The sequence below is a fragment of the Rana temporaria genome, chromosome 4 (assembly GCF_905171775.1).
Source record: "Rana temporaria chromosome 4, aRanTem1.1, whole genome shotgun sequence".
In the NCBI taxonomy this organism is placed as follows: Eukaryota; Metazoa; Chordata; class Amphibia; order Anura; family Ranidae; genus Rana; species Rana temporaria.
In genome coordinates this window covers 116,993,839-117,276,845 of record NC_053492.1, presented here as the reverse complement: position 1 = coordinate 117,276,845, position 283,007 = coordinate 116,993,839, and the positions used below count along the sequence as shown (strand labels likewise).

Below are 283,007 nucleotides of genomic sequence, written 5' to 3'. Positions count from 1 at the left end.
ATAGATAGATAGATAGATAGATAGATAGATAGATAGATAGATACATAGATAGAAAGATAGATAGATAGATATACACATAGATAGATAGATAGATAGATAGATAGATAGATAGATAGATAGATAGATAGATAGATAGATAGATAGATAGATAGATACAGAGATAGATAGATAGATAGATAGATAGATAGATAGATAGATAGATAGACAGATAGACAGATAGATAGATAGATAGATAGATAGATAGATAGATACATAGATAGATAGACAGACACATAGATAGATAGATAGATAGATAGATAGATAGATAGATAGATAGATAGACAGACACATAGAGAGATAGATAGATAGATAGATAGATAGATAGACAGACACATAGAGAGATAGATAGATAGATAGATAGATAGATAGATAGATAGATAGATAGATAGATAGATAGATAGATAGATAGACAGACACGTAGATAGATAGATAGATAGATAGATAGATAGATAGATAGATAGATATACACATAGATAGATAGATAGATACATAGATAGATAGATAGATAGATAGATACATACAGAGATAGATAGATAGATAGATAGATAGATAGATAGATAGATAGATAGATAGACACATAGATAGATAGATAGATAGATAGATAGATAGATAGATAGATAGATAGATAGATAGATAGATAGATAGATAGATAGATAGATAGACAGACACATAGAGAGATAGATAGATAGATAGATAGATAGATAGATAGATAGATAGATAGATAGATAGATAGATAGATAGATAGACAGACACGTAGATAGATAGATAGATAGATAGATAGATAGATAGATAGATAGATAGATAGATATACACATAGATAGATAGATAGATAGATAGATAGATAGATAGATAGATAGATAGATAGATAGATAGATAGATATACACATAGATAGATACATAGACACATAGATAGATAGATAGATAGATAGATAGATAGATAGATAGATAGATAGATAGATAGATAGATAGATAGATAGATAGATAGATATACACATAGATAGATACATAGACACATAGATAGATAGATAGATAGATAGATAGATAGATAGATAGATAGATAGATAGATAGATAGATAGATAGAGAGGGGGGACCAGATAGACACACAGAGAGAGAGAGAGGGGGGCATATAGACACACAGAGATAAGTGATAAGTTAAGCACAGCTGTAGGACGCTGTATTCAGAGCCCTCACACACAGACACAGACAGGAGATGTGTAAGGCTCTGATTGCTGGGTGAAGCATGGCACACGGCACCCTCCCCCTCCCTCCTGTCCTCTCTCAGTCCGATCACAGTACAGGCTGAGCATACAGCACAAGCTGCTGCCTGGACATGGATGGGTGGACAGGACAGACAATGAGACAAACAAAGTATTTTAATAAGTTTCCTACCTTAGAGTCCTCCGGGAGCCAAAACGAAATTAACACTGCCCTGGAAAGCACCACCCATTTCCTTTAGCAGAGAGGAAGCAGCAGGACCCAATTAGAGTGGAGACTGTTCAGACACTGTAGCGTGATTGGCTCGTGGCGCACAGCACATAGCCACATAGCTTCAAAAAAACCTGCAAATGAAGCGTCGTGCCTGCTTGTACTGGCATGACGTTTCAATGACGCTATAGCAGCCCACTGTGACCGGCGCCCACCCTGAGCATATAGTGCTGTTAAAGGACCTTTTTTTTTTTTCTTAAAGGGTCAAAAAAAAAAATTTTTTTTTTTTTTTTTTTTTTACTGGCTTTGGGGGAGGGGGGGGGGGCGGCGCCCAGGCGCCCCCTATGGACGGGCCGCCACTGCGCTATTCAGCTTTAGAAAACTCTGAGAAAAGTTGGCCCCCAGCTAGCCCAACTGAGGTCTCGATGAACCACAGGCACATGGCAGAATTGCCTAGGGAGCAAACATCCCCCTAGGGTCTGATCTCCTCTTCAGGGAAAAATACACCTCTGCTCTCAGTCTCAGAGTGTTTATATACACTCCCAGCCATCGCCTGGCCACCTCTCCCCAGGGATTGGCTAGGGATGCATAAATATTCAGCTGCTGATTAGACGTTCCCTGCCCACTATCTTCCAGAACATTTCTGGACATACAGAGGGAAGCAGAAAAATGACACAAATGTACTGTACATTTCAAATGCAAAAATTTTTAAAATATTCTGCCACTGTGCCCATCAAATGCTGCCAGTGTGCCGTCAAATGCTGTCACTGTGCCCATCAAATGCTGCCACTGTGCCATTAAATGCCGCCACTGTGCCATCAAATGCTGCCACTATGCCATCAAATGCTGCCACTGTGCCATCTAATGCTGCCACTGTGCCCTCAAATGCCGCCACTGTGCCAAATATTCATTCACTTTTCTAACCCACCTTGGTAGATTCTGATGCTTTGTGCTCCAAGTTCACCCTTCCTGAAAACTATTAGAGCCTATGGCTCTAATCAGGTGCTTCATAAATACACCCCCATCTCTGTAATTCAGGCGCCCGGCGTCCGAAAAGGGACCAGACGCCTGAATAGGGGGTGGCGGCAGCGGCCATGGATAGATTCATGTGGAATAATGAATTTATTTATAAAGGGGGTTGCTGGAGAGAGGGTGCCCCTTAACCACTTTAATACCAGGCACTTTCCCCTCCTGCCCAGGACAATTTTCAGCCGCCGATCACTACCTGCCAGCGCAAATCGAGAAAAGCTGTTTACTTCCTGGTTCACGCGATGATCAACTGTGATTGGTCACAGCTGATCATGTGGTAAGGAGCCTCCATCAGAGGCTCCTTACTACAATCGGAGATGCAGTGTGTCAGACTGACACACAGCACGAGCACCCCGGTTGAGACCATGTCATCCACAGGGTGACCTGCTTGTGTACTTGCTGGTCAGCGAGAGCTTCTCTACTGCTTTAGCTACTGGTCTCCGAGCCTCAGCCCCGACTGTGGCACAAATGGCCATTAGGACAGCACGTGCTGTTGTATAAGCAATGCCATGGTTTTGGCAACATAAATGTTGGCTTGCATATTGGTGCTAAGGGGGCATTCTTGTGATATATGGAATCTGCTCTGAAGATTGCATCTAGCATCTAGTAACACAAAGTCCCCAAAAGGTTGCAGGATTGGTTGTTCTGACTGATGTCTAAGAAGAAAAATAATTACCTCCTGATCATAGCAAACAAAACTGGGAGGTAATTAGGACCTACTCTAACTTACAGGGACATGTAGAGTGCATGTCTCTGTACGCAGTGTAGTAGAGTGGCATATACCCTCTCCCTGTCCCTAGTTGCTATGGTTGCTTCACAGCTGACAGCCTCCTAGCAACCAGTGATGCTGCAGAGGATAGAGCCTGATGGGCAAGCTGAGACACTAGTTTCCATAAGGTTTGCCGTTGCCTTGTAATTTAAAGCAAGCAGTGGGCAGATTTTATAGCCAAGCAGGCTGTCTATTGGTTAATGATCCGCCCATTGCCTACTGCAATCACAAGAGGCGCAGACTTCATGGGGAACTACTGTCTCAGTGAGTCCCCATCAGGTTCTACCCTTGGTACAAAACTCTCTGCTGCTGTGCTGTCTGACAGGTGTAGCAGCGGGGAGGAAGTACATTTGCTATGAGGGGTGAATAGGTGCCTCCACACTCGATTCTTACACCAGATTGATAGTCCTTTCTACAACAGGTACATGAATTTGTCCCCCACATCTGTTGCGCGGAGGCAGGTTGGAATGCTAAACAGTATTTTAGACACTGTTTATGAATGCTCCTGGGTATCTTTTAGAAACGAATACACTGAATGGGTAACTTCATCAACTTTCTTTGTTGAAAGGGTTAAACCTGGTACTGGTCAAAAATGCAACTGATTTTACTCAAATAGATTTTTTCTTTGTTGTGTCAAATCTTTGTTTCTGAAAAAAAGAATGTTTGATATGATGGTTTATAATTAAACCACCCATATATATAATGATCTGGATGTACAATCTTTGTAAATTCTCCTTTACGCCGCATGCACATGGGTGTTTGCAGACATAAAATATGTCTAGCATAAAATTCCAAGCATTTTCCCACGCCTGGGGAGCTGCAGCCGACCATAGAAGTGAATGGCCATTCGTCTTTGTTCTTTAATGCATCTGCAGGCATGTTGAGTCAGGCTTTGGTCCATTTTAGGGTTGCTCCTAATTTTGTGGAGGGCTCCAGGGAGTCCCTTTATAAGGTGGGCGGAGCTGGGGCTCAGGGTTTGCTGCTCAGGGGATCCGAGGACATGGAAGGCCTGCGGGAGGTTCTCTTTCTCTCCCCAATTTGAGAAAGGGGCTGCTGAGGGGTCCACTGAACAGTTTATGGGAAGAAGGTGATTCTCAACTGAGATTGAGCAGATTTCCACAAGGGACATTAAGCCAGGAGCTGGTGTGCGCAGCTTATTTCATTAGGGTGTGCACCCAAAGCTCAAACACACATGTATACTGTATATATATATATATATATATATATATATATATATATATATATATACAGACACACATATATTCATACACACACATACCCATACACTCTTATAAATACATTCTAAAACGTATTAAAACATGGATGGTGTCAGTAGGACAGTGGACGGTGTCAGTAGGGCAGATATTGGTGTCAGTAGGACAGTGGACGGTGTCAGTAGGGCAGAGATTGGTGTCAGTAGGACAGTGGATGGTGTCAGGTTTTTATTATTATTATTATTTTATGTTTATATTATCCACTTCCCGACCGCCTCATGTAGATATACGTCGGCAGAATGGCACGGACAGGCACATCAACGTACCTGTTTGTGCCTGCCTAGACGTGGGTCCGATCGGCACCCCCCCGCTACATGCGGCGGTCGGATCCCCTCGGGGAGCGATCTGGGACGACGGCGCGGCTATTTGTTTATAGCCGCTCTGTCGCGATCGCTCCCCGGAGCTGAAGAACGGGGAGAGCCGTATGTAAACACGGCTTCCCCGTGCTTCACTATGGCGCTGCATCGATCGAGTGATCCCTTATATAGGGAGACTCGATCGATGACGTCATTCCTACATCCACACCCCCCTACAGTTGTAAACACACACTAGGTGAACACTAAATCCTACAGCGGCCCCCTGTGGTTAACTCCCAAACTGCAACTGTCATTTTCACAATAAAGAATGCAATTTAAATGCATTTTTTGCTGTGAAAATGACAATGGTCCCAAAAATGTGTCAAAATTGTCCGAAGTGTCCGCCATAATGTCGCAGTCACGGAAAAAATCGCTGATCGCCGCCATTAGTAGTAAAAAAAAAAAATTAATAAAAATGCAATAAAACTATCCCCTATTTTGTAAACGCTATAAATTTTGCGCAAACCAACCGATAAACGCTTATTGCGATTTTTTTTTACTAAAAATAGGTAGAAGAATACGTATCACCCTAAACGGAGGAAAAAAAAATGTATATATGTTTTTGGGGGATATTTATTATAGCAAAAAGTAAAAAATATTGCATTTTTTTCAAAATTGTCGCTCTATTTTTGTTTATAGCGCAAAAAATAAAAACCGCAGAGGTGATCAAATACCACCAAAAGAAAGCTCTATTTGTGGGGAAAAAAGGACACCAATTTTGTTTGGGGGCACGTCGCACGACTGCGAAATTGTCTGTTAAAGCGACGCAGTGCCTTATTGTAAAAACCCCTTGGGTCATGTAGCAGCATATTGATCCGGTCCTTAAGTGGTTAAATTTTACAATGTTTTTATTATTTTTTACATTTTATTTTTATTTAATTTTTAAAAAAATGTAAGGAGCACCGTTAAGGGGCTTTGGTGAAATATCAAGGGTCTAAACAGATCCCTGATGTCTCACTTTTGAGACAAGGAAATTGACTGAGGACAAAGATTCCCCAGTTTCTTTCTCTGCACTGGACATTGAATGAATGGGAAGTGCTTTGTGCTGAGCAACTTCCTGTTCATTCATGAACTGAAGCCTAGTAAACTATGTCAGTGAGTGATCGGTACAGATCAGAAAACGAAGTGGGCCGCTAAATGACATATTTACCGTCCCCTTCCCCCGCTCTCCATTCTGAAATATGAGGCGCATATTTTATAATTTAGAGCTGGGGAAGGTGGCACCAGGGGTATATGCACCGCATTGGGTGATTAGAGTGTGCCCGGGCACACTTGGCACACCCAGTGCACATGCCAATGGCACCTAGTTTGAAATAATACTTAGGGATTGGATTTGGAGTTAGGGATTTAGGTAAAAGCTTTTACTAGATGATTAGTGTCACTTAGGGCCAGATTCAGAAAAGAGATACGACGGCGTATCTCCTGATACGCCGTCGTATCTCTGAATTCCGACGGTCGTATCTATGCGCCTGATTCATAGAATCAGGTTACGCATAGATCTCCCTAAGATCCGACAGGTGTAAGTGACTTACACCGTCGGATCTTAGGCTTCAATTCTAGGCCGGCCGCTAGGTGGCGATTCCATTGCGGTCAGCGTAGAATATGCAAATGAGTCGTTACGCCGATTCACGAACGTACGCTTGCCCGTCGCAGTAAATTTACGCCGTTTCCGTAAGAGATACGCAGCGTAAAGATAAAGCTGCCCCCTAGGTGGCGTAGCCAATGTTAAGTATGGCCGTCGTTCCCGCGTCGAAATTTGAAAATTTAACGTTGTTTGCGTAAGTCGTCTGTGAATGGCGCTGGACGCCATTTACGTTAACGTCGAAACCAATGACGTCCTTGCGACGTCATTTAGCGCAATGCACGTCGAGAAATTTTAGGGACGGCGCATGCGCAGTACGTTCGGCGCGGGAACGCGCCTAATTTAAATGATCCATGCCCCCTACCCGGATCATTTGAATTAGGCGGGCTTGCGCCGGAGGGATTTACGCTACGCCGCCGCAACTTTACAGGCAAGTGCTTTGTGAATCAAGCACTTGCCCGTAAAACTTGCGGCGGCGTAACGTAAATGCGATACGTTACGCCGCCGCAAATCTACCTGAATCTGGCCCCTAGATTCTTAGGGCTGAGGGCTTTGCAATGAAAACTAACAATGCCAAGCTGTCTGTTCCAGGAACTTACCACAATGATGACTCCAGTTTGTAGGAAATCGATAGGTAATACTTTTTCATCCCCAAACACTGCTGCTTCTGTTGTGAGCAGGAGCAGAAACACTTCTACAGGCATTGTGATGTACTCATGCATTAACAATGTGTAAATCCTGGTAATCCCACTGGTAGCACAGTGTAAATGTGAGGTGTGGGCTCACTTATTAACGCCGTTCTTTCTCCACAGGTGAAATTCCTCACACCACCTCTCTCCCTGCAGGCACATTATATTGCTGCTATTCCTAACCTCTCTCACAATTGCTGTCTCACCAGATGTGTGCAGTCCCAGTGCAGTTTCAGCTGGTTACGTTCAGTTACATACAGTGTATATATACAGCTGTGCTCATAAGTTTACATACCCTGGCAGAATTTATGATTTCTTGGCCATTTTTTTGAGAATATGAATAATAACACTTGAACACCCCCTTGGGATCTGAAGATCATATCATTTCACCCTTAGTGGCCAGAGTGGAATACCCTTACTGGGATGAGCTAATGTTGAATATAACCCACATAGTATACCCGAGGTTATGCCTGTGTTGTTGTTTCGACTTTTATCTCCCCCCCCTTGTGTCGCCCATAGAATGTTCCCGTTAAGGGGTGGGCGGGATTGGGGGGGGCTCCTATTGCCCCCCCATGCTCTGAAATTATATAACCTGAACATCCCATTGCCGTTTAGATATAATGTCTATGAATGTCATTCACGCTATATTCCCGAAATAAATACCTACTGTCGTGTAGCTAGAATAAAAAAAAAAAAAAAAAAAAAGAATAATAACACAAAAAAACTTTCACTGCTAGGCCCTGTGCTCCATTTTGTACACTCAGGCGGCATGTCAGGGGTCAGACCATTTTTGCAATTTTTCCTTTGCTTTTTTAGTTTTCACTTATAGCTTTCAGAATTTGTAAAAGACCCCCCAAACCATATATTTTCTGAAAGCACATGATCAGTAGAATAAATGTTTATCAAACCAATATATTTGCAAAAAATACAATACAACTGTAGCGCCTGTGTACTTTTCAGTACAGGTGCTATGTTAAATTTAGTAGGATGAGAGAGTTATTTGCTTTCATCGGGGTTGATCTGTTTAAATTTTGTCTGTCGCCAGCCCTGAACTGTCCTGTGGGTCATTCTGTGCTCCAGAGATGTAGTTCCATCTCTGGATGGCAGGTGGTGCCAGAGGGGTCCAGGCGGAGCCGCTCTTCCCCAGCAGCCAATTAGAGGAGCGTTTCCCTCACGGGGCATGCTGGGGAGGGGTATTTCTGTGACGGAGGCCATTGCTCGGGGTTCTTTGCGGGTTCCTGGTTCCACCTTTAGGGTGCGCGCACATCACGGGCCCCGGCGATATGGCCTACCAGGCCGGGCGCACGTGCTATGCAGAGTTCCTGACTCTGCGCCCTCAGGGCTCAGAGCAACTGAAGCTACAATGGGGCCCCAGTGACTTACTGGGTCCTCACACTTTGAGAGAAAGATCCCAAGCTGGCTGTGCTGTTTGGTGGGGAGTCGGTCTGAGGTGAGCCCGGAGGCAGGTGATCCAATAGGGCTTGGACAAAACCATCGGGGATCTGGGTGACCGAATACTGGCAGGAAGTATGATAGCGCAGATTTATTTTGTTTTTTTGTATTCTCCAAAAAAATATTCACAAAAACAGAAAAAGAATATAGCGAACACTGATCCCCCGGATTGCTCTCTGGAGAGCCAGGCCAAAAGTTTGCCTGATCTCTCTCCTTGCTCAAATATATGTTGGGATTGTGCAAGCAATTTCTTTTGAGTGAGAGAAGTATGGAGGGATACAATCTCTCTGGTTAGGGATTGTAATCAAGTGTATTGTTGGTGGGTCACGGGAACCGATATACAGCGTCTCCCGTATGGCAGCCGTGGATTCCTCCTTATTTAAGGTGGATCTCCTCTCCTTCCTAACATTGGCAATGATGAAAAATAGACAATTAGTGGTCGAAAGTCCTAAAATGGATACGGCACCTCATCCCTTAAATTGATTAAGAAGAAGGGTAGAGGGAGATGGGATAATCACGGTGCTACAAAGAGAAACTTATAAGTACAATTAAGTATAAAAAGTTTACTAAATACAAAAAAATATAAAAAGTCTGTTTAAGCACATGTACAGTAAATTATGAACATGGGAGCAAAACGTCATAGTACAGACAAATGGTCAGGTCTTCCTGACTAGTTTCGCCAAACCTTTGGCTTCATCAGGGGATTATCACGTGACCAGCTTAGTGAATAGCTCTAGAAAAACAAAACAGAGGATTTTTTGCAATTTTTTCAAAAAATAAATACATATACAAATTCATTACATGCATACAGTATGGCTAGGATAGATGGCAGAGCAATGAAGGCCAAGATTTCAAATAAGGTCCAGAAGTACTCACCCCCCACAGTGCAATTGTACACCAACAGCCCCAATGGGATAGAAAAAGGATGGTAAAAAAACCTACCCACTGTTCCCACAGGGATCATTCAGGAAACACATACCCCTGGAAAGGTAATATCGTATCCATAGAGGCCAAAAAGTGGCTGTAGAGGTCGATAAAAAAGGGACAATATTAGAAAAAAGCCCCCAACATAGAGGGAATAAGACCAAAAAATTATAATTATTCATATAAATAACGACTCAAGAAACATACCTAAAAAGACTGAAGATTAAAAGAAAAGGCAGGGGCGCTGTATTGGTTTAGGTATGGCTTGCCTAAATAAATAAAAACAGGAATAGCTCGGTCATTAAATTATTTTTGGTTAATAATTCAAATTAAATAGATAAAGAATAAAGAGGTAAAAAAGAAAAGAAGAAATACATTTAAGCATAGGGGCCCTGGAAGGCCCATATGACCACAGTAACCGTGTATCAGAATTAACCGTGGATATTAGAATTAATGACAGTGTAAACTTACAGTGTAAATAGCGCTGAAATAGTTGACTAGAAAAGCCCAAACAGAGAGTCAAACATTGGAGCTTGTCAGTGTTGACAAGTATTATGTCCAAGTCTACAGGGAGAAAAGAAGGATAGAAAGGTTGTAGATTAAGTAAAACTCCAAGAGGGAGAAACCTGATTGTGCCAAAGACGTAAGTAGAGTGATTGCATTAACTTACCAAAAAGCCAAATCTAAAGCCTTGTACACACGATAGGTTAACCAGAGGACAACGGTCTAGAGGACCGTTGTCATAGGTTAACCGATGAAGCTGACTGATGGTCTGTCATGGGTACACACCATAGGTTAAATAACCGATCGTGTCAGAACGCGGTGACGTAAAACACAACGACGTGCTGAAAAAAACGAAGTTCAATGCTTCCAAGCATGCGTCGACTTGATTCTGAGCATGCATGGATTTTTAACCGATGGTCGTGCCTACTAACGATCGGTTTTGACCTATCGGTTAGGAATCCATAGGTTAATTTTAAAGCAAGTTGGCTTTTTTTAACCTATGGTTGAATAACCTATGGGGCCCACACATGATTGGTTTTGACCGATGAAAACGGTCCGTCAGACCGTTGTCCTCTGGTTAACCTATCGTGTGTACGAGGCCTAATACAGCAGCAGCGCCCCAGTTGGACAGCGATGCTGCTCTTATGGTCAATCTTTTTATAGCCCCCCACCCGGCCGGCATCTTGCGTCGCCCCGCCCCGAGCGGACCAATGACGTCAGCCACGCATGCGCACAAGGCGTCACAGGTGCAGGACGTACAGCGACCACACAGAACACAGCAGGAATGGGCAGTCACCCTGCAAAGAGGGTGGAGAAATGTAAAAAGGACGCAGGGATTGCCAGTGCTAATCACGGCCGACATATAGCGGGCCAAGTGTGTGAACACAGCTTAACCCTTGGGTGTCCATACAGCCACAGACTCAAGGGCCCGGCACCAAACCAACGGTAGGGGTCCTTAACTAGATCCATGCGAGGAAACAGGACCAAAGGGGGAAAGGGGAAGCAGAGGGGGATATAGACAAAACAGGACCTCTTGGAGTTTTACTTAATCTACAACCTTTCTATCCTTCTTTTCTCCCTGTAGACTTGGACATAATACTTGTCAACACTGACAAGCTCTAATGTTTGACTCTCTGTTTGAGCTTTTCTAGTCAACTATTTCAGCGCTATTTACACTGTAAGTTTACATTGTCATTAATTCTAATATCCATATATTACTGTGGTCATATGGGCCTTCTGTGGCCCCTATGCCTAAATGTATTTCTTCTTTTCTTTTTTACCTCTTTATTCTTTAGCTACTGTATTTAATTTGAATTAATAACCAAAAATAATTGAATGACTGAGCTATTCCTGTTTTTATTTATTTAGGCAAGCCATACCTAAACCAATACAGCGCCCCTGCCTTTTCTTTTAATCTTCAGTCTTTTTAGGTATGTTTCTTGAGTCGTTATTTATATGAATAATTATAATTTTTTGGTCTTATTCCCTCTATGTTGGGGGCTTTTTTCTAATATGGTCCCTTTTTTATCGCCCTCTACAGCCACTTTGTGGGCTCTCTGGATACGACTTTACCTTTCAGGGGGTCTGTGTTTCCTGATTGATCTCTGTGGGAACAGTGGGTAGGTTTTTTACCATCCTTTTTTTTATCCCATTGGGTCTGTTGGTGTACAATTGCACCATGTGGGACGTTATGTGGGGGGTGAGCACTTCTGGACCTTATTTGAAATCTTGGCCTTCATTGCTCTGCTATCTATCCTAGACATACTGTATGCATGTAATCAATTTGTATATGTATTTATTTTTTGAAAAAATTGCTAAAAATCCTCTGTTTTGTTTTTCTAGAGCTGTTCACTGAGCTGGTCACGTCATAATCCCCTGATGAAGCCAAAGGTTTGGCGAAACTAGTCGGGAAGACCTGACCATTTGTCTGTACTATGACGTTTTGCTCCCATGTTCATAATGTACTGTACATGTGCTTAAACAGACTTTTTATCTTTTTTTGTATTTAATAAACGTTTTATACTTAATTGTACTTATAATTTTGGTTTCTCTTTGTGGCATCGTGATAATCCCATCTCCCTCTACCCTTCTTCATTGGCAATGATGGATGTGATCATTCTTTGAATAAAAAAAGTTTGGACGAAAATGATGATCCTTAATGTGCTAGTAAATATCTACATATCGTATAGGTTCCAGTATCCAGCTGGCTGTTGCTACAGCACCCCGTACTCTAAGAGCTTATTACAGGAATGTGTGTGATGGGAATATGGACTGTGGAATCCCACAAAGGGCTGCTGTGAGATTGAACTAGAATAGCTCATTCTAAATCATAGAACACAGCCTTTCCATGAAGCTCAGAGGTGGTCCTATAGCCTACATCAAGGCATTCATAAAAAGAACAGTACAAGTAGAAGTTAGAAGATTGAGAAAAAGGTGAAAAGAAGCAGAGAAAAAAAGAAAGAAAAAGGGGAGGATGAGAAATTAAAGAAGAAATATAGCCGATCACCATGTACCAGACTGCAGACCCCCCTATCCCACCCCTCACAGGGACTGGAGGTAGTAGCTGCTGTCTTTTAATAACGGGACACTCACCTGTCCAGGGATCCAGCGCTGTCCTCCCCTGGGCTAATTCTCCACTAGCCTTGGGTTCCCAGCGCCGGCAACTGTGGGCAGCTGACTGTGCAGCTTCACAGCAGGCTGCCCACTACGCATGCCTGAGCCGTGCTGCTCTTTGGAATGGTCCCACAGTTTTTTGGGACCTGTGACAAGAGGAGAACTTCCATTTGGATTACCTAGGCGATTTGAGCACAAGGGGGAGCAGGTACCTGTCAAAACGAAATACCCACTTCCCCCCTGAAAAAAAAAGACCTGCCAAATATGGCAGAGGAGGGGGGGATTCAAAGTGGAAATTCCACTTTGGGGTGAAGCTCTGCTTTAAGATTATCCACTAGGCTTGTATATATATGTATAAAAATCTGCATGTTCTTTAACGTATTTCCCTTGTTCTAATGAGTTAAATATCTCCCTGAAATGGAAATGCATAATGTGCTCACATTTTAACTCATGTATCAAGAAGCATTTTGACACTTCATTGAATGAATTTATTATTGTCTTTTGTCTTGATTTCCTTTATACAATCTTTCTGATGGTTTCGTCATTTACGGACTTTAAAAAATGAAGAACGCACGGTCAGAAAATCTGAAGATAAATGTCGTCCGGTGTACGATCTGTCGATTTTCTGATCGTTAGTATGCTGCTTTTGACAGCCGACTACGAATTTTCGGCAGACAAAAATTTGATGTGCAGGCTTAGAAAAATGTTTTCTGATGTGACCACAACGTCCGATTTTCGGACCATTAGTACAGTTTTCTGACCAAAAAAAAATCTGAAGAGCAAGACCAGGCATGCTCAGAAATGAAAAGAACACATACAAAACAATTCAACACATTACGTCACTTTTGACGTTGAATTTTTCTTCAAATTTTCTGATGGTTAGTACTCTCTTCACTTTTGATTTCAGACTAGTATGAAACAAAAAACTGACAGAAATTCATCCAATAATCTGACCGTGTGTACAAGGCTTTTATTCTGTGTGTCTGTAAAGTCTATTTAATAAAATGTTTGTTCTGTGCGTCTGTAAAGTCTATTTAATAAAATGTTTGTTCTGTGTGTCTGTTACGTCTATTTAATGAAATGTTTGTTCTGTGTGTCTGTTACGTCTATTTAATGAAATGTTTGTTCTGTGTGTCTGTAAAGTCTATTTAATAAAATGTGTGCAAAAAGTATTTTTTCATGCACGCCGAAGATATAATTAGTTACTGATAGGCTTCCAAATAGTGGGGTGGTCTTTGTATGCTACTCCGCATATTACAGTATGATGTCAATTTTCTGAAGCATTACTTTTGTGTAATTTTGCTCATGTTTAATTTCTAAAATTTTAATAATAAAACACTACAGTAAAATTATAGAACCAAACTATCCCTGTGGGCACTTCAGGACAATGGGCAGAATCTGCAACAAATTGTGCCCCCTCCTGGTGATTTCACAGACAAATCTGACAGCTACATCACTGCTCATTCTTGACTATAGGGGTCCCTTTATGATTGCATCTACAATATTGTGCTGGGTCCTATATAGGCTTTTGTTTCCACTCAATATGGCTAATTGTTAAATAATGAGACATGGTTGTGCAGAGGGGTGTGTGATTAGTGTTGCGAGCTGGGTACAATTGTTGTGTGGGAGGAAAGATATGCGTGACAAACAACTCCTGATCTTGCTGTATTGTGTTTTTGAGGCTCACCCAGTAATGCAGCCCTTTTAACGAGAGCGAAAGTGCATAGTACAATAAAGTAATTCACAGCATAGTACTCTTCTTCTCACTGGCTATGTTGACAGGCTTGCAGAGCGGTGCATTCAAGGCTGTGAATCCTGAATTTTTAATAGTTTTGCATAAATACAACCCAAAACATGATCTGTGTTTCACACGCTAGATAATGCGGATTTAATAAACAAAGGAGTTAAACACATTATATTTATTCATTTATCATTTAGGAAACACCCTAAGCACTCTGTGTGGTGCCGATTCCCCCAACTGCGTGGGCTCCCCCCCCTGTGTTGCGCACCCCCCCACTGCAGAGTTGATGGCTTTCCTCCCCCCAGCTGCTGCGGGGATGTTTCAGGATGGAGAGTGGGGGAAGAGGCTAATCAGTTGCTAAATGTTGTACCTTCATTAAATGTAACCATATTGCTACACTTAGAGGCTCCTCTCTTCTCTTTTATACTCAGTTGTGACATGACGCTACTCTTATATCAAGACATTGCTTGTTTATCAAGGCAAAATGTATTAAAAAATGTTGCTCGTCTTGCAAAACGCTCTTAAACCAAGTTACTCTCAAACCAAGTGTAGCGCTACCTCCTCAGGAGCCGCTGGTTAGATTTGGGATCAGCGTATTTAAGTTATCTCCGTGATGTGTCTAGGGGTAATGATGGTGATGAGAGCAGTAACGGAATGTCCAGACTGTTGGTTGACGTTTCCAATGCTTTATTTCTGGTCCAACATGACCAACAGTCAACTTGAGGTAGACAGTGTAGATTGGTGAAAAGAGAATAAACTTTGCAGATTCAGGCTATAGATACAAGAAGCAGTCCTGCCTCCAATAACTTGTCATGTCGCCACTCCAGCCGGAGTGGGTAAAGTGCCCCTGGACAGACCCCTCTCACAGGCCTGGCAGCCAGAGCGTCACTTAGAACTTTTTGGGGAGGAACGGGTCTCTGCCACAGACCCGGCTCTATTGGATTTTCTGGATTGGTAAGGGACCCCTGCAACAGGCCCAATGTATCAAGAGCGTGAATAGTAGAGCGAATCCTCCCCGTTAATGATCAGCCTGAATCTCCCTCAGGTAGACTTCTTGTCCTTGAGTCACCGACTGACAGTTTGCAGCATACAACCTGTCAGTGTCCGGCCACCCAGATCCCCAATGGTTCGTCTAAGCCCTGTTGGATCACCTGCCTCCGGGTTCACCTCAGACCGACTCCCCATCGAACAGCACAACTCGCTTGGGATCTTCTTGGTGTGGATGGGGAACCCAGTCAATCACTGGGGCCCCTTTGCAACATCAGTTGCCCCGGGCCATGAGGGCCCAGAGTCGGGAACTCAGTGTAGCACGTGCGCCCTGGCCTGGTAGGCCATATTGCCGGGGCCCGTGATGTGCGCACACCATAAAGGTGGGTGCCGCACCTGGAACCATGAACCCGCAAAGAACCCTGAGCAATGGCCTCCACCACAGAAATACCCCTCCCCAGCATGCTCCGCGAGGGAAAACTCCTCTAATTGGCTGCTGAAGAGAAGCGGCTCCGCCTGGACCCCTCTGGTGCCACCTGCCACCCAGAGATGAAACTGCATCTCTGAAGCACAGAATGACCCACAGGACAGTCCAGGGCTGGCGACAGCCAAATTTAAATGAATCAACATGGATGAGAGCAAGTAAGTCTCTCATCCCACTAAATTTAACGATAGCATCTGTACTGATAAGTACACAGGCGCTACACAAGGTTTTACTGTATTTATATTCCTTATGCTGCTAGCATATCATATTTTTTTTCTTGTCAATTGTGTTTATTGAATTTCAATAGTTAACATCAAAAGTGCAGTTGATATATTACATACAAAGATACAAGTTATGGTAGCGGAAGTAAAGATCATATACAAGTATATAGTATCAAACTGAAGTTCCAATAATATTTTAGGATATTGTGACTTAAAGGGGTTGTAAAGGTAAAAAAAAAAAAATCCCTAAATAGCTTCCTTTACCTTAGTGCAGTCCTCCTTCACTTACCTCATCCTTCCATTTTGCTTTTAAATGCCCTTATTTCTTCTGAGAAATCCTCACTTCCTGTTCTTCTGTCTGTAACTACACACAGTAATGCAACACGTTCTCCCTGATGGGAAGAAAGCCTCTTGAGGGGGGGGGGGGGGCGAGCAGGAGGGTCAATACGCCCACTAACACACAGCTTCTTTCTCTATCTGCAAAGTAGAGAGTGTCCTGACACTCCTGCTCACCCCCTCCCCCCTCAAGAGGCCTTCTCCACACTAGGGAGAAAGCCTTGCATTACTGTGTGTAGTTACAGACAGAAGAACAGGGAGTGAGGATTTCTCAGAAGAAATAAGGACATTTAAAAGCAAAATCGAAGGATGAGGTAAGTGAAGGAGGACTGCACTAAGGTAAAGGAAGCTATTTAGGGAATTTGTTTTTTACCTTTACAACCCCTTTAACTAATGAAGATGGAAATCTAGTGTAGCGCCTGTGTACTTATCAGTACAGGTGCTATGTTAAATCTAGTGGGATGAGAGACTTACTTGCTCTCATCTGTGTTTGATTTAGTTAAAGTTGGCTGTCGCCAGCCCCGAGCTGTCCTGTGGGTCACTCTGTTCTCCAGAGATGCTGTCTCATCTCTGGACGGTGGGTGGCGCCAGAGGGGTTCGGGCGGAGCCGCTTTTCCCCAGCAGCCAATTGGAGGAGTTTTCCCTCGCGGAGCATGCCGGGGAGGAGTATTTCTGTGGCAAAGGCCTTTGCTAGGGGTTCTTCATGGGTTCCTGGTTCCGGGTGCGGCACCCACCTTTAGGGTGTGCGCACATCACGGGCCCCGGCGATATGGCCTACCAGGCCGGGGCGCACGTGCTACGCGGAGTTCCCAACTCTGGGCTCTCATGGCCCGGAGCAACTGATGCTGCAAGGGGGCCCCAGTGACTTACTGGGTCCCCCAACTCTATTGAGAAGATCCCAAGCGAGTTGTGCTGTTTGATGGGGAGTTGGTCTGAGGTGAGCCCGGAGGCAGGCAATCCAACAGGGCTGGAACAAACCATCGGGGATCTGGGTGACCGGACACTGACAGGTTGTATGCGGCAAACTGTCGGTCGGTAACCCTAAAAGTATATACTGGGAGGATTCGCTCTACTATCTGAACTTTCAAGCACTAGGCCTGTGGCAGAGGTCTCATCTTTAAACCTTGTACTAGGCCTGTGGCAGAGGTCTCATCTTTAAACCTTAAATCCTATTAGAGCCAAGTCTGTGGCAGAGACTTGTTCCTTTCCCAGAAGCTTAAGTGGAGCTCTGGCTGCCAGGCCTGTGAGAGAGGTCTGTCCAGGGGCACTTTACCCATTCCGGCTGGAGTGGCGACGTGAAAAAAGTATAACTATTGAAGGCAGGACTGCTTTCTTTATCCAAGGCCTGAATCTATGAAGTTTGTTCTTCTTTCACCAACCTATACTGTCTACCTCAAGTTGACTGTTGGTCGTGTTGACCAGGAATAATAAAAGCATTGAAAACGTTAGTCAACTATATGGACATTCCGTCATTGCTCTTACTGCCATCATCATCCCTGTTCTCATTTCGAGCGGAGGATCCGAGACTTTGGGACTGTCCTGCCCTCGCTGCGAGGAGTTGTCTGTGCGGATCCTGCCGTTTGCTCGGTGCCCGAGATACCGGGTCTACCTATTCGCCGTTAAGCCACCTGCTAGAGCTCCCCGGGAGTACCGGGTAAATTGGATCTCTGGGACTGTTACCGCGGAGGAGGAAGCCACATGGCCGGAACCCTCCCCGTCGGTGGAGATCGTGGAGCCGGAGGCTGCGAATTCCGAGGTCATCACCGTTTCGTCTTCCTTGACCCTGATGTCGGCTACCTCGCCATCCCACTCACCGGAGGTAAGCCCGATAGACGAGACGGAACAAGATGACGATCTGACCAGTGTGACGAGTGCACAGACCGAAGCCGTACCGGAGACCACCACAACTACAGCGGTCTCCGTGTGGCATGCTACCCTTGGAGAGGGGCCTGCACAGGCCTCCCGCGGCTGCGGTCGAGGCCTACCTGCCCGTCGTTCATTACCGGACTGGCCAAGGGGCCCAGCCAAGGCCTGCGGTTACCCACCTGCGGAGGAATTAGACTCCTCAGACTTTGACTCGTTCTCAGATGACAATGTAATTGACGACCATCTGTTTGAACCTATGTTCCCGGAGTCGCAGGGGTTTGGAGGATCTTGGGCCCCCTACGTTACAAGACGGAAGAAGCGCTCTGGCCGGAGCGCACCGCGTGGGTCCGATGCATCGAACCGGGATGTCCCGCAGCTAACCTGCGGAGGCAGTGAGTCAGTTCCTGTCCCTGTTCTTGCCCTCACCGCTCCCATGCCCCCTGCCGTGCCTGCTCTCAGAAGGGCACCGGATGCTATTGTGCTGCCGGGACGCGGAGATCCACGTACGCTGCCCAACTTGGCCAGGTTACAGCGCCTGGTGATACAGAAAGTTGCCACCAAATACGGGTATGAATACACATACGTGCCATCCTCTCTCCTTTACCAAGTTGACCAAGAACGAGAGGGCTGGGCTCATGAGGCTATATGGGCCCATTTGAATATACCCCGGATCATCAAGGGCGCGGACTTGAACCTGGCCCATTTAAATCCCCGATTGGAGCACTGTCTCTGGGAATGGAGCTGGGGCCGTCATATTTACCACGACCGAGTGGTGTTAAAATGCCCTGGAAGAGAGGATCAGGTTTTCTCAGTGACATCCACAACTGCCAGATGTGACCTTGTTTCTTTACCAGACCCTCGGTTCTACAAGTAGGTCTCATGCCCGTGTTATCTGACCTACCACTTTTCAAGAAGCTTTGGACTAGGGTTCTCGCCCCCCACTCAAGTTTGTGTTTTTTTTTTCTCCTGCCTTTCCGGATCCACATTATTTTATATGTGAAGAACTTCGGGGGGTGGGTTCAGCCAGTTAGAGTGGGGCCTTGCCAACTTGTTCACAGCATCAAAAGAAGACTCAGCGAAGGGAATGCTTCATTTTTTATTTTTTCCCTCTTGCTGCTATATCTTCGGAATTGATATTGGACTGCCGTGTGATACCAGCGCACTGACCGCTAGGGGCAGTGTTCTGCAACATCTTATTGCAGGACTTAAATGTACATATTGAGTTTTATTTCTTGCAGCTCAGAGTAGAAAGTAATGCTCAGCACTCCCTGGGAGGAAGGGAAATATCACTCTCTGACGATTTGTAAATAGGAAACTTATTAATATATTAGAGTTTATAAATTTTGTATTGTATGTTTTTTTTTATATTTTCTATGCAGGTTATTAGACCCACCTACTATAAACACTGTCGGAGACTGAGGCAGAATAGATAGATAGGGTTGTGTATGTTATTGTAGTGTTGTGTAATACCATAGTTGTTACTGTAATATTCAAGGAAGCTAACATTTATACTTCAAAGTTATGTAAATGTTATCTCCTCTTTTCCTACTTTCCTTTACTGTTTTAGCAGATCCAGGCTGGCATTCAGGCTTGAATGCCTTGGGACACTGTGGACAGTGTCATTTCAAGTGGGGGGAGTGTGTAGCGCCGGTGTACTTATCAGTACAGGTGCTATGTTAAATCTAGTGGGATGAGAGACTTACTTGCTCTCATCTGTGTTTGATTTAGTTAAATTTGGCTGTCGCCAGCCCCAAGCTGTCCTGTGGGTCACTCTGTTCTCTTGAGATGCTGTCTCATCTCTGGACGGTGGGTGGCGCCAGAGGGGTTCGGGCAGAGACGCTTTTCCCCAGCAGCCAATTGGAGGAGTTTTCCCTCGCGGAGCAAGCTGGGGAGGAGTATTTCTGTGGCGGAGGCTTTTGCTAGGGGTTCTTCGCGGGTTCCTGGTTCCGGGTGCGGCACCCACCTTTAGGGTGTGCGCACATCACGGGCCCCAGCGATATGGCATACCAGGCCCGGGGCGCACGTGCTACGTGGAGTTCCCGATTCTGGGCTCTCATGGCCCGGAGCAACTGATGCTGCAAGGGGGCCCCAGTGACTTACTGGGTCCCCCAACTCTATTGAGAAGATCCCAAGTGAGTTGTGCTGTTCAATGGGCAGTTGGTCTGAGGTGAGCCCGGAGGCAGGCAATCCAACAGGGCTGGAACGAACCATCGGGATCTGGGTGACCGGACAATGACAGGTTGTTTGCGGCAAACTGTCGGTCGGTAACCCTAAAAGTATATACTGGGAGGATTCGCTCTACTATCTGAACTTTCAAGCACTAGGCCTGTGGCAGAGGTCTCATCTTTAAACCTTGTACTAGGCCTGTGGCAGAGGTCTCATCTTTAAACCTTAAATCCTATTAGAGCCAAGTCTGTGGCAGAGACTTGTTCCCTTCCCAGAAGCTTAAGTGTCGCTCTGGCTGCCAGGCCTGTGAGAGAGGTCTGTCCAGGGGCACTTTACCCACTCTGGCTGGAGTGGCGACATGAAAAAGTATAACTATTGAAGGCAGGACTGCTTTCTTTATTCAAGGCCTGAATCTGTGAAGTTTGTTCTTCTTTCACCAACCTATACTGTCTACCTCAAGTTGACTGTTGGTCGTGTTGACCAGGAATAATAAAAGCATTGAAAACGTCAGTCAACTGTCTGGACATTCCGTCATTGCTCTCACTGCCATCATCACCCCTAGACACGTCACAGAGGTAACTTAAATACACCGATCCCAAATCTAATCAGTGGCTCCTCCGGGAGTAGCGCTATGTGAGGTTCTGAAAGAGTACCCCTTTATGTTTTAACTAGAATAAATTAGAAATAATTTATTTGTATGCCTACGTAGAGAAGATAGCAGAAGAATGTGTAGATGGCATTTAACTTAGTTTGATAACATTGTAGCCTGCAGTTAGCACCATAAACATAACAAGAATGTGTTTGTTTTCAGGAAATACCAGATTACCTGAAGCTAGTGTATCATTACTGAAGACAATAGAATTACCTGCAGGCAAAATAGTATATGTGTTGTTTGAAACCTAACATGCTATTGTATTGTGTAAACATTGTGTCCTGCTGTAATTGGTTGCACCGCAGGGGGGTTTCCTAATGATGAATGCATAAATATGCTGTGTGACAAATAAACCAGTGGTAGTTGAAATCCACCATAATACAGAGTGGCTTTTAATTATCCGATGCGCATCAAAGGTTCTTCCACACACCCAAGAGTCCAACCCGGGTTCAGAGGAACAGTACCAACCTTAGACGCTACACTAGCATCACGCAAAAGAATTATATTTTATGTTGAAAATGAAAGATTAAAACTCAGAGTACATATTTATAATATAATCTCAGGTGCTGGAGAGAGATACAAAACAAAAAAGAAATCAAAGGCCGTTTACTGTTGGTCGTGTTAACCAGGAATAATAAAAGCATTGAAAACGTCAGTCAACTGTCTGAACATTCCGTCATTGCTCTCACTGCCATCATCACCCCTAGACACGTCACAGAGGTAACTTAAATACACCGATCCTAAATCTAATCAGTGGCTCCTCCGGGGGTAGCGCTACACTAGCATCACGCAAAAGAATTATATTTTATGTTGAAAATGAAAGATTAAAACTCAGAGTACATATTTATAATATAATCTCAGGTGCTGGAGAGAGATACAAAACAAAAAAGAAATCAAAGGCTTGCGTTAAATTATGGAACAATTATATCATATATTTTTTTATTAATTTTTTTTACATTTCTTCTGTTACTTCCTGTTTTTTAAAAGGTTAGAGGTTTCAAATGTCGACATACTATGTTTTACAGATTGGTGGCATTAGCTGTCCCCGAATCATTTGTATGTTGTAATTAGGGTTGATGGCCTTGCACCACGACCACGCTTCTGCCTGCTCTCTGCCAGTTCTCCCTGTCTGATAACGACCCCGACCTGGAACCTGACCTCACACCTGCTACTGATTCTGTATCGATCTGCCCATCAGCTGCTGACCCAGCCAGCTGGACTTCAAAACCAGACCTGAGCTCCTGCATGTCTTCTGCTTACTTGCGTGCAGTTCCACTTGTACGCACTTGCCTGCTGATCCTGTACTGGTATTATCACATCCGCTAATCCAGTGACCGATTCCCTATCAGTTATCCTCCACGAACCTGTGGCTCCCATTCATCTGTACCAGCATTCTGCAGTCCAGAAAAGGTCTTGTGCCACTCCTTGTCCTTGAGCTACCTGTCCACCCTATCAGGGACCCTGAAGAACAACTTACCAAAAGATATTGATAAGATAGAACAAGTCCAGGGATGGGCAACAAAAATTATCAACGGTCGGAGGAATAAACCATATTAGAAAAGACTGCAGGAAATTACAGCCTGGAGGGGAAAAAAAAGGAAAGGATGAACATGACTGAAACCTTGAAATACATAAGGGGTGTGAATGTGGTTCAGGAGGGCTGTATCTTCAATATAAAGCTAAGATCAAGAACACTGGGACATGATCTCAAACCAGCAGTTGGAAAGAAAAGTCTTATTTTACTAAAAGTGTAGTTGCTGCTTTGAACAGATTTCCAGCACATATAGAGAGTGGTTCTAGAGGTAGAAGTTTTTTTTTTTACCTTAAAGCGGTAGAAAACCCCACTTGGTCATTTTTACCTACAAGTAAGGCCCCGTACACACGACCGAACATGTCTGCTGAAACTGGTCCGCGGACCAGTTTCAGCAGACATGTTCGGTCATGTGTAGGCCCGAGCGGACAGAATTCCAGCATACATTTGCCCCGCCGGGCCTTTTTCCAGCGGGCAAATATTTCTGGACTTGTTTTAAAACAGCCTGCTGAAATCCTGTCCGCTCGGACATGTTCGGTCGTCTGTACAGACCTACCGTACATGTCCGAGCGCCCGCCATCCCTCGCATGTGTCGAATGACTTTGACGCATGCGTGGAAGCATTGAACTGGCAGGGCTGCCCACGTTGCTGCGTCATTGTCGCGGCGACGGCGTAGACACGCCCCGCGTATTGTTTACGCGCGGATTTCTGTATGATGGTGAGTACAGCCACCATACAGAAATCCCCGGGCAGACATGTACGGTGAAAACGGTCCGGCGGACCGCTTTCATCGTACATGTTTGGTCGTCTGTACACGGCCTAAGCCTTAATATAGACTTACTTGTAGGTAAAATTAATATCTCCTAAACATGCACCATTTAGAAGATATTCACCCTGCATGCAGCCACTTACGTCACCAGTGCATGCGCTCTGAAGGCCTGGAATACCTAGAGCTTTGTGCTGGAACTGAGGGCTCCCAGGTGTATGTACGGGAGTGATGTCATCATGGCTCTGGCCAATCACAGAGCACGAACCCCTAAGAAGGTCCAGGGGATGCTGGCCCTCTCAGTGGTGGCAATACAGCACTGGAGGGCTTTGTTCCGAGGTGAGTATTTCACAATGTGCTAGTATGCAATGTATACTAGCACATTATGTCTTTGCCTTTCAGATGTTTATTTTTTTTTTTTACACAATAGCCATGGTTTACAATTGCTTTAATGCATTCTATGTATTATGGTAAAAAAAAACCTTTGCATGCAGCCCCCCCTTTTTTCAGCCCCCCTATTACTAACCTGAGCCAGATCTCGATCCAGCAATGTGCACAAGAGCAGAGGCTCTTTCCCTTCTTATTGGCTCAGACAAACAGTTGGAGCCAATGCGCTGTTGTCAATCACAGCCAGGGAGGAGGGGGTGGGGCTGAGCCATGCTCTGTGTGTCTATGGACACACAGAGCTGTGCCCCCATAGCAAGCCGCTTGCTATGGAGGCACTAGGTGGGGGGAGGAGCCAAGAGCACTGACGGGGGACCTGAGAAGAGGAGAATTGTGGCTGCTCTGTGTAAAACCATTTCACAGAGCAGGTAAGTATATATATTTTTTTATTATTTGATCCTTTATAATCACTTTAAACATTCTTGGAAAAATATGGATCACCTGGTCTTTTTCAACCATCACTATTCCATGTTTCTATGCTTCTTTTATTTTGCTGATTGCCAGGGTTTTCCATCTTCAGATTTGCAGGTAGTCTTCAGAGGAACTGTGAGCAGTAAGCATGGTAGAAGCAGTTTCAAAGGACCTACCTGTAGATCAACAATGGGAAAGGGGAAGCAGATATGTATTTAAAAATATATATACCATTGTCTAAAGCTATTTAGTATACAAATGATACCGATCTACTCTACTATATCATTATCACATATCTAAAAGAGGGAAGCAGATTTTGCAGAAAATACCCAAATCTTCTTAGTAAAGTAAAACCATCACATTGCCACAGCAAATAATTACAAGTAAAATGGATCATGCCACTAATTGCCTAACACACGCTTCTACAATCCCCGTAATCCTCTGACTTCAGAATTAGCAACAAGCTACTTGTGATATGTGGTGAAAGTACAAAGAACATTGGCAGAATGTTCTGTATCTTGTGCCATGAAATTCATTATGATGCTGCTACATGAAACAATTACTCGATCATAGCACTGTGGTAGTTGTGCAATAGTTTTATTGCATTAACACAAGTAATAGGTAGAAGGCATATATAGATCTTATAAAATATTGTATAGATTGTCTGTTTTATTTTAATTCGTGTGACTACAGAGTAGCAAACAGGACTGTCTCAGCCCCAGGCTGTACATTTTTATAGGATATAGAGAAATACAGTTACGCAATGTTCTGATGAGGAAACGTTTTTTCATATACAATTACAATATCAATTTATCACCTCCTCTGACATTATAGGATATAGTTTGAAGTAAAGGCCTCTACAAATTAGGACCCGGATTTAGAAAGGACTTACGACGGCGTATCTGGAGATACGCCGTCGTAAGTCCAAATGAGCGCCGTCGTATCTATGCACTGATTCATATAGGCAGTTACGCCTGAAGTTGGTCAAGATACGACTGACGTAAGTCTCTTATGCCGTCGTATCTTGGGTGCATATTTACGCTGGCCGCTAGGGGCGCTTCCGTAGATTTACGCGTAGAATATGCAAATGACCTAGATACGCCGATTCAGAAACGTACTTGCGCCCGTCGGATTTAGCTACGCCGTTTACATAAGGCGTCGGTCCGGCGTAACTTTACCCCTCATAAAGCAGGGGTAAGTCATGTTAAGGTATGGACGTCGAAAACGTCGGAACAGCGTTGTATTTTACGTAAGTCGTACGTGAATGGGGCTGGGCGTATGTTACGTTCACGTCGACAAAGCATTGAGCCGACGTATCTTAGGGAGTATTTGCGACGTGACTCTGAGCATGCATGCGCATGCGCCGCTCGATCGGCCATGCATTTACATGGGGTCACGCTTCATTACAATACAACACGCCCACTGCCTTGCTACTTTGAATTACGCGGGCTTACGCCGGCCCATTTACGATACGCCAACGTAACTTTGGGGGCAAGTGCTTTCTGAATACAGTACTTGCCTCTCAATGTTACGTCGGCGTAGCGCATAGGAGATGCGTTACGCCCGCTCAAAGATACGACAATGTATCTGAATCGCGGCCAAAGTCTGTATCAGTGCTATAAACCAGTTGTTCTGGGTGTACAGTTGGCCCAGAGACATAAAGGAAGGATATGTTTGGCTTTACCAACTATTCTAAAATGTAATATGTTTTACATTTCTTACATTTGTTATAGACATGAGACATGTGGATACCATCTTTTTTATGAAGGCTATACTATGCTGGTTTAACAGGTGGCTCTTTTGTTTGTTAAAGCGGTGGTTCACCCTCCATAACAACATTTTAGCATAAAATTAGGCATAGTAGCGCGAGCTACAGTATGCCTGTATTTATTTTTTTAGCCCGGTACTCACTGTGCAATCGTATATTGAAGATTCCGACTCCCCGCGGGGAATGGGCGTTCCTATCCAGAGGGAAGGTGATTGACGGCCGGCTCTGGCACGTCACGCTCCCCGAAGACAGCCGGAGTAGGTCTCGGCTCTTCACGGCGCTATACGGCGCCTGCGCACAAACTATGCGCAGGCGCCGTGAAGAGCCAAGTCCTATTTCGGCTATTTCCAGAGAAGCGTGACGTGCCAGAGCTGGCCGTCAATCACCTTCCCTCTGGATAGGAACGCCCATTCCCCGCGGGGAGTCGGAATATTCAATATACGATTGCACAGTGAGTACCGGGCTAAAAAAATAAATACAGGCATACTGTAGCTCGCGCTACTATGCCTAATTTTATGCTAGAGGGAAAAAAAATTATTATTTTTTTTTTTATAGGGTGAACCCCCGCTTTAATGTTCTCAATGAACATTATATTTTAGACCTATAACAACATTTTACAGGATTTAAAGTGACTGTAAAGCTTTTATTTGTTAAATAACAAACAGTTTTAAACTTACCTACTCTGTGCAATGGAATTGCACAGATCTGCCCCAAACTTCCTCTTGTTAGGTCCCCTGTCGGAGCTCCTGGCTCCTCCCCTCAGGTAAGTGCCCCCATAGAAAGCTGCTTTCTATAGGGGTACTCATGCATGCTCGCTCCCAAGCCTAGCTGTCTGCATCTATAGACACAAACACCGGGACTAGGCCCTGCCCCCTTGTCACTGCCTTTGATTGACAGCAGCAAGGTGAAGAGCTATACTGATGCCTAAACATTTTTTACCATAAAATAGAAGCTCCGCCAAAAACGAACTAGCTCTAAATCTACCGGCAGCCACATTCTAAAATGAACCTATCTAAACCTGTAAAGTAACAATCGCTATACATACCTGTTCTGCAGCAAATATGCTCCAGTCCCACACTGAGCTGTCAGCTGCTTCTCTTTGTAGCCATGTGCAGGAGAGGCAGCCGACAACAGAAGCACCATAGTAAGTCCATGGCTGAGGTCACTTCCCAGCCATTGTCGGCTGTTTCCTGCACACAGTTTACGCTACTGGAGACCGGACCAGATCAGCTTCAAAAAAGGTATGGTTAGCAATTTTTGCATTACAGGGTTAGCTAGATTCGTTTTAGAATGTGGCTGCGAGTAGATTCAGCCCCTGTTTATATCGAGCCTATTTGGCATACGATTTGACAGGTCGAATCACATGTCAAATTGCCGCCAATTGCCAGCAACAGCACCATCCAAATCCCAAAAGTAGTTCCTGCACTACTTTTGGTGACTTTGGGGAGCGATTTTAATAGGCATCTGTGCAGGAACCCGCACAGATGTCTCTGAAATCGCTCACGCATTCAGATGAACTTGCACGATTTCAAACCTGCCTTCAGTGTGAACCTAGGCTCAGAACTTCTACTTTAATAGAAGAAATACTTAGGGTAAAAAATATTTAGGCTTCAGTACCATTTTTAACGACATGTGGTTAGGTTATAGGTGCATTGTACATGAAAATGTTATAGAGGAGGTCCAGCCCCCCCCCCACGAAAAATTATAAGTTTGCAGCTACAAATTCTGCAGCTGGTGACTTTTAATATATGGTCATGATGTCGCACCGCAGCGGATCTTCGGATCAGCTGTCTCCATTTCTGGTAAGGGAACCCTTCAAAAGGCGGCAGAGGAAGGAGGAGGAGGCTGAACTTCCGGGAGACCGGGCCGTGGCCTGGTCTCTCGGAAGTGTACATGTTCCTCCGCCCCCTGAAAGGTGACAAATGTGGTACCAGAGGAGGGGAGGGGACAGATAAGCAGATGTTTCGCTTTTGAGTGGAACTTCGCTTTAATATGATCAATAATTTTTGGTTCTTTCAAAGGGTATTTTAAGTCAAAACATTTTTTTATGGTTGTTGATAGAATGGGTAAGGATAAGAATCCTTTTCTAGTTCTATTGCTATCTGGGGCTACGTTAGAAAGATTTTTCTTCATTGCCTGTCCTGCAGACGATGGTTTCACCGGATAGAAAATGACAAAAATCAGTGACACAGACAGGGGTCTTCTCCTGCTCTACAAAAGAAAAGCTTATGTGTTGCTGATGGAAAGTTCATCTCACTTTCTGTTTTGCCAGCAGGACAGGAAGTGAAGGGAAATCTTTCTAAGGAGCCCTATAAGTTAATAAAAACTATGGCCCAGATTCTCAAAGGAGATACGACGGCGTATCTCCAGATACGCCGTCGTATCTCTGAGTCTGGGTGGTCGTATTTATGCGCCTGATTCTTAGAATCAGTTACGCATAGATTTCTATTAGATCCGACCGGCGTAAGTCTGTTACGCCGTCGGATCTTAACTGCATATTTACGCTGGCCGCTAGGGGCGTGTACACTGATTTACGCCTAGAAATATGTAAATAAGCTAGATACGCAAATTCACGAACGTACGCCCGGCCGACGCAGTACAGATACGCCGTTTATGTTAGGCTTTTCCCGGCGTAAAGTTACCCTTGCTATATGAGGCGTACATGTGGCGTACCAATGTTAAGTATGGACGTCGTTCCCGCGTCGAATTTTGAATATTTTACGTCGTTTGCGTAAGTCGTCCGTGAATGGGGCTGGATGTCATTCACGTTCACGTCGAAACCAATACGTCCTTGCGGCGTACTTTGGAGCAATGCACACTGGGATATTCCACGGACGGCGCACGTCAATCACGTCGGGTCACAAGTTATTTACATAAAACACGCCCCCCTGTTCCAAATTTGAATTAGGCGGGCTTACGCCGGCCTATTTACGCTACGCCGCCGCAACTTACAGAGCAAGTGCTTTGAGAATACAGCACTTGCCCGTCTAAGTTGCGGAGGCATAACGTAAATAGGATACGTTACGCCCCCACAAAAATACGCCAAACTACGAGAATCTGGCCCTATTTTCTAACCCTTCCCGAATTTATCCCAAACTTAAAAAAAAAAACGCCTTTGACTGGACCTAATTTTTAAAAAGTAACTCAACTTTTGTTGAGTCAAAAAAAATCCCTGGGTGATCAATATACATTGTGGAGATTTTAACAAACTATAGCAGCTTTCAATCTTTTCATGAGAAAAACAACAGGGTCTGCATCCATTCAGAAGTATTCAATCGTTGGGGAGCAGCTTGGCAAAACTGAAATTACTATTTAATGCAGGGGGGGGCCTAAAATTTGACTTGTATCTTAGTGCAGACTTTAGGGAATCAGTGAGCCAATCACACAAGTAGGAAATTGCACCAAAAGTGTACAGAAAACCTCCAGGTTGACATACTGCACTTAAGTTTAGAGAATATTACAGCTGTTGCAGTCGGAAAAGGAAAAGTAATTTTTAATAACATAGCTTTTAGCAATTGTATATGCTATATATATTTTTTATTTATTTTTTCCACAAAATTGGAGTTACCCTTTAAGGCTGCCTATCAGTTATGCTGTCTTCTTGTTCCTTCAGCCCTGTTCTGTGGAAGCCATGGTTTCCATGCACTTCAATGATAAAGGCCAACAAGCCCCAAATACTTGTATGCAGGTTTTTATAATAATAATTACAACAACAACAATAGTGATAATCTGTATATGTGCTGTAAACCAGTGGCTGATGAATGCACAATTGGCTCAGAGGCTTAAAGCGGAGTTCCACCCTAAAAATTTACTTTCTATTAACAGCTTGCCTTTTTACTCACTTCTTTTTACTCACTTCTATCTGGCTGTTACTAGGCAGATTTCGTAATCTGCCTATTTCCTGGTCCTAGGTGGTTCAACTTCCTGTCCTGAGACCCCATTGCCTCCTGGGAAATGATGACACTCATTTCCCAGGAGTCTCTGGGCATTACTGTGCCTAAAAATCGGCCAGCATGCACCTCTCCCTGAAAACCAGGAAGAAAAAGGAACTGGGCTTCACATGCCCACACATATGATGGATACGGCCACAACATGAGCTGGAGGATATAAGGCGAGTGTTTGCAATGATTTCTGGAACGATTGTGGAGCTATTAATATATTTTAGGGAGTATTTAATGTGATTCATTTTAGCTTGCAAAAAAATAAAAAATATGCCAGGAACCCCACTTTAAAGTCTCAAGGCTTTTTACCTTCATGCATTCTATGCATGAGATAAAAAACATTCTCTGTGCAGCAGCTCCCCTAGTACTTACCTCATGATCCTGCGATGTGCACGAGAGCCTCAGCTCTCTGGGGACTCTCTGTCCTCATTGGCTTAGATAGCAGCGGAAGACATTGGCTACTACTGCTGTCAATCACAATCTATTAAGCCAATGACGAGAGAGAGAGAGGGGGTGGCCCAAGGCATGCAGAGCAGCGGCTCAGGAGGGAGCCTGCTTGGAGACCCCATAGCAAGCCGCTTGCTCTGGGGGCACTCGGCAGGAGGGAGAGGCTAGGAGTGCCAGCGGGGGACTGGGGAAGAGGAGGATCGGGGCTATTCTGTGCAAAACCACTGCACAGAGCATGTAAGTATACCATGTTTGTTATTTTTTTTTTTTAATTGCTTTTAATATCACTTTAAACTATATCTTAAAATAAGGAATAAGCCCTTTTTTCTTCTTCTTTTTTTGTTTTACTTTTTGATTGAAATTATATATAAAGATACTTTTTGTTTTTAGAAGACTATGCTGCCTTTGCCTGAGAAATGATAAAGAATGATATCCCCACCTATTAGAAAACCAGTTCTTGCATGCCGATTCACATCAGAGATTAAGTAGGATATGATTATGCAATAGGTATACAATTTACTTTGTGTTCCAAACTAGTGACACACCACAAGCCTCTCCCTGCCCTTAGGACCCTTACATCAAGAGCATAAAGCATCAAATGTGCAATCATTATATCAGGCCTTCCTTTAGTGCCAAACACCTAGCCTGCAGCTTTTCATAGCACTGATACCTTCATGGTGGGGTTCTTGTAGGCAGCAGTTTCATCAACAGTGAGATGAAGAATACACACCCATGTGTATGAATCACTTTTAAAATCATTATAAAACCTTTATAATGTACCTTTTGTTAAACAGGTTCCATAGTCCTTCCCACTACACGTCTTTTTGTATCTTTATGTTGGTAAAAAAAACAAATTGACTCAGCAACTGATGTAATAACAATGTAAACGTCAAATGCTATGGTGCTGAGCTATGAGTTCATCTGCAAACACCAATAAATTAAGACAGAATTCTATCGCAGATACTCTCAGGTAACCACAGCTTTTTCATATGAATGCTAAGCTGTGTTCCTTATTCAAAATGATCAGAACTCAAAAAGTTCTATAACTATAAAAAATGTGCCTAAGCAGTACACTGAAAAAAAAAATTACCATTCTTGTATTCCACCTGTAAAACAGCAGTGCCTAGGCACTCCTGTGCTCTGATCCTCATAGCAATATATCTGTACTGTGAGACCATCTAAGATTTTATAACACTGTGGGGGTTATTTACAAAAGGCAAATCCACTTTGCACTACAAGTGCAAACTACGGCCCGGATTCACGTAGATCAGCGCATCTTTATGCCGGCGTAGCGCCCAGACATGCGCCCGTCGAGTGCAAAAGTACACCACAGCTTTGGTTGTTTTGGTGTTAGTACTTTTGCTTTCAGATTTCAGAGCCATGTCTGCACTAGTGACTGGGCCTGAGGATAAGAGGAAGAAAAACTTTACACCAGAGGAGAAGGCTATTATTATTGATGCCATGTCAAGGCACGACAAGTACCTCCATGGTTCTGAGAGTGGCACGACCAGCAAGGTCTGTAAGGATGAGATCCTACGCAGATCAATGCCCTTGGCCATGAGGCTCGGTCCTCAAAGGACATTGCAAAAAAAATTAACGATCTGCGGCGTGTGGTCAAATAGAAGGTGGCCACGATCAGGAGGCACGCCAGGGGTACAGGAGGTGGACCAGCCATGAAGATCAGCCTGACTCCTGATGAGCAGGTCATAGCCAGGTGCCTGGAGAGGGAGCAGGTGGAGGGCCTGGAGGGCTTTGATTCAGTTGATCAGCCCCTGAGGACAGGTAAGTGTGTTTTATCTCTTATCCGGTGTGTAGCATGTGTGGGGGTGGAAGGGAACATGTGACAAGTGTGTGGGTCCACCAACATGTGAATGCTTTGTGTCATCCACAGATGTGCTTTAGGGAGCTGGTTCCGTCGTCGGCTGCTGGGCGATTCACGCCATCCCATGAGGACAGTGTCCACACCTCTCCTCTAGAGGAAGTAGAGGAGGAGCAGGGTACTCTGGAGGAAGGAATATACCTTGTGGAGGAGACCCCCATCCCAGGACTCTCCCAAACCTCCACCTCTATACGGGATAGCCCCTCAAGGGCCTCCTCCATCAAGGGAAGCCCCCCAAGGGCCTCCTCCATCAGGGGAAGCCCCTCCTCCTCCTCCATCAGGGAAGTCCCCTCAAGGGCCTCCCCATACACACGGCCCCAAGCCTCTCCTGCCCCCAGGAAGGCTACGAGGAAGACGAGGGGTGATCCTGAGGCCTCAGAAGAGAATCTGGCGAGGGACCAGGACCGGCAGACCCGCCATATGGGTTCTGTAGCGGGTGAAATGTGCCGTGTGGCAGACAGCCTCGCCTCCTCGGCCCAGACCCAGGCTGCCTGCACACTGGCTGTCCAGCAGGCCCTCAGACTACCGCCATCACTGACAGCCTGCAGGATGTCAGTGCAAACTGCACAGCGATTGTGACCTGCCTGGGGGAGCTGCAGGCCACAACTTCAGGCCTTGTGGCAGAGGTCAGGAGCCTGGCAGTGGCCATACAGGCCAATACAGCTGCCATTGAGGTCGGAGGGGAGGCAGACTAATGCAGTCCTCATCCGCATAGCCCTGGCATTGGAGGGCAGGCAGCCAGCCAGGGAGAGAGCGGGGGATGATCCTCCTCCCGATGATCCACCCCCCCCCAACCAAGGCTCCCCCCAAGTGACTGAGGACCAGGAGCCTTGGCACTAGGCGTAGCCCACGTCAGGGCAAATGAGCGCCAGTTATATTATTTTCCTTTTAAACTCAGGTTATGAGTTATATTATTTTCCTTTTATACTCAGGTTATGAGTTATATTATTTTCCTTTTATACTCAGGTTATGAGTTATATTATTTTCCTTTTATACTCAGGTTATGAGTTATATTATTTTGGTGGTGTATGCACACGGTCAGTAGTGCAGGCTACAGTGTGACTGGTGTGTGAATGTGGGGGTGACATTCCTGCCGGCAAAGGGGTGTCACCCTGGGTCGTCGGGGAGAAGTTATCCCCACGACCGTGTGAATGTGGTATGAATGGACAGCGACACCATTGGGGCCTTGGCGCTGCGTTGCTGCTTCCAAGTCCTTCATGGTGGACTTGGGCTAATCCAGTGTTTCTCAATTCCAGTCCTCAGGCCCCCCCAACAGGTCAGGTTTTCAGGATTTCCCTCAGATGAAAAGGCTGTGGTGATTACTAAGGCAGTGAAACTGATCAAATCACCTGTGCAAAATAATGGAAATCCTGAAAACATGACCTGTTGGGGGGGCCTGAGGACTGGAATTGAGAAACACTGGGCTAATCCAATGTGAAGTGGATGTGGTGTGTGTGAGCTAGGGACCACAGTGGTGTGCATGCGTGCATTCTCCTTGTGCCATGATGAATGTGTGTGTTTAACGTGCAAATATGCTTACCATGAGGCATCTCCTGACTGCTCTTCCCTCAGCAGACAGGGTAGCCTCGGTTAGGGGGGGACTGTCTGGTTCGGGGGTCAGGTCATCACGTATGTCAATCTCCAGGCCCTTTCTCATGGCGTAGTTGTGCAGCACGCAACATGCACCGATGGTCTGGCACACGGATCTTATCCAGGCATCGGAAACGGGACTTCAGGATGCCAAATGTGCGTTCCACCACTGCACGGGTACGTATGTGTGCAGCATTGTAGTTTCTCTCAACTCTGGTTTCGGGATTCCGGAATGGAGTCATGAGATGGGGCCCAAGTGCATATGCAGAGTCACCTGGAAGGGAAAAGACAGGAGGATGTTAGTCGTGCATGTGCCCCTCGTGATGTCTGCATCATGGGGTCGAACACTCATGCCTGACACCCATGTCACTCACCAACCAGCCAGCCGTTCCCGTACACGTTCTGTTCGAATTCTGTTGGGATGGTGCTTTGACGGTATATGTAGCTGTCGTGGCTGGCCCCGGGGTGTTTGGCACGGACGTGCCATATGAGGCATTGGGCATCGGCTATCACCTGTACGTTGATGGAATGCCAATGCTTACGATTACTGTATGTGTGCTCTGTGGCACGGGGGGGCCGTAGTGCCACATGTGTGCAATCAATGGCCCCCACGGTGCGTGGGAATCTGTAGAAATCCGCCGTTGCCTTCTGCCGCAGATGCTCATGGGTGGGTTTGATGAAGTGGTGGGACATGCGTGTGAGGATTGCGGGGACAACCTGGTGCACACATCTGCTCATGCTGGATTGTGACATCCCAGCCATGACTCCACTTGTACGCTGAAAAGATCCACTTGCAAGGAAATGCAGTGTTGCCAGTACCTTAACCAGTGGCTGCACTGCATGTGAGCAGTGTGTCTGGCTGGTGATGTCATCATGCAGGGCTGTGGCTATTTCCAGGATGGCATCAGAGCTGAATCTGAAGATGCGATACACCTATGAATCCCCCATGCCAAAGACGTTCATGCGCGTACGGTATATCCTCTCCCGTGCCCTCCTACGTGCCCGTAGACGCAGTAGTGCTATGACCACGGCTGTCCCTGGCATGTTGGCATACAGATGTGTTGTCCTGCAAGTGTGATTGCTCAGCTCGTCCGTTACGGTGCTGCTGTAGCTGCTCTCCAGCTGACCTGTGCAAGTCTGGTGCAAAGTTACCCCTGCTTTATGAGGGGTAACTTTAGGCCGGACGTACAGCCTACGCGCACCCCACGTAGCCTGCGCCGGACAAACGTACGTTTCTGAATCGGCGTATCTCCCTCATTTGCATATTTGAATAGGAAATCAATGGGAGCGCCAGATGCGTCCAGCGTAAAAATATGCACCCACGATACGCCGGCGTAGGAAAGTTACGTCGTCGGAAGAAGCCTATTTTCAGGCGTATCTAGTTTTGTGGGTACGGCGCACAGATACGACGGCGCAAATTTACACTTACGCGGTGTATTTCGAGATACGTTGGCGTAAGTGCTTTCTGAATCCGGGCCTACAAGTGCAAAGTGCACTTGAAAGTGCACTTGGAAGTGCAGTCGCTGTAGATCTGAGGGGGACATGCAAGGAAAATAAAAAAACAGCATTTTAGCTTGCACATGATTGGATGATAAAATCAGCAGAGCTTCCCTTCATTTCAGATCTACCCCTCAGATTTACAGCGACTGCACTTTCAAGTGCACTTTCAGTCCAATTTCAAGTGCACTTTGCACTTGCAGTGCAAAGTGGATTTGCCTTTCGTAAATAACCCCTGTGTCTGTGACTGTTAGGCAATATTTAGACCTGTGTCTAAACTACCATACCGCTGAAAAGTGATTTACATTTGGATCGCTATTCACAGGGATAGACCTACCCCCCACAGGGCTTGCAGATGACTGGGTCCCTCGCTCCTGCACAGCCAGTATTTTCCACACTTTCTCCAGACACAGGGAACAGTCTTTGCGCTTGTTTTTTAAGTTTTATTAGGGATAATAACTTGGAGGGGGAATAAGAATTATAGGAAGCCCAACTTGATAGCAACACAACCAGGGACAACTTCCTCCCTATGTACATCTCCAGATTTGTCTCCTCTACTTTTCTATGTACAACACCAGATTGATCTCACTCCCAACTGCTGACAGTCTCTGATTGAAAAATGCAAAAGCCCCTTAAAGTGTTACTAAACCCAGTAAAATTAAAATAGTTCATCTGCCTGAGGGGGGTGGGACTGACTAGGGGAGGAGACCAATCGGTGTTACTATATACTAGGAACACACGATCTGTCTACTCTCCCCTGACCGGACGTGGATCTGTGTGTTTACATTGAGGGAAACGGTAGTCTACACTAAAAGAGGGAACTTTAAGGAATTTGAAAAAATGTGGAAGCCGTGGTTGGAAAAGATGAGATACCCACTGTAAAAGGAAGGAAAGGGAAAAAGTTTAGTAGTGACCAGAAGTAACCTCACAGACAAGGAAACAAGAGAGGTAAACAGGGCGGGAGGATTAAGGGGGAATTAATAGGAATAGGAAGGGTGGGAGAGTGTAAAGGCAAGAGGTATGTAAGGCATTGTATAATGTAAGAATATTGGAAATATGATGTTGTGAAAATTTTATACGGGTGTTTTTATAACTGAGGTGAATAATTAATAAAGAATATGTAAAACAAGAAAAAAAACAGGTCCACGCTCTTGCTCTGTCACGAATGATCATAGGTCATCGGTGGGTTATGCCCCCTATACCGCTGGGAAGCCGAGGACGTCATATGACACCCGCCCAGGATGGGAGATCCCATCTGCGGACGTCATATGACAATGGGCAGGATGGGAAGTAGTTAATTACACAGGTTCTGTGGCTGATTATGGTGGTAATTAAACTCACTTGGTGCCTTATCTGCATTAAATTAGCCTCAGAACCTGTGTAATTCATATGTGTTCAGGTTTAAAGGGATAAGGTGGCAACCTTCCTAACGACTAGTCCTTTGTCCTCCTATTTAGAGCACAGTTTCCACCGTTTAGGACAGTTCAGAGAAAGAAAAAGCCAGGATATCTATCAGGTTTTTATGGCTGTTTATCCCCATACTGGGGAAATTCCCCTCACCTTCTGTCACTTTGACTAGGATAAGCAATAAGGGTAACAGGTGTCACTTGGACAGGAAGAAACAAGCAAACAGGATTTTGGCTGGAGCTGGGCTTTACAAATGTATGAAATACACATTTGTGGTTGCATACCTGGTATACGTGAACCATTAAAGCTGATCTCATTGGAAAACAAAGATCCTCCCTTGCAGTATGGATCTCTACGGTCCGGCGGTGGCAGGTCCTCTGACATCATCATGTACAATGCAAGGCCCATAGCCCATTGTGTAGACTCTTTATAAGCAGCCCTTTGATTATCGCCTAAGGCCTCGCACTCACAGGGCCCTCGGGGCCTGCCTAATTTGCCTCTAATTAATACTAATGTCGGCGTCATCAGATCTCTCTATTACCCCTCTCTTTCTGACCTTCCCCTCTCTCCCCCCTCTTGCATTGGCTGAATATGTCTGATGGGTGAGGAGGGTGCCCTGGAAGTGGTGCTGATCACCTGTGTGCTAGATCTCTGCATTTTCTGCAGCCATTTTTCTTGCTTGAATTATTTTTCCGTTATGGGTGTGAGTGGGGCCTCATGTTCAAGTTTTGCCTAAGGCCTCACAAAGCCTAGAGCCGCCTCTGGCCAAGCACCATCAGGGGACCATTTGTCATCCTCTGTTGCTATTGGTGTTCACAATGATCCCCTGCACAGCCATGATTTGCAGACACAGAGGAGTGGATGCATTCAGAAAAGAAGCTTTGAACTTTGCTGCTTTACACTTTTATTTGCATCTGCGTAATATGACATGCTGATTGCTGATCATACTTCAATTATAGTCAAAGAAGGAAATGTAGAACAATAACATATTTTCATTCAAGAATAGGGTCATGATAGCTTCTCTTTTTCCTGTGATACTTTCCTTGTTCCTTTTAAGTTTATGCATGAAAGTCATTCTTTACAGATTAAACAACATTCTTAAAATAGCTCTTCTATTTTCATTATAGCCTTCATCCTTTGACACTTAAACACCAATAAACTTGGGGCAATGGAAAAAATGCACAGAAGAAAGAAGGAAAGGAACATGAAAAATTATCTCTGGTGATCTGTAGTTAAATATTTAGATAACAGGTTTATTACTACTAAACGGATATGAAGAGAGTATTTGGAGTATGCCCTGGGCAGGATGGTAGTCACGGTACTGCAATACAAGGCATAAAAATACAATGCAAACACTTCAATGGTCACGAGAGGAAAGGAAAAGTTTGGTTTAATTAATCAGGAAACCTAATAGGATGCTACAGGGAACATAAAATCAGCACAATGCCCACACACAATTCAATCCAATAGTTTAATTAAATAATCTAAATATTTTGATGGTATGGCTGAAAATAAGAATATTTGAAGCATGTACGAGCAATCGTTAAATCACGTTTAAATGATTCATTAAAGTAAAAAAGTAATTAGTCAGATTGGTTTGATCATTTTCAGTGTTAATTTTAGCATATATTGTATAGGAAGTGCCCCTGGAAGACGTCATCTGTGCCGAAACGGCATAGGGAGGAGCGGCGTGCTGATGTCACCGCAAACCATGGTAGTCCCGGAAGCAACGGGCAGCGATAGAGAGCCGGCCGGCTCCAGTACTATTTGAGACGCTAATATACCCACGGCAAAATTGTAAGTGCAATATTGTTGTTTTTAATTAATAAATGGTTTTAAAGAATTACACTATGGAAGTCTTTCTGTCCTTTTATGAGGAATGATTGGATACCATTTACACTGAGGACATCCTAAAGTGAAGTTTCTGGGTACATCTTGCTATCCAAGCACAGAGACCCGGGGGTGGGGAATAAGCCACAGGCTTATGTGATCTCCCTAACAACAGATCTTAGTAAGCTGGTAAGCGGCAGTATTTTTTTTGTGGAAGATCTTTCCTATTATACCCTCTCACGGCCTCTTGGGTGTCGTGGTTTCATGTCATTACGGAACATAGGGTTGAGGAATCACTGTTTGAACTGTCATTTTGAACTTTATATCTTATGGACTATTTTCTCAGCAATCTATTGGAGTTAATTGGACACTTATACCATGTACACACGATCGGTTCGTCTGATGAAAACGGTCCGATGATTCCTCCAGATAAATGTTGAAGGGGCCCCTGAGGAGGTTCACACTGCAGTGTCAGTCTTTGTGTTTGAGGCCTGAAGACAAGATCAGCGGTGATGAGGAGATCCTCCAGCCTGGAAAGTAGCTTTTCACACACATAAACTGTGGTATGGCACTAAACTCAAAGTCAGCCTATCTACTCTGCACTTTAGTCCCTCCCTCCTAGTTTCTAATCGGGCATGCATCTATCAGAAGTTGCCGACGGATGCCTAACCTGACTCTAGCCCAGTGTTTCTCAACTCCAGTCCTCAAGGCGCCCCAACAGGTCATGTTTTCAGGATTTCCCTCAGATGAAATGGCTGTGATAATTACTAAGGCAGTGAAACTGATCAAAACCTGTGCAAAATAATGGAAAGCCTGAAAACATGACCTGTTGGGGCGCCTTGAGGACTGGAGTTGAGAAACACTGCTCTAGCCTATGCTGGTTATTGAGCCCTGAGCTAAAACTAGCTGTAGAATCCTAAATCAGAAGAGACAGGGTTGACTAAAATAACAGGAGCTGCATATAAACTCTACTGCAATAAACGGGTTCATCTACTAATATACTGGAAGGTGCCCACTACATTAGGGTGACCAGACATCCCTGGTTTCCAGGGACAGTCCCTAGATTGAGGACCCTGTCCCCAGAGCCAATCTGTCCCCGGATTGCAGTGGCATGGGAAGGGCATTTGGTACTCTCGCCCCAGGTGCAACATTTAGGAGGGGGGGCAAATCCATTACTGTGCCCCCCCAAGTGAGCTGTGTTGCCCCCCCATCCAGTGACTCCTGTGGTCCAGCCTGTCCCCCATGATCCCTCTGGTGCAGGTGGCCCATGTGTGTGTGAGAACAGAGGAGGGGAGGGGCAGTGCAGAGAGTACGGCGGCTATTGGAGAAGCTCTTGGCAGGGGATACTGAGGAGCGGCTGGGTGTCGGGAACAGTACATGGGGCGGGAGCCCTACTCCAATGGATTATCATGAAGGCCAGCAAAATCAACCGATCTACACTGTTCATATGGGGGGGGGGGGGTGAGTAGTGCAGGAATCAGGTAGGTCAGTGTAGTGGTCAGTATAGGAATCAGGTAGGTCAGTGTAGTGGTCAGTATAGGAATCATGTAGATCAGTGTAGGAATCAGGTAGGTTAGTGAAGTGGCCAGTGTAGGAATCAGGTAGGTCAGTGTAGGGATAAGGTAGGTCAGCATAGTGGTCAGGTAGGTCAGTGTTAGGCCCCGTACACACGAGAGGATCGATCCGCTGAAATTGATCCGCTGACCGGTTTCAGCGGATAGATCCCCTGGTGTGTACAATCCAGCGGATCTGTTTCCGCAGATTTTTGTCCCCGGGGATGGATTTCCAGCGGATAAAGATTTCCTAACATGCTAAGAAATCTATCTATCTATACAACCAGGAGATCAAAATCCGCCAGAGGATTTATCCGCGGAAACGGTCCTCCGGACCGTTTCCGCGGATAAATCCTCTCGTGTGTACTAGGCATAAGAATCAGGTAGGTCAGTGTAGGAATCAGATAGGTTAGCGCAGTGGTCAGGTATGTCAGTGTAGGAATCAAATTGGTCAGTACTACTGTACTAGTGGAAGGGAGTGCTAAAAGCTTGGTGGGGGGGGGGCGCAAATTTCTTGCCTTGTCCCGGGCGCTGACAACCCACACTACACCACTAATTGCATATATAATTTGAGATAAATATGCGTATAAAATAGTTTACAAAAAAAAATATGTCCCCGGATTTAATTTTAAAAATCTGGTCACCTTATGCTAACAAGGGTTTCTTTACCAAGTACTAAGACAGTGTTTTCTGGATTTTTGGTTCATATACTGTTTCAATCATTTAAAATACACCTATGATAAAAATGATAGACCCTTCATTTATTTGTAAGTGGGCAAACTTACAAAATCTGCAGGGGATCAAATAATTATTTTCCCCACTGTAAAGAAAGGCTTGCAACAGAAATGATGTACTGGCGGATTTCAAGCAAACTGATCTTCCAACAGGATGCAAATTGGTTCTTGAGAGAGAGCCATGTACAAAAAATGTTATCAATGTAACCATCTGCACAAAGTAGGAGGCAAAGTCTCTGTGGCATTTTTGTACAATCTACGACATATCTAGTAAATATGTAAAATCTACTACATCTCTAGTGCATAACAGTGGAACAGCAAATGAAAATTCATCTGAATTTTTTATGGCAATCCTTTTATTTTTTGACTGCCATTACTTTTTACCCCATTGTCTACTTCTTATTTGTCAGATCATGCACACATTTATTTTAATTGTTAACAAGTAATCTTGTTCATTTCTCCCAAGGAACAAACATCCACGAGGCCAAGCGAATTCTGGACAAGAGCGGCTTGCCAATCCCCTCTGCCGAAAACCTGGACGATGCCGCCAAGAAAACCGTTGCAAGCATAAGTGTAGCACCTTGCTCCCAATGACTGGGGCGCTATTCTAAATTTAGAGGGTGTCTGAGTCAGTAGTGGGCTCGGATTTTGTTGAATTCTATTGAAATTAGCCTCTGTTCTGGCTATGGTTGTGCTTGACAGTATTTTATTCTGTTACCTGTAGGTGGCGTTACCACCTCAGGCCCATGTTGGAACACAAGCGAACCATGGTGTGTTGAATGACCCTTCTAGGCAGTATCCCAGTGGGAGTGGTGCCCCGCTGTGCATGATGGGAAGGGATACTTAAGGGCAGATGCGGTTTTTCGAGGGCCTTCGCCTCTTGGCCCTCCTGGGGCGAGGCACGTGTGTGTGATCTTGACCTCGGGACCACGTTGCCTGAGGTCACATTTCCATGGAGTAGTCCCAGTTATGCTGGCTGGGGCCTATGATGCAAAAGGTGATCCAAAGCTGTCCTTTCAAGTGGGGGAAAAGCTGCTTAACGAAGGAAACCGGGGGAGGACCTGCCCTGGAGGAGACCAAGCAAAGCAAGCTAATGTCTCGGGATAGGCCTGGTGACTTCGTTATAAAGGGATCCACTACTCTATTTGTCTTGTAGTTCGCCGGGTCGGCTTAAAGGCTCTTTTACTGAAAGACTGGAAGTTCGGGACTTAATCCTGTGGCAGAGGATCCCTGACTATCTATCTTTTGGTCTCAGACGGCCTGTGGCAGAGGCTGTTCTCCTACTGTTCAGGCATCATTCCGGCTGCTAGGCCATGTGAGAGGGGTCTATCCGTGTGGGCAATACCCACTCAGGAGTGAGTGGTGAATACTGGAACTTTAGACATTTTTCTGTGTGCTCTGTACCGCATACCTGATGCGGCTGGATGCCAATCCAAGCATATGCATGCATAAACCCCCGATAAGCCCCCTGCCCGCAGACCCCCAAAACCACCAGGCAAGGGTTGTGGGGATGAGGCCCTTGTCCCCATCAACATGGGGACATCCTCCCCATGTTGAGGACATGTGGCCTGGTATGGTTCAGGAGGGGGGGGCTCTCTCTCGTCTCCCCCTCTTTTCCTGCGGCCTGCCAGGTTGTGTGCTCAGATAAGGGTCTGGTATGGATTTTTTGGGGAACCCCACGCCATTTTTTTTAAATGGTGCAGGGTTCCCCTTAATATCCATACCAGAGCCTGATATGGAATTTGGGAAACCCACGCCTTTCAATTCATTAATAGCCGCGAGTAGTTTTAAATGACTTGTTTTCCTTTAGAAATTACATTTTGTGCAAGGACTATTCTAAACACAGGAAACATGCGCTACTTTACAGGCATACTATAGACACCCACCAGGTACAAAATTTAAAGGAATAGTTCACTTTTATTGTTTCACTTTAAGCATTATTAAAATCACTGCTCCCGAAAAAACGGCCGTTTTTAAAACTTATTTTTGCATTGATACATGTCCCCTGGGGCAGGACCCAGGTCCCCTGGGGCAGGACCCAGGTCCCCAAACACTTTTTATGACAATAACTTGCATATTAACCTTTAAAATTAGCACTTTTGATTTTTCATGTTTGCGTCTCATAGACTTTAACGGTGTTCGCGTGTTCAAACTAATTTTTTGCCTGTTCGCATGTTCTGGTGCGAACCGAACCGGATGGGGGTGGGGGGTGTGTTCGGCTCATCTCTACCACATGTCTACCACATGCACATGTAGACTCCATCTTTCCTGTCACAATAACTCTGAGCTCAGTGCTCATGAGGAGACAGCAAATGACACATGCACAGGAATCATCCTAGCAATGTGTAATTAACAAGTCAAGAAGGGATCGCCATCTCTGAGAATTATTCAGACAGGCTCTGGGAGTTAGATAAAAATGGCCTCCCCCTACAGCAGGGGTATTACTTAACTTTGATCACAGTGCACAAATGGTTTCATCTATGGGTGCACTGCCCCTCATCTACATAGTCAGAATTTGGGAAAGGTGAACTAACCCTTAAATTATAACTAAAGGTAAAACTTTATTTTTAGTTTTGGATGGAGTGGAGAGGGATTAGAACACCTGTTAGTTTCTTATTGCTGTCTGTGCCCCCGTTAGGAATATTCACCCTCTCTATGTGACTTGGTGACCACTATCACTGAGAGTGAAAGAAAATCTCCACTTTTGAGCTCCTCGCCAGAACAGGAATAAGGGAGAAATCTTCCAATAGGGACACTAGTTCTGGTGACAACCAGAGACTTCCTCAGTTTGGAGGGATTTCCTTTCACCTGTTTTGGCTATGGGACTGGACGTGAATGAAAATCTCTACACTGGCACACAGAGGGCAAAATATCCTGGCAGGGGTTACAACCCTCACTTAAGTTTAGACCAGGCCCGGACTGGGACAAAAAATAGGCCCGGGCATTTTAGACTGAGCAGCCAAGTTTTCCAGGGGCCCGGGGGGTGGGGATTTTGGCAGGGGGTGGCTGGTAACGGTCCTCCACACTGAAATGTGCAGGGACGCTGTGATATAAAAGGGACTGCACTGTAAAGGGGCACTGCAATGATTACAGTGCAGTCCCCTTTATATCACAGCATCCTATTGTGGCCATAGAATGCTAGTACTGTGTCTCCTATTGTGCCCACACTGCCTAGTGACACTGACCTGCTCTCTCTGGTGGTCCTGGACAGCGTGGCGCTCTCTGTCTGGTGGTGCGGGTACAGCGTGGCTCTCGCTGGTGGTGCCGGTACAGCGTGGCTCTCTCTGGTGGTGCCGGTACAGCATGGCTCTCTGATGGTGCCGGTACAGCGTGGCTCCCATGGCTCTCTATGGTGGTGCGGGTACAGCGTGGCTCTCTGGTGGTGCGGGTACAGCGTGGCTCTCTGGTGGTGCGGGTACAGCGTGGCTCTCTGGTTGGTGCGGGTACAGCGTGGCTCTCTGGTTGGTGCGGGTACAGCATGGCTCTCTGGTTGGTGCGGGTACAGCGTGGCTCTCTGGTGGTGTGGGTACAGCGTGACCCCCCAGCACAGTCCTCTTCTTACATGTCTCCTGTAGTACCTGTCTAGCACTGTTCGGCTTGTTTCCGGGTTTACTCGAGCCGCATTGCTTAACCACTAGAGAGCCGCGCTATAGACGAAAGACGTCCACAGCGCGGCTCTCAATTGCCGGGTGGACGCCCTTTTATGTGCATTCCCCGCGCACGCAGCGGGGGGCGCTCAGCGGGGAAACACTGTGCCTGGCGCATCGCTGAGATACCGATGCGCGTGCCTGGCGGCCGTGATGTCCTCCAGGTACCCGCGATCGGCGGTGACAGCAGGAAGAGAGGAGACCGATGCTGTGTCCCTTGTGTAGCGCTACCCCTGAAGGAGCCGCTGGTTGATTTGGGATCGGCTTTCTAAGTTACCTTCTTTGACTTGGTCTAGGGGTGACTTCTGTGAGTGTGAGTGAAAAGAAAGTGTCCAGACACAAAATTCAGTTTCAAAGCTTTATTCCAAGGCCTGAACTGGCCAACATCAACAGGGCACACGACAGAAAAGGCTGATGAGGGTAGAGGAACTTTAGTATCAGGCCTTTGGATGTTAGTAGAGAGCAAGCCTGCTCTCAGCAATAGCGTAGATCAATTTCGTCACCACCCAGTCAGGGTGGGTAAAGTGTCCCCGGACAGGCAGTTAACTCAGGCCTGGCAGCCGGAGCATCACTCGCAAAAATCACTAGGAGGATGCAGGCCTCTGCCACAGGCTTGCCTCAGGGCCTCTGCCACAGGCCGGACAATTTAGGATTTAGAAAAGGTCAGTTTGAGTAAATCCTCCCAGTTAGTTCAATTAATGTCACCCACTGACAGCTCAAGCATACCTGTCATACGGTGTGGTGACCGGATCCCCGATGGTTCGGCTAGGCCCTCCGGACAACCTCTAGGTTCTCCCGAGCCAATTCCCATCGCACAGCTCCTAGCTTAGGATCCTTGGGACCCAGCAAGCCTCTCAAATTAAGGTACATGATGCATGACCTCGGCAAGGCAGGACGCGGTGGCGGGGCCCATGGATGCGCGTACCCTGAAGGTGGGTACTGCACATGGAACTCGGGCCCCGCAAGAACTAACCCGCCAAAAACGGCCGCCACCGATATATATATCCCCCCTCCCAGCATGCCCAACGAGGAGCGCACACTGACCTACAGGACAGACTGTGGAATTGGCAGCAGCCTAAATTTCCACAATTCGTGAATGGGAGTAATTAAGCCTCCCATTCCCCGCTAGTTTTAGTGTAGCGCCCGTACTGAAAGTAGGGGGGCGCTACACTTGTACATAGGGACACAGCATTGGTCACCTCCCCCAGTCAGTCCCCCTCCACACACAGTTAGAACACACCCAAGGAATACATTTAATCCCTTCCTCACCCCCCCAGTGTTAACCCCTTCCCTGCCAGTCACATTTATACAGTAATTAGTGCATTTTTATAGCACTGATCGCTGTATAAATGTGAATGGTCCCAAAATTGTGTCAAAAGTGTCCGATATGTCTGCCGCAATATCGCAGGCCTGACAAAAAAATAGCAGATCACTGCCATTACTAGTAAAAAACAAAAAAAAAATCATTAATCTATCCCCTATTTTGTAGGCGCTATAACTTTTGCGCAAACCAATCAATATACGCTTATTGCGATTTTTTTTTCCAAAAATATGTAGAAGAATACGTATCGGCCTAAACCGAGGAAAAAAATATATATTTTTTTTTAAAAAATTGGATATTATTATAACAAAAAGTAAAAAATATTGTGTTTTTTTTCTAAATTTTCTGTCTTTTTTTGTTTATAGCGCAAAAAATAAAAATCGCAGAGATTATCAAATACCACCAAAAGAAAGCTCTATTTGTGGGGAAAAAAATATAAAAATATAATTTGGGTACAGTGTTGTATGACCGCGCTATTGTCATTCAAAATGCATCAGCGCTGAAAGCTGAAGATTGGTCTGGGCACGAAGGGGGTTTAAGTAGCCAGTAATGAAGTGGTTAAGACAACCCCCCTTGAAATTTGTGTTTTGACTTGCCATGCAACGTTATGTGTCGCAGAGGGAAAGGAGAGAAGGGCCTAGGAACCAATGACCTATTTTGGGGTTGTCTTCAGGGTGCTTGTGATAGGCATAGCCCCAATGTGGGGCGCCAGTTGATGTAAGGGGGTTAGTCCCTCACGTCCTCCATGCTTTCCTCTCTCGTATTGCACCAAGCAAGGGTCAAATGAGAGGTTCCCCCCTCGGGGTGGGCTCCTGGACTACACCAGGCATTAAACGGGGTCCCTAAGCCTTGCGCAGGATAATACTGTGCACAAGGGCATGCTCACAAATGCCTAGGGACCTGGTAGAAGAAGAGATCATGTGAAAGGTCGAAGATTAAGGCGCTCTCCTAACTCCATGATGTTTGTGCAGTATCCAGGATATGGAGTTCCTCCTTAAACTTGGAAGGCGGAGTGTGAGAAGCTTGCTGCTGTTTGAAGACAGACCCCTGTCAGGAAAACTCCCTGCCCTGTGGGAGACTGCAGCCTGTGTAAGGGGGATTCTATTCCCAGGGACTGGCAAAGGCTGGCCAGCTTTTACATTCTATGAGACAAAGCCAGTGAGTCCAAGGAGGCTGAAAGGAATTGAGAAGTCCGTTGGGAGCAAGCAGAGGTAGCAACTGACAACTAACTTGTTGGAAGAACATCAAGTTGTTGGAAGTCATTCGGGACAGATACTGGCCAGCATTGCAGGTGACACAGCGAGGAGAACCACAGACAGACCCCACAATTTTACATAGGAGCCAGATAACCTACCAGCATGTCTTTGGAGTGTGGGAGGAAACCAGAGTCCCCGGAGGAAACCCACGCAGGCACAGGGAGAACACGCACACTCCGGGCAGGTAGTGTCGTGGTTGGGATTTGAACAAACAACCCCAGTACTGCAAGGCAGAAGTGCTGACCACTTAGCCACTGTGCATGTAAACAGTCTTGCCTGTCATTGGCTCTCCTTTCCTCACACAGAGACAGCGTGTGGGTGGGGGAAAGGAGAGCCAATCTGACATGGCACAGAATTTACGTTGATCATCAGCGCCCTGATGATCAGTGCAACCCCATTAGTGCCACCTCATCAGTGCTGCCTCATCAATGCCCATCAGTGCAACCTCATCAATACCTATCAGTGCAACCTCATCAATACCTATCAGTGCAGCCTCAAAAATGCCCATAAGTGCTGCCTCATCAATACCCATCATTGCAGCCTTAACAATGCACATAAGTGCAGCCTCATCAATACCCATCAGTGCAGCCTCATCAGTGCCCATCAGTACAGCCTCATTGGTGCCCATCAGTGCAGCCTCATCAGTACACATAAGTGCAGCCTCATCAGTACACATAAGTGCAGCCTCATCAGTACACATAAGTGCAGCCTCAACAATGCCCATAAGTGCAACCTAATCAATACCCATCAGTGCAGCCTCAAAAATGCCCATAAGTGCTGCCTCATCAATACCCATCAGTGCAGCCTTAACAATGCCCATAAGTGCAGCCTCATCAATACCCATCTGTGCAACCTCATCAATACCCATCAGTGCAGCCTCATCAGTGCCCATCAGTACAGCCTCATTGGTGCCCATCAGTACAGCCTCGTCAGCGTTCATCAGTGAAGAAGAAAAGTTACTGATTTTCAAAATTTTACAAAAAACGAAATTTCAAAATTGTTTGTCTTTCTTCATATATTTAGCAAAAAAAAAAAAACAGTGATGATTAAATACCTCCAAAAGAAAGATCTATCAGTCTCAAAAGAACGATAACAATTTCATATGGGTACGGTGTTACAGCATGATTGCGCAATTCTCATTCAAAGTGCGACAGCGCTAAAAGCTGAACATTGGCCTGGGCAGGAAAAGGGTGAAAGTGTCCGGTACGGAAGTGGTTAAACAGATCTAAGGGATCAAACAAAAGAGCAGGAAAACTGAACTGTGCTAATAAAATATATACGCATAGCTAGCACAGGTAAGCATAGCAGATGCCTATTGGTGAACACTAGAGTAGCTATGGCAACCATTGGTGGTATCCCTCCAACACATGGCAGATATATCCATTACTGGAATACTCCAGCGGCCTCACTGACCAATCATATCTCATGTCAGAAGTCTGCTATTGGGATAGACGGAGACGCAGCCCCATGTCACGTGACGTCATGCCTCGCTCCAATCACGTGCTCTCCTGTAGCCGTGCGTCTCCTGTTTATGGGAATTGTAGTTCCCGGACTCCTAGAGCGGATGGGAATGTATAGTGCGGGAGAATACGAGCCCCAGAATTCCCTGCGACAGTGACGTCACTTAGTGTTGCTCTCGGGTAGGGGGGGTCTGTATAGGGGGGTTTGGGGAGGAGGCCTGCTGTGTACTGGTGTCGGGGCTCCCCGGGGGGGATGTAGAGGGGGGGCTCTCCATGTAGGCTCTGCACTGAGCAGCTGCCAGACAGACAGCACAATAATCATCTCTGGTTACTGAAATATGAACTGTGAGTGGCCAGGAATGTATAATTCATCTTCCCTGTGATATCTGTACTCCTGTATGTGTTTGTGTCATCACCTCAGCTAATACTGTGACCACATATTTCTCTGTAGTGTTCAGGTGTGTCTCCAGGTGTGCCATGTGGGGAGATTCGTGTACAGCGATCCATAGACAGCTCGTCCTAGACCAACCCCAGCCGATCGTTCACTGAATGGAGCAAACTCTGCAAAGTATGGCCCTTCTGCGAGATTTTCAGGCGCAGGTAATAGATCTACTTATATTTATTTCATTTAAAAATGTTTTTATTGGTCGCACGCAGCCAGCATGGTCATATTACTACGCCTAGCCCTCGATTAGACAAGCGGATAGGCTGCTGTGTGCAGAGATGGCTAAACGTGGCGTCTGGACGCAGCAGATCTCTGTGCTGTGATCGATTTAGCTGCGGCTGCAAACGCCAGCCCTAAATCTGCCTGCATCCATGGCCCCTAATCACATGTAGCTGCTGGGGTGATGGTTACATGTAGGGATGAGCTCAGGCGTGTTCACACACAGGTCCAAAGCTGTCAGCCAATCATATTCAGCGGAGAAATTCCCTTCCCCGCAGCCACACATATGCAAGAGGTGTGAACATATGCAACTGCAGGGTGCGGAATGCCTCTTAACGCATATGATTGGCTTAACGGCGGAATAGCGCAGGTGGATTCAGACTCATGGCAAATACACCTGAACTAATCGCTGGTAATGCTAATCACTAGGGATGAGCTCAGGCGTGTTCTCAACTCCACGTGCCCACCAGGAAGCTAACACTCCGCAGCACTAATCACAGGCAGTGAGACATTTCCCGATCTGTGGCTGCATGTGATTAGCGCTGCGCAACGTAAGCTTCCTGGCGAGCTCGGGCATGTGGAGCTGCGAACAAGCCTGAGCCCATACTTATCACTGGTTACTAAGGATGAGCTCTGGCGTGTGTGCAGAGCCAACCAGGAAGTGGGCACTGCACTGCGCTAATCACAGGCAGTGAGACATTTCCCGATCTCTGCAGCCGCGCATCGGGACAATGTCTCACTGCCTGTGATTAGCGCAGTGTGGGCTTTGCGAACACGCTGGAGCTCATCCTTACTGGTTACTAGTGATAGACTTGTGTGTGTTCGGATTAAGCCCACCAGGAAGCCGTCGCTGCACACTGCCAATCATAGGCAGGGAGGCATTTCCCGACCAGCAGCTGCACATGCACACGCTGCCTATGATTGGTGTTGTGCAGTGCCACCTCAATCCGAACATACCGGAGCCCATCATTGCTTGTTACATACAGTCGCAGCACCAGTGAGTTTATTTACCACCTTAACCACTTCCCGCCCAAGGACGTCATAAGACGTCTTTGACTTTCAGTGGGAATATCTAAATGATGCCTCCCGCCGCCATCCGGTGCTTCTCCAGGCTCTCCCGTGCCATCGAGGACCCGGAGAAAGAATCGGCCGCCGCCAGATGACGACGAGTTTTCCGGTGACCAGATTGTAAACAAAGCCGCGATCACGGCTGGTAAGCATGAGATAGTGATTTTTTTATTTTGATCTCATGCTTTCCAGCCTGGTGGAGAACTGTGGGGTCTTATTGACCCCTCATCTCCATAAAGAGGACCTGTCACACACCATTCATATTACAAGGGATGTTTACATTCCTTGTAATAGGAATAAAAGTTATCAAAAAAATAAATGTAAATAGTGTACAAAAATAATTATAATAAAGAAAAATAAACAATACATTTTTTTAGGGCCGAAACAACTAATCGATTATTAAATGAATCTATTTACTATTTTCATAATCGATTAATCGTCCAGTAACATAATGGGGTTAAAAAAAACAAAAATTAGCCCTTTATAGTACAAAAACAGCAAATCGCTACTGTAAATATTACTTTCACTGTAAAAATGAACCCCTTACAGTAGCGATTATTTGCTCTTTTTGTACTAATTTTAGTTTTTTTAACCCTGTTACGTTACTAAACATCTCAGGCCTGGGTCACACCTGTGTTTTTTTGTGCTTTTTTCAGAAACACACTACAGTTCATTTACATAGTTCATTTACATGGTTTCCTGTGGGAAACATTCACATACATGAATTTTTCTCACCTCGTCTTTCAGGACAGCACCTGGAGAGAGCGCAGCTCCACCCACTTCCCAGGAAACACTGCAGTCAATGCTATAACTTCCGCCCCCTTCCACCATGGCCTCAGTTGTAGTGTTTCCTCCGGCCATGGTGGAAGCGCTGCAGGGAACCAGGGGTGTGCTGTTCTCTCCCCAGGCGGGGAAGGTGTTTTTTTTTTTTTTGAGGCATACCGGTGTTTGATGTATTAGGAGGTGATCCTCCAGGAGGCGGACTCGACTTCTCCCCTGACGCGCGGGTGAAGGTCGGGTGCTTCTCCTCTTCGGTCCGGCGAGGACAGAGGCTGCTGGAGGTCCCGCTCCCTGAGTCCGGGCATCGTAGCTTGCGGGGGGGCGGTCAGGTGCCGTTCTTCCGGCATACGAGGTCCCGGAGCGGAGGGCGTAGTGACGTCCTTTCCGGGTGGAGGCGGGACTTCCGGCGGCGCGTGGCGGCTTCCGGTTCCGGCCGCCTGGAACGCAGGAGGAGGAGTGGCCTCGGCGGTGCTATTTCCTGGGTCTCGCAGCGGCGAGAAAGAGCCGGGAAATTCAAAAAGCTGTCGCACGCCCGCAGTGTTCTGGGACCATGGAGCCAGAAGACGCAGCGGAGGTGGCGGGAGCAGGAGCCACAAGCACCAGCCCAGCCCAGGTAGGAGACCCAGCGGTGGTCAATGTGCCAGGGTATTGTTATGTCCCTCTTTTCTGCCCCTTCGGGGGAGGGGAGCCTGCCTCACTCACCCTAGTCACTTCTTTGGGTGTGTGTAGTTTTTTCTGGTACAGCGGTGATGGGTTCTGGTGTTAATTGTTCACTAGCTGTGTGCACTTGTGTGATATGTTGGCTGGCATACAAAGGTTAAACATAGCGTTGTTGTCCTTTGTGTCGTTTCAGAAAGTTAAAGAAAAACTTAAAGTGGTAGAACCTCCTCCTTCCAAGAAGCGGTGTGCTACTTGTAAAGCTTCCCTTAAAGGGAACTGGACCAAACCTTTATGCAAAACTTGTATTGCGGAGATTGTCAGGGGGGAGGCCTCTACTAGTTCGGCCTCTGAGCAGCCCACCGTCAAGGGTACGGGGGAGTTGCTCTCTTCATTTAGGGAGGAGTTGCACCAGACTTTCCAGTCTTTTCGCTCCTTCCTGGACAAGGGTCCGACTAAGGGATCTAAGGCCAGGGCCAGTACCCCCTCCACATCTAGAAGGTTAGACAGTGAGTCCGAGGAGGAGGAACCTGAAAAGGTTGTTTCAGGATCAGAGGCGGAGGAAGAAGAAGAAAGGGATACTTCTTCCTCGTGCTATAAACTGTCCTTAGACGAGGTTGATGACCTATTAAGGACTATTCATTCTACCCTAAACATTAAGGAATATGCGACTCAGCTGTCCTTGCATGACAGGATGAACCAGGGCTTGGATGAGGTGAAACATCGTACCTTCCCAGTACATAAAGTATTGTCCGAGACAATTAAAAGAGAATGGAAGGACCCAGAAAAGGCACCCTTTTTTTCTAAATCTCTGAAAAGGAGATTTCCTTTCGATGAAGATCCAACGCAGGCATGGAATAAAAGGCCTAAACTGGATGCAGCATTCTCAAAAGTTTCTCGCAATACGGACCTAGCTTTTGAGGATACAGGTACCCTTAAAGATCCCCTGGATAAAAGAGCAGATACCCTGCTCAAGAAAGCCTGGGATACCAGCTTGATTAATCTCAAGCCAGCTATGGCATCCACTGTGGTGGCTAGAAACCTTGAACATTGGCTGGATCAGCTTAAAGGTCACATCGAGGCTGGTACCTCTCATAGAGAGCTTTTGGAGTCCTTTCCAGTCCTTATGAAAGCGGTAGGCTATATAGCAGATGCATCTGCTGAATCCGTGAAGCTCTCCGCCAGATCCTCGGCGTTGATAAATTCAACCAGAAGGGCCTTATGGTTTAAGACCTGGCAGGGGGACACAGCCTCTAAGCTGAAACTGTGTGGATTACCTTTTGAAGGAGACTTGGTGTTTGGCACAGGGCTAGATGCCGTTCTGGATAGGACGGCGGATAGAAAGAAGGCTCTTCCTTTAAAAAAGGTAGATTCAGGGCCCAAGAAAAATTTTCGTCCTTTTTTCCAAGCCAAGGGTCCTAAGGATGCGCAAAGAGGCCAGGGTGGTAGACCCTGGCGGTCCCAGAGGGGCCGCGGGAAGCCTGGGGTGTTATTTCGCTCCCCCAGCCAGCCTGCTAAGCCCCAGTGACGGTCTCCCAGCTGTGGGAGGTCGGCTCCAAGCCTTCCTTCCACAGTGGGCAGAGGCGACGTCCAGTCCGTATGTCCTCAAACTGATTGCAGAGGGCTACGCACTGGAGTTCTCGGGAAGACCACCGTCGCGGTTTTATGTGACCCAATTGCCCAGGGAGCAAGAGAAATCTCGGGCAATGCTGGCATTAGTGGAAGATTTTCTCCAACAGAGGGTGATTACGCCAGTGCCCCAGAGAGAACAGGGGGAGGGCTGTTATTCCCATATATTTCTAGTAAGGAAGCCGTTGGGCAAATTCAGGTTAATTTTAAACCTAAAAGTCCTGAATCTAGCTATCCGGTACAAGAGATTCCGCATGGATTCTATATACTCGGTGAGAAAGCTTCTTCCTCTGGGATGCTTTCTAGCATCGATAGATTGAAGGGATGCATATTTGCACGTCCCGATCAGGACTTCCTCTCAGCGCTATCTGCGCCTAGCCATCAGAACAGAGAGCGGAGTGAGACATTTCCAATTCAGAGCCCTCCCATTCGGCCTTTCCTCCTCTCCCAGAGTCTTTTCAAAGGTGGTGGCAGAGGCCTTGGCACCCCTAAGGCTCAGGGGGATTTCCATAATTCCATACTTGGACGACCTCCTGGTGTTCGCCAAGTCGGAGAAGCAGCTTCTCCTGGACCTGAGGAGGACCCAGGCTCATTTGGAAGGGCTCGAGTGGATTCTGAACAGAGAAAAGTCAAATCTAGTGCCCTCCCAGAGGATAGTCTTTCTAGGATACACGATGGACTCTGTTCAGGGGAAGATTTTTCTACCAGAAGAAAAGATAGAGAAAGTTCAGGCTGCGGTGAAGACAATTCAGACAAATGTGCCGATTTCTGTTCGCTCAGCCATGTCCACAATGGGCTTACTCACGGCTGCCATGCCGGCGGTGCAGTGGGCTCGTCTTCATTCAAGGGACCTACAACAGGCTATCCTTCAGAATTGGACCCATTGGGAATCCATAGAGAAAAGATTCAGAGTTCCGTCTTCAGTGAGAAGGAAACTTTGGTGGTGGAGAGGCCAGGCAAATCTGCGCCTAGGCCTGTCTTGGTCCTTCCCCACTACAAGGGTCCTAACTACGGACGCAAGTTCGTGGGGATGGGGTGCTCACCTAAACGGGCAGATGGCACAGGGATCCTGGACGAGGGAAGAGTCCAGAAGGTCCTCCAATTGGAGGGAACTCAGGGCCATTTGGTTAGGGCTAAGGGCCTTCCAGGAGCTGATTCTGGACCAACATGTCCAGATTCTGTCAGACAACGCCACAGCAGTGGCGTATGTTTCCAGACAGGGGGGCACGAGAAGCAAGGTACTCCTCAATCTGGCCTTACAGACTCTGTCCTGGGCAGAGCTGAACTTGGCTTCCCTATCGGCAGTACACCTAAAAGGCAGCTTAAACCTTCTGGCAGACTTTTTAAGTCGAACGAGGGTTCTGGAATCGGAATGGTGTTTATGCCCGGAGGTCTTCCAAGAGCTAGTAAACAGGTGGGGAACCCCTCAGATAGACCTGTTCGCGTCCCAGTCCAATGCCAAGGTTCCGGCTTATTTTTCTCTCAACAGAATGGACCAGGCAGAGGGTCTAGATGCGTTAGTCCAACGCTGGCCCTTCCCCCTGTGCTATGCCTTCCCCCCAGTTCAGATCATCCCTTTAGTATTACGGAAGCTTCAGGAGGAGAAGACTACTCTGATCCTGATAGCCCCGTACTGGCCCAAGAGGCCTTGGTTTTCGAGTCTGTTGGAGCTGGCAGTAGAAGATCCCTGGGTACTGCCAGTCAGAAAAGATTTACTTTTTCAGGGCCCTCTACTTCATCCAGACGTGAGTCGGTTAAGACTCACGGCCTGGTTACTGAAGAGCTAATTCTTAGCAGGAAGGGTTTATCCAAACGTTTGGTAGATACGCTACTTAGTAGCAGGAAAGAGGTCAAGAGGGCCATCTATTTCAAGACTTGGAAGGTTTTAAATTCTTGGTGTGAAGGTAAAAATTATTCTCCTTTGAATACTTGTTCCGTCTTGGAGTTTTTACAAGACGGTATGGATAAGGGCCTGGCAGCCAGCACCTTGAAGGCGCAGGTGGCGGCTTTGTCAGTGTTTCTAGAGAGACGTTTATCTCTAGAGCCCTACGTCATCAGATTTTTTAAGGCCTTAGCCAGGGCTAGGCCTTCCCCGTTTAAATTTTTCCCCAAGTGGGATTTATCAGTGGTTCTGGGGGGTTTGACTAAAAAACCCTTCGAACCACTGGTAGACGCCTCTATAAAATTTCTGACTTTGAAATTGGTGCTTTTGGTAGCGGTCACCTCAGCGAGGAGGGTTAGCGAGCTTCAGGCGCTCTCCATTTTGGAGCCCTTTTTGTCAATCTTCCCTGATAGGGTAGTATTAAGAACTGATCCGAGTTTTCTTCCGAAGGTAGTGTCAGTATTTCATAGGACGCAGGAAATAGTGTTACCTACCTTTTGTCCAACTCCTTCTTGTCCGAAGGAGAGAGAATTCCATTCCTTAGATGTCAGGAGATGCATTAGACGCTATCTAGAGGTCTCTAGTGAGTTCAGAAAGGCGAATTCGCTTTTCGTTCTGTTTTCAGGATCCCGCAAGGGGCATGGGGCTTCCAAGAATACTCTGGCTAGATGGTTACGTATGGCTATCCATGAGGCATACAAAGCTAAAGGTTTGGATCCTCCTCCGGGAGTAATGGCCCATTCTACTAGGGCGGTGGCAACTTCCTGGGCAGAACGGGCTGGAGCTTCACCAGAACACATCTGTAAAGCGGCAACGTGGACGAGCTTTTCCACCTTCGCTCGTCATTATAGGATGGATTTGCTCTCTGTGTCAGAGCAGTCTTTTGGCAGGAAGGTCCTGCAAGCGGTGGTCCCACCCTAGAGTAAGTACTCGGTTATCATCTCCAGGTGCTGTCCTGAAAGACGAGGTGAGAAAACCTTAGTTAGACCTACCGGTAACGGTATTTCTATGAGTCTTTCAGGACAGCACCGATAACCCGCCCTTTTATTATTAAAGATAATATATATATATATGCTAATGCGTGTAGTTTCTATGTTCTGCTTATCTAATTTCAGCGTGGCCGGAGGTACTCGTGAACAACTGAGGCCATGGTGGAAGGGGGCGGAAGTTATAGCATTGACTGCAGTGTTTCCTGGGAAGTGGGTGGAGCTGTGCTGTCCTGAAAGACTCATAGAAATACCGTTACCGGTAAGTCTAACTAAGGTTTTTCAGCTGCTGTGTATTTGGAAAGGGCAAGGACTTTTTTTTAACGCAAAACGGTGCTATTTTGTTTTTTTTGGTTCAATATACTTCAATGGAGAAGCTGCAGAAAAGCACGTAATGTGTTTTTGCGGCAATTTGTGTTTTTTAATCTGCCCAACAACAAATTGGCCCAAAAAATTAAAATTGCAGCAAAATTACTTTTTTTTTTTTTAAGGTTATTAATCGATTAATTGAAGCCATAATCGGCCATGAAAATAATCGTTAGTTGCAGCCCTTTTTTTTTGAAAAGCGCCCCTGCCCCCGGTAGCTCGCGCTCAAATGCGAACGCACATGTAAATCCCGCCCACATATGTAAACGCCGTTCAAACCACACATGTGAGGTATCGCCACATGCTTTCGAGTGCAAGCAACAATTCTAGCACTAGAATTCACAAATTCTTGTCAGCGGTTGCTCACCTAAATGAGCCCTAAGAAGTTTGGGCCAGATTCAGGTAGAATTGCGGCGGCGTAACGTAGATACGTTACATCGCCGCAAGTTTTCATCGCAAGTGCCTGATTCACAGAGCACTTGCAATGAAAACCTACGCTGGCGGCCTCCTTGCATGCTCCGCATGCTCCGTTTCGTAACTCGTGCTTTGCGCGAAGTGACGTAATTTTTTCGAACGGCGATGTGCGTAGCGTACTTCCGTATTCCCAAACGTCTTACGCAAACGACGTTGATTTTTAAATTTCGACGCGGGAACGACGGCCATACTTTATACAGCAATACGTTTGCTGTGTAAAGTTAAGGCACCCAAAACGACGACTAACTTTGCGACGGGAAATTAGACTAGCGGCGACGTAGCGAACGCGAAAAACCGTCTTAGATCGCCGTAACTCCTAATTTGCATACCCGACGCTGGTTTACGATGCAAACTCCCCCCAGCGGCGGCCGCGGTACTGCATCCTAAGACCCGACAGTGTAAAACAATTACACCTGTCAGATCTTAGGGATATCTATGCGGAACTGATTCTATGAATCAGTCGCATAGATATTCTGAGAGATACGACGGAGTATCTGAGATACTCCGTCGTATCTCCGCTGTGAATCTGGCCCTTTGTGTATAAATTGTTTCACACAGCTTTCCCCCCCAGGATTCAATTGAATCTAATTAGAAAATTTGGATAAATAAGCTAGTATTGTGGTGCCCTTGTTGATAGGTTGAGGTGAGCTTCGGCCAGTGGCGTAACAACCGGGGGGGCCGCCGGTGTGTCTGCCCCGGGTGCTTATACCGGGATGAGGCGCCGCGGGTCTCTGCAGGGCCGGCGCTAGCGCAAGGCAACATTGCCACTTGCCTTACGGCGCCAGCACCAGCCAGGGGACAGGGCGGAAATGTGGCGGCCGCCCGATCGAGACCTCAGACAGCAGCAATCGGCAGCACTGCGCGGGGGGCAGTTCACCCAGGCGCCACAGAGGTGGAGGCGCTTAAGCGCCAGAGTGCTCCGCTCACTCCTCCTCCTTGTCTGAGGCCGCGTTCTCCTCTCCACCGCCGCAGTATTTACTTTTTTTAATCCTCCTCCACGATCCACCCGGGCGGCGCAGCTGCACACTGTCCTCTCCAGCTGCTGCCCGGGTGGGGTTTGCCCTGAGGGGGGGGGGTTGTGGTGGCCTCGGTACTAATGGAGGGGGGTCACCATGATTTGTGGAGGGGTCTGTACTAATGGGGGGTGGTTTGTGGGGGGCTCTGTACTAGGGCTGCAACTAACGATTATTTTCATAATCGATTAGTTGGCCGATTATTGTTTCGATTAATCGGATAATAGCCTTAAAAAAAAAAAAATTTGCATTTTACATTTTTCTTGGCCCAATTTGTTGTTGGGCAGATTAAAAAACACAAATTGCCACAAAAACACATTACATACTTTTCTGCAGCTTCTCCATTGAAGTATATTGAACCAAAAAATCAATAGCACCGTTTTGCGTTAAAAAGTCCTTGCCCTTTCCAAATACGCAGCAGCTGAAAAAAAAATCATGGATGAGAACGTGTCCCATAGGAAAACATGTAAATGAACTGTAATGTGTTTCTGCAAAAAGCACCAAAAAACACAGGTGTGACCCCAGGCCTGAGATGTTTAGTAACATAATGGGGTTAAAAAAACAAAAATAAGTAAAAAAAAAAAAGCAAATAATTGCTACTGTAAGGGGTTAATGTTTTTTACTGTGGGACAGTGAAAGTAATATTTACAGTAGCGATTTGCTTTTTTCTACTATAAAGGGCTAATTTTTGTTGTTTTAACCCCATTATGTTACTGGCCGATTAATCGATTATGAAAAATAGCGGCGCTATACCGTCGGAATTCGGACGCTAGCGGTGCAGTATTAACCCCCGCTATCGCCGATAAAGGGTTAATACCTCCCGCAATGCGCCTCTGCAGAGCTGTGAAGGAGCGGTATACTCACCGCTCCAAAGATGCTACTTGCAGGAGATTTTTTTCTCTCCTGCCAGCGCATATTTAGGCGCTATTTTAGCGCTGTACCGCCTGAAAAACTCAGTGTGAAAGGGGCCTTACTCAGATCACAATGTAGGTCTGTTATCAAAGGTAATTTTTGCCTATCTAAGCCCATTACAGGTATGGGCTGGGCTCCTTATCCTCTGCTGGAACAATTTCTACCTGCAGTTATTGTTAAAACCTTTCATAACCTTTACCCCTGTAGGATCTTTCATTGGGCAGGCCATAGACGAGTTGAAAACTGAACGAAAATTCTTGGTCATTTATTTTTCACATCATTAGTTTGCCAGCTGCGACACACAATTTTTGTGCCGCAATCAAAAGTGCCTGATCCAACATGCTGCGTTTTGTTTAGGAAAAAAAACAAATAATGGCACTATCGTATGCTCCATTATCGTTGCTCTAACTAAGAAATGTTTTCTTCAAAGTCTGCTTTCTTAGTGGCAATTACTTTAGCTATGAGGGTCTTGGAGCTGTCTGTTGTAGGATTCGGGGGGCTACATCTCTCCTTCCCATAGGCACATTACAATTAATAGTCTGTATTTTAGCTCAGTGAAAAAATAAGCTGTACGGAGCTTTTTCAAGCTGCTGCATGCAAGAGGCCTAATATGACAGAATAAATTAAGGACCTCTGAACATTGAATTAGCAGAGTGTGTCCAGGATTTTGGTAAAGGGCAAGGCTCTCGTCACACGTGTGAGACGACAAAGTGTGACTTTGATGCAACTTTTGTGTGCGACTTTGATGCAACTTTACATTCTCTGGACCAAAGTCTTATTAAAAGTCAGACCAAAGTAGAACCTTTTCTGAATTCACAGCGAATTCTGTAGTGTCAGTAGAACGACTCTCATAGAAATACATTGAATTTCACATGTCTTGCGACTTGAGGTCAGGAACGTTTTTAAATTAAAGTAAGTATTGGCACAATTTTACATTTTAATTTCAGATCTAGAGGGAAGGTGATACATTTTAGAGAAGAGAAAAGCTGAACACCAGGAAAATAGCTAAATACCCAGATTAAATACATACTGTGAAAGGGAGCTTTTTTTTTTTACCTGGCAAAGGATTTGTATTTACAGTTCTGTAAAAAAAACGTATTTTCCCCTTCCTGATTTTTTTTTTTTGTATATTTGTCACATTTAATTATGATTTAGCTCATTAGGCTAATTTTAATATTACAAAATGATAACCTGAGTAAATCCAAAATGCAGTTTTTAAATGATGATTTAATTTATTTGGGGGCAGGGCCTGCTCAAACCTGCCTGGCCTGATGTGAAAGTAATTGCAATCAAGCGTTTGCGATAGCTGCCAATGAGTCTTTCACATTACTGTAGAGCAGGGGACTCAAAGTACCGGCCCGCGGAGCGGTTTTAAATGGCCCGCGGGTGCCACGGAAGTGTAGATCGAGGTGCCTGAAGAGTAGCGCAGGAAGCGTCTGTCATAAGTTCACTTGTCTCTCATGTCACACTGCTACTCCCCGGCAGCCCCTCCTCTCTTCTCGTCCATCCCCATTTGCTTGTGACATCATCTGAGATGGACGAGAAGAGAGGGGGGGGCTTCCGAGGAGTAGCAGCGTGACATGAGCGACAAGTGAACTTATGACAGATGCTTCCTGCGCTACTCTGCCTTTGAGGAAAACAACAAGTAAATGCTGACCTGTGCTCTCACTTCCCCTGATTGTGCCCCCATGTGCCCTGATGTGCTCCCATGTGCCCTGATGTGCGCTGATTGTGCCCTGATGTGCTTTCATGTGCCCTGATTGCGCCCTGATGTGCCCCATGTACCCTGATGTGCCCCATGTACCCTGATGTGCCCCATGTACCCTGATGTGCCCCATGTACCCTGATGTGCCCCATGTACCCTGATGTGCTGGGCTCTGTACATCAGGGTACCCTGTGCCCTGTACCCTGATGTGCCCCATGTTCCCTGATTGTGCCCTGATGTGCCCCTTGTGCCCTGGTGTGCTTGTATGTGCCCTGATATGCCCCATGTGCTCCGATTGTGCTCTGATGTGGCCCATGTACCCTGATGTGCCATGGGGCACATCAGGGCACAATCAGGGAACATGGGGCACACCAGGGAACATGGGGCACATGAGAGCACATCAGGGCACATGGGGCACAGCACATCAGGGCACGGCACATCAGGACAGGGCACATGGCACATCAGGGTACAGGGCACATGAAACAGCACATCAGGGTACAAAGCCCAGCACATCAGGGCACATGGCACATCAGGGTACAGGGCACATGAAACAGCACATCAGGGTACAAAGCCCAGCACATCAGGGTACATGGGGTACCCTGATGTGCTGGGCTTTGTACCCTGATGTGCTGTGCCATGTGCCCTGTCCTGATGTGCTGTGCCCTGATGTGCCATGTGTCCTGTACCCTGATGTGCCATGTCCTGATGTGCTGTGCCCTGATGTGCCATGTGCCCTGTCCTGATGTGCTGTGCCCTGATGTGCTCTCATGTGCCCCATGTTCCCTGGTGTGCCCCATGTTCCCTGATTGTGCCCTAATGTGCTCTCATGTGCCCTGGTTTGCTCGTATGTGCCCTGATGTGCTGTGATTGTGGCCCATGTGCCCCATGTACCCTGATGTGCCCCATGTACCCTGATGTGCCCCATGTACCCTGATGTGCTGGGCTTTGTACCCTGATGTGCTGTTTCATGTGCCCTGTACCCTGATGTGCCATGTGCCCTGTCCTGATGTGCTGTGCCCTGATGTGCCATGTGCCCTGTCCTGATGTGCTGTGCCCTGATGTGCCATGTGCCCTGTCCTGATGTGCTGTGCCCTGATGTGCCATGTGCCCTGTCCTGATGTGCCATGTGCCCTGTCCTGATGTGCTGTGCCCTGATGTGCCATGTGCCCTGTCCTGATGTGCTGTGCCCTGATGTGCCATGTGCCCTGTCCTGATATGCCCTGCCCTGATGTGCCGTGCACCCTGATGTGGCCTGTTGTGCTGTACCCCTATGTGCTGTGCTCTGATGTGCCCTGTACCCTGATGTGCTGGGCTTTGTACCCTGATGTGCGCTGTGCACTCATGTGTGCTGTGCCCTGATGTGCTGTACCCTGATGGTGAGTGGTCTGTGTGTAGTGTAGTGTAGTGGTCAGTGTGCAGTGTAGTGGTCAGGGTTAATAATGCGTTCGCTGACACCAGTACTGTTTTTGAAGTTTGAAAGTTTGCATGCGGCCCCCCATGGGATATGGAAACTTGTCTTGTGGCCCTCAGGTAATTTGAGTTTGAGACCCCTGCTGTAGAGTCTTCTTCGCAAAATATTTTTCAGCCACATTGAAGGGTTGTCCAGCATGAACGGCTTGTTTTAGGTCATGCCACAGCATCTAAATCAAATTTAAGTCCAGACTTTAACTATGCCACTCCAAAACCTTAATTTTTATTTTTTAAGCCATTCAGAGGGGCACTTGGTGTATTTTGGATCATTTTCCTGCTGCATAACCTAAGTGTGCTTGAGCTTAAGTTCACAAACTGATGGCTGGACATTCTCCTTCAGGATTTTCTGATAGAACGCAGAATTCATGGTTCCATTCGGTTGCCTCTGTCTCTCATCACACGGCTAAGATCTGAAACCAGCTGTGCCCACCCCTGCCTGGCTCCCCAATATTGAAGAGCGGTGACTGACAGTCACTCGGAGCAGACCTAGAACTGAGCTATCAGGTGCCAACAGGCTGCCATTAGAACCAACATGGGGCATAGAGGTGTGTGTGTATGTGTATGTGTGTATATGTATATATATATATATATATATATATATATATATATATAATATATATATATACAGGGCTCAAAATTTCAAGTCCTGAGCTACTAGCCAGGCCTCAAGAGTTACTCGCCACCAGTTGCCCCACCTAATTCATACACTGCCCTGCGCCTAATTGCACCCGTAAACATGCCCTCGTAGATTATCTCATGGAATGACAATGTTTTATGTAGAATCAAGTTACAAAATTAAATATTACCAACAACAACTTTAACAAAATGGGACGGGGCACTGGGGGCAGACCAGAGGGACGGGGCACTGGGGGCAGACCAGAGGGACAGGGCACTGGGGGCAGACCAGAGGGACAGGGCACTGGGGGCAGACCAGAGGGACAGGGCACTAGAACTGGGTCTCTTCCCCATTCTCTTGCTGTCTCCTCTGTAACTCCCATCCATCCCATCATCAGGAGCCTGTGTGTGCGGCTCCACACTTGCATGTCCCCACTTCCCCCTTTTATTCAGGCTGGCAGAGAGGAGAGAAGCTGCAGCACAGCGGGAGGGAGTACCATCCAGCACTGAGATCCACACAACTGCACAGCCATTGACACCATAGCACAGCGCACACTGACAGCGCACAGCACACATTGAGAACAGTCTGTTCACAGTGCTCAGGCGAAACTGTTGGACACTTACATAGAGCACAAGGAGAAGAAAACTGCACAAACTAGAAGGCTGCCGCTCTCATGTCAGGGCAACTTTCAGTGAGCGCTGCACCGGAGTGGTAATTTTTGCAATCCTCCACCTCACTCATTACTTTCTGCTCTCCAGCTACATTGGTCGGGGGAGGGGCGGCAGCCTCAGAGAGGTCATACTGTTGGGTCCCATGGCTTAATGAGAATTGTAAGGAGAGCACCTGTGTACTGCTCTGCCTGTGCGCGGCTCAAAGACTACTTTTCCCGAGCATGCACCTTTCCTCTTCGGCCGCCAATCTCATCGGGACTCTAAGTGTAGTCACAGATTGGAGGGAGATTGGTCATGCAGCCCTGTCATCACTCGTCCCCAGCTTTAATCCACTCGCCAAATGCTAGTAGGCGAGTGGAAATTTTGAGGGCTGTATATATATATATATGTGTGTGTGTGTGTGTGTGTGTGTGTGTGTATATATATATATATATATATATATATATATATATATATATATATATATATATATATATATATGTATGTATGTATGTGTATATATATATATATATATATATATATACATTTTCTTTTATAATTGTGTGTGCTCCCTTTTTTTATATTTAGGGATCCAGGATGGATCCAGAACGCCTGTTTACGAAGTTGGAGCGGATTGGGAAGGGTTCATTTGGAGAAGTGTACAAGGGCATAGATAACCGCAGCAAGGAAGTGGTGGCAATTAAAATCATAGATTTGGAAGAGGCAGAGGATGAGATTGAGGACATTCAACAAGAGATCACTGTTCTGAGCCAATGTGACAGCCCTTACATCACCCGCTACTATGGCTCCTATCTAAAGGTAATTTCCTAAACTATCAAATATTTCTTTCTACTTATAAACTGAAGTTATCAGAGGTGTTTCTCACTCCACTATATGCACCACTATAGGAACTGTACTCTTCCACAAGATGGACCTTTTTAGGGTCCATTCACACAAACATATGCATATATTTCAGTCAGTTTGACTGACAGTCATTAAATAATCAACCCAAAAGAATGGTATATTGTTTTTTCTTTGAGACAGTTAAAACATTCTTTTGGTGGTATTTAATAACCACTGGATTTTTCATTTTTTACCTATATAAATCATCACAATCATGGGTGATCAATGGCACTTAAACAATCCCACAAGCATTGGTACTCAGTTATACCATCATCATAGGTGGTTAGAGGCACTTTACCTTTGCTGCAATACTGTGTGCCATATTTATAAACATTCAACCTATTAACAATGGATGAAGGGGAGCTTATGCGATTGTAAATGGGCTGAATGTATGTAAACACTACAGTTTTTACACTTGTGTTGGCTGTGATTGGTTCACAGCTAACAAAGGGTATAAGGCTGCTCTGATTGGCACTGTACATTGTGCCTGTGATCTGAGCTGTCCAATGAAGACACTCTCCTATTCACCTTGTTTTTTTTCATTTTTTTTTTTTTTTTTAGATATTGAGGTGGTTAAGGTAAAAATGCAGATGAACCCACCTGTTTTTACCACCCCTTTGTCACCTTTGTGAAATGTCCCTTGGGGCATGTCAGAGCCAAAGATGGCTGCCTCATCAGTGCCACCTGCCAGTATGCCAACTAGTGCCATCCATCAATGCCGACCAGTGCCTCATCAATAGTGACACCTATCAGTGCCCATCATTACAGCCTATCGGTGCCCATCAGCGCACATCAATGAAGGAGAAAAATTGCCTGTTTTTTCAAAATTTTCAAACACACTATGAAACAGTTTTTTTTTCAAAATGTATGGTCTTTTTTTTATTTTTTTAGCAAAAAATAAAAAACCCAGCAGTGATTAAATACCACCAAAAGAAAGCTCAATTTGTGTGAAAATAATGATAAACTTTTTATTTGGGTACAATGTTGTATGCCCACACAATTGTCATTCAAAGTGTGAGAGCGCTGAAAGCTGAAAATTGGTCTGGGCAGTAAGGGGGTTTAAGTGCCCAGTAAGCAAGTGGTTAAATAATATTTTTGTGTTCTGTTTTCTTTTTTTCTAATTCAGGGATCTAAGCTGTGGATCATAATGGAGTACCTGGGTGGAGGGTCTGCACTAGATTTGGTAAGCTTTTTATAATACCGTATTGTTGGCATAGCATAAATTTGTTAGATGTATTCAGAATATGTAAAAATGAAAGGTACTGTGCCCATACCTAGTAAATAATAATAATTAGAATTATTATTATAAAATACTGATTAAAGGGAGGGCTCTACTAGTGAGAGTTTGCATTCTCAAAGCAAGTACCCGGTAAATATATTTTAGCTGTCATTTTCAAATGTAGTTAATGTAGTAAAATAACATTAACACCTGATGAATGGCAATAACTGACACTTTTTTGTTTGCTTTATTGCAGTGTTGCATGTCTCCCCATGTACCCTTGCATTTTATTATTCTTTTTTTGTGACCTCTAACCACTTTGCACCTTTTTATTCTTCAGTTGAAGCCTGGGCCACTGGAAGAGTCTTATATTGCCACAATATTAAGGGAAATCCTGAAAGGCCTGGACTATTTGCACTCGGAGAGGAAGATCCACAGAGACATCAAAGGTGGGATTATAGGGTTACCTTGTAATTTTAAGTACCTAAATTAATCGTTTGAGGACCAACATGTTAAATCGCCTTCTTGTCGAGGTCATTTTTCACTTTGCAGCGCTGTGATAGTTTGACAGTTACTCAATCATGCAATAGTGTACACAAATTATCATTTTTACAAATAGAGCTTCCTTTTTGTGGTATTTTAATTACTTCTGTGATTTTTTTTTTTTATAAGGAAAAAAAAAGCTTCCTTTTTACTTTCTGTTTAAAAACCTATGAAATAAAAATGCCAGGACAGTATGAAAACCTGTGAAATTACCATAATTGTGCAAAGTAGATACCCAAAGGTGTTTTTTTTTAAATAAAGAAACATGACAGTATTATGGGATTTGTATTGTGCATAGAGCAGACCACATGACTGCAACTAAAATGCAGTGTTTCTTCTTAACAAACAGAAGTGAGGGGGGAATGGATGTTAGGGAAGTCATGGAGGATGTTACGGATGTAAGCGGAAAAACACATTTAGAAACTATTTCATGAAAAATAATTTGCAGGGCCCTTACAATGTGGATGGATTACTTAAAGGGGAGTTCCACCCACAATTTCACTTTTTAAATATAAATACCCCTGTAATACACAAGCTTAATGTATTCTAGTAAAGTTAGTCTGTAAACTAAGGTCCGTTTTGTTAGGTTGTTACAGCATTTAAATAGTTTATAATCTAGAAATAGACTGTGGCCATCTTAAGTGTGGGCATCATGAAGCCAGACTGTATGACTTCCTGGATTTCAGCTTTGCATATCTCGCACATGCTCAGTGCACAAGCAATGTAATAGGTTTCAGTCAGGTTTGCAAGGACTACTGGGAAACATGATGCCTATCCCAGAAACCCTTGCAAATAGCCTAGGCAAATAAGGAGGAGGAAGTAATGAAGGACTACAAAATAAAGGTATTTACAAGCAACAAAATAAATAAAAATTGTCCATTCTGAACACTATGAGATTAGAGCATGCAGCACAGACAAACATAAAAAAATGGGTGGAACTCCACTTTAAAGCAGAGTTCCACCCAAAAGTGGAACTTCCGCTCATTTGTCTCCTCTCCCCCTCCGGTGCCACAATTTGCACCTTTCGGGGGGAGGGAGCGAGAGGATACCTGTCTTTGACTTTGCGCCACGACCCATGACGTCACCGTGCCAATCCCTCCTCCTTATTTCGCCGGGCCAATAGGGGAGAGGAGCGAGGCCTCGCGCATTTGCAGTAGGGTTCCCGGCGTAAAACATCAGCTGCGATGCCGACATTGCTGGACTCCAGGACAGGTAAGTGTCCCATTATTAAAAGCCAGCAACTGTAGTATGTGTAGCTGCTGGCTTTTAATTATTTTTTTTTTTGGGGTGGACCTCCGCTTTTAAAGTATGCAGAATACGAATATAGTTTGGTGGTGTTGTTTTAATTATGCCAAGTGCAAAGAGCAGGACAGTGGTTTAGCCTGTTCATGACCGTGCTATAGCCAAATGACAGATACAGCACGGTCACACTTTGCCGGGAGGCCGTCATATGATGTTTTCCTGTGTTCGCACTTCCCGCGTGCCCCCTGCAGCGCACTTTCACAGTGATCTGTGATGGGGTAAAGAGCCAATCACGGCCGCTCTTTATTACGTGATCAGCTGTGTCAAATCACAGCTGATCAGTGTAACCAGGATTTGCCGAGCTGATAACCAGCAAATCGACACAAGGGACATCTGCACTAACGAACAGGGCACTGATCATCAGTGTCCTGAGGATAAGTTCAGCCCCACCAGTGTTGCCAATTATGGCCGCCTATCAGTGCCCATCAATGCAGCCTCATCAATGAAGGAGAAAAAAATACTAATTTACAACATTTTATAACAGAAAATTATCAAAAAATAAAACACCAGAAGAAAGCTCTATCTGTCTTTAAAAATGCTAACAATTTTATTTGGGTGCAGTGTTGCATGACCACACAATTGTCATTCAAAGTGTGACAGCTCTGAAAATTGGCCTGGGTAGGAAGGGGATGAAGGGGCCCAGTAGGCAAGTGGTTAGAAAGCACCCTTGGAAAACATCATACCTTTTTTATTTTTTATCTAGGCTGATTTAATTATTTTATTTTTTTTATATGGTGTGGAGGATATGTGTTGGAATTATTTCTAAGTACATCTTTGCATTTTAGCTGCGAATGTACTGCTGTCTGAGCTGGGAGATGTGAAACTGGCAGATTTTGGGGTAGCAGGCCAATTGACAGACACACAGATCAAGAGGAACACATTTGTGGGAACCCCTTTCTGGATGGCACCAGAAGTCATCAAGCAGTCTGCTTATGATTTCAAGGTTGGAAATCATGAGAATGTTTGCCGAGTTTTGCCACGGTATACCCATTCATCCATAAACTCAGATGTGTTTTTTTTTCTTTTAGGCTGATATTTGGTCCCTAGGGATCACAGCTATTGAGCTGGCTAAGGGAGAACCCCCTTACTCAGACCTACATCCTATGAGAGTTTTGTTCCTCATCCCCAAAAACAACCCTCCAGCCCTGCAGGGACAGCACAGCAAACCATTTAAAGATTTTGTAGATGCCTGTCTGAACAAAGACCCCCGATTAGTGAGTATCTTTCTGTGTATAATTTTAACTTTGTGTGTGTGTGTTTTTATTTTTTATTATTCCACCTTTCTCATACCAACACTTACCCTCTCCGCACTTCAGCACTGCCCTCCACATCCTCATGTGCCTCTGACCCAGATCCTCTTCCAAGCTGAGTAAAGCTTGCGATTAGAACATACATTTTTGTGCAGACCCAGTGCATTTCACCCTTTGCAAAACCAAAACTTTTTTTTTTGTAGTAACAGTGGCCTTTAGGATTGTCATGTATGGGTGTTTGGCATTCCTAATCTGGGTTTTTATGCTGAGAAGATATCTTTTGTATAATATTTAGAGCCAAGGAAACCCATAAACAAGTGAGTTGATTTAAAGAATTTTATTTTTTAAATAACAAACATGTTATACTTGCCTCCACTGTGCAGTTCGTTTTGCACAGAGTGGCCCCGAACCTGGTCTTCTGGGGTCCCTCAGCGGCTGTTTCATCCCCCCCCCCCCGCAAGGACCTTCATGAAAGCGAGCATGATGTTGAGTCTTTGCGGGCGCACTCCCGTAATGCCGCCGACTGTATCACTCGGCCCCGGAGCGCCGCGTCATTATATGTGATTGACAGCAGCACGAGCCAATGGCTGCGCTGCTCGCAATCAACCAATGACAGAGCCGGGAAGATGGACCAGAAGCCTGCGCGTTCATGGCGCGGGATTTTCGAGGGTTCAGGTAAGTAAAGGGGGGGGCCTCTAATCGGCAGATGTTTCTTTATCGTACATCACGGGACACAGAGCAGCATAGCCATTACATATGGGTTATATAGTGTACCTTCAGGTGATGGACACTGGCACTCTCCGACAGGAAGTTCCCTCCCTATATAACCCCCACCCATAGTGGGAGTACCTCAGTTTTTTCGCCAGTGTCTTAGGTGTTGGTGCACGTTGAAGGCTGTGCCTAGAGTTGTCCTTGGGACCAGGGCAAGCCGACCGGATCCGTCCAAGGTGCTTCATAGCCAAAGTTGACGGTACCCGGGCCCCAATTCGTGGATGGGGTTTTGCCTATAATGCCTCTCCTTGGAGGGCTGGACTCTGGGTTCCAGGACTGGGTTTCTAACCTATCAATACCTGTTGCCAGTAGTGCTGTATAGGTCCAGGTGTGTGGTGTTCCTGACTTGGACCCCGGTCCCTGAAGGTCTATGACCATACCCACGGAGAAGGGGGAAGATTGGGCCTCTTGCACAAGCAATACCCTGCGGCGTGGAGAAGGTAAGCGGGGGGCTTGCGGAACTTGGTTTGTCAGTAGGCCCCCCACAGGGAACTCTGGGGTAGCCTACTATATGCCTCTGTGCATGGGCAATGTAAAACCACTAAGTCTATCAGACTGGATGGCTCAGATACCCAGGTATAGTTTTTCCCTGGCTGGTCTAGTAGGCTGCTGCTATATTGCCATAAGGTGGGTCTGTTTAACAGTTTAATAAAGGACATACCATCCGGCGGAAGCATTCAAAAGCTTCCTGGTACCTGTACGGGTGTCACTCCAGCGGCTCCAGGGCTCCTCTCCCCGCATGGCTTCCTGCTTCCTCTGAGCGGCGTCAGGGACGTGTGCGCGCTGTAAATAGAACAGCGGTGCGCGGCAACGCTGCGTGGGGGGGGCGGGAAACGCCCGGGCAATCTCCTCTCTGCACGTCAGAGAAGGAATCTCCACTTAGCCTGTCAGTCGGCTTGAGGCTGTGGAGGGACACGGAGCAGCGGTGCTTGCTAGCAGCACAGGATAAGGTTTGACCTAGGTCCTTCTGGACATAGTGACACCCGATGGCCGTTTTTGAGTACACACCCATGTAAAGAGCCTCTGGCTCAATTCACACACTTAATAGCCGGTGTACTGAGCAGCAGCCTGAGCGCTTGTCACTATTGTGTGCTCTCAGCTAGTCCAGCGTTTTGAGGGGCAATACTTAAACTTGAGAAAGTTATTAGCCTTTGGGGCACAGTATTGATTATCCCTCTTTAGGTTATGGGAGGTCTAGATTTTTTTCTAACATTACCCTAGCCTATTTATCTTCACATTTTATTTGTATGTGTATTTTTCTCCAGCTGTTACAGTCAGTTGTATATCAGCGGAGTACCTCGGATTTGTATATTATGGCTCCTAAGGGTGCAGGGAACGCTAAAAATACTAAGGGTGTAAAGAAGCCAAAGGGTTCCGCATCGGGCTCTGAGGATCTCAGCCAAAATCCAGCTGCCCCTCCCTCCCCGGACAAGCCGGAGGTTGCTGCCCTAGGTGAGCCATCAGGGTTGCTAGGTGCTACGGCTGGCCCTACTCAACCAACTCCTTCCTATGTGACGGAAGAGATGTTAGCCTCTACCCTGGGTGGATTTGAACAAAGAATGGCTGCTTTAATTTCAGCCTCTTTATCAGGGAGAAAACGGGCTAGGTCCCCGTCTCCTAGGTTTGAGTCTCCTGATGAGGAAATCCTTTCCCCTGAGGAATTGGAATATCCAGTAGACCGAGCAGAGGATCACCTGGAGCATTCAGGTTCTGAGGAATCTACAATAGAGGAACCTTTTTCGGCTTCCCACGCAGAAAAGCTTTGGGTTCAGTCCCTAGCAGATATGGTGCGGTCGGCTTTCAAAATGCCTTTGCCTCAGCCTCAAGCTTCCGCTGTATCCTCTTTGGGCTCCCTGAAGGCACCCCAAGCCAACTTGGTGTTCCCGGTCCACCCTTTATTAAAGGACCTGATTTTTCAGGACTGGGCTAAACCAGACAGAATTTTTCTTCCTCCTAAAAAGTTCTCAGTTCTGTACCCCTTGGAGGAGGAGTTTTCGAATAAGTGGGCTGTCCCTACAGTGGACGCGGCCATTTCATGTGTCAATTAAGCTTTAACTTGTCCAATGGACAATATTCATATTTTTAAGGTTGATAAAACACTTGAGACCTTATTGAAAACATCTTTTGCCACAGCAGGGGCAGTGGTTCAGCCGGCTGTAGCCGCCATTGGCGTCTGCCAAGCATTGAAAGACCAGGCAAGGCAGGCCCTGAAGGACCTCCCAGCTCAACAGGCTCGAGAGCTGGCCGACCTACCTAGAGCCTTATGTTTCGTGGTAGACGCTATCAAGGATTCTATCCAACAAGCGTCCCGTTTATCCCTATTTCTGGTTCATATGAGAAGACTCTTATGGTTAAAAAACTGGTCTGCAGAAACCCCCTGCAAGAAGCTCTTAACAGGATTCTCCTTTCAGGGAGAGAGATTATTTGGAGAAGATCTAGACAGATATATTCAGAAGATCTCCAGTGGTAAAAGCACCCTCTTGCCTGTTAAGAAGAAATTCCGAGGTCCCTCTTTTAAACGCCCAACCTCTCCAGTCCCGGGGCCCTCATCCTCTAGGCAGTATCGACGGCCCCCTGGACGCACAGCTGCAAACAGGCCGCAAGGGCAAGCTTCGGGGGAACAAGAGACCATGGTCTCGCAAGCCGGTTAAAGCTGCCCCTAAGTCAGCCTTGTGAAGGGGCGCCCCCACTCTCTCGGGTGGGGGAAGGCTCCGTTGCTTCTCAGAGTTGTGGGAGGCCAGAATTTCCGACCAGTGGGTTCTGTCCTCAGTGGCTCAGGGATACAGGCTGGAGTTTCGAGAATTCCCCCCTCCTCACTTTCAGGCGTCAAGACTCCCAAGCGATCCTCAAAAAAGAGTCTCGCTCCTGTCCGCCCTAGATCACCTCCTAACTCAAGGGGTGATTATGGAGGTACCAGCAGGGGAACAGGGACAAGGTTTTTATTCAAACCTCTTCATCGTCCCGAAGCCAAACGGCGATGTCAGGCCGATATTGGACCTAAAGCTATTAAACCGCTTTTTAAGAGTCCGTTCCTTTCTAATGGAATCCATTCGCTCGGTGGTAGCCGCCCTTCAAGGAAAGGAGTTCTTAGCCTCCATCGATATCAAGGATGCGTACCTGCACGTTCCAATTTATCCCGGTCATTACAGGTTCCTGCGTTTCACCCTAAACCATCGGCATTATCAATTTGTGGCTCTTCCATTTGGGCTAGCCACGGCTCCTCGAGTTTTTACAAAAATTCTGGCCCTGGTATTAGCCATCCTAAGGGAACAAGGCATCCTGGTCATGGCTTACTTAGACGACCTTTTGGTAGTCGATCATTCAGCAGCCGGCTTGAATCAGGCGGTGTTGCTGGTAGTAAACTGCCTAGAATCCTTTGGTTGGATTCTAAACCGGAACAAGTCAGCCTTGCAGCCCACAAGAAGGTTGGAATATCTAGGGTTAATTCTAGATACTATGCAACAAAAAATCTTCCTACCCCAGTCCAGGGTAGATTCGATAGATAGATTCGATAGATAGATAGATAGATAGATAGATTACTTGTACGTCAGTAAAATGATAATTAGTTTCATTTGGTCGTATTTGAATAAGCCCCCTTCTCTCCTTTATGCAAAGAAAACATAGTTATGTGAGCCCATGTGAAATAAAGAGTCTCCTTACCATTTTCTTATCTTGTTTATTTAATTAAGACCTCTCAAGATTTATAACCTGGAAAGATGGTACAGACAAGACTTGCACAGTCTCCTTGTGAGACATTTTTGAGCAATCATGAACTCTGATTAAACTTTAGAGAGAAAATGGCTTCTCTCATGTTCATATCATATATATGAAAAAATATACAATATAAAGGCCTCCATATATGTTTAACCCCAATAGTTCCAACACCCCTAAGTAAAAAATGTCCAAATTGGGCCCAATTAGCCATTTTCTCTCCTCAGTGTCATGTGACTTGTTAGTGTTACAAGGTCCCAGGTGTGTTAAATTTGGTGTTATTGCTCTCTCACACTGGTCACTGCAAGATCAATATGGCACCTCATGGCAAATAACTCTCTGAGGATCTGAAAATAAAAATTGTTGCTCTACATGAAGATGGCTTGGGCTATAAAAAGATTGTCAAGACCATGAAACTGAGCCGCAGCACGGTGTCCAAGACCATAAAGTGGTTTAAACGGACAGGTTTCGCTCAGAACAGGCCTTGCCATACTTGACCAAAGAAGTTGAGTGCACGTGTTCAGCGTCATATCCAGAGGTTGTCTTTGGAAAATAGACATATGAGTGCTGCCAGCATTCCTGCAGAGGTTGAAGGGGTGGGGGGAGGGTCAGTCTGTCAGTGCTCAGACCATACGCCACACACTGCATAAAATTGGTCTGCATGGCTGTCGTCCGAAAAGGAAGCCTCTTCTAAAGATGATGCACAAGAAAGTCCCCAAACAGTTTGCTGAAGACAAGCAGATGAAGGACATGGATTACTGGAACCATGTCCTGTGGTCTGATGAGACCAAGATAAACTTATTTGGTTCAGATGGTGTCATGGGTGTGTGGCGTCAACTGGGTGAGGAGTAGAAAGACAAGTGTGTCTTGCCTACAGTCAAGCATGGTGGTGGGAGTGTCATGGTCTGGGGCTGCATGAGTGGTGCCCGCACTGGTGAGCTACAGCTCATTGAGGGAACCGTGAATGCCAACATGTACTGTGACATACTGAAGCAGAGCATGATTCCCTACCTTTGGAGACTTGGCCGCAGGGCAGTGTTCCAACATAACGACCCCAAACACACCTCCAAGATGACCACTGCCTTGCTAAAGAAGATGAGGATAAAGGTGATGGACTGGCCAAGCATGTCTCCAGACCTAAACCCTATTGAGCATCTGTGGGGCATCCTCAAATGGAAGGTGGAAGAGCGCAAGGTCTCCAACATCCACCAGCTCCGTGATGTCGTCATGGAGGAGTGGAAGAGGACTCCAGTGGCAACCTGTGAAGCTCTGGTGAATTCCATGCCCAAGAGGGTTAAGGCAGTGCTGGAAAATAATAGTGCCCACACAAAATATTGACACTTTGGGCCCAATTTGGACATTTTCACTTAGGGGTGTACTCGCTTTAGACATTAATGGCTGTTATTTTGAGGGGACAGCAAATTTACACTGTTATACAAGCTGTACACTCACTACATTGTAGCAAAGTGTAATTTCTTCAGTGTTGTCGCACAAAAAGATATAATAAGGGATGTACTCACTTTTGTGAGATACTGTATATGTTTTCATATTGAGAATGATGTATTTGTCTTGTGTAATAGAGGCCTACAGCACGGGAGCTGCTAAAACATCGGTTTATTCTACGATACACCAAAAAAACCTCTTTCCTTATGGAACTTGTGGAGAGATACAAGCGATGGAAAGCTCAGGGTCACCGTGATGATTCCAGTTCGGTGGAGTCTGACATGTGAGTACACAAACTTCCTGTTGTGGCAACTTGCTTTGGTCTTATTGATGATAAATTATGCAGTAACTGACAATGCCTTGCTATTGTGACCAGAGATAATGAAGATGAGAGGAATCAGAATCACACTCCTCACTGGTCATTTCCAGAAACTATGCGCCCCTCCTCCATGAGCAGATTGCAGTGGGGATACCAGCAGGTAATTGCCTATATTGGATGTGCTCAAGCTTTGTAAAGTTGAAAACCCAAGTGTTTGCAAACTTTTGTGCTTCACACCAAGTGTTGGCTATTGCCATTGTACTGTTGCAAATCCAGGAACATAATATGAACTGAGCTCAAGCGAGCAGCCATTTGCTGTGCTTCCCCGCGTAATACAGGTGATACTCGAAAAATGTGTTAATCGTGCAAAAGTTCATTTATTTCACTAATGCACCTTAAAAGGTAAAATTAATATATGAGATAGACTCATTACATGCAAAGCAAGATAGTTCAATCTGTGATTTGTCATAAGTGTGATGATTATGGCTTGCAGCTCATGAAAACCCCAAATCCACAAGCTCAGAAAATAGAAAATGACATGCAATCAATAAAACAAGGATTGTGCATAGAACAATATCGGACCTCTGAAAATTATAAGCATGCATATGTACTCGGTACTTGCTTTGGGCCCCTTTTGAAGCAATTACTGCCTCAATGCGGTGTGGCATGGAAGCTATCAGCCTGTGGCACTGCTGAGGTGTTATGGAAGACCAGGATGCTTCAATAACAGCCTTCGGCTCTTCTGAATTGTTCGGTCTTATGTCTCTCATCTTTCTCTTGGCAATGCCCCATAGATTCTCTATGGGGTTCAGGTCAGGCGAGTTTGCTGGCCAATCAAGCACAGTAATCCCACAGTCATTGAATCAGGTTTTGGTGCTTTTGGCAGTGTGGGCAGGTGCCAAGTCCTGCTGGAAAATGAAGTCGGCATCCCCATAGAGCTTGTCTGCGGAAGGAAGCATGAAGTGCTCCAAAATCTCCTGGTAGACGGCTGCGGTGACCCCGGACTTAATGAAGCACAGTGGACCAACACCAGAAGATGACATGGCTCCCCAAATCAACACAGACTGTGTAAACTTCATACTGGACTTACAGCATCTTGCAGTGTGTGCCTCTCCATTCTTCCTCCATACTCTGGCTCCTTGGTTTCCAAATGAGATGTAAAATTTGTTCTCATCAGAAAAGAGCACTTTGGACCATTAAGCGACAGACCAGGTCTGTTTTTCTTTAGCCCAGGTAAGACGCTTCTGACGTTGTTAGTTGTTCAGGAGTAGCTTGACAAGAGGAATACAACATTTGAAGCCCATGTCCAGGATCCGTCTGTGTGTGGTGGCTCTTGATGCACTGACTACAGCCTCAGTCCACTCCTTGTGAAAGTCCAACACTTTTGAATGGCCTTTTCCTGACAATCCTCTCCAGGCTGCGGTCATCCCTGCTGCTTGTGCACCTTTCTCTTCCACACTTTTCCCTTTCACATAACTTTCTATTAATGTGCTTTGATACAGCACTTTCGGAACATCCAACTTTTGCAATTACCTTTTTGAGGATTTCCCTCCTTATGGAGGGTGTCAATGATGGTTTTATGCACAACTGTCAGGTCATCGGTCTTTCCCATGATTGTGATTCCTATTGAACCAGACTGAGAGACCATTTAAAGGCTCAGGAACCCTTTGCAGGTGTTATGGCTTAATTAGCTGATTAGAGTGGGACACTTTGAGCCTAGAATATTGCACCTTTTCACAATATTCTAATTTTCTGAGATTGTGGATTTGGGGTTTTCATGATCTGTAAGCCATAATCATTACAGTTATGACAAATCACGGCTTAAACTATCTTGCTTTGCATGTAATGAGTCCATGTCATATATTAGTTTTACCTTTTTAACCCCTTAACGCCCGACTATTTACGTCCGCAGAATGGCACGGACAGGCAGAAGGGCGTATATATACGTCCTTGCCTTCTAGCGGGTGGGGGGTCCGATCGGGGCCCCCCCCCCCCCCCCGCAGCGGGCTCCCTCGGGGAGCGATCCGGGACGACGGCGCGGCTATTCGTTTATAGCCGCTCCGTCGCGATCGCTCCCCGAGGCTGAAGCACGAGGAGAGCCGTATGTAAACACGGCTTCCCCGTGCTTCACTGTGGCGGCGTATCGATCGAGTGATCCCTTTTATAGGGAGACTCAATCGATGACGTCAGTCCTACAGCCACACCCCCCTACAGTTGTAAACACACACTAAGTGAACACTAACCCCTACAGCGCCCCCTGTGTTTAACTCCCAAACTGCAACTGTCATTTTCACAATAAAGAATGCAATTTAAATGCATTTTTTGCTGTGAAAATGACAATGGTCCCAAAAATGTGTCAAAATTGTCTGAAGTGTCCGCCATAATGTCGCAGTCTCGAAAAAAAACGCTGATCGCCGCCAATAGTAGTAAAAAAAAAATAATTAATAAAAATGTAATAAAACTATCCCCTATTTTGTAAACGCTATAAATTTTGCGCAAACCAATCGATAAACGCTTATTGCGATTTTTTTTTTTTTTTTACCAAAAATAGGTAGAAGAATACGTATTGGCCTAAACTGAGGAAAAAAATGTTTTTATATATGTTTTTGGGGAATATTTATTATAGCAAAAAGTAAAAAATATTGAATTTTTTTCAAAATTGTGGCTATATTTTTGTTTATAGCGCAAAAAATAAAAACCGCAGAGGTGATCAAATACCACCAAAAGAAAGCTCTATTTGTGGGGAAAAAAGGACGCCAATTTTGTTTGGGAGCCACGTCGCACGACCGCGCAATTGTCTGTTAAAGCGACGCAGTGCCGAATCGCAAAACCTGGCCTGGGCATTTAGCTGCAAAATGGTCCGGGGCTTAAGTGGTTAAGTTGCATTAGTGAAATAAATGAACTTTTGCACGATATTCAAATTTTTCGAGTATCACCTGTATGTGTGCTGTGGGCTTTTTCTTTACCCGTTGTCTGCCTTCAGTTTAGAGATGGATTTATGTAGAAACTCCATGCCAGTCACTTCATGTGCCCGGTTCAACGTTTGTATGTCATTGAGATGATTTCCAATATAAGTTTATGAGGGATTTTAAAGCGGTAGTAAGCCGCTGGTTTTTTTTTTCTACTCTTGCAAGAAGTTGCCAGAATGTGCTAGTATGCATCACATATGTGAAACATATCTTAAAACAAAGCCCTCCAGTGACCCGCTGTCACCACTAAAGGGGTGTTCGTCTTTACCCGGTCTGGCTGTGTGAGTAGCTGGAGCTGCGATGATGTGACTCCTGTGTATGTGTACACGGAATCCCCGCCGTTTACGGCACAGGACACAGGAAGGAATGGCACGGTATGCTGTTTCTTCAGAGTGCATGCCCCAGTGATGTCACCGCCTGCATCAAAAGTAAATATCTTCTAAACAGTGCACTTGCTGAAGGCTTACCTATAGGTAAAAGCCATGAATGGGAGTTTACTCCCACTTTAAAAGAGGTTGTAAACCCTTGTGTTTTTTTTCACCTTAACTGCTTGCCGACTGCCTCACGTAGATATACGTCGGCAGAATGGCACTGGCAGGCAAACCAATGTGTATATACATTGCTTTAAACATGCCCTATAGCGTGCGGCGCAGTCTCCGTGACCCTGCCTGCGGGAACTGTGGACTCTATGTCCGCCGGTGTCCCACGATCGGGTCACGGAACAGCTGAACGGGGGATGCCTTTGTAAACAAGGCATCTCCCTGTTCTGCCTGGTGACATGTCACTGATCGTCTGCTTCCTCATCGGGAGCAGCAATCAGTGACAGGTCACAGTAAGCCACGCCCCTTAACAGTCAGCATCACTCCCTAGGACACACTTAACCCCTTCACTGCCAGTCACATTTATACAGTAATCTGCATTTTTATATTGCTGTATAAATGTGAATGGTCCCAAAAAAAAAATTGGGGATATTTTTGTTTATAGCACAAAAAATAAAAACCGCAGAGGTGATCGAAGGACGTAAATTTTGTTTGGGAGCCACGTCGCATGACCGTGCAATTGTCAGTTAAAGCAACGCAGTGCCGAATCGCAAAAAGTGCTCTGGTCTTTGGCCAGCCAAATGGTCCGGGGCTAAAGTGGTTAATGCAACCTATGCATTGAGGTGAAAAAACTGTGACCTAGCCCCCCTTGTTTTACTTACCTGAGCCCTGGAATTTCCCTTGGCAGAGACACGCCCTTCCTCTGGCCGGGGTTCTCTGCTCCTGATTGGATAGATTGATAGCAGCGCAACCATTGGCTCCCGCTGCTGTCAATCAAATCCAATGACGCAGGGGGGCGGGGCAAAGTCCTACATTAGGCATCTATGGACGCCGAATGCTAAGCTCAGGAGCCAGCCCGCAAAGTAAACCCCTGGGAGAGTGCTTCTCCTAAGGGGTTATACAATGCGGGGGAGGAGCCACCAAAGGACCCAAGAAGTCGAGGATCGGGGCCACTCTTTGCAAAACGAACTGCACAGGGGAGGTAAGTGTGATATGTTTGTTATTTAAAAAGAAAACAAAGGCTTACCATCACTTTAAAACTCAGGGTCTGATTGCTAGATGCACCTTTTAGTCAAATCCAGCCAGGAAAGGAGATTGTCACCCGTTAGAATAAGAGCATACGCTGTCATTTACTGAATGCATTATTTAATTTGGTAATTAAATGTCTACATCCTTCTTTTTTTTAATACCATGTTTCTTCTAGAAGTCAAACGAGGCAATAAAGCGCCTGCCTCGGTCACACTGTCTATCTGCTCTGGTGACTCCTGTGTTCCAGGAGGTGAGTTCTTAAGTATCAACTAGATACACTTACTGGTACAGTGTCATCTGCTGTGTGAGCCTGTTGCTGTAATTTGTAGCAGTCTTTTTCCAGCCTCATACCCATTTAGCATTCATAGTCTACCCTAAATTATTCTACCGTATTCATCGGCGTATAACACGCACCTTCATTTTAAGAGGGAATTTTTAGGAAAAAAACTAAATTCTAAATAATGAACTTTGAAGCAAAACAAGGGTAGCTCAAAACTTTTTTTTTTTATTAATATTTAAGCACATATAAGTTAAATAACGTAACATGAATTTTTTTTTTTACATTTTTTTTTTTTTTTTTTTTTTTTTTTTTACACTTTAACATTTCATTAATTTCATCTCATTTCATTAATCACAGATTTCATATTCTTCCCCATTATTGGGAACTAACAATTCCCTTTTACATTTATTAGGTGGCATTTTGATTTATTGGAATAATTTACCAATTTATTCAGGGCTTGGACATGGGCTGTCATATGGGCTGTCACACAGTGTGTATCTTTTCTCAACCCCCCCCCCCCCCCCCCCAATTAACCCTCCCACTCTTTTTCACACCCTGCCATTTGTACCCGTCACGGCAGATTCCTGTCAGCATAACTAACGCGAGCCGTGCAGAAGGGTTTCCATGGTTACACTCTGACGGCCGCGAGAGCTACTGTAGAGCCGCGAGAACTACCTTTCTCTTCTGAGGTCAAAGGGGCTCTACGCCTGGAATCGATTCAGCGCCCAGAGGCGATTCAGTTCGCATGTGCTGCACTATATAAGTTTTTCACTCACTCAATTACACTGGCTAACTCTGTGCACTGCAGTGGGGTATGGCTTCCGGAGGTCTGCAAAGCAGAATCGAGTGGCCCGAGACCCCCACATTCCTTAGGCTGTTTCCAATGATGTCTCCGATGCTGTCCACTGTCATGCCGATCAATATACAGTATGTACCATGCTTTTTTTTTTATATACATATCGGCGTATAACACGCACCCCGCGATTTTACACTGATTTTAAGGGGAAAAAGGTGCGTGTTATACGCTGAAAAATATGGTATATCTTTTTTATTTTTTATAAAGAGATTGCAAAAGGTTAGTGGAGACCCCAGCAACAGATCATACCCTGCCCCAGTCTCCATAACGATAGGAAAGTTTATCACTGCCATTGTTAATACAATGTGGAGCCATTGTATTTACAGTGATCTGATAAAAGCACTTATGGAATGATGTGTAGCAAGACTGGAGGCTCAGAAGCTTCTTGTTTCAGCTCCTATGCATACTGCTAAATGGCAACTCTGTCTGACAGCCTGCGTTTCTAGCCAGTACCCAGACATGGAGTCAAAAAGATGCTCTCCATGTGCCATTTTGAAGTGGCACCTGAGACTCAAGTGGTTAAAAACTTTTTTTTTTTTAAAAAGGTAATGCATGTTGTTTTGTATATGTATCCTAATTATGTTCAGAAATTATACAAATAAACCTTTAATAATGAATAGGAATAATTCATATTACTATTTACAGCAAGCAGGGGTAAGGTTTTTAAAAACCGTGCTATATTTTCAGCAGGCTGTTTATAACTTGCATGCTTTAAAAAGATTAAAATACAATTGGCTAACCACTATTGTACTTGCCCTTTAAATAGAAGATCCTTGTGAATATATTTTACAGTATGGACTATGTTCAAAAGTGGATCTTATCCTCTGGCTTCCCCCTGGTGCCACATTTGGCACCTTTCAGGGGGTAGTTTGACTGGTACCCATTCCCCACTTCAGAAGTTCGGCCTCCTTCCTCCCCCACTGGGCCAGTTAGAAAGCGCAGCGCAGTAGGGAACCAGCTGTGAAGCCGAAAGGCTTCACTACCGGTTTCCCGTACCAGGAATGGTGGCAGCAGCACCCGACAGCCAATCTGAAAATCAGCTGGGGTGCCGACATCACGGGAACCCTGGACAGATAAGTGTCCTAATATTGAAAGTCAGCAGCTACAAATTTTTCGTGGGGCGGGCGGAATACCTCTTTTAAGTAGCAAGAAGAGGAAAAAATGGCTGAATATTAAGGGTTTTGTATATTGGTAATCAATATTTATTTATTGATGTCGTACATCGCTAATTTAGTCTGGTGGGTAGGTAGCTCTAGTGTAATACAAGATTAAACCGGTAAAATGGGAAAAAAGAATGCGTATCCGATGTAGTCAGTCCCTGCTCATGAAACAATCAGGGAAATGGAAGGAAGGGACTAAGTAGTTGTACCTACCTTGTTCTTCATAATAATAATATAATTTATTATACAAAAATTTTGAGAATGACACAAATATACATTTTCACAAAGTCTGCTGTCTCTGTTTTTATGATAGCAGTTTGCATATACGCAAAAATGTTATGAAGAGTGATCAGATGAATTGCAATTAAAGTCCCTCTTTGCCATGAAAATTAACGTAGTCCCATAAAAAAACATTTCCACTGCATTTGTGAAGAAGGCTTTGGGTGCCCCAGAAAGTTCAGCAAATGTCAGGACCGTCTCCTACAGTTGATTTAGCTGCAGGATCGGGGCACCACCAGTGCAGAGCTTGCTCAGGAACAGCAGCAGGAAGGTGTAAGTGCATCTGCACACACAGTGAGGCGAAGACTTGTGAAAATTGGCCTGGTGTCAAGAAGGGCAGCAAAGAAGTCACTTTTCTCCAGGAAGAACAATCAGGGACAGACTGATATTCTGCACAAGGTACAGGGATTGGACTGCTGAGGACTAGGAAAGACAATTTTCTCTGATGATTCCCCTTTCCGATTGTTTGGGGCACCCAGGAAAAAATATTTTCTGCAGAAGGAAAGGTGAGTGCTACCATCAGTCCTGTCAACAGTAAAGCATCCTGAGACCATTCATGGGTGGGGTTGCTTCTCAGCCAAGAAAGTGGGCTCACTCACAATTTTGTCTAAGAACACAGCCATGAATAAGGAAAGATACAAAAATATCCTCCCAGTGCAACTTCTCCCAACCATCCAAGAACAGTTTGGTGAGGAACAATGCCTTTTCCAGCATTATGGAGCTCCTTGCCATAAGTCAAAAGTGGGAACAAGACATTGAAACTTTGGGTTCATGGCCAGGAAACTCCCCAGACCTCCATCCCATTGAGAACTTATGGTCAATCCCCATGAGGCGGGTGAACAAGAAAACCAAATTCTGACACTCTAAGCATTGATTATACAAGAATGGGCTGCCATCAGTCAGGCTGTGTCCCAGAAGGGGATTGACAGCATGCCAGAACGAATTGCAGAGATCTTGAAAAAGAAGGGTCAACACAAATATTGACTCTTTGCATAAACTTCATGCAATTGTCAATAAAAGCCTTTGACACTTATGAAATGCTTGTAATTATACTTGAATGAGCAGCTCTCATTCAACCACATTAGTGTGGTTATACACTTATACTTATTTTTTTGGCGCGAAAATTACCTTTTACCATAATATCTGACAAAAAGATCCAAAAACAAAGAAGCAGCAGACTTTGTGAAAATGTTATATTTGTGTCATTCTCAAAACTCTATTATAAAGTGCGAGTCAAAACTTTTCCTGAATGATTTATAAAAAATAAAAATAAACTATTATAACAGCAGATGACTGTCTCTCCACATCTCAGCTAAGGGAGCAGCGCTGTGCTGGAGCATTTGGATCTGTTCAGGAGTTGGAGAATGCGTTCAGCTTAGCGGAGGAGTCCAGTCCTGGAATCACAGACCAGCTCATTTCTCACTTGGTTCAGCGTGTGCAGAGGTAATGAGATGCCTTCATAATTATTATGAACTTTTATTTCAGGGCAAAAAAATTCATCAGATTTTCATTTAACTGTTCCCTTATGCTGCGTACACACGACCGTTGTTTGGGTTCTAAAAAATTAAGTTTTTAAGGGTCTAGAAAAAAAACGAAGTTCATTAAAACGGCCTTGCCCACACACGATCGTGGAAGAAAAATGCTCTAGCAAAGCGCGGTGACGTACAACGGCACTATAAAGGGGAAGTTCCATTCGAATGGCACCACCCTTTCGGCTGATTTTGTGTTAGTAAAAGACGATTTGCGATTTTCTGTCTGTTACAGCGTGATGAATGTGCTTACTCCATTACGAACGGTAGTTTTACCAGAACGAGCGCTCCCGTCTCATAACTTGCTTCTGAGCATGCGCAGTTTTTTCACGTCATTAAAGCCCACACACCACCATTTTTTACAACCTGAAAAATGACAATGTTAAAAACGTTGTAAAAAAATAGAGCATGTTCGGAAAAAAATTTGGCCATTATTTAGAACCCGAAAAATGCTCTGAAGCCCACACACGATCGTTTTTAATAACATAAAAAAAAAGTAATTTTTTAGAATCCGAAAAACGGTCGTGTGTACGCGGCATTACCGTTTGTTAATGGTATATTACAATGTATGTATAGCAAAATTCTGTGTTCTGTTGGAGATATTTCTCTTTACTTCCTGTCCTGAACATGCAACAAGAAAGCTCTATAAAGTGAGCAGAATTGGCATCTTAGATGTCGCCTAAACACATGTCCTAATTGTAAGTTTTGACCTCACCTCCTGTGTTGGCGCTAGATGTAAAATGATCACTTTCTGTCCCAGGTCATGGTCAGGACTGACTGGGAGGATGAATCTGACGTGGGATCCAACCCTTCCAGACTTCATTCATCCAAAACTAAAGAACAAAAAAAAGACTTTACACATGAATCTCTACTTGACAGCTAGAGTAGATCTGAGTGACAAATCATTGCAGACTTGACGGGGCCTTCAGTCAATTCTAGGGAACACAAATGTATTAAGCATCCTAAACAAGCTCTGGAATCTATTTGTATACACCACTACCCAGGGGTTCCTGGGATTTGTCCAGCTATGCACACTATAGTGGGTTAAACTGAAAAGCCTGTATCTATTGCATGTGGCTGATTTCCAGCAATTCTCTTTCCAGGTTCTCCTCTTCATCCTGAGACCAAATTACTGCTGCTTCACTCATTCCCCTCTTCAAGTCTCAGTGTGAACTGAGGCTGCACTGTGACTGGGAAATTTTACCATCATGGCATTACTTCAAGTATAGTATTCTTTATTTTTTTGATTGTAACATACAAAATGTTTATCATTGACCAGTACATTATGTACAAAATAAACTGACATTTCATACACAACAGTGTTCACTGGCATCCTTCAAAATACTGGGTTTCAGTCAATAGTTATTCAAATATACCAATGCTTCATTAAAGCCTTATCTTTTATAAAACATATATTGGTCTGTCAACAACAGGAAGACAAATTTTAGTTATTAAATAAAGCAGAGTTAGGGTGCTACTACCCAATAAGATTAGAATTTTTTTTTCCAGAGCTACCTGGGTGCGGAAAGGCAATCGCGAGAAAAGCTGGTCCGCAACTCCTTGCTTACTCTTTAAAATCTTCAACCACCATTTAGTGATGCCTGCTGTACATGGACATACTTTTCAGTAAACCAACATTTCTGTATTAAAAATCCCCCCCCTTTTTTTATATTTAATTCCCCCACCCCTTTTTTTTATATCTAATTTTCTGAGGTACTAATGAGCTTCTATTAGTGAACAAGGCTGATACGGGTTTATATTTTCTGTCTGTTACTGTCTTTTATGGAGAATCAATACATTTTAAAGAGCAAGCAAAGAGTTGCACACCATCTTTTTCTTTTTTTTTTTTTTTTTTTTCTTTTCTTCAAAATTATAGTTATTACCTGCCCCAGGAAAGCAGGCAATGACGCCAATAACTTGGAGAAGATTATACAAATGTCATTTAATTCAAAGTGAAATTCATATATTATATAGCTTCATTACACACAAAGTGATATTTCATTCAATTTTTTTTCTTTCTTTTAATTTTGATGAGTATGGGTTACAGCTAGTGAAAACACAAAATTCAGTATCTCAGAAAATGTGAATATTACATGAGACCAAAAAAAAAAAATAAAAAAAAAAAAATATTAAAAGTATGTGCATGTACAGCGGGCACCAGTAGGTGGACTGCGGACCGCTTCACATTCCCATTCGGACCGCCGCTGTACTGCCATATAGCAGCCCCCTCCACACCTCCTGCCTTTGCTCCGTTATCCTCAGAGCCGACAGCAGGAGGCGTGACAGTTCTGGATGAAGGGTGGAGCTGCCTGAGGTTAACAAGTAGGCGATTAGCTGCTAGGATGAAGGCGGTCCTAGCAATCAATCGCCATCTTGCAACACCCTTGACGGAGACATACTGTGCCTCCATCCGATCTTTGGTCTGTGTAAGGTAAGACAGTGATGGAGGGGGAAAAGTTACAGGGAGTGAGAACACTAATATGAAAAGCTGAATAGGAGCTGAGGACAGTGATATGGGGTGGGGTGGGGTGGGGCTGAGGACATTGAAGTGGAGTTGCTGAGGACTGTGATGTGTGGGGGGAGCTGTGGGCATTAAAGTGAGGGCTAAAGACTAACGTGTGTATGCTGATTGTAATGTGGGGGGATATGAGGATAGTAATGTGTGGGGGGCAATTGGGATAGTAATGTGGGGGGGGGGGGTTGATGTCAAGGAAGTGTGAGAACAACACTGGTTAAAGGGATGATGTAAAAGGGGACCCGAGGAGACTCTTTTAAAAAAAAAAAAAAAAAGTCCTTGCCCCCCCCCCCCCCCCTTTTTTTTTTTTTTTTTAATGGCACCGCACCAAGCCGCATGGTGCTGCAGCAACATGTGGTATGGCACATGCTGAAAGCAGCCACGGGTAACAACATGATATTCAGACCTCTGCTGGAAGAAAATTTTGCTGATCGGACCTAGGTGAATTTTAATTCAATACCCCTGATGTACATGTAGCGCCCTGCTACTTTCATAGCTGGCGCTGCCTTAAATTTAGAGGGTGGTCAAAGACTTACTGTATTTATTGGCGTATAACACTCACTTTTTTACCCTGAAAATAGAGGGTAAACTGTGCTTGCGTGTTATACGCAGGGGGCTGTGGAAAGTTTTTTTCCCTGAAACTTCCCTCTTAAAGTTGGGGTGCGTGTTATACGCCGATAAATATGGTAATTACCTTTGACTGTATTGTTTTACCAAATTTGGGCCTCTGTTCCAGCCATGGCTGTACTGTGAGTGACCACTATTGCTGTCTGGAGTGTTGGTGCCACCCCAGGCCAAGTGTGGCAGCAGTCGAGTCAAGGGCGTATTGGGTGTTTTTCCTCGGCAGCAAATCTGTGGGGGTTGATCGCCTCACTGGCATGCTGGGGGAGAGTACTTAAGGGACAGGATGTCACTAGTTCTGGGTCATCGTTTGCTGGTCTGTTGTCCCACCACCGCTTGACACAAGGAATGTGATAGTTGTAGCCCATGTCCTGAATCCTGTGTGGTGGCTCTTGATGCACTGACATAAGCCATAGTTCACTCCTTGTGAATCCCCTAAATTCTTAAATGGCCTTTGATTCACAATCTTCTCAAGGCTGAGGTTATCCCTGTTACTTGTGCACCTTTTTCTACCATACTTTTTTCTTCCTCTCAACTTTTCATGAATATGCTTGGATACAGCAGTCTGTACAGTCAGCTTATTTAGTATTGACCGTTTGTGACTTATCCTCCTTGTGGGCAGGCTGTTATCAAGCTGGCAGTGGGGTGCCAGATGTGATAAACATGAGGATGATAGGGGTAATGTGTTAGGAAGGTTGCAGTGGATGGCCAGTTGGGAGGAGAATAAGGATGGCAGGGGGGGTAGTGTGTTAGGAAGGTGGCTGTAGGGTGAGGTGCTATCAAGGTTGCAGTGGGGTACCAGGTGTGATGAGGATGACAAGGAGTAGGTTGTTAGCAAGGTGGCAGTAGGGTGCTAGGTGTGATGAGGATGACAGTGGGTGGAGTATTAAGGTTGCCAGGTGGGTGGAGTATTAAGGTTGCCAGGTGGGTGGAGTATTAAGGTTGCCAGGTGGGATGAACGAGAGGATGACAGGATGTGGGATGTTAAGGTTACAGTGAATGGCCAGGTGTGATAAACATGATGACAGGGGGTGGGGGTACCAGGTGGAATGAGGATGTGTTAGCAAGGTGGCAGTGGGATGAGGATGATGGGGAGAGAGGGGGAAAAAAAAAGGAGGAAAGAGGGAGAAGGATCACAAATCTGAAAAAAAGAAAACCTAACCCACTTTTGTCACGATCTGTATTATTTATAAATTGGGAAATGTATTTGTAAAAGTTTAGAAATACCTATGACCTCAATATGCACGTCTGCAGGCTGTAACTGATGAACACTGCAAAAACACGTACAGGGGTGTTCTCATTTATGGAATCGCTGCCTCTTTGAAATCCCGTACAGCCTGTGTCCATGTGCTTTTATGGGAGGCGGATCATCCATGAATAAAGATGTGACATCCCACCCACTGTGTTCTTTTTTTTTAGTTACTGGGCATGGAGGAGGAGGGAGGGAGGGAGGGACTGGCCTGTCATTTAGGATCTGTATAAACACCCAAGTGTGTGATGTCAATACCATGTGACCTGAAAAGCCCAGCTCAACAAGGAAATGCTCTCTCCAGCAATAAAGACCAAACTGAGCATGTGCAGCAAGACTACTCTGACTGTCTTATCTGGCCTTGCCAAGAGACCTTGCAAGAGGATCTGTCCATACAGAATCAGAGAGCCTTTTTACACAATACAGAGGATTAACCCCCTAAGTTCCTAAGTATAACAAGCATGCTATTCTGCAAATACAGATTTTACTGTTGTGTGTTTAGCAACACTTAAACTTTTTCACAATATTATCATTTTCTGAGATACAGAATTTTGGGCTTTCATTAGCTGTAAACCATAATCCTCAAAATTAAAATAAAGAAATGCTTGAAATGTATCGCTTTGTGTGTAATGAATCTCTGAGTTTCTCTTTTTGAATTTAATCACTGAAATAAATTGAACGATATTGCTAAAACATATTTTGTTGGAATACTAGTTATTTTATCAGAAAGGGTATGTTTATGCTACACTGAAAGCACCCAGGCGTCAGCGGTATTTTTAGCAGCACGCTTTTAACCCTCGCTAGCAACGGTTGGCGGTTCAGCGGCACTGCCCATTGATTTAATGAGCAGGGGCTCTTTAGTAGTGGTGAGTTCACTGGCCATAAAAGCACTGCAAAAAAGCTGTTGGCAGGACTTTTCTTGACGCCCTGCCAGCGCAGCACCCCAGTGTGAAAGCATTTGGGATTTCACACTGGGTTTGCAGCTGAGGCTTTTTGCAGGCGCTAAAGCACCTGAAAAACGCCTCCAATGTAAAAGGGGTCCAAGTGTGCAAAAATCAATTCACATGCTCTAAAAAAAAACAAAAAACATTAGCCCATGGAACAGTCTGGCAGGCTCTCATGATGTTATTGAAAGCTGACGATTTAAAAAGACTTAAAATTACTTTGAAAGTTAAACCTTTAAACAGATGTTATTTTTTTTTATTTATTTTGGGGGGGGGGGGGGGGATTGGGTTTACATACACAAGTGGATCTAGTTGTCAGAAGAAAAAGTGGGTTCCAATATGATTCTTCTCAGGCAGCTGTATAAATGTTTTCAATGGTCAGATCATACCAGAGAACCCCCAGTATAATTTTAGTGCTAATAAAACTGAAAACATTGTTCTGGAGCAAAAACAACACTTTTTATTAAATCACAAAATGATACAGAGCATGACTTAACTACCAATTATTTTTATGTTAAACTGAAGACAAAGTGCTGACAAGTCTGTACAGTCAGGGATCCTTTTCCCTTTGGCCTCCTAAAATCCACTAGTACAGTGCCTTGTACCTTCAGTATAGCAGGGAAGCCATGGCAAAGATGCTATATCACTTAAAGGGTCACTAAAGGAAAAAAATAATTTCGCTGAAATGACTGTTTACAGGGTATAGAGCCATAATAGTTAACCGATTCCTTTTAAAAATGATTAAAAATAGATAAAAACCAATCATATAATGTGCCTGCAGTTTAGTTTAGTTTTTGCTGTTGTTTCCTGGTTCTCTGATGTACAGAGAGCCAATAGAGGGCAGTGATACTTTGTCTAAAACTCCTCAGCACCAATCCAGTTCCGTTTTACACACAGTAATCACACCTCCTCAATTAGTCACCACATAGAGAAATCTCCCAGTACTGTGGTGATCAGGAAACAGACAACCAGGAAGTGTCCAGAACAGAGAGGATTTACAGCAACATCAAAGCAAAAACGAACAATGAGGACATGAAACCAGGACTGCAGTAAGGTAAAGGAAGCTATTTAGCTAAAATAAATAAATAAATTCCTTTAGTGACCCTTTAAAGCGCAACTCCACTTTTGTTGAGAAAAAAAAATGAAACATTCCCCTCTGGGTGATCTGTGTACATTGCAAATATTGTAACAAACTTTGTTGCCGATTCCTACCTTTTGTTACTCTGAAGAAATCCATGTGTGCTTCACTGTGGCTCTGTTCTAAGCGAGTCATTTTAATGGGAGTGTTTCATAATTAACTGTCAGGTGGGAAGCTGCAGGGCACGAATTAGGGACATCAAGTTTGTTTACCATTTTGCACAACCGCGCAATTGTCAGCCATGTCGGTAAAGCCTTCCGGGGCTGAAGTGGTTAATAACATTCAATTACAAAATGATTAGTGTCACAATTATATGCGCTATATTATTTTTTCCCCCCACAAAAGTGGAGTTACCCCATAACGATTTTTGTCGTAAATTTCTTTTAAGTCTCTTCAGAATGCCATCATCGTAGGACCACGGAGTTCACAGAAACCAGAGATGGCGCTAATGGGCCACATTTCTGGAAATGGTCTATGCATACTGCTTTACATGTTCATTGTAGTCAGCTTCACAGAGGGAAATTAACCATGCTTCCATCCTCTGCCAAGTGTCCTATTTTTCCTGGAGAACTCACTCCACGTCTGATTACCTCCATCCACCTGTGCCAAAAAACACATATGGCTCACTATACATACAGCCTTCAAATACAGAAAAAGGTTTCAGATTTGTTAAAATATTGTACACTTTTGAAATAATCTGTTTTAATTTGTCCCTATCCATGTAATGCTTTGTTTTTTTTTTAAGCTATATTGTCAAGTTTTATTTGTATTGGATTTAAAACAAGTGTATGCCCCTTCATGGACACAATTTTGTGTTGCCATATTCAACTAGTGGTTTGCAGAAGATTATATTCCCAGAGCTCTAAACATTTTTTAAAACTCTTGTTATTGACAAGATGTATACAAAGAAAGACATGTTGGTACAATGACCAAGGCGCTCAACATGAGCACAATGAAAACACAGTTACGTATCATATTTACAGCTGTATATACAGATATCAATGGTACATTTTTCACATAAACGGATGACATCCAGTCACTTATTGGCCAAGTAATAGTGAGTCAGGCATGGAGGTACGAGCACGTTCAGAGCTTTAAACCAAGAATAGGCTCTAAGCTCTCATGGAGTTGTGAGTGGATGAACACCAAGGGTCCCACACCAGACCCCTTTCACACAGCTATGACTAAGCACTAGACCTCTATGCGAAACGCATCAGCTTTTTATATCTTGCTGTGTTTTTTTGTGCTTTTTATCCTTTTGTACCAATAAAGGCTACCTTTCAAGGTTGATTTTGGTGTGCAGCTGTCCATATATTCCTTCCATTGATTTCTGCCTTGTGCATTGCCAGCACCCACGGTTTCTAAGAAGGACATTGATTGCTCAATGCACTCATCTGGAGCGGCGTTTTTTCTTTCTACACTGGGGAGGGGGCGGCTTCGCCGGTAAAAGCTAAAAACAGCTTTACCGTCAATTTCGTGATGCGATTCGGCCACTAGCGGAGCGCTTTTACCCCCCGCTAGTGGCTGAGAAAGGTTAACCTATGCAGAGGCGCTTTGTGGGCGGTATAGCCACGGTGCCCACCGCTCCAAAGATGCTGCTAGCAGGACTTTTTTTTACCGTTGCTAGCGCACCACTCCAGTGTAAAAGCCCTTGGGGCTTTCAAACTGGAGACACAGCAGCAGCTGGTTCAGGTCGCTTTGCAGGCGCTATTTTTAGCGTTACATCGCCTGCAAAGCGACCCAGTGTGAAAGGGGTCTTATTGTATTTAGTGGAGCAGCCCCTATGCTCAAATAATCTTTTTTCAAATAGAAGTATCTGGTTCACCATCTGGAGCCACTGTCTGGTAGATGGAGGAGCAGCTTGATTCTATTTAATCGCTATAGCCTTGAGAGCTAAGAATTCTAGTGAATTTTGGCCACTGTTCCTTATCTAGAATACCCCAAAAAAACGAATCTGTGGAGTACATGGCACTGCAACAGATACAAATTTAGGATAATATTGCAAGTACCCTTTTCCAATAGCCAGCTATTACGGGACATAACCACATGAGCTCTAAACATTCTTAAAGTGACAACCAATAAAATACAAAAATAATTTATACACAACCACAGCCTATTGGCCCTGTAATTATTTCATTTTTACTGTGTTTTTCTGTAAAAGCCCTCATAAGACTCTGCCAATCAGAGGAAGCTTTGTATTCATTCACAGAGTACAAAGCTGCCTATGAAATGGCTCAGCCAGACGGACTCTGCAGACAGACCCCCCCCCCCCCTCACTCTGTGCCACTTCTCCCAACATGCATGTACAAAGGGTCATATTTAGCAGCCTAGTAGTACTTGGATGTGGGTGTTGCATTTTCAATTTTCAGCAGGTACAAAATATCTGTTAATCTTGCAAGAAATGCAGTCTTTGCCTCTTTCTATGAATTGAACTGATGTCAAACACATTTACCATCTTCCTTCCAAACTATTTTCTGTAAGCTACTCCCATGTAATAGGGATCAACAGGAGGCCATGTTTACATTCCAAATTGGGAGAGAAGCCAAGTGTAACAACCATAGCTCCCTTTTTAGGTACAGTGGAGTGAGTAAGCATGGTCACCCTAGGACAGGAAGTGTGTTATTGGCAGGACTACTAGATAAAAAGGCCAGCAATATTGAAACCAATGCACCCAGCACATCCATGGACTGGTAAGCGGCAATAAATTACACATTTTGTTTTTGGGTTGGATACACTTTAAGTATTGTATGTATCCTAATGAGGTGTACTGGGGGATGAGCATGTAAAATATCTCCCTGTTATGATAAGAAGAATCTTGGTTCCTCTGCCTTAGTGTAGGATGACACTTTAGAATTTAGCATAGAGGCCCCAACAACAAGTAAGGTTGTGGAAACCAAATGTAGACTGCAGGTATTCCAAGCATTATAAAGTATGTCCATGTATACTGCACCTAGATAAGGTTTTTGAGTAACCTCAGAAAACAAATGAGGTGCATTGGTATACAGAAAGTGTGTTTAACCATTAGGATACCATCAAAACAGGTCTGTAGCCATTAAATTATAAAGACAATGGTGTTTTCCTGTAATTAATTGCAACACTAGAGTTTCACAGAAATCTGAAGTTCAAATATTTCCATAATTAAATAACAGTAACATATATAACAGGCTTAATTTGCTTGGCTACGTGACATTGAATGCGGTATTTAGAGTCACTATATTATAAATAAATAGACAATATTTTACTAAAAAGGGCAAAAAGATGATCACATTACAGACCTTCTCCACGTATACTCGCTGTCTGCTCTGAAGAAATACACATGCGATTTGAAGTGTAGTTTGAAGACATGGCGACAGTTAACGGGGTCTGCATTTGTCGGAATACTGACTGTGTATCCCAGGAGCGGCAAAGAGGCAAGTGGGGCATCTTCCTGCAGACATTAACATCATAGCAGTTAATGAACTACCAACATAACAGATCTGCAGATACTAAAGCCATTTCAATTGTCATAAATGCATATCTAGCAGAAAAAGGATATGCTTTTCTGATCAAGCCATGTGTGATAACGTGTTAGATATGGAAAAGAGACAGAATTTTGTTTCCCCAAACATCACAAGTGACTAGCTAGATGGGTTGAAAGCTGGCCATTATTATCACTGAAATATTTCATTCATGTAGACCAGAGGTGCCCAAACCAGTGGCCCGGGGACCACATGTGGCCCGAGGAGCCCTCTGATGTGGCCCGCGACCTCTTGCTCTGGAATGGTGGGTTGGCAAGCCCAGAGTGTAATGAAGCCAGCAGTAGAGAAGGCAGGTGGCTACGAAGCCGATGCATCCTGTATAGCACCACCTCCTGTCACAGGAGGAGTGATACCAAATGCACTCTGCCTAGGACAGTAACAGCTGGCGATACCTAAATGGAAGACTTATTATAGGTAAGTTTATTACGAAAATCACAGTGTATATATGGGCAGATCTGTTCTGCAGCGGTTACTGGGCTGCTTTCAAACTGATCCCCAGTTGCAGCGCAGAACACCCGTGGGTTACCTGCACAGAGCCATAGACTTCTGGTATTACCTGCAGGTGTGGTGAGCTTTCAGAAAGTGCAGGATATAATAGAAGTCTAAGGCAAAGTGCATCTAACCCGCAGGAAAGCCACAGACGTACTGCACCTGCAGTGCAGGTAAACCACAGTGCACCAGTGTGAAAGCAGCCTTTGGCAGGATCTATCCGACCCAATCGGACCCTCCGTTCACCTCTACTAAGCCACAGATGTAAACAGACTTGTGGCCGTATACACCCACCTACCTCCAATCTAAACAACTAAAAAAAATTTAAACAAAAAACGGGGGATCCATCTCATTCCATCTGGGCAGATCAGATCTGAGGGCCCATAGAGAGTGAGCCATGTCCGTGTTCGCTCTGCATATGCAGGGTGGAAATGGACCTGTCATCCGCCTGCTCCACTCATTGTGGCCCGCGACTGGTTACTAAGTCGCTTAAGTGGCCCTCACTCTTTAAACGGTTGGGCACCCTAATGTAGACTCTTGGTATGTCAACATAATGTGCAATGTATGTTCCTTGCTATGGCCCGGTTCACACTGCCATGACATTAAAGTGGACATCCCAGCGCAACTTTGGCACACCAGAAGTCAATGCAAGTCGTGCTGAAGTCACACCAAAGGTAGTGCAAAGGTAAGTCGCTCCTATTAAAAATGTTCCATTGCACCTATTGGGGCGCAACATGTGTTCTCAAAGTCGGTGTGCATGTTGCACCAGTGTGAACCTGGCCTAAAGAACATTGTTTTTATCAAGTCAAGTACTATAACTATATTTTAGCAGGGCCAGTGCAATCCTAAGGCAGCTGCCTGAGGGCGCCAGGATAAGAGAGGTGGTAAAAATCCAATCCCCAGTCACTTGCTGCGCCCACACCGACTGGTCATGCATAATTGGAATCTGTCCTTTGCCACAGTTCCAAGCTGAACTGATCACAGTAGTGCCTCCTATTCCATCCACATCGCATGTGCAGTCGTCGCCCCCCAAAGTACAGTCACTGTGCTCCTGTCTAGTCTGGCAGTGTTTGCGGGGAGGGGCCGCTCCTCGTCCAGACATGAGGGTTATTTTGTTTTTAGTGGCTGCTGCTGTGCCCGAACTCCTCACACCAACACTCTGCACTGTCTGCCAACACCAGCTGGACTGTCTCCTCCTTCCATCTCTATCACAGACTGCAGGGAGAACCTGGAGTCACTGTCTTCAGTTGGCTGTGTACTGGAGAACGGTGCATGGAACATGGCATCCCTTTACATGTGCGGGCTCTGGGCTGTCCCTGCTCTAGCAGGTGTTCTATGGCTTGATAGATTGTATAGGATACGCAGGCCGGCCTTTCCTTCACCTCAATAGTCCATCTACTAAATGTGATGTACTATTAGACCCCTTTAACATGGGCAGACTCCGGCTCAAATCTGCCTGCTTAGCGGGGAATCTATCCGCTAATCCCTATTGGGCAGGCGGAGGACAGGTCCAGTTATGCAGAGCGGACACAGACAAAGCTTGCTCTCCTCTATGGGAAGTCAGATGTAAACAGACCGCCTATCCGTTTACATCTGATCCAATGTGCTAGACAGACGGGGAATGGATCCCTATCCATCTGTCATCCTATCCAATGTGCTAGACGGATGGGGAATGGATCCCTATCCATCTGTCATCCGATCCAATGTGCTAGATAGATGGGGAATAGATCATCTGTCTGTCACTCGATCCAAAATGCACCTTCGCCTACGTAGGCACAAATTCTTGCATCGGCCCTGTATATCAGAGACAAAATAACTATAAATGAGCAAATAACTATAAATCCAAAAGATTTATAGTATTTGTTTTGATTTTTACATGAGATTTGGGTAATAACTCATATTCAGTTCAATCCAAGAAAAGCCTACAGGAAAGCAAAGAATCATGGGTACACTGCGCTGCGACCAAACCCCAGTGGGTCACTATGAGATCACCCTTATCTCCCTTCAGAGAGTTTTTTTTTCTAGATTTTACCTGGTGTGTCTTGTAAAAGAAAAGGCAAAAACTGGTGAAGATCACCCACAGTCGCTGCCAGCCATTACTGTTCTTAAACTTCCGAAGCAAATAACCAGAGAGCTGGTTCTAGAAGACAAATGAGAGTTTTTAATTAAAAAAAAAAAAAAAAAAAATGTGACCGATTTTTCTAAATAGTAAGCATAAAATAAAATGCACATCCACTAGCAAATTATATATAACAGTTATTTGTGTTATCAATGCGTTGGGATTGGATGCCTGCAAAAAAAAAATCTGTGCCGGAACTCCGCTATAATCCCCATTGAAAATCTGTGGAATGACTTGAAGACTGCAGTCCGCAAATGGTCACCATAAAATTAAATTGACCTTGAGCAGTTCTGCAAAGAGTGGGCAACTATTGCAAAGTATAAATGGGCAAAGTTACAGTATGTCTCCTAAATGTGTACTGTGCCAATCAGGAGAGCTGCTTCCTTTTTCATTTCGAATAGAGTAGAGGAGGGTTATATCCCTTGTTTGTTTTTTTTGCCATCTGTGTTCTGTTTGTGAGACTTCTCTTTGCCTCCTGCCCCATAGCCATAACAGAAAGTGAGGAGAAATCCCTCCAAAGTGAAAGAATCCTTGGCCATCACCAGAACTAGGAAGATTGTCCCCATTACTGTTCTGTGGACAACCCAAAATGTGAGATTTTCTTTCACTTTTGATAATGGTAAACATGACGGGGGCACAAACAGCAATAAAAACATGGACGGGTGTTCTAATTCCTCTCCACTCTATCTAAAACGAAAAAAAAGTTTTGACAGTAGAAGAAGAATCTGATCGATCGCACATCCATTAAAATCACCTTTATTTAGACACTCAAGAAAGACTCTCCACACTACATTCAATGGAACATGGCACTCTGACCAGATTCTTCTCTTCTACTGTCAAGCCTGTGACAAACAGGACCATCACCTGCTAGTGTGTAGTGGAGGTGATACAGGGGGAAACCAACCTAAAGCAGTGATTATCTTCTATTTTAAAAAAAAATAAGTTTTGTTATGGTATTCACATATTAGGTATTTAAAATTAGAGAATTGGTCAAAAGTCGAAATTACTTTTGCAAGGAATTGAATGTCATACATTTTACTTTCTTTATTAGCAAACACATGTGCACTAATATTGACACAGATTATAAAATATATAATCTACACTAATGTACTGTCATTATTTATTTGAACTGTATAAATATGTAAAGCATTAAAGGAGCACAAAGAGTAGCCCTGAGAAAACCTCAGAACTTTGGTGCCTAGGGCCCAGTGGATGTCCAGTCCATGAGCCCCAGCTACAACCTTCATACTCCACAACAGTAAACCAAAGGGATACATCAAAGCTGTGCACCTGCCTGTTACTTCACAAGGGAGGATGCACTTGTAGGCAGATGTTGCCTGATGGGGTGGACAATGCCAGTACAGACTGCCAAAGGGGCAGCTTCTCTGCACCTACTGCAGTCCTCATCAATCAAGGGTATGGGGGAGAAAAAGTTCCTACTGTGCCAAGGGCCCCATTCTACCATAATTAATCTCAGCCTCAAATGTGTATGTAGTGGGATCTTTCCAGCAGTAAACAGACCACTTAATATGTATTGTAAATTACCTCCATCATAGTAATGTGATCAGGCAGTGACACACTCTGGTTTCGGTACCAGCACACATGACTGAGCGTGTTAGGGCGATGAGTTTGGCCTGGTGTCTGGATCAGTGGTTCTGTGTAGGGACAGAAACAGTAAGAATACAGCATGAACTGAAAGGATGTTGGTAGGCCAATTTATTGATTTGCTGTTAATTAGAAGAGTTATTTTATGCAAATTACATTTAAAGTGCAACTACAGGTGAAACTCATAAAATTAGAATATCGTGCAATAGTTCATTTATTTCACTAATGCAACTTAAAAGGTGAAACTAATATATGAGATAGTTCAAGCTGTGATTTGTCATAATTGTGATGATTATGGCTTACAGCTCATGAAAACCCCAAATCTACAATTTCAGAAAATTAGAATATTGTGAAAAGGTGCAATATTCTAGGCTCAACGTGTCCTACTCGAATTAGCTAATTAAGCCATAACACCTGCAAAGGGTTTCTGAGCCGTTAAATGGTCTCTCAGTCTGGTTCAGTAGGAATCACAATCATGGGAAAGACTGCTGACCTGACAGTTGTGCAGAAAACCATCATTGACACCCTCCATAATGAGGAAAAGCCTCAAAAGGTAATTGCAAAAGATGTTGGATGTTCCCAAAGTGCTGTATCAAAGCACATTAATAGAAAGTTATGTGGAAGGGAAAAGTGTTAAAGAAAAAGGTGCACAAGCAGCAGGGATGACTGCAGCCTGGAGAGGATTGTCAGGAAAAGGCCATTCAAAAGTGTTCGGGACTTTTCACAAGGAGTGGACTGAGGCTGGAGTCAGTGCATCAAGAGCCACCACACACAGACGGATCCTGGACATGGGCTTCAAAGGTTGTATTCCTCTTGTCAAGCCACTCCTGAACAACGTCGTCAGAAGCGTCTTACCTGGGCTAAAAAAAAACAGACCTGGTCTGTCGCTTAATGGTTCAAAGTCCTCTTTTCTGATGAGAGCAAATTTTGCATCTCATTTGGAAACCAAGGAGCCAGAGTATGGAGGAAGAATGGAGAGGCACACACTGCAAGATGCTTGAAGTCCAGTGTGAAGTTTCCACAGTCTGTGTTGATTTGGAGAGCCATGTCATATGCTAGTGTTGGTCCACTGTGCTTTATTAAGTCCAGGGTCAACACAGCCGTCTATCAGGAGATTATGGAGCACTTCATGCTTCCTTCCGCAGACGAGCTCTATGGGGATGCTGACTTCACTTTCCAGCAGGACTTGGCACCTGCCCACACTGCCAAAAGCACCAAAACCTGGTTCAATGATCGTGGGATTACTGTGCTTGATTGGCCAGCAAACTCGCCTGACCTGAACCCCATAGAGAATCTATGGGGCATTGCCAAGAGAAAGATGAGAGACATAAGACCGAACAATGCAGAAGAGCTGAAGGCCGCTATTGAAGCATCCTGGTCTTCCATAACACCTCAGCAGTGCCACAGGCTGATAGCTTCCATGCCACGCCGCAATGAGGCAGTAATTGCTGCAAAAGGGGCCCAAACCAAGTACTGAGTACATATGCATGCTTCTACTTTTCAGAGGTCCGATATTGTTCTATGTACAATCCTTGTTTTATTGATTGCATGTAATATTCTAATTTTCTGAGATTGTGGATTTGGGGTTTTCATGAGCTGTAAGCCATAATCATCACAATTATGACAAATCATGGCTTGAACCATCTTGCTTTGCATGTAATGAGTCTATCTCATATATTAATTTCACCTTTTAAGTTGCATTAGTGAAATAAAGGAACTTTTGCACAATATTCAAATTTTTCGGTTTCACCTGTATACCCAAAATTTTTTTTAGTTTTGAATAGAGTGGGCAAGGATTAGATCTCCTGTCAGGTTTTACTGCTGTCTGAAGTTTGAGAGATTCCTTCTGTTCTTATTAGGTAAAAAGTTTGGCCCCAGGAGAATAAACCAATAAACCTGCTTCAGGCTAAAAATAATATAGAAAAAGTGGCTAGCACAATATAATAAAAATAATCAACACAAAAACAAATGTTCTGTGCTAATTCACTCCAAATGAGAACTTGTGCAGGCTTAATATGTATAGGGAAAAAACTGCGCTAAACCAAACATATATGTTAAAAAGCAGCCAGCACACAAAGTAGAAGGAAATGGTAAAACAATAGTGCAGCGCTAAAATGTATTGTGCACAGTGGTTGTAGTGACACAAAATCAAATATGATATAAATTACAAACAAAGTATATATAAGCCTGGGGAGATCCTCTGTGCAGAGATCCAGGTCTGCCGAGACCACTACGCTTACGAAACTTCCTGTTGCAAAACAGTTGAGTCCACACCCTCTGGTAAGAGTACCCTATTATACTTACATCTATACTGTGATGCCTTGGTGATCTCTTCAGACAACTATATATTCAACGTTCACATCAATGAATTGACAAATCACCTTCTCCACGGAATATTACACACACCAGGTTGTGTGATCTACTCACCGATCTAGTGTCACATTCATTGTGATACAAGGTTCCTACACAGACTTTTTCATAAATACTTTGTTTGTAATTTATATCATCTTTGATTTTGTGTCACTACAACCATTGTGCACAATACATTTTAGCACTGCACTATTGTTTTACCTTAATATGTATAGTGTCCACCAGGGATGGACTGGCCATTGGGACTACAGGGAGTTTCCCGGTGGGCCGATGGCTCAGTGGGCCGGCATCAGTGACAGCGGCCTGGGAGTTTCTCACTTCTGCCTAATCTTGTCCCATAGGGGGGCGGGCACCGAACTGATTCTTTGCCCCGGAAGAAATAATGTCTAGCTTCCCAACTGGTACTGCCTATAAGAGTACCAGTACCAGCCGTTCTACTCTAATAAAGTAAAACGGCTAGTGGCTAGTGAAGGGGGAGAGGGGGCTTGGGTTGCCGGGGGGGGGGGGGGGGGCGGGAGTTGTCCAGCCTCTGTGGGAGAGACCTGTCAAAGTGGGCCAGTCTGGATGAAGTCCAGGGCCAATATTTTGTCCCAGTCCAGCCCTGGTGTCCACTATTCCATTCCCTCACTTGTAAAATACTTGTTTAGGATAGGAAGTGAAGCAGCAGCAACCCAAAGACAGGAGGTAAAATGCTTTTTTAGTACAAATTTTCTTTATTAATCTTTTCATTACAATACATTTCATACCATTAGTATATAAATATTTTAAACATTCATACATATACATAAACAGTCTCAATATACTCCCTATACAAAAAAGAAAAGGTCTCATCCCATTAATATACTCTATGCTATGGTCTAATCCTCCTATTGTCGACTTATCTAGAGATTTAGCTCCCTGTATTCAATTTCTCCAACTAAAGAGGTCAAAGGCACTGTGGTTTCATGGTCTAGGTGTAGAGAAGAGAAAAAAAAATTATGTATTTGTGTTAGAATCTAAAATACTAAAATCTGTGTTCTCTAAAGTGCACATATCAATTAATTTAAGAAGTAAAATGCTTTTTAAGGCAACTGGGGGAATGCTAGAACCTCTCACTTTTTTGTATTGCCGTTTGTTTTCCTGTCTGATAAAAAGTTTTTTTCGTAACAGAAAGCGAGAGGAAATCTCTCGAATGAAGCCCCGGATAGCAGTAAAATCTGACAGGGGTCCTAACCTTTTTCCATTCTATCCAAAACAAAAGAAAAAGTTTTGGGTATAGATACACAGTCTTTATGTGCAGTAGCAGTATATAAAAGCTATACTAAAGGGAAAGTATAATGCTACTCTTGCTATATTATGCAAAAACATGAATTCTAGGTAAGATGTATAAAAAAACAAAAATGTGTAACGGCTGTCAGAGGTTATTATAACACATGGAAGGGTTACAATACAGAAGATAACAATGATACTTGCGCTGTAATGACTGGGCAGATAATTCACTGTATCTCGGAGCTCGACTAATAGCAGCATTCAAATCATCTAGCCAGCGTCTCATATCCACCTGTGTGCTGAATCACACAAACACAAATCTTAAGTAACAAATGATGAGTAATTATTGATAATGCTTAAATAAAGTATATTATTGGATTATATTGTTATTTTACTTTTTTTTTTTACCTGCCACTAATATTGTTACAAAGATAATAAAACTGTTGTATTTGTATTGCTGCCTTATCACAAAAACTAGCAGGTGCTATCATAGGTTGTAGGTTATTTTATGTACCGTGCAACATTGCCATCCCGCTTGCACTTCACTAATGCAGGGCTTTACAAATCTATTTGGCAGGTTGGCTCATGCGGACCCTGTAATATGGATTTTTTCCTTTCTCTAACAGGTATCATTAGCCATGGTATAACCTTCAGACTGGCGCAGACCTTTTTTATTAGACCTTTAGAACACTTCTTGGTAGAAAAATGCATTACATGTACAATAGTAATAATACTTATACTAAACCAGAAAAGAACACTGTACAAATTAATTTAACCCGACAAACTGATTTCTCCACCTGAAATAAGCTAACAAGTACTGCTGAGCAAATCCAGAATAAACCAAAGCAATAAATAAATCAATCCAGAACAAATTTATAAACACACAATTCTTACAGTGTCCATTGTTTGCTCTACTTCAAGCACACGCTCACCTGGCAGCCACTCCTATAGTTGTTTGTGCAGAGTAGATAGTAAAACAGTGAGGGACAGAACTCTGAGTGTCCTCAGCCTGTGGACAGGGACCACATAGGTACAGATAAAAGACAACATGCTAACAAGACAGTGCAGAGCGAAAGAGATAGAATAGAAGATTGAATAATAGTGTAAGTCAATGAGACACATACACTTTGACATTTATTTAAAAAAATAAAAAAGAGGGCCAGAGGGTTTGACACATACATAAAACTATGTCTAAGAACACAAGTAATGCTGTCTATTAGTACTCACTGGAGGATCCAATACCATCAGCTGGAATCATAGTGACAGATGTAAAGAAAAGTATGAAGCATTATAATGGAAGCAAAGAAAACATTTAGAAGAAAAGAAGCCAACCCAAAGTATACGACCACTAACTAAAAAAAAAGTGTCATCACATTATAATGCAAGCAAAGGAAAGAATGAGAATAAAATAAGCCAAATCCAAAGTATATGAACACTAAAAACACAAAAAAAAGTGTAATCACCATACTTGCCAGGTGTCCAGATTTGCCAGGACAGTCCAGGCTTTGAATCAATTGTCCCAGGATTGCAGTGTGAAGCCCACTGTTGCTGATCATATTTATCTGAAGTAGTGATGAGTGACTGTTCAGGCAGCTAAGAGGTTCTGTCTGTTTTTACCCAGAGTGTGTAACCCCACCTGGCCACCAGCATCAGAGAAGCAACAGCAGCATGAGATATTAAGTGGACCAGTGACTGCGGAGGCGAGTTGCAATGGGGTGCAAAAAAAGGATTGCAGAGAGGGGAGGAAAGGTTACAGAGGATACTGAAAGGTATGGGGGCGTGCAGAGATGGGGGTGTATACAAAGGCTTAGTGTGGGTATGGAGGTGAGTGTGGAGAATTACAGAAGTATGGGTGAGGCAGAGGTGTACTGGCGAGAAAGGAGTTGTACTGGGGATACAGAGGTATGATTTGTTAGGAATATTGCCCCTCACTTTCGGTCTTGCTGGCAACTGTTTCATCAGACAGGAAGTGAGAAAAATTTGCAGCAGGGACACAGAAATCATAGAGCACTGGCCAAAGGTTTTAAGACTGACACAACTACATTTTTTTACAAAGTCAGCTGCCTCAGTTTTTATGATGGAAATTTGCATATACTGCAATATGTTATGAAGAGTTATCAGATGAATTGCAATTAATTGCAAAGTCCCTCTTTGCCATTAAATTAACTTAATCCCCCCCCAAAAAAATGTCCACTGGCAAGAACCAGCTGACATCATGTCAGTGATTCTCTCGTTAACATAGGAGTCAGTGTTGACAAGGACAAGACTGGAAATCACTCTAAAAATGCTGATTGAGTTAGAATAACAGACTGGAAGATTTAAAAAGGAGGGTGGTGCTTGAAATCATTGTTTTTCTTTTGTTAACCATGGTTACGTGCAAGGAAACATGTGCAGTCATCATTACTTTGCACAAAAATATCACAGGCAAGGATATTGCTGCTACTAAGATTGCACCTAAATCAACCATTTATTGGATCATCAAGAACTTCAAGGAGAGAGATTCAATTGTTGTGAAGAAGGCTTCAGGGCGCCCAAGTCCAGTAAGCGCCAGGACCATCTCCTACAGTTCATTTAACTTGGGCACCCCCAATGCAGAGCTTGCTCAGGAATGGCAGCAGGCAGGTGTGAGTGCATCTGCATGCACAGTGAGGTGAAGACTTTTGGAGGATGGCCTGGTGTCAATAAGGGCAGCAAAGAAGCCACTTCTCTCCAGAAAAAAACGTCAGGGACAGACTGATATTCTGAAAAAGATACAGGGATTGGACTGCTGAGGACTGGGGTAAAGTATTTTTTTCTGATGAATCCCTTTTCCGATTGTTTGGGGCTTCCGGAAAAAACCTTTGCCTGAGAAGAAAAAGTGAGCGCTACCATCAGTCCTGTGTCATGCCAACAGTAAAACATCCTGAGAACATTCATGTGTGTGGTTGCTTCTGAGCCAAGGGAGTGGACTCACAATTTTGCCAAAGAACACAGCCATAAATAAAAAAAATGGTACAAAAACATCCTCCGACAGTAACTTCTCCCAACGAACAGTTTGGTGATGAACAATGCCTTTTCCAGCATGATTGAGCAACTTGCCATAAGGCAAAAGTGATAACTAAATGGCTTGGGGAACAAAACATCAACATTTTGGGTCCATGGCCAGGGAATTCCCCAGATCTTAATCCCATTGAGAATTTGTGGTCAATCCTCAAGAGGCAGGTGAACGGAAAAAAAACACACGAATTCTAACAAACGCCAAGCGTTGATTATGCAAGAATGGGCTGCCATCAGTCAAGATGTGGCCCAGAAGTTGATTGACAGCATGCCAGGGCGAAATGCAGAGGTCTTGAAAAAGAAGGGTCAACACTGCAAATATTGACTCTTGGCATAGACTTAAAGCGGGGGTTCGCCCTAAAAACAATTTTCTAACATTACATTGAGCTCACTCACGACATTGACAGTATGCCGATTTTTTTTTTTGCTGTACATACCTCGTATAGCGATTTTCTTACCCGGCTTCCGGGTAGTAAATCCCGCGGCAGTGGGCGTTCCTATGCAGCAGATAGTGATTGACGTGATGACAAAAACTACCACCCCCGTCGCATAAGGAGCGTCACAAGTTGCCGAAAGAAGCCGAACGTCGGTGCGCAGGCGCCGTATAGCGCAGACTCGACGTTCCTCTATCTGCTGCATAGAAACGCCCACTCCCGCGGGATTCACTACCCGGAAGCCGGGTAAGAAAATAGCTATACGAGGTATGTAATAAAAATCGGCATACTGTCAATGTCGAGAGTGAGCTCAATGTAATGTTAGAAACACTGAAACAGCAGACTTTGTAAAAATGTATATTTGTGTCATTCTCAAAACTTTCGTCCAGGGCTGTATGTTGTCAGCAGAGAAAGAAAGGAGGGGAAATCTCTGCAACAGAGCCCTAGATAGCACTAAAAACCTGACCAGAGTTCCCTTCCTTATGCAGAAATTAAAGTACATTTTCTGTCTGTAAGCAGGAATGGATGCAGGCTTGTTTGGAAATGAGTCTGAACCTACTTCAGCTATCCTGCCAGGAAGCGGTCACTGCAGACAGCCAATCATAAGCAGTTAAGCAACATGATTCCTAGATCGGTTAGGATCAGAGGGTTGATTTAAATTATAAACCTGAGCATGCACTTATACAGCAGGTACTGTGTATTATATGCAGGGGGAAGTTTGGTTACTTAAAGCGGAGTTCCACCCAAAAAACTTTTTTTTTTTAACATTAGATTGAGGCTTGTTTTGTCAAGGAGAATCGGGTGTTTTTTTTACAATCGAAGCAGTACTTATCGTTTTAGAGATGCATCTTCCCTGCCGCTTCCGGGTATGGGCTGCGGGACTGGGAGTTCCAACTTGACAGGCTTCCGACGGTCGCATACATCGCGCCACGATTTTCCGAAAGTAGCCGAACGTCGGTGCGCAGCTGCCGTATAGGGCCGCACCGACATTCGGCTTCATTCGGCTACTCGTGACGCGATGTATGCGACCGTCAGAAGCCTGTCAATCAAATAGGAACGCCCAGTCCCGAAGACCATACCCGGAAGCGGCGGAGAAGATCGCTCTCTAAAACGGTAAGTACTGCTTCGATTTTAAAAAAACTACCCGATTCCCCTTGACAAAATGAGCATCAATCTAATGTTAAAAAAAAAATTTCAGGTGAACTCCCGCTTTAAGGATTAGGCATGTACTGTTTTTCTGCTATTGCATTATTGGGCAAAAGGATTATTCATGTAGTTATTTCTCTGCGGTCCTCCTTTAAATCCTTCAGATCACGGTTTACACGTTTACTGTTAGGGTTAGTTCAAACGGGCGCTGGCACCCATCCTGCATGCACACTCCCTTTGTTTTTGTGCTTGCACCTGCCCCAGGCTGCGTGCGGGCAACCTATATAGAGAAGGATGCATTTGACATGCGGGCAGGAGTGGAAGCATGGATCTGAACACGGTCTGAATTCAAATCCATGTAGGCACTCCTGGCTGCATATCCATTTGCTGTTTCTGTGAAGCTGCTGAATCTGCATCCACCTCTATAGGCTTCCCACACACAGCTGGGGGAAGATGCAGGCACAATAAATAAAAAGAAGGACAGGTGTTCGTTCCGTCTAAACAAAGCCTTACTATCAAAGTTTTGTTTTTGTGCGTTTTTGCTTTTCTTTAGCCTTATAAACTACATCTTTCTTACATATGTTTAATTAAAAGTATGGCTTGTTTTCTTCTTTAAAGTTTGCAACTATGCATCACACAAACCTACATTTTACTAAAGGAAATTGCTATTTTTTACATACTGAATTAAATACATTTAACCCTCCCCAAGTATCTACACCAGAATCCATTGCAAATGTGGGACAACAGTATGCTGCAATAATGGCCCATTGCTGTCAGATAAATGTTTTTAGCGTCCTTGCATTTAGCCCCTTCAAAAAAATTCATGTGCTTGGTGTCTAAGCACAGCATTATGAATGACACCCATAACACAGGATGTACAATGACAACAAACACTGATGTAGTCATGATTCCCTTGTGTCTATTGTTTTTGCCAATCAGATATTGACTAGAAAGAATAGTTATTTTTTTACCCAACAGTTGGAGGTTGTATGGAAACAGTTATGATTAGATTAAAATACTGCTCAAAAAAGCACATAGTATTCCACAAATACTCACACAGAGACACCATCAATATATAATGTTGGAACAAATACAGCACTATAAAATAAAACAGCCCATATAGGAGTCATTTATATTTTTTCGTTTAATTAGCGCGTTGTATGAAAAAAACGAAAAGAACTAAAATTCCCCCATCCACACACTCGATGTAAATGAGGGAATCCTTCCCGCTGACCTTTTGTATTGACAGTGAGGAGACTTCCCCACATCAAATGCCTATAAAACAGGAGTTTTGTTAGCTGCAGTGTGCATGAGGCCTAATAGTTTGTCTACCAAAAAAGTCCCAAGTATTAAAAACAGACGTGTGAGTACACCTTCAAGGCAGTGGCGGCTGGTGCAAACAAACCACCCCCTTCCATTCATTTGATCAGTCAGTCAGTCAAAACCCCCCGTCGCTCGTTTGATCATCCGTCTGTCTGCTAAACACTTACCCCATCCAGGCCGTGGGCAGCTTCGGCAGCTTCCCCTGCCTCTACTCCTAGGTACCTCCCCTCTGCTCCCAGCTAATACGGTTGCTTCTCCTCCTGGCCAATCGGGTCAAGTGGTTGTATACCCCACTTGGTGATTTTTACCTACAGGTAAGCCTATAATAAGGCTTACCTGTAGGTAAAATAAATATCTCCTAAACCTGCACAGTTTAGGAGATATTTGCCCTGCATGCAACCACTGTCAGCAGCGCATTCACTCTAAAGGTCCAGCATATCGTGACAGAACTTCAGAGCTCCTTGCCGGAACGGAGGGCTTCCGCGCTGCGATGCATACTAGCACATAATGCTATTGTCTTGCAGGTTTTTTTTTTTTTCAGTGGTTTACTACCGCTCGAAGACTCCCTTCCCAATTGGCCAGGAGGAGAAGCAGGAAAACAATAATGAATATTAATTCCCTATTGTGATACAACTGGATGGACTCAGGGTCCAGTGCTCTGCTCCCCAAACCCACCCTTTTTTAAAGCCAATTAAAACCTTGGGCTCTAATCACGTGCTTAAAAAAAGAAAGAAAAAACACAAACACATTGAAATCCATGCTTCTGGCCCCCTGCATGTAGATTAAAGACTGGGCACATGAATTAGGGGGTGGCACCCCTGCACCCCAATGGAGTGGCCGCCACTGCTTCAAGGTCCCTGGAAAATAATCTTCTGTGCAATATTCACCCATAATTTACCAATAGTAAGCACCCGAAGCTGCTTACCAGAAAATATTGACCATCTTTAAACTGAGCAGTCAACATCCGCATTAAAGGGTCAGCAGGGCACCCTTCTCATATAACGCTCCCCATTAGCAGTCCAGCGACATCTAGCACACTTGGTTACGCCACTCATAAAAAGGCATAACAATAAACAGCCCCATGGTGCAGTATAAAAACTAGGGATTTACGGAATTAAAATATTCACTCACATTACAACGAATAGGATATGCATATTATAAAACTCCAAATCTGACTCCTAGCCGTGGTCTGTTGCATGATTCTTATTATAATAATACAGGATTTATATAGTGCCAACAGTTTATGCAACACTTTACAATATAAAAAGGGAGACAGTACAGTTACAATACGATAAAATACAAGAGGGTTAAAAGGGCCCTGCTCATAAGAGCTTACAATTTAATAGGGTGGGGCAAGTGTAAAAAAAAGGTTGTAGCTGTGGGGAATGCGCTGACGGAAGTGATAAAAAGATTAGTTGGAGGTATTATACGCTTCCCTGAAGCAATGTGTTTTAAGGATCGCCTATAGGCAGCCAGAGTAGGAGATAGCGGGACAGATTGAAGTAGAGAGTTACAGAGCATGGGAGGGGCTCTGGAGAGGTGGGGGGAGGAGACAAGGGAGCTTGAGAGCAGGAGGTCTTAAGAGGAGCGGAGAGGATAGTTTGGGTAACATTTGGAGAGAAGATCGGTGATGTAGCTCAGGGCAGAGTTGTTTGTATGTTGTTAGTATTTTTAATTTAATTCCCTGGGCAATCATAAGTCAGTGCAGGGATTGGTGGAGAGGGGTGGCAGACACTGAGTGGTTGGTAGGGTGGGACAGCATATGCCACGTAGACTCCACCCTACGTGTTCTGTCATATGTGACATCCTCAGGGGTTTGATGAGTGAATATTGTACATATTGTATTTCTTTCCAGGCACTTTAAAGGTGTTCACACTTTTCTGTTTTATAAACTTGGGACTTGTCTTTGGACTGATTAATGAAAGTCAATAAACACTATTGCTCTTTACGAGCACAGATTTGTTTTATCTTTTTAGCGCTGCACATTTATATTGGTTTATTTATTCGATTTGTTAACAAATTGTGGCAGCTGCAGTTTTGGGTTTGGGTGGTCTAAGCGCAGGTATGATTGAATTTTTTTAATAAAACTGAATTTATTTGGTTTCCTTACTGCATCCAATTCTTTTAAAAGTGTTTACATATTTGTCAGCTATACATTTTGCTCTGGTGCTTATGTTGTGTTAAGGAAGCCGAATATTTATCCCTTTTATACTCACCAACATCCCATGGAGAGGCAGGCGTCCATGAACCCGAAACTGGTTAGTGCAGCTCAGGCCTTTCCGTGTATATATCAGCATATCTGAAAACTAAAAAGACACACATACTCTTGTAAATTTTTTATTTTTTAAATATCTTCCTGGAGTTTCACTTTAAACAGCAAGCAAATTTAATCAAAAGGTAAAGAGACGTTCCATAGAGGTTTAGTAATGAAATTAGATAAGATAGCTGATCTGCAGTATCTGATAATAATTTTGCAGTATATCACAATTGTCCTGCCACACATATTTATTTTCATCATTGGAGAAGAATACTTCACTCAAAGGGCTGTACTTCAACTGTATGTTTTATGAGAATAATAATAGAATATAGGTAAAACTAGTTGAACATTGTGATGCTTCAGGAATTAAAAAGACTTCTTCGCTATAAAAACCCTGCCTTCTCAAAAGGCCAAGAATAATGCCGCAATCATTTTTCAGCATGAAAAAAAAACAACGTTTTTCGGCATGTAGAAAAAACAAAGTTTTTCCAACTTCATCATTAAAACTACGTTGCCCCATTTTTTCAAAAATGCTCTAGCAAAGCGCGGTGATGTACAACACGTACGACGGCACAATAAAGGGGAAGTTCCATGCGGATGACGCCACCCTTGGGGCTGCTTTAGATGATTCCATGTTAGTAAACGACTATTCGCGCTTTTCTGTCTGTTACAGTGTGATGAATGTGCTTACTCCATTATGAACGGTAGTTTTACCAGAACAAGCGCTCCCCATCTCATAACTTGCTTCTAAGAATGCACAGGTTTTTAACGTTGTTTTAGCCCACACACGATATTTTTACAACCCGAAAAACGACATTGTTTAAAACGTTGTTAAAAAATGCAGCATGCTCGAATTTTTTTTTTTTCGTTTTTGAGAAGCCGAAAAATGATGTGAGGCCCACACACAATTATTTTAAATGACATTCATGCTGAAAAAATGATTGTGTGTACGCAGCATAAAGACATTTTTCTTCCTGGTTAAAAACTATTCTAAAAAAAATGGTAAAGAATCGAAGAAACATAAAACAGCACTTATTCCAAATGTGTCCAGAATTTTCAGGGCCCAAAGAAGCAGGTTGTCAATAAAACTTACTATAAAGAACTTTGCACAAATTGGGAGCAAAAGTGATTATTATATTTTCTGTGTAGCAACACAAAACTTTCAACTTTCCCAATATACCAGCATTCCATGTTTGTAGAGCATACTTACAAGGTAGAACATGCGTGGCTGCAAGCCATTCTTGGTCAGTTTGTATAGACAGCCCTCTCTAATAAATTCCTGAAAAGAAAACAAAAATATCACCATAGGAAATAAACAGCATGCCTTAGCATGAACATTATGCTGGAATACTTACACGACCTGGTGAAGATAGGTGCTCTCCTCCCAGAAGGTCTCTTTCAAGCTGGTCCAGTCTTTGTAGGTTCTGCAAGTGCAGCAGACGGTGTCGAAGCCGAGAACTCACCGCATTGGCTTCACCTAAAGCCCCTGTGACAAACACAGTGTTCATTATTGTTTGTTGTCTGTATAGCTGAAAAGTGCATCTCAATTTCTGAATGACTACTGAGAGTACAAAGAAAACCACCTAGAGATCTACAGGAATAATCCTATTGGTTATATGATTTCCACAGCTTCTCCAGGATAGTGCAGGCTAGATGATTGCTTCTGCTACCATCAGACATTGGTGGACCCGCTGTATCACCAAGGGCAACAGCCAACCAACAAGCAGGCCAGATGCTAGAACACCAAGTCCCCAGACAGATGGGCAGAACAGCAGCCGTTGACGGAATCAGTAAGCGTATGGTTAGATTAGGCACATTTAAACTAATACTAAATAATCTCAGCTTCCAGAGAGGTAAACAGAGCACAAAATGACAACAGCAGACAAAACAGGCCAATTTTCAGAATAAGCACAGACAGGTTAAATACAAACACAATGCAAACAATCACAGGAATAATTGAGGACATGAAAAATCAGACAGACCTCTATCCAGGACATGTGTAGACAAGACTATCTTGTTTAACGAGCCTAATTGGGCACAAGTTGAATATCCAGCAGTCTACTTCAGCACTTCTAATTGAGATAGGTGTGCACTGCAGAGACCTGGACTGCAGTGCTAAAAATAATGACCAGCATAGGAAGAAGAGTTCAAGGGTGAACATTACACCTACTTTTTTCCCCCTCAAAACAAAAAGGTTTTATTGAGCATAAAGAAATGAAACAAAGCCAAACAAGTACACTAGGTCTGTAGATTTCAAAGCGCAAAGTTTCAATACATTGTACATAACATTTTCATTACACCTACTGAATAGAAACTTGGAGCACAGAGAAGTATAAACTCCCTCTATAAAGAATTACAGATAATCTACTTAACTTATCTTTTGCATGCATGAGAATGAGACTGTCGTATCATGAAATAGTATTATAAATCTTTTTAACAGATAGACAAAGAGGTTCTAATCACCCAATCAATAGATTTTGATAAAATAGGTGCATGCTTGCTCCAGTAACAACTGTATAGCTACCCTAGTATTGGGCTATGGCATTTTAACTACAATCTGGTAGCAGTTTTTAATGACTCAGGAAATCACCTCCGAGTGATCCATGGCCTGAAAAAAATGTCATGAATCAAAATCTTTGGGTCAACAGAAAACTTCGGGGAACAATAACCAAGGCACAAGCCCCAAAGCTTCTAGACCTCGCCACAGTTAACGATATTACAGTTTGGCACTTAAGAATATTTGGCTGGTAACAGCAGTACTGTAAGAACTAAAGAACTAAAGCATTAGATCCCCAGGCATACCCATGATCAGGATAAGATGGAGGTCTGGATAGGCTGCAGGACCCATAGTTACATAGTAGGTGGGGTTGAAAAAGTTTGACCTATGTGTGTGATTAAATGTCAGTATTACCATGTATATCCCTGTATGTTATCGTTTAGGTGCTTATCTAATAGTTCTTTTTTTTAATTATCGATGCTCCCCGCTGAAACCACTGCCTGTGGAAGAGAATTCCACACCCTTACCGCTCTTACAGTAAATAACCCTCTACACAGTTTAAGGTGAAAGCGCTTTTCTTTCAATTTTAGTTAATGGCCACGTGTCTTATTAAAGGGTCACTAAAGGATTTTTTTTTTTAGCTAAATAGCTTCCTTTACCTTACTGCAGTACTGGTTTCATGTCCTCATTGTTTGTTTTTGCTTTGAAGTTGATGTAATTCTGCTGTGATCTCCACACTTCCTGCTTGTCTGGCTCCTTATAACCACAGTACTGGGAGCTTTTCACGGTGGTCTAAGCTGTCATTACTGTGTGTCTAAAACTTCCCAGAACCAATCAGATTCATTTTAAAAACAAAACACTGCCCTGGATTTGTTTGTTTTTGTTCTGTGTGTCTCTCTACTTCACAGAAACATGAAGCCAGTTTAAAAGTGAAAGTGAAACTAGAGGCACATTATATGATTGATTTTTATCTACTTTTAATCATTTTTAAAAGGAATCAGTTAACTGTTATGTCTCTATACCCTGTAAACAGTCATTTCAGCAAAACATTTGTTTTCCTTTAGTGACCCTTTAAATTCCTTTTCAATGTACGGTATTTGTACATTTAAATCATACCCTCTCTCAAGCTTCTCTTCTCTAGAGAGAATAAGAGCAGTACTTGTAACCTTTCCTTATAACTAATGTCCTCCAGTCCCTTTATTAGTGTCATGCCTTCATTCATAAGGCTGATAGTCTTCATAGTTTTGACTTTAGTTTGAATTAAATCAATGCTGCCATCTAGTGGACTTTCTGTTTAATTGCACCTGTTCTATGTTAATATAGTCAGCTAGAATAGTTCATTAATTTGGTCCATGCAAGCTTCCGTATTTCTATCCCATGAGGCTTTGCAGCACCTCCACAGCCTTCTTTTCCATTTTTCCTTCCAAGCAAGCACATGTCTGCTGAGTTCTTTCTCACGTCAGCCATATCGATGCATCTACGGTACGTGCAACTTTGTCTCTCTAGATAGATAGATAGGGAGGCTCTAATTGTATTATTGTTTATTAATTGTAATCTGTTTGTATCTATTACAGTTTTACTCTGTCTTGTGCTAATAAAAGTTCATAAGGATTCTGCGCCTACTGGAATGCATTAGTATGAGAAGAGTTATCAGTGTGCCCGAATACACATCAGTCACGTGTAGTGAGGGGCATAACAGTAAAACGTAGGCTTCTAAACATGGCTAGCATACAGAACTTCCAGCAACACGAAGGTTTCTAAGCACGGCCAGCATACAGAACGCCATAGAAACCAAGGCTTCTACGCACAGCTACCACATAGAACGCCAAAGAGACATCAAAGTTATCAGCTTCCATATACAGCTAGACACCATGTCGCAGACAAAGTCAGAGCACCTCGTGACAAGGTCAGAAGTTTACTCCACGAGCTCAAGGAGGTCAGTGAAAAGCGAAACAATCGCCATTGCCCGCGCAAAGGCAGAATCTGCAAAGGTGAAAGCTGACTTTGTAGCAAAAGAGGCCGAAGTAAAGGCTAGGTTTGCTGAAAAAGAGATGCAAATCAAATTAGAGAAGTTACGCATGGAAACTGAATTAGAGAAACTAGCTGCAGAAAAGGAGTCAGCGGCTGCTGCAGCCGAGGCAGACATCCTAGAAGAACTTGCAAAGCCCACCAGTGAGCGGCACAGCAACGTGCTAGGGGAAGAATCTGTTCCTCATGACAGTACAGAGCGTACCTCAGAATATGTGCGGCGACACGCCAAACCAGACAACTGCCCACTTACAGCGCCAAGAGCGGAATCAACTCCCGCCATTCACACGCCTTATATCAAGCAAGAAAGTAAACCTGCACTTAGTCAGTTTTCAGAACATTCTGCATCCAGGCTATCAAAGCACTACGCCACAGTTGACCAAGTCGAAAATGAAGAACAACAAGTTAAAAGACCCAGCGACAGCATCTCTGATGACCGCATCTACTCCACAAGTTCCTGGCACAACAAAGCGCCCCCTGGCTACTCACACAACGATCAAGGTATGTCAGATTTCTTCAAGCTCTTAGCACGACGTGAACTGTTAGCAAAAGGACTTGCAAAGTTTAACGATCGCCCTGAAAGTTATAGAGCATGGCGTTCGTCCTTCAGAAATGCAATTAAGGATCTTGGTTTTAAAGCAAGTGAGGAAGCCGATCTCTTAGTCCAATCACTGGGGAATGAGTCATCAGAGCATGCAAGGAGAATCAGAGATATTAACATTAATTACCCAACCAAAGGGCTGAGCATGATATGGGAGAGGATTGATGAATGTTACGGTTCCCCAGAAGTTCTAGAAAACTCTCTTTTTAAAAGAATAGAGGACTTTCCCAAGATTTCTAACAAAGGCTACCAGAAGCTGAGAGAATTGAGTGACCTAGTGACAGAACTCCAAATAGCCAAATCAGAAGGAGACTTGCCAGGCCTTGCCTTTCTGGACACAGCCCGTGGTGTTAACCCTATAGTGCAGAAGCTACCTTACAGCCTTCAAGAAGCCTGGATTACACGCGGCTCCAACTACAAGCAAAGGCACAACGTTCCCTTCCCACCATTCTCTTATTTTGTGGACTTTATTCGCCATCAAGCAAAGGTTAAAAATGATCCTAGTTTTGACATCTCATCATCTGACTCTGCTCTCCCTAGGCCCAGTAAGCCTGCTCTAACCCGCAACTTCAAAGTCACACCTGTTGCAGTACGCAAAACAAGTGTATCTCCAGCTGAGAATCCAAGCAGAGAGTGCCCTCTTCACAAGAAGCCTCATTCATTGTCAAAGTGCAGAGGTTTTAGAGAAAAGACTCTCCAAGATCGCAGAACCTTCCTCAAAGAAAACAGAATTTGTTACAGGTGCTGCGCATCAACTTCTCACATCGGTAAAGACTGTAAGGTGAGCATCAACTGCTCCGAGTGTAACAGCACAGAACACAACACAGCTCTACATCCAGGGCCAGCGCCATGGACTCTTACCCCCTCACTCCAGGTGGAAGAGCACGGCGAGGAGCAACAAGACATAGTACCTCCTGTAGTTACACCCCAGTGCACCCAAGTATGTGGAGAAGGTTCGTCTAACAAATCCTGCTCCAAGATTTGTCTTGTTACAGTTTACCCCACAGGCCACAGAGAAAAAGCAGTGAAGCTATACGTGATCCTGGACGATCAAAGCAACAGATCACTCGCCAGCTCAACCTTCTTTGACACCTTCAAAATCAAGGAAGCAAACTCTCCATTCTTACTCAAGACTTGTACAGGGGTAAGTGAAGAAACTGGGAGAAGAGCCATCGGTTACCAAATCGAATCCTTTGATGGTCAGACAACCCTGCCTCTGCCAACTCTAATCGAGTGCAATCAGTTCCCAACTGAAAGAGAGGAGATCCCTACACCAGAGGTGGCACTTCATCACAGACATCTGAAGGGCATAGCACACCTCATCCCTGAACTGGATCCCCAGGCTGAGATAGCACTTCTCCTTGGGAGGGACATCATCAGAGTTCACAAGGTAAGAAAACAAATCAATGGTCCCCACAACTCCCCCTATGCTCAGAAGCTGGATCTCGGATGGGTCATCATAGGCAACGTATGCCTAGGGAGTGTTCACAAACCAACCAGCGTGAACTCTCTCTTTACAAAGACACTAGAGGGTGGGCGTCCATCCTTATTTCAGCCTTGCACCAACAGATTCCTCGTAAGAGAGAAGCCTGCCAGTGTAATTCATTCCAACCCTTACACCGCTAATCTTCTTTGTGATGAAGACAGAGATCGTTTAGGATGCTCAGTTTTCCAAGGGACTAAAGAAGATCACAAACTTGCCCCATCAATTGAAGATCATATCTTCTTGGAAATAATGAGACAGGGATTCCACAAAAACAATGAAAACAGCTGGGTTGCACCCCTGCCTTTCAAAGCACAGAGACCCTGCCTTGCTAACAACAGAGAACAAGCTTTAAAGCGCTTTTCTTCCCTTAAACGCAATCTTCAAAGAAAGCCAGAAATGAAAGGGCATTTCTTCTCATTCATGAGTAAGATGTTTGAGGATGACCATGCTGAGATAGCCCCACCTTTAAAAGACAAAGAAGAGTGCTGGTACCTACCAATCTTCGGTGTCTACCACCCCAAGAAGCCAGGTAAAATCCGGGTAGTGTTTGACTCCAGCTCTCAGCACGAAGGGGTCTCACTAAATGATGTCCTCCTAAAGGGACCAGATCTCAACAACACACTTCTTGGTGTTCTTATCAGGTTCCGCAAGGACGCAGTTGCCATAGTTGCAGACATACAGCAAATGTTTCACAGCTTCCAAGTCAAGGAAGAACACAGGAACTTCTTGAGATTCCTATGGTTCAAAGACAATGACCCTACTAAAGACATTACAGAATACCGCATGAAAGTGCACGTTTTTGGTAACAGTCCATCCCCTGCTGTTGCCATCTACGGACTTAAGCTATCTGCTCAAGAAGGTGAGAAAGACGTTACACAGTTTATTGAAAGAGACTTTTATGTAGATGATGGTCTGAAATCACTTTCTTCACCTGAAGCTGCAATAAGTCTACTCAAGAGGACTCAAAGCACACTTGCCTCTTCAAATCTTAGACTGCATAAGATAGCATCAAACAGCAAGGTCGTCATGGAGGCCTTCCCTTCTCAAGATTATGCCAGTGACTTCAAAGATCTGGACTTAGCTACAGACTCCCTTCCTATGCAACGCAGTCTAGGACTCAACTGGGACCTCAAGACTGACACCCTTACCTTTCAGGTCGACCAAGAGCCAAAACCCTTCACTCGGCGAGGTGTCCTATCCACCATCAACAGCCTGTATGATCCACTCGGGTTCGCAGCACCGGTGACCGTCCAAGGTAAGATTATGCTTAGAGAGCTTACTGCAGACACATGTGATTGGGATTCTCCACTACCTTCTGAGAAAGAGACATTATGGGTAACATGGAGAGACTCTTTAAAGACTTTATCTAACCTACACATACATAGACCATACACCCACTTTCCTCCTGAAAGGGTTCAGTCTAGAAAGTTATGTGTATTCTGCGATGCTTCAGTCAAAGCAATAGGAGCAGTAACCTACCTCAAGTCAGTAGACATCGAGGGCCAAATTCATATTGGGTTCGTTATGGGCAAGGCCAAGCTAGCACCATGTCCTGAAACCACCATTCCAAGATTGGAACTGTGTGCTGCTGTATTAGCAGTAGAACTAGCAGAACTCATTACAACTGAGATGGATATAGAACTCGAGGATACAGAGTTTTACACAGACAGCAAGGTAGTGTTGGGCTACATTTACAACGAAAGTAGGAGATTCTATGTCTATGTGCACAACAGAGTCCTAAGGATCAGGAAGTCTACACAGCCCACCCAGTGGCGTTATGTCTCAACTGATCATAACCCAGCAGATCATGCCACAAGGTCTGTGCCAGCATCCCGTCTCAAAGACACTACATGGCTCACAGGACCACCCTTCCTGTACAAGTCAGTGCCTACCACTCCACAAAGGGAGACTTATGAACTGTTAGAACCTGAATCTGACTCAGACATCCGTCCTCAGGTTTCCACACTACATACAACAATTTCTAACCAACTGTTGAGATCCAAGCGCTTCGATAAGTTCTCCACTTGGAAATCCTTACAAAGAGCTACAGCTTGCCTGGTTCACATAGCCAGATCCTTTAAAGGCACCCCTACAAGACCAAGTTGTTGCAAAGGTTGGCATTATTGCCACAAGCCATATACAGTAGACGAGCTCACAGAAGCAAAAAATGTAATCATCCGCTGTATCCAACAAGAGACTTATGCACTAACACTAGAATGCCTTCAATATAACAAGAGCATTCCAAAGAACTGTCCTCTAAGGAAACTCAACCCCTTTATAGACAATGAAGGACTGTTAAGAGTTGGAGGGCGCATCTCAAATGCAGGACTTGATAGTGGTGAAAGCAATCCTGTCATAATACCAAATAACCATGTTGCTTCTTTACTTGTGGAACACTACCACACACAGACAAAACATCAAGGATGTTTGTTCACGGAAGGAGCTTTGCGTGTGGCTGGACTCTGGATAGTGGGAGCCAAGAGACTTGTGAGTAAAACCATTTTCAAATGTATCACCTGTCGTAAGCTTCGTGGTATTTTCCAAACCCAGAAAATGGCCAACCTTCCTGCAGACCGTCTCAGTACAGAACCCCCTTTCACAAACGTCGGTCTTGATGTGTTTGGGCCTTGGGCTGTCATCACACGTCAAACCAGAGGAGGCAGTGCCAACAGCAAACGCTGGGCTGTCATGTTTACTTGCATGTGCATCAGAGCTGTACACATAGAAGTAATTGAGTCCTTAGACACATCCAGCTTCATCAATGCCCTGAGACGTTTCATCTCTATTAGAGGCCCTGTCAAGCACATACGCTCTGATAGAGGAACCAACTTTGTTGGAGCTTGCAAAGAATTGAATATCACTTCAAACCTTGACACAGAACATGTTGAGAGATACCTTTCAGAACAGGGTTGTACATGGACATTTAACCCCCCACACTCTTCTCACATGGGAGGTGCCTGGGAAGCGTATGATTGGTATAGCTCGAAGGATCCTAGATTCAATGTTTCTACAATTGGGAACTTCAAAACTCACACATGAGACTCTGACAACCTTCATGGCTGAAGTATCAGCTATAATGAATGCTAGACCCTTGACATCTATACCCAATGATCCTGAGGATCCTTTCTTGCTTACACCTTCCACTTTGCTCACTCAGAAAGTCGAGGTGATCACAGCTCCTTCTGTCAATCTCGACCCAAAGGACTTATACAGATGTCAATGGAAAAGAGTACAAGTGTTAGCTGACACCTTTTGGAACAAATGGAAGAAACAATACTTGTCTAATCTACAGACCAGGAACAAATGGCAAGACAGCAAGCCCAACTTAGAGCCTGGTGCCATTGTGCTCATGAAAGACTCTCAATCAAGGAGAAACGAGTGGCCTTTGGGTCTGATAACCCAAGTGTTTCCCAGTGAAGATGGACACGTCAGGAAAGTTGAACTCAAAGTCATTAGGCAAGGCCAGCCTAAACTTTTCCTCAGACCTGTTTCTGAACTTGTTTTGTTACTCTCCTCCGGAGTGCCATGATGTGTGGTATCCGTGGGAAACCAGGCGAGGAGTGTCATGCCTTCATTCATAAGGCTGATAGTCTTCATAGTTTTGACTTTAGTTTGAATTAAATCAATGCTGCCATCTAGTGGACTTTCTGTTTAATTGCACCTGTTCTATGTTAATATAGTCAGCTAGAATAGTTCATTAATTTGGTCCATGCAAGCTTCCGTATTTCTATCCCATGAGGCTTTGCAGCACCTCCACAGCCTTCTTTTCCATTTTTCCTTCCAAGCAAGCACATGTCTGCTGAGTTCTTTCTCACGTCAGCCATATCGATGCATCTACGGTACGTGCAACTTTGTCTCTCTAGATAGATAGATAGGGAGGCTCTAATTGTATTATTGTTTATTAATTGTAATCTGTTTGTATCTATTACAGTTTTACTCTGTCTTGTGCTAATAAAAGTTCATAAGGATTCTGCGCCTACTGGAATGCATTAGTATGAGAAGAGTTATCAGTGTGCCCGAATACACATCAGTCACGTGTAGTGAGGGGCATAACAATTAGGTTTTGTTGCCCTTCGCTGGACTCTCTCCAGTTTCGGCACATCCTTCCTGAAGGCATAATCCAGGGAAGGCATACTCCAGGTGCGGCTGGACCACAGTTTTGTAGAGTGGGAGAATTGTTTTATCTCTGGAGTTGATCCCCCTTTTTAATGCAGGTCAATATTCTGTTTGCTTTGCTTGCAGCAGCTTGGCACTGCATGCCATTGATGATGATCCCTCAGCCTTTTTTTTTTAAGGCCTTCTCCTTTGCTTTTATATGCATTCTTACGTTGGAGTTAAGCCACCCAGGACTTTATTGGCTTTTTTAAATTTAATTCCCATTGGGATGCACTGGCTAATACCCTTATTTAATATGCTCTTAAAGCAAACCTATTTGGTTTTCAGGTTAAAAAAAGGTCATACTCCTAAATTCTCCATACTGAAGATTTGTGTTTGTATAATAAAGCTAATGTTTTGCTACAGTTTGCAGGTGAAATATATTAAAATAGAAAAAGTGAAAAAAAAAAAAAAAAGAAAGAAGGTGGTCAGGACAGGCAGCACATAGTGATCAGAAATCACAAATACCATCTGTCAGGTCACCCGTGGCCAGGTGACAAGTGCACCCCGTTGGGGTCAGGGATGCACCACAGGGTAGTGAACCCTATAGCCGACTGCTGCTACAGAGAGGAAGCGTGAACCCAAGATCACCCATGGCGCGGAGTCTAAGACCCAGTTTTGTGTTCACCAGAGCCTCTAGTGGCGAGGATGGCCTTGGCCGCAACTGGATCCAGGTCGCGACCCCCTGAGATCCCCTAGGTCACACTCCGCAGGGAGAGCGGGGAAGCAGCCAGCAGGACAAATGGTGGTGATGTGTAGGCCGAGGTCAGGGCAACAGGCAGACAAGGGTAACCGAGGACAGGCAAATGGTCAGGGGCACAGGCAAACAGAAGAAGTCAGGGACAGGCCAAAAACGGTACACAGGAAGATGATCGTAGCACACTTGCAGACAGGAACTTAGCAAATTACACTGTTGAACAGCACTGCAGACCTGTAGTGCAACAGTTAATAAAGACTTCCTGGGATGGCCTGGGTGGGGCCATACAGAAAGAGGAAGTAATAAAAAGGGAACCAGAACAGGGTCAGGCCTCTAATGAACAGATGGAAAACACAGGTAAGCTGCCAGGCTATTGCATATCCATGACACCATCCGAGTTTAAAGGGGGCAAGTGCATATAGCAGGAGTCAGAGGAGAAGTCCAATTTCAAGAGGAAAGCCAGATACAGAGTCCAGAAAAACAAAAAACCCAACATACACAAAAAACCCAACATACACAAATATAGCCTTTCAGACACTTAATTGGTGAACCGAGTCATATTGAGGCCCTGTGTTGAATGATGCCTGGTGTGGAACTTGCCACAGTGCTGGATAAAAAAAAAAAGCAAATTTTCCCAATCCAGGAAAAGGACTTGAATCAGGTGAAATGAGTGAGCTAACCACCTGCAGATGCAGTCAGGTGACCATATGCAAAATTATTCTAACTTAGTTCACATGGCATACAAAATCTCATACTTTCTAAGCTGCAGACGTTTTCAAAGAGTATACAACCCAGATTTGTTGCACACGCAAACCTTTTATTATACGGTGTATTATTTACGTCTTATGCCCAGAGTCTTAAATGAGCTATCAGATTCTCCTGAGACTACATTTAGAAGAGTAATTTATGGAAAAAAAGATAAACCACTGGCCATGTTGAAAACGTGAACACTAATTAATAAAACCCCTGTTTCTGTGCTGTAATTTGAGCATATTTTATGAACATATTCATGAGGCAGGGGGCTACCAAACAATATGTGCATACAGCATTAGCATGGAGTAGAAGCAGCAGAACCAAAATGTTAAATGTTAAACTGAACAGGTAAACAGCCAAATGATCAGACATAAGCCTGTAGCTTGTGAATCCGTATCTAACCCTGCCCACTGAAACCCTCCCACTGTGAGCTGCAGTGTCTGGGAGGGGGAGCATATGAGACACACAGAGGATTTGGCTCATTCAAGGAAGCTAAAGGAAGTTTACTTTATGAGGCTTGTGCATCACATATTAACAAGATGTGGAACTTATTTACACTGTCATACAGGTATCTTAGTTGTACTTTAACCTTGCAATAGATTATTTTTATTCTACCTAAAACTATCTGCACATGGACCTCATTTTTGTTATGCAAAAAAATAATTGATGCTTTTGCATTAATGGAAATACCTGCATCAACAAGTGATATCATTCAGTAGTCTAATGCACAATTTTTAAGTGATCGCTTGTTGTTTCCAATGGCCTGCAATTTGAATAGTAGGACATATATATTTCAGCTGTAAAAAGTCCTATATTATAAACCATTATTTCGGGTACTAATAATATTTCTTGAGAGAGAAGTTTTGCATCTGTCCCCCATCTGCTCCAAGACTATCCGCTCAGGTCTCAGTGAGCAGAGAGCTGGTGACTATCAGTCACCGGCTCTCTGCTCTTCCACTTCCGTACTCACTGGAGTGCAGGGCTGCGGAGGGGGCTGGAGTGGCTGTCTAAGGCTCTCAGCAGCTCTCGAAGAGGCCGAGCCAGGTGCTGGTCTTGGTTCCTGTGTGGATCCTGACCATTCCTCAGCCTAAACAGGCTCTTTGACGACATCAGCCAACAGTGGACCACTGAAAACAGGTCCACTGTCGGCTGAAAACAGGTCACAGGAGTGCAGAACAAACTGCACTCCCGTGATCCACAGGAGACGTACACCCAAACAAGCTTTGGCTGTACTGCTCCTTTACAAATGAAAAAGTAATTTCAACCAACATTTCCCATTTTTATCAGTTATCATTTTCATTGAAATAGTTACAATGGTAATTTTTAATAACTGAAACTTACCATTTCTTCGATGTAGTTGTGACAGATTACCGTTCCCAGCCACTGTCACAAATATGTGACCACAGTGGTGTCTGTAACATGCCACTGTCACCATTGTGTGGTGATAGCTGACCAAGTCTCATTCTGCACTGATATTTTCCAGCTTGTGGGACCACAATTTATGTGCTAGCAGACAGAGTGATCAACACTGAGGTTGGTTAGCTCTGCGGTTAACCGTTCATACAGCAGACAGCAGTCACATGTTCTAAAAGGCAACACACACTGTTCACGGTATCTCTTACGCTTCACAATTTTGACTTGAAAGCTGTATTCACATTTGGCAATTTCTGAATGTGTGACTAAGTGCACATGAAATGCTTGTTTTGCCAGAAACTTGTGAAAAATGCGCTGTACATGTGGCATTGCTCTTGCAGTGCCATTAATTATTAGAATCACCCCAAACGTGGTAAGCTGGTGCGCTTTTTGTGACATTGGAAATGCGACACAAACGCACTAAAACACAAATTGAAAAAACACACAATGTTCCACCACCGAAAAGGTTCTGGAGCTTCTTTGAGAGTGAAAGTGAATGGGCTGCCCACGTGGAAATGTGCAAAAAGTGCACAAAAAATGTGAGTGGGAATGTGTGTGAACGAGGCCTAAGAAATGGCTATAATACAAACTGTCACGCAAATTAAGTAGTACTCTTCAAAGAAAAAATTCTTTAAGTTTGGGTTTAGTACATTAGAGATAAGGCTTAGCCATTTTAAAATATTATAAATGGTAAAAAGAAAGGCAAGAAAAACCATAACAGCAAAAATTATTACAGAAAAAGATTATAAAGTGGACAAGAAAAGCATCAGAAAATAAAATGTGAAGAAAAAGTGAAAACAAGTGTCCTGTTTTTTGGGTTCAGGCAGAGCACCTCCAGGCAGTATAATTCCTGTCCTGGTGTAGCAGAATCATTGGCTCTCAGAATGATTCCTAGCATATGCGTGTTGGCTTTGTGATGAAATCCGGACACCCTAACTGGGTATTCCCTGCCCAGAAGCTGCTTCCCAATGTTCAGGAATAAGGCTTCATTTCCATGGACGTTTTTACAGCCACTTTTCTGAGCGTTTTTTTGCAGTTTAAAAACGGCTCTCCATGTTAGTCTATGGCCTCATGCCCACCATGACGTTTTTGAGCTGTAGATGGCTGAGCCGTTTTTAAGCTGCAAAAAAAAAAAAAAACACAGGACCAGTGCGTTCTGAAGCTCCAGCGCTAGAGCTGTAAAAACGCCAGACGTTAAAAAACTAGCAAAAACGCTACCGCTGCGTTTTTGAGCTCCTGCTAAAAAAAACAAAACACATGGACAGGCGTTTTTAAGCTGTAAAAAAGGCTAAAAAAAAGTGGCTGTAAAAACGTCCATGGAAATGAAGCCTAAGAGTTACCCCCAAGAGCTAGGCAACACCAGTTTTGGAGTAAACCAGAATAAGAACGGTTTATTTGATCAAGAATACAGGCTTTTATACACTTGAGCAAGAGGTCACTCGCCACATTAGCAATGACCCAAATATTTACCCAAAACATCACACAATGGTTTAGCTAATGAGGTACAGCTGGGCTAATCTCATCACAAAGGATACTTAAAGTGGAGGTTCACCCTCAAAAAATTTTCTGACATCACATGGAGTCGAGCCATCCTACCGACAGAATGCCGGTGTGGTTTTTTTTTTCTCAGCACATACCTCGTTATCACGATTTTCACCCCCCGGCAATCCCGCGGGACTGGGCGTTCCCAAGCACTGCCTGTGATTGACAGGCTTCCGAACGGCGCATACTGCGCGTCACAGGTTGTAGACAGAACCCGAACGTCGGTGCGCAGGCGCCGTATAGAGCCGCACCGACGTTCAGGTTTTTTGACGCGCAGTATGCACTGTTCAGAAGCCTGTCAATCACAGGCAGTGCTTGGGAACGCCCAGTCCCGCGGGATTGCCGGGGGGTGAAAATCGTGATAACGAGGTATGTGCTAAGAAAAAAAAAAAAAACACCGGCATTCTGTCGGTAGGATGGCTCGACTCCATGTGATGTCAGAATTTTTTTTGAGGATGAACCTCCACTTTAATTAACCACCTGGATGACTCAGATGTCACATTGCAGGTCAGACTTCCAGACTCCAAACCAACTACAGACAACACACATTATCATAAGTAAAAACACAGAACTCCTCAGTATGGTCTTCTTAATAATGTCCTTTTGCATTACGTAACAGAACATCTTCCTAAATGCTTGTAGCTACCTCAAATGTCAGCTTCCATAGTTGGTAGGCAAGAGGCTAGCATTCAGTCCCCTCCGAAAGGTCTTGATGGTAAATAGACAGCTGACAAGCAGTGGTTGCAGCAGATTTTTGGGGGGCTTCTAGAAGGTGTTACTGAGCCCTCCCCCACCAAATTACAAGGGTTAAAGCTGAAGTTAAGCTCCACCCTGCATTTCTGTTGCTTCATTGATTTAAAAACGTACCCGTGAGCAGGGGTCAAGTCCTGGGGAAAAAAGTGTGGGAACTCCCACCCAAGATCCACTCCCCACCAAAAAAAAAAAGATACACTCATATGCATAATTACTAAACCGCAAGTTCTTTCTAAATCCCGCGATAACTCGAGGCAGACCTCCGCAATGTCTCCTGGGAACAATGACAAAAGCTCCCAGGAGACATTGCGGCATCAAGGAAGTGACGGAATACCTGCACACTACCTGATGAATCCATATACAGGAAGCAGCCAGTAACAAAGGATTACTAAGGTTCGCCTGCCCCTGACAGTGACTCGAGCTGGGCATCGCCGCTTAGTGAAGGATTGGTTGGGCGGCTCGGCTGCCCTTGGCTGCTCTAGTCCTGCAAAGGGAACTGAGTTCCTGCTGTGAAAAAAGTGCAGGAACTCCGTTCCCATGTGTTCCCGCAGGACTTGAGCCCTGCCTGTAAGGAAGTACGTCCCACCTTGTACAGGCAAGCCTGTTAAAATCCCAGCCTAGAGGTGAGATGTGGGGTTTTATTGACCCCATATCTCACTTTAAAGAGGACCTGTCATGCCATATTACTATTACAAGGGATGTTTACATTCCTTGAAATAGGGATAAAAGTGATCAAAAAATGTTTTATTTTTTAAAAGTGTCAAAACTATTTTTAAGAAAAATTAACTTTTTTTATTTTTTTTAAGTGCCTCTGTCCCTGTGTGCTCGCACACGCAGAAGCGATCTCATACGCAAGTCTCGCCCACAAATGAAAACGGTGTTCAAACAACACATGTGAGGTGTCGCAGTGAACGTTCGAGCGAGAGCAATAATTCTAGCCCTAGACCTCCTCTGTAACTGAAAACATGTAACCAGTACAAAAATTTAAAGCGTTGACTATGGGGATTTTTAAGTACCGAAGTTTGGCGGCATTCCACAAGCGTATGCAATTTTGAAGCGTGACATGTTAGGTATCTATTTACTCAGTGTAACTTCATCTTTCACATTATGCAATAAAAAATGGGCTAACTTAACGTTTTGTTTTTTTAAAGCATTCCCCCAAAAAAACATGTTTGAAAAATTGCTGCGCAAATACCGCGTGACATAAAAAGTTTCAATGACCGCCATTGTATTCTCTAGGGTCTCTGCTAAAAAAACATATATAATGTTTGGGGGGTTCTATATGCTTTTCAAGCAAAAAAATTGGCCTGGTTGGCAAGTGGTTAAACCAATCCAGAGGAAACACATAACAGAAGTTCATTGTTACAGTTTACACTTTAATAATTGATTGGAATATGTATGTTGCCTGGTTAACTCAGTAGACAAGGAAAGCTTACTTTGGCAGTTGTTGTAATCATGGTGTGAAGGCGGATAATGGCGACACAGCCGCTCTAGTAATTTTTCATACTGCAGGGGGCGCTGCAGAGGCTTCAACAGAAGACAGCTAAGTGGCAAATAACATAATCTCTGCTGTTCAAATTCCTGCAATAGAACATCCACCTCGTGCTTCCTATGAGTTTTCCTTTGCATCTCCAGAAAGACTTCTTCTAATTTATGCAATGATGGGAGCAATGCCTATAACAGACACAAGTAGAAACATGAAGAGCTGGTAAAATGAATGAATGTAAAACATGATGGATCACTTTAATGTAAATGGAACCGCAGTCTTTTAAAGTATGATATAGGATGCAATTTCATGGTATATTTGGATTCACTTCATGGTTTGGCATAAAGTGGAACTGCAGCCTAAATACATGTCCTGGATAGAATAAAAATGTTAGAGCCTCTGTTAGTTTTTATTGTTATCTATGTAAGGAGAGTTCCCTCCACTTTCTACCTTTGTCATAATGTTGTTAGTGGGATAAACAAAAAAAAAAAAAAAAAAAAGAAGGAGGGGAGGTTTTCGCATTGGGGCTGTAGGCAGCAATAAGATCCTGACAGAGGTTCTAACTTTTCCTCACTCTATAAAAATAAATGCAGTTAATCGTTGATCGCCTTTCCCTGCTGCATATAACCTGCATATTTTACTGTATAGCATGGATCGGGTGAGCTACAAATTCTCAGTAACAAACAGGAAACAGATGTACATACTCATAATCTCACCCGCAAGGCAGTCATTTTCCTTAACATGAAATCTCCAAGTATTTGCATGTCCTTAGTATGTGCAGATTTTCCTTCCCTGCAAACATGAGAGTAAAAAGAGTAAACAGTATCTACAGTATGTAGAAGCACTATGAACAGCTTTCTTCAAATACCAAATGGTACCTGTCTGACTAAAGCCCGGTTCCCACTGGTGTGACATACTCTCCGACTTTGAAAGGATATGTTGCACGACGTGTATATCTCAATGACTCCCTAAGACCCCTTTACACTGGAGCGTATTTCAGGTGCTATAGCGTTAAAAATAGTGTCTGCAATACGCCCTTAAAAATCTGTCCCTATTCCCTCCAGTGTGAAAGCCCGAGGGTGCCTGAGCATGTCGTGTGATGTCATGGTGCAATGGAGCCAAGCTGTAGTGGGCAAAGCCTCGGCAACGGGACCGTCAGTATGGGATCGAGAGCATCAGTGCTGTTTAGATTGGAGGGACCACTAGGCTTGGAGAGAGACTGTCACTGACATTTTTTTGTGTCAGTGAGGTCTCATCATCACCTGTGCTGCATCACACTGCTGTCAGTGTCACTGGGAGAGTCAGTTTTATGTGTGTGTGCCGCCCATTATAATTTCTTGCCCTCCTATCTCCTGTCCCTGAGCTACTTACTATATCGAAAATAAAACAAGAAATAGGTTTTGTCTTATTATCTACCTTAAATCATATTGCTAATTGCATATTGTGTTTTTTTGTAGCCGAAATACTTTAATTTGCACTTAAAACTGTAATTTTGTAACTTTTGGAAATGCCAGTAAAAACTTTGCTGTGCCAGTGAATTTTGGATGTTGTGTCAGTAAATTTAAATCTGGTAGGATGGCAACACTGGATGTGTACCAATATTTAACAAAAACCAACTTTATTGTGTTGTATAGAAGAAAATAAAGCAAGGCCTTGGTTGGTTGTAGCCTATGAAGGACGATTAGGAAAAAAAAGAGAAGGAGCAGCCAGACATTTGGATGTGTTATAAACAGTACCAGTTCACAAGCTGCTCTATGGCAAAAAAAAAAAAAAAGTTTTTTTGTTTTTTTCTTTTATTTAGGACTTTCTTTTGGTTTATGCTTGCAGCTCATAGTCATAGGTGAAGATTGGGAAGTAGACTGAGCACAAGAAAATTACAGAGAAAAGTATTCTGTGCAGTTTATACAATGTATAAACTAGGTCTAAGTACAACAGCCATCACTGCTCAGTCTGTAAGGTACAATAAATACCAAAGGTTAAGGACGTCCTCCAGCTGGTGCAAAAATTCCTCATGAAAATGTCTTATTGGCTCCAAGCAAGAAAATAAAGGTTTCATCTGCTGTTCCAAGGTCTCATGGAGTTCCCCACTTTTACAGAGTGCCCTGTGTAACCACTGTCAAGGAAAAATATATCTATTATGTGTCACAGAGGAAACCACAAAAGAGGCCACAGACAGAATACTAGGTATACAGTAAAATGCTTTAATAACAAACAAAACATTAGTCCACATTGTTGGGACACTGAAAAAAACACTTCCTTTTCATAGGAGGAGAATTTATCAAAACTGGAATTAGAATCTGGAGCAGCCACACATAGCAATCAGCTTCACTCTTTTAAGGCCTCATGCACACTGGAAATTATTATAAATGTTAAAAAAACGCCAGTAGCTTCACAGCGAGTTTCTCAACGTTTTTTCAGCGTATTTGCAATAGCATTTTTTAGGGCTTTTCAGCGTTTAGCGTTTTTTTACTTTATTTTATATCAATGGGATCAAAAACGTTAACAACCTAGGTGAGCCACGTTCTTGAGCGTTTATCTGCGTTTGACGTTAAAGCGTTTTTACAGCTAAAAAACTCCACTCAGAACCTACTAGTTTCAGTTTTTTTTTATGCCCCCGCCAAAAACAGTTGACAACAGCCTATGTGTGCATGGACACATAGGATAGCATGCTGGAGAGTTTTTTGACTGTAAAAAAAAACATCTCAAGCTGAAAACAGCTGCTGTAAATACGTCCAGTGCGCATGAGGCCTTAAAGTTCAACTGAACAAGCTGAAGCCACGAGCCGATTGGTTGCCATGCACAGCTTCTCCAGATTGTAAACCAATAATTAGATATTTCCGCGCTAGGACTAAATATTTAAACGCTGCAGCCTCCCTGTGGGTACCCTCAACTGAGGGTTAAGGAATATAAATATTATTTGCTCGAGGGATGATGGCGCTGCTATCCTGGTACTGGACTGTAACACACTAGATTATGGGCAAGTGATTAATCAAATCAAATAAATGGTGTTGGGTTCCTTCCTGTGGTTAAGCTCATGTGTGCAGCCACCATTAGGATATAAGGTCCCCCTTTTTATTGGTGTGCGGTATATGCCCGCCAGGTCTCCTATTTATATGTTGACCCTATATCTCATCCAAAGACCAATGGAGACTGTTTGCAAAGAGAAACGAGAAAAAGTGCAAAGTGTGCAAAAAGTGCAATGGAAGAGGAATAGTCAGTACTTCTGTGTCCTTAAATGACAATTAAAATTGGGAATGTCACTTCCAGTAGAATCTGTAAGTGTCCACCCCAAATTCAAAATTGCCCAATTCTGTGAGCTAAAAAAGTGTATTCCCTCATGTAGTAGAAAAGAATGTGGTTTGTACACATAAAGTGTTGGTTTTGGTAGAATGTGTATACGTGACACAAATTAGGTGTGATATGCTTATTGCCTGTATCATGCACCAGGCATAAATGTAATTATTGTTGCTCAATAAAAATTAATAATGATATAACTTAAAAAATATATGACATGAAAAAATATATATATGATTTCATCAACCATCAAACAATTAATTAAAGTGCTCTGTGCTAGTGATTCTTCTGTGAGAATGAGTGCCAATCTGAGTGCCCTCAGATCGGATTTGGCTAATAAAAATAAAAAATGTTGAAATATTCACGTTGGTTATGGATTCCTCAATTAGTGATTAAATTCAAGTATTCAAAATATAATTCAAACAAAAATATTATGATAGAAGTTAACTCTCGCCGTCTCTTATAGAAATTCAAAACAAACAAAAGACAGTATCTAAAGAAGCCGTGCAGTCCTCAATTCAGGCTAATTGCGCAGTACAATCCCCAGCTGATGTATACGGTAAATTCTTATCCTGTTGCAAATCACTTTCCCGTATCCCCTCTCTGGCGTGGCTGACGATTCCCCCCAATGTGTCCCCACTCACCGGACAGATGTCCCCTCAAGGGGGTGTAGAGCTTGTCTGAATTAGCTTCAGTGAGCTGTCAGATGGTTACCTCTCCTGTCGGTCTGGTGCGGGACGGCGTTTTCCCCATATGCCGTATCTTTTCTCTTGGGGTGATGATCGTATAAAAAATAAAAAGAAATCCACATGGGATAGTACGTTCAATACTTGGTGATCGATTTTATTGCAAAAGGGATCAAACCAAGTACACAAGTGGTTAAAAATACCATAAAAACAGTAAAAAAATGTTAACAAACTAAAAATAAAAACCGTTTTGGGTAACGGTAGGTGTAGGACAACGTCCAGTGTTCCGCCTCGTTGTGCACTATCCGGGTTCTGTGGGACAGTCCAGTGCGGTAGCCTTAGCACGTGTGGCTGTTTGCGCTCCACAGCTCTGTGGTCCGTACCCGGAAGTGTCTGTTGGCGGTGCATGCTTGCGTGTGACGTGATAGAAGCTAAGTCACCTGACTAGTTTCGTCAATAGGACTTTTTCAAAGGCGGAACACTGGACGTTGTCCTACACCTACCGTTACCCAAAACGGTTTTTATTTTTAGTTTGTTAACATTTTTTTACTGTTTTTATGGTATTTTTAACCACTTGTGTACTTGGTTTGATCCCTTTTGCAATAAAATCGATCACCAAGTATTGAACGTACTATCCCATGTGGATTTCTTTTTATTTTTTATACGATCATCACCCCAAGAGAAAAGATACGGCATATGGGGAAAACGCTGTCCCGCACCAGACCGACAGGAGAGGTAACCATCTGACAGCTCACTGAAGCTAATTCAGACAAGCTCTACACCCCCTTGAGGGGACATCTGTCCGGTGAGTGGGGACACATTGGGGGGAATCGTCAGCCACGCCAGAGAGGGGATACGGGAAAGTGATTTGCAACAGGATAAGAATTTACCGTATACATCAGCTGGGGATTGTACTGCGCAATTAGCCTGAATTGAGGACTGCACGGCTTCTTTAGATACTGTCTTTTGTTTGTTTTGAATTTCTATAAGAGACGGCGAGAGTTAACTTCTATCATAATATTTTTGTTTGAATTATATTTTGAATACTTGAATTTAATCACTAATTGAGGAATCCATAACCAACGTGAATATTTCAACATTTTTTATTTTTATTAGCCAAATCCGATCTGAGGGCACTCAGATTGGCACTCATTCTCACAGAAGAATCACTAGCACAGAGCACTTTAATTAATTGTTTGATGGTTGATGAAATCATATATATATTTTTTCATGTCATATATTTTTTAAGTTATATCATTATTAATTTTTATTGAGCAACAATAATTACATTTATGCCTGGTGCATGGTACAGGCAATAAGCATATCACACCTAATTTGTGTCACGTATACACATTCTACCAAAACCAACACTTTATGTGTACAAACCACATTCTTTTCTACTACATGAGGGAATACACTTTTTTAGCTCACAGAATTGGGCAATTTTGAATTTGGGGTGGACACTTACAGATTCTACTGGAAGTGACATTCCCAATTTTAATTGTCATTTAAGGACACAGAAGTACTGACTATTCCTCTTCCATTGCACTTTTTGCACACTTTGCACTTTTTCTCGTTTCTCTTTGCAAACAGTCTCCATTGGTCTTTGGATGAGATATAGGGTCAACATATAAATAGGAGACCTGGCGGGCATATACCGCACACCAATAAAAAGGGGGACCTTATATCCTAATGGTGGCTGCACACATGAGCTTAACCACAGGAAGGAACCCAACACCATTTATTTGATTTGATTAATCACTTGCCCATAATCTAGTGTGTTACAGTCCAGTACCAGGATAGCAGCGCCATCATCCCTCGAGCAAATAATATTTATACTTCTCCAGATTGTGTTTGCTCCAGTGTTGATAATTATCCCCCACAGTCTTTGAAGACAAAACTGTAGGATAATGAATTGCCTAGGAAGAATGTACAGTATGTGCATCAAGAACATAAAGGAACATTGACATATCAGATTCTAACAAATGACCCCATCTAAACTTCCAACACTAAAATGTGTCTCTTCATAATCACTAAAGTAAATGGAAAACATTGCAATTGAAAAACTCAATAGGAAATATGACAACATTCTCTGTTGCATACCTACCACGTTTATGACTTCAATATCCTTTAGATGAGAAGTTTCTGTGCTCAGTATTTCTTTGGTGATGTAATAGGCCTCATCCATCTGCTGCTAATATAAAACAAATTGCATTTTAAATTTTACAAATTACATTTTATATAAAAGTTAGAAGTAGGAATTTATCTATTACCTGAACGTGTGTGTGTACATTATACATAAAGTCACAGAGAAAAAAAATATGTTTAAGTAGAAGATTACCCAAGATTGCCATGCACACCACTTTATTTTCACAAGAAGGCCCCAGGAATAAATTATGTATGATGAGAGGGGAAAAAAAGGGAGGGAGGTGTGGTGTGGGTTGCAGGATTTTTGTATTCGCTATAAATTCTCTTTATCCATCGTCCATTAAGGGACACAGATGGATGATAGGGGTTATTCTGCTATCTACAGAAGAAATGGGTTAGGCACATAGAAAACTTAAGATCAGCCCCCTTGAGTTTTAACCCCCTCCCATCTTGCAGCTGCTCCGCATAAGAGAGGAGAGAGCAGTGCCCCTTGATGTGCTCCAATTAAAGAATCACCCCTGGAGGGACACAGCTTGATAATTAAGGGATATCTAAAAGCAGAACAAACGGAGGGGTGGAAACAATCAAACAGAGCTCTGAGGAAGAGTGCCACCCTCGAAACACGCGAGTTCACTATGGACTTTTTCTTCCCACCCAAGTTTACTGGCCAGCAGATCCTGCTGGATGAGGCCAATGATTGACTTTGCATTATCTATTTGATTTGTACCACTCGTTTGCGAGTACATTATTTTATTTTTAATACATTTTAGTGTTGCAAAGGTAATGCACAAGGCTGGTGCGCCCTCTGTTCTTGTTTTCTTTTAGCGTCCCTCCTGGATTTTCCTTGACCTGTTGAGAGTGGCAGCACAGCCAAAGAAGTGGCATGATTTGTGAAGATTTCCCTCTTCTTCAATTTACCCTATGGCAATTTTTTGAGCGCAGGAGGCTGATTGGGGAAATTAAGAATTTTAGCCTAAAAGTACCAGCAGATATTCATAGCAGAAAAATCTTTCAAAAGAACAGCATCAGAGATGAAGAAAAGGTGCCCCTCTCCTGAGGACACTAAGCAAATCTGAGCAGGTCTGAGACAAGGAGGGTTAAAACATTAAGGGGGTTGGCCTTTAGTTTAGGAGGCAGGATAACCCCTAGGTTGCATAATCATCAAGCTGTGTCCCTCAACGAATGATAAAGAAAAATAAGTTCTGCTTAAAGTCAAGGCAATTTATTTTGATCAATAGAATTCTTATTCTACAGAGGGAGGATATCCCTTTATTATTAAAAGATAACTGGGAGGTGGCCTTCAAGCTCATTTCTTGCTATAGCAATATCTTAAACAACCTATCTACACTGTACTTATTCCACAGCGTTAAGAATATATAGCCTAAAAAGATGTCAGATTTAGAGGCTCACTTTTAAATTTCACTTGAAATTTTGGTCAGGACTCAGAAGTCATGCAATTTATTTCCAACATTTGTTTTCGCATTCTGGGAGTAGTTCATGGCTTTGCTCAGGCTCATAATGCAAGTATTGCTCTTTAATTCCTTTTACATATGCAAAGCCCAGTAAATGGAAGCCATTGGTCAATCCAGTGCATCAGAATGGGCGACACCATTACAAACAGGCAGAACCCTTCAGTGTCATCAGCGGAGCTCCATCTCTATCAGAAGAGGCTGTGACTACAAATTTCGCTGTGTCATGCCTACTGGGTGTTTTAGAGCAAGCCTCCTCAGAGTATTATATGAATACAGCAAAAAAAAAAAAAAAAAATTCTGCCAGCAACCACTGTAAAATCCTCAGTGTGCCAAAAGCCCATGAATTTCAGTGTCTACTAGCCAATAAAGCTCAAGTAGTTATTAATGCAGCCTAAAATTATAACCTCATACGAAGTACAAACATTTAAACAATGACATAATTTTTGCTTTAAGTTGAAAGTAAAACAAAAGAAACAGAAACAGATATTGGGCCAGGCTGGCTAGAAAGTGGTTTATGCAGTTATTACCACAGACTGCCCCTACCTTGATCTCAGGTGATTCTTCAGCATCATATGTCCTGGCACTTCCAGTGTCACTTAATGAAGGACTCAGCAATGGGGAACTGCCAGGCTGGGAATGGGAGGAAGGCAGCCTCAATGTAACCGGGGACAACTGATAATCTACACAGAGACAGAAGACATATTAAACCATAAGCAAAACTTATTTTTACACCATTGTATACTTGCAGCATGAGTATAATGTGAAATTGAGTTTCACAAATAGCAAATTATTTTATTACATTTTGCAGAATCTTTTTTACATTTTTTAATTTATGAAGCAGCATGTTCCAACAACGTAGAACATTAAAATATGGTAAATACAATAATGGCAAAATATTAATTACACAATGAACCCTCGTGACAGTTAAAACGTATAACAAATAGCATATAGAATATCTTTGGCAACCCTAGATTGCCACAGGAATCAGGAGGTCAAGGAGTAACAGCAGAGGAAAGGCCTCCAAAATCAAACAGATGATGTGGAAAACTGCCAAACATTTTACTCATCTCCACAGTCAACCCACATAGGGAATATGATCACATTTGAAAAAGTCACATGACGAAACGCGTCAGTAACCAGTCTTACGTCCTATCTGGTTCAGGGGACTGCAGCGTTGGAACGCACGCTGTTAGCACTTTATATCCCCAGTGTGAGTCGGAAAGTTTTTTTTACTTACCCTTGTGTTTATTAATACCTTGCATGGTATTTAGTCTACTGAGACCTTTTTAAACAATAAATCCACATTTTTTAAATACTACACCATGCAGGCATTTTTCTGTCTGTTATTTGCCTATGAGAAACGCCGGCAATAGATGAATATCCATCTGGACTAAAGCGGTGGATCGGAACTGGTACAGGAGGAGGTGATCATCTGACAGAGAGAGGAGCGGCCCGTCCATCCCACTACCTTTTCGTTCATCACCCCTACAGGGGTATTCAGCTCTAGAGAGTGGGGACCTACAGGGGGAGCACCTTGATTTCTACCGGATGACCAGCGTTTGACGATTTCACAAAAGTCACAACTTACCAACATTGTGTGGAACTATATTCAGCATCTTATTGCTTTCTACAATTTTTTAATTTTGCAATTTATGGTTTAATTATGACCACTAGTGGTTTAAGATTTGAGGAATATTGAACAGACATTTTCTTATGAGCACAACAGCAGTTTTTGATACACCCACAGTCAGCACAGCACTTGCATAATTATTGCTGCTTATGGGAAGCAGTGAAGTCTATGGACCTTTCACATTGCAGTTTGCTCACTTTGTGAGGACATTTCTTGGCCTTAATTGTGTTTTATGTTTTTTTGAATATATTGGTGCATTGCATACACATTGCACAGCAGGTGTGGAGACGCGCCATACATTCATAATATAAATAGCAGTGCAGCGCTGTTAATAGTGATAGAATGCTTAAATACAATTAAGTAAAAACAGTGTAAACAAAAAAGCTCTTTGATAAGAGAAAGAGTCCAAATAAATTAAATGAATAAGTGATAGAAAAAACAGCAAAGTCCGTTTAAAAACCCAAAATTAAAAAGTGTCTCAATCTGGTGTGAAAAAAATTCCTTAATTAGCAAGATGTGATGAGATCTTGATTGCTGTGAAAAGGTGTTCACCCATGCAATTCGTGAAGATAGGATTAACCGCTTACCAGAGGTAAAGACTGTTTTCCACCAGTCTTATAGAGCCTATGGGAAGTCTGGTCTCCCAATAACTTTTCAGCAATATTAAACCTCAGCAATCGATCCGGGTGTCATAAATTGGAACAAAAGAAACTTTTCATAGTGCATACCGTTTAAACCAAAGGTAAGATTTAATATAAGTAATGCACTTACAGTTATGTTGCCAAAAAACTGCATAAAGTTTGTTTACTTAATTGTATTTAAGCATTCTATCACTATTAACAGCGCTGCACTGCTTTTTATATTTATGCTTGTTAATTTGTTGTACACATTTTAGTGCTAGCTGCTACATATCTTTCGTTTGTTTGTTCATAACATCACTCATCACTTTTTTATCACTAATTTTTTAGCGCAGCGCCAACCTTTGGGTTTTTTCATTATACATTCATAATATTTAAATTTTTAATTCACAGCCCTGGTAGGAGACTCAGATTTTTTATGTATTTTTTTCCTTCACATAATTATTTATTCACTGCAGCAGGAGCTGACACCTTACTCATTTATATAACCCCTAGGGAGTGGGGTTTAAAAAATAATGCTCGTCTCAGGCTGTGCATGAGATATGTAAATAACCTGTCATTCAAAGCAAGGGGGAAGAATGGACAAAAGTTTTCTCCCGTTTGTCTATTTATCTCACTGAAAAAAAGAAGAGGATTTCTCAGAGCTGGATTAACTCTTTGTGGCAAGACTGGGCACAGATGATAGGAAATCTTATACTCTACATTGTGACAGAAAAAGGGTTTAAATCTACTTTAAATGCCGTCAATAATAACAGAGCAAGAAAAGGGGCGAACACTTTATAAAAACTGGGGCGAGAATCCATCCGGGCCAGGACATTTCCCAGGCCTCAGACCTTTAATGCCACCCAGAAACTCTGGATCAGACAATGGTTTGTCTAAATCTGAGGCCTCTTCTGCATCCATCGGCAGGGCGGTCTCTAGAATGAATTCCTTCATAGTGGCCAATTGTGAACTTGTCAGTGTAGTACCAGGCTGGAGGGGCAAGTTATACAAGTTGGAGTAATATTGCTGGAAGGCCAATGAGATACCTTGGGAATTACAGATTCACTGTTGGTCGGCGGTATGGATGAGTTGTACCGGGCAACGTGGTGGGCATGGGTGGAGGATCTTCGCCAGCTGTTGCCCACATTTATTAGCTGAGAAATAATGAGTTGCGCGCCTTATAAGGGAATGAGAGTCTAGAATCCTGAGCAAGTCATGCCGCGCATTGGATATGTCTACATAAACACATAAGGGTCTAAGGCCCATTTGTGGGTAAGTTCCAGGGTAGGGAGAAGTCGGCAATGTCAGCAGTCCTAGCTTTCTTCAAATCGGGAACCGTGTTATCTAAAAACCCCACGGAGCACGCACTTTAGAGCCTCCTATTTAACCAATGGGCTAGTATCATCAGACCTGTGACCCAGGACAAAGTCATGGATCGCTAGTTTGATCGCTGCTATACATGGTGCGTCTTTTAACAAATTGTCATTGAGATGCCATGAGAACTTCCTGTGGGCCTTAGGGGATTGTGTTAAACGTAGGTGGATAGGAGCAGGTCAGACCACAGGGTTGCCTAGGGTCGCTTTAATGGGAAGATCTTGTAGGGATTGGGAGACAAAGTAGTAATGGATATGGCTATACAAGTTGTGGGTCACTGAAGAACAGCTGTAGTCTCTCTCAAAGGAATGTTGTACACGCCAGACATCCACCAGTTGTGCGAAGTGTAGAAGTGATTTGATGCATGTGGGAGTGGAGTGAGGAAAGGAATACTTACCTGAGGAGGCGTCAACGGTCGGGATAAAGCCACGTTGATGAAGCAAGGACCACCGAAAGAAAGTAATTTGTAATTTGTTTAGAACACGAGACATAAAATTACCTTGGTCCTGGTTAGGTATACATGTTGGCTACTGTAAAAATAGACGAGTTTGATTTTAGTTTAACGAAGATAGATCTACCAGAAGGATCAATAAGGGAGTCTAGAACCTTGGGGTTGAACGTTTTTTATGAAAAGCTATGGAAACCCATTTTGATTTGGCTTGTGGGTTCGTACTGTGGTACCATCAGTGATAGTAGCGATAATTGAGGACAGGAATAACTCGAACGAAACTGCATCTCCTAGAGAAGCAACATTTTGGCTTGCACTCTATTAAAATGGTATAAAATCTGGCTTTTAAACCTCTGCAATTACCAGAGGATAATGGAATATCGTCATGGGACGTCATGGCTGTAGTAAGAAGAAAATAAATAAAAATAAAAGCAGTTGCAAGAGAAGTTGTCCAAAAATACTCATATGGCAAAAGACCATATCAGATTCGCTCAATAGAAAGAGGTAATAGGAAATTGGTGAGGAGAGATAAGTAGGAAAAGGAGAAAGAGTAGAGAAAGAAGAAAAATCAGGGGAAAATGAAAGGCCATTAGGTGGCAGCACTTGACCACAGAAAAAAGGTAACAATATCCATGAAGGGTAAAATTGTATATTAAAAGTATAGTGCATAATCACGCACTATAATTCCAAAGAGGGGAAATCTAACAAAGCACCAGGAGCTTCTCCCGGTCCTGGGGGTCCATGGGTGGACAGTGGAAACCAAGACAACAAGAAACAGATTGTAAACCACATGTCCGAGATCATAGACTATAGAACATATATTCCTCCCAGCTATGTCAGTATGGACGTCCTGAGGCCTCAAGAGGTTTCATAGGGAAACAAAGCTGTAGAGGAGCAGAGGTAGGGGGTTAAGGGGATAAACATAGATATAAACCTGGGTTTGGATAAGTTCAGAACATGAGTTCTCACAGCAGCTGAAGACAAAAATCAGGTTAGAAAACATAACTAAAATGTTATTCACAAGGAACTTGGAACAATAGAGAAATCGGACCCTAAAAGGATCACAGGTGCAAGGTATCAACCCTGGGTGACGGCAGGGAACTGTCCTGGTCTCGAAACAGAGAAAAACAAACAAAAAAAAACCCCTCTTAACCACTTAAGCCCTGGACCATTAGGTAGCTTAAAGACCAGGCCACTTTTTGCAATTCGGCACGGTGTCGCTTTAACTGACAATTGCACGGTCGTGCGACATGGCCCCCGAACAAAATTGGTGTCCTTTTTCCCCACAAATAGAGCTTTCTTTTGGTGGTATTTGATCACCTCTGGGGTTTTTATTTTTTGCGGTTTTTATAAAATATAGCGCACATTTTGAAAAAAATACAATATTTTTACTTTTTGCTATAATAAATATCCACAAAAATTATATAAAAAAACATTTTCTTTTCCTCAGTTTAGGTCGATACGTATTCTTCTACATATTTTTGGTAAAAAAAAAAAAAAAAAAAACACACCACAATAAGCGTTTATTGATTGGTTTGTGCAAAATTTATAGCGTCTACCAAAATAGGGGATAGTTTTATTGCATTTTTATTAATAATTAGTTTTTTTCTAGTAATGGCAGCGATCAGCGTTTTTATCTTGACTGCGACATTATGGCAGACACATCGGACACATTTGACTGTATTTTGGGACCATTGTCATTTTCACAGCGAATAGTGCTATAAAAATGCACCGGTTACTCTAAAAATGACACTGGCTGTAAAGGGGTTAACCAGGAGGGGGCGCTGTAGGGGGTTAAGTGTTCCCTAAGGGAGTGATTCTTACTGTGGGGGGGCGTGGCTGGGCGTGTGACATCACTGATCGTCGTTCCCTATGACAGGGAACAGACGATCAGTGACAGGCCCACTAGGAAGCACGGGGAGAGGTTTGTTTACACTTACCTCTCCCCGTTCTTCTTCTCTGTGACCCGATCGCACGACATCGGTGGCGATCGGGTCCACTGTTCACGCAGGGACAGTCACGGAGAAGAGGACTGGGTTATGAGAGCGCTGCCGGTGTCATGTTTGCGACCCACAGCTGGGATCTTAAAGGGGACGTACATATACACCCTTGTGCCCAGCCGTGCCATTTTGCTGACGTATATCGTCGTGCGGTGGTCCTCAAGCGGTTAAAGAGTTTAGTGCAGTATAATGAGCCAGGTCAGAGTCAACCATCCTGAGGTAGTTGGGAAGAGGATCTGGGATGTTTGTTCTTGCCTTGCTTCTGCCATTGTGGAAGAAATGGTAGGCTTGCATGTAGTAGGTGAGAAGGCCCAATACGGCAGAGAGACCTGAGGAAGTTCCAAGACACTCAGTAAAGCCGGTAAAACCCCCAGAATGCAGAAAAGAACAGTCTTGCCTTCATGATGGACCCGAAGCAAGATTGGGAACCGCCATTGGTATTTAATGTGTCTCTCTTGCAGGAGGGATGTTAGTGGTTTTAAAGAATGCCTCATAGCCAGGATTTGGTGAGAGAGATCCGGTCAGAGCATAAAATTGAGTATCATTCAACAAGATGGAATACTGCATGCTGGCCGTCCTTATGATTTATTCTTTAATCTTGTAGAAGTGTACCCTGCACAGCGTGTCACAAATGAAGGCTGAGTCAGGGTTCCTCTGACCCGAGGTCCTGTAGACTCTGCCCAGTTCAATAGGGGAATCTTTAGGCAGCTGGAGTAACTGATTAAAGATGGTGGCTACAGCCCCTGCCAGGTCTTTATGATCCACTGTTTTAGAAATGCCTCAGATTCTAATGTTGGTCCTTCTATTCCTATTTTTAATATCATCCTGCCGATACATGAGCTGCTGTAATATACAGTGTGAGAATTCAATGTCTCCTCACGGGACTGCAAGGCAGTACAAAGGCCATCAGCTGTATATTCAATGTCCTCCATACGAACCCCTAGATCTTTTTTGAGCTCAGTAATCTCCTGCCTGTATGTCTTCTCTATGCGTTTGACATACTGCTCAAAGTCAGTTTTAGTAGGTAGGGAGTGCATGCAAGAATGAAGGGATCTCATCTGGGATTCATGCCCCATTCATCCCCTGAGCACAGTGTGGCTTGAGAAGAGCTCAGAGCAGCATGTGGGGTGGTCAGAGTTTGTAGGAGAGGTAGAATAGCCCCTTAAGCTCACCTGCATGTCTGCTGCCGATCTAGAGCGATCCGGGGAGGACTACGCCTGTGCCATGTTGGATTTGGCCTTGTTTCTGGAGGCAGCCGAGGACCGGGTGAAAAAGTGGCCTAAATCACTGCTGGCGTGACCCCTACTGGACTTCTTTGGTCCTTGGGCTTGCCTTTGCCCATCAGTGCAATGTGGGAGGAATTGGGAGAAAGAGAGCCCAGAGGGAGCCCTCAGCACCGGGAGCTACAGCTCCATGTGCCAAACCATGCCATCCACTTTGCTCTTTTAGGTATTTATTCATATCACCCACATGCAGAGAAAAGATGCTCCCATAGCATAACGTTTTCCAAAAGTTTTATCGAGATAGTGCAGTTGAAAACACTCTCACATCCTCCGAGTATGTTTAAAACATTTAAAACCTGGAAGCCGGGATGATTTGCGTTCCACGGTTCCAAACCGAAAGTGATGCAAAGACGCTAGAAGCTCCACCCTACACATTTTGTCATCAAGAATTCATCTGGTGCCATCTTGCTACACTTGCTATCCTTATATAGCATGTGGTGACCTGACAAACCCAGCCACGTGATAGTGGCCATTTTTGTTTAGTCCGGGAAACCATGCACAGCAAGCTTTTCCACATAGACCTATATTTGCAGTGTTAATAGCCCATTTTTTTGTGTCACTTTCTTCTAAACCCACGGCTGCACTTCTTTGAATTATATATTGGTTGTAAGTTTCTTAGTGCTGAACTTTAGTGCTAGCTGCTTCATTCACAAATTAATTTTTATTCATTCACATTTATTCATAATTACGACACATAATTAAGTTACACTTTTTTAGCGCTGCGTCAGCCTTAGGGTATTTTTTATACATGTAGTAAACAATATACAGCTGCCCCATGTACAAAATAATCCAAAAATAAAACACAGAAAAGTGCTTTTAAAACAGGAATGCATAGTAATATCACCATTTGAAAGCAAGTCTCCATTTTTAACAGCATACCAAAAAATGCAAAACAAATACCAAACTAAACCTCACATTACAAATTGAAAGCAAAGATTCTAATCTATCCTATTCCTCTAGTGGTAAAAAATAAAATAAAATAAAAATTCCCCCATACAAACTATTACTCCAAAATTCCTAAGCTTGTAGCATCTTTAGTTAAAGCGGTGGTTCCCCCTTAAAAACAACTTTTTTTTATTCCACTGCCCCCCCACATTACAATCGAATTAAGGCTATTATTTTTTTTTGCTGCTGTACATACCTTGATACAGCATCTTCACCCGTGCATCCGGGTTGCGAGTCCCGCGGGAGTGGGCGTTCCTCACATGTGTTTGATTGACGTTTTTCGGAAAAACGAGCTCCCCCCTGTCGCGTAAGCCGTGTCACGGTTGGCGAAAGGAGCCGAACGGCGAGTCGGCGCTATACTGCGCATGCGCATCGCCGTTCGGCTCCTTTCGCCAATCGTGACGCGGCTTACGCGACGGGGGGAGAGCTCGTTTTTGGGAAAAACGTCAAACACATGTGAGGAACGCCCACTCCCGCGGGACTCGCAACCCGGATGCACGGGTGAAGATGCTGTATCAAGGTATGTACAGCAGCAAAAAAAAAATAATAGCCTTAATTCGATTGTAATGTGGGGGGCCAGTGGAATAAAAAAAAGTTGTTTTTAAGGGGGAACCACCGCTTTAAGTGCCGTCAACTCATGTCTGAGTCCTAGAAAACAGATGATTGAGAGATCAAAAGAGAGGCAAATTCTGTGCCAGTTCACCATTAATAGGGTGTTCAAGATATCACTGCCTATTGACCCAAAACGGTGCTTGCTTCTTATTTTGGAAGACCTGGAATGGGAGGAGGGTACTAGAGTGGCGGTCATTAGGTCTTTATTCCTAGCTCGGAAACTTATAATGTCTCGGTGGATAGCGGAGGAACCTCCCAGTATGAAGGAGTGGATCAATATAATGGGGGAAATGCTCCGAAAGGAGAAGGTGATCTACCAACATAGAGGATGCTCCCAGAAGTTTGAGAAGCTGTGGGGCGGGTGGCTGGATGTACCGGGCTTGGCCCCGGTGGACCTGGTCACGGGTAGGATACTCGGTTGAGCAAAGCAACTCGAACCCTGGTCGGTCACGGTGAATGGCCTCTGGATTATGGGTGACGTTCCTGTGAGATGGAGGAGGCCGGGTGGGGTCGGGGGGGAGTGGAATTAACCATGTATGTGGGCGGCGAAGTGTTATGATATACAGTTGCTGAAATTTGTATTGGAATGTAATCTGATGCTTGAAAATTTTCTCGATGTATGTAAGTCTTTACCAGTGCTTCAATAAACTTTTCTTTTGGATAAAAAAAAAATTCTGTGCCAGTCCATCAGTGTCATTCCCACAGCTGTAGTCATTGTGTCCAACCATCTTGTAGTCTGTCTGCCTCATCTAGTTTGTTTGATCTTCAGGATTTCCTTCTTCAGTGATCTCTCTCTTCTGACAGTATAACCAGAATAGGAGTTGTAACCATTTGGGCTTCTAGTGACATAGCCAGTTTGATCTCCTCCAAAATCAATCTGTTAGTTTTCTGAGCTAGCTATCCACAACACACATAAAATCCTTCTCCAGCACCAAAACTCAACAAAAGTTAATCTTCCTCCTGTCCTGTTTCCGTTGTGTCCAACTTTCACAGCGTACTTAACAAGTGAGATAATGAGTGCTTGGACATGTCCAATCTTGGCTTTGAGTGCAATTTCTTTACCTTTAAATACTTTGTCGAGGTGTGTCAGCAAAACAGCAACCAATCGCACACAGGACACTGACTCACTGTGACCAAAACGAAACCAGGTAATATAAGATGGCTTTAGCTCTGCACCTGCAGAAGAGATCCCTCAGACGCATTTCTCCCCCTAGTGTGCATAATTGGTTACAATCCTTGGCATCACATTTCTTTATCATAGAAATGAAACGGTGATCTTTGCTAGTTGGATGGCCATGTTTTTGTTTTTCCAGATCCATTGACACAGTTAAGTAACGGCCATAATAGCACTTTTTTCATATTCACACCAATCTGGTACCAGATCAGGTACCGCAAGCCATGCCACCCAAATCTTTTTTTTTTTTTTTTTTTTTTCACAAAGATGAATTTTTTTAAAGCCTTAAAGACCAGTCAAACTCTCTAGTTTCATATTCGAATTCAATACCGATGTTCATTCCCCCACTGTCAATGGAGGTGGTGAAATCCACATTTGTGCAATCTAACAAGAGACAGTGTTCTGCTAATCCCCAACCTTGTTAACCTGATTTTCTGAAACCTCTAGATGCCCCAAAATGCATATGTATATATGGATTATATACATTTATTTTAAAAACAGCACCGATACATTGAACATCTTTCCAAGATCTTAACAACCTAATAAGATGTATGAAATCTGCAGGGGCCTGTCCACATCTAATATACAGGTGACACTCAAAAGTTTGAATATCGTGCAAAAGTTCATTCATTTCACTAATGCAACTTTAAAGGTGAAACTAATATATATGAGATAGACTCATTACATGCAAATCAAGACTGTGATTTGTCATAGAAGGGAAGGAACTTGGTCACGTGACAGGCATTAAATGAAAAAAAAAAAATCTAAACAAAAACTGAGATTTTAGAATTTTGAAGCATAAAGATACATTTTTACATGAAAGATTGCAGGGAGAGTATGTGGGTTTTTGGATTTCTTTTCACTTTAAAGCAGTATTAAATCTAAAAACAAAAATGTATTATATTGCAGCTTAGATATGGTGGCTGCATTCATTTTCCTTTTTTTTTGGGAGGTTTTTGCTTTATTTTTACAAGGTGATGCAGACAGTATTTTATTACCACGATATCATTCATATCAGTTTATTTATATTTATTTAACCACTTGCCGCCCGCCAATGACAAATTGACGTCGGCAAAGTGGTTGTAGAATTCTGACTGGACGTCATATGACGTCCTCAGGATTCTCAGCCGCTGCGCGCCCCCGGGGGCGCGCATCGCGGCGATCGTTGTTGCGGGGTGTCAGTCTGACACCCCGCAACACCGATCTCGGTAAAGAGTCTCTCACGGAGACTCTTTACCACGTGATCAGCCGTGTCCAATCACGGCTGATCACGATGTAAACAGGAAGAGCTGTCGATGGCTCTTCCTCACTCGCGTCTGACAGACGCGAGTAGAGGAGAGCCGATCGGCGGCTCTCCTGACAGGGGGGGTTCACGCTGATTGTTTATCAGCGCAGCCCCCCCTCGGATCGCCACATGGACCACCAGGGATGCCCACCAGGGAAGGGCAAAACAAAAAAAAAATGGGGAAAAAAAAAGTCCAAAAAATAAAAATAAAAGTCTGAAAAAAAAAATGAAAAAAAAAAAAAAGATGCCAATCAGTGCCCACAAATGGGCACTGACTGGCAACAAGTAAATCAGTGCCGCCCCACAGTGTCCATCAGTGCCACCCCACAGTGCCCATCAGTGCCACCCCACAGTGCCCATCAGTGCCGCCCATGAGTGCCCATCTGTGCCGCCCATGAGTGCCCATCAGTGCCGCCCATGAGTGCCCATGAGTGCCGCCTATGTGTGCCCATCAGTGCCGCATACCAGCGCCGCCAATCAGTGCCACCTCATCTGTGCCCGTCAGTACTACCTTGTCGATGTCCATCAGCGCCATCTCATCTGTGCCCATCAGTGCCACCATATCAGTGCCCGTAATTGAAAGAGAAAACGTACTTATTTACAAAAAAATTACAGAAAAAAATAAAAACTTATTTTTTTTCAAAATTTTCGGTCTTTTTTTAGTTGTTGCGCAAAAAATAAAAAAATCGCAGAGGTGATCAAATACCACCAAAAGAAAGCTCTATTTGTGGGTAAAAAAGGACGCCAATTTTGTTTGGGTACAGTGTAGCATGACCGCGCAATTGCCATTCAAATTGCGACAGTGCTGAAAGCTGAAAATTGGCTTGGGCGGGAAGGTACGCAAGTGCCCGGTTTGGAAGTGGTTAATATCACTTTATTTTTTGCAGTATATTTATATATATTTATTCATTTATTGCATTTTTTTGTATGTTTTCACTTACACTTATAAAGTCTATATTATGAAATGTGTTTTAGGTTAGAATGTCACATACACATGTGTTTTTGTTTTTGATTGTGCAGATGCTGTTCTGATCATGGGTTGTGTCAGTTTCAATCAGGTATCTAATTTTCTAATGCTGTGCAGACCAGCTCTAATTGGTTTGGATGCATTCAAAGTTTTCTATTTAAATCCTTTTAGATCCTCACACAACCCAGCTATGAGTAAGCATCTTTCTATGATGTGAAACATGTTCGCTTTTTTGTCCCCTATGTCCACTTTTACCATTGATTGCAGTGTTGCATGAATTTTTGGATGTCATACAGCTTTGGATTTTATCCTTTGTTTATTTTGTTTCAATAAATCGTCTATCAGAGTGCGGCAGTCCAGGAACATTTATTTTTTTCCACGGATTAGCGCAGAGTCTGCACCTGTCAGTACTACAGGGCGGGAGCACAGCATAGGTCGCAGGGCTTGGAGCGGTACTCTTTTCCATTGATCCAGCCAGTAAGTTACTTTTCAACTTCCATTAAGAGACCAAGCTTTATGGCAAAAGTGGCAGTTAAAGTTTAAGTTTATGTTTTTGGTCTCTCCGCTCCGTAATTTTTTAGATGATGGTTCGGCTGCACCATAATGATGGAGGGAGGGGAGATTATTTGGTTTGAAGGATGCTACCAGGAGACAAGGAAGTCTCTCTGGCCACAATATAACCTAACCTTTCTTAACCACTTCAGCCCCGGACCATATTGCAGATCAATGACTGGGCCCCTTTTTGCGATTCAGCACTGCGTCGCTTTAATTGACAATTGTGCGGTCATGCGACGTGGCTCCCAAACAAAATTGGCGTCCTTTTTTTCCCCACAAATAGAGATTTCTTTTGGTGGTATTTGATCACCTCTGCGGTTTTTATTTTTTGCACTATAAACAAAAATAGAGCGACAATTTAAAAAGAAAAAATAATATTTTTTACTTTTTTTTGTAATAAATATCCCCAAAAATATATATAAAAAAACTATTTTTTTCCTCAGTTTCGGCCGATACGTATTTGTCTACATATTTTACGTAAAAAAATGTATATATATATATATATATATATATATATATATATATATATATATATATATATATACACACACACACACACACACATATACATATACATATACATACACACACACACATACACATACAAGCGTTTATTGATTGGTTTGCGCAAAAGTTTTAGCGTTTAAAAAATAGGGGATAGTTTTATGGCATTTTTATTAATATTTTTTTTTTACTAGTAATAGCGGCGATCAGCGATTTTTAATCGGTACTGCGACCTTATGGCAGACACTTCTGACACTTGACACATTTTTGGGACCATTGGCATTTTTATAGCATCAGTGCTATAAAAATTAGGGCTGTTACTGATCAAATTGTTTGCGTTCGATTAATCGTTTTTTTTTTTTTTATCGATTAATCTACTAAATTTTGATTAATTAGAACGCACATACAGATCCAACTACTTTTAGCTGATCTCCTTGCAGGCTGATTCCCAGTGCAGGCTCTTTACAAGAAAGAGCTGCTAACTCCGATACGCTTCTAGCAGAAGAGATAGCAATCAGAAAGGCCAATTTCCTGCTTAAAAGAATCAAAGGAATATGGCGGATAGGTTCAAAAGGTTGCTTTTGCAGAACTGATAATACAAAGTTCAAATCCCAGGGACACAAGGGCAACTTGACTGGCAGATTTATCTGCAGTACTCCCTGAATGAATGCCCGGACTAGGGAATGAGATGCCAATGGTCTCTGAAAAAAGACTGATAGAGCCGATATTTGACCCTTGATGGTACTCAGGGCCAATTTCATATCCACTCCTAATTGCCAAAAGGTGAGAATCCTACTTATAGCATACTTTAGAGGATTCCATCCTCTGGATTCACACAAAGAAACATACACCTTCCAGACTCTGTAGTAGTTTAGCCTGGAGGCTGGCTTTCTTGCATTAATGAGTGTAGAAAGAACTGGACCCGAAAGCCCTTGTTTCTACAAAATGTGGGTTTCAGTAGCCAGACTGTCAAATTTAGCTTCTGAGCATCCCGTCTCTGGGTGCCTCCTTGGTGATTGATATAAGCTACTGCAGTAGCATTGTTAGATTGAATCCGAACCGGCTCTGTAACCTGTGTGTCCAGGTTCTGAGGGCCAAGTATACTGCCCGAATCTCAAAGTATGTTGATGGGCAGGCTCTCCTCGGTTTTGGCCCAGGTACCCTGGATTGAAGCTTCTTCTAATACTGCTCCCCAGCCCAATAGGCTAGCATCTGTCGACACCACCTTCCAGGTGACTGGGAGAAAGGACCTTGCTTTCCGCAAGTTTTTGGTCTTTAACCACCAACTGAAGCTTTGGCGTACCTGTGGAGACAGGCGCATGGGTAAATCCAGGGTTTGGCTTCTCCTGTTCCAGGCAGCCAGAATCCCACCCTGTAGTAGTCTCTAATGAATCTGGGCGTAAGGAACCGCCTCAAAAGGAGGCCACCATCTTCCCCAATAGCCTCATGCAAAGGAGAATTGATGGTCCGTTTTTTGTCCTGACTTTGTGGATCAATTCTCTTAGGGACTTGATCTTTGGCTCTGGTAGGAATACCCTGCCTTGGGCTGTGTCTATGATCATACCCAAGTACTCTACCATTCTTAGGGCTTGTAGAGAGGATTTCTGTAGGGATATGATCCATCCTAAATGCTCCAGATATCTCACTGTATTGAGCACTATGTGATCTAATCCTGCCACTGACTGACCTATCACGAGTAGATCATCTAGATAGGCTGTCACCATTATGCCCTGTGCTCTCAAGGTTTGCCAACAGTGGGGCCAGAACTTTTGTAAATACCCAGGATGCGGTGGCCAAACCAAAAAGGCAGAGCCACAAACAAAGTGGCGATGCTCTACCACGAACCTTAGGAACTTTTGGTGAGTGTGATAAATAGGCACATGTATATAGGCATCCTTGATGTCTATAGACGCCAAATATTCCCAACCTTGTAGGGTGGCGACCACAGACTGAATGGTTTCCATTCGGAAATGGCAAATGTTCAGAAACTGGTTTAGATCCTTTAGGTCCAGAATGGGTCTGACGTTTCCATTTGGTTTTGGAACCACAAAAGAGGTTTGAATAAAACCCAGCACCTTGCTCTTTTAGGGGGACTTCCTTGATTATCCCCTGAGACAGCAAATGATCCAAACCTTCGGAAAAAATAATCTCAATTGGATCTTTAGAGACCCCTGAACCTTGGAACCGATAGGGCGGGGTCTCTCGAAATTCCAGCTTGTACCCCAGGGATACAGCAGAAACCACCCATTTGTCCTGGATCTCGGTCTGCCAAGCTGCTGAAAACTGCCGAAGCTGCCCCCCCACTTGGCCGAGCGGGGGCGCCACTTCATGAGGAAGGGTTGGGGCTTTGCTTGTTAACTCTTTGCCCCCACTGCTTCCCGGTCTTCTGGGCCTGGCCCTGGTCTTTAGCCTTCATGGCTGTCTGAGAATGCCGTCTGCCTGGAGACAGATGTTCCAGGAGCTGGGGAGAGAGAACGCTTTTCTCCGGCAATAGAGTAGTCTTGCCGCTTGATATACTTTTCCAAATCATCCCCAAGGAGGCATTCACCATGAAAGGGAAAGCTAGTCAAAAGCTTTTTGCATGGGGCTTCCACTGACCAGTGCTTCAGCCAAAGAATTCTGCGCACGTGCACCAGCTGGAAAGTAAGGCGAGATGCTTGTTGAATAGAATCCTTGATGGCTACTGATCTACGGTGAAACATAATGCCCTAGGCATATTCTACCAAAATTTTATCTGCTCCTGACACATACCCACTGCCGCCACGGCAGGTTGGGTCACTGCGCCCGGCAGGAGAAAGTAAGACTTCAGTAAAGATTCCAACTTTTTCTCAGAAAGATCTTTAAATACCTGGTCATTGTCCACCGGAGAGGTTAAGCTTTTATTTCACTGAAGGCAGACTCCACTTCCTAGTAAATTTCTCCTCCATGGGATAAAGAACTTCAAACTTCCTAAGAGGAGAAAACGCCTATCTGGATGCTTCCAGTAAATCAGATTCTCCAATAAAGGATGAACTGGAAAGAAACATGCAGCCTGTGGGGATTTTAATAAACCCAGGGAGGAGACAGGTGAGTCAGTTAACTCCGAAGACGGTAACTTAAATGCAGAGCGTACTGTTTCAGTATAATACAGTATTGTACTCGCAATTTTAGAACCTGGGAAGCAGAAAAAGGTTCTGAAATCCCAGATCCTTCTGACTCCTCATCCTCTGATGGTGCCATGTCCTCATCCTCATCTACAGACCTTTCTGAAGGGAGACCTGAAGTAACAGAAGGAGCTCTGCTTCGTTTTCTTGTCCTGTTTCGAGGACTTTGCGATTAACAAATCGATTCTTTGTTCTAAACTGTTTATGGCTACTGCCAAAGAGTCCTCAGTGACATATGCAGGCCCAGGCACCATAGGAGAGGCTGTTGCTCCTGATGGAGTCAATGGCTCATCCTGTACAGGTGCCTCATAAATTACCGTAGAGAGGAAGGTACTAAGCGGGCCCGGCTAGAGGCTCTTGTCTCAGGTGGCGATGCTTTTTTGTCTTTTTTTAGTCCCTATATTTTTCCTTTGGGAAGACATACTATCAAGCAACAAAGCCAAAATACTATCAACTGTATATACGCCTGTGCTAGTTATGCCTTTTACATACATTATGCAACTAATCACACAGTTTCATGTCCAGTGGGTGTCCTCTCTTGGGGGTGCCCAGATAACCAACAACATAGAAACCTTGGGTGCCTTTTGTAAGTCACTGTGTTCCCGATCAGGGGAGAGCTGAAGGTTTGAGAGGCTTTATATGTGCTTCTGCCTACTTGAAAATGCCGTGGGATGTGTGCCCGTGCACGCTCGCGACCCGCCCCTTCCTTCTTGCCCCTATAAAGCACGCCCCCCCGTGTGCATGCGCGACCTAGGGGGGTATGGCGGTCTCCTGAGAGGCAGAAGGGTCTCCTGCATCATGGCAGTGAGAAAAGGACCTGGTCGCTATCCATGGCAGAGCTCTCTAGGACAGTGTGCGCTGTCTGAAAATGACCTGACACTGTCTGGAGCACTGGTGAGTAAAACGCAACTCTTTACTCCCTCTAGTGGTGGAAATAAGGAAGACACCCACTCAAAAGGAAAAAGTCATTAAAGGTAGATACTTAATACTTTTTTCCTGCTTACCTTATCCCTGTCGCAGGTTTGCAGAAAATCAGACAAAAAACAATCGTCACCCATCATGGCGGGCATGTGTGCCAACCTTCAGGGACATGGGTTCCTACTTAAAGGATGCCTCTTCTCTAGGCCTTGTAAAAGACTCTGCCAGGACTTTTAGCGTTTTAAAAAAAGCGAAAGTGCTGGACCCTATAGCCCAGTCCTCCAAAAAGACATTACAGGCAACACCTCGTGCGCAAGGCCCAGATACCATCCAATTGTGGCGTAATAATTTAAAGCATCTTGGATGGACCCGAAGTATAGCTCTTTTGCCCCAGGGGCCTCTATGGAAGAGCTTCCCTTAGCACTATCTTAATCGCGTCCAATCTTCTTAGACACTGGTGAAAAAACTAAGGTACTTCCTGTATGGGAGGGGTTAGATGGAGGGGGAACTTGTTCTCATTGGTTGTGCCAGTGTCCAATCACCTCTGGTGACCATACAACCCACTATATAATGACTAAGGCTCTGTGTCCCGTGGTGTACGATAAAGAAAATTAAATTTGTATCCTTCACTGATGGCCACTGATAGGCTGCACTGATGAGGCGGTACTTCTGGGCACCGATGAGGAGCAGTGATAGCCAGCACTGACTGGCATTACTAATGGCCACTGATTTATGGTACTTGTGGGCACTGATTGCTGGCAGTGATGGGCACCGATTGCTGGCACTGGTGCTTACTTAATTGTAATCAGAGGACTGATGATCAGTGCCCCAATTACATCCCTAGATGTCCTCTGAGATGCCGCTGATCGGCTCTCCTCTCCTTACACACTGTCAGTGTGAGGCGAGGAGTTCCGATTACCGGCATCTCCGTGTTTACATGTGACCGGCTGTGATTGGACACAGTCGATCATATGGTTAAAGAATGAAATAGGGAAAATAAGTTGTTGGGACTTTAATTGAAACAGAACACTAGGGCAGAGTGAATCAATCAATATGATAAAAAATATTAATGGCATGCTAGGGCACAATGCAATGTAGGTAAACAGGGTAGATCAATAAATGAGTTACAATGTATAACAGAAGCATGATTGGTAAATCATATAGCATTCTAATAGTAACATAAACAAACATAATAACACATGATGAACAATAAAACCAGAATGACATATAACCATGATAAATAGTAAAATACAATTGATGATTCAGACAATATCAAGCCCATAGTAGAAAGCATCTTCACTGTGACATGACAGCTATATTGTATGTTCGTATGCTCGACACGTTTCGTGGAATATCTCCACTCATCAGGAGCAGCTAGGGACTGGGGTAAACCTACAGTAAATGATAGTTGATAGTGATAAACGAATTAATGGTAAATAACCACTTAAGACCCGGACCTTTAGACAGGTAAAAGACCTGGCCAGTTTTTGCGATTCGGCACTGCGTCGCTTTAACTGACAATTGCGCCGTCGTGCGAAGTGGTTTCCAAACAAAATTGGCGTCCTTTTTTCCCCACAAATAGAGCTTTCTTTTGGTGGTATTTGATCACATTTGCGGTTTTTATTGTTTGCGCTATAAACAAAAAACAGAGAGCCAATTTTGAAAAAATGCAATATTTTTAACTTTTTGCTATAATAAATATCCCCCAAAAATATATATATAAAAAAAAATCCTCAGTTTAGGCCGATACTTATTCTTCTACCTATTTTTGGTAAAAAAGCGTTTATCGACTGGTTTGCGCAAAATGTATAGCGTTTACAAAATAGGACATAGTTTCATTGCATTTTTATTATTTTTTTTTTTTACTACTAATGGCGGCGATCAGCGATTTTTTTCGTGACTGCGACATTATGGCGGACACATCGGACAATTTTGACACATTTTTGGGACCATTGTCATTTTCACAGCAAAAAATGCATTAAAAATGCATTGTTTACTGTGAAAATGACAATTGCAGTTTGGGAGTTAACCACTAGGGGGCGCTGAAGGGGTTAAGTGTGACCTCATCTGTGTTTCTAACTGTAGGGGGCGGGGCTGGACGTGTGACGTAATTGATCGTGTTTCCCTATATCATTTTAAGGCCTAATGCACACTGGTTTCTTGTAAATGTTTATCCGGAGGAGAAAATCAGTGTTATAAACTCACCTAAGCTGCATTTTTTTCAAAACAGTCTAGGTGAGTTTATCATGTCCAGACGAAGCTACGCCACTCTTTGTTGCAAAATGCGTTGACATCACCACAGTCACGCAACGACATTCAAATTATGCCCCACACTAACAGGCACTAGGAACAGCAGGGGGACTGCAGGTGATCCGAACTATATTCAAACACGAACGGCGTGTGGCGTAAACCCATCCCGCTCCCGCCAAGCACTGATGTTCCGTCTTCTTAATATGGACTGTCTTTGATAGACAGCATCTACTCAACGGCAATGGTGGCGACCTCGGAAGACACGCACACTGTAGGATGTGGTAATGTAGGATCACCCTCTTCTTTATGCCTCCCATAGGAACAGCTGTGCATAGCTGGGATTGCCCATAGGGCTGCTTTGACATTTGCCGACATCTGGTTCTCCATTCATTGAGGTCTGAATTTTCAGACACTTGTACCTGGCAAACTGCCTTTCCACTGCCTGACCAGCCTAGAACTGACTGTGTTTAATGTGCCAGTGAACATAGGAACTTAACCACCAAAATACAGGGCACTTACACCCCCTTCCTGCCCAAGCTATTTTTCAGCTTTCAGCGCGGTCACACCTTGAATGAGAATTGCACAGTCATGCTACACTGTAACCATGTTTTTATCCAAATTGTTATCATTTTCTTCAAATAGAGATTTCTTTTAGTGTTATTTAATCACTTCTGGGTTTTTTCTTTTAGGAAAAAAGGTTGTTCTTAGTTTGTCAGTAACTTTTGTAAATAAGTACATTTTTCTCCTTCACTGATGGGTGCTTATGAGGCGGCACTTATGGGCACCGATGAGGAGGCACGAATATGTCGCATTTATAGGCACTGATTGGCATTGATGGGTAGGGCTGCACGATTCTGGTCAAAATGAGAATCGCGATTCTTTTGCTTAGACTAAAGATCACGATTCTCTTACGATTCTCAAAAATTGATTGCCAGAACCCCCCCCCCAATAAATAAACCTGCGATTTATTTGAAAATACGAATATATAAAAAACAGACCAGTGATAGGTCTATAATGTTAAAGACCATATAACTCCTTTGAAAAAAGCAGAATCAAACTTTGATTTTGCTTTTTTCATAGGTGTTATATGGTCTTTAAAGGGTCACTAAAGGAAAAAAATTTTTTTAGCTAAATAGCTTCCTTTACGTTACTGCAGTACTGGTTTCATGTCCTCATTGTTCGTTTTTGCTTTGAAGTAGCTGTAATTCTGCTGTGATCTCCACACTTCCTGGTTGCCTGTTTCCTTATAACCATCATACTGGGAGATTTTCACGGTGGTCTAAGCTGTCATTACTGTGTGTCTAAAACTCCTCAGAACCAATCAGATTCATTTTAAAAACAAAACACTGCCCTGGATTTGTTTGTTTTTGTTCTGTGAGTCTTCCCGACTCACCTCTCACCCGGAACTTCATGTATGTACCGAAAGTGAAACTAGAGGCACATTATATGATAGATTAAATTCAATTTTTGATCATTTTTAAAAGGAATCAGTTAACTTTTATGTCTCTATACCCAATAAACAGTCATTTCAGCAAAAAAGTTTTTTTCCTTTAGTGACCCTTTAACAATATAGACATATTACTGGTCTGTTTTTTATACATCAGAAGCAGTACCGCCGGCAACCACTGGGTGGCGCATGGATACACACAGTTGTAAAAGAACTGTGAGAAAGATAAATACATCAGAAGCAGTATCGCCAACAACCACTGGGTGGCGCATGGATACACACTAGAGTTGTATTGAACTGAGAGAGAAGCCCAGGCTGCTCACGTCTGTTCTGATGTCGGCGGCATTTGCGTTCCACGCTGGTTACGTGGAATGGCGGTGACACATAAAAATCGCGGGTCATCCCACGGGGAGATCGCAGGCGGGGAGAATTGAGATCGCAATTCTCTCCGCGATTAATCGTGCAGCTCTATTGATGGGTAGCACTGACTGGCATTACTGGTGGGCACTCACTGGAGGGGCTTTATTGTAATCAGGGCACTGATGAGTGCCCCGATTGCATACCTAGATGTCCTCTGTGAGGAGATGCCACTGATCAGCTCTTCTCTCCTCACACTTTGTCAGTGCAAGTTGAGCCAATTACCGGCATCTCCGTGTCTACATGTGACTGGCTGTGATTGGACACAGCCAATTACATAGTTAAAGAGCCATTGCTTTTAACAGAGATCGGGGTCCTGGCGCGGGCGTGCTGTGCGCCCCCGCAGGTTTGCGAGACTGGTCATTCTGGGACGCCGTCTCCCCAGATCGAGAGCCGCCCCGCCGTCATTTGATGGTGGGCGGGCGGAAAGTGGTTAAGCAATGTCGCATATTCAGGCTTCCTCTACCCTTTTAAGGGCTATATACTTTTAAGCAGCTGTCTGTGGAAACTTACATCTAACAGCAGTGCATTCATCTTGTTTGCGGTGACTGCTCATATATTATCCGGATTTTCTGTTATTTGTATGTCAGTCATTCTGTGTGTCTTTGTGTCCATTGTCTGTTTTATGCACAACTTCTTTCTCTTGTGTGGCATCCACTTAATCAGCACCGGTGAAGAGGTCATAACTGTTTTTTGATATTGAGTATGTTTTTAGCCCTCAACTTTGAATTTAATAAAATGTTTTGTACTTTTTATCAGCCTCTATTACTGCCCATTGTTGCCTCAGTAGCCACTTTTCTTCCCAGGTAACCTTACCTGGGCTTCCCTTTTGTATGTCTAGCTTGCTTGGCTACAGCAACAACACCCTATAGTGGCGAGTGGCCTAAGGACTGATACAACTAAACACGTACCAGTGTATACACTTTTATAGGACCCGTCTTTTTCTCCTGTTGTATTTATATCAGAGTTTGGAGTTTGATAGTTAATTTAATTGGCCAGAATTTCTATTTATTCTGACCATTGAAATAAACACTGAAGTGCTAAATGTGTGAACAAAGATGATGTGCGTTATTCAGAGTTCAGCGTTCTTTGTGCTCAGAAGAACTGCTCTTTAACACGATTTTAGGGCATTCAGACAACAGCCCATAAACTCCTCTGCTGAAAACCTGCTAAAAACATCCATGTGTACATGGACACATAGGATAACAGAGGGGAAATTAATGGCAGTTAAAAAGAAAGAAAAGAAAACGTCCAAACTCACAAAAACTTGAGTTTAACAGCAGCAGTGTGCAGAAGTTAGTTTCTAAAGCCTTTTTCTCGGCAAGAACCAGCAAGAAAACTGCTGGCAGAGCCTCGAGTAAACCGTGTGTGTGTACGAGGCTTTGAGGTTTCTCGTCAAGAAAACTGCCCAGAATCTTGACGAGGGTTTTCCTGCCGAGAAACCCGAGCATCTGTATACTTACCTGTCGCCGTGGAAACCCGCGCATGCACTGTCCAAATCTTGCCGCCTCAACCTTCGCAACATCTCCAAAATACGCCCCTTTCTAACCAAGGACACCACAAAGCTCTTAATTCACTCCCTGGTCATCTCTCGCCTTGATTACTGCAACTCCCTCCTCATTGGCTTACCTCTGCATACTCTAACCCCCCTTCAATCCATCATGAACGCTGCTGCCAGACTGATCCACCTTACCAACCGCTCTGTCTCTGCTTCCCCTCTCTGTCAATCCCTCCATTGGCTTCCACTCACCCAAAGAATTAAATTCAAACTACTAACTACTACCTACAAAGCCATCCACAACTCTGCCCCCAGCTACATCACTGACCTAGTCTCTAAATACCAACCTAATCGTTCTCTTCGCTCTTCTCAAGACCTCCTACTCTCTAGCTCTCTCATCACCTGCTCCCATGCTCGTCTCCAGGACTTCTCCAGAGCCTCTCCAAGCCTATGGAACTCCTTACCCCAATCTATCCGCCTATCCCCTTCTCTATTAGCTTTTAGAGGATCCCTGAAAACCCTCCTCTTCAGAGAAGCCTATCCTACCCACACCTAACAACTGTATTTGTATTTGAGTCCATCTGATCATCCCCCACAGCTACTACCCATTGTTCCACTTGACCCTCCCTTCTAGATTGTAAGCTCTAACGAGCAGGGCCCTCTGATCCCTCCTGTATTGAATTGTATTGTGACTGTACTGTCTTCCCTGATGTAAAGCGCTGCGCAAACTGTTGGCGCTATATAAATCCTGTATAATAATAATAATAATAATAAAAATGCTAGAAATTACTTTGACGCATGCGCGGTAGCTTCCAAGGAATAGGTAGAGTGAAGCAAGATGGCGGCAACGGCATCGAATGCGACGAGTGCATGCTCATCGTACTCGGTGACGTCACTGCGTTCTTGCCATTCAAAAGAACGGCGGTTCTTTTGAATTGAGTGTGTGTGTACACTCGGCCGGCAAGAGATTCTTGCCAAGAATCTCGTCAGGAAAAACGTTTTTTTCCCTGACAAGAGTCTGGCCCGTGTGTACAAGGCTTTAGTGTAATGGTTGATGCTCTTTTAGACATGGACCAAAACTTTGGCATGTAAAACATAAAATTAAAAAAAGAAAAGAAAAGAAACCGTGGTGTTGAACTCAAGAGACAACCAGAATGACAGCTAGATAAACATATAAAACAGGAGAGCTCCAGCACTCCTACCTTTATTACTGATACATATGATATTAAACATATTAAAGATACAAATAAAATTGACAAAAAGTAGACACTCCCTTTCCTGCAGGTACATTGGCACCAGTATGATTTAATGTACAGACGTCTTAATAAGGTAGAGTACAGTCTGCTAGTTACATGACTGTACAGACATTTAAGGGTTAAGGCACAATTAGAAGATGAAAACAGATACAGTAAATCCCCCTGGGGAGCAAATCGTACCGGATAATAGTCAACCATATCATCTTGGCTCCTTTATAGTGTAGCATATTTACAAAATTCCATCAAGTAAACCACACTCAATGATTATAAACAGGAGCGCTATAGAAATATTATTACCAACACCTAGCCAGCTACATAATTTATACATTTTAGCGTTCACACAGTGCTACACTTAGCTTAGTTGGGCTATACTAAAGAGTGTTAAAGGCGCTTGTTGAGGCATAAACTTAAAACAAGGGGGCTGGTAACGTTAAAGGAGTTCTCTAAGCTAAAACGTTTAACCCCCGCTGTGCCCGGGCTGTAAAAATATACAAAATAAACTTTCACTTACCTGCCTACGATCCCCCGTTGTTCCGATATCGCCGTCCCGTTCTCCGGTCCCGGTCTGTTCCACTTCCTGCGGGTCGGTGACTCACAGTGCGCTCAGCCTATCAGCGGCCGCGACGGGACATTGCTGCGGCCGCTGATAGGCTGAGCGCACTGTGAGTCACCGACCCGCAGGAAGTGGAAAAGACCGGGACCGGAGAACGGGACGGCGATATCGGAAAAACGGGGGATCGTAGGCAGGTAAGTGAAAGTTTATTTTGTATAGTTTTACAGCCCGGGCACAGCGGGGGTTAAACGTTTTAGCTTAGAGAACTCCTTTAACTTGGCTGGTCACCCTTATGCCTGGTACACACAATGAGATTTTAGGACGAATGAATGTCTTTTTTGCATGCTAATCTCAGATCGAACCTGAAGAGTTTATTAAAAGTAACAAAAATTCTCGTACGACAGAATAAAAATTCGGAAGTGATGTCATGTGCTGTAATGCATTTGTATTGCATTTTCGAATGACAACTGTACTAATTAAACGAAAATCGTACGATCTAGCAGCATACGATTTTTTTATCGTGCATCTCCGATCAAATAATATCAGATGAACTGTGCTGATCGGCTCTCGAAAGCTTTGTACCAACGCTCAAATTATCGTACAATTGCTCCAAAATCTGTGATTTTGGTACGATTTTCTGATCGTGTGTACGGGGCTTTATCCTTGCTTTACTACTTGGAGAGTCACAAAGCCTAAACAAGCATGCAACCAGCAAAGTGCCTGCTGGGACCCTAGACCTGTACATTTATCCAAGGTCGCTATTTTTATCCCAACAAATTCACTTTAAAACTGAACCTCAGGATAAGCAAATATTGTCCAAACACAAAAGGAACATATACTCTTGCTTGAATCTTGCTTTTCTTTGTGTTATTTTTCCCAGATCTGTGCAGTCCGGTGTGAAACTTTGCCCTCCCCTTGTGTGCAGAGTGGCTGTGCAGTTTTCTGCAAACAGCCAGTAGCCGGCAGTCTGTAGCTGGTATAGCACAGTGGGGATGTCGCCAAAAAACTTTTAAAAAGCAATACCTGGATTTGCAAATGCATCTGTTGCACACAAAGTGGTATTATAACCTTTATGGCAATTGAAGAATATATCTGAAAAGTTTTTGTGCCTGGCATTCAGCTTTAGTCCTGGTTCAATGAGCTGCGGGATTTCACTCCCGCATGTCAGTCCTGATTTCACAGACATCTGTGCGGGCTTCTGCACAGATGTCAATGGAAATCGCACCCTAAAATTGCACAAAGTAGCACAAACTACTTTTTTAAATCGGCGCAGCGCCACAAATGCAGCCTCGCACCGATTAGGATGGTGCCACTGCCGGCAATTGCCCCCAATTTGACATGTGAAATCACATGTCAAAACGCACCAATGTGAACCAGGGCTTAAATCATTATAAATATCCATATAGTGTATTCATCTACAGTGGCCCTAAAGCTTGATATATACACATAGTTATTTATTTTGTTCAACTAAATAAAAAAATAAAAATAAAAAAATGACAGATCACCACAACAATGTGTGATGCAGGGATCACTCTCACTGTGCTACTGTATTCTAACAGTGGAGATACTCCTTCCCTGACAGAACACACTGATCAATGCTGCAGCCACTGGCTGCAAGTGCTGATCGAATGCAGATTTTCCAGCATGACCATTCAACAGAAGCTGTTGTTAAAACAGGGAGGTACAAGGGTACACACCCAGCCAACTTTTAGTACATGTGTACCCAGCTTTAGACATTCCTCTATTCTTACAACATAACAGAAAGTGCAGAAACATTACTCAGATCTATTGGCTATAACTTAGCCAGTAGTAAAAAGTCAGTTAAAAAAAAAAAAAAAGCCTGGCTGCCTCTAAAAATCTACAGCAGTCTGTACTGCTGCACTGGTTAAGTTTGTTAGAAGGAGCTAAGCCAAGCACAGATAAAAAACAGCTAAATATAATGAGAACAAAACAAATATACTTAAAGTGATTTTAAAGTCTCTTTTTTTTCTATAAATATAACAAACATGTCATACTTTCCTGCTCTGTGTAGTAGTTTTGCACAGAGCAGCCCCAGTCCTCCCTCTTCGGCTCTCATTGCCCCTCTCCTCTGTTGAGTGGCCCCACAGCCAGCAACTTTCTATGGGTGCACCCAAACCTGAGCTGCAGCTCTGTGTGTCCATTCAGACACAGACACAGAGTTGTGGTTCGGCCCTGCCCCCCCACTTTCTCCTGATTGGCTAACCGACTTTGATTGACAGCAGCGGGAGCCAATGGCGCGGTGTCACAGCCATTCAGGAAGCAGAGTCCAGGATGGCCGAGACACTCGTGGACATCGCGGGATAGAGATGGGGCCTCCTGCACTCAGAATAATTTTCATCTTAATGTTTAGAATGCAACTTCCAACTTTACAACCCCTTAAAAATTCGACCATTACTCCATTAGCGTTCTTTCATGCATCAGAGTTAATTTAAGCTTAGATGCCCAGACCAAATCTAGAAGCGTCAGTGTGTGTTGGATAACGCAACTTAAAAGTGGGGTACGAGAACTAGTACTCCCTGTTCTCTACTGCAAAAAGAGTATACCTTCTACAGTATCTGAAGACCTAAATAGGCATACTTTATAATGCAGCATAGTGGGTTCGGGAGGAAAATGCTCTCATCCTAGTGTTACATGCACCTTTCAGATTAACAGAAATTTCTCCTTTATTTAGCTTTGTTAAATGTACTAAACTGGCATGATATTGGGAACACTCTCACTCACAGTCAACAGTACTTTTTGAAAAAACAGTCAACATTGATAGATGGTGAATGACCTTCCATGAGAAGCTTACAGAAGACAAGTGCCACTATTACATATCATACATTTGTACAGAGTAGCGTTACCATCTCGGTTACCTGTTGTTGTATACACTGTAAGCTTGGGATTCAAATTTTAGAGAAAAAAAGCAGCATGCAAGTGCAGTGAGATGGTTAGTGGATTTTCTTATTCACTACAACGTTAGATGCTTGAGAAAAGCAAGCAAAAGCAACTTTTAGCAATCAGTTCAGAAATAAAACAGAGATACAAAATCTTCAGTAAATTATACCAAAGAAAAACAAACAAATCTTGTTTACTGTAGAGCACTCGTAGAATCAAGTTGACCACATATGAGAATATTCTAGCTGCAGAATAAGTTAGTACATCTGTCAAAGAGAGATCTAAATTACATGCACAAAGTCATTAATTATTACCAGTAAAAATAATTAAAAGTGTAAAAAGATGAAATCAAGAATAACCGGTAGTACAAAAAATAGGTTGCTGGGAAACCACTACTAAAACATACCCCAAAACAGGGTCTGCATGATACTATTTAGAATATCTGACCAGACGTATATCTGAGCTAGCTCAGGCATGATGCCAAGGATGCACTTCGAAATTTCAACACAGAATCCTTCCAGAGAAAAGTTTCTCGAGCATAGTAAGTGTTAGGCTCTTTTCATATGGGGCAGATCTGTTTGATGGACTCTGCTTGCTCAGTGGGGATCGCTCCGCTGTTTTCCACTGAGCAGTCGGATGATAGGTTCGTCTCTGTTCACTGTGCAGAGATAGAACTGTCAGAGTCCAGCTCTCCTCTATAAGGAGATTGGATAAAAAAAAAAAATACAGATGGAAAATAGGACCACCATCCGTCTGGATTCGGTGGACATGATCGGATCGGATAGCACCGCTGATGTCTGCCGCTCCATAGGGATGAATGGAGGGTCCGATCAGGCCTGCATGAAAAATTGACAGGTGAACCTGATCAGACATGCCCGTCGGCCTTAAAAGACCAGTCAATATATCAGAGTTTCAAGCACTGGCATGAACACGCTAATGAAGGTTTTAGAGTTCCAAGCAGCAACATGAAAAGATAAGTGAATATATGAGGCTTCATGTACACCGCTTTTAACTATTTTTGTTTCAGCCGCTAAACGCCCCTTCACGTTAACCTATGTGATCCAACTAGCAAGCCTTTTATCTTTTTTAATTTATTTTAATATATCAAGCTGGCCACCAAAAGGATCAGTTGGATTATTAAAACCAACCATTTATCACCGACAGTGGGTCGGGGTTAGGGCCGAAACAACTAATCGATTAATCGACAACTAATCGATTATGAAAATAGTTGTCAACTATTTTCATAATCGATTAATCGGCCAGTTGATTAGTTGGCCTGCATATAGAATGCATTATTTGTTTACATACCAGGAAACACAGTGCAGCACAAATACAGCTCAGTACACCATCCATACATGTCACTAAGTGCCTGAGAATTTGTGAATGTGAAAGTGTGAGAAGCAATGCCTCATGGGACATGTAGTCCTGGGCAGGAAGTGAGTGGTTCTAATGGCAGAAGTTTTTTTACCTTGCTATAGCGGACACTCTATACTATACTTTGCAGCTTGCTATTGAGGCACTCTGAAGGCAGGAGGAGCCAGAAGCATCTGTGAGGGACCCCAGAAGTGGATGATCTGGGCTTCTCTGTGCAAAACCATTACACAGAGAAGGTAAGTATAACAAGTTTGTTTAAAAAAAAATAAAAAAATCACTTTAAAGACTCTGTGCAGGGAAGATCAGCATTTGAACACAGAGAAAGTGGAGGTAATAGAAGGCATTACAATCACTGTAGTTGGTTATTTATATTTACCACTGCATATGGATATTTAAGAATAAATTGCCTTTTTTAATTTTATTTACATATTAACTAAATTGTACACTTTTTTTTAAGATTACCCGATTAGTCAATTAATCGAAAAAATAATCGGCCAACTAATCGATTATGAAAATAATCGTTAGTTGCAGCCCTAGTCGGGGTAATTGCCACCAACGAGAAATGTGTTGCCGGGCGGGTGAGAGTGGGCGTCTCCGCGATCTGCTCCGCGGGCAGGCAAGGTGGCGGTTTGCGGGTGGCGGCAGGTCAGAGTGAGAAAGCAGGCTCAGTGTGAGCGTGCAACTGGCCAATCAGTTAGCCGGGGGTGGGGAAGCAGAGAGATGAGATCATCTCTCGCTGCCCTGCATCCCTGCAGTAACTTCCTCCCTTACTGTGCAGGCATCATCTCTCTGCTGCCTGACTCTGGGACAGCAAGAGACAGGCAAAACACCACCTTAGCAGGCAAGTGACAATCCGCAAGGTGTGGCAAGTGACAATCCGCAAGGTGTGGCAAGTGACAATCCGCAAGGTGTGGCAAGTGACAATCCGCAAGGTGTGGCAAGTGACAATCCGCAAGGTGTGGCAAGTGACAATCCGCAAGGTGTGGCAAGTGACAATCCGCAAGGTGTGGCAGGTGATGTGGCAAAGCGAAAATCCGCAGATTGTGGCAGGTCACGTAGCAAGTGACAATCCACATGGCGTGGCAGGTGATGCGGCAAGTGACAATCCACAAATTGTGGCAGGTTACGTGGCAAGTGACAATCCATAAGGTGTGGCAGGTGACGTGGTAAGTGACAATCTGCATCTGGTGGCAGGCAAGTGACAATTTGCGATGTGTGGCAAGTGACAACCCGCAAAATATAGCAGGTGACAATCTGCATCTGGTAGCAGGCAGTGGTGGCAAGTGACACGCTCAGGACTCCCACTGATTCTGCATTATGTTGAGTTGAACCATTTTATATCACAATGTAATAATATAAATAATGCGCTTTAATCATCCTGACACCATAACAACCATGGTGACGTGATGATTAAAGCGCCAACACCAGCCATTGCCCCGACAAATTGCCCACAAAAAAAAAAAAATAAGTATTTTCTGGCAGTGCCCCTCATGAGACAAGACTCTGGATCCGCCCCTGCAGTGGGTGCTTACAATTGTCAGCTTTTATTCCTTTCTGTAAAACTTTTATCCGAAAACAAAAAAACAACACCAGCGGCTGTGTTCCAATACAGCTGCTATTTGAATGGGCCTTTAAGAGTTACAGGCAGCGATATGAAAAGGCTCGCGAAGTATTAGACTTCCAAGCAACAAAATAAAAAAAACTAGCAAGGGTACTAGACTTCTAAGCGCCAAAATGAAGAAACTAGTAAAGGTATTAGAATTCCATGCAGTGATATGAAGAGACTAGTGAAAGAATTAGGGTTCCAAGCAGTGATAGTTAAAATGGTCGCATAGTGTGAGGGCAATGCAAGAGAAAGTGAAATGAAACGCAGAGGATTAGTGATGAACAAGGCAACACACAGTGAGCGCGAGATAGTACTACACTACCTGCAAAATCATAACAAATCAATGTGCCAAAAGTGGCACATAAACATAATGGTGCCATTCTCTTTAAAATATATTCAGTGTTCTAAAGGAAAATAGCCACAGATATTTGGCATTTTATATTTACAAGAAAACCTAGGTATGGCTATCTGAAAGCTGCCATCCATCAGAAAGAGGATACAATATGTACAATACAATTATTGTATAGCTATAAAGATAATCACAATTTTTACTGTTCTTCCCGTATAGCCAATGGAGTCAACAGATCACTGTTGTCTCCCACTTGTTGCAACCTTAAAATTAAATTTACAGTGTAAACCAATCACTACAACACATTCCTGGAACAAAAAAATTTGTAGCCAAGGCTGCTTTTGCATTCTATCTGATCACTTGATCTAGTTAGCACACTGTAATAAGAAAAATCAGATGTCTGGTGGTCCCTTTTGTTCCTGCATCCCAAATTGGCTAAAACTGGCATACTGGGTGAGTGGATTGCTGAAAAATAAGTTGATGTCAAGTGGGGTCTCTTCCTCAGAGTCCCAAGAATCGCCATCCGAACTGCTGGAGTCTTCTGTAGTTGTTGGGGGGTAGCTAAGCTGTTCAAGCTGGTCCAGTATATCTCCAAACTGGAGAGCAGAGCTGGATTCTGACCGCACAGAACAGGCTGGAAAGTTAATCATTGAGCTGGCAGTGGAGTGGTTTTCAGAACGCGAAAAGCTTGGAATACCATTAAGGTTGGTGAGGGAACTGCTTTCAGAATGATGATGGTGCAGAGAGCTACTTTCTGAGCGGTGGTTGAGAAGTGAGCCATTTTCTGATGGGCTAAGAAGACTTTGCATAAGACTAGCCTGAGCCTTCACCTCAAATAACTCACTAGCATCTGTTGACCTTGTATTACCATTGAAATCTCTTACATCCAAATCATCCAGATAATACTCTTCTGGTGAAATGTCCTCATGGTCAGATGTCGCCATTCTTCCCCCATAATTATATACCTCTGCTCCTCCACTGAAGGAGATGTCAGCTGGATCATCATCTATAAACTCCTCAGTAAGCAGAAGAGAACCAGAAACACCTGATACCCACAACCTGACATCCTCAACCTGGTGAGCATGTTCTGATTCCAGGCTTTCTATGGTATCCTGTCTACTGTGTAAGGAAGGGATAGGGTGGGGTGAAAGACCTTGTAATGGTGAATGAACTGGAGATCCCGTGGTCTCTGGTATTCTGGTGGGCTCTTCTTTCCATGGAGAAGCTGGAATATTTTCAACTCTGGTAATGCTTTTCTGTGGGAAGAAGGTAGAAGGGCTGGATACAGGTTGAGGGGACAGGGTAAGAGGAGAAGGCAATGGAGGAGTCTTCAAACTCTCAGTGAAAGTGATGATCTGGAAGTACAAACATATTGCAATTAAAAACATGTCAAACAACATTATGGTGTATATTAATGTTGATCTTCACTTATATAAAATTACTGAAGAACAACTCGTCACAAGTAGAAAGTAGCATGAAATTTGCAAATGCTGATATGCATAATAAAAGGGAAAATGCAAAGAAAAAATAAAGAATAGTAACATATATTTAAAAGATAAGGATGGTTTGAAAATGAATTATCATGCACAAATGAGAAACATCAATATCAGACTAAAAAGTCTGGATGTAGATGCATAGTCATTACCACATATATATTTAGGGAGAGATTTCAGAAGTCAAATCCCCCATCCATTGCACTAGCTGCTATATCAAGAAGTAACATTAAGGCCCATGGTGGCCATTTACAAAGCATAGTAAGAGAATTCCCCAGAGTTATCTTGGTAATTATAAGCACAATGAATCTGACCTAGGAGAGTATATGGGTGATGCGCCCGCTTTTGTTATATAAATTGCATGTGGCTAGACCAAAGTGCTTTCATGCAGCATGTAAAATGATGAAAAGAAAAAGGAAACATACAGCAATTTCAGTCAGCAGCCAGAGTCTGTATTGCTTGAGCCTCTTGAGATACATTGGTTTCTGTTGTGTATTGCTGTATGGCCATTTGGCCACTTAATGTTCCTGATTAGTAGATGTACCTACTGGTGAAACAGGTCCTAAGGAACTCAATCTTGCTAAATGAAATAAATGTGCCTAGATGTGCATGAGCAATCACAGTAGTACATACTAAGCCAAGCACATACAAATATACCTGTTGCTTTTAGCACATGAAACAAAGGGTATGTGTCAAGGTAGGACAACATGCACAGTTTTCAATGGCCCTTTTGGCAATATAATAGAGGTCAAGAAAATAAGCTAGGAAAACATAAAAAAATATATATAATATATTGCACCCTATTAGTCTTTAGAGGTCTGTATTTTTCCTTTTGCAGGCTTTTTTTTATATTTTATCATCATCATGTGATCTTGCCAGCAACAGATTTCCCATTATATGGCGACAAGCACTCACTGACAGCACCGCCACCCTAGGCTGCTCTCCTAATTTCTATTATAAACCACCTCCTCTCCACATTTTTGTTACATAGAGATGTGGTGTTTTATTGTTCACAGAAGACAGCTGGTGGGGTAATAACAGTGGCAATAACATTGTTTGAGAGTCAAAGAGGGAGTCACAAAGCACTGTCAAGATCAAAAGCGGTCTTCACGACCCCCCCCCCCCCCAATGTTGTGCTAACCTAGGCCCAGGCAATAGAGTAAGCAACAAAAAAAAGCCAATGAGCGAGGAGAAACAGATGAAAGGTGCCATAAGGAAATGCAGCAAATATTAGCCAGTAAGCAGCGAAGCAAGGAAAAGGCTTGGGGATCTAAGGGACCACAGAAAACAGAAAAAGCAAGAGAGACAGCAAAGCATGAGGCACCCAGTGCTGTATATCTACACGCACCTGCTTTGGAGAGTCAGGAGTCACAGTGCAAGGGGACACTCTGGGTTTGCTGTGTCTCCTGCAGGACAGAGAGCAATACAGTCAGGAGGATCCCACTGACACCAAAGCCCAATGGTTAACACAAAAGCAGGTACTATGCATACAAGCAATGTTGAAGAGACTCAACATGAGAGATAAGTACTACTGACTACAGACATGTGAGTAATTCCATAACATGCACTCTTACCCTTGATTGTAACCTATAAGGTAATTTGCCTTGCCTCTCGTTATTATCTAACTAGCCCCAATTTGTAAAATATTATACCACTACAAGTCTACATCAAGAATGTAAATCACACAGATAATTCTGATATGGTTATAGGGAAAATCCTAGTAAGCAATTTAAACCATTAGCTGGGTTTTGAAACCCTTGAAACTAAACTTTTTTTTTTTTTTTTTTTATAGTAAGGGCAGGTTATGCTAATAAAAAAGGACAACTCTAATGCCCCGTACACACGATTGGATTTTCCGTTGGAAAAATCTTGGATGGTTTTTCAGATGGAATTCCGCTCAAGCTTGGCTTGCATACACACGGTCACACAAAAGTTCTCTGAACTTTCGACTGTCAAGAACGCGGCGACGTACAACACTACGACGAGCCGAAAAAATTAAGTTCAAAGCTTCCGAGCATATGTCGGAATTTTTGGGCGTCTGAATTGCTGCAGATGATCGGATTTTCCAATAGGATTTTTTTCCGTCTGAAAATTTGAGAACCAGCTCTCAATAGTTTTCTGGCGGAAATTCAGACAGCAAAAGTCCGATGGAGCATACACACGGTCGGAATTTCCATTCAAAAGCTCACATCGGACTTTTGCTGTCAGAATTTACGATTGTGTGTACGAGGCATTACAAGTTATGGGACCCATGGATCTATTATATCTAGACTCCATAGGGAACTCCAGGATGACCCTCTCCTTCCTCATCTCCCTATGTGTTATTACTTCCTTCTTTTTCTAGTACTTATATGCACAATATAGATGATCGCTTATGGGGCCTCACACCCTGTGACTATCTCAGGGATCACTACCAGGATTCCCTTGGACTCCGGATCTCTACCATGCACCATACATGGTGGTATTCCTGATCATAGATGGGGAAATATTATTTGGATACATATTACACGTCTTGCGTTCTATTATGATGACAGATATGTACTATGGCCATACCTTCTGTATCTCTGTATTGCTATGTTGACAATCTAAAAAATGTACCTTGTTTCATTAATGTGTCTGTTCATTCTGGAATTTGTTACTTTTTCAATAAAAAATATTGAAATATAAAAAGGGCAACTCTGACTAAAACAAATATTTCAGTTTTGTAAGGATGCTGGAAAACATGCTGCCCTTGTATCTTGCATGCAGACTACATATACATGGCAATTCTTTGGTAAATCATTTGAAAACACTACAGTTTCAGTCAAGGGGCATTTCTGATAGTGTTACAACCCAGTTTTGATAATCTGGTTGCTTACAATTAGGAAAAGATCAAAACCATTGAGGACATTTCTGTGAACGATTTGATTCTGTCATTTTCTCTTCCAAGACTTCATAGAAGTCTTCCAAAACTGATATATCACTGACATCAGACTTCTGGGAGGAGATCATCTTTAGAATTCTTCATGCTGCCTACCTGCCTTGGCCATTACATGTGAAATGACGATGCCATTCTCCCCTCCATAATGTAGAATAAACCATAGCCAAGAGAGTAACATCTTCATTAGGACTTGTGGGCGATACAAACTACTGTTTGGAAATCTGATCACTTAAGTCTCCAAAACATTCAATAAGCTTTAGATGCTTCGGATAACGGATGGCCACACAAAACAAAATATCAGGTTTGGATGGACTTACATTCAGTTAGTAGTTAGTAAAGAAAAGCGCAAATAATTATGCTTTGCCACTAAACTAATTCAAGCTGTCATTTCATGTTGGATCTTTTCAAGGGTCTACCACTAGCCACAAAACATTGGGCAAACCCCTGCATTCACTCAAACATGGACCAGCTGAATATGGTTACTACTCAACTATTTCCTGAGCCTTCTTTTGTTAATGATTTTCTGAGCAGGAGCTGGATATCAGAAGTAATCAACTCTAGAAACAGCTGCCTGTTTGGGAATTTAAATACAAAGCCTCATGCTGGTCAACATTGCTGAGTAAATGCAGAATTTGCATTGTTTACTGCAGCACACTACACAAGAGTTTGATGTAATTTCTAAAAGAGCCACCCCTTTGCCAACGGCATTTTTCTAAGCTTACAAAGTAATGTCATTTTTGTATGGAGACTAGCGGGTAAAATTAACAAAGAATGATATAAAAGAAAAGGGGCTGAAAATCACAGGAGCACTAATCAGTAACACACACACACACCAGGGCTGTGTACTGACCTATCATACGGTGGTCTCTTGATGCTGGTGTCTCGTACATAGTCAATCAGTTGCTTCTGTGTTCGACCACTTAAAAAAAAAAAAAAAAAAATCAATCAGAGCTGAGTAGATATACGATTCTGGATAGAATGAGAATCACAATTTCTTTTGCTTAGCATAAAGACCACGATTCTCGGCATAACATCATCTTTCACATTATACAAAAAATTTTGCTAACTTTACTGTTCAGTTATTTATTTTATTAAAAGGTTACCCCCACCCCCCCAAAAAAATAATATTTTGAAAGACCGCTATGTAAATACAGTGTCACATAAAATATTGCAATGACCGTCATTTTATTCTCTACGGTCTCAGCTAAAAATAGAAAATTACTCTAGAACCCCCAAACTTTATATAAAAAAAATACTGATTTCAACTAGTAAGCAACCAATGTCAGAAAAAGGTTTAGTCTTTAAGTGGTTAAACTGACCTAATTTACAGACCGAAGTTCATTCCTTTGATCTAAAAGAACCAAAATGATACAATGTTTCTCTTTATCTCTCAGCACTGAGAAGTGCTGTGGTAAACTTTGCCTGCTTTTTTTTTCGACTGCTCTGAGCAGAGAACAGTTCTGCACTTACATGAATCATGGAAATGCTGGATTAAGATCGTGAGAGGGGTTGAAATCAAGATCGTGATTTTTTAACAATTAATCATGCAGCTCTAGAGCTGAGCCAACACCAACTATGCCTTTCCTTCAGTTAAAAATAATGACACCACAAAGGGATGGCTCTGTAATGGCTGGAATAGGGAAGCTTGCATCTCCACTAGAGTCTAAGAAGCTCTATGGGAGCCCAGCAGTTATCTTCTCATATGTGGGAATATTCAAAACATGCAGTAAATTTTGCATGAGAAGTTGAGAAGCTTATTGCCACTGGTATAACCTTTCTCCCTGTACCGTTATCACAAAATAAGCAAAATGTTCCAGTAACACTGTTCATAAACAAATCAGCTTCTCTGCATCTCATGGCTGCTTTGTCAGAGTAATGCTAGGTATCAAAGCTGTTAATAAAGCACGGTCGAGCCCCATACTCCAATCAACATGACAATTATAAGAATTTATGGGCAGAACAGTCAATCCTTTCTTATTCTAAGTGAGAAGAAGGTGCATGTGTCACTTATGTCTGCTAAAAAAAAAAAAAAAAAAAAGCAACACAAGGAACAATATTAACCACTTGCCTACAGGGCCCTTTCACCCCCTTCCTGCCCATGCCATTTTTCAGCACTGTCACACTTTGAATGACAATTGCGCGGTCATGCAACGCTGTACCCAAATGAAATGTACTGTATATAATTTTTTCCCCACAAGTAGAGCTTTATTTTGGTGGTATTTGATCACCTCTGCGGTTTTTATTTATTGCGCTATAAACAAAAGAAGAGGGACAAGTTTGACAAAAAAAAAAAAAAACACAATATTTTTTACTTTTTGCTATAATAAAGATCCATTTTTATCTTATTTTATTACTCAGTTTTGGCCGATACGTATTTTTCTACATATTTTTGGTTAAAAAATAACTTTTGGTTTGTGCAAAAGTTATAGCAGCTACAAAATAGGGGATAGATTTATAGCATTTTTATTATTTATTTTTTTACTAGTAATGGCGGCGATCTGCAATTTTTATCGTGACTGCGATATTGCGGCGGACACATCGGACACATTTTTGGGACCATTCACATTTATACAGCGATCCGTGCTATAAAAATGCAGTGATTGATGTATAAATATGACTGGCAGGGAAGGGGTTAACACTAGGGGTTAATGTGTTTCCTAGGGAGCAAGGATGAGCTCCAGCGTGTTTGCATAGTACACATGCAGAGCCCGCCAGAAAGTCTGCACGGCGCTGCGCTAATCACAGCCAGGGAGACATTGTCCCGATGCTCGGCTGCAGAGATCGGGAAATGTTTCCCTGGCTGTGATTAGCGCAGAGCCGTGCAGACTTCCTGGCGGGCTCTGCACGTGTACTATGCGAACACGCTGGAGCTCATCCTTACTAGGAAGCGATTCTTACTGTGGAGGGAGGGGACTGACTGGGGGTGGTGACCGATCGGTGTCCCTATGTACACGGGACACACCATCGGTCTCCTCTCCCTGACAGGACGTGGATCTCTGTGTTTACACACAGAGATCCACGGTCCTGCTCAGTTACTGGGCAATCGCGGGTGCCGGGCAGACATCGCGGCCACCGGGCATGCACATCGGGTTCCCAGTGACGCAACGTGGGGGCCCCCTAGTGGCTCTGGAAGGCGAGGACGTCATAGGACGAATGGAGTACGGCCGCTCCTGCTGCTCTGTCTTCTGAGTGACAGACAGATGTGATGACGTCCTCGGGCACAGGTTAGGCTGCTATGTTAATGAGCACAGGTCAGGCTGCATTTAATGGTCACCGGTTAGGTTGCATTTCATGGGCACTGGTAAAAAATTTAGTACACCAATTGGATCAGAATATTTTTTTTTCTTGTTTTCCTCCTCTAAAACCTAAGTGCGTCTTATGGTCAGGTGTGTCTTATGGACTGAATAATACAGCAAGTATAAGTATTTTTTTTTTAAACAAGCCTTCACAAAAAATGTTAAAAACTAAGCACGATATGAACACTAGTGGCATGAACACTGTTTGTGTGATGTATAAAAAAAAAGTTCTATCTATATACACACACACACATATAATTATATATATATATATATTTTTTTACTTCTCTGAAGCAATCACCACACATCCCATAAAAATCCTCAATGTATTGCACACTTCTTACTTTAAACTCTATTTTCATTTACCTGTATCGAAAAGAGGAACCCCGGCTTAAAAGAACTGGCTTGGCTTTTGGCTTAGGCTGATCCTGGAGTCGGAAGAAGCTGTGGTACTCAACACAGATTTTCCAGAACCTCTTACACATATCCCGGCTAGGGAGAAGGAACTCCAGGGCATCTTGATAGTGACCCTACATGAAGAGGTTGGGTAAGAAATAGGTTAATATATAATCGTAACAAAAAAAAAAAACTACTCTGAGACATTTAAAATTACTTTTATTAAAATATTTATACCATAATATAACAACCTAGCAAACATATGATGCCATATCTGAGCTGAACGATCAATATAAAATGAGTAGGGATGAGCCGAACACCCCCCTCCCCCCCCCTCCGTTCGGTTCGCACCAGAACCTTCGAACGGACCGAGCGTTCGTGCAAACTTTTAGAACCCCATTGAAGTCTATGGGACTCGAAAGTTCGAATTCAAAAGTGCTTATTTTAAAGGCCAATATGCAAGTTATTGTCGTAAAACGGGTTTGAGGACCTGGGCCTTGCCCCAGGGAACATGTATCAATGGGAAAAAAAAAAAGTTTTAAAAACGGTCGTTTTTTTACAGCGATTTTAAGGATTTAATAATTTTTAGTGAAAAAAATAAAAATTGAAAAATTGCTTTAAATATCGTACCTGCTGGGTGTCTATAGTATGCCTGTGAAGTGGCACATGTTTCCCATGTTTAGAACTGTCCCTGCACAAAATTACATTACTAGAAGAAAAAAGTTGTTTAAAACTGCTTGCGGCTTTAATGTAATATCTGGTCCCTGCAATATGGATGGAAATCATTGAGAAAATGACTGACTTGAATAGAAGTCGCACCAGAAGTCGGATCATGATGATCCGACTTGCGGCGTGGCTTGTGCGCTGAGGATCTTGAAGGGGAACCCTCGCCAAAATGGGGGAAAAGAATATAATTGGCATAGGGTTCCCCCCAAATCCATACCAGACCCTTATCCGAGCATGTAACCCGGCACCCCAAAACAAATTGTCCCCATGTCGATGAGGACAAGGGCCTCTTCCCGACAACCCTGGCTGTTGGTTGTCGGGGGGTCTGCGAACGGAGGGCTTATCAGAATCTGGAAATCCCTTTAAACAAGGGTGCCCCCAGATCCTGGCCCCATCCTATGTGAATGAATATGGGGTCATTGCACTCCTACCTATTCACTCCAAAAAAAGTGTCAAAAATAAAAACAGTACACGTCATTGACAAAGTAATTTGTTAAAGCAACTCCGGCGTCTCTTCTTCAGATTTCTTCTCCCTCCAGCGAGGTCTTCTGCCACAGCCGGTTCTCTTCTCTCCGCTGTCTTCTCCTGCCACCAGTTCTCCCTCTGTTCTTCCTCCGATGCTCTTCCAACGCTCTCTCCTGCTGTATTGCTGGGTCCGCCATGTGCCATTACTTATATAGCCATGGGGCGGGGCCACCGGGTGATGTCATAGAGACAGGGGTTTAATTTTTGGGGGGATATTTGAGAGAGAGAGAGATATTTTACAGTGGGAATCTTTGCTTGGGGAGGGAGGGTTCTTAGGAGGGAGAAGGGGATTTTTTTTTTCATTATTATACTTACCTAGGTGGATGGAGCATTGATCCAATGTTGCATCTGTTCTCCGCTGCTTCTAAGAACAACAGAGCGATCAAAGACCGATGATCACTCAGTTCTCAGCCTTCAGTGAGCAAAGAGTGGTGACCGTCAGTCCCTCGCTCTGCTGACATCGGGCTATAGCTAGCTGTCAGCTAAAAATGGGTCACACGATCGAACTTCCATCAGACTTTTCCGCGGATTTTGCTCTAAATGGGCACTGGCCATGAACTTGTTCTGCATACACACGGCGGGACTTTTTCAGCCAACTTTCACCAAATCACAAGGTTTTTCAGCTCCTTACTGCCACCCTTTGGGCAACTTCGGCTATTTATTGTTGTCTGATCATTAGCACTGGTGCTGAGCATGCGCGTTTGTACTTTGGACTTTAGTCTGATGGACTTGTGTACACACGATCGGATTATGCTCCATTGGACATTTGTTGTCGAAAAGTTTGAGAGCATGCACAGCAAACATTTGTCTGATGAAAAAGCAAAAACAATTGTCAGATGAGTACACTACCGCACCAAAAATGCGTGCAATGCGTTCTATTTAGATGAATGGGGATAATTTTTTGCTGTGCTGCATTGCAAAGCCTCATGGCCTCACTCTGCTGTCACGTGTTTTTACCATACCTCCCCCAGCATAAAAGTGTAAATGATGCCTTGAAGTTTGAAAGACCTAAACCCCCCCAGGAAAAAAAATCATCTACGGCCCTGCGGGTTAGCCAACTCTGTGCATTAGGTGTTAAGGGGAGAATGGTAGTGTAGACATAGTACATTTTGCAGTAGATATCCAGGCCACTAGTTCACAATATGCTTAGCCTAATAAATGTTGCATTTGGGAGGCAAGGTGATAATTATGTGGGGTGACCAAACTGCCCACATCCAGATGAAAAAGTCATATAGAACATGCATACGAGGTTGCATCCAAACAATTTTAAAGACTTCTCATTAAGTGGTGAACACCTGCTTATGTGTGTGGAGAACACCTATACCCAGGTAATTTTTATTTATTTTTCTATAGTTTTCTATAGTATTTATATGTCTATTGTGTATCATTCGTATGCTACGTATTCATGTATTATGAATATCATTTAATAATACATTTTATATATAAACAAAAAAAAATGTCTATACAGAGAACAGGTACTCAATTGCTAATTTTTAGTCTGGTTAAGAGCAGAGGTTATATAGTTCCTGTAACCCACTTATCTGCCCACCCCTCAAACTATGTTGCTTTACTTTGTTGCTGGGACCTGACTTTTACAGACTGGCTAAACTTCACTAAATTAAAATTTCCTAGTCTAGTAAGGCTGCCCTTTCTGGATAATCGGGCTCATTGCACGGTGGAATGGCAGTGGGTAAGGCTTAGCCATGGGGTTAGAAAAAGTATAACCAGTGTAACAAAGTGAAATAAAGTTGGGTAAAGTGTTATAGACCCCCCCCCCCCTTAAAATAATCACATGTTGTTGCTTTGCAGCCTGAAATGGAGACAGACACAATTCATCCAAGTGAAAGGTTTAACACCAACATGTCAGAAGAAAAAAAATGAATCACCCCCTCTTAAAAACTGCTTATAAATGCAATCAGGTGTAGCCAACCATCTTTGCAATGATACACAAAGCCATTTGACTTTCAACTGTGATGAGCTGTGGTTCTTTTGATTAGCTCAGCATGAAAATGGCTTTCCTGGAGCATTTCCCTGATGGTGCAACTGAAGCAAACAAAATATTGTCATCAGATGTGGATTATCACTTGCCACACCACCTGTCATCAGATGCAGCTTGTCACTATTGCCTGCCACCAGATGCAGATTGTCACTTGCCAGTGTGACAGGGTCCCTGTTGTCTAAGAGTGAGGGCGGGCAAGTGAGAGATGATGCAATCTCTCTGCTGCCTGCGCCTGTACAGTAATGGCAGTCTTCTTTTAGATGCAGGAATGTGGTGATGCGAAGGGTGGTGAGAGATGATGTAATCTCTCTGCTCGCCTGCCCACTCAACAGCCTGCTCCCACACCCACCAGCCTGCTCACTAACTCGCAGCGCCTGCTCACTGACCCGCTGTGCCTGCCTGCTTGCTCACGAGCCTGCTCCCTCACCCGTCAACCATGCCCACTGACCCGTGGTGCCTGCCCACCAGCTGCTCACTGACCCACGGTACCTGTTTACTGGCCCGCTCAGCAGCCTGCCTGCTAAGTCACCCGACAGCCTGCTCAGTATTTTCACAATAGCCAGTTTCTGCCCCCCCCCCCCCTGTACAGTAATGGCAGTCTTCTTTTAGATGCAGGAATGTGGTGATGCGAAGGGTGGTGAGAGATGATGTAATCTCTCTGCTCGCCTGCCCACTCAACAGCCTGCTCCCACACCCACCAGCCTGCTCACTAACTCGCAGCGCCTGCTCACTGACCCGCTGTGCCTGCCTGCTTGCTCACGAGCCTGCTCCCTCACCCGTCAACCATGCCCACTGACCCGTGGTGCCTGCCCACCAGCTGCTCACTGACCCACGGTACCTGTTTACTGGCCCGCTCAGCAGCCTGCCTGCTAAGTCACCCGACAGCCTGCTCAGTATTTTCACAATAGCCAGTTTTTGCCCCCCCCCCCCCCCCTCGATCCTCTCCGTCTACAAATGGTTACCATCAAATTTAACAGAACTTCAGCAGTTCTGCAAAGAAGAGTGGGAAAATATTGCAAAGTTGGTAGAGACATATCCCAACAGACTAAAGGCTATAATTAAAGCAACAAAATACTGACACAAGGGGGTGATCCTTTCAAACTCAGATTTTTATTTTTTTCCCCAGACATGTTGGTGTAATTTCTTTCACTTGTTATATGCTGCAAATACAGCAAGGCCACTTTCACACTACCGCGACTTCAAAGTCACGTGATTAGTGGCTGCGATTTTAGGGAATGCCTGTGTAAGTGCCGCAAAAATCGGACCAAAGTAGTGCATGGACTACTTTGAAGTTGGAACGACTACTAATATGAATGGTTGTCATTGGAAATCATGGGGAAACGACTTGTCATGCTACTTTGCCATCACAAATCGTGGGACAAGTTGTACAAATGTGAAAGGGGGCTTAATACAGCTGGATAAAACAAAAATCTTTCGGTCTTCATGTTGGGCAGCAAAGCAACAAAATGTAGTTGTTTTAAAGGAGGGTGAATCTTTTCTATACCCACTGTAAATGTAAAAGACATGCATAGAAGTTTTTCGGGATAATAAAGGTATAATGCATTCATCATCTGGTGTCTGCTAGTAGTTAGGATTTCATATACAGCTTAGCATCCTTGCAGTTATACATATACAGTACATATATAACACTGAGTAAGCAGGCCTTACTCAGAATTATGCTTTAGAGACTTCATTTCTTTTTAGTTATACACGTAGGGTTCTCCATTAATGTTTCCATTCACTTGTGTTCTCATGAGAAAATGAAAGATAACATTTTGTATTTCTAGACATATGGCCAGAATTGACCTTGAGTGTCTACTAAGGCATAGAGCTGTATTGTTTTCAGGCAACTGACACGTGAGTTAACCTTATCCCTTAACTGTACTAAAGCCGTTGTAGGTTACTGAATAGACAAGATACATTTCTCTTCCTGTGGACACAGTAGGGTCTTCGCTATATTTTTAATAGTATACAGTAGACCACTAACTTTATCAACGCCAACAATATTTATGTAATATTTACAGTGAAGATGGGTTAGCTTGTTATACATAAACCAATAACTCCAAACCTCAACTGCAGAGTATCGTTCATATTTTCTTTCATAAAAAAGGTACAAATTTATGTTAGAGGTTAAAAAAAAACTCCTCTTACTCATTCCTGGGCAACAGTGTGTTGAGAGCCCAGCACAGCTCCAGTTTATAATTAATCACATTTTTTTGGGCAACCACAAGCATCATAGGTTATTTTATACATTGGTAGGGCTTGAATGACAAGCTTTTGCCAGCCTTATAGCAGGCAGATCAGATTTTTACTAGATTGCTAGAATATTCTCAGCATAAAAAAATAATAAAATGCAGAGGAGCCGTCTGGTGCAGGTAGGCATATCTGAATCTTTCAGGTATCCAAAGAGCAACTAGCTGGGTTACGTATACAGTGTTTGGTATTGTCAGAAGAGAGGAAGTAAAATCTATTTTATCACAAAAAAACATCTTATTATGGGACATTGTCGTTTCATGTGAAAAAAAGGTTTGTTAGGCAGAGTGGGAAGTTTTCCCCATTCTAAACAGTCTAGATGGTATAAGATCTGCTATAGCCTTCTGCCATTGACTTTTAATTAGGTAAGACTTTAATTTTTAAAAGTTCAAAATGGACCAGAGGCTTTCCTTACTGCAATAATATATTCTGTACGATTATAACCTGTGTTATGCTTGATCCAGAAAGTAGTGAATCATGACAGAATGAGAGACACTGCACACCACTAGGTCAACAGGCAGAGAGGAATGTATGACTGTTTACAGGGTAGAGAGACATAATAGTTAACTGATTCCTTTTAAAAATGATTAAAAATAGATAAAAATCAATCAATCATATAATGTACCTACAGTTTCAGTTTCATTTTTTGCATGCTGTTTCCTGGTTCTGTGATGTACAGAGACTCAGAGCCAATACAGGGCAGTGATGGTTTGGAAAACGAAACTGATTGGTGTTGAGGAGTTTTAGACACACAGTAATCACACCTCCTTGATTAGTGACCACAGAGAGAAATCTCCCATGACTTTTTTAATCAGGAAACAGATGACCAGGAAGTGTTCAGAACAGAGAAGGATTACAGAAACATCAGAGCAAAAACGAACAATGAGGACATGAAACCAGGACTGCAGTAAGGTAAAGGAAGCTATTTAGCTTAAAAAAAATAAAAAATTCCTTTAGTGACCCTTTAAGAGGCACTATAAATGGTTATAAGGTATCGTAACTTTTTTTTTTCTTTTCAAATAATTTATTTCAGTGTGCATTACTTCTTTTAATTACTCTTTAAACATATAGTTTTTAGATTATAAAGTTTATTCTACTAGGGCACATCTTAGAACCCACTTGAGAACAAACATGGGTATTTTTTGAGGGCTTATTATCCCACTTACAATACTGACCTAAATTTATAGAAAGAACTTTTGTGGGTTAGTGTTTAAAATATTAATAACATGAATTATTAGATTATGTTTTGAATTTTCAGAATTATTGGAAAGTGTGGTATGGAACAAAAAAATGGACACTAGTAACTCTTTACACAATTTTGTCCAGCCGATTCTCATTACTCAAAACATCCCCTGTTAGAAATGAAAGGGACATTTTTTACATTACTCACATGGACTTCCGGGTGTAATTTTATGAGGAAACGTCGTCTTTTGAAGCTTAACTTCCGTATTTTTGACCAGTTAAATGTATTAATTTTTGTGTTACCCTGCAAGTTAAAACAAAAAAAAAGTAATGAGTATAAAAGTGAAATACACTAGGCTTTAGTATTTTAATCCACATGGTACTGGATGCAGTCAAAGCAGACACCACTGCAGTTTTTTTTTTTTTTTAGGCAAGTACTTAATATATAAACAAAGATAATCTTTAAACATTTTTGTATATGAATCTCAAATATTACCTGAAAAACCAGTACACCCATATGAGAAACTGACAAATTAATTTTGGCACCTTCCCGGTCAGATGCAAGGTGGAAGCGGGTTCCATACAGGTCGAGTCTTCTAGCGATCTCCAGAATCTGGAAATCAGCATCAGCTGGAGACATGCCACTGCAAGAGGAAATGATAGCAACACACGTGTCATTAGAACAGAATACTTACTACATGCTTACATAATTTAACAAAAAGTAAACAAAAACAAATGCCAAATAATCATAAAAGTCGGTTCACACTGCAGCGGCACGACTTCGGGGGCGACTCAGCAAGTGGTCCCGAGGACGACTTCAGAGGTGATTTGCAAAACGACTTCTGTATAGAAGTCAATGCAGGTCGCCCTGAGCCGCCCCCAAAGTCGTACAGGAACCTTTTTCTAAGTCGGAGCGACTTGCGTCGTTCCTCTTAGAACGGTTCCATTGCATTCAATGGGACGTGACTCGTCAGGCGGCTGAGCCCGCCTGACATGTCGCCCCAGTGTGAACCGGGTCTAAGGCTTCACTGTTGTATACAGATATTAACATGATCATATATAAAAATGGCACAATATGACTCACATGTGCTCGTGGTGGTACTGCGATATGCGCTCTTCCAGACTGTGCTGTCTCTGTACATAGTGAGTGTTTTTCAGATTCTCCAAATCCACTTTCTGATCGTAATCCCCAACTTCAGCTTTAACAGACATGAATATATAGATAAGAACATGGAATGAAAATCTGAAGTAAAATGAGCAAACAATAGTGTGATAGCATAGAAGGTTATCTGTGTAACATCTTTAGGTTTAAAGCACCTGAACTAAGTGTATTAAACTAACTGTATTAAACATTAATTATGACATCTTGGCAACATTTATATTTCACTAAACACCCAAGAGCCCATTTCACACAGGTCCGACTTGGGATCCAACGTCAGGTCGCCCCTAGTCGCGCTACATGAAGAAATGAATGCAAGTGAATGAAGCCGTCTTAATACACACTACTGCAGTCGCTCAGACTTGGGAAAAAAAGGTTCCTGTACTACTTCAATCCGACTTGTAGGTGAAAGTCGCCTCCATGTTCACAGTGAGGCAACTTTACAGGAAGTCGCCCCAGTGTGAACCTGTTCTAAGGCAAGCCCCTCCCTTCCACAGGGGAACTCCACACCAAATTTTAAATAAAAAAACAGCATGGGTTCCCCCTCCAAGAGCATACCAGGCCCTTAGGTCTGTCTTCTTCCAGTGCTTTTACCAGCGGGGGCCCGGTCTTCGGTTTCGCCTTCTTCCCTCTTCTTCGATGTTGACTCGGCTGTGCGGTTGCGCAACGATTTATATTGGCCTTATATGACGTCACAGTCCCAGCATGCTCTGGGTGGTGACGACATAAGGGGGCGGGGTAATTATGTCGTCACCACCCGGTCAATATAAATTGTTGCGCACCGCACAGCCGACATTACAGCGGGAGGGAGCGTCTAGTCAACATCGAAGAAGAGAAGAGGGAAGAAGGCAACGCAGAAGACCGGGCCCCCGCTGGTAAAAGAGCTAGAAGACATTGGTAGTGCCCGGCAGAAGGGAGAAAGAACTGGAGAGCGGGAGAAGTTGGAAGACCCCCAAAGTCGGAAGAAGACCGCCCCGAAGAAGTCGGAAGAATAGAGAAGACCGGGCCCCGCTGGTAAAAGAGCTGAAAGAAGACATCGGTGGTGCCCGGCAGAAGGGAGAAGTCGAAAGACCCCCGAAGCCAGAAGAAGATTCCTGAAGTCGGAAGAAGACCCCCGGAGCTGCCTAATAAACTACTTTAAAAACCTGTCTAGTGTCTTTTTATCCTTGACACTTTTTACCCCCCAGGTGAATGGGTAGGGGTACGATGTACCCCATACTCATTCACATAGGGTGGGGGGCTGGGATCTTATTAAAGGGGGCTCCAAGATTCCGATAAGCCCCCCACCCGTAGACCCCGACAACCAAGGTTTTTGGGAAGAGGCCCTTGTCCCCATCAACATCGGCACAAGGTGCTTTGGGGGGGCCGCAGAGCGCCCCTCTGCCCCAAAGCACCCACCCCCCATGTTGAGGGCATGCTGCCCGGTATGGTTCAGGAGGGGGGCGCTCGTCCCAACCCCCTTTAATGGACGGTCTGCGTGCTCGGATAAGGGTCTGGTATGGATTTGGGGGGGGACCCCATGCCGTTTTTTCCGGCATAGGGGGTTCCCCTTGAAATCCATACCAGACCTAAGGGCCTGGTATGCTCTTGGAGGGGGAACCCATGCCGGGTTTTCATTAAAAGTTTGGCGTGAAAGTCCCCCTCCTAGAGGCGACTTCAAGTCGCGTTGCGATTCATACTCAAGTCGTGTTCAAGTTGCCTCCCAAAGTCACGCTGAAAGTCGGGTTGCCCCTGTGTGAATGGGCTCTTACTGAGGTTTCTTAAAGCGGAGTTCCAACTACAATCTCAATTATTTTTTTTTAGAACCTTTCACAAGCGTTTACAATGTTAAAATTATCCCCCGATGTCCGGTTTCATCTTTTTTTTTTTTTAAAACTGATGACTGTGCTCTAGCCGTTGTCATTTTGCTTGTGGGCATGTGAAGCCCACAAGCATTTAGTTACGGGATTTTGTGCCCTGTTCTTGCACATGCGCAGTAATGCGCCGTTAAATATACAGGTTGCCATAACAATGGGCATCGTCGAAAGTCCCCTCCCGTTTCTACAGCAACCTGGCCCTTTGCGCTGCCCACTGACCCCTGGGAAATTATGGCACACATCTCCCCGGAGCAGTAGCGAGTGGAGGCGCCAAAGGAAGTGACAAAAGGAGCCTTGGCGAGGAAGATTTTGAGGGACCGCATAGCAACAGCCATTTAAAGGGTTAAAAAAATAAATAAAAAATCTCCAAATGTTTATTTCATGCACATCGACATTTTTTTTGGGTGGAACTCGTTTAAAGGAGCTGCAGCACCCAACCCCCCCCCCCCCCACAAAAAAAAAAGAAAAGAAGAAACAGGGCAGCCACTAGACAGAACAGATATTAGCCCCCTTTCAGAACATATAATCCCAGGAGTGCATCTCCATAGGCATGAAACTTGAGTAAACAGTGTCCCAAGTCAGGCCACAGATTGAAGGAAAAAAAAATTGGATTACCCCTTTAACACACTCTGATAGTGGAATCCCTCCTGCGGACCTAGAATATTCTGACAGCAGGTAGAGTCCCCTGCAATCAGAATACATTAATACAATGCCTTCTACAGCCAGTGGCACTGACTGAGCGAAAAAAATAAAAAAAAATAAAAAACACACAACAGGCTGGTTGTACAGAAGTCGATCAAGAGACAACCCGCTGCCCATAGATGGGTCAAAATTCAACCAGGCTGAACTTCGATCCATCTATAGCTGGCTTAAGGGACTGGACACTTCAAAGGAACTCTGGAATTGCAATCAACCATTCTGCTGACCATTACTTAGCAGATAACCAATAATGAGGGATTTAAGCTGTAAATAACTGAATGCTTTAGCAGAAGATCTGGAACAGAACACAGTAGTATGTAAGGAGTTATCTGAATGTCTGTTGGCGGTAAACATCTAGAAGGGTTATAAGCCCTTCCCATTGAAGGTATTGGAACCACTTTGCCATGCTTAGAAACTCAGTGTATTTAGACCCATTAGGAGTACATGCAACGAACCCAGGGCTAACTGATGTCATAAAAGCCGTTTAGGCCTGATCAATACCAATAGCTATCCTAGTTGACCAGCAAAAAAGACCCAATTTTCAATTCAAAGCTTCAAAATCTATACAGAATTCATAAAATTAGGCATAATCAAGTTACACTTCTATTGATTAAATATTTGAACATGGAAGAAAATGATGATCAAGATCAATACATAACCTATACAAGAGGGAAAATAGCCACCCCCCCCCCCCCTGTGTGACCTGTCTGAGGCATATCATGTTTAGTACCTCTGAATGCCAATTGCATGCGGGTTACTGGGTCAGGACATGTGGTATACTCAAAATATTATTAAATTTGGAAAACTGTATCTGAGGGAGGGACAGCTGAATGATCATAAAGACTGACATCCCATCACTTTTCATTGGTAAGGTCATTTCTGTCAACACCCTCCTCAGGGACCAGAAAAGAGAGACTACATTAGCAGTCTTAAGCGCTCCCTTACCAGTAAACAAGGAACATTAGACCAAATTTATCAGAGCAACTGATCCATGTTGTCCATTGACTGGACTTTTCGAAACTCACAGAACCATGGCTTCAAGTATTTTCTTTCTAAGACCTCTTTCAAACAGAGGGCGTTTTGCAGGCGCTATAAGGTTAAAAAAAGCGCCTGCAAAGCTCCCTAAAAAAAAGATGCTCAATTCACTCCAGTGTGAAAGCCCGAGGCTAGTGGCCAAAAAGCACCGCTAAAAACCATCGACACTCGGGGCGGCACAGTGTGAAAGGACTCTTAAACTCTTTTTGTTTTTCTGTTGCATAATTGTCTTGTTTTCCTTTGTAATGCCCTTTTTCTGTTTGCACCGTTTTTGCCCGTTTTTTTTTTTATTAAACATCTCAAGATAATATGGTCTCCAATAAACTAAGCCAGAACTTACAGAATCCCTGTCTATTTCAAGGGCATTACTATATGGCAAATCTCTGGATATTCCTGTCTGTAGTGGCAGTGGGGCATCACAGACATTTATTAAAATTCATAATTGTTATTGTGAACATTTCATATTTACAATGAAATATCTGGTAGCAAATGATCTGGGGCCTAACAGGTTAATTGCATTGGTAACCAAACCCAGTGATGATCGCTCTCAGTCTGCGGTCTCACAAGCTGGGAAAAGTTTGTGCAAGTGAGGCCAAGAGTGTCATTGTCCTGTATCATCGATGGCATGGTATGGCCAGCTATTCATACCAAGTTGATGAAGGTGGCCAGGATCTGCCACTGTCACAGCCCTAGTACATTTCCAACACTAAAACTGCTGTTTTTTTTTTATTTTATTTTTAGACAGTTCACAGTAGCTTAAATTCATACATTTTCCAGACTTCTGGTACAGGTATACACCACAAACAATTGTTTGTTTCAGTCTAGCCAAGGTTTAAGTGCACATCATACATTTTAAGTTAATATCCTGCCTAACGGTAGCCATCAAGGTGTCTGCTATTATTTAAAAAAAAAAATGGCAGTTGGGCAGGGCTCCATAATGGAAGGTGAGGGGGGAAAAACTGAAGGGGTAGGTTTACTGCTGTCTTTGTGCCTGTTGAAGATTGTATGTTCAATTCCTGTCTGGAAGATACCATTGTCAGGACAGGAAGTGAGGGGAACTCTCCCAGGAAGGCCTCAGACAAAAACAAAAAACCTATAATATACTTCATACTTTAAATCTCGGTTTGATTTAGGACACCTTCCATGGAAATTCTCATCTCCTAAAACCCCTCAGTCTACAGCTATTTGGGGAACTGAAGTCCGACAACAAAAGTACTATTGTCTCCATAACATATAATAATAGTTGCAGACTGTGCAGATTTTTTGATGCAAGCATCATGTGTACCATGCTCAAATCTGAAAGAAACAAGCAGACTTAATTTTGTTTGATCTATGGAAGGTGGATGTGCTTACAATTCTAAGAACCATGTATTTTTTGATGATAACAATGTTTGCTTCTCTTAAGGCACAAAAGAAGACAAAGGCTTCTGGATCACATTCACTTTTTTCTGAAATGTATGCAGCCACTTGTATAAAACGTAGCAATGTGTTGTCCAGAGCAACAAATCAGATTTTCCTTATCTTGTCTGGAAATGCAGACAAGTTCATATGTGAAGCTTTTTGTGCCCTTTGATCACATTCAAGCTTTCTCCAGCATCATCAGCATGAATTTCACAAAGAGCTTGTACGGGTTTCCCTTATCGCCCAAGGGTGTATCCTATATTATAGTGAGAGTCCACACCTCACAGGTAAAATACTTACACTGCAAGAGCAGAGAAATAAGTAGAGCCGTAGTATTATCACTGCACACCAGCCTCTCTTCTGCAAGGTCCCTCTTGATCTGCATAGCAAAAAGGTACCTAAAGCAAACAGAATATAGGTGATTACACAGTCATGTAAAAGGACAGGAAAATATATTGCACATCAATTTTTCTAAGATCTAACCTTGTGTACTCCTCCTGCAGCTGACCAGGGTCAGGGGGAAAAAACTTCACAGCCAGACGCATTTTGGCATTTTTCGGTTCTGTAAACACATAAAATTATTTGGTTTCATAGACGTTATAAAGAATCTGTGCACAAAAATCTACGTCTTGTGACAATGAAGCAGTGATGACCTTACAATATATCTCCACAGAAAGCACAATAGATTATGTATCATTATTTGGAAACATCTTAACCAAACTGAAATAAAAAAATGGGCTTGAATTAAAGTGGAATTCCAGGCTAGATCTAACCAAGTTTAAAACAGCTCTCACCCCCTCCTATTTATTCTAACTATCCTGTAGAAGGAAGATGCATATACTTGTCTATTCTAAGGTCACTCCAGTCCAGTCACATGATCAGCGGCCGGCTTCGGGGGAAACAAAGGACAGCCAACAACGAATTCCCCCTTGTAAAGGGCCGTACACATGGACAGAATATCAGCCAGTTCAATAGAAACCAGCTGACATTCAGACCGTGTGTACAGCAGCCGGTCCATCTTCTGTCGAAGGGGCATGACCAAAAAAAGTCTGCTGATCGGCATCCAATCAGCGCTGTCAGCCAATGGCTACTAATAAAGAAAACCCACCATTCTTTCTGCACCTGCTGACTGCTCTCGAGAATTAAAAATTCAGAAAACGTCATCTCTGATAGCAGTTAGGGATGGGAATAGGCTCTTCTTTGATTAATTCAGCTATGTGAGTGTAATTAAGAATGCTCCTAGTTATGGAGGGTTAGGGCCCAAGGGGTAGTGCCAGCTCGCCACTATATAACGTATTTACTTTAAATAACTTCAAGAGGCTTAGTTCATAATGGCAAAGGTAACTGAAAAGGGTCGGATGAAAACAGCTTGTGCCTCTGCATTAGAGAACCAGAAAAATTAATAAGCGCATGTATTGTTGCAGAAAAAACAAAAACATATGCATTTATTATTTTTTCTAGCAGGAGCCTGGAAAGCATTGCACCCGTGATCAAGGGTACAATGCCAGGCTTCTGCAGACCAGCCCTGCAGCTTTCTGCTCGTACCATCATACAGGTCATCTGTTTGACTGCTGCAGGGCTTTTGAATGACCTATGAGAGTCATCACCAGTGTCACTGCAGTTCATTGATACGGCAAATACGGGTGGAAATGTTTCATCTTCCAAAAGTTGAACTTATCCTTTAAAGTATATGTGAAGCCTTACCTTGTAAAACAACCCATTCAATTTAAAATAGAAATACATACAAAGCAAGACACACACACACACACACACACACACACACAACTAAATGGTCATCTGACTTCAGTTATCAGCTGTGTAAGGGACTCAGAGAGCTGGGGGTTTAGACTGCAGGGAGGCATGTTAGCAGGCGGCAGAGAAACAGCAGAACACTGATCTTTCCAGTGAAGAGCTGTACAGAGGTGTGTGACCACTGGAATACAAGTAGGATGTGCTGCCAGGTAGAATGCAAAGAAGAAAAAGGGACTACACTGGGACGGATGTGATTTAATGCATAGTGTTGTCAGTTTGAAATGTGAAAGCAGGGGGGACAGGCAGGAACACCAAGTATTTCACATAAAGGAAGCAATGCAAAAAGAACAGCATAACTTTTCAAACAAGTACATGGGAACACAGACACATATCAGAAAAATTAAATGTTGTGGTTACATGCTCACTGGCCTATTAAAGTCGTTTCAAAGGCAGGAGTTTTTTTATACATATACATTCTATGCATTAAGATAAAAAGCCTATGTGAAGCAGCCACCCCCCCCCCCCTCATACTTACCTGAGCCCCATCTCCATCCAGCGATGTTGCACGAGAGTCTTGGCTGTCTGGGACTCTCCCTCCTGATTGGTGGCTGACAAACAGCAGCGAGTGCCATTGGCTCCTCCTCAAAGTCAGTGGGCCAATAGAGAGAGAGAGAGAGAGAGAGAGAGAGAGAGAGAGAGAGAGAGAGAGAGAGAGAGAGAGAGAGAGAGAGAGAGAGAGAGAGAGAGAGAGAGAGAGAGAGAGAGAGAGAGAGAGAGAGAGAGAGAGAGAGAGAGAGAGAGAGAGAGAGAGAGGGGGGGGGGGGGGGCTAGCCGCGGCTCCATGTCTGAATGAACACACAGAGCATTGGCTTGGCTCAAGTGCAACATAGCAAGCTGCCAGGAGCACCAGCAAAGGGCCAGAGAAGAGGATCTGGGCTGCTCTGTGCAAAACCCCTTCACAGATCAGGTAAGTATGACATTGTTATTTTTTTTAAAAAAGGAGGAGAGTTTAATATCACTTTAAACTAACCCGACTGTTCATAAAAACAAAAATCAGAGCCAATGAATATAGCAACCAATTGTGACCCTTTATGCAGAACAAAATATACAGGATGAGTTCTAACATTGATCACAGGCTTTCTTTTTAAAGTACAGTGCATCCAGAGAGTATTCACAGCGCTTTACTTTTTCCACATGTTATGTTACAGCCTGTTATTCCAAAATTTATTAAATTCATTATTTTCCTCAAAAAATTCTACAAACAATACCCAATGACGAGAAAGAAGTTTGTTTGAAATCTTTGCAAATGAATAAAAAAAAATCCCATGTACATAAGTATTTACAGCCTGGGGCAGATCCACAAAGCGAGTACGCCGGCGTATCTACTGATACGCCGGCGTACTTTCAAATTTCCTGCGTCGTATCTTTGTTTTGAATCCTCAAAACATACGACAGCATCTGGGTTAGAACCGACAGGCGTACGTCTTCGGATCTAAGATGCAATTCTTCGGCGTCCGCTGGGTGGCGTTCCCGTCGTAATCCGCGTCGAGTATGCAAATTAGCTAATTCCCACGAACGTACGAGCGGCCGGCGCATTCTTTTACGTCGTCTCTAGTCGGCTTTTTCCGGCGTATAGTTAAAGCTGCCGTTTGGTGGCGTACTCAATGTCAAGTATGGCCGTCGTTCCCGCGTATAATTTTAAATTTTTTTTTTAGTTTGCGTAAGTCGTCCGTGAATCGGCTGGACGTAATTTACGTCCACGTCAAAACAATGACGTCCTTGCGACGTCATTTAGCGCAATGCACGGCGGGAAATTTAGGGACGGCGCATGCGCAGTTCGTTCAGTGCTGGAACGCGCTTCATTTAAATGAAACACGCCCCCATACTTGCCGATTTGAATTAGCCGCGGTTACGCCGCGAGAGATACACTGCGCCGCCGTAACTTACGGCGCAAATTCTTTCAGGATTCAAACCAAAAAAAGTAAGTTACGGCGGCGTAGCGTATCTCAGATACGCTGCGTCAGGGCAGATCTTTGTGGATCTGCCCCCCTATGCTCAATACTTTGTTGAAGAACTTTTGGCACCAATTACAGCCTCAAGTCTTTGAGTCCAGAGTGCTCTGGAGCAGGTTTTAATCAAGGATGTCTCTGTACATTGCTTCATCTTTATCTCGATCCTGACTAGTCTCCCAGTTCCTGATTGCTAAAAAAACATCCCCACAGCATGATGCTGCCACCACCATGCCTCACTTGTAGGGATGGTATTGGCCAGGTGATGAGCAGTGCCTGGTTTCCTCCAGAAATGACGATTGCCATTCAGGCAAAAGAGTTCAATCTTTGATTCATCAGACCAGAGGATTTTGTTGTTCATGGTCTGAGAGTCCTTTCTTTTGGCAAACTCCAGGTTGAGCTGACATGTGCTTTTTATTGGCTTCTGTCTGGCCACTCCACCATATAGGCCTGATCGGTTGAGAGCTTCAAAAGATGGTTGCTCTTCTAGAAGGTTCTCCTCTCTCCACAGAGAAATGCTGGAGCTCAGGTCAGAGTGACCATTGGGTTCTTGGTCACCTCCCTAAGGCCCTTCTCCCCCGATCACTCAGATTGGCTGGGCGGCCTGGTCTGGGAAGAGTCCTGATGGTTCCAAACTTCTTCTATTCAAGGATGATGGAGGCCACTGTGCTCATTGGGACCTTCAATGCTACAGAAATGTCTCTGTACCCTTCCCCAGATCTGTGCCCCGATACTCAGAGGTCTACAGGCAATTCCTTGGACTTCATGGCTTGATTTATGCAACAAATCTGATATGCACCATTAACTGTGGGACCTTATTGTTATACCTGAAGGGTTCCACATGTATTGGCACTTTAAGGCCGGCTCCACTCAGCAGTGATGACAAGGCTCAAGGGGCATAGTAGCCAGGGCAGGACTTAGGGTGGTGGGGGCCCCTGGGCTTGAGTGTTGAAGGGGCCCCCTGGAGCCGAGAATTGGGGGGGATCGAAGTTGTTGAGCGGGGGGGGGGGCGAATTGAAGTTGTTGAGCGGGGGGGAGCGCATTAAAGTTGTTGAGCGGGGGGGGGATTTTGCAGTTGTTGAGGGGGGGAGTGCCTCTCACCTGTGCCAACAGCCGGGGCCACAGACTGTCATTAGCCCGGCTCTCGGCTTTCTTCCCTTCAGCAGCCACAGTCCTCCACACACCACTCCGGTTCCTCCTGCTTCCGTGCTGCCTCCTCTTGCAGTGCGGGAAAATTAACCCTTTTGCGGGACTGCGGGAAGAAGCTGTCTGTGCAGGAAAGTCCCACAGAATCCGTGCGTGTTGGGAGGTATGCGCAGGGCCGCCATCAGGAATTTTGGGGCCCCTTGCACAGCTTAAGGCATGGGCCCCCTGAAGCAGAGAACCTAGGGGGGGTGGGGGTGCTGCCGCCTGAAATTGAGAAGCGTGGGGGCTGCCGCAAATTGAGAAGCTGGGGGGCCTTTACAAAAAAAAGAAGAAATAAAGAAGAAAACAAATATATATAAATATATGTAGCCATCCGGGGCCCTGGGGACCTCTGGGCCTTTTAATAAAAAGAAAAAATAAACCTCTGGGCCCTTTAATAATAATAAAAAAAAAATACATTTATAAAAAATACATAAAAAAAGGGAGGTTGCCAAACCCGGGGGCCCTGGGGACCTCTGGGCCCCTGGGAACCTCTGGGCCTTTTAATAAAAAATAAAAAAATAAACAAAAATAAAAAAATAAACATTTATAAAAAAAATAAAAAAGGGGGGGTTGCCACATGGGGCCCTGGGGACCTCTGAGCCCTTTAATAAAAAAAAATATATATATATATAAAAAAAAATGTAATTTTTTTTATAAAAAAATAAAAAAGGTGGGTTGCCATCCGGGCGCCCTGGAGACCCCTGGGCCCTTTAATAATAATAATAATAAAATATATATATATATATATATATATATATATATATACACATATATATATATTATATATATAAAAATAAAAAATATATAAAAATTTTTTTTTTTTACAAAAAATAAATAAAAAAAAGGGGGGTTGCCATCCGGGGCCCTGGAGACCCCTGGGCCCTTTAATAATAATAATAAAAAAAAAAAAATATATATATATATATATATATATATATATATATATATATATATATATATATATATATATATATATTATATAAATAAAAAATATATAAAAAAAAACATTTTTTTTACAAAAAATAAATAAAAAAAAGGGGGGTTGCCGTCCGGGGCCCTGGGGACCTCCGGACCCCTAAAAAAAAAAAAAAAAAAAAAAAAAAAATTTTTTTTTTTTTTTTTTTTTTAAAGGGGGCCCCCTATTGGGTGGGGCCCCTGGGCTTGAGCCCAGTCAAGGCCAATGGTAAGTCCGGCCCTGATAGTAGCCATCTAAGAGAGAGCACATATAAAGGAGCCGATAAGATGTACTGTCCTGAGATGCATGTTGCAGTGTACAGATGACCTGAAATAAACATCCATTGTACCAGACCAGAGTCTTGTGTCTCTCACAACACAGAGGATATAACATTTATATAGACAGGTGTGTGCCTTTCCAAATCACGTCCAATTAACTGAATTTACCACAAGTGGATGCCAATCAAGTTGGAGAAACATCTCAAGGATGATCAGTGGATACAGAATGCACCTGAGCTCAATTTTGAGTGTCATGGCAAAGGCTGTGAATACTTATGTACATGTGATTTTTTTTTCATTCTTTATTTTTAATAATTTTTCAAAGATTTCAAAACAAACTTCTTTCACTTTGTCATTATGGGGTATTGTTTGTAGAATTTTGTGGAAAATAATGAATTTAATCCATTTTGGATTAAGGCCCCTTTCACACTGGGGCGGGAGGTTCGCTGACGGTATAGCGGCACTATACCGTCAGAATTGCCGCGGTATTCGGCCGCTAACAGTGCAGTTGTAACCATCGCTAGCGGCGAAAAAAGGGTTAATACTGCCAGCAATGTGCCTCTTGCAGAGGCGCATTGCCGGTGGTATAGCCACCGTGTCCCATTGTTTTCAATGGGAAGGAGCGGTTGAGATGCAGCTAGCAGGACTTTTGGAGCGGTCCTGCTAGCGCACCACCTCAGGACTTTCACACTAAGACTACAGGGCAGGAGTTTTTCAGGCGGTATTTAGGCGCTATTTTTAGCGCTAAACAGCCTGAAAAACTCCTCAGTGTGAAAGGGGCCTAAGGCTGTAACACACACACACACACACACAAACACACACACACCCCTAGGCTTTAATTTAACTATTTTCAAACACTTTTTTTTTTATATTAAGAGTTGGAAAGTAAAATTTTGTAACACAATCCTTCCCCATCAATCACGTACAGCTATATTGGCATTACAAAGGTTTATGAAAGTTGTGACAAATCAACCCACCCATCAAACAAAACAATAACAATACTTACTGCGCAGCTGCTTGCATACAAATTTTAGAGGCTCCAACCACACCTAAAATAGAAAAGCATTGGAGAGTTTGCTTTTTATGGGCATTGACAGAGCTATATTGTAATAATTAAAAACAGAATATCATGGGTGGATGTTCTTATGCAGAGTCTCTCACTTGCTACTACTAATTATGTAAAACACATACCAAACTTCAGCACAAAAATGACAATTCATGGACACAATTTTAAAAAAAAATGTTTTAAGTAGAAAGGTTTTAAAGCCCTACTCCCCCATTTAACCCAACGTTTTATAATCACTTTAGGTCAAGAAACAAAAAAAAAAAAAAAAGGCATGATGAGCTAGTATGCATCAAGAAATACTTACCTTAGAAAGATGCCCTGCAGTACCGCCCACACTCCGCTCCCTCGGCCGACATCTTTCACTGGAGTTACTTCTGGGTTCTCAGGCACTGGCGCTGTGAATGGCCAGAGCCGCGATGGCGTCGGCAGCGGTGCATATAGTGACCATCTCCTAAACTGTGCAAGTTTAGGACATATTTACAGTACCTACGGGTAAGCCTTATTATAGGCTTGCCTGTAGGTACAAGTGGTGTAACAGAGTTTACAACCACTTTAAAAGATAAAAAAATAAAAAGAACACTAGCTAAATGTCCTATTTACTTATCTAAGGCCATGATCATGTGACATCACAGGCATTCTTTTATTTATTTTTTCTATTTACTCCATGGAAGGTATTCTGTAAGGTATGGAATAGTAAAACAAGTTGGAGCATAATACCCTAAAACTGTTCTGCCACAAGAACTGGGGCAATGGCATCCTGATCCAGTAGACCCAAGGAAGATTTGATGGAGATCTGCCAAGCTGTGAGGTGGCACAGTACGTTTGGAGGTGAAGACTGAGAAGGCGGCAGGAAAGGAAATTTAGGTTTTCAACCCTGGGAGATTACATCTCCAAAGCTTGGATGCAGGAGGCAATTTGTCCAAGCGTCTGCAAAGGTTAATAAACGTCTCCCTACCTTGGAAAGTGCAAGCACACCTTCACATCGAAGAGACCTTCTTTGATGTTTTGGAAGACTGAGTGCTGGACCTTGCAGATGGACTGGGAACTAGGCTGTAAGAAGTTTACCCACACATACAATGTATGTTGCCAAACGCTATAGTGCTGCATGGAAATTTGGTCTAATGTGCATGGGCGGGTAAATACACAGATGCAGAGAAGTACAAAAGTTTCACAAGTACAGGGGCTTAAAGCCACTCACTTCCATGCCTGGCTGCATTGCCCTACCTGCGGGCATTTTAAATCATTCTTCACATACAAAAATGCCAGCCAGCTACAATTGCTATTGTAGCAAAATATCACATATGTTCCCTCAGTATTTAAACAGAGGAAATCTTAATCCAGCATAATCCTGCTAGGTACTTGCAACAGTGAGTTGCAGAGATGGGTAAAGGAAAATTTCCTCAGCCCCAGATGGATAACGCCATAGGGACTCCCCAGACATGCTGGTCTGATCTCCAAGGAGGAGTACTGAGTAAACTCCAGGTCTGCTGCAGAGAGAACACTGTAGACCATAAACTGGGAACCTTGGACAACCTGAGAGTTTTCCAGGATATTCATATCAAGCTTGAATCTACCAGTAGCTGTAGATGATACATTTTGAGCTGTCTAAAGCTGGATACACACTATACAATTTTCTTTAGATTTTTTCCTTTTGGGTTACCAAAACCATATAACATGAGGTCAAACCTAAACACTTTCAATTTGTATGCAAATCAGGTAGGCCCTTGCAATACATGGGTAAAGGTAAATCTAAAGGAAATCAAAAAAACAAAAGTTGTATAGTGTGTATCCAGCTATAGAAAGAAGACCAATTTAGAAAACACGAAAAATCAGCGTTTGCTGACTAACTTAAAATATGTGGAAAAATTCCACCAGCAACACTTACAAATCAACACCGCTGGAAACAAAGAACAGTAGAGCTGAAGAAAGCATGTCTACTCTCTTAAAGTGGAGGTTCACCCTATAAAAAAAATTCTAACATTATATCCAGCCCAGTTCTGCAAATAAAATGACACTTACCTTTTTTTTTTTTTTTTCCCCTGTAGATATCGTTTAGCCATAGAATTCACCGCGGCTTCTGGGTAGGGAATCCCGCGGGAGTGGGCGTTCCTATTGACATGCCAATTGATTGACATGCTAAACGACAGCGCACACAGCGCACACAGCGCATCACAATTTCCCAAAGTAAGCTTGGGTCGGCTCGGTTCTATTCGGCGCCTGCGCACCAGCGCCGAGCCGAACTTCGTTCGGGAAGTCATGACGCGCTGTGTGCGCCGTCGTTTAGCATGCCAATTGATTGGCATGTCAATAGGAACGCCCACTCCCGCTGGATTCCCTACCCGGAAGCCGCAGTGAATTCTATGGCTAAACGATATCTACAGGAAAAAAAAAAAGAAGGTCAGTGTCATTTTATTTGCAGAACTGGGCTGGATATAATGTTAGACATTTTTTATAGGGTGAACCTCCACTTTAAGTACACTAGCAAAAAAACTGAGGAAATCTGGCAGTGGGTGAGGGCATCCCAAGCTGGCTAACACTTTTGTTATTGTTAATAGTGCCAAATTATTCTGTAGGCAGCAGTATAACTTGACAGTCCCTCAATGGATGAGCAAGAAAACAGAGAACCTTATCAACAGCTGAAGGAAAGTAAAAATGGTAGCTCACATCTCAACAGAACAATATGTCAACTTTCAATATATTTTAGCATAGGTATATATTAGAATCATAAGCCTTTGGTTGCAGTTGCAGGCTAGATACAATTTCTTCCACAGGAACAGAAATCCAAACACATACTGACACATGGAAAATATTGACATAATTTCATTCCTACCATACGCTACACTTATAACTGGTTGGAGATTAACACCACAGACCATACTGGAAAAGTATGTGCTGCCCAGAATGGAAAAAAAAAATATGGCAGTCAGCTGAATTATAACTTTTTCAAAAAGAATTTCCACATCAGATAAACCAAATGCTCAGATACTAAATTATATTTTTTATCCACCCAACATTTAACCAATTAAACATGTCACATGAGCTGCGTTACTCTGGATTTAGGAACATTGTGCTTAGAACTGTAGCGCCAACAAAAAGCTTAGCAACTGAGTGGAGCAAAATGATCCGCATGAGGATATACTGTATAGGTTACTGCCAAAAGACAAAATGTTTGCCAATTGTACATGTACTAGGGTTTTATGATGCACTCCAGCAAAAAGAACGTAGAGGTGGCTGAGAGAAGTCCATGCAAATTAACCAATGCGTTGAAAAAATGTATATATAGGAGGTGGAACCCTTAGGCTGATGCACAATATGTCTATTGCATTTAGCTTGCTTGCCCAGAGGCGATTAAATTCGCATGTGCTGCGCTATATAAGTTTTCATTCATTCATTCATTCATTCATTCATACCTGCACTGCACTTCTGAGTTGCCATGCATTGACATCCAATTGTTTAATGCACTGTATTGATGTCCAGGTTTATGTTTACAGCAGGCACCAAAATACACCATTTTCTTTCCATAAAGTATATGTAAACATTTACCTTGTAAAACAACCCATTCGGTTTAAAAAAATAAAATGGGCAATATAATATATATATATATATATATATATATATATATATATATATATATATATATATATATATATATATATATATAAAAAAAAAAAGGAGGGGGGTTATAAAGTGATCAGCAGAACTCCGATTATTGGGAGGACAGCAGGCAGAGTTCTCAGCACAGCCAGAAAATCGACCACGCTGTGCTCTCATTCCGAGTGTGGTCAGTTTTTAATAGGAAAGCAAAGGGACTGGCAGGAATTTACACAAAAGAAGCAATACAAAGAGAACAGGATAATAATTTTTCCTACAGGTACTGTACATAGTACAGCAGGTACATATCAAGAATATGAAATGTTGGGTTTATGTATTCTTTACCATGCATAGAAGCACGCTTTGATGTGTTGCAACCTGTTACAGTGTGCTGTGCTTTACTGCAGTATTACATTTTCACAAAAAGCCCATACATTGGTTTGAACAAAGCCTTTTGGAAACAACGTATATTGGCTTGTTATAACACTGGGTCCACGTTGAACAATGCATATCAATGCATGTGGTGTACATGAGCCCTCATGTTAAAGACCCTAGAAAACGTCACTACATTGATAAGTCCGCTCTGAACATTCTTCCAACTATATGCTTGATGACCACTTTCAGCTAGTGTTAGGCAGCCTTATATAATTAAATATTTTGGGTGATTACAGTAACTAAATTGAAGCATTATTTCAAAACTTCTAAACACATCATTAAGCCGCATTTTAATATATTTGCCTGGAGTGGTTTATTTATTTCCCTACTTTCTGTTGCTACACAAGTTCATGTTTTTTTCAATTATGTTTTACCATTAAAATCCCAAAAGCACCATTTGGCCTCCATGCAATTAGTAAAAATATTTTTTATTTATTTTAGCCTGTGATATAAAACAGTATTACCATATTCATGAGACTGTATCCAAGAAACAGCTTTGTGCTGCATCACTTCTGACAAGATTTGGGGACAGGGAGGATCTCCAGCATACAGCCTGTGATTGACAGCCTCAGCTTTTTTTGAGAGATGTGTGTGAAAGTGGGTGTGTCCCTTGCCTCCAATCAGCTCTCACCGAGTTTTGCAGAGTGTAACTTCGGCTCCATATCCCCATTTTCTGAATTCTAAGCCTAGGTTCACATTGGAGCGATTTGTCATGCGATTTAAAAGATCAAATCGCATAACAAGTCGCAGCCTATTGGCAGCAATGGCACTGTTCCAATCGGTGCAACACCGATTTTGTGGCATGGCACCGATTTGGAAAAGTAGTTCCTACACTTCTTGTGCAGATTTCAGGTGCGACTTACTAGACATCTGTGTATAAAGCCACATGGATGTCTATCAAGTAGCACCTGAAATTGCCCTGACCTTGCTACTTTGAAATTGCGCTACTTCAAGTGAAGTAGCATGATTTCAAAGTAGCATCAATGTGAACCGGGGCTTACACAAAATTTAAAAAACTGGACTTGACAGATGTAGAGAAGACAGCAGATAGACAGATACAACTTATGTAGAAGGATTTGTGTCATCTCTGTGCATCATGTGAGGCAAATCAGTTCACTGGGTATATGGAAGGGTAACAAACACTTTAAAAAATAAAACTGTCACAAAGTAAAAATAGGTGGCTTAAACATGTAACAATAAGTTATTGAATTGTGACGAATTTACAAAATGAAAAATGCAAATAAATCTAGTCACATAAAATAAACAAAGTACAGTTGTGGCCTAAATACAAATCACACAAGTAGGCACTAACATTTTCGTAAACCAAAAATATTAATTTAAGCAACAATCCACAAATAAATAATGATATAAATAGAGTTGAGAATGTAAAGTGAAACATAGTAGCGTTACATACCCACTGTGACTGTGCCGTCTGGAACTCAATACCAAAATAGTCCGTCTCCACCACATTCAGATGCAAGAACACTTGGCATAACAATGCTTGGCCCACGGTCTTCGGCTGCACAAGACAAAAAGATTTTTTGTAAAAACACAGATAGGACCAGAAATGCCTTTTAAAAGAAAACCCATCTACATTTAGAAGCGGATACACTATAAAATTAATTTTCATATTGTAAGCAGCTATACATTTACAAAAAGTTCAACATTTCTCCCTCCCTGCATCCATAGCAACAATGCACTCTGTAAATATAACCTCCCAATCCCTCGATAGCAGCTGGGAATTCTGTTTAAGAATCCATTTTATCTTCAGAAATCTGGACACAGACATTATCCACCTCCTGCTCAGAGTTATTTTTATTTTATTGGGATGGCCTCCCAATGTCTTATGCTATGACAGTGAACGGTTAGACAACAGAATAAAATAGAATCAGCTGGCAAAAGACAGATGATGTCATTGCATCTGGATGGACAGAACACAAAAGGCAAAACCAGCTTAACGCCCATAAATAACAAAGCCATAGATATTGGTTCAACTAGTTCCCGACTGTCCGCCACAGTTGTGCTCTCCTGGGCGAGTCGCCGTCACTGTACGTCCCCACGGCGATCATATTAGTTCCAGAACCAATCAGTCTCCAGGCCCAGGCCAATGATTTCTGGCCTGGACCTGGTGATCGGTTCTGGCGAATGAGAGACTATCCTCTGCCTGTGTAATGTAAACACAGGCTGAGGAAGCAACGTCATCTCCCCTCGGGGAGCCCTTTTCGGTTCCAGGGCGAGGAGGAGAGGACATCTCACTGAGTACACACCACTACACTGACACCAGCACACCTTTCACCCCCCAGTTAACCCTTTCACTCCCTGTCACAGTGCCACCAAGTGCAGTTTTCAGATTTTTCACTTATCGCTGTACTGGTGTGACACTAATCAGTGTTAAAGCAGCCGGTAGTAGGCCCATGTAGGTTTAGTGTATCCCCCATTAACCCCCTAATAAAGGTTTAACCCTCCGATAACCCCCCAGTAAACCCTTTCACCCCGTTACCAGAGTCACTAGTATAGTGTATAGATCTCTCTTCTGATCACTGTATTTGGTGTCACAGGTGATGCTAGTTAGGGTCACCATCAGTATTTTATAGCGTCAGAGTACGCACCATATATTACCTAAGGATTAACACCCTGATCGCCTATCCCCCCCCCCCCCCCAGTTAATCCTTTCTCCCCAACACAGGTATAGTGTACAGATATTTTTTCTGATCGTATTAGTGCCACGGGGTGACATCATTTAGGTTTCAGTGCCAGTTAGGGTCAGAGTCAATCCCAGGCAGCGTCAGATTAGTGCCAGTAGCGCTAACACACACACACACACACACACACACACACACACACACACACACAATACACCTCCCTTACTAGTATAGTGTTTGAACGGATCAACATCTTTGAACTGATCACAACTATATTAGCGTCCCCAGTGTTCCCAAAAACACAGCGTTAGCAGGATCAGCCCAGATACCTGCCAGCGCCTGCGCCCAGCCCACCCAAGTGCAGTATCAGTAGAAAACACAGTGGCGGTCATATTGGTCCACTAACCCAATTCATCATATACCCGTGTTCTCTACTTCCATGGCCAGGACTAGATACGAGCAGATCTTGCGATTCATGCACTTTAATGACAATCAGGTGTAACCCTCAATACGATCAGCTCCACAAAATTCGCCCCCTCGTAAACCACTCCAACCAACAGTTGGCAGTCTTGTTTATTCCCTGTCAAGCTGTCTGCGTCCCTGATTACATTTTCTAACCGCCTTTCTTTGAAACAGTATCTCACCAGCAAGCTTGCCACATATGGGGTCAAGATGTATAAGCTCTGTGACAGGGCAACAGGCTATACATATAGTTTTATGGTTTCGTTCTTCCTGTGATGTCATAGCGCTAGAGAATACGTACAAAAGTTATGTCCGGATGGTTACACCCCAGTTAGAATAGCAAAATACCTTCCTATGTATCCAGCGTTGTTTTAGGGGTTGTTCTGATTTGGGCGATATCAAGCACATATAGTGGACGTGCCCCAAAGTTAAAAGGCTGTGGATTTGGGTGTACACGTTGGTCAATACGCTCTTCCATTCTAATATATGCAAGGACCCGTGGGAAGCTCTACTTCATAAACCTATCTTAGAATTAACAAAACGACAACGCGTCTTGGCAACACACATTTTTATGGCTACTAAACAAACCATTGTGAAGGCGTGGAAAACACTCTCCTCTCTTTTGAGGTGGTGAAGCAATGGGTGCATGGTACTCTGACGACCGAAAAGCTTACGGCCATACTCGCGGATAATAGGGACAAAGTCCATAAGATTTGGCAACCCTGGCTGGACCAGTTTCCAGCGATGACACCACCTTGCCACTTTTTAGACCTATAGGAAATTGTAACAAGCCTGCCGTTGCTGGCCTTGGATCCCCTGGGACGGGCTTACTTTCTTCTCCGCACTTACTTTTTCCTTTCTTTCCTACTCTTTCCCTCTTTTCTTTTTTCCTTTATTTCTTATTTTTGGTTATTTACTGCCGAATAACAGTACGCAGAGTCTGGTAATCGCTCTCTGGGCAAATTTTTGGGGTATTTTTTTCACTACCTCTTTATAGTTTTCTGGGCCTCTGGGTAGGCGTGAAACCCTCTTGCACATCATGAGGCTTATGGGATAATCTCTCTCTCTCAATCTATTATTATAAATACACATACATACACACACATACTTATTTTTAGGTCCCGGAGAGGACCCCTGGACTTTATTTTATATACAAACATAGGCCAATCTCAGGTATCGTATGGTATTTGTTATAAGGTACCGGAGCATCCTCATCTGGTTACTTTTTTGTCAAGACATAATGACATTTAAAAGCAAAATCGAAGGATGAGGTAAGTGAAGGAGGACTGCAGTAAGGTAAAGGAAGCCATTTAGGGAAAAAAAATGTACCTTTACAACCCCTTTAAAAGAATTGAACCTAAAAAGCAAAATGTTATGTGTGGCAGAAAACCAACACTGCACATCACCCTAAACATACCATCATTAACGTGAAACATGGTGGTGGTAGCATCATGTATTGGGGGATGCTTTTTCTTCAGCAGGGAAGTTGATCACAGTTGATGGGAAGATGGATGGAGCCAAATACAGGGCAAATCTTAGAAGAAAACCTGTTAGAGTCTTCAAAAGACTTAAGACTGAGGTGGAGGTTCACCTTCCAGCAGGACAACGACCCTAAACATACAGCCAGAGCTGCAATGGAATGTTTTAAATCAAAGCATATTCATGTGTTAGAATTGCCCAGTCAAAGTCCAGACCTAAATCCAATCGAGAATCTGTGGCAAGACTTGAAAAGATATTGTTCACAAACGCTCTCCATCAAATCTGACAGAGCTTGAGGTATTTCACAAAGAAGAAAAGGGCAAAAATGTCACTCTCTAGATGTGCAAAACTGGTAGCGACATACCCAAAAAAACTTGAAGCTTAAATTGCAGGGGGGGGGGGGGTGAATACAAATGCATGCCACACTTTTCACATATTTGTAAAAAACAAAACAAAAAAAAAAAACATTACAGGGTCGCAAAGTGGCTCTTCTGTGCAGTATTGCGTATCTAGTATGAAGGAAAAAAGCTGGGACAGCCGCACTCCAAAAAAACTCCTCCTTTAATTAAAAATCACAAAATACATGCCACAGCAAAAAACAGCACAACAAAAGAAAAGCTATAATATATAAGCTTTTCTTTTGTTGTGCTGTTTTTTGCTGTGGCATGTATTTTTGTGATTTTTAATTAAAGGAGGAGTTTTTTTGGAGTGCGGCTGTCCCAGCTTTTTTCCTTCATCCTAACCTGCATTTTGATTGCACTGCCTGCACCCTTGGCTCGGACCACAGGAATCAGATTACCTGGTTCTCTTTGAGCGGTTACCCACTCTCTCATTGCGTATCTAGTAGGTGATCTGGCACTTCTGGGTAAGGGGTGCACGCTGCTTGTGCTGCGATTAGTCACAGCACAAGCCAATCAGCGGGTGCCGAATACATATTGGCCTAATTTTATTAATAAATTTGATTTTCTAATTTTTTTGGTTTATAGCACAAAAAAAAAAAAAAAAAAAAAACAGGAGGTGATAAAATACCACCAAAAGAAAGATCTGTGGGGGGGGGAGTGACTTGAATGTCATTTGTGTACAGCATTGCATGACCACGCAATTGTCATTTAAAGTAGCACAGTGAGATATAGCAAAAAATGCTCTGGTCGAAGAGAGTAAATCGTCTGGAAGTCAAGTGGTTGTTAACCTTGCGAAAATCACCTTTATGTGCCTACTGATCACATGAAGGTTCACTGCACTGGGTTTGCTTTGTTAAAAGAAAAAAAACTTGCTTGCTGGCTGTGTTGTGCAGCTTCAAACTGCAGGTCACGTGATCGATGTCAGCTCCACAGCGATGCACGGTGGGTGTGAAGAGTGTCAGGGCAGTACGTCAGAACCTGAAGCGATATTGCCACGGAGCTTTTGTGCTTCCATAGCAAATTGAACACAATCAGATTCAGGGCCCCCCTTCCTTTTCCCCATCCAAGATCAGAGACTGTCAGGGCTTCGTATTGATTACGGAAGATACAGGCATGTATCTTTGGCGTGATGGCGCAAGACGTAAACTGACCACGATAGCCTGAACCGGCTGCCTTGCTACTGTGGTCAGTATATTTGTAGGAGGAGCAGCACAGGCAGGATCAACCAGGTATACTAGAGCATCGGTAGTGGGAAATACAGTGCAAATATGAGAAATCGCATTTGTTTAATGCAATGTTTTTTATTTTTGACTTTACAAAAACTAAGATTACATACCTGAAAAGAATATACATTTTTATAATCCAGAGTTTACTGTCACTTTAATGCGTTTCTAAACCATTTATTTTTATCAGCCATCTATGGTCTTGGCTCCAAACTAAGTGTCAGCTCTGGGGAGCAGGGGATGCTGGAATATTTACAGTGCAGAGACAACCCTAGCTGTAATTTGCAGAAGGTATTCTGTATCTATAAATCTGAAAAACTAACCAATGAAACTTGAGAGGAAGGTCATAACTGTTTTGGCACCTTTAGATCTTTTGTAGCCAAAAAGGGACCTATGTAGACTTAGGAGAAAATGAAAGCTTTGGACTATTAACTGAAGCAGTCTTAGCATCTGGACACAATTCTTTCTGGAATTCAGAAAATTCCCCAACAAATGCAAATAACAGAATAAGCCTGTGAGACCAGAGAAATTCCATTGTGTTAACCCTATTATGTGCACTAAGACATCCTGCATCTCAATTAGAGTCTGCTTAAACTGGACTGTCCATTGAACACTGCACATCACTGATCCATTAATCAAATGCCAGACTGCATTCCAGTACTAACAGGAAACATCTTTACAAGTAATACCGTTTTGTTATAAAAGGATACACTCAAAGCCAGCCCCACAAACTGTAAACTATACCTTAAAGTGGATGTAAACCCAATTCATGAAATTTGAGCTGGACACATATCTGCAATGTTTTGTTATCTCTCTTCAAAGCACTATGTCCCGTAGCGGTCTCCTACACCGTTCTTCTGTTATCAGTCTGATAACTCCTGACAAGTTGTCCATCACATATGATAAAAGCAGCCAGGAGTTTTGTGTTGGGGGATGGGGCTATAAATAGATTAGCTGTGAAAGACTCTACCTATGAGGGAAGGGGGTGTGTGCCTTTCTCCTCCAAATCAGCCATCTTGGCTGTATGCTTAGGCTTCACTGCAGTGCTGACCAGGAAGAGAAAATCTCCTAAAATGATCTGAACTTTCTAAACCGTATATAAAGCTGAAGACAGCAGATATACATGCAAAACTTATGTAGGGAGATTTGTTTCATCTCTGTGTATCATCTGGGGTTGTTCACTTCACTAGGAATATGTGAAGGTTTACATCCACTTTACTTATCAGTGCCATTCTCTGCAGCACTGTATTGTGATCCTAGGCCGATGAGATGAAGCACCTTCAAGAGGTGTGTCCATGAGGCTCAAAGGAAGTGGAGGTGAAATGATGCTGGGCATCGTTCAACTTGGAAGAGAACTTAAAAGGGACACTAAAGGAAAGATTTTTTTTGTTTAAAAATAACAAACATGTTATACTTACCTCCGCTGTGCAGTTCGTTTTGAACAGAGTGGCCCGGATCCGTTTCTTCTGGGGTCCCTTGGCGGCTGTCTCTGCTCCTCCTCACAAAAGCTTTCCACGTTCATGCGCGTGCCCTCGCATGGTGGAAAGCTTTTGCGAGCGCGCTCCCGTGAAACAGCGGCGCCCATAGCCGCCGACTGTATCACACTCGGCCCCGCCCCCGGCATCCGCTGTGATTAACAGCAGCGCCAGCCAATGACTGCGCTGCTATCAATCCTCCCAGCCTAGCCAATCAACGGCCAGGCTGGAAACCGAACTTTCGAGTGGAGAGGTAAGTAAAACGGGGGCTGGGGGGGGGGGCCGTGCTATCAGATGTTTTTTTACCTTAATGCATAGGATGCATTAAGGTAAAAACACTTTTACCTTTAAAACCCCTTTAAGTTACGATACATGGTTAGATTTTTGGATGAAAGTTTACGATACATGGTTAGATTTTTGGATGAAAGTCTAACACTGTTAATTCCTGGTAGCTCATAAAGAGTGGATTACTCAAACGACTTGTGAAAGGATAAGATGTGAATATTGTCAGACAAACAGCACCTACAGCCAATCAGAGCCAGTGCCATGGTTGTTAGAATAGCCTGGCAGGAATTATTCATGCAGTTTGTGTGGGTGGAGGAATCTGTTCAACTTCTTTAGTTCAGCCTACAGGCTGACTGAATGAAATCTATTAGTGTATGGCCAGCTTAGAGAGCATAACTGGCCATACACAGTTTGAATCTCAGCCAGTTCCTGCTGAACTGATTCGAGCCATTAATGAGCAGGCTAATTGTACCAAGTTCAAATTTAAGCTTGGATACAACCAGCCTGCTGGATTCATTTGCGATTATCGCAAGCGGCTGCTATAGCCGCCAGCAATATTCACTGACTTCTCCCGGCAGGGATGGTTTCCCCTGCCCACACCCTTTGGTTGATCTATATACATTAAAAGTATTTTAACAAACTTTGCTGCAGATTCCTATCTCTTGTTGTTCAGATGAAATAGCGGTTTGTCTATGTCCACATGCTGCGTAAATCTGTATGTAAAATGGTTTTATAGTTATCAACCAGCTGCTGCACCTGCAGGGCTCTAATGAGGAAAGCTGCTGGGTCTGCATCCCTTTAGGCTAGCCATACATTATGCAATTCCTTGTACAACTTTCCTTTAGATTTACCAAAACCATGTAATATGGGAAGTCAAACCTAAACACTTTCAATTTGTAGGCAATCAAGCAGGCCCCTGTACTACATAGTTGAAGGTAAATCTAAAAGGAAAGTTGTACAAGAAAATTGTATAATGTATGGTCAGCTTTAGGCGTGATTTCCCTTTGATAGTATCGCACCAAAAATGAAATTTTTGTTGAAAGGGGTGCCAAAAATCTGACTTGTATCTTCTGTGCAGAATTCTGGAAAAAACAGTGAGCCAATCACACAAGCAGGAAATTACATTTCTGGGGGCGTTCTGTACACCACCTGTGTACAGAACACCCCCAGGTAGCCATATTGCATTGTCTTTTACAGAAGATTACAGCACTGCAGATTGAAAAGGAAAGGTCATTTTTGATAACATTCAAATACAATATGACTTGTGTCGCAATTGTATACACCGATATAATTATTTTTATATTATATATATATATATATATATATATATATATATATATATATATATATATATATATATATATATATATATTTTTTATATTTATTTACACACACACTCAGAGGATGACCCTGTAATGGACACAGGTGTCGTGAGGAGCAACCACAGCAAGTGGTAGGTTTTAGGAATCCGACACTTTAGGTCGCTTTAAAAGGTTCCTGCCTCCATAGCCCCCTCATCCTGCACAAAAATAAAAAAAGTATATAAAAGATTCTAGCCATTTCTATATAGTTTTTTTAATCTGGCAGAGTCATTTTCTCCTAACCTTTTGGAGATCCATGTCACATATCCCAAGAGGCTGCAGGAGCGAATACACAACGCATCCAGAGAGCAGCAGTTGCAGCAGGACTTGCTTGGAAGGTTTTATGAGAAGAACCCAGCAACATAGGTAAAAGGGGTGGGGTGAAAAAGTAGGAGGAAATGGAAATTACGCTATGATAAATTGTTATATTGCATTAAATTCTTCATCCAACTTCTGCACTTCAATACTCTAAAATTAAGGAAAAGAAGTGATAAAAAGTAAGGAAAATAATATTATCCTGATCCTTTCTAAAGCCTTGTACACACGATCGGAATTTCCGATGAAAAAAGTCAGATGGATTTTTTTCATTGGATATTCTGACCGTGTGTGGGCCACATTGGACTTTTTTCCGTCGGAGTTTAGAAATAGAACATGTTTTATCCTCTTCGGAAATTCCGATCGTCTGTGTGGAACTCCGACGGAGAAAAAACGCATGCTCAGAATCAAGTCGACGCATGCTCAGGAGCATTGAACTTCATTTTTCTCAGCTCGTCGTCGTGTTTTACGTCACCACGTTTTGGACGGTCGGAATTTGGTCTGACAGTGGGTATGCAAGACAGCTTGAACGGAATTCCAATGGAAAATTCCATTGGATTTTATCTCAACGGAAATTCCGATCGTGTGTACAGGGCATAAGGCTTGATTCACACCTACGCATTTTTATTGCTTTTTGCATTTTGCAGATTTGCTTTACAGAACGTGTTCCATAGGAAACCATTGTAAATGGGCTGTAGTGAAAATCTGCAAAATGCACAAAAAAATGCATAGGTGTGAATCCTAATCTACAACTTGTAAAACACTGCACTGTGCACCTAAAAGTACATACAGCATGCAGTCCATTTTTTTTTTTTTAGCACCGCGTGGTGCAACACAAGCCACCACACTGTGGCCAATAGAACTGAATAAAGTTTGAAAATGAAATAAGAAAAGCCTATAGTGCATTATTTTGTTTAGACTGCATTCACAGCTGTGCGTAGCGTTGTCAGGCAGGAAGTCACGTGATTTTGCCAGGTCAAAAGGTCACCAATGTGGAAAGAAGAAATAAAAAACGGACAAATCTGCCCGAATTGAGCTACAAAAAAAAAGCGCCCGAACTTTGAGCTTCAGGAGTTTTGCTTCTGGCATTTTGGAGTGGAGATGTGAACCACCTCCATAGAGAAAAATTTATTTAATTTCCCACTCCAGGGTTTCGAAGCTTGAGGCTTCAAGCTACAAAACACTCAGGTGTAAATGGGGCATTACAGTGTATCAGCACCACTACCTTTTCATTGCAGGGTCTGTGAGGTAGTGAATGCTGCTGGTGTGAATACTAAACAGAGCAAAAAGGGCCCCGCTTTGCCATTTTAGAAAGTTTAAAAAGACACCAATTTACCAGCACTTTTTAAATAATAATAGCCCATTTAAAACAGAATCTGAGGTCCTTCATATTAAGTTTGCGAAAAGAGCAGCCACATTGTTTCTCATGTACTGTAGAATTAGAGATCTGATGTGACCTTTCCGTGTTATGAAAGCTCAATGCAGAAGCAGTGTGGGTGCAGATTAATGAGTGTGTCCATCCATGGAAGAGACTTTTTACACACACACACACACACACACACACACACACACACACACACACACACGAATAGCATTACACAAAAAATTACTAAAAACAAATGTGAAACGCAAAATGAAAATCTGCAAATTGAACAAAAGAAAAGAAAGGAGTCATCCTGGGACGTTTCCTCCTTGTCTGAGACCATCACAAAATGACATGTTCCTTACACTACCCGGGAACTGTGCCTTCGCTTCCCTCTCTTCAAGGCTTGATGAATCCACACAGAAGACAATCCTGATTCTGTGTTTTTTTTTTTTTAATACTCCGACAATAGTTTGCAACTGCAGCAGGCAGTATACCTGCTGGAAAACAACACCAGGTTTGTGTGTATATAGTGAGGCCTGATGACATCTATACAGCATTCAACAATTCGTACCTATTTAAAAGGAGAAGTCCAGCCTGAGTTAGTTTGGCTGTACTTCTATGGAACACAGAAGTGCAGTTCATTTTTCACTCTCGTTTTCAGAGTACGGGCTGAAGTCCGCTTTCTACCGATGTAACAGAAGTCGGTCCAGGCTCCACGTCATCATGACAATGGAGTCTGAATCTGCCAGATGCCTGGACCGACACCTAGGTCAGCCTCTCAGCGAGCCACTGAGAGCCTAAGCTGGCTGCCCCTGCCCCATCCACAGCCCAGCGCTCCAATGAGAGAGGAGGGAGCAGAACAGAGAGCTGTGACTGACAGTTAGCAGCTCTCTGTTCATAGAACTGTGAGAACTCAGTTCTCGGTGTAGATCAATCTTTTATTATAACAATTTAGTTTTACGTATAACAGGGATGCTCAACCTTTTGAAGGGCCACACAAGTGGTTTGGTAACCAGCCGTGGGCCAAAATAAAATAAATTGGTTCAGAATTTTTTTTTTGAATAGCAAATTGAAGATTTTAAACAACAATCATTCCATCATTCCCTGTGGGACCTATTTCCGTTGGATGTTTACCCACGGTTTAATAATAATCACGTAAAGAAAGAGTGGATGACACTAGTGTGAACACAGACTTCACACTTCTGGGGGGATTGATTTACTAAAACTGAGTGCAAAACCTGCTGCAGGTATACATGGTAGCCAGCTTCTAACTTCAGGTAGTTCAGTTAAAGGAGTTGTAAAGGCAGAAGTTTTTTTTTATCCTAATGCATGCAATGCATCAAGATAAAAAAAAAAAAGTTTAGACATTAATGGCTGTGTGGGGTTATTTTGATGGGACAGCAAATGTCAACTGTTATACAAGCTGTACACTCACTACTTTACATTGTAGGAAAGTGTAATTTCTTCAGTGCTGTCACATGAAAAGATATAATAAAATATTTACAAAAATGTGAGGGGTGTACTCACTTTTGTTAGATACTGTAAATATTTGAAATGTGTGGCTTGCATTTGTATTCGGCCCCCTTTACTCTGATACCGCCCTAAGAGTCCACCTGTGTGTAATTTAATCTCAGTATAAATACAGCTGTTCTGTGAAGCCCTCAGAGGTTTGTTAGAGACCTTAGTGAACAAACAGGATCATGACGGCCAAGAAACACACCAGACAGGTCAGGAATATAGTTGGAGAAGTTTAAGGCAGGGTTAGGTTATGAAAAAATATCCCAAGCTTTGAACATCTCACGGAGCACTGTTCTTTCACTTTTTCTGAAAATGGATTGAATATGACACAACTACAAACCTACCAAGACATGGCTGTCCACCTAAACTGACAGGCCGGGCAAGGAGAGCATCAGAGAAGCAGACAAGAGGCCCATGGTAACTCTGCAGGAGCTGCAGAGAGCCACAGCTCAGGTGGGAGAATCTGTCCACAGGACAACTATCAGTTGTGCACTCCACAAATCTGGTCTTTATGGAAGTGTGGCAAAAAGACGGCTATTGTTAAAAGAAAGCCTTAAGAAGTCCTGTTTGCCGTTTGAAAAATGTCAGGTGGGGGACACAGCAAACATGTGGAAGAAGGTGCTCTGGTCAGATGTGACCAAAATTGAACTTTTTGGCCTTAAAGCAAAATGCTATGTGTGGCGGAAAACTAACACATCACCTTGAACACGCCATTTACCAGGGCTGTGGAGTCGGTAGATAAATGTTTTGACTCCTAAATGTTCCGACAATCTAAATTTGGTAGGAGTCGGATTTGGAGTCGGTGCATTGTTTGCCGACTCCAACTCCAGGTACCCAAAATTTCCTCCGACTCCTCGACACCGACTCCACAGCCTTGCCATTTACACTGTGAAACATGGTGGTGGCAACATCATGTTGTGGAGATGCTTTTCTTCAGCAGGGACAGGGAAGCTGGTCAGAGTTGATGGGAAGATGGATGAAGCCACATACAGGGCAAGCTTAACAGAAAACCTGTTAAGAGTCTGCAAAAGACTTGACTGGGGCGGAGGTTCACCGTCCAGCAGGACAACGACTATAAACATACAGCCAGAGCTACAATGGAATGGTTTAGATCAAAAGCATATTCATGCTTTAGACTAGGCCATTCTAAGTCCAGACCTAAATCCAATTAAGAATCTGTAGCAAAACTTGAAAATTGCTGTTCACAGACACTATATACAATCTGACAGAGCTTGAGCCATTTTGCAAAGAAACAGGCAAAATGTCACTCTCTAGATGTGCAAAGCTGGTAGAGACATCTCCAAAAAAGACTTGCAGTTGTATTTGTAGAGAAAGGTGATTCTACAAGTATTTACTCAGGGGGGCTGAATACAAATGCACGCCACACTTTTCAGAAATTTATTTGTAAAAAAAAAAATATTGAAAACCATGATTTATTATTTTCCTTCCAGTTCACAATTATGTGCCATTTTGTGTTGGTATATCACATAAAATCCCAATAAAATAAATGTATGTTTTTGGTTGTAACATGACAAAATGTGTACGAATACTTTTTCAAGGCACTGTAAACACTAGGGGCTTGTTCTCAGGTGGCTAGAATAGTGTTAACATTGAGAAAACAAAGCATATGTGAATTTTTTTAAATTAGCCAAAATGAATTAGGAAGGTAGGCTTTCTCACCAGGATAGCCTTAAGTGCAATCTTAAGCAAAACAGTACACGCGATATGAAGTAAAGTATGGTGCTTGCGACGGCTGATTTTTCTGACAAAAGCTGGATGTGAAGACTAGAACAGTTTTGTCGTACATGAACTCAACATCTGATATCCGTTAAATTAGTACAGTTTTCGTCCGAAATAAAACTGTGAGAGCAAGACCTTGCATGCTCAGAAACAAAAGAGTACATACAAAACTATTCAACACATTACATCACTTCTGAAGTTGTATTCTATCATACAAGGATTTTCGCATTGGCGAGTAACCTCTTCATTTTCGACATGAGACTTGCATGCAACAAAAAAATGGACGAGGCTTTACTGATTAAATTCACTTTTAGGGCAAGTTCACACCCTAGAACAGTGGTTCTCAACCTTATTAATGCCGTGACCCCTTAATAAAATTTCCCAAGTTGTGGGGACCCACTAACAGTAAAATTATTTTTGTAGCGTGGGTTGTCAGCATCCAAGGCTAGACAAAGAATTTGCACCCCTATCCCACGAACATTTAGCGCTCCGGAGTCCTTTCCACTCATACAGTATTAAAACCCCTTATGGTACATTTTAGGATGTACCTCTCTTTCTCTTTCTAGCTCTCTCAGGAGATGGGGTCTCCTCCAGCCCCTCCCACTTCACATTCCTCGACAGTCAGCTGACCTCTAGTCTCTGCCCCCCAGCAATGCCGTGATCTGAATGGGTGGCTGTGAAGAGGCCAAATGGGCGGCTGCTGGCTCCAGAGACGGCCCAGGTAGGCTTTCACAGGCTTCCAGAGACAGCCCAGGTAGGCTTCCACAGGCTTCCAGGGACAGCCCTGCTGGGCAGACGCAAAAAGGCTGGGAGATGGGACGGGCTTCAGGAACAGCCCAGGATTTGTTGACCCCTGGCAAATCGTCATTTGATCCCCATGGGGGTCTCGACCCCCAGGTTGAGAACCACTGCCCTAGAAACACAGTCCGGATGCATTCCAGATGCTTTTCTGCATGCGCATTTTTGATGCGTTACAGTGCATTTTCGATGTGTTTTTGGTGCAGTCTAGTGCATTCCCCCCCCCCCCTCTTTTTGCTTAATCTTAAAAAAAAAAAAAAAAAGAGAGAAAAACATGCGTGTTCTAGTGCATTTTACAGCGTTCCAGTACAGGAAAAATGCAGCACGTTGTATTTTTTTCCTGGAACTAAAACGCACTGGAACTGCAAGTACTGGTGGGAACTATGCCATTGAAAACCATATAATCTACTGTCTGTGCATTTTTGATGCACAAAAAAAAGCATACTGACTGCATGTGGTGTGAACTGGCCCTTAGAACGTAAGCAAAAGCAAGTCCGAATTTGTTAGTTGTCAACTTATTTGTGCTGCTGAAACTTAACAACAACAGTAGACACACACATTTAAATAAATCAAGAAAACAGTCTTTTGCAAGTTCAACTGGCTTAAAAGGTGCTTCTGCCGTTTCCGCCGCTAATCCATTTAGGGCATGCAATTCTCTAACAGACTTCTTGTTGATAGCAATATTTGCACTTTATGCCAGAAGCATTTTCTTCTGTAATGATGTGGGTGTTCGTGTGCCTCCCTCTTGACTCATAGAGCAGGCATGGACATATCCGAGAATCACTGCAGCTACTATATTATACAAAGCATTCTCATCCAGAGCAATTAAACAATCAAACGTGAAAGTTCCTCAGATACACATTAGAAATGCAGGATAGTGCAGCAGCAATGGCTGCATAGCTCTGCTTTATCTCATGAGCTTGTCAAAGGGATGTTGGGGTACTATCATGGTGTGACATATGGACTGATAAAAAGCTGAGTGTAGCTTTGTCGGTTATACTTTATTTTTTTTATCTACGGGAAATATAATACAAAGTACAAGTCGAGTTATAGTCGATTTACAAAAACATTCAAGAGAGTAGAAAAAACTGAATTTGGGTCCTGCCCCCCCAGGACCTGGCCCTCAACAGCCAAGGCCATTAAACCAGGGGCAAAGTAGGGCAGCAAACCGGCACTTGGGACAGAAGATTTGAACACTCTAGCATCCACCTAGAGGATCCCTGGATATGGAGGCAAACCTGGCCAGTCTGTTGTTGTACCTGGAAGCCATGAGATCAACATTGGGCATCCCCAACCTGCTACAGTGGTCTTGAAATAGTTTGAATAGGTGAATAGACCATTTTCCTGAATTCAAACATTGACAACTGGGGTAGTCTACCTGCCAGCTTGCCATGTTTGGCACAAGGGTCAGGGCTGGAACATGAAGTTCTGTCCAAGCCAAAAATCAGATCTGCTTCTCTTTAGGGCTACATGACTTCTGGTTCTTCTCAGACAGCAAGTGCAAGCCACTGCCATAGCATTGTCCGATGAATCCTGGTTGGATGAAATTGTAGACGAGAGGTCCAGTATTGAAGGAATAATCAAAAATCACACTGAGTTCCAGAGTATTAAACCAGGAATTTTTGTACTCGGAAGATGGGGTTGGGAGACTTAAGATCAATTATGGGGCAGATGCCCCGCTTAGCTTTGGGGAGAATGAACAGGTTTGAATAGAAACCTCTCCTTTCCAGGACAATGGTTATAAACCCTTGAGAGAGGAGCTGTGCTTTAGCAGTATGAAGGTCTGCTAATCTTTGCAGGGATGTTGGCAAGTTTGACAACATGAAACAGGGTGGAAATGTACCTGTATATAACATTTAGATACAAATGCCTGAAAATTTATGGTAACGGATAGCAGTGAAGGCCAGAAGATGTCCCACCACTCTGATGAGAGGGGGGCCCCCATCATTAGGAAGGGGATTTGCTGGTTAACATGGAGGTCCAGGTCTAACTGCGTATTAACCCCTTAGGGTGGAAACTGGGCTTATACACCAACATAGCCCAGTTACCTGTAAAACGGACAAAAGCCCTATTTACTGCAGCTTAGGTTCAACAGGGGCCCAAAATTTCCACCAAAACAAATCAGGGAATAAAAAGGCAGTACCCAGAGAGCACGCCACTCCTTGCAGTCTTTAACCCACTTGAGGGCATACCCCTTGAGTACTCTTCAGGGACAGTATTTTACCAGATGTGTACATTGCGGCCCCTCAATCTGTGAAGCACTCTGCAAAAGGTACCTAGACGTGCGCCTTACACAGAATCCAGTACCAGCCCTGCTTTTTCTCAGTGGAGTCCCGATACAGTTTTTATGGCAATGCCAAGGATCAGCCAATCTGGAAATCTGCAAAACGAGCCTCTTGTGGCTCTCCTGAAGTTTACTAGATAAAAATAAAACTTGATAAAAACTAAGAACAGGTTTTTTTTCCCCCCCTCTTTCCATTCTCATTAGGACACTAGTTAAAGCAGTGTTTTTCAACTCCAGTCCTCGGGGCACACCAACAGGTCAGGTTTTCAGGATTTCCATCAGATGAAACGGCTGTGGTAATTACTAAGGCAGGGAAACTGATCAAATCACCTGTGCAAAATAATGGAAAGCCTGAAAACATGACCTGTTGCTGTGCCCTGAGGACTGGAGTTGGGAAACACTGAGTTAAAGAACTGAGGCACGGTGGGAGTGGGTTCTTACAGTTACGATTTGCCAGTTTCCTGGAGGCAGAAGCATAACCCAATGTACCTAAATACTGTAAGAGAACAGTCTATGACCAGTTTTAACCACTTAAGACCCGGACCAATATGCAGGTAAAAGGACCAGGCCCCTTTTTGCGATTCGGCACTGCGTCGATTTAAATGACAATTGCACGGTCGTGCAACGTGGCTCCTAAACAAAATTGGCGTCCTTCTTTTCCCCACAAATAGAGCTTTCTTTTGGTGGTATTTGATCACCTCTGCGGTTTTTATTTTTTGTGCGATAAACAAAAATAGAGCGTCAATTTTGAAAAAAAAATATCTATATTTTTTACTTTTTGCTATAATAAATATCCCCCAAAAAAAATATAAAATTTTTTTTTTTTTGTCCTCAGTTTAGGCCGATACGTATTCTTCTACCTATTTTTGGTAAAAAAAAAAAAAAAAAAAAAAATCGCAAAAAGGGTTTATCAATTGGTTTGCGCACAATTTATAGCGTTTACAAAATAGGGGATAGTTTTATTGCATTTTTATTAATATTTTTTTTTACTACTAATGGCGGCGATCAGCGATTTTTTTCATGACTGCGACATTATGGTGGACACATTGGACAATTTTGACACATTTATGGGACCATTGTCGTTTTCACAGCAAAAAGTGTTATAAAAATGAATTGTTTATTGTGAAAATGACAACAATTGCAGTTTAGGCGTTAACCACTAGGGGCACTGTAGGGGTCAATTGTGACCTCATATGTGTTTCTAACGGTAGGGGGCGGGGCTAGACGTGTGACGTCATTGATCATCGTTCCATATATCAGGGAACAGACGATCAATGACACACACACCTCTCCCTGTTCTTCAGCTCCGGTGACCGATCGTGGGGGCGTGGTCATGGAGCTTTGGATCAGGTCGCGAGCACGCCGCAAGCGGCACGCTCGTGACCCCACGGCTGGGCTTAAGAAATCACGTACAAGTACATGTTTGTGCCCAGCCGTGCCATTCTGCCGACGTATATCGACGTGAAGTGGTCCTTAAGCTGCATACAGAAAGTGTGAGCCATGAAAAGGTGAAATGGAATCCCACAGGAGCTGGTTCTGGGCATCTCAGTAGACTGCGTCACAAAAGGGTTGGAAGGGTTTCTGGGCACAAAAAAAATATGTTTTTTTTCTTATTTGCAAAAGTGTTGGTTTCTGTTTGCTGCTGGGGAATTTTATTTGAGATTAAGTGGGTTGGCCCATGCGGTGTAGGGCTTTTTTCTTTGGAATGAGGTTGGGGTTTTAAGCATGCATGTTTATTTTGATGACTTTCCTAAGAGAAAATAAAAACATTTGAACAAATCTGTGTGCCTTTACTTAGAAGAGATGCTTAGAACACAGAAGTTGGGTTGAGTAGTTAGCCGCCAACCAGCTTTTGAGAAACTTTAGGATACAGTCTGTCCTAGCAGACAGCAGGGCAGGTTGGCATTTGTTACAGCTGATGAGCTGCTTCTGCCTACTGCAGCACTACTTACAATAGTTACATAGTAGGTGAGGTTGAAAAAAAAAACACAAGTCCATCAAGTCTAACTTATGTGTGATTATATGGCAGTATTACATTGTATATCCCTGTATGTTGAGGTCATTCAGGTTCTTATCTAATGTTTTTTTGAAACTATCGATACTCCCCGCTGAAACAACCGCCTGTCAAAGGGCATTCCACATTCTTGCCGCTCTTACAGTAAAGAACCCTCTACGCAGTTTAAAGGTTAAACCTTTTTTCTTCTAATTAAACTACCTTTCACAAAAAAGTTTTGTCCCTATTGTGTGGTCACCAGTATAGTAATTGCAAATTGAAATTATATCCGCTCTCAAGCGCCTCTTCTACAGAGAAAATAAGTTCAGTGCTCACTGCTTTTCTTCATAGAAGTGTTGCCCTTCTTTGTACTCGCTCCATTTCCAGTACATCCTTCATGAGGACTGGTGCCCAGAACTGAACAGCATACTCCAGGTGAGTCCAGACCAGAGTCCGGTAGAGTGGGAGAATTATCAATTTATCTCTGGAGCTAATCCCCTTTTTAATGCATGCAAATATTCCGTTTGATTTGTTAGCAGCAGCTTGGCATTGCATGCCATTGCTCAGCCTATCATCTACTAGGACCCCCAGGTCCTTTTCCATCCTAGATTCACCAGAAGTTCACCCCCTAGTAAGTAGATTGCATTCATTTTTTGCCACCCAAACGCATGATTTTAAACTTTTCTACATTAAACCTCATTTGCCATGCGGTTGCCCACCCCATTCATTTGTTTAGATCTTCTTGCAAGGTTTCCACACCCCGCGGAGAAGCTATTGTCCCGCTTAGCTTGGTGACATCTGCAAATACAGAGATTGAACTGTTTATCCCCTCCTCCAGGTCGTTTATGAACAAATTAAACATGATTGGTCCCAGCACAGAACCCTGGGGGACCCCACTTCCCACTCCTGACAATTCCAAAATATTCACATTTATCACCACCCTCTGAACTTGCCCTTATAGATAGTTTTCAATCCATGTACTCACCCTATGGTCCATGCCAACGGATGTTAGGTAGGATGTACAGTAAACGTTTACGGGGAACTGTGTCAACGGCTTTTGCAAAATCCAGATACACGTCTACAGGCCTTACTTTATCTAGATGGCAGCTAGATTGGTTTTGCAAGAACGATTCTTCATTAATCCATGCCGATTACTTCTAATGATACTGTTTTCATTACTAAAATCTTGTATATAATCCCTTATCATCCCCTCCAAGAGCTTGCATACCATTGATGTTAGGCTAACTGATCTGTTATTTCCAGGAAAATATTTTGGGCCTTTTTTAAATATTGGTGCTACATTGGCTTTTCTCCAATCAGCTGGTACCATTCCAGTCAGTAGATTGTCAGTAAAAATTAGGAACAATGGTCTGACAATTACTTGACTGAGTTCCCCAAGTACCGTTGGGTGCAAGCCATCTGGTCCTGGCGATTTATTAACGTTAAGTTTCCCCAAGTCTATTTCTAATTCTGTCCTCTGTTAGCCATGAGGGTGCTTCCTGCGATGTGTCATGAGGACAAATACTGCAGTTTTGGTTACTGAAGCCCCTCCGATTCCCTTGTTAAGACTGAGAAGAATACATTCAATATCTTTACCATCTCTCCATCCTTAGTAACCAAATTCCCTTCCTCATTCTTTATGGGACCAATAAGATCTGACCTCCCTTTCTTACCATTTATGTACATAAAGAATTTCTTGGGATTTTTTTTTTACTCTCCTCCACTATGTGTCTTTTGTGTTCCATCTTAGCCACCCTAATTGCATCCTTACATATCTTGTTGCACTTTTTGTAAAGTCTGAATGCTGAAGATGATCCCTCAGCCTGGTATTTTTTAAAGGCTTCTCCTTTGCTTTTATATGCATTTTTACATTGGCGTGAAGCCATCCAGGTTTCTTGTTCACGCTTTTAAATGTATTTCCCAATGGCATGCACTGGCTAATTCCCTTATATAATATGCTCTTAAAGCAAACCCTTCTCTCCCCAACGTTCTTTGTTTGTAAGATTTTATCCCAATTTATAACGCCTTGTTTCTAGTTAGTGCATCTACCATCTGACCCATGAAATTGTCCTGCAAGATTATGATACCACTTCCCATCCTTGCTGCCAATTCAGATTGTGATAAGAGGTCTGTCTCCCCCTCCTCCCTCAGGTTAGGGGGCCTATAGCATACTCCCAGTATTATTTTCCCCCTTAGCTTCATCCCTTTGGAGCTCTACCCATAAGGATTCCACCTCCTCCCTAGCCCTCTTATTGATGTCATCTCTCACATTCACTTGTACATTATTCTTGATATATTGGCATACCCCCCCCCCCCTTTTACCCTCTATCCCTGCGATAAAGGGAATACCCTTGAATGGTTGCCAGACAATCATGAGAGCTGTTGAACCAGGTCTTCGAAATTCCCACAAAATCTAAATTCGCCTCGTTCAACAGTCCCTAAAATCGTTTTTTTTGGACACTCCATCTGCCTCTGACTTCGTCATCGGTGCCTGACAGCCGAGTCTTCCCCAGCCACTCCCAGTAATCTGTCCACCAGATCCGTGATGTGTCGAACCAGAGCGCCCAGTAGACAACTTGCCCTCTCTGTCCTAAGAATGGAGTACCCTACCACCAGAATCTGTCTATACTTTTCCTTCGCTTCCCCCCCACTCTCACTGGAGGCGTTCTTCCCTGGCAGCTAGGAGAGTCCCTCGGCTCCAGCAGTGCTGGTCCTTGACCGATTTCACCAATGTCACTGAATGGCGCATACTTTTGGGATGCTCCAGCCCAGAATTGGCCTTTCTGGCACTTCCCACTCTATCCTTCCTGGCTGTCACCCATCTACTAGTTTCTAGTGCCTGTACCTCTTTGTCTCCACCCGCCTCTGTGCTGGCACCTGCCGGGGTCATTCCCGGCTCTCCTTTAGTACGGAGGGTCTTCTAAGTTTCGACAGTTGCTTCCCTAGATTCAGAACCTGGGCTTCCAGGGAAACAATGTGCTCACATTTTGCACAGCAGTATTCGCCTTCGATCAGATGATCAAGGAACGCATACATGCCGCAAGATGGACACCGAGTCACATCTCCACACCCGCTGGGCATCGTACCTACTAATTTAATGAGGATTGGGGGATTATACGCTGTCCAAATTACCCAACAACTAGCTTCCTGACACTAATACTCAATACAGTACAAAGGTACTCGCCGACCACGTGCACTCACAATACACTGACACACACACACACACACACACACACAACACTCAGGTACTCACAACACTCACGGTACTACCTGACACTAATACTCAACACATCCCACGTGCACTCACAGCACACATGTACTTACAATACACAGGTACACACTCATACTACACAGGTACTTTTATCCCCGTTATAACCTGTTTTCAACTCTGGTTTTTAACTCACCACTTAGTCTAGTTCGACTTGGTTACACACACACACACACACACACACACACACACACACACACACATAAATCTAGTGGGCATGCATTCTGGTCTGTAAAGATTTAACAATATGGATGTGGTCTTCAGCCGATCTTTGTTTTATTGTTGAACTCTTTATTCATTTGTATTATCCCCCAGACAGAACAACCTCCTCCCACAACAAGGTCAAAAACAATTATTTCCTGTGTACAGGGATTAACGTTTATTATCACATTCCAGTCCTAAGATTCGATGGGATCTATGCAGAGGATTAGATTCTATCTTGACAGATTAATGCCACCAACAATAAGGAGTTAAAAGATAATGGTTATTGTTAAGTTTAAACAGAATCATGGTACTGAGGGGAAAATGTTAAAAACCCAAACTTTGTGCCACAGAATCACTTCAAATAACATTCCACCTCTTGTATCATGGTTTTCACTTGTGTTAATTAAAAATCTTTTTTTGATGGGGTTTACGCTACACCTTAAAAAAGCAACATATTTTACAATTAGCAGCTACAAATACTGTAGCTGCTGACTTTGAATAATAGGACACTTACATGTCCAGGCCAGGATCCGACGTGGTCCTCACCAGAGTCAGGCTATTCGGCTGTTTTCAAAGTCCAGGTGCCAGCCTGTGGTTTCACAGCCAACTTCCAAATGTGCATGCGTGAGCCGCACTTTGTGAATGGTCCCAAAGCTTTCTGGGAGCTCTAACATGTCCCAGAAGGCTGGCGGGAAAGAGGGGATGAACTTCCGCTGCAGTGATTCGACTGGAAGTGGGAGCGTGTACCTGTCAAAACCAGGTACTCGCTCCTGTATTTACCTGCATTAAATGTTTATTTCTAAAAAAAAATGTTAACATAAGGTGTTTCTAACTCCATACAAAACCCCTTCATAAAAGGGCACCACTAACTTTCCCAACCATGGATGTGAACATATTTCTCATTCACCAGGAGATAAAGCACCCAGCAGTTTCAGTGTCTGAAAAGCACATTAGGATTTTCCAAGTAAAGAACCACCTGCAAGTGGTACCACAACACATGTCTTCCACACATACTAAGAGCAACTTTCGATTACATAATGGAAGGTAAACACACCACCATTTTCTGGGAGAATTGAACTACAAAATGTGTGCGCTTCTTAGGCATATTTACTGAAAGATACTGTGCCACACAAAACATAAATCACGTGAAAAGAATTGCCACCATGCGGGAAAATAAACTCATACTTAAATTAATAGTGTTCTCTTTATCATATATAGTGCACTACTAAAAAATATGAAAAAATAATTAGTGTCCACAAATTCTCAGATGTGTTCTTAATGCAATATTCCTCCATGTTCCACTGCACTCCACTCTAGTAATCACATTGTGTCCACCACACTGTGCAGTCTATGCCCTCACTTCTGGATACAGATCTTTATGGCAAACAGGTAAAATAATAGCATTTACCCTTCAAGTGAATATAGCCATCCACCGCCTCCATTCTCCCTCCTCCAGTGGAGGCAGTACACCTCATAACTCTTTCTAGCCAGAATCATTTATTAAAAGATTTAAAAACACTCACATTAATAAGTGCACAGACTGTTGCACCACAGATTTGCACTGTGTGTCTATATTCATGTGACCAGCACACTGGCTATGTAACTTTGCTCAGGGGTTTCCCCAGTATATTTTTAAATTTGAACATACAGTATAATGAGACACTGTAAATAGTGAATAATTTTAGGCATTTTATTACTCTAAGCAGCACAGCACTGGTTTAGCATTGTATATTTTCAAAGTGTGAGAGCACGATAGTGTCAGCAAGCTGCTAACTATAGTCACATGGGGAGGTGGTAGCACGAGAACACGGTTTTAACATATTGACTGAAATGCCATGCCACCATACCTTCTGGGGTCCTGCTATGCACATATAGCTTCCCAAGCACGGAAAAGTAACAAGTGCACTTTTAAAGCACCCCCCCCACTTGCAGCTTGTCTCCACACAGACGCAAATTCCATGCTGCCAATTTCTTAATGATAGGTCGACAACTTTAGCCAAAGTGTTTAACATTAATTTCTAAATAATTTTATTATTATTTTTTTTAACATTTATAGCCTAAGTCCAGGTTTCATTGTCATCTTAAAAATCAATCATTTGGGTCAAACTTGCTCAAACAAAACTATTCTCCATTACTAATACATGTGCCCGCTGTCACTGCTGTATCAACTATATGCAAGGATAGCAGAGGATCAGGACTGCACTGTGCAAAATCATTGCAGAGAGCAGGTAAGTATTCCATGTTTTTTTTATAAATAACAGTTAGGTTTATTGCCCTGAAGTTTGTCAGATTGTGTCTGCATGCTCACCTCCCCTCTAGTGTATACAGGTAGTCACACCTTCAAAATGTATATTACCCCGTTTTCCGGGACGGTGGTGTGAGCATGGAGGAGTGAACACGCGTTAGCGAGGAGAGCCTGAAGTCCAGGGTGCGCTGAAGCAGGAGAGCGGCAGATCAGAGATCCGAGACCCCTCTCCCCCCACGGAGAGCCGCTCTGAGTAGGGGAAGAGAGCGGCACTTAACAGAGGTCCCTGCCAGCTGATGTCGCGGCGGCGAGGAAAGAGCCAAGGAGGACGTGCAGGAGGTGTCCAAGCCCCTAGCCACTCGTACATCACTCGTTATATGACAGTGAGAAGGGGGGCTGAACAACAGGAGGACGCCGGGGGAAGCAGCACTCTGAGGAGGGAATCACTGACCGAGAAGTCCCTTAAAGCTGCAGCAGTAACTCTGAGCACATCTATACCTATCTCCGCGGCGGTAGAAGGACAACAGCTGATCGCTGGTGGGGGGTGTGTTGTCGCCTCAGGACCTGTCCTTATCCCGGCCGCTGCAGTAGACAAAGCCCTGAACGTCATAGGAGACCGGGACCGTGCGGGGGAGATTGAAAGACCACCAGCGGAGGAGCAGACGGAGGTGGAAATAGATTCAACGGCTTGGAATAGAGGTACTTTACCATCTTCTGCTGCGATAAGGTCAGTGGGGCCGGAAATTTATGACAAAGTAGCGGGGGATGTGACTGTGGGATCCAGTGAGCAAACAAGGACACTATATACACTGGCTGGAATGTCTGCACCCTTCATACCCCCTGCCCTCCCTTCATCTTTAACCCAGAGAGAGAAGAGTGTACTAAGTGGTGCTATACTAAGTACTAAGGGGAGTGAACATCTATCAGATGAGCTTAAGCAGCCTAGCACACAGAGCACACAAAGTATGTGGGACACAGGGAATGCATCTGAACCAGAGCTGATACCAGACATGCGACAGTTAAGCAGGCTTATCCAGGCTCTCCCATCCAAAGACGACATCCAGAAAATGTTAATGTCAATGACAAGTACCCTGAAAGAAGAGTTGGAAGAGATCCGGGTGAAAGTGGGGGTGGGGGAGCAAAAAGTGGGCATACTGGAGGAGCAACAAGTGGTCATGGACTATAGACTGGGGGTGCTAGAGGAGAAGTGTGAGAAACAGCAGCAGCAGTTGGTAAGATTGCAATTAAACGCAGAGGAGGCAGACAACAGAAGCAGGAGGAATAATCTGCGAATAAAAGGAATACCAGAAAGCTTTGAGGGGGGGGCGTTAAGGGAAGCGGCTTTGGCCATTTTCAATAAAATTTAAAAAAAAAGCCCAGACTCCCCCCTTGAATTAGACAGAGTCCATAAGGTCCCTACAACACGGAACCCAGACCAGACCAACCCTCGCGATGTGTTATGCAGGATTCACTTTTTTAGAGAAAAAGAAGAAATTCTTAGGGAAGCGTGGAAAGAAGGAACGGTGATGTGGGAGGGGTCGAATATACAGATATTCCCGGATTTGTGCTGGCAAACCAAAGCCCGACGGCGGATGTTAAGACCCCTACTAGAGCACATACGTGGTCAAGGAGCCATATATAGATGGGGGTTTCCACTGGCTGTCAACGTGAAGAAGGAAGGAAGGAACTTTAATTTAAGAGAACCTTCCCAGCTCCCAGCGCTATTCGAATTTCTGGGGTCAGCACCAATTGTAGTCTCTAACTGGCTAGATCTGCCGGCGGCAGCTGAAAGAGACATTAGATGAAGGGGTGGGATTCATTAATTCACTAACGTCACTATGTCACTACCTCTAGATCCGATGGATTAAGGATCAGAGAAGATATGAGATAAGCTACACAAAGGTATACAGGGAGTACTATTAAGGGTAAATAGGGGTGTGTGGAAGTTGAGAATCTGGGGAAGGGAAGGGGGGGGTTCTCTCTTTTTTTTTTGGGGGGGGTCTTTTTTTTTTTTTGGTAAATATCTGATGGAATTTTCAGTAATATTTGTAATATTTTTGGGGATACAGTTAAGAGGGTGGGGGGGGGGCAAGTGGGGTCACGATAAAATATTGATATATTGACACATGGACACTAAAGGTCAAACAGGCCATGACACTTATTTAGAAGTATGACACAGGGGAGAGGGGTAAGGGTAGAGGGTATTGGGGGAGGTATAGGGAGAGGTAAGGGGAGGTAGGGAGAGCGGGGTCTGGAGGTAACGGGGGCCTAATAAGAGGATCTAATGAGAAAATTGGAAGAGAGAACAAAGAAGAGTTGGGACAGGAAAAGATGGAAATGAGGGCGGGAGGGGGGAGTAAAATATAAGGAGTAACATGCTAACATGCTAACAGATTAAAGAAGTGGAAGAGAGAGAGCTGGGAGGGTGTGGGGAGCTCAGAAGGAGGCTTGTAGGTTTCTCTTTTTTTTTTTTGGGGGGGGGGGAAAGGGGAAAGAAGAGAATAGACCTCCAACTGGTTAGACCGTGAGACAGAGATTTTTATGTCTAAATAGGTTTATGTATGTCTATATATTTTTATGTTGGATTATGTTTAATGTTTTAAGGTCTATAGGGAGAGGGGGGGTACCCCATCTTGTGTGCAGAGTTTATAGTAGACAAGAAATGGGGGGGGAGGGGAAAGGGATCTTATGGGTGAATTCAGGGAGGCGCACCCGGACCTATAGTAAGGCTTGATTCTCCTCGGTGCTCACACACCTTAGCCCACTAAAGCGTCTCTCCTCCGTGTGGAGGGAAGTCGGAGACGCTCATATATATATTTTTTTTTTTTTTTTTTTTTTTTTTTTTTGATTTGTCCTCTCTGGGATCCTAGGGGACCAACCGGATTGGAGGACTAAGGAGACTTTTTTTTTTTTTTTTTCTTTTTCTCCCTCTTTCCTCCTCCTCGCCTCCCTATTTTTTCCCTTCCTCTCCGGGGGGGACTCTTTTGCCCACCGCCCTTTTATCTACTTACTGGGCCCCTTTGATACCTCTACTGGTGTCCCAAAGAGTCACGTGACTGAGAACCCAAAATGGCAAGGATTAATCTGATGTCTTATAATGTGAAAGGGCTAAATAACCCTGAGAAAAGATCTAAATTGCTAGCAGAATTATGGAGACTAAAGACACATATTATTTTTCTCCAAGAGACCCATTTCAAGAAAAATAAAAGTCCAAAATTGGGTAATTATAGATTTCCAACTATATACCAGAGTTCCTCATCGACAACAAAGACAAAGGGGGTTGCAATCATGTTAGCAAAGACGACTTCATGGAAAGAAATAAAGGTTATCCAGGACGAGGAAGGACGCCTACTTATAGTAAAAGGCTATCTAAACGATCAGAAAGTAACTTTGGTTAATGTTTATATGCCTAATGAAGGACAGATTGTAGCGTTGGAGAAATATATTAATTTAATACAGCTGAATGCAGAGGGTATGATTATTTTTGCAGGGGATTTGAATATGGCCCTGGATCCTATCCTAGATACATCGAAAGGAACATCGCATATTTCTTATAGCAAATTAAGTAAAGCAAAGAGCCTGATACAGGAGATACAGGTAGTAGACAGTTGGAGGACCAGGCACACTCAGGAGAGGGACTACACTTTCTTCTCAGCTAAACATAAAACATACTCGCGAATAGACTATATATTCGTATCACAAAATTTTTTACAGAATATAGTCGAGGCTTCCATTGGGTCATTTACAATCTCTGATCATTCACCGACAAACTGCACACTAGAATGGGGAGAACCTGTAGCACGCGAGTGGCACTGGAAAATAAACGAATCTCTCCTTAAAGACCCAGAGTATGAGGGAAAGATAGTCCAGGAAATGGAGGGGTTCTTTTCGGACAATGAGGTGGGAGAGGTTTCCCCAAGCTGCATTTGGGAAACACATAAATGTTTCATGAGAGGGATTTTAATCTCAATGGGAACACGACGGAAACGTAGGATAGGAATAAGGATGGAAACATTACTGAGAGAAATTCGAAAATTGGAAAGGGTACATAAAAAGTCACTGGCAATCCAGATTGAGGAGAAGTTGAGGCAGGCGCGAGATGAATTGAATTTGCTACTAACAGACAATGCAAAAACCTCATTAAGAAGATGTAAACGTGCCTTCTATGAATACGGTAATAAGCCTAGTAGGATGCTAGCGAGGGCATTAAGAGAAACGAGGACCCAAAACCGCATAGAAGGTATCAAAACAGGGGATAGGATAGTGAAATCATCACAAGAAATTGCAAAAGTATTTAAAAACTATTATACGAAGTTATACCAACTAAAAGAAGAGCTGGACACAGGAAAGATTAGTGGGCAGGAGGCAAGGATAAAGGAATACATTGAGAAGTCAGGAATGCCGAAATTAGCAGAGGAAATTGGGAGAAGTATGGAAGGGCCGATTACAGCTGAGGAATTTACAAACACCCTCAAATTGTTAAAACCAGGTAAAGCTCCCGGTCCTGATGGGTTCACTCTTTTCTACTATAAAACCTATGCAGAAAAACTTATGCCAAGATTTTTAAAGGCATATAACGCGATAAGAGAAGGACAGGGGATTCCGGAGGAAGCTCTTTTGGCACATATAGCGGTTATACCTAAGGAGGGAAAAGATTTAACACTATGCTCGAATTATCGTCCTATATCGCTTCTAAACGTTGACTTGAAGATCTTTACCAAAATTCTAGCAAATAGAATATTACCATATATCCCTAACCTGATACACCAAGATCAGGTGGGATTTACCCCAGGAAGGGAAGGCAGGGAGAATACGCAGCGGGTGATTAATACGATCCATTTCTCCCAGGTATTTAGGAAAGCTCTAGTTCTCGTATCAACTGACGCTGAAAAAGCGTTCGATAGGGTAGATTGGAAGTTTTTAAAAACAATCATAAAATATATTGGTTTAGGGGAGGGGATGCAAAGATGGGTCATGAGTCTATACTCGCAGCCGAAAGCTAGAATAAAAATAAACGAGATTATGTCGGAACCTTTTGAGATACGGAATGGGACGCGACAAGGCTGCCCTCTGTCACCAATTATTTTTATTTTGACACTTGAACCCTTTTTGAGGACAATAAGGCAGAACACAGATATCAGAGGTATTTGTGTAAAGGGAGGAGTTTACAAACTGGCGGCTTTTGCCGATGATTTGTTGTTTTCTCTTACGGAACCTATTTTATCTCTCCCTCCATTGCTGGCCGAGATTGCTAGATATGGCGAGCTCTCAAATTTTAAAGTAAACTATGACAAATCGGAGGCAATGGGGGTAGAGATGAACATGGCACAACAACGACAATTGGCCTCTTTTTTCCCATTCAAATGGACAAATTCACATATTGGATATCTGGGGACCAAAATCCCGAAGAAATTAAATAGAATTTTAGAACTAAATTTAGCACCGCTGGTAAGACAAATAAAACGTGACCTACAAAAATGGGATAAGGAGGTATTTACTTGGTTCGGTAGGGTCAATATCGTAAAGATGAATGCAATGCCGAGGTTATTATATCTATTACAGACACTCCCTATTAGCATACCTCAGGGATTTTTGAAAGAGATCAGAGCGAAGTTTGCGGGATTCATTTGGGCAGGGAAACCAGCCAGAGTTAGGAGAGACATTTTAACTTTACCAAAGGAAAAGGGAGGCATAGGTTTTCCAGACCCACTTACATACTACGAGGCTGTGCATCTGTCAAGAGTGTTGGATTGGTGCGTCACACCGAAAGTTAAACCATGGATTCTTTTAGAACAGGCAATGATAGAATTACCATTGGAAGGACTAATTTGGCTTTCTAAAACTATTTTACCACAAGCAGTTAAAAAGCATCCAACGATTGGGACGACAATTGGGGTGGTGAAAAAAGTATTTAGAAAATCAAATGATGAAATAGAAGCAAATCCGATGACACCAGTCCTGGGAAACCCGGCATTTATGCCAGGTCTGAACGACCCAGGGTTTGGGAACTTAAAAAGACATGGCAAAATTAGATTGATTCACTTCCAGAAGGAAAACCGGGTAATGACATGGGAGGAAATAGAAAGCGAGTTAGCAGAGGACTTGGAGCCATATAGGAGAAGACAGTTAAGGGGCTTTCTGCGATCAATACAGAGTCAGACTACGGTGAGGGTAAGATTATCGGAATTCGAAAAATTGTGTCTAAAGGGAGAAGCGGTTAGACATTCACTATCACTGTTCTATTCCCTGATCAACGAACTGAAAGCTCCACAAGAAATAGGTTTTATACAAACCTGGGAGAGAGACTTAGGGGTAACTTTCACTGAAACTCAGAGGAAAATGTTTTTTGAATTTAATCATAAAGCCTCCCTAGCATCTAAGTACCAGGAAGGAGGATATAAGATTCTGAGCAGGTGGTACAGGACCCCAGAAGTTTTAAATCAAATTTTTCCACAAACGTCAAATATGTGTTGGCGATGCCTAAAAGAAGAGGGAACCCTGTTACATATTTTTTGGAATTGTGAAGGAGTGAAAGATTTTTGGAAGATGGTTTCAGACGAAATAGAAGGGATAACTGAAATGTCTCTTGGAGAAAATCCAGCGGCCTATCTACTGTTAGATATTCCGATATCAGTAGTAAATTACAAAAAATCCTTGGTAAGACATCTGTTAATAGCAGCCAGAGCATGTATTCCAGCGTTATGGAAGAATACGTGCTCACCAAGTAGACCACAATGGCATGAAAAAATTAGGGAAATCCAATGTATGGAGAGTCTCACGATGGCTCTGAGGGAACAGGAGGAGAGGTTCAGGGAGGTATGGGCCCCCTATGATAGTTATAGGGAACGAAGGGAGTAGGTGGGAGGGAGGAGGAGTGGGGGAGGGGAGGGGTGGAGGAGGAAGAATAATTTTGGAGGAACGATTTTTTTTTTGTTTTTTTGTTTTTGTTTTGGGGCTTAGGAAGGTCTTGGACAGGGGCCCGGATTTTGGGGTGGGAGGGGGGTGATTGGGATTTTTCACTACCTCAAAAAGGGGAGAGGACATGACAAATGGTTTAGGGGAATAGGAACTCAGAAAAGCGGTAAATTAACGCGGGAGCTATATAGTAGTTTAACTATTTAACGGTAAGCAGGGTCAGAGATAGGTCGGGAACAAGGACAATGTATTGTTGCTTGATTGTTGACTTTTATTCTCTAATATGGCATGGTAATGTCCCTGTTTTTGTGGAATTGTGAAATAAGGAAAAATGAAAAATAAAGAATTGAAAAAAAAAAAATAAAAAAAAAAATGTATATTACAACTTCATCATGTGGCATTTTTTCACAAGCAAGTAATCTTGGTTCTGATCTATCTAGATCACAGGTGTCAAACACAAGGCCCACAGGCCGAATCCGGCCCTCCAGGCCATTTAATTTGGCCCTTGCACCTCTCCTGTACCTGCAGGAGATCCAGCCCTCCTCTGAAAGAAGAAAGTAAGGGTCTGGATGAGGACCAAGCAATGCATCCAGCTTCTTCCTAGCAGAAGCATAAGGAAAGGGGGGCGCACTGTGATGTAAGGGAGAGTGGGGGACTCAACTTCTGATGGTGGGGTGGCTCTTAACATCCAATGTAAGGGGAGGGGATGCACTGGACATCTAATCTTACAGATACAACCGGCCCTTTTGAAGGCAATCATAATGCTGATGTGGCCCACAATAAAATTGCGTTTGACACCCCTGATCTAGATCATTCAGAGACAATTTTTTGTTGTTCTGAATGCCAATGAGCAGAAAAATTGATCATATGATCTTTACCTTTTCCACGGTTGCAAATCTCTTCTGTACAAACACACAAAGAATTTACTATTGTCTATATCTACTACATATTTTAATCCATCATAATTACTAACATAAGTTCAGAACAAACATGGCTCATAATTTTTTATTGTCAGCTTTAAAGCTAGCCAAATCCTGCTGCGGGTTCAATGACTGCCTGATTACAATAGCTGGAAGTACAGATTCCTCCATCTGCATTGCTAGCCTTGCTATGCATAGAACAGTTTTTATGATATACAAAAACCCTCCTGCAAGAAACCAAATACAGGGGTTTGGCTTGTTAGACATTTTACATGTACATTTGAGGGATGAGAAACTAAAAAAGATGTCTGCTAACAAGAGTGGAGCGCACTGCAGCAAATACAAATGTGTGTGCAGAATACACCCCCCCATCACTGCTTAAAAGGGGAGTACTGTATATTATTAGTAAGCATTTATTTTGAGTTATTTACTTACCTTCAAGGTTTACCCAATCCACAGATAAATATATATATATACACACCGTATTTTCCGGCGTATAAGACGACCCCCCTAATTTTCCAGCTAAAATTTTGGTTTTGGGATATACGCAACATATAGGACGACCCTCTTCCTACTAGTCATGCCTCGCCTCGCCTCACCTCACTGTGCCATTACATGCCAGACTGTACCACCATTACATGCCTCACTGTGCCACCATTACATGCCTCACTGTGCCACCATTACATGCCTCACTGTGCCATTGCATGTCTCAACAATCCCTTACCTTATCCCTGACATGCAGAATTTGTCAGACCGCGGCCGTCCATTTTTTCAAAAGCCGCACCTCCTCCTCGTGCTGTTGCGTGACACTGTGTTCAGCCTATCACGGATGTCCTCTCGTCCGAGACCGAGGATGAGAGGGCATCCGTGATAGGCGTAACGCTGAACAGAGGCCCTGCTGGGAAGCTGAGTGTTCTGCCTATCACGGAACAGCAGAAGGAGGAGGCGCGGCTTTTAAAAAATGGACGGCCGCAGTCTACATGTTAGGTTACCGCCGTATAAGACGACCCCCAACTTTTAAGAACAATTTCATGTGTTAAAAAGTCGTCTTATACGCCGGAAAATACTAACTATATATATATATATATATATATATATATATATATATATATATATATATATATATATATATATATATATATATATATATATTTTTTTTAAGGTTCATTTACGCAGCGCTGTACATATACATTGTACATTCACATCAGTCCCTACCCTCATAGAGCTTACAATCTAAGGTCCCTAACCCACATTCATATACTGGGGCCAATTTGTAAAGATGCCAATTAACCTACCAGCATGTCTTTGGAGTATATTTTATGCTTTGCTACTGAAAGAGGGGTACTAGAGGGGTTCCAAGTCTCAAAATGGAGTCAGGTCTTTAAAAACTATATTGCTACTACTATGAAAGAAGAATTTGTACACATGGAGAGGTAAAAAGAGCAAAGCTTGTTAGAACAGCTTATCCTGTGTCCATCTGTTGCCCATTCAAGACAAACCTGTCCTGAGGATAACAGCTGTTCTGTGGCATTACGTAAAATCCAGGACCAGATTACAAGGGGAATCCTGGCTGTGTCTCTCGTAACAGCCTCACATGCAGTCACCAACACTCATGTGTCATGCACCTAGCTAAACATCAGCAATACCACATGCAAATTTTACAGAAACGTAACCCTATATATTACCAGCACTAAAACCTAAAAAAGCATTGGGACATTTACATTACCGCTACAATTGTGTGTAGGTGAAGGGTGCGCTGAGTGAAAGATAATAGTATTAAACAGTAATTATACCATTGATATAAATACTAGACATCAAAAAGAAACAAAATATTGTGATAAACCAATGTGCCGCCCCGACGTACGTTTCGGAATGATCGTCTTCAGGACACGCCTCCTGAAGACGATCATTCCGAAACGTACGTCGGGGCGGCACCCAACCACGCAATTGTACGCTCCAGTACCTCGTCACTTCCTGCATTGCTGGCTCCACACCGCTGCGGCCGTGGAACGCACGCTCCGGAGATCACGCAGCTCACAGCACCCAGGATCTTCCCTAGTTGATTTCGTATCACTAAGCCTCAGTGCCGGGTCCAAGGCACTCACAAAGTAAGCGGCCATTTGGCTCCCTATGTACTTAATTTTATACGTTATTAAAACGAGTTACACTATGTTTTGCCACTATTTATTTTTCATGCACACATCCGAGAATCCATGACTGTAATCACCACTGCTGTCAGGACGTATCCCATTCATATACAGGTGATCCTGTTAAAGCTTTAATTGTCCTCCCTTTTTGATATCAAAATTGGGGGCAATTCCATCTGGTAAGGAGCCTGCCTATTCATTCACATTGGGTGTTTGACAAAGTCACGGTGAAGGTGGATCATAACAATTTTGATTGCAAGCACAACACTTCTCTTAATTAAGAATCACCTATGGGAATTTATATTTTTCCAGCCAATTACGTCATCACTGGACTCCTTTATTGTGGACTCACTTTTGGTTTATCACCTTATTACCAATAATATCCAGCGACTCTGGACACATTGGTTTATCACAATATTTTGTTTCTTTTTGATGTCTAGTATTTATATCAATTGTATAATTACTGTTTAATACTATTATCTTTCACTCAGCGCACCCTTCACCTACACACAATTGCATAATCATTTGATTATTTCTGGGTAGCAGCTTACTTTTTTAGTTTAGCAATTTTGGCGCGTAGTACCCCATTTCCATTACCGCTACAATGACTGCAAAATACAGTGAGTATATTACAGAAGTTTGACCACAACTTAAAAAAAAATGTTTGTATCCCATGAGGATACAAGTGCATATAGCATTTGGTCCCATTTTGATCCATGCTAAAAGCATTGCTTTAAAAGCGGTAGCAAACCGATGAAGAAGAAGAAGAAGAAGAAAAAAAAAAAAAACTGCAAGACAATAGCATAATGTGCTAGTATGCATTGCATACTAGCACATTATGAAATACTTGCCCGAGAATGAAGCCCTGGAGCAGCGCCCAGTCACCACTGAGGGAGCCAACATGTTCCCTCAGCATTTCTTCCAGGATTGTTGCACGTTTTTATACTCAGTTGTGACATGGCGCTTCTCTTATATCAAGACATTGCTTGTATATCAAAGCAAAATCTATTAAAACAGTTTGCTAGTCTTGCAAAACGCTCTCAAACCAAGTTACCATGGTTTTACTGTATGCCGAGCCCAGAATTAAAGCCCACTTACTGGGTGCGGCATACTGTATGTGTGTTACACAGTTGTAAAGAGGTTAAGCATGTTTGAAAAAAAAAAAAATCTCCTTTCACGTTATGAGTACTACCTGTCTGCTAGCCATCTTTTTCCATTCCCTGTATGTATTGTATATTTTCCTCTCCTGCTTATATTTAATTTCTAAAGGACTACGACCCCCATGGTACCTTGCTCCTTGCAAGCTGTGAGTCCTAAAACTCCATTCGGAAGGCAGGCTCTGCCAAGTCTGACACACAGAAGCACCTACTGACAGGGCACAGTAAATAAGTGTCACAGAATTCAAGGAAGTAAATGTGGGGGAGGGATCTTCAAAACGCAAGTTTACAAACTTCAGAATTGTTCAGGTTAGGAGGCGTAGGCTAGAAATAATTGAAATACAACGTGGCAATGAATATTTTAAATTGATGCGCTTTAAGACCATTCCATAACATACCCCAATTTCCACTGTTAGTTCTGTGCCATCCAGCAGCAATACAGATGAACAAAGATTTTGATTGTTGTTCTTGGCAGGAGAGGAGGATAGAGCAGTGTTGAGGTTCTGTCCTGGTTCCAGTGTGCTAATGCCAGTGCTTCGTTCTGCACCCAGACGGGCACCTGGAGTTTGTAACACACGATACGTTCCTTCTAGTTCCCCCATAATGACCCGATCTTGTTTTATTTCCTGAAATATTAAAGACATGTATATTAAATCAAACTTATGTATACAGACCAAGATAAAATATCACTGCTGCCACAAAAAGTGTAACTAAATCACTGAATTATGAGACAAATGTAGCTCTGTGAATCATATGTATACACATCAATATAAAAGTCCTATTAAAAAAACCTGCATGGAGTTCAAACCGCCAACTATCGAGCTCAATCACATGGAGTATAAGAAAAAAAAGACTCCAATAGTGTCATTCTTTAAAAACACTCAAAAAATAAATGCTACCTCACAAATAAAATCAAGCCCAATGTCCATCAACATAGCAAGTGTAAAGGACCACAAGTAACAGCATCTCACCCACTGCAGGAAAGAAATTTGCTCAGTGTATGACCAGCCTTAGGGCAGCTAGTAAGTCCGCAGTGCATTTTAGCTATGCATGTGGGAAAATCATTGTTTGAACTTGAGGACAAGTTTGGGAAATACTTTACTGTGCAATCAGATCAATAGAGGGGGCTGCACATAGCTTTAGTTATGTCCTAAAATCTCTGTAACCCTACCAGACCCAGACTTGCCTTGCTAGCCCATCACTAGAACTATGAAGCAAGGCCCTGGAAGCAGGTGGGGTGGGCCAATCAGTATCTTTGCAATGGAAGCCAATTCTCTAGATGTGGTCATCGCAATCTGAATGTGTATCTCTATTCATTCCCAGTCAGTTAGATCTATCAAAATTATGCAGTAAAAGCCCTACTTAAAAAAAATAAAAAAAACACACCACACACAAATGTTTATACTAACCTATGTGGCTGCAGCATTGGTCCAATGCTGCAGCTGTACCCTGCCAACTCGAAGACCGAGCACTCAATGATCGCATGACTGCTAATCGCTCAGTTCTGAATCCTCACTGAGCAGAAAGCAGTAACTGGTGGAAATTGTCTCTCCGCTCCTCCAGTGTTTACTGGGGCGCTGGGCTGTGGAGGGGCAGGAGCAGTTGGGTCAGTCTCTCTGCAAAAACGCTAAGAAACTGAGCCAGCTGCCAGTAAGGTATCCAGACATTGTCAAGATTCAGAGCTGCTCCAGTCTCCTGGCGGACGAGAAAGGGTTAAAACCGCCCACAATGCCCTGCTCCTGTTGATTTTAATGGGCAGCAGCGGTATACACACAGCTCCTTCACAGCTCCAAAGATGTGGCTAGCAGGACTTTTTTTACCGTCCTGCTAGCGCAACGCTCCAGTGTGAAAGCCCTCGGGCTTTCACACTGGAGACAATGGAGCAGCTTTTTAATGGCGGATTGTAGGCGCTATTTTTAACGCTATAACTCCTGCAAAACGCCCTCAGTGTGAAAGGGATCTTAAAGTGGTTGTGCCTGCATTTCAGCTTCAAGACCCCTTTCACACCGAGCCGCCCATAGCGTCGGCGGTAAAACTCAGATATTTTTTACTGCCGATGAGCGGATTTGCGGCCCATTTCGGCCTCTAGTGGGGCAGTTTTACCCCAGGCTAGCGGCCGAGAAAGGGTTAAAACCACCCGCAATGCGGGCTTTCACAATGGAGCAGCTGTTTAAGGGCGGATTGCAGGCGCTATGTTTAACGCTATAGCGCCTGCAATACGCCTTCTGTGTGAAAGGGGTGTTTTATATGCAAAAATCTTTCATTTGTTACTTCTAATGCATATATTCTAGGACAGTTACCGTAATTCACAAACATTTTCCCAGTTAAAAAAAAAAACACACACACACACACACACACACAACAGAGAAATTAACATGAATTTGCATCCGCTAAAATATAACTATATAGCACTTAATAAATGATATATAAAATAGTAATGTAGAAATATAATGGAACATTTCAAATACTCAATTGATTGTCACAATGGCTTTTACGTAAATGGGGAGAATAAAGAAACTGCAGAGAAAAAACCTGTCTAACCAATACAACTAGTTTTTTAACGCAAATAAAACAACTAAAGACAATAGTGAAAGATACAAAGAAAAAAAAAAAAACACATGGCAAAAATCCTACTAGCCCAGGGCATAGATAATTACCGATTAGCGTCCCTCCCTATTACAGGAAGTAGAAGCAAAACATGTTTAGTTAAGTGCCAACTTAATAGCTGTGCCCCATAAGGACGTACCCAATGCATGGGAAAACTACATCTCACAATTCCAAACACAAGTCAAATCACAGAACATTATGCAAACACTTGTTTTAAAGCTGCCATGCCTCAAACAAGGCAGCAGACAGTCCATATCCCGATGAAATTCTGAGGACAAAAGTAAAATGTAGGAACAGTAAAAGAAAGACCTAGTCCCACACTATTGTATTAAAGCGGAGTTCCACCCAAAAATGGAACTTCCATTTTAAGAGCAGGTAACCCTCCTAACATAATTATTTTTTTTGGGGGGGGGGGGGGGAAACCCTCTTTTTAGAGGGTTCTGGCTCCCACTTCCTCCTGGGGCTCTGCAGCACCAAAAGTTCACCTCTCCCCCCTTCCTCTCGGCAGTCATCTGGGACACGTCACAGGTCCCAGATGATTGCCTGGCCAACCACAGCGCATGGAGTAGCTCGCGCATGCGCAGTGTGTGCCCGTCTGTGAAGCCACTGCTGGGCGCCCACAGTCACGATGCCGGCGCTGCAGACAGGAGGGGGAGACTAGCGGAGCTTTCGTATGCCCGCATCGCTGGGACAGGTAAGTGTCCAATTTAATAAAAGTCAGCAGCTACACTTTTTGTAGCTGCTGACTTTTATATAAGTGGAACTCCGCTTTAATTTACGATGACCATACATTATACAATTTTTCTTATTCAATTCTTTGGATTTACCAAAAAAGTAAGACAGTTCTATAATATTTGGCCAGCCTTAGCCTAACATATGAACATCCGCCTATGATCTGAAAACCTACGCACACACATTTCATATTTTATTTGGGACTAATGCAATGAGATATTAAAGCGGAGTTCCACCCATATAAAAGTCAGCAGCTCCAAAAAGTGTAGCCACGCACCGTGATTGGTCGGGCACTCATCTGGGACCTGTGATGTGTCGTAGACGATTGCTCAGAGGGAGGGGGAGAGGTGAACTTCCTTCAGGCATCGCGGAGCCCCGGGAGGAAGTGGGAGCTGGAACCCTCTAAAAAGAGGGTTTCCGCTCCCCACCCCCCAAAAAAAATCCAAATGTGGCATGTCAGGGGGTCATCTGTTCTTAAAGTGGAAGTTCCATTTTTGGGTGGAACTCCAGTTTAACACAAGCCACCAGGGAGTAAAATAAGGCAGCGGATCTGCATTTACACCCATCCACCCTCTCTCCACTGACTGCTCACCTTCAGAGCCCTTTCACACTGCCAGCGCCGTGTGTCGGCAGTAAAGCACCACTAGTTTTAGCGGTGCTTTACTGTAGTTTTTGCTGCGCTTTTCTGGCACTAGCGGGGCGCTTTTAACCCCTGTTGGCATCCGAATAAAGGGTTATACATATATCTGCAGTGTTTTCTTATCTCTCTTCAAAGCACTACGCCCCATGGCTTTCTCCTGCTGTGTCCTTCTGACAAGTTCTTTACTTGTGCTTTACTCACAGGACAGCTCTGAAAGTCTCTGCCTATGTGGAAGGGGGTGTGTTCCTTTCCTCCAATCAGCTGTCTCCCAGTGTAATCCAAGACTTTTCTCACAGTGCAGAATGAGGAAGTGAAAATTCGAAAGCAATGCGCCCTTTCTAAACAGTATATGAAGACAGCAGATATCTCTGTGTATCATCTGAGGCGGTTAACTTGGAATATGTGAGGGCTTACATCAACTTTAAAAAAGGAGGAGTTGCGGACCCCCACAAAAAAATTAAAAGTCAGCAGCTACAGTATTTGTATAATATTAGAACACTTGCGCAGTTTAAGAGATTTACTTTGTACTGCGCCGATGTGGTCATTGGAAAATGCGCTGTGAAGAAACGGTCCTACGTGCTGTTTCTTCTCTAGCAAGTGCTGTGACTGGTGGCTCTCACGCGCATGCACGGGAGTGACGTCACGTGACTCCAGCTAGTCACAGAGCCAAAGTCCATGGCCCTGGAAGGAAGGGGGCGAACATAAATGCGGCCTGCAGCAGGGAGAGCGCTGGCTTTGTTTGCAGATGTCACATAATTTGCTAGTATGCGATGCATGCTAGCACATTATGCTTTTACTTTGCAGGGAACAAAAAAGTAAAACCCATCAGGGCTTACTTCCTCTTTAAGTGCTGGTCCACACTTGTGCAACTTCTGATACAACTTGAGTCGCACAGTCACAACAAGAAAAAACACATTTAATTGTGCCAATTCTCAATGTGACTCAGCAAGGTGCGACTTTGAAAAAGGCTCCTGTGCTACTTGGTAGCGTTTTACAGTGCATTTTGGCCCCCCAGAATATGCAAAGTTGCACTACATAAAAAATGAAAAATCGCATTGCAGCGGTGTGAACTGAGCCTTAAAGAGATCCTTTGATGCAACATTCAGGATTCTGTAAACAGCGCCACAGGGAATTTGGAGCATTAGTGTCTTCATGAAAATGTTAATTGTATCTAAACCCAAGTACAAAAATGACAAACATTGCAGCTTATCAGTCTTTCTTGAGGTTGAATTGACTTGCTTATTTAATTTCACCTAGTGATCCTGCCAGTAACACCTTTCCTGTCCTAGGATGACGGACAACGCTCACTCATTGCACTGAATTCTATGGAGTCCTGCACTTATCCGATTACTGTATAAGAAGACCGGATTAGAAGGCATAAAAGATGGGGATGGAGGGGGACTAAAAAAACTGCGGTCGGTATGAACTCTATATTTACACCGCACTAATATTTCACATTTAGTCGCCTCCCTCCACCTAAATGGTTTTGGTAGGTTTCCTAATTAATACAATGATCTATACTTGTTTTCATGGATACATAAGTACATATAGAGATATGTTGTTAGTCCCAGGATATATCCCCATGTGGTTCCATTGTAATATGCCTAACTGGGCTCAAGTTCAACAGACCAACGGCTTACTTTATTAAATTACTTCCCCGGGCAGCTATAGCCTTTAGAAATATGAACAAAGACTTTATTCTTTTAACTGACTTGGAGTACACATGACAACTATACAATCAATTTGGTCAGCAGCTTTCTCATTTGTGCTGCTGACTTCAGAATATTCTTAAAGTGTAAATAAATCTTAGACAAAACTCCTGAGTTCCAATACTTTAAGCGGTTTTTCAGCCAAATTTCTTTTTTTCAAAAGTCAGCAGCTACAAAGACTGTAGCTGCCCACTTTTAATAAAGAACATTTACCTGTCCAGGGAGCCGGCGATGTCGATGTAGTTTCGTTTTTGCATGTTATCCTGCCTCTGTGCTATACAGAGCCATAGAGAGTGATGGTTTGGAACATGAAACTAGAAAGCTCCCAGTACTGTGGTCATCAGGAAACAGACAACCAGGAAGTGTCCAGAACAGAAAAGAATTACAGCAACATCAAAGCAAAAACGAACAATGAGGACATGAAACCAGGACTGCAGTAAGGTAAAGGAAGCTAAAAAATAAAAAAAAATAAAAAAAAAAGATTCCTTTAGTGACCCTTTAACCACTTAAGGACCGCCTCCTACACATATACGTCGGCAGAATGGCACAGCTGGGCACATGTACGTACAGGTACGTCCTGCAATAGTACCCAGCCGTGGGTCGCGGGCGCGCTCCCGCGACCTGGTCCTTAGCTCAGTGACCACGGGACCCGCGGACCGATCGCCGCTGGAGTCGCAAGAACGGGGAGAGCCTTGTGTAAACACGGCTTCCACGTTCTTCACTGTGGCGGCAGCATCGATCGTGTCATCCCTTCTATAGGGGGACACAAACGATGACGTCACACCTACAGCCACACCCCCTACAGTTGTAAACACACTTCAGGGAACACATAAACCATTCAGCGCCCCCTAGTGGTTAACTCCCAAACTGCAATTGTCATTTTCACAATAAACAATGCATTTTAAATGCATTTTTTGCTGTGAAAATGACAATGGTCCCAAAAATTGGTCAAAATTGTCCGAAGTGTCCGCCATAATGTCGCAGTCACGAAAAAAAAAAACGCTGATCGCTGCCATTAGTAGTAAAAAAAAAAAAAAATTTTTTATAAAAATGCAATAAAGCTATCCCCTATTTTGTAAACGCTATAAATTTGGCGCAAACCAACCGATAAACGCTTATTGCGATTTTTTTTTACCAAAAATAGGTAGAAGAATACGTATCGGCCTAAACTAAGGAAAAAAAATGTTATATATTTTTGGGGGGATATCTATTATAGCAAAAAGTAAAAAATATTGAATTTAACGTTTGCTTTATTTTTGTTTAAAGCAAAAAAAAAACCGCAGAAGTGATCAAATACCACCAAAAGAAAGCTCTATTTGTGGGGGAAAAAAATACGCCAATTTTGTTTGGGAGCCACGTCGCACGACCACGCAATTGTCAGTTAAAGCTACGCAGTGCCGAATCGCAAAAATGGGCAAGGTCCTTTAGCTGCATTTTGGTCCGGGTCTTAAGTGGTTAAGGTGAAAACCCTTCTGTAGTGCAGCAGCCCCCCAGAGCCCCCCCCCCCCTTTTACTTACCTGAACCTGATCTTTCCAGCAATGAGAATGAGCCCACCAGCCAAACTTTTCAACCCCTTTAAGGTGTCTGCACTCTGCATCAAGTTTTAAAACAAACACTTTTGGGCAGCAGCATTGTCCGGGGAGAAAGTAGCGTTATAGTGGTTGTACAGGGAACTTTTTTTTTTTTTTTAAATAACAAACATGTCATACTTGCCTGCTCTGTGCAATAGAATTGCGCAAAGCGACCCAGAACCTTCTTGTGTCCCCCCCGCCAATATCGCAATAAGCGCATATTGATTGGTTTGCGCAAAAGTTATAGTGTCTGCAAAATAGGAGATAGATTTATGCCATTTCAATTATTACACATTTTTGGGACCATTGTCATTTATACAGCGATCAGTGCTATAAAAATGCACCGATTACTGTAAAAATGTCACTGGCAGGGAATGTCACTAGGGGGCGATCAATGGGTTAAATGTGTTCCCTAGGAGTGTTTCTAATTGTGGGGGGAGGGGACTGACCTAGAGGAAATGATAGATCGTAGTTCCTAGCCATTAGGAACTCACGATATGTCATTCCTCACAGAACAGAAAAGGAATTTGTGTGTTCACGTCCCTGTTCTGCCTCTCATGCCCGTGACCGCCGGTCACGAGCATCGGCACCCCTGCGATGCGGCATGTGCGCGAGCCTGCTATCCCGCTGAAAGGAGCCGACGTACAGCTACGACGGCTTGCGGGATCGTGCCGACCTGCCGCCGTATGACGGCGGCCGGACGGCAAGCGGTTAAGGCAGGTTTTTTTTTTCTTTTGGAAACAGTTTGAGAATTAGACCCCATTCATACTGAGGCAGTTTTCAGACCTTTTAGCGCCTGTAAACTGCCTCCCTAGTGTGAAAGCCTGAGTGCTTTCACACTTGGGCGGTGCGTTTGCGGGATGGGAAAAAAAAGACCTGCAAGCAGCATCTTTGGGGCAGTGTAGCATTGGAATGAATGGGTAGCACTTCAGAAGCGCCGCAATACGGCACTTTCAACTCTTTCTTCAGCTGCTAGCAGGGGGTTAAAGGCACCCTTGCTAGTGGACAAAAATTGCCGCTAAAACTAGTGGTGCTTTACTGCTAATGGACTCGGCACCCCAGTGTAAAAAGAGGTCCAATACCCATGTCCGGTTATTTTTGCCACTGTGCTCCATTGGGGAGATTTGTCTTCACTTCCTGTCCAGAATCCAAAAACAGGAAGTCAGGAAGCAAGTTAAATAGCCAGATTCAGGTACGTTTACGTCGTATGAAGCATATTCTGGAAATCAGATACGCTTAAATTAGGCTAAGATACGAGCGGCGTAAGTCTCCTACGCCGTCGTATCTTGGGGTGCAATTTTCCCGCTGGCTGCTAGGTGGCGCTACCGTTGAGTTCGGCGTAGAATATGTAAATGACTAGATACGCCGATTCACGAACGTACGTGCGCCCATTTTTTTTTACGTCGTTTACGTATGGCTTTTTCCGGCGTAAATTTAATCCAACAAATAGCTGGCCTAGCCAATGTTAAGTATGGCCGTCGTTCCCGCGTCGAAATTTGAACATTTTACGTCGTTTGCGTAAGTCGTCCCTAAATGGGGCTGGACGTAATTTACGTTCACGTCTAAACCAATACGTCCTTGCGGTGTACTTTGGAGCAATGCACACTGGGATATGTACACGGACGGCGCATGCGCCGTTCGTAAAAAATGTCAATCACGTCGGGTCACCAAACTTTAACATAAAACACGCCCCCCCCATCCTGATTTGAATAAGGCGCGCTTACTGCGGCCCCATTTACGCTACGCCGCCGTAAGTTAGGAGGCAAGTGCTTTGTGAATACAGTACTTGCCTCTCTGACTTAAGGTGGCGTAGCGTAAATACGATACGCTACGCCGCCTTAAAGATGCACGCCCCTACCTGAATCTAGCTAAAAATCTCTAGTTGTCACCAGAACTAGCGTCTCCCATTGGATTATTTCCCGCACAACCTGTTCTGATGACAAACCAAAATTTTTAAATTTTCTATCTTTCCACTTGGTGATTACAGGGAAGAAAAAAAAAAAAAAAAAAGGGTAAACAAGTCAAATATAGGAAGGTGAATCCCCCTAACAGGAGCACAGACAGCAATAAAAACAAGACAGGTGTTCTACTCCCTCTCCTCGCTATCCAAAAAAAAAAAAAAAAGTGTTGCCGTAAGTCATGCTTTAAAAATATCCCTAATTGTGTTCTAGAAGTCATACGAGTACTTCCTGAAAAATATTTCCCCCTCGGAATCTGCTGACACAGGGAAAGATCAGACTTCACTGCAGAAAAACTGTATCTATATAGCTTACAACTAGGGCTGCAACTAAGGATTATTTTCATAATCGATTAGTTGGCCGATTATTTTTTTGATTAATCAATTAATTGGATAATGGGCCAATTTGTTGTTGGGCAGATTACAAAACACAAATTGCCGCAAAAACACATTACATGCTTTTCTGCAGCTTCTCCATTGAAGTATATGGAACAAAAAATAAAAATAAAAAAATAGCACCGCTTTGCGTTAAAAAGTCCTTGCCTTTTCCAAATACGCAGCAGCTAAAGAAAAATCATGGATGTGTACTGTGAATGAACTGTAGTGTGTTTTTGCAAAAAGCACCAAAAAAACAGAGGCGTGAACCCAGGCCTGAGATGACGGGGTTAAAAAAAACAAAAATAAGTACAAAAAGAGCAAATAATCGCTACTGTAAGGGGTTAATTTTTTACTGTGGGACAGTGAAAGTAATATTTACAGTAGCGATTTGCTTTTTTGGCTAATTTTAGTTTTTTTTAACCCCATTATGTTACTGGCTGATCAATCGATTATGAAATGAATCGATTACAATTTTCATAATCGATTAGTTATTTCGGCCCTACTTACAACCGCTCTTCTGAATCCAAATCTTTAATTTAATTTAAAAAAAATAAAATAAAAATGTCTTCTGGGTTCAACACAAAAATGTAACTAGTGTAAAGTGAGCGTCTGTTGTCCAAAGCAATGGAACATTTGTTTGCATGTATTAAATATTTTAGGCAGAGGACTATATTATATTGATAATACTACAAACTATGTTTGTATGATTTGTAGGTTTTTGTTCTTTTTTGCCGATGTGCAACGTTACAGGTGACTGTAGAAATATGACTTGCCATAAAATCCTTTTCTTAAAAGTATGTAAAAAACACAAAATGTATTCCAGTAAACAGGGCTATGTGGTTGTCTTTAGCCCCTCCTACTCCCAGCATGCCTTAATTTTGTAGCAAGAAAAAGTAGGAGTGGATCATAAAAACAGAGGGGGAGGAGCTGTGTCTCCAAGGAAAGAATTTTACATTGATTGAAAAATCCTATTATACTAATCATACGTCAAGGAACAATGTATATATTCAGGTGCATAAGGATTTCCAAAACACATTCAAACTGACATATAGGCAACACATCAATATGCTAACAGGCCCATGTGAACAACAGGTTAACAGAAGGGGCTCAATAGAGCTTACAGAGCTGCTTGAAGAATGTTGCAAGCAAAGCTGGAATAAGATGAGGCCTAAATAACCACTTGGTAAAATTGAAAACAGAAGACATGGTGGCAGCCTTGCAAATCTGGGAAACGGATGCAGAAAGCTCCTGAAGCATTAACTACTCTAGTGGAGTGCGCTTTGACAATGAACGGCGGAACCTTGTGCCTAAATTGGTGTGCCTGATTGAGCCAACAAATCCACCTGAAGAGAGTGCAATCAGGGTGTCCCCTAAAGGGACCCTCACGCAAAAAACAAAAAAATCAGTCCGATTTAAAGAAGTTGTAGTTGAGAGATGCACTCAATAACATGTACCACATACAGACAGTGAAGGGAAATCTCCTTGAGATGATGTGGAGCATAACAAAAGATTGGAGAAGAACGTCCTGGTTAAAGGGGTTGTAAAGGTTTGTTTTTTATTTTCTAAATAGGTTCCTTTAAGCTAGTGCATTGTTGGTTCACTTACCTTTTCCTTGGATTTCCCTTCTAAATGTTTTTTTTCTATGTCTGAATTTCTCACTTCCTGTTTCCCTTCTGTAAGCTTGCCCCGATCATCCGAGCCATTCTGGCTGGGGGTTAGTAAGCATGCTCGCCCCCTCCCTTGGGACTACATCCCTGCGGGGAGACGTCTCCCCACAGCAATGAAAATAGGGTGCAGAGAGCACACCAAGGAGAGCTCCGAGAGCCGATTGGAGGAACAAAGCTGAGGATGTTAATCACAGTCTGTGTGCTGGAGATCCCTCCCTGTACACACTATAGAGGAAAATGCTTTATTCATAATGCATGTCAGAGATTTACAACCACTTTAATAAAAAAAGGCCAAGGATTTGCTAAAGAAGCATTTAACATGCTTCACAACACCAGACAGAATTGTTAGTTCCCCACTGCAAAGTCATCCCCTTAAGGGCTCTTTCACACGTCCTGTCAGTTTCTTTTGTCCGCTCCGTCGGCTCAGCGGGGATCCCCGCTGAGCTGTCGGCGGATAGGGCCGTCCCCGCACACAGTGCAGGGACCGCCCTGTCTCAGCTCCGCTCTGCCCTATGGGGAACCGGATGCAGACGGACCGTCTGTCCGTCTGCATCAGTTCCGTTCCGCCGGACGGAAGAAAAATAGGGTTTTCTTCCGTCCGAAAACCGGATCCCGACGGACGCGGACGCTAGCGGATGCTCCATCGGCTAACGGACGCGTTCCCATAGGGATTCATTACAAGCCCGTTAACGGACTTTTAATGAACGGACAGGCGGAACGGACATGTGAAAGGGGCCTAAAGCTGAACTCTGGGCAAACATTTTTTCCCCATGCAGTGGTGCTGTGCCCACACTGCATTGGTTAACTGTTCGTTTTTGTCTAGGGGTTGGGAGAACCGAGATATACTCACCTAAATATCAGATGCTCTCAGCGCAAGACCGGTGGACTGTCCCTGACGTCATCACGCCCATAGGCCGGCTCTAGACTTTAAATCGTCAGGAACAGTCCACAGATGGACTTGGAGGAGTGACATTTTCTGGAGGATCGAATGGATTGGATGAGTATAGGCGCTTTGTTCATCCTTAGACAAAACAAGCGGCTAACCCAGGCATTGCGGTCACAGCCCCCTGCTGGGGGTGGGGAGTCTGGTGTTGGGCTTTAAGATACATTTATTTAAAATGTATTTAAAGGGAAAAAAAAAAAAAAAAAAAAAAAGCAGGACAGACAAGCAATTCGAACTTTTAGGAGATTAGGTTATCTGCATATGTAGGCCATCTCAAAAGAGAAAAATGTGTAATTCATTCAAGAATCTGAATATTTGTATTCCTGCCTCTTAATACTGAAATATGTATGCAGTGCATGATGGTGTTTATTAAACTAGGAACAGATCCAATGCTTTTTATGTGCAGTCCATTAGCCTTAAATAATGGCCCTAGAATCCGCTGTACCTTGCCCCCTCCTGTGCTCACTTATTAGGCACAAAGTTCGCTCTGACAAATGTGGCTCTGCCAGCCAAGGTGGAAGGGACTATCCTGCCTTGCCCTGGAATGTCTTTGAACATGGATAACAAACCTCAAGAACATTTTAGTGGCTGGTTACTCATATGCATGAATGAATGAATATTACAAAATTTCAGCCTATTTCTCAAAAACACCTAATGAAGGATCGCCTTGACGCGATTTAGTTTGCATTTGTAGCGCTATATAAAATTACTTACTTACTCAAAAAATACCGGCCGACATTCTGCCTGTCTGTATGTTTGTCTGGCTTCTGTCGGACGTGCATGCTGGAAAACCAGCAGCCACCCGACTCCCGGTTAGCGCTCTCATCCAATGGCAGAGAGCACTGATCTGAGTGTTCTGGCGGGGAGGGTGTACCCCGTCAGAACAAAACAGCTCAGCAGGAGAGATCGCTGGACTAATCTTGCATGTTTAGTACAGTGGCTCCGACTGGAGTTGAATGTTTTTTTTTCATGCAACCCACAGGCATGTACACTTGAGTTTAGCAGCTTTTGGCGATTTTTGACAAAGCTCCTAAAACGCAGCTCCATAAAAGCCTATGTTAATGTATACTAGAGCTGCACGATTCTGGACAAAATGAAAAAAATAAAAATTAGGCTAACTTTACTGTTTTTTTTTATATATTTTTCAATTCATTAAAGTGTATTTTTTTCCTCCAAAAATTGCATTTGAAAGACTGCTGCGCAAAAACAGTGCGACATAAAATATTGCAACAACTGCCATTTTATTCTCTAGGGTCTCTGCTAAACAAATATGTATAAGGTTTAGGGGTTCCAAGTAATTTTCTAGCAAAAAATAATGATTTTAAGTTAAAACCAACAAATGTCAGAAAAAAGGTTGAAAGCCGGTTCACACTGGGGCGGCACGACTTCGGGGGCGACTCGGCGAGGCGATCTCAAGACGACTTGAGAGGCGACTTGCAAAATGACTTCTGTATTGAAGTCAATGCAAGTCACCCCGAGTCGCACAAGAACCTTTTTCTAAGTCAGAGCAACTTGCGTCGCTCCTATTAGAACGGTTCCATTGAAGAGAGCGGAGCGTGACTTGTCAGGTGGCTGTGTCGCCTGACGAGTCGCCCCTGTGTGAACCGGCTCCGAGTGTTTAAACTTCCCACATTTACAAACAGAAGTGTATTCCTTTGATCTAAAAAGGACAAATCGTTACAATATTTATACTTTGTTCCCCTGTTGAAGAATGTTATGATACTTTTTTACTTTTTATTTTTTTAAAGACTGTAGAGCAGAAAAAAATTAATTAAAAATAAATCGGGAAATACTTTATCGAGAAAACAAAATTGTGATAAGGATTCTTAAAGATAACCGTATTTGCTGGCGTATAAGACGACCCCCTAATTTTCCAGCTAAAAAGTTGGTTTAGGGATATACTCACCATATAAGACGACCCCCTTCCTACTAGTCATGCCTCGACTCACCGTGCCATTACATGCCAGACTGTGCCACCATTACATGCCAGACTGTGCCCCATTACATGCCAGACTGTGCCCCATTACATGCATCACTGTGCTTACCTTATCCGTGACAGGCAGACCGCGGCCGTCCATTTTTCAAAAGCCGCGCCTCCTCTTTTTCTGCTGTTTCGGACGAGAGGGCATCCGTGATAGGCGGAACACTAAACACAGTGTCTCCTGGGAAGCTGAGTGTTCCGCCTATCACGGAACAGCAGAAAGAGATGCGGCTTTTGAAAAATGGACAGCCACGGTCTGCATGTCACAGATAAGGTAAGCATATTAGGTTACCGGTGTATAAGACGACCTCCGACTTTTAAGAAGAATTTCAGGGGTTAAAATGTCGTCTTATACGCCGGAAAATACGGTAATCATGCAGCCCTAATGTAACATAAGCTTTTAGCAGAGTTTAGGAGCTGCTGCGTATAGGGGAGCTTCAACCTCCCTCTTCTGAACGTGGAAGAATCGTGTTCAGGATAGAAACGTTTTAACCACGGTCTGCGAGAAAACGCTACAAAATGTGCTGCGTTTTTCCGCAGTAAATGTAGGTTAGTGTACATGTTACCTAGTTCTGATGTTGTTCGGCTGCATGAAATTCGGCAGCAATTTCATGGTTCAGGTTTTCCCAAGCAGTATGACACATCCAAACAGTTACTAGAACAATTGTGCCATGTAGATGTTCAATATGAACTACCAAGTGCCAGGAATGTTCATTTTCGCCAGCACATGTTCAACATGTAGAAGATGCTTTCTTTAGCAATCAACATTCTCCATGAAAAAAATAAAATACAATCTTCAATCCCAACAAGCCACAGTGATGTGTGTGTGTAATGTTTTAAAAATCTCATCTCCACATATGATTTGTAAAGGGATGTGTACATGGGACAACCTGTACATATGCATGCTGGCAATTGTGCTTCACTGGCTCTCTATAGACAAGATTTGGCACAAGATGCAACATAATCTCCACATGGCTCATCCTGCAGTGGATTTTGCAGCTCCACAATCATTCCATAAGTATACTGACTGTTGCCCACCACAGAAAGAATGCAAAATATGAAAAAGAGGCACAGAAAAAAAAAATGGCAACAAAAGCATGTAAAAATAGAAAATAAAAGCTTTCACATAATAAATAATACCTCAAAATGTATACTCACTCAAATAGCTTCAATTCATTTCATGACAGTGGCTAGATTTCCAAATCACTCGATTTGATGTTGTAACACTGGATTATCTGCTTATTAACTCTCAGAACCGATTAAGGCTAATTAGTGGTTCAGCCACACAAAGGTCTACTGATCTCCCTCAAATTAAAAGCAAATATATATTTTATCTGATGGGAAAACAGAGGATCTGTCAGCTGGCACCCAACCTGTTCTATTACTTTGTACCCAGTCCTGGACAAGGCTCTACACTGGCCTGGTATACCAAGCATTTTGTAGTTTATGAAATTTGTACAGAATGCAGAAAAAGTTAGAAGACAGCCTGATATATACTTGTAGTACAAGATAGACCTTTTGTAGGAAACACCATTTGATAAACAGCAGGTATGCAATAAACCCACGCATCAAACCCACCATGACCTAAAATGTAGCTTTTATTCGTCCGCTATATAAAACCCATAATACAAGGGATAAAAGGAAGTCAAAAACTGCCAGGTGCGCAACCTCTGTGGCTGCGAGAAGCCGTTTCCAGCCCGGGTCGTGGCTGCGAGAAGCCGTTTCCAGCCCGGGTCGTGGCTGCGAGAAGCCATTTCCAGCCCGGGTCGTGGCCGCTGCAAGTGGTAATGTATTTGGAGGGTGTGAAAAATTATTATGATGATACGGAGCTTATAGCGGTATCGGACTGTGATTCATTGCAACCATCCATCCAGGGTTTCCTGGCTGGGCTAAAGCCACAAGCCTGGTTTTCTTGCTATCTGGTAAACTTTTCTATAAAGGTGGCGGTGCATTTGTGTGAATCAATCACTGTGGTGTTTTACTACTGGATGAACTCATTTGCCTTTGGAATCACTGGAATAAGTGTATGCCCTTCAAATCAACTATCCAATTGTTTATGGACCGTAATTAGTGCGTTTTTTTTTTCTATCTAGGTTTGTAAACTTATAGGGCAATGTAGAACTAGTGCATCTATAGGATATAATAATCAAAAAAAGACCTGCATGGAAGCACTACAGTAATCCACACAGTTGAGTTTTCTTATGCCCGTTATACACGACATGGGCTGCGGGACTGGGCGTTCCTATTTTGATTGACAGTCTTCCGACAGGCTTCCGACGGTCGCATTCATCGCCTCACGATTTTCCGAAAGTAGCCGAACGTCGGTGCGCAGTATAGAGCCGCACCGGCGTTCGTCTTCTTTCAGCTACTCGTGAGGCAATGGATGCGACCGTCGGAAGCCTGTCAATCAAAATAGGAACGCCCAGTCCCGAAGACCATACCCGGAAGCGGCGGAGAAGATTGCTCTCTACAACAGTAAGTACAGCTTCGATTTTAAAACAACTAGCCGATTCCCCTAGACAAAATGAGCATCAATCTAAGGGTAAAACATTTTTTAAGCCTGCCTTGCATACACAAGTTCAGTAAAAAAAAAAAAAGGCTTGACCAAAGCATGGTGACGTCCAACACCTACGACGGCACTATAAAGGGGACGTTTCCGTTCAAATGACGCCACCCTTTGGGCTGCTTTTGCCGATCCTTGTGTTAGTAAAAGTTTGGTGAGAGACGATTTGTGCTTTTCAGTCCGTTACAGCGTGACGAATGTGCTGAATCTCCATTACGAACGCTAGTTTTACCGGAACGAGCGCTCTCGTCTCATACTTGATTCTGAGCATGTGTGTTCCCCCCCCCCCCTCGGAAAAGCATACACACACACACACACACACACAAGCGGTTTTCGCGACGACAAAAAGACTGACGGGAAAAAATAGAGCAGGTTTGAATTTTTTTGCGGGCAGTTTTCTCGTGAAAAAACGTTCATGTGTACAGGTCATTAAAGAACGTCCTGACTACCCAGGAGCATTTATATGCAAAATAGTGGCCATTGCTTTTCATTACTGATGCTGGCATGGATGCCCGTGAGTAAACAAGGCTGCCTATGACATTTAGCAGGCAACAGTGAGCTATTGAAGGCAGCTGAGAGCTGTTCAGCATTTGAAGATCAGGGGGGTATGCTGAATAAATTCTGAATTCACCTGCAGACACCCGAAAACTGGCATACAAGAGGCATTGTAAGACAACCTCTCCTTCATGACAGACCAAAAGCTCCCACTGTCATGCTTCAAGTAGAAGTATGGGAAAAGTACGATATTAGGAGTCCAAACTTTTCTAGTCTGCATGCTTGCTCCAAGTCAGTGTTCTATATAAAAACCAGACACAGCCAAGTATATATCATTTTCAGTAAGGGGATCAGCAACCATACCCTTCAGCTTTCCTCATTCTTCTATGAACAGAGGAGCAATAAGAAATCAACCCGTTGCTGTTCTAATAATCACAACAAACAGTGCGCCTAACCCAGCTATTTAAGCCTTTAATGAAAACTCAAATTAAAACCAGTCATAAATTCTGCTCAGTGCATTATTTACCTTCAAACTATTAGGTCACCAATTCATAAGCCAACCACACTCAAGAATCTGCAAATCACAGACAAACATAAGAAATGATATCTGCATTTTGTCATTCATATCTTTTTATATTACGCACTTCGTTGCAAGATTAGAGGCGGCAAAAAAAATAAAGTTAGGTGATATGTTATCAAATAGGAAGTTTGTTTCCCACGAGAAAATATCGGTTATGTAAAGCTGCACAAAACAAATCTGGACATGTAAGTGGAAAGAAAGTGATGTTTGAAAAGAAAGTCTCCAGGCGATTAGTTGGGTTTTCTCTCTCCCCAACGCACAACATGTACAGGCAGTTCATACATACAAGTTAATGAACACATTTCCCCTTGTCTTCCCCGCCATGAGTCACTTCATACCGACATGTTCAATGAAATATGCAGATATCAAACGCAATTACAACATGTTTTCAGTTTATCGGTGTGTAACCCAACCAAGGGTACAGTAACAAGGGTACATGGGTTCTGTACATACAATATAAATATCTTCATCTATAGGACAAAGATTTTCAAAACGTTGGAAACCCACTATGCATCTGACTAAAGCCCCTTTGCAAAGGAACTCCGAGAGCTAAACAAGTTCTCAAGTTGGACCTCTACAGATTACAACAGACAGGTGAAATAAATAGCTTACCTATGGAACTGGTTACTGCCAGCTATCAACCAGACTGAACAATAAGTCTAACCATACTTGCTTAAAGGGGTTGTAAAGGTAAAAAAAAATCCCTAAGTAGCTTCCTTTACCCTAGTGCAGTCCTCCTTCACTTACCTCATCCTTCCATTTTGCTTTTAAATGTCCTTATTTCTTCTGAGAAATCCTCACTTCCTGTTCTTCTGTCTGTAACTACACACCGTAATGCAAGGCTTTCTCCCTGGTGTGGAGAAACCCTCTTGAGGGGGCGAGCAGGAGGGTCAGGATGCCCACTAACACACAGCTCCTTTCTCTATCTGCAAAGTAGTAACCCTCCTACTCGCACCCTCAAGAGGCTTTCTACACACCAGGGAGAAAACCTTGCATTACTGTGTGTAGTTACAGACAGAAGAACAGGAAGTGAGGATTTCTCAGAAGAAAGAAGGACATTTAAAAGTAAAATGGAAGGATGAAGTAAGTGAAGGAGGACTGCACTAAGTAAAGGAAGCTATTTAGGGAAAAAAAATGTTTACCTTTACAACCCCTTTAAGCCTAGTAGACACGGGCAAAATGCCTGGCGACAGTCGGCCTGTATGCATGGCAGCCGATCCGACAGCCATACACACTGAGTGTACTTGCAAAACGCTCTCAACGCCAGTCGAACGGCGACACCCTTTGGGCTGCTTTTGTGTTACCGCGTGTTAGTAAAAGTTTGGTGAGAGACGATTCACGCTTTTCAGTCTTCGTGCTTTTCAGTCTGTTACAGCGTGACGAATGTGCTATCTCCATTACGAACGCTAGTTTTACCAGAACAAGCGATCCCATCTCATAACTTGCTTCTGAGCACGTGCGTTTTCCCCCCTCGTTAAAGCGTACACACGATAATTTTTCACGACGTGAAAAACAACGAGAAAAAAAATAGAGCAGGTTCTCAATTTTTTACACCCTTTTTTCTCGTTGAGAAAAATGCTCTGGAGCCTACACACGACCGATTAAAAAAAATGGCATTTTTCACGTCATGAAAAACGATCGTGCCACTGGTCCCAAAAAAGTGTCAAAAGTGTAAGTTGGGTGTCTGATTTGTCTGCTGCAATGTCGCAGTTGCCAAAATCGCTGACCGCCTCCATTACTAGTAAACAAAAATTCCATAAAAATGTCCCATCATTTTTAGACGTTACAACTTTTTTTTGCGCAAACCAATCAATATACAGTTATTGGGATTGTGTTACCGAAAACATGTAGCAGAATACATATTGGCCTAAACTCATTAAGAAATTCTGGATTGTCAATTTTTTATATTGGCCATGTATTATAGCAGAAAATATTGTTTTATTTTCAGAATTGTCGCTCTTTTTTTGTTTATAGTGCAAAAAAAAAAAACAACAAAAAAAAAAACAAAGAGGTGATCAAACGCCACCAAAAGAAAGCTCTATCTGTGGGAGAAAAAGGACTTCAATTTTATTTGGGTACAGCATCGCACGACTGCGCATTTGGCAGTTAAAGTAACGTGGTGCCGTATCGCAAAAAATGGCCTGGTCTTGAAGGGGGTAAACCCTTTCTGAGGCTGAAGTGGTTAAACTGGACCATAGGCAAGGACTTTTAGAGTCGGTTCACACTAGGGCGACGCGACTTTCAGAGGCGACTCCGACACGACTTGAGCATGAACCATAGGGCGATCTACAACACGACTTAAAGTCGTCTCCAGGACAGGAGACTTTCCAGTGGCCAATCAAACAACAATCAGCTCTGGGGGAGGGAGGGGGAGGAGGGGAGGGAGAGGTTTGCCTGAGAAATGTATGTTATCTTCCTGGAAAGTAGCTTCAGTTAAGACAGTGATCAGACTTGGAGGCGACTTCCATTGAAATCAATGGGTACAAATCGCCTACAAGTCGGATTGAAGTAGTACAGGAACCTCTTCTGTAGTCGGAGCGACTTGAGTAGTGTGTATTAACACCGCTCCCATTCACTTACATTGTTTTTCTCTACAGCGCAACTTGGGACGACTTGAGGCGACCTCAAGTCGGATCCCAAGTCGCCCCAGTGCGAACCGACTCTTAAAAGATGACAAAGATGCATACTCAGTAAGTGATATCAGCTGTTGAAAGTGCTGACAGAACTGAAGGTTTAACACCACTTGAGTGCTAGTTCACACCAGGTACAGTTCCGTGTGCTTTTTTCTGCACATGCACATTGCATGCACAGTGTTTTCCCATGTATTCCAATGGCTCTAGTTCACAGCAGTGCAGTCAATTCCAGTTTCCAATGCAGAAAAAAAAAAAAAAAAAAATTAAAATGTAGAGCATGCTGCATTTTTTCTGCACAGAACTGTACTGGAATCTAGCAAATTGTATCAAAGATGCACTGGAAATGCGTGTGGTATGAACTGTAAGCAAACACTGATCCAGAACATATCTGGAATGCATTTTTGTGGTGTGAACTGGCCCTAAAAATGCATGCACAGTGTTTTCCCATGTATTCCAATGGCTCTAGTTCACAGCAGTGCAGTCAGTTCTAGTCAGTTTCCGGTGCAGGAACTGGCTGCACTGGTGTGAACTAGAGCATTTAGAATACATGGAAAACACTCTGCATGCATTTTCACTGCAGAGAAAAAGCGCACAAAACTGCATCTGGTGTGAACTGGCCCTTAAAGCAGAACTCAATTGTATCTGAGCACCACAAACTGAAACGATATTTAACCCATTCATGTCAAAAACACTTTGTAAAACATTCACCTAGCATTGCTAGCTGCAGCCATCTTGAGTAAGGGCAGATGATTCATGTAGCATTTACTTCCGGGAATCCATCTGCCCTTAGCTCTGGCGAAGGCAGGTAGGTGTGCTTAGCTGGGAAAGCACCTTCTCCAGAAAAAAAAAAAAAAGCCCATGAAGACTCCTGGGATGTATGACATTTTGGCCTAGGTCAGAAACCAGGAAGTAACTGAATAAATGAAAAAAGAAGGTTAAAACAAGTAGGTATAATATTCCTTCTGATCTCTTTACCAATGCTAGCAGCACAAGGATTAAAAATAGTTCATGTTGATTTTGAGAGTTTAGATCCACTTTAATGACAAAGTGGAGAATATTTATTTCATATTTTCTTGGAGGACATGGCTATCATTTACAGAGTGTTCAGAAATGCAGACATGAACGTTGGTCTCATTCCATAGTGCATTCCATCTAAATATGGGGCATGGTAAAGTACCTTTTCCAAGGACACGTGCACTAATTTAGAAACATTCACAGCCACTTATACATGATACTATATTCACCTGAACCCAGATCATGCTACCAAGTCAAAAGCCTTCAAAAATGATTCTAAAATGACAGCAACATCACAAGGGAAGCACATTTTAATGACATGTGATTTCAGTCTTATTGCATTACTAGGAGGAGGAAATCTTCAGATAAAGGCACTTCGGATCGTTCACACTCTGGGCGTCACACTGGACAAAAACGCCAGTCACCACAACGGTTACATTTGTACACAACCAAGGTGTGATGTGCGGTGGAGTGCCGAAAAACGCAGCGCACTGAATGGCAATGCATGTCATCATACTGCAGTGCAATGCATCATGCACTGTGCAGAGACATCAATAAAGTATCTATGCAACTCAAAGTAAACAAAAAAAAAGTATGCTGAAACATGCATTGCACCATCCCCTTACTGTAGGGCAAAACTGACAGCTGCCTGTACACTAACACAGGATTTTAGCATACGGGTAGTGTGAACGAGGGCATTATGCTGTAAATGGTGGTAGTTAGTGCCTCTCCCTGTAAGCCCAATTACTCTTCTATAGAGAAAAGTGAAGGAAACGTGCTTCTTTGCCAATATTTGCATTGAGGTGGATCCTGGTGCACGAGCCATTTGTACAAAGACAACAAGCTATCACTCTGCCGGTCATTCTCAGGGGTTAGATCTACCGCTCTCTGACCACCCTTACTCTGGTCAGATCCAACCGCTTGATTTCATTTGCGATGCTTCATATGCGCTTATTAGGTCCCTTATCAACGGGTTTCAATGGAAAAATCCAGAGCACTTTCAAAATTAGTTTGAGATGCTTCAGAGATAATTCAGAAATCATTGCAGGCGCAGCCGACTTGCTTCAACTGCTTTTTTCCCTTCCATAGCCACTTATGTTGCTGGACTTCAAATGGTTATTTATACTGGGACGATGCCTGCAGCACCATTTTTTTTTTTAGAACCAGCAGTGGGCTCTCTTGTAAAAGTAATCCTAGCGGCTAACTAGCCCCTGGATTGCTTTACCAAGCAATGGGATCCCCCACCTTCTGCAGCTTTCTCTGGCTCTCCCACCCCAATGGGAGACGCGAGGGACCAGCTGACGCTTCTGCCGGCTGTTTGCAGAGCCGAACTAAGCCCGGATCGGCTTTGATAACCTGGAAGCGATGACCTGACTTCACTTCCGGTTTACCCAGATGTCACAGGCACCATTTTCAAGAATCAAAAGCATTTGAAAACACTGATCTCGGTGTGATCGGGGAGGGATTTGGGGTCTTGTAAAGTTAGCCCAATTTTTATTGTTTTAATGTGAAAGATGATGTTACGCTGTGAGAATCGTGAGAGAATCATGATCTAATCGTGATTATGTGTCTGTTCCGCGATTCTCATTTTAGCCAGAATCGTGCAGCTCTACCCCGCACACACGCAAACAGCGATTGTCCCACATGTGTGAGGTATCACTATAAATGTCAGATCATGGGAAATAATTCAAGTACTAGACCTCCTCTGTAAATCAGAGCTGGTAACCTGCAAAAGGCTTTTAAAGCGCCGCCTATGGATAGTAAAACTTACGTAGTTTGTCATCGTTGTACGGGCATGCACAATTATAAATCACAACATGTTTGGTATCTAAACTGCTGCACAAATACTGTGTGACCTAAAAAAAATGCAAAACCCTGCTTTAAAAAATGATATAACGTTTGCGGGTTCAAAGTAATCTTCTAGCAAGAAATACTAATAGTTACAAAAAAAAGCCAGAAAAGGCCTGGTCTGGAAGCGAATAGACTTGGATGGGGAGATAATCACTTCTAAATATGCCTGAAGAAGGGGTCTGAGTTTTCCTGACAGCTTGCAGATTTAATCTCCTTAGTTTAGCCCATGTAAACCATCACTACAAGTCTTCTTTGGATGACTCAACAGGCAAAAACAAACATCTAAGGGCTTGAAAAATCCGTAAATGTCAGGAACCTTCAGGATACTGAAAGTATGTAGCAACACATTTGGGTGCTCATCAAAAAGAGGAGTACATATACCTATACTAGCATTCTCGGCTGCAGCAATACGAGTTTACTATGGAGTGTCAACCTTCCAGCCACCCATTGTCACCGTTATTTATGCCGTGGCTTTCACTGCTGATAGTATGAGATTTTCTGTAATGACATACAGGTGGGGGTGGGGGGGGGGCAGTAGAAACTACATATAGTAATCCATTGGGTATGATGTGGTGACAGGGTCTCTTTAAAGTGAAACTTTACCCATTAAAGCTTGATAAAAATAATGTTTAGCAAGGAACACACATTCCACATTAATAATTATGCTACCAAATGAGTGTGTTCTGTAAATTGCCTCCAGCATTGTTCCCGTTTCTTCTTACCCAAGGCTGCCATTTTGCTGAAGCCCAGAGCCCCTGAACAGCAGTAAATCAAAGCGAAAATAAACCCATTGATTTAACAGTTTCCAAAAACAGTTACATTCCTAGAATGCCGGGACTGCTAAGGCCCCTTTCACACTGGGGCGTTTTTCGAGCGTTATTCGACCAAAGCCTCATCTGCAATCCCAATGTGAAAGCCCGAGTGCTTTCAGAGCCCTTTCACACTGCCAGCGCCCAAAAAACGCTGGTAAAGCACTGCTAAGACCATAACGTTTTAGAGCGTTTTTGCAGTGCCTCAGTGTGAAAGGGTAAGGTGTTTTTACAGCGCTTTCAATGAAGAGGGGCGTTTTGGAGCATTTTTTTCAGCGCCCAAAAGCTGCTCCAAAGATGCTGCTTGCAGGACTCAGTGTGAAAGTGTCCATTGAGATGCATGGAGAGCGTTTTATGAGCGCTATTTTTAATGCTAAAAAGCTGTAAAAACACTTCAGTGTGAAAGGGGTCTAACTGTCATATTTGTTTTGTCCTCAATCAAACTGTCAAACCATCAAATGGTCGGTGCTATAACTGCACCATGGCAGTTGCAGATCAAACAGAAGATGCTTCCTTGGCTGTAAAGTATAGGAGCTATAGATGCAACAAAATTTCTGCGGCCAAAACATAGGCTGAAAATGGTGTATTCCGCATTTTGCTGATAGCTAGAAAGGCCAATAAACGCGCACAATTTTGCTGTGCTTACTGTGTTTTTCATAGGCCATGCGACATTACAGGGGTGCATTATTAATGCGTTCTTGCTGCTTTTTCAATGCATTTCAAATGGAGGTGCATTTTTTTTTTTTTTTTTTTAACTGACCAAAAATTCAACAAGTAAGGCTGCTTTCACACTGAGGCGTGCAGCTGTGGTGACGGTATAGCCGCGCATTTCACATTAAACACTACAGGGCATGAAGTGCACTGCACTTTGTAACTGGCCCGGTGGCGGAGGAAGGAGGCCGCACTACTGGGGGACCTCGCTGTAGCCAGGTTTCCCAAAAGTAGGGACGGATACCTGTAATTTAGAAGCCCGATAATTTTTGGGCTTTAGCATTTCACGCCCGAAGATTACATAAAACCCCCAAACATATTAATATATATATATATATATATATATATATATATATATATATATATATATATATATATATATATATATATATATATATATATATATATATATATATATATATATATATATATATATATATATATATATATGAAGGCTCACCTATAGGCAGTGTAAATATCTCCTAAACGTGCACAGTTTAGGAGATATGCAATGTTCATGCAGCCAGAGACATCATTGGCGCATGCACTCTGAAGGAACGGCCACTGTGCCATTTCTGCCATGAACAGCGGCTCCTGTGCGCATGCGCGTGATCATCATGGTCTCAGCCTCAAAAAAAAAAACACCCAGGAGCAAGACGGGTGAAGATGGGAGCCCCTGCAGCGCTGACATCTCGGCGCTGAGGAAGCTTCATTGTAAAGTTTAACCCAATGTGCTAGTATGTAGCGCATACTAGCACACTGCACCTTTACGTTGCAGGTACAAATAAAAAATTTCCAGCAGTATACAACCCCTTTTAATGTTTCCGTCAGGTGCCGGTCTTTCTGATAAATATGGTCCAAGCAGCAGATTCGCTGCTGGATCACTTTTAGAAGCTCTGGGAACTGATCCGTTGCTTGTGGCAATGGGCACAGAGATGAGCGAAGGAAAGATGGCATCTGCTCATCTCTATGGCCTAGGAGGACCAGAGCAATGTCATGACGTCACTTCCGATTTTGGCCCCATGTAAACAAATCGTTTTTTTTGTTTTTTTTTACCTTTTGCTTTTAAAGCGATTGTAAAGATTTGCGTTATTCAAAAAAAAAATCATGTTATACTAACCTGTTCTGTGGAAGGGTTTTGCACAGAGCAGCCCCGATCCTCCTTTTCTGGGGTCCCGCGTGGTGCGCCTAGCCCCTCCCGTTCCAAGGGGGCATTCATGCGGGCACGCTACTGAGTCCTGCTGTGGTGCCCATCGACACAGACAGCAGGACACGGTCCTGACTCCCATATGTGTGACTGGATTTGTTTGACAGCAGCGGGAGCCAACGGCTCCCGCTGCTATCTATCCAATGAGGACCAGAGACAGCAGCTGGAGCTGCTGTGCTCGTTCTTGTCTCTGGAAAGATTGGGTTCAGGCAAGTAAAAGAGGGGCAGATGCACTACAGGTTTTCCACCTTAATGCATAGAATGCATTAAAATGAAAAACTGAGGGTTTACAACCCCTTTAGGCTGGGTTCACACTGTCCCCGCATGCGGCTCACAGCAGGGGTACGGTTGCGTGCTGGTTCACCAGTTCAGGTCCGATTTCATCCCAAATTTTTGGCTGAAATAGAACGCGAAACGCACAAAAAAAAGGCACGTGTTTTTCCGGCACACCACACCCGCTGCGGAGATACGTGAACCGACTCCAGAGAGAGCCTGTCACATTCTCCTGCTATGCAAATTGAATGTGGAGAAACGCGCATTCAATTCGCATAAGTGTGAACCCGGCCTTAAAGCGGAGTTCCACCTAAAAATGAAACTTCCGCTTAATCCACTCCTTGCCCCCTTACATGCCACATTTGGCATGTAATTTTTTTTGGGGGGGGGGCTTCAGGAGGAGTGGGACTTCCTGTCCCACTTCCTCCTTCCCCCGAGGGGCATGGTAAGGCGAATAGCTTAATCGCCTTATTGCAGCCCCTCCCTGTAGGCGAGCGCATGTCCAATCGGACGGCGCATGCGCAGTGGGTGCCCGGCCGTAAAGCCGAAAGCTGTCACTGCCGGGTGCCCACACTAGGAATGAAGATGCCGGCCAGCGAGGGGGGGCGATGAGCAGAGCCCCGGCCGGCGCGTCGCTGGAACCATGGAGCAGGTAAGTGTCTTTTAATTAAAAGGCAGCAGCTACACTTTTTGTAGCTGCTGACTTTTAATAAACTTAAAAACAGGCTGGAACACCCCTTTAAGGGTAGAGGAGAGATCAGACCCCAGAACTCTCTATAAAGAGGACCTGTCATGCTGTATTGCCATCGCAAGGGACATTTACACTTCTTGCCAAAGCAATAAAAGTGATCAAAACTATTTTTTTAAGTGAGATTGTAAAGAAAAAAAAAGAAGAAGTAGATAAAATTTGTTAAAGTGCTCCTGTCTCCACGCACAGTGATGAACAAATACGTAGGTCACGCCCACATATGTAAACCGTGTTCCCACCACACGTGAGGTATCGCCGCAAACATCAGCGTGTGAGCGCTAAACATCCTCTGTAACTCTAGGCTGGTAACCTGTAGATATTGGTAAAGCATCGCCTGTGGAGGTTTTAAGTACCGTAGGTTTGGCACCATTCCATGAGCGCACCCAATTTTAAAGCATGGCATGTTGGGTATCTATTTACTTGGCGTAACATCAACTTTTATGCTATAAAAAAATGGGGGTATATAATTTAAAAATGTATTAAAGTGGATCTTTTCCAAAAATAATTGCATTTGAAAAACTACTGTGCAAACACGGTGCGACATAAAAAATAATGCAACAACTGATATTTTATTCCCTAGGGTCTCTGCTAAAATATGTGTATATATATATATATATATATATATATATATATATATATATATATATATATATATATATATATATATAAAATGTGTTTGGGGTTTTTAAATCATTTTCCAGCAAAAAAATACAGATGATTTTTACTTGTAAACAAAGATTGTCAGGAAAAGTCCTGGTCAGAACTACATGTCTTCTTATCTAGCAATGCTTGCTCTCCCCTCTCCTGTGTTACATTGTATATTTCCATTGTTTGTATAACTTTGCTTTCTCTGCACCCTAGATGAGTCACACATGCAGCCACATAGACAAAGCATATGAAGTTCCACACACAGAAGACAAGGGCAAGGTTACAATGTAGCACCGCACACATACAAGTTGTCAGTCACACAGGCAGACTATCCCAGCACCCCCTTGTACGGGGCCAGTCAGTGTAAACACGTTTAGCTGTGTATACAATACAGGACACTGTGCCTGCTGGCAGAAGCACAATACAGCCCCTCACCCTACAAGACACACCTAACACCCGTCCCGCACCCACAGCTCCCCTCTTCTCACCTTCCTCCACCGAAACTCCAGGCGACACTAACGGTTACACTCGGGATTGGACGCTGCAACAAGCAAGAGGCGCGGCCACGGTGGTAGGCGTATCACAGAACGGTTGCGAGGGTGGGACTAAGAGTTCTTTCGTTCCTCCACAGCGTTCGACACAATTTCTGGGCGGGATACCTGAGGCGATTGGCGTAGAAGGTCAATCTGTAGGGCGTGGCCTGCGGTGTGTACGAACGTCACGCTCTAACTTTCCAAAACTTTTTTTATTGGTGGACTACAGAGGAAAGCAAAGGTCTCCACCCTGTGATTGGCTGAGAAGGCGAAGGTAGCCAAGCAATACAGCCATAAACAATGGTGATTCTTCGGCCGCCATGCTTGTTAAGGGCGAAAGGAGAGTGTACACGTTGTATGCTATTGAACCAAGTTTTTTTTAGTCCTTTTGTATTGGTAGTGTCACCAGGAATAGCTTTGTAGCCTCCGTTGGAAAACTGTTTTAACCACTTAGGCTGCATTCACACCTGAGCGTTTTGTCGCCTGAAGCGCGACGCTCAAAAACGCTAGAGGGGAAAAAATACATTATTCCCTATGGAGATGGTTCACATCTCCACTGCAAAACGCCCGACGCCGAACACCTGAAGCTCAAACAAGTTCCCGGACCCTTTTTTGTCGCGCATATCGGGCGGTTTGGGCGTTTTTTGAGCGTTTCCATTTCCCATAGAAAGTAATGGAAATGTTCGATTGAAGCGACTAGCGCTACAACGAGCGTTTGCTACGGGCGTTTCATTGCTTTAATCAATAGAACATTTCACCCAGGCAGAAGATAAAAAAAATCTACCAACATAGCAACAAGTGATGTAAAGATGATAATTTTTCTATTGGCTAAAAAAAAAAATGTTGAAGTACAAAAACGTCGGACGACGCTGTAGGCAAACGCGCAAATAAGCATGAATACGCGCAACAAAACGCTGGAAAAAAAACGACCGAACGACCTACGCTCAGGTGTGAATGCAGCCTTAAAGCGGAGGTTCACCCTAAACATTTTTTTGCATCAGCTATAGTATGTTTTTTTTTTTTTTTTTTCGCTGTATTTACCGTTTAATCGTCCAGTTTTGTTTCAGACTCCGGCGGGGAAATAGGCGTTCCTATGAAGAGGGGAACATGATTGGGGTCCGGCTATGGCGCGTCACGCGTTCTGAAAATAGCCGGGGGTCACGATCGCAGCCAGCCACGCACAATCGCGTGCAAGAGCGCCAGCACGGGGATTTGATAATAAGTATTGGCTGTACACTCCTGTGGCCAGAATGGCCTTCTAGCTTAATTGTTGGTATGCTGATTTATCAGCACAGGTAAACACAGACAATTCTACATATAATGAAAGGCCTACAAAAGACAGCATCCCTTTACCACGTGATCGCTCTGTCATTTGACTTGTAAACAAACCAGCGTCATGTCTGGTTCATCTCTCCCCTCCCCGCACAGATCGGTACAGTGCCAGGGCAGAGATCGAGTGCAGCAGCAGCGCTGTGGGCTGGATGTGTAGTGCCCACAGCGCTGATCTGTGCCCATTCCTGCACTCATCCATCCATAACCAGGCATCCCATCCATACTCAGCAATACTCATCCATCCATACCCAGCCATCCCATCTATACTCATCCATGCTCAGTAATACTCATCCATCCATCCATGCTCAACAATACTCATCCACCCATCCATGCTCAGCAATACTCATCCATCCATACCCAGCCATCCCATCCATACTCATCCATGCTCAGCAATACTCACCCATCCATCGATACTCAGCAATACTCATCCATCCATCCATGCTCAACAATACTCATCCACCCATCCATGCTCAGCAATACTCATCCATCCATCCAGAATCAGCAATACTCATCCACCCATCCATGCTCAGCAATACTCATCCATCCATCCAGAATCAGCAATACTCATCCACCCATCCATGCTCATCCATCCATCCATAATCAGCAATACTCATCCACCTATCCATGCTCAGCAATATTTATCCATCCATCCATAATCAGCAATACTCATCCACCCATGCATGCTCAGCAATACTCATCCATCCATAATCAGCAATACTCATCCATCCATCCATCCATAATCAGCAATACTCATCCATCCATCCATGCTCAGCCATCAATACTCAGCCATCCCATCCACACTCAGCCATCCCATCCACACTCAGCCATCCCATCCATACTCAGCTATCCACATTCATGGCTCAACCATAATCAGCCATCCCCATTCACAGCTCATCCATGCCACATCAGTTAGCATTCATGCCACTACAGTGCCCATCAGTGCCACTACAGTGCCTCAAAGTATAATAGGTAGTCAAATTAGATTTGAAATGTATGCACCTAGAACGGCTGATGGTGCGCCCTGCATGTTGGGCCTCTGTATGTGGCTAGGCTGTGTAAAAGTCTCACACATGTGGTATCGCCATTCTCAGGAGGAGTAGGAGAATCTATTTTGGGGTGTAATTTTTGCTATGTACATGCTATGTGTTATAAATATTGTATAAATGGACAACTTTGTGTAAATGAAATATGTGTAATTTATGCTCCTAGAACGCCTGAAGGTGCTCCCTGCATGTTGGGCCTCTGTATGTGGCCAGACCATGTAAAAGTCTCACACATGTGGTATCGCCATACTCAGCAGGAGGAGTAGAATGTATTTTGGGTCGTAATTTGTGGTATGCATATGCTGTGTGTGAGAAATAACCTGCTAATATGAAAATTTTGTAAAAAAAAAAAAAAAAATCTTGATCTTGCAAAGAATTGTGGAAAAAAAATTACAACTTCAAAAAACTTACCATGCCTCTTACTAAATACCTTTGAATGTCTACTTTCCAAAAAGGGGTCATTTGGGGGGTATTTGTACTGTCCTGGCTTGTTAGGGTCTCAAGAAATGAGATAGGTGTTAACAATTTTTAGTGATTGGCACCATAGCTTATGGACTCTATAACTTTCACACAGACCAAAAAATATACACCAATTTGGAATATTTTTACCAAAGATATGTAGCAGTATACATTTTGGCCTAAATTTATGAAGAAAAATGACTACCGTATTTATCGGCGTATATCGCGCACTATTTTCCCCTTAAAATAAGGGGAAAATCATGGGGGACGCGATATATGCCGATAGCCGCTTCCCGCGCTCAGTTTGAAATCCTGCGCCGACATATACCGAGTGCAGTACACTCGTGTACATTCGGCTAGTCTCGGCTTTGCTCGTGCTCATGCATAAACATCACAGAGCGTGAGCGCGAGCGACGCCGAGCCTTGCCGAATGTACCCGAGTGTACTGCACTCGGTATATGTCGGCAGAGGCATTCGAACTGAGCGCGGGAAGCGGGGACTCGACTTGAGGCGCACGCTGGAGAAGCCGGGAGGACACCATCGAGGCCGGAGACGGATGCGGGACCGGACGATGGACGCTGGGAAGACACCAAAACTGTAAGTAATAAAATCATATAACTTTTTTTTAACAGGAATTTCGGGGGCAACTTTAGGGGTGCGCGGTATACGCGGAGCGCGTTATACCGCGATAAATACGGTAATTTGCAAAAGTTTATAACAGAAACTAAGAAAAATGTATTTATTTTTACAGAATTTTCTGTCTTTTTTTTTGCGCTATTAATGAAAACAGCAGTGATTAAATACCACCAAAATAAAGCTCTATCTGTGTGAAAAAAAGGACAAACATGTCATATGGGTAAAATGTTGCATGACTGAGTAATTGTCATTCAAAGTGTGAGAGCACTAAAAGCTGACAATTGGTCTGGTTAGGAAAGGGGGTTTAAGTGCCCAGTGGGCAAGTGGTTAATTTAGTCATTTTTGCAGTGTCTGGTATGGATTCAGGTGACTTTTGCTTCAAGAACAAAACAACTTACATGAATATGTGCTGTATTGAGTCTCCAAACATTTCCTTATATGTGTATATATATATATATATATATATATACACATATACCATGTATATGTATATAAATGTCTCATAACAATTCACAAGTCACTTTGCTTTAGTTCATGAGATCCTTCCAAACTGTTAGGAACCGGAATTGGGAAAAAACATAAATGAGTTTGTCAAAAAATCCGCAACTTTCTCTGTGAGATCCGAATCTCAGCTGCTGAGACAAAATATAAGCAACACACTCCCAAACAAAATCTCATAGGGAAAGTCCAATATCCCCTTAGGGGCTTAATAAAATATAAGAAAACATTCAGGCAATAGTTTTCTAGTACATTCTAGCAGATGTGTACTACATACAGTATACCTGTGAACAGCACTATTCTTTCTTTTCTTATCTATAACACTCCGATGGACAGTAGACAGTGACAACATAACATAACCCAGTGGCGGAATTACCAGGATTGCAACAGTCGCATTTGCGACAGGGGGCCCTGGAATTCCGCCACTTTCGCACGGCTCTGAGCTGACAGCGTCTATCTCATGGAACAGCACAGACCCGGCATTGACAGTTCTATCTCCCCCTCTGTCCTCTCTCGCACAGGATGGGAGAGGACAGCCGATCTGCTCCCCCTTATCCCCCCTCCTGTGTGTGCTCCGCGGGGAGTTAAAGCGGAGTTCCAACCACAATTAGCATTTTTTAAATGTATGTCCTTTCATCCTGCGTTTTTATAAAATAAATCTGGTCACTTACTATTTTACAATCCGCCGCCGATCCGCATAGATATTCAAAAAAGATAGTTTATAAAAAAGAGATTTTTAATACAGCTTACCTGTAAAATCTTTTTCTTGGAGTACATCACGGGACACAGAGCGGCATATTCATTACTATGTGGGTTATATGGAGTACCTTCAGGTGATGGACACTGGCAATCTCAAACAGGAAATGCCCCTCCCTATATAACCCCCTCCCATAGGAGGAGTACCTCAGTTTTGTAGCAAGCAGTATGCCTCCCAAAATGGTCCCCATAAGAGGGGTGGGAGCTCTGTGTCCCGTGATGTACTCCAAGAAAAAGATTTTACAGGTAAGCTGTATTAAAAATCTCTTTTTCTTTATCGTACATCACGGGACACAGAGTGGCATATTCATTACTATGTGGGATGTCCCAAAGCAATGCTTACAATGAGGGGAGGGAGAACATCTTCCAAAGACAAAAGGATTTAATTTAGAGATATACTCAAATCATAATAAATCCAACTTAGTTGAGAAAAAATTATTTTAAATTTAACTCAAAGGGGAGCCCCCCGGAATCCGAGGGTCTCAAACTGCAGCCTGCAGCACTGCCTGCCCAAAGGCTGTATCAGTATTCCTTCTTACGTCCAACTGGTAGAATTTTGTAAACGTGTGGACAGAAGACCAGGTTGCCGCCTTGCAAACTTGAGCCATAGAGATCTAGTGGTGTGCTGCCCAGGAGGCGCCCATGGCCCTAGTAGAATGAGCCTTTAATGATAACGGAGGAGGCAACCCCTTCAAGCCGTAGGCCTGAGTGATTAACTGTTTAATCCACCTCGAGATGGTGGATTTTGCAGCTGCCTGCCCCTTCTTGGGCCCATCCGGTAAAATGAACAACACATCTGTTTTCCGGATCTTCTCTGTAGCTTTAAGATAGGCCTTCATGGCCCTGACAATATCCAAGGTATGCAGCAACCCTTCCTTTCTGGAAGTAGGTTTAGGAAAGAAGGATGGTAATACCAAATCCTGGTTTAGATGAAAACTGGATATAACCTTCGGTAGGAAGGAAGGATGAGGGCGGAGAACGACCTTGTCCTTATGTAAAATAAGATATGGTTCCTTACAGGATAAGGCTGCCAGTTCCGATACTCTTCTGGCGGAAACTATGGCGACCAAAAATACTAACTTCCTTGTCAGTAAAACCAAAGGAATTTCAGCCAACGGCTCAAAAGGTTGTTTCTGTAAACTTGACAGAACAAGATTTAAATCCCACGGACAAAGCAGGGATTTAACTGGAGGATTAATACGTAAGACCCCTTGAAGGAAGGTCTTAACTAGCGAGTGGGTGGCCAGCGGCCGCTGAAACCACACTGACAAAGCTGAAATCTGTCCTTTGATTGTGCTTAATGCCAGTCCTTTGTCCACTCCTAGCTGGAGAAAACTTAATACTCTATCGATGGTAAACTTGCGAGAAAGCCATCGCTTGGACTCACACCAGCCTACATAGGCCTTCCAGACCCTGTAATAAATCACCCTAGAGACCGGTTTCCTGGCTCTGATTAGGGTAGAGATTACTTTTTGAGACAGACCTCTACCCCTGAGAATCAGGGATTCAGCCTCCAGGCCGTCAAATTTAGATGCCGTAAGGCAGGGTGGAGGATCGGACCTTGCGATAGCAGGTCTGGCCGTAGAGGAAGAGTCCAAGGGTCTCCCACTACCATCTTCAGGTTTAGTGAATACCATTCCCTTCTGGGCCATGCTGGAGCTACCAGGATGACTGGTATGTGCTCCACCCTGATCCTGCGCAGCAGGCGGGGTAGTAACTGGAGCGGGGGAAATACATAAAAAAGTTTGAACTGATACCAAGGGCAAACCAGCGCATCGGTTCCGCAGGCCATCGGATCCCTTGAGCGGGATATGAACCTGTCTAGCTTCTTGTTGAGTCTCGATGCCATGACATCCACGTCCGGCACTCCCCATCTTTGGCAGAGTGCTTGAAAGATTTGTGGATGTAGAGACCATTCCCCCGGCAACAGAGTCTGGCGACTTAAGAAGTCCGCCTGAAGGTTGTCCACTCCTGGAATAAATATTGCCGATATGCAGGGCACATGAGCCTCTGCCCACAGGAGAATCAAGCTCACCTCTCTCTGAGTGGCTTGACTCTTGGTTCCCCCTTGGTGATTTATGTATGCCACGGCCGTGGCATTGTCTGATTGAATTCTCACCGGGAACCCCTGCAATTTGGACGTCCAAGCCCTGAGGGCTAGTCGAGCAGCTCTGAGCTCCAAGATGTTGATGGGCAACTGCCTCTCTGGCTTTGCCCAAGTACCCTGGCGAGTGCAACCATCCAAAATTGCTCCCCAGCCCGTCAGGCTGGCGTCCGTGGTTACTATCTTCCAAGCCACTGGGCTGAAAGACTTCCCCTTCACTAGATTCTGAGGGTCTAACCACCAACATAGACTTTGTCGGACTCTTGATGAGAGCGGCAAAGGGATATCTAAGGCCTGTGGCCTCCTGCTCCATGCTGACAGGATGGCTGCCTGCAGGATGCGAGTGTGGCTCTGGGCGTACGGTACCGCCTCGAATGTGGCCACCATCTTGCCTAGTAACCGCATACATAGGCGAATAGTCGGTTCTTTCTTGCTTAGAACCAGTAGGATTAAAACCTTGATGGCTTTGACCTTTATCAGAGGTAGAAACACCCTTTGTTGTTCTGTGTCTAACCTCATGCCGAGATATTCCAACTGCCTTGTGGGCTGGAATGCTGACTTTTCTCGATTTAGGACCCAGCCGAACCTCTCGAGGTACTGGACCGTGAGGGCCACTGCTCGTTCCAAGCCAGGAGACGAGTGATCTATGACTAGGAGGTCGTCCAGGTACGCTAGGATCGTGACCCCTTGGATCCTTAGCCTGGCTAGGATTGGAGCTAGGACCTTCGTGAACACCCGGGGGGCCGTAGCCAACCCAAAGGGAAGCGCCACGAATTGGAAATGACGCGAAGCCACCATAAAGCGTAGAAATCTTTGATGTGGCTGATAAATTGGAACATGAAGGTAGGCATCCTTTATGTCTATGGATGCCATGAAGTCGTCCTTCTGGAGTGTGGCAGCTGCTGACCGCACGGATTCCATCCGAAATGAGCGGACCTTTAGGTATGCATTTACCATCTTTAGGTCCAAAATTGGCCTGACATCTCCGTTGGACTTTGGGATGATGAATAGGTTGGAGTAGAAACCCAGCCCTTGTTCTAGGACTGGTACCTCTACTATTACTTCCTGGGAGAGTAGATGATTCAATGCCGTCATTAATGCGGCTCCCTTCTCCGGATCGTTTGGAACCCTTGACTCCTGGAAATGAGGAGGAGGAAACTTTAGGAAGTCTAGTTTGTAGCCCGTAGCCACGGAAGACCGTACCCATCTGTCGGGAATGCTGGCTTCCCAAACCTCTGAAAAGAGACGCAGCCTTCCCCCCACCCTCGTGGGTGGGGGCGCCCCTTCATAAGGTCGGCTTGGGGGCTGGTTTTGCTGGTTTGCGAAACCACTGCTTCTTGCCTCTAGCGGCCTGTCCCTGCGATTTGTTGTTGAAGTTAAAGTTTGATCTTGCAGGAGGCCGTCGATACTGTTTGGCATTAGAGGGCCCCTGCCCAGGGGAGTGCTGTCGTTTAAACGCAGGCCCCTGAAATTTTTTCTTGGTTGGCAAAAGAGTACTTTTGCCGCTTGAAATGGTCTGAATGTATTTATCCAGGTCTTCTCCGAAGAGTCGTCCTCCATGGAAGGGGAACCCTACCAGGAGCTTCTTGCATGGGGGCTCGGCCTCCCAGCTCTTTAACCATAAGAGTCTTCTCATATGGATAAGGGATAACGATAAACGTGACGCTTGCTGGATAGAATCCTTAATCGCATCTACCGTAAAGCGTATGGCCCTAGGGACATCCGAAAATTCTTCTGCCTGCTGGGCAGGAATAAGTTTAAGCATCTGCTTAGTTTGATCCGATAATGCTTGTGCAACCCCAATCGCAGCCACAGCTGGCTGCACTACTGCCCCTGCAGTAGTGAAGGAGCTTTTAAGTAGTGCTTCCAAGCGTTTATCAACCGGATCCTTGAACACCTGTATGTTTTCTACAGGGCATGTTAAAGATTTGTTAACACATGAGATGGCTGCGTCCACCGCCGGGGTTGCCCATCTCTTGGAAAATGTATCTTCCATAGGATATAAGGCAGAGAATCTTTTAGGTGGTAAAAAGATTCTATCTGGCTTGGTCCAATCTTGGAACATAACTTCCTCTAGCAGAGGATGGATCGGAAAAACTGCGTTGTTTTGAGGCGCCTTTAGTGAGCCCAAAGCTGAAACAGTCGATACTTGGAGATCTGGTACTGGCAAGTTGAATGCACTATGGACCAAGTCCGTTAAGGCTTGAACCCACCAGCTCTCCCCTTGGGAGGCTGCCCCAGACTCCCCTGTATCCGGATCCTCGATCCCCGAACCTGCTTGGTCCTTGTCCAAGAGGTCGTCCAATTCCCCTGCGGAAAGGACCTCCTCCTCTGAGGGTCCACGCTCGGGCGACGGAGATCTATTCCGTTTTCTGCCCCGCATAGCCTTGGCTATCATCTTTTCCATTCTTTTTTCCATCTCCTTTAAGGAGGTGGACAGTACCTCGTCCGTGACCACCCTAGGGTTGGACTGACCCGTGCCAGCTCCAGCCCCAGATCCCGATGGTCCCATCAAGGCTCCCTCTCGGGAAAGCAGCGGCATAACTTTGTCCGAGACCTCAGACTCTCTGGGGGAATCCCCACCTCTTGTACCCTCTGAACCAGACGCCATGGTACAATACCGAGGTACGCCCGCTAACTTATTGGTGTTTGGAACTATAAATAGTTATTGCCCAAAAACCCGTTTGGGGGATAAAAAATGCCTTCTTTCCCTTTAATGGTTTTTTTTTTTCTTTTTTTTTTTTTTCAAACCCAAGAGAGAAAAAACATTCTGTCCCCCTTAGTAGTATTGCCAAAAAACTGCTGAGATAGAAAAGAACAGCCTAACTCTAGGCTCCAGGACAGTCTTATTGAAGACTGTAATATCTGTTTCGGCCACTGTGTGTCCTCGGCGCCCCGTGCTGCCGCTCTGGTCTCTTCCTTTCTCAGTTCCAGCATACACTGAGCTGGGAACAAATGGAAGGGCCGCCCCTTCCTTTAACATGCTGGCCCGCCCTTCCCCCCTCAGCTAACGGCGCGAAATTGCGCCCATATCACGGGGGACGCGCGCGCCCGCCGGCGGGGGGGGGGGGAGGTGCTGGGAAGGAGACCACACGAGGAGGCAGTTTGTCCTGTCTCCAGGCTAGGAGGAAAAACCATGGCAGCAATCGCCTGGAGGCTTTGCAGTTAAGCACAGCTCTCTTTACACACACACACACACACACAGGCTTCTTTCTCAATGTTACAATACTACCAGGGAGTTCACCTTTTATGGGGAATACACATAGAGCCATCCTATCTTTAAGACATGTGACTTACTTTGCCAGATGCAGCGCATAACTTTAGGCATGTCCCCTGTGAACCCCCCAGAAAAACCTGCTAAGAACCAAGTTCCGCAAGTTTCCCCTCACTTACCTGCTCCATGCCGCAGGACTTTGCAAAGCAAGAGGCCCAATCTTCCCCCATCTCCGTGGGGCATTGACCTTCAGGCCCTGGGTTCCTATGAAGGATCCACTGTCCTGGGCCCATATAGCACTCTGGCAACAGAAACATTAGGCCCCCAAAGGTTTCTAAGTTCTGGGCCCAGGGTCCAGCTCTCTAAAAAGAAAAGCATTATGGGCTATACCCCTTTGGTTTGGGGTCCGGTTACTGACCACTTTAGCGCTGAGGCCTTTGGACAGAACCGGTTAGCCCACCTAATCCCAAGGATGTGGAGGCGAGCTAAACCATGACCAACACCTAAGACACTGGCGTAAAAACTGAGGTACTCCTCCTATGGGAGGGGGTTATATAGGGAGGGGAATTTCCTGTTTGAGATTGCCAGTGTCCATCACCTGAAGGTACTCCATATAACCCACATAGTAATGAATATGCCGCTCTGTGTCCCGTGATGTACGATAAAGAAACTATATCTACACCGTTGTCAATTTGCTTGTGGGCATTGTGAAGCCTACAAGCACTTACTTCCTGGAAGTCTTGGATGGGGAGTGATAATTGGACAGCGCACTGCATCCTGGGAAATGATGACACACATTTCCCAGGAGCATTAGAGGGAGATGATGTCAGAATCCTAGGTGGTTTCAAAGGCAGATTTCGTGGGACCGCATAGCAACAGGCATTTCCAGATGAGTAAAAAAAAAAAATTCCACTCCACTTTAAGTACGGGGAAGGGGGAGCAGATCGGCTTTGTCCTGCCTCATCCTGTGCGAGAGAGGATGAAGGGGGAGATGAAACTGTCAATGCAGACTCTGTGCTGTTCCACGAGATAGACGCTGTCAGCTCAGAGCTGTGCTGAGAAGGCAGACGACACTGATAAGCTCCGTTAGGAGCCACTGATAAGCACTGATAGGCATTGATGGGGCACTGATAGATGGCACTGCTAGGAGGCACCAATGAGCACCGATAGGAGGCATTGATGGGCACTGATAGGTGGCACTATGGGACATTGATAAGCACTGATAGGTATAACTCAGGCAGCATTGATGAGCACTGATAGGCAGCGCTTATGGGTATTGTGCACTGATAGACGCTAATAGGCAGCATTGATAGCACTGATGGGCAGAATTGAAGAGCACTTACAGGTGGCACTGATGGATGCTGTCATTGATGAGCACCGATGGGCAGAATTGATGGGCACTAATAGGGGCATTGATAAGCAACACTTGTAGGTGGAATTGATGGGCACTGATAGGCAGCATTGATGGGCACTAATAGGTGGCATTGATGGGCGCTGAAAGGTGGCACTGATTATCAGTATAAACAATTTACTGAAATTCTTGACAGTTAATGCTGTGATTAGCTGATCACATGATAAAGAGCCACTGTGATTGCGCTGGATGCACGTCCCAGGGGACACGTGGGAGGCAGGGTTCTGGGAGCATGTCCATGGACACCCTCCCAAAGTTGGAAGACTGGGGCTCGGGTGAAAGGAGGGGCTGGGGGGCAGGGGGACCCATCATGGTTTCTTGCACCTGGGCCCTGAGAGTTCTAGTTATGCCTCTGATATAACCACCAATCAATACAGTTTGATTAAGGGGAGTAAAATAGGTGCCGTTTGTCCCGAAAATGCCTTACCGATCATGGAAGTCTGATAAACTCAAATGTAAGCAAAAGGCTTACCTTAGTCGACGGATTATCATAAATTCCCATATCGTCTCAAGCTCCTCATTTTGGATTCTCAGAGTCCACTTCAAATCACCTCCTAGGCAAAGCTCGCCATGAAATGTAAATACCCCATCCTTTATATCAGTGGAAGGAGGGAAGAAATGCCCCCTTGTGATGAATATGCCCCATCTTCTCTGTCTTTGGGAAAAATAGTTCAGGATTTCTAATGCCCTTTTTAGGATGCAGGATCTAGGATCTGGCAATATTCTGGATCAAGATTTATTTTATCGCCATAACTGTAGGCCATTTAGATACCCCTGGAAGCCTGTCCGCAATCTTTCAGATAGCAACCCCCATGTCCTGCCTTAATGCTAAGGGCAAATCATTGGTAGCTTACACATGCTGGGAGCATTACAGGAGGATTTTTAAGTCTTAGCAACGATGCAGGACATGTTAATTGCTAACTGGGAGTTTTTCCAGGCAGCGTTTCGGGGGGGTGGGGGGGGGGGGCACGCAACGGGGCAAATTGGCCTACAGGTGGGACATAGAAATTCATTAAAATTTTACAAAGCTTCATAGTTTGCATTTTATACCTACTGGGATCTCTTGATTGCATAGGATATTTACTGTAAAATGTAAACTTAGCCTTTTAATCAAGTTCAGTCAAAACCAGATTGTACTGTTTGACCAGCTTAATAGAAGAAGGCAGAGAATCCAATATAAGTGCCTCTTCCATATGACCCTACCAACCTACGTTTCTGTGACAGGTGCATGCTGGATATGAAGGAACCAGCAGTTATGGCAGTTGGCAGTAGTTTATTATATCCCCTTCTCTATGTAAATGGTTGTGGAGTAGGGTTTTATACTATACCTGAGCACCGGCAACTGATTTGGCCAATAGGGGCAGTTCTAGAAGGCTAATAGCGGTTACCTTCTGGCGTTCACTACAAAACTACAGCTATACTTTGCTTAGTTGCAAGTAATTTTTGGGAACCTTTATCCCAAATGCCACATTTCAAATGACTGGGGCCAGGGAATAGAATCCGATTTATACAGATGTGATGATACAAATATGGGAAGTGACATTGCCAACCCACTTTAATGCAGGGAGCAGGCTCTGGGGCTTTAAGTCTAATTTTAGCTGCATAAGTGGAAATTTTGTCAGAATCACTAGATTTTCAACAGCGTTGGAAGGTTTATTTTTCTTGCGTCCCCTTTATTGAGATTTTTCCGCCATTCTTCTTCTACACGGTTAGTGTAGAATCAGACCTGAGCCTGACTTGCCCTTTAGCAGTATAATAATGACGTTATGATGACCAAGGACAGAGAAGTAAGTGGCAAGCCCCCCATAGAAGTTCATACTCTTCCAGAGTTTAAAAAGAAATGTTTGACATGTTTTCAGGACAGGCGATTAGACATTTCAGGAATCCGTATGGTATATGACTGATTTTGTAGATGCCAGGGTCATAAGTGACAGGCCTTTCATTGCCTACTGGGCACTTTCACTGTTTCCTGGCCCAGGCCAATTTTCAGCACGGTCACACTATGTCTGGGTTCACACTATTGCGAAATGGATTTGGGTTTCCCTGCATCCAATTAGCATAGCAAGAGATTATGACCGGCTCTCTATGGAGCCTGTTCCCTAATCTCCAAAACAGCTCCAGTGCAAATTGCACAGGGATCCTGTGCATCTTTTGGTCCATTTCAGGTTTGAATTCAAACAATTTGGGATGATATTTTGAATAAAGACACATCGGACCCCTGCTGTGAGCCCCGCAATGCTCCAGTCTGAACCCAGCTTTAATGACAATTGTGAAGTCATGCAGCACTGTACCCATATGAAATTTGTATAATTTTTCACACAAAATCGAGCTTTATTTATTTTTTTATAAATTCTTTATTTAAATTTTATTTTGTTATTCTTATACAAGGACAGTTAAACATCGACATTGAACAGTATAAATCTCTACAACAATTCTGTTGACATTGACATTTAATCATTTCTAACACGTAATGGGAAAACCAAAAGAAGACTATCCTCTCCTCTTTGCTGCCCCCTTTACACTAGTCTATAATATTAATCTATCCTTGTTAGGCATGTGCAATTTTTTAAGTTACGAATACGTTTTCCGTCAATTTTCGTTATTGTAGTTGATTCGTTAACCACTTCCCGACCCCCGCATGTACATATACGTCCACAATATGGCACGTACAGGCACATGGGCGTACACGTACGTCCTCGCCTATTAGCGGGTGGGGGGTCCGATCGGGACCCCCCCCGCTACATGCGGAGGTCGGGTCCGCTCGGGGAGCGATCCGGGACCACGGCGCGGCTATTTGTTTATAGCCGCTCCGTCGCGATCGCTCCCCGGAGCTGAAGAACGAGGAGAGCCGTGTGTAAACACGGCTTCCCCGTCCTTCACTATGGCGGCGCATCGATCGCGTCATTCCCTTTATAGGGAAGACACGATCGATGACGTCATTCCTACAGCCACACCCCCAAACAGTTGTAAACACATACTAGGTGCACCCTAACTCCTACAGCGCCACCTGTGGTTAACTCCCAAACTGCAACTGTCATTTTCACAATAAAGAATGCAATTTAAATGCATTTTTTGCTGTGAAAATGACAATGGTCCCAAAAATGTGTCAAAATTGTCCGAAGTGTCCGCCATAATGTCGCAGTCACGAAAAAAATTGCATTAGTAGTAAAAAAAAAATAAAAAATAAAAATGCAATAAAACTATCCCCTATTTTGTAAACACTATAAATTTTGCGCAAACCAATCGATAAACGCTTATTGCGATTTTTTTTACTAAAAATAGGTAGAAGAATACGTATCGGCCTAAACTGAGGAAAAAAAATGTTTTTATATATGTTTTTGGGGGATATTTATTACAGCAAAAAGTAAAAAATATTGCTTTTTTTTCAAAATTGTCGCTCTATTTTTGTTTATAGCGCAAAAACTAAAAACCGCAGATGTGATCAAATACCACCAAAAGAAAGCTCTATTTGTGGGAAAAAAAGGACGCCAATTTTGTTTGGGAGCCACGTCGCACGACCGCGCAATTGTCTGTTAAAGCGACGCAGTCCCGAACTGTAAAAACACCTTGGGTCTTTAGGCTGCATATTGGTCCGGGGCTTAAGTGGTTAACATACGAATGAACGAACGGTTTAGTGCAATTAATAACGATATTTTCAAAATAACGAATATGAAAAACAACGAAGATACGAAAGATGAAAGAAACGAAAACATAGAAACGAAAATACCGAACCCCAAAAAAATAATAATTACGAAAAACAAAATGAACTAAAATGCAAACTTACTAATATTCGAAGACCGAAAAGAAAACAACCGAAATGCCGAACAAAGAAAAAAAAACGAAAATCAAAACTAACGAAAAATAAATTACGAATCTTCGGAAAACGGAAATGAAAACAACGAAAATATGAAATAATGTAAATTAGCTTTCGTTAGTACTTAAATATTTCTGGACATTGACCAATAGCCACTGAGCGCTGTCCCTTTCCTCTGAAGAAGTTTGTTCCTTCCCCCTTCTTTCTCGTTACCTCCTGGCTCCTTGTGTCTTTTTCTGTTTTAGACTGCAGTGCATCTAATATCTAGATTTGTATTTGTAATCTGACATATTTTAGTTTTCTTCTACGTCAGACTTCATTCTAAACAGGGTGTGTGTGCTAACTAAGATAGTCAAGTCAATCACAGTAAAGTACGAATTACAAAATTACGACGAGTAGTGTGTCGAATAAACGTAAAATGGATTCTAACAGAATTACGAATGCAATAAAATCTACAAAAGTACGTTTTTACAATCAAAGGAAATTAGACACGAAAATATGAATGATCATAAAGCAACGAAAATATATTTCTTACGAAAATACGAACGCAGCATGATGGAAAATATAATGTAAATACGAATAGCAAAACAACGAAAATTAAACTAACGTAAAAACGAAGGAACGAACAAAATCAGTTCAAAAATACGAACGCGGCAGAATACAAAATATAACGAAAATACTAATCTCGATTCAACGAAAAAACAGAAAAAAACAGAAACGGAAAAAAAGAGTGTTACGAAAATACTAAAGAGTACGAATACGATAACTAACGTCTTACGAAATTACGACTCGTTACGAATCACGATAAACGAACAGAAACGAAACATGTGCACATGTCTAATCCTTGTTAAGATTCCAATACCCCCCCCCCCCCCACCTACTTCTATGCTTTAAGCCATAGAAAAAAATTAAAGAAAAGAAAAGACAGGAATTTAGAACAGGAAAAAACAAAACAAAAAATAAAAATAAACAAACTTCTCGCCTCCCCTCGCAGCTCCCCCCCTCTCCCCCCTAGTTCCCTATATGTAATATAGGGGGCCCATGTTTCTCTAAACTTATCCTCCGGCTCCCTTAACAGCATGGTAAGGTTTTTCCATTTGCTGGATTTCAGTAATTTTCACGAACCATTGTGGTCTACTTGGTGAGATAGTGCTTTCCCAGAGCAGAGGATTACATGCTTTTGCCGTTGTAAGCAGGTGTCTCACCAATGATTTTTTATATTTTTCCATTGATATAGAAATATCGAGCAACAGAAAAGCCGCCGGATTAATCTTTTACTCCCTCACATTCCCAGAACATGTGTATCAAAGTTCCCACTTCTCTTTGACATCGCCAACATAAATTCGATACCTGAGGAAAAATCCGATTCAGAACTACTGGGGTTCTATACCACCTATTCAAGATCTTGTACGCCCCTTCTTGATATCTAGTTGCCAGTGAAGCCTTGTGTGTGAACCTAAATATTTTGTTCTTCGGAGTCTCAGAAAAAGTAACTCCCAGATCTCTCTCCCATGCCTGTATAAAACCTAATTCTTGTGGAGCTTTTAGTTCGTTTAACAAAGCATAGAGCAGAGACAGCGAGTGTCTCACCGAGTCCACCTTTAAACATAGCGACACTTACCAAATTTGAGAAGAAGCTATCTCCGTCACCTGCCTTGAAATTGAGCGAAGAAAATCGCTTAACTGCCTTCTCTTAAATGGATCTAATTCCTCTAAAAATTCACACGCTATCTCCTCACTCGATTATACACAATTATCCTTCAAAAAATGTGTCCGTCTGGTTTTACCCCATCGTTTTAAACTCATGAAACCCTGATCTTTTCGGCCAGGCTCAAAAGCCGGGTTACCCAGGATTGGTATCATCGGGCTCATTTCGGTCGCTTGTTTTTTTAAATATCTTTTTAACCGAACTAATAGTCGCCCCTACCGTCGGATGTCGCTTCACTGCCTGCGGTATCGCGGATTCCGTGAGCCAAACTAGGCCCTCCAAGGGTAACTCAGACATTGCTTGTTCCATATGGATCCATGACTTGTCTTTTGGAGCTATACACCAATACTCGTAGCGTACAGTGCCTCGAGACTGAAGCCTCATTCAACTTTTCATAACACACTTTAAATATACTTAAAGAAATGGGAAGGGAAGAGAGGGGAGAGAGGAAAGAAGAACAGAAAGAGAAGGGGAAGGACCAGGGAGACCAAATAAGCAGCAAAATGAGGGGGAGAAGTACCTCCTAATGTCGACCGCTGGATCAGGGTGGATCCTCCCGAGAGCACCACCGCTCCCAGACACTGTCGTGGTTGTCTAGTCTGTCTCAGTCTGGCCGTCAATTTCTCCATTATCTCATGTGATACATTTGCCTATATGTCTCAGTTTACTGCTCCCTGCTAGCCAGGTTATTGATGTGCTAATGTCCCCTCACTATTTCTAAAGGTTAATTGATCTATTGTGTTGTGTGAAGGAGAGCTGGGTTTAAGTGGCTTGTGTTAATTATTCTGATTGCTTCATTGTGGTAATTATCTCTCTATATGCGGGGTCGAGCGGTCTGGTTGATGTATTCAGTACAGCTAGTGCTCAGCGTCATTGATGTCATTGTCTAAAGAAAATGTGTTTCAGCATCGGCCCCGTCGTGTCTACCTAGTCATCTGTATGGAAGCCCCAGTGTGAGGGGGGCGGAGATTTGTCATTGTAACAGTTTTGGAAATGACATATAAGCTGTGTGTGTTATAACATTAAAGTCTGTGTTGTTCAAGCAGTAAGCTGGTCTCATGTGTGGCTTTCTGGGCGATTCCAGGGATATCCCTCCTCGTGGAATATTGGGGTGATTTTCGTTATGGGAAGAAGGGAACGTTGACGGGGATATCATACCGATACCGTCACAATTGGTTGGTAGCAGTGGGATTTTTCCCTTCTATTCCCCTTCACACCCGGATTCCAAGCAGACACTGGAAGAACTACTGGAAGTTCGTGGAAGGATTGCTAGCAACAAAACCAAGCGGGTCATCATAGCAGAATCAATGGAGCTAGACCAGGAGGACGGGATTGCAGCAACGCCAGCAGTACAAGAGATGGAGACACCAGTGATTCAGGAGGAGGAATCGCCAGCCAACAAGCTAATGAGAGAGAAGCTAGCGTGGTTCGGCCCGAACCCAACGCCAGATGTGGTACTGAAAGTGATGGACCTGTTAGCGAAGGAGGCTAAAGAAATAAGAGACGCGGAGCTACAGAAGGATAAACAAATAAGGGACGCAGAACTACAGAAGGATAAACAAATAAGGGACGCAGAACTACAGAAGGATAAACAAATAAGGGACGCAGAACTACAGTTAAAACTGGCAGCAGTCCAACAAGCAGCCGCACATTCTCCAAACAGTGAGTACAGCACAGCAGACGCAAGGAAGATTCCGTTTAGCGCTTTTAAAGCTTTTGATGAAAAGGACTGTGAAATTGATAACTTCCTGGCGGATTTTGAGCGACAATGTAACCTGCACCGAATAGCTAGAGGAGACTGGGTTGCAATATTGTCAGGCAAACTGTCAGGCAAAGCTTCTGATGCTTTCCGGACCGTGCCAGATCAGGATATCCATAGCTACGCCAGGGTTAAAGAAGTGCTCCTGGCTCGTTATGCAGTAACCCCAGAGTCCCACCGACAGAAGTTCAGGGACTCACGCAAAACCACGAAAGACTCTTATGCGGAATGGGCATGCCAATTGTCCCGGTCGGCCTCTAACTGGGCTAACAGCAGCCAGGCCACCACCGCAGAGGACATTTTGCAACTAATGCTCCTGGAGCAATTTTACAATCACATCCAGACGGACGTCAAAGATTGGGTGAGAGATCGCAGGCCCATGACTCTACCAGAGGCCGCGAAGTTGGCGGATGAATATGCAGATACTCGCAAGACGAACCAGGTCACACCACAGGAACAACCTCCACCACAAACGGTGCCCTCACACCCACCAACCGCTAGATACCAACCTCCTAACAGACCGGTGACATCTAGCCCTCGCTATCATCGCCAGGAGGGCAACGAACAACGCTGCTTCCGGTGCAAACAGCTGGGTCACTTCAAGCAGAATTGCCCCATGAATGACAACACCAGGTCAAATTGGTCTCAACCTGGGTACCGCCCACCAGCAGCAGCCCATTGTGTAGACTCGGCTTGGGATCCAAAGGAGCTGGGTCAGGAAGAACCATTGGGCACCCCTTACGAAGCCCTCATGGTACAATCTGTTATTACGGACAACAGGGAACACCATTGTCAGCTGGTCATGGGCGACAGCCCTGAGCCGGAGGGGCCCTGGAGGGAGCTGGGCAGAAAGAGGCACCGCCGGCCACCCTTCAAGAAGAAGAGGTCCTGGAAGCCGTATAACAAGCTGACCTGGGAGGAGAAGAAGCGACTGGAGGAGAGGGAGTTGCAGCGGGCGTCCCAGATGCGTGCCGAGATGTTCGCCAAGGGCCCACCGGTGGCCCCTTACACCACCACCCAGTTCCTGATGATGAAGGACCATGTGGAGAGCCTGCAGGACATGAGCAAGCAGGAGCTGATCCGTGAGTACATAGAGCTGGAGGAGTGCATAAGCCGCATGGAGGAGGAGAACAACCACCTGAGGTCACAGCAGCATGAACTGGAGATGGAGCTGGAGAAGCTCCAAGAGGAGAACCGGCGGCTGCGGAGGGAGCAGGGGGTGGCTGACCTTATGGGGCTCTGATTCCCCCCCCCCCCCCGGACTCTGAGCACCAGTGCTACAGCATTTCAACAAATATAACTTTTTCTTTTTATGAATCTCCTGGGATTGTCACTTCAGAGCCATAACCTGCCCCCTCCCATAGCGGGACACCTAGACGGCGGCGCACAGACCCATTCGCTGTCTTCACACTGACTTCTGGTGACTTTGCAGATCGCACAAAGACTTGGGGACTGACCGGCGTGTGATCTGACGACCCGGTGACATACCTGAGTCTGAAGCAGTTGCCAAGGGAGGTCAGTCATGCCAAACGGAGTTAACCTCTGACTAATAGCTCTGAACCCGTCAACCCTACTGGACCAGGGAAGGTCCAACCGGGTTTGCCGGAGCAGGGAGCAAAAGGGGGGCCATTGTGATACATTTGCCTATATGTCTCAGTTTACTGCTCCCTGCTAGCCAGGTTATTGATGTGCTAATGTCCCCTCACTATTTCTAAAGGTTAATTGATCTATTGTGTTGTGTGAAGGAGAGCTGGGTTTAAGTGGCTTGTGTTAATTATTCTGATTGCTTCATTGTGGTAATTATCTCTCTATATGCGGGGTCGAGCGGTCTGGTTGATGTATTCAGTACAGCTAGTGCTCAGCGTCATTGATGTCATTGTCTAAAGAAAATGTGTTTCAGCATCGGCCCCGTCGT

General features: G+C 43.5%; 2 protein-coding genes across 6 annotated transcripts; one reads left to right on the top strand and one right to left on the bottom strand.

Annotated features, from left to right (window-relative positions):
• Nucleotides 1-48,811: 48,811 nt before the first annotated feature.
• Nucleotides 48,812-84,883, top strand: STK25 (serine/threonine kinase 25). Of its 5 annotated transcripts, none has more exons than XM_040348880.1 (12): nucleotides 48,813-48,937; nucleotides 49,044-49,192; nucleotides 64,053-64,283; nucleotides 65,494-65,550; nucleotides 65,927-66,035; nucleotides 68,217-68,374; nucleotides 68,460-68,645; nucleotides 74,744-74,889; nucleotides 74,983-75,085; nucleotides 79,641-79,712; nucleotides 83,350-83,480; nucleotides 84,670-84,883. In XM_040348880.1, the coding sequence occupies exons 2-12, from the start codon at nucleotides 49,142-49,144 to the stop codon at nucleotides 84,686-84,688; spliced, it is 1,263 nt and encodes a 420-aa protein (XP_040204814.1). In that variant the 5' UTR covers nucleotides 48,813-48,937; nucleotides 49,044-49,141; the 3' UTR covers nucleotides 84,689-84,883. The 5 variants fall into 5 exon arrangements, with proteins under 5 accessions (XP_040204816.1, XP_040204814.1, XP_040204815.1 ...); XM_040348879.1 differs by having other exon boundaries at nucleotides 48,814-48,937; nucleotides 79,638-79,712; XM_040348882.1 differs by lacking the exon at nucleotides 83,350-83,480 and having other exon boundaries at nucleotides 48,812-48,937.
• A 5,457-nt stretch (nucleotides 84,884-90,340) lies between these two features.
• Nucleotides 90,341-262,415, bottom strand: FARP2 (FERM, ARH/RhoGEF and pleckstrin domain protein 2). The gene is made up of 28 exons (XM_040348878.1): nucleotides 262,314-262,415; nucleotides 234,506-234,733; nucleotides 199,324-199,428; nucleotides 193,824-193,866; nucleotides 187,119-187,197; nucleotides 186,936-187,033; nucleotides 181,570-181,684; nucleotides 180,982-181,129; nucleotides 180,694-180,789; nucleotides 173,771-173,934; nucleotides 170,959-171,027; nucleotides 168,537-168,594; nucleotides 166,849-167,050; nucleotides 135,133-135,269; nucleotides 133,077-133,163; nucleotides 128,960-129,102; nucleotides 127,706-127,781; nucleotides 126,940-127,177; nucleotides 110,934-111,064; nucleotides 110,789-110,857; nucleotides 109,538-109,627; nucleotides 102,610-102,630; nucleotides 102,315-102,391; nucleotides 101,587-101,681; nucleotides 97,705-97,814; nucleotides 96,073-96,180; nucleotides 93,309-93,460; nucleotides 90,341-90,633 (listed from the first exon to the last, which is right to left on the bottom strand). The coding sequence occupies exons 2-28, from the start codon at nucleotides 234,707-234,709 to the stop codon at nucleotides 90,543-90,545; spliced, it is 3,006 nt and encodes a 1,001-aa protein (XP_040204812.1). The 5' UTR covers nucleotides 234,710-234,733; nucleotides 262,314-262,415; the 3' UTR covers nucleotides 90,341-90,542.
• Between the last annotated feature and the right edge of the window lie 20,592 nt (nucleotides 262,416-283,007).

Bases quoted from the DNA above. Each gene is read 5' to 3' on its own strand.
- STK25 (XM_040348879.1), top strand. From the start codon at position 49,142: ATGGAGCAAACTCTGCAAAGTATGGCCCTTCTGCGAGATTTTCAGGCG. The intron at 49,193-64,052 runs GTAATAGATCTA...TTTTATATTTAG, and splicing joins TGCGAGATTTTCAGGCGCAG to GGATCCAGGATGGATCCAGA. The intron at 75,086-79,637 runs GTAATTGCCTAT...TGTTTCTTCTAG, and splicing joins TGCAGTGGGGATACCAGCAG to AAGTCAAACGAGGCAATAAA.
- FARP2 (XM_040348878.1), bottom strand. From the start codon at position 234,709: ATGGGGGAACTAGAAGGAACGTATCGTGTGTTACAAACTCCAGGTGCC. The intron at 167,051-168,536 runs GTGCGTGTAGAT...TTGTACTTCCAG, and splicing joins CTCCTGACTCTCCAAAGCAG to ATCATCACTTTCACTGAGAG. The intron at 133,164-135,132 runs GTAGGGGCAGTC...GTTTTATATTAG, and splicing joins AAGAATCACCTGAGATCAAG to CAGCAGATGGATGAGGCCTA.